This window comes from Pteropus medius, unplaced genomic scaffold, assembly GCF_902729225.1.
Source record: "Pteropus medius unplaced genomic scaffold, Ma_sr-lr_union100, whole genome shotgun sequence".
Lineage (NCBI taxonomy): Eukaryota > Metazoa > Chordata > Mammalia > Chiroptera > Pteropodidae > Pteropus > Pteropus medius.
The window spans coordinates 4,243,688-4,532,045 of NW_024350397.1; the positions used below are offsets into that span (position 1 = coordinate 4,243,688).

Here is a 288,358-nt window from a genome sequence, read left to right on the forward strand (position 1 = left end):
TGCCCACATTTGGCACCACAAGGACAGAAAAAAAGCAGGCGTGAATCCCATGGCAAGCTGCTGAGGCAGTGTTTTCTCTTGGCTGTCACCAAGCATGTGCCATCTTCTGCCAGGCATACTTCTGCTACACAGGGAAGCGACCTTGGCCAGCCTCTCCCTCTGCACCAGCATCTGAACCCAGCCAAACGAGAGCTGTGAAAAGGCTGCAAGAGCTAATGAAGTAATGTCTAAGAACATTTATGAGATATTTGGATTTTCAAAGCATTTTTCTTTCTAATTCTAAAGTGAGACTCTCTCTCTCACTCTCTCCCCACTTCCCCACTCGCTCTCTCTCTCTCTCTCTCTCTCTCTCTCTCTCGCTCTGTCTCTTAAAGGCCATTTGTTAGGCAAAGTTAAAAACCCCGCATAATAACTCCATCGTCACACTGTGGTTGAGTCCACAATTGTGGGGTTGGGGGGTGTGGGAAACAGGGCCGAAATATAGTCATTTAAATTATTTATCCAAAATTGTTTTTTCTCATCCCCACACAGATGCTGAAATGATTCTGTAATACAGCTTTAAAAATATGCTTTGGGTTCATGACCTCAGCTTCAGGGAATCATTACATGCTCATCAGTTGACGACACCAGTAATCAGTCTGTTCCCAAAAGCATGTGCTTCAAAGAGCCTGACTCAGCCCCCGCCTTTAGCCAATTCTCCTGCGGCATGCAGGTCTGGGTTCAAACTGAGTTTTTCAACACTGGGCAAGTTTCAGCAAAGTAGGGCTGGGACAAGGGTGCTGCTCTTGCGATTAATCTTCACAAAAGATTGAACGGGAAGTTAATGTGGATCCCCCAGCAGCTGCCGAGCTCTAAAAGGCTGGTTTTAGTGAGAATTTCAGATGCGAGACCTGTCAGGAGCATTCGCCTTCGGGAGCGTGACCTAGTCATACTGATTTTCCCTTAACGTCCACAAGATGGAGAATCTGGGGGATGAGGGAGCTGACAGCAGTGAATTTCCCATACTGCCTATAGGCTTCTCACCATGTGAATGTGTTCCAGCGGAGAGGGTGGGTTCCTTGGAGTGTTGCTCCCTTGGGAGTCCATGTGAAGATGCTGCTGATAACTGCCTGCCAAGCCTCTTCAGCGGGCTTTGGGTCTACAGCATGTGCTACGCATTCTTTGCATGGAGACCTTAGACCCCAAATAGGGTTATTCTATTGAACTATGCAAGATGGTCAATATTCAACCTATAAAAGTGGAATTTTCATATGTTTGACCTAAAGTGTGCACTTGACATTTAATTGTGACCTTTTTATTTTGTGGTGGCAGAAAGACCCCCTGTGGAATTTATGAAATCCTCCTCGTGTTCAAAGTTCCACTCTGATTCATGCAGCATCCTTAGCCCATGTGACCTTAGGCCTATGAAGCTCCCCATGATTTCCCACCACCCTCATCAGAACTAATCTCTCCCACCTGGGGTTTCGTTGATAGTTGCCTAACAGTACGTATGAAATATATACCTTTAATTACAGCTATTTGTATTCATGAACGACCTTTAAAATCACGAATTCTTTGAGAACGCTGGCCACCATACACATCTTTGCATCTCCTAGATGCATTTTCACATAGTAGGCACTATTAATTATTGATTGGTTGGCTACCTGAATCTTGATACTTTTACCAAATATAGTGAAATCGATTAGCACAAGTCAGCTCTTTCAGAATTTATATTGGACTATAGTTTTTGCTTCATGGGACGAAAATGATTATCATCTTTTATTTTAAGATTAAAAAGTTTTTTGTCTTTCTAATGTCATGAATTACATAGCATTTTCATGGTGTACACCAATACATTTTTCTTTGTGTTGATGTGACTCAGAGAATACGAATAGCTTCCCAGTCTTCCCAGTTCTGCACGATACTTATCTATAGTTTATCCTGCTGCGTCCCCACTGAGGTGGGGTGAAGGGTCACATGAGGGCACAGAGGGTGTTATGACTACCTAAACACATGTACCTAGGCCACATGCGTGCATGCTGCCTCTGACCAGAAATCGAGGCGCCCAGGAGCTTCCAGTTCAACATGTCTGCAATGGAATTGGTCTTTCCTCCCCTGCTCACCTTCGCGGGCACCTAGTCTCAGAGAATGGCTCTGGTGTTCTTCCAGATGCCCAAGCCAGAAGCCTCAGAGACCCAGGGCACCCCTCCTGCCCCTCGCCAGCCCCAAATCCCACTGCACTGACCATCCTCGTTCCCCTGTTCTGTGGACTGTTATCATTACCATCACTGCCGAGATTCTCCGGTGCCCCTCTGTTTCCACTCTTGTCTCCTTCCACCCCTCCACCAGACCGAGCTTTATAAACTGCACTTCTGATCATGTTGCTCACCTGCTTAAAATCCTTCATGCAGGTCACATACTAGCTTACCTTTGACAGAGCAACTGGAGCCATCGGTGGAATGGTAGCTCATGTTAGCTGGTGACAATGTTTCCTTTGCCACCGCCCACTTTGCCTTGTTTATGTGATGTTACATGATCTTCAGATCTTTGTTCTGGGTCTATTCAGTCACTTGCTTACCTCGGACAGGACAGTGACTAATGATGAAGGGTAAGTTCTAGGTCTTGGCATGCTAATCTTAACCTTGAATATTTCTATACATGCACATTACAATGGACATTAATTTAAGGGTGACATAGACAGAGATTTTAGGTAGTTAAATGAAAAGGCACTACATAACACATCTTGTTCCCTTAGAAATAAATTCTAAAAGGAGGAGAAAGATGACATGTCAATCATTGAAGATAAGTCTCTTGAGGTTTCAGAGTTGGAATCTAGTGACTCAATAAGAAAAGGCATAAACTCTCTAGCTGTCAGACAGGACTCAGTTCTGGCTTTTGGCAAGGAGGAACAGCACCCAGGAAACTGTCAAAGCTTTATCAGAGTAATAAACAGGAGGCAAGAGCTTTCGTCCACTGAGGGCAAAATTGTCATCCTCCTATGACTGTTCTCAACTTTGTCACCTTCTTCCTCATGGAGAAAGTGAAGATAGGCAACCCCTGAGTCTCAGTTGGTTGAGGCCTGAATTGTCAGCAAGGTAATAAAAACCCAAACCAGGGCCCCTGCCTGAAAGGTGGCAGTGCCTGTGACTCATCCTACTCAGGCAAGCTTAGTCATTTCAAGGTAAAGTTGTGCCAGTTTAACACCCAGTAATATTTTCCAGCCAGTGCTCATCAACAACCAGGAGATCACCAGTCATCTCTAGATTCTGTTTAGAGCCCCAGCTCTGAGCGGCAGGCAGCTTAAAGGGACTAGAGAGTGGCAAAGCAGCCACATTCACTTTCAGCTTATCTGCCAGCTTAGGCATACCTCATGGCTCACCTATTACCAATGCAACTTCTTAGCACTGAATTAAAACTGGCGGCTTTTACATTTTCAGAGTGTTTCGGGTTATCACAGAACTGAAATAATATTTTTAAAAACCTTGTGACTTTGCTTTATTGGGTGAAGCTAAAATTAGAGGACAGCCTTAAACTGTAATGTAAGCTACAGACTCTATCAAACAGTGCCTGACGTTAAAGATAGTCTATAGCAGAGACAGCTAGGCTCAGCCCAGACTGGCCAGTGCTCTCAAAGGTTGTGTCCACAGGGACAGCAGCCAGGAAAGGCTTTGAAAGTCCTGGCTTAGAACTTGGCATGGCCATTGTGGAGATTGTTCATGTTGAAAATTCAGGTATTCATGCAGGAGCAGAACAGAAAGGCAGGGGGAGTGGGGTCTTGCTGCTAATTGGTTTAGTCTAAGCTCAAGTCTAGCCACCTTTGGCCAACACAACTGTTACTATAAAGAGAGACTGAAACTAATCAAAGCTGTTTGTGTGGATGTGCCAAGCCACAGAGACCGAACTCCCCTGCACAAGAGGGGGTCATGTAGTGGCAAAATGGGAGTGTTTTGAAGAGAAAGCCTGCTAATTTAAAATGAAGCGCTGACTTGGATGCACCACGACAGGAGACAGGTGTATGCGTCAAGCGCAGCCTCTCTCCATGGAGACTGCAGGCAGGCCTGGCTAGCTGAGCAGTCTATAACTCACTCACGATACTCATTTTAGCTCAAACAGACATAACCTCCTTTACCTTCTATTAAATAATTTATTGGAATTCAAAAATAAAAATGTATGTTTTTTATTCTTCCTTTTTGTTGGAAGATGCAGTGAAATGACCAAAGGGCTGGGTGAGTGTGTGTTGGGAGAGTGACGAGGGAGAAAAGGCGTTCCTAGCTTAGTTAGCAGTCATTTAGGGATACTGGACTAGTTCTGCTTTATCTTTTTTTGGTCATGTTTACATTGACCTTTACATTTAGATGTAATTCTAACAAAAACCCTTGAACTAGCTCTTCCTAATATCCTCTTTTGCTGATGAGGGACAATAGAGAGAAAGCGAGTCATCCTAGGTTACAAATCTAGCAAGAGATGAAGACAGATCTCAAACCGTCGCCCCAGGTCTCCAAACTCAATGTCTTTTCCTCTGAAATATACCAGATTCCATTAGAAAATCATACAGATTACAGGGACAAGACTTTTCTTTTCTAGGATTATTTGGTGCTACATGTGCCTGTTACCGTATTGCCTCAGGGTCTCTAGGGTATTTTGCCAGAATATTGGTTCCCCTATGATCTGAGGTCCCATGGTCTGGGAGAAGTGGAGAAGACGGCTTTTGGATTGGGCCACGGTGGGTGAGGAGAAGACCTACAGATGTCAGGGTTATAACATTCACACAGCTACCCTTGGTGAGCATTTGCTATGTGCCAAACACGTCGACATAAACACTTATGAAACAGGGGCCCCAGCCAGGAGATGCAAACGCCCACAGACACAGTCCCTGTCCTCAAGGAAGCCCCAGTCTCATCAAGAAGGTGAGCTGTAGACCTGGACTTTTCCCACACCCGTCCCCGCCCGCACCTCACTGAGAGTCTGGAGCTGGGCCCCAAGGTGCTCAATGCTTACATCCCACAGATCACCCTGCTGTTCGGCCGGGGTTGGGAAGTCCTAGAAATGAACACAAGATGTGGTGGGCAGACAGAGGAGATGTAGCTGGCTTGGTGGAGAGGTGAGGCAGGGAAAAGGTATTACATTTTCAGTGTGCAAATGAGGAAACTGAGGCTTTGCCACTTACAAAGTAGCAGACCCAAAGTGGGAAGGTAGGGAAAGGGTGTGACCCCACCATGTGCCGCTACATAGGGGACCAGCAAAGAGAGGGATCACAGAGCCCTGGCAAAGACTGCCTGGATGCTGGCACCAAAGGTGGTGGTTCTGAGTCTGGTCCTTCAGCTATGTGTTCCTTCCTAACAGAACTTTCTGGGGAGCCGAGGGTTACAAATGCATCTGTCTTTTCATCAGCACTTTAGCATCAGCTTGCATTGGGTAGAGCTATTCATCTGCACAAATAACATTACTCCCTGAAGGAATTCACGACATTTTAGAAACCACCGTCTAATTTGTAGAATAAGGCAAAGCAAAGTGTAACAAAAAACCGACAAACAAGTTGTGTAACCATTTTTTGTTATGCAAAGCTGAAATTAAGAACCAAAATTTGACAATTATACAAAGAAAAAGTGCACAGTTTATAGTGTATTATTTTAAGAACAAACTATACGAACAAACATGCATATTCAGGGGGATTTATAGGTATGATATCTCAGACCAAAACTGAAATTACTGTGTTAATGAAAAATCATCATCCTCAGTTAGCTAAAGGAGTAAAGGATAGAATAAATTGGTACTTTCCAGCAATTTTTCTTTCAATTCTATCCTGGTTACAGGAAAATAATATACGATTTGTTAAGGAAATTCAGAACAGCTTGGTTTTCAGAGGGAAACTGAGACACACACATACCTACCCATGGTTATTTCTGTTCAAAGAGAAAGACAACAAACCCCAAATGCTTGAAGTGGTAAAAACAGTTAGTTTTATTTCACAGCTGATAACAATTTGTCCTTTCATAGGTAGAAAATGCAAAAACAGGCTGTGTTTTACTTCCTTCTCAGAGGACGGGCGGTCCATGGGCGCTCCTCTGCCGGCTGCCCTGCCTCCTTGCCTGGGAATTACTCAGGTCCCAGAAGCTTTCCTGCATCTTCCTATGGACACATCCTGATCTTGTCATCATCTACAGCGCAGTCCTCAGCCCCTGTCTTAACTTCCTTGCTCCTTCGGTTCCTCCTTTTCTTCCTCCCTGTGTTCCTTCTCTGCATCTTAGCAGAAGCCCCAGTTTCTAGACTCCTGTGCCTCCAGGCCTATTACCCCTTCCTTCGCCCCTGTTCAGTAGAGCTGTCTTCATACCCTTTCTCTGCCTCACCTCTCCACCAAGCTGGATCCCATTCGAAAAAGTCGAGGTCCTTCGTCTCCATAAGAACATGGGTTCTCTTTATCTGTTTTGTTCACAGCCACAGTCCCAGCACCCAGAAGAGTGGCTGGCACATTGCAGGCTCTCAATAAATATCTGCTGAATGCATGAATGAATGCTTTCATTACTTAGCTCCCCTGGTTCTGTGCCCTCTGCTCTCTGGATGGCAAGCTATACCTCCTTTGTCCACCCACCACATCCCGTGCTCACTTCCAGAACTTCCCAACCCCAGGTGAACAGCAGAGTGATCCGTGGGGCGTAAGCAGTGGGCATCCCAGAGCTGAGCTCCAGACTCTCGGTGAGGAGCGGGTAGGGGCGGGTGTGAGAGAAGTCCAGGTCTACAGCTCACCGTCCTGATGAGGCTGGAGCTTCCTTGAGGACAGGGACTGTGTCTGTGGGTGTTTGCATCTCCTGGCTGGGGCTTCTGTTTCATAAGGCTTCTAAATTGAGTCATGAATGACTCCAAGGTGGCTCTGAGCCAGTCATACTCTTTGGTGTGTCTGTCTGCATCTGCAAAGTCCTTCATTTCCTATTAAACTCTAAGACTATCAGCTTCTACATGGGAAATGTGCTACTCAGGGTGTGGAAGGTCTGATCTGAAACCGGATTGTAACTTGAAGACGTAAGATAGTCACACATCTGTGTGCCAGGGACCCAAATGGTGCTGGGCCTAAAACGTAATGTGCCTCACTCCTGAACCCATCTCTCCTCATCTGATTTGCCAGAGGACCTGGATTTGTCAGGGCTCTGGGTTTCTTTGCTTCGGGCAGCTGCTCTTCTTCACTCAGGAATCCAGGACACAGGGCCTAGGCTGATCATGGGGGAGGGGACAGCACTGGTCGGGGGCAACCTAGGAAAACCCTCGCTCCTCCATGGATTTTTCAAGTCAACTAGAACATCAGAAGTAGGGTAATGGCTTGACCTAGTCCTGGAGGTATGGCAAGGCCACTGTCTGCTCAGCAATGCTGTGTGGCACATTATTAAGAAGAAAAAGGGTCTTGTCAAAGAGGCTGGTCCCGTAGTGAGCTGCAGTAAGGACAGGGATGAGTGCAGAGAGGTTTCGTGGACTGACAAAGACTTTAAAACTCCCAAATCTGTTAGGACCTAGCGAAAGATGGAGGAGGCTGAAAACTAGAAATTGGCTTTTGGCACCTCTGAGTCTTCCCAGCTGAGCACAGCCACCAAAAGCCTTAATCGCTTCTCCAAGGTCAGCAGTGAGTGATGGAGCCAACCGGAGGGGGCTGCTGGTGGAGGAGAGGGGGAGGGGAGGAGGGGAGCATGGACGGGAGGGGACTGACAAAACCCAAGCAGCTCTACTCCCAGGGGCTGGAGCTCTGGAAAACAAATTTGGAAACATTATCCCACAAGATCTCCATTGAAGACGCTAAGCTCGGAGGCCCAGAGGGACCACTGAAGAGAGGAGGCCAGAGCTAGGGATTGCAGAGGCTTTGCCGTTCCGACAAAATCAAAACAGCATGAAGCAAACGGCTCACGAAGAGATGAGGGCGTAGACCACGCTCGGAACCATGTCAGCACGAGGGAATCTCTAACATTCTTGAGATCCCCGTAGAAAAGGCGTTTGTTCAACTTAGGAATGAGCTGTGAAAAGCTGAATTCCAGTCTGGAGTCTCTGTTGAAGCATAAAAAACAAAAAACTCTCCCACAGGCTGTTTGGGGAAAGAGCACATGATCTCATTTCATACTGTTCCAGGGATGGCAATGGAGGCGAACCCCACAGCCCCTGGTTTGTGATGGCACCCCGAAATGCCACGCAGTTGTGAGTTTAGGGGATTCGAAATTCACTTATAAAATGAGCTCTAATTGGAATTCAAAAAGTAAACATGAACCAAGGGTATTTTTATTGTATTTTTTCATTTAGTGGTAAAGCTTTTTCATCTTGGATTGGATTTCAATTGCTCCCTGGGTGGCTGCCATTCAGTTTTGAAAAAAATAAAAATAAAAATTAAGCAGAGAAGGCTTTAGGCAGCTCTAAGTAATAGAGGGGGGAGATACTATCAGGAAGGAAGCTGCGGGTGGGTGTGGGGCAGGTCCCTGGGTGCTAGGGGGATGCACAGGTCAGGTACCAGGTCAGGGGCACTCATATTTCATGCAGAACATATTTATGCTGAACATTCAAAAAGCCACTTCCTGGACCAGCACGGTTCACACCAAGATTCGAGGGTGTCGGGGACACACACTGAGCTCCCCAGCTGAATTCCTCAATTTTTCCAAATGTGTTTCAGGTTAGGAAGTAAATTTTAATAGTAGGAGAGGATAAGGCCTTTGGGGGTGTTTCAGAATAATGCAGAAATGCTGAAAAAGACCCTCCGAATCTCATCATCTATTTCATGTAGCACTGACTCATGTTAATATGAGCAACTCTTCTTTGCGTTTGTGTTTTCAAGTGTCAAGAATGATGCTATAAGGTGTTGAATTATTATTTGGAAGGATTCGGTGGCCTGCGTTCTTTCAAGATTCAAGAAATAATATTAGGCCCAGATCCCGGAGCCCTGTGGGGAAGGTGCTGACATGGGTGCTGATCCTGCCCCAAACCTCTCATTTTCTCACCTCTCTACTTGGCACCAAAGGCCAAGGGGACCAAAGATTTCTCTGCTCTCTCCAAACTGGTTTTGAAATGTGGCAATGACATCAATAAGGTCTCCTCCTGAAGGTTCATGTGTGACAGTTACAACTTCACCATACAAGGCTGCCTCTGGCATGGAGCTGAGAGGTCCAGTCTGCTGGCCTTTGTTGGTTTACTTCTATGGAGAATGGTGGTTCTTTCCCTCTTGTGTCCTAGGCTACTTGTCACTGAGGTGAGGAGGAGGGGTAAGAAGGGTGAACTCTTGCCCTTCATTTGCCTCTGTGTTAACATCGTCAAGGAGATTCGAAGCTTGTGAGTATTGTCCTTCTGATAATACACAGGGTTTGACTGTCAGTGTGAGGATAATTGAACAGAAACCCAAGTGACAGCAGTTAGTATTACTCAGACAACTGGAAAACCAAAGGAGGGAGAAGATACTGGTAAGAGTAGAAGATTTGGGACAAATTAGAAAACATGAATTAAATTAGTTAGGGTAATTCTAGGTACCATAAAAGTATAAACTCTCAAATTTTAATGTCTTAACACAATAGAAACTTATTTCTATCTCCCGAACAGCTGGATGCAGGTATTATTGAGTAAAAGAAGACTTGCCACAGTGGCAGTCGGGATGTGTGGCTTCTTCCATCTGTGGTCCAGCTGCCCCTAAGGCCTTGGGGAAAGAGGATATGGAGAACTCATTCTTACTTCTTGAATGCCACGTATTGGAAGTGACACACATCATTTCCACCCACAGTTCTGTTCCAGTTCTTTATTGACTCATAACAAATCAATCCCAATTTAGTGGCTTACAACAATGACAATATTTGTTTTGCTCATGAATTTGCAATTTGAACATGGCTCGGTGGGGACAACTTGTCTCTGCTCCATTTGGTGTCTCCTGGGATGACCTGAAGGTTGAAGGCTGGAGTCATCAGCCAGTTTATTCCCTATATCCAAGGCTGGTGTCTGCTGGTATATCAGTGTCTGCTGGTGCATCAGCTGTGGCTGTAGCCAGAACATCTACACATGGACTTTCAGTTGCTAGATTGCCCCATAGTACAATCTGGATTCCAAGGGCAAGTGTCCTAAGAGGACTAGACAGAAGCCATATCACCTTTTATGATGTGGCCTGATGAGCTTCCTATCCCCACTCAGATGAAGGGGAGAGAACATAGACATCACTGCTTGATACGGGAGTGTAGCATCACATTATAAGACTGTGTACAATGGGACTTATTGGTGTGGCTATCTTTAGATAGTACAATGTGTCATAATTCTATGATGAGAACTAGTTACATGAGTCTTCTAGATGCACTATGAATTTAGGAAATAGAGCCTTAGTTGGGCAGCCACTTAAAGTGACAGCAATGGCAGGAAAGCTCACATTTTGATTGTAGCTAGCAACCTCTGCCACATGCAATAAGGAGCTTTTTTTATTTTATGAATAGGCACAGTGTAATGCTCCCTGGTCAAATGGAGACATCTGCAAAGACACTCTGTAGGATGTTGGCAGAGAAAGCAGCATCATGCTGTGAGCACTTGAGGTTTTGCTTGAAGGGAAAGTGCAACCATGTGGTGCCCAGACGGCATTCTGATACCATCCCCCTTTAATACATTCCAGTGGAACCCCAAGCAGGCTAGACAGACCTCAGGCTCAGTTCGGTAGCTGCTGAAATGGGACAGGGTGGGACACTTGATCACAGGTTCTCCCCTCATCAAGTATTCTCTTTGCACATCCTCTAGCCCCCTCACTCTTAGAGCTTCTCTGATTTCCTATGGAAATAAACATTGTGGTGATGAAAGTAAGGCTCTAGAATATTCATCAACCCATTTATTTAGCAGATTTGATGAACAACTATTATGTGCCAGGCACTGTGCTAAGCACTGGAGAAACACTGTGAGCTAGCCTAGCAGAGGGCGGGGTTGCCCCGGTGAAGGATGGTTCAGCATGAGTGTGCTGCTCTGTGTAAAGACAAGGTGGGTGGGTAACAAAGAGTCTAGTGACTTCCATAACGCACTGGTGGCTGCATCAATTAACCTAATTAAACTGCCTAACTGGTAAACTACATGCTTCTCATGTCAGATGTGTAAATCAATGATGAAAGACAAAATGATAGGGATATCTTTGTCGTACACTTATCTGGGGGGCAATTAATTATAACGGTTTGGAATGGCATTTGTGCCTTGGAATATGGAGGCAGCTGAAGAAATTATGTATGTACTACTGCAAGTAATTTGCATTTAATTGTAATCGGCATTCATTTAGGGTTCTGGCAGCTGAGCTGCCCTGTGTGTCACCAGACACTTCAGCAGATCACTAAGTTACCCTATGAGTGTTTCAGGGACGCTGACTGCATCTGTAACAAGTGGCATTTTGGCATACGGGAGTGTCCTTCCTCAGAAAAGAGACAAATCATGAAAGAAATGTCAAAATTGAGAAAGGAGAAAATCACTGGCTGCTTTTAGAAATGCTTCTCCCTACCCACTCTTAAAAAACAAAACGCAGACCCTCCTTTATCCTCCCTCATAGCTGTAGCAGTAGAACTAAAGCATGTTTTTCAAAATTGGCAGAGAATGACTGGTATTTCACAAAGAACACATCAAATGTGGGACAACTTCATAGGAAGAGTTTAACCGAGAAAATAAAGAAAACAACCCAAGCTCCTGCTGGTTTTGATGCCTGCCAAGGGAGAGGACTTCATTGGTCACTGAGGGAGATTAACCCTTGTTTTTGTAGGAAGTTGGAAGCCGCAGTACAGGATGTACCTCATTTGAGTATACAAGATGTGATCATAAAATCAAAAGAATTAAAAAAAAAAGACTTAAAAAAAATACTCATAAGCAGGGCTGCTGCATTTGATTGTGTGCTGTCTCTTTCAAAGCACTTATCTTAGGCTGCTCTAGACTATGTCAATACTCAAAACACGCTTGGAATTCCTCTTCGGAGACTAAAGCACATTCTTTTGAATATTTTAGCTCTAAAATAATTTAGAGCCAAATTTGAGTAATAAGATAGATATGCAAACCAAGTTTAACATAGATGTGTGTGTGTGTGTGTGTGTGTGTGTATGTGTGTGTGCGCGCGCGCGTAATCACAAAAGAGGCATGCCATAATGCAACGAGAATGGTTTTCTTACGTGGATTTTAAGTTGGCTCTAAAGGCATTTCTTGATGAGTGCTGCTCAACTTGCTTCAAAGTTATTGGCATAGCAGAAAGATGTCCGTGGCCTAATGTCTCCCCTGCTTATTTGGCCAAGGGATCCTTTTTAAATATATTTTTATTAACAGCTCATATAACCATTGTTCCTAAAAATGTATTTTGGGAAATGCTGAACTTTAGCCATCACGGAAAAAAGAATATACAGAAATACTCTGGAAGACAATGGGGACTTCTTGGTAAGCCAAGGTAAATTGACCTCATCTCTTTCTTCTCTCCCAATGTGCCAGTAAAAGAAAAAAAAAAAAAAGATAAACTCTCAAAGGCAGTTGAAGACAGTAGTGGCCAAAGGATTAGCATACATTCCTGGGAAATGAGAAGCCCGTGTTGGAAGCAATGACTTAGGAAAGTGGAAAAAACTAAAACCCAGAGTCCCAGGAGGAGGTACTGTGGAGAGGTAAGCTGACTTGCCCTCAGCACCCATGGAGGCTCAGAACTGGGAGGCGCAAGATATTGCTTTGAAGCAGAGTTGGTTAGATGAGATGCTGTTATGGATTGACTGTTTGTGTCCTCCCCAAATTCATATTGAAAACCTACCCTGCTGATGCAATGGTATTAAGAGTCAGAGTCTTTGAAAGGTAATTAAAATTAGATGAGGTCATGAGGATGGAGCCCTCCTCAATGGGATTAGTGCCTTTTTAAGAGTCACAAGAGAACCTTCTTCTCCCTGCTCTCTGCCATGACACAGCGGAATTCACCAATCTGTGACTGGAAGAGGGCTCCCACCAGAACTCCACCATCCAGCCTCCAGAACAGTGAGAAATAAATTTATGTTGTTTATAAGCTACCCAGTCTATGTCATTCTGTTTCAGAAGTCTGAGCTGACTAGGTCAAGTGCTATAATAGAGAAGCCAGAAGAAAGTCTGCATGAAGAAAGACCAGGCCCCTCTTCCATGCCCCTCTCCCATCAAAAACTAGAAGTTTGTTCTTCTTTGGGGAAATTGAACCTGAGAGGTTCTGACTTCCAGGACATCAGATAAAGATGTAGAGGTTGGAGAATAGAGAAGGATATACCTGAAAACAAGAGGATTAAATAAATGTATTTATAATGAACGAAGGGCTCAAATACCCTCTTCCTCCATCCTGCTTTCATAGTACTGGTAGCCAGGCTAATGTCCCCTGAGTGGAAGGTTGAATGATAGATGATTCCTCTATAGAGCAATTTGAGGACACTGGAGAAATGCTTGCATTTATTGACATTGGGGATCCTTCTCTTAAAAAGGCTGTATTGCCATTTTATTGTCATAGAGTAAAGCCCACTATTTTGTTCTGCCTGTCAGAGCTCATGCCCAGTGAGTCCTAATCAGGCTTTTAGTACCTTACCTTTAAATATGAATAGCTGTAAAACTTAGCAAGCATTTAAGAAAAACCTCCATCATGAAAGAGAAAAAAAGAAGAAAACAGAGATAATGCAAAAAACAGAAGAAAATGTAAAATAAACAAACTTGCAATAAATATACTTGCAAGATAAGGGATACTATTGCACCCATGAAACTAGAACACATTGCTATTAAAAAGGAAATAAGGCATACACCAAAAACACAGGAAACAAAAGGGAAAAATAGATAAATTGAACTGAACTTCATCAAAAATTTTTGCATAAAAGGACACTATCAGAAAGTGAAAAACAACCCAAAGAATAGTAAAAAAAAAAATTTGCAAATCATAAATATGGTAAGGATTAACAGCTAGAATATATAAAGAACTTGTAAAAACTCAACAACAACAAAAACCTCAACAACAAAGTTTAAAAATGAGTCAAGTATTTCAATAGGCGTTTCTCCAAAGAAGATAAACAAATGACCAATGAGCACATGAAAAGTTACCCAACATCACTAAATTAAGGAAATGCAAATCAAAATCACAATTAGATAAACAATTAGATAATATTTCACACCCATTAGAATGACTATTAAGGAAAAAAAGGTCAGAAAATAACAAGTGTTGGTGAGGATGTGGAGAAATCGGAACTCTTGTGTATTTAGGAAGGTAATGTAGTATAGCCGCTGTGGAAACATTATGGCAGTTTCCCTCCAAATTGAACAGAATTAATATAAAATCCAACAATTCCATTTTAGGATATATACCACGAAAATTAAAAGCAGGAACATAAACATATTCGTACACCAATATATTCAAAGATGTTTGTACATCAATGTTCATAACAGCATTATTTACAATATCCAAAGGTAGAAACCACCCAAATGTCCATCAACAGATGAACGGGTAAACAAAATATGGTGTATGCATACAGTGGAATATTATTCAGCCTTAAAAAGGGATGGAATTCTGATAAATGCTATGACATGGATAAACTTTGAAAACATTATGCTAGGTTATATAAGGCAGACACGAAGGATAAATATTGTATGATTCCACTTCTATGAGTACCTAGAATAGACAAATCCATAAAGACAGGAAGTAGAATTGTGGTTGCCAGGGGCTGTTGGGGCTGGGTGGGTGAGGAAGTGAATGGGGAGTTGTTGTGTAATGGGTACAGAGCTTCAGAATGGGATGATGAAAAAGTTCTTGAAGAGGATAGTGAGGGTGCTGGTTCAGCATTGTGAATGTACTTAATGCTAATGAAGTACACATTTAAAAATGGTTAAAATGAAAATGTTTGTGTTATATGCATTTTACCACAATTTTTAAAAGAGTAAAAAGAAATAATCAGAGAACAAGAAAGAGATCATGGAAATTAAAACTAGGATACCCCATTTTGTAACATTTTATTAGAAAACTTAGGATAGGATAAAATATCCCAGAAAAGAATAAAGGGTAAAAAGGCAAAGGGAGGAAAGGAAATGGAGATCTAGAAAATTATACTGAATCAGAAAGTTGAACATCTGCCTGAAATGAGTTCCAGAAACAGAAAATAAAGCAAATGGAATGCACAGTGTCCAGACTGAAGGGTCAGTGATGTACTCAGAACAGTATAATAAGGGCCAAAGAAAGGCTCAAACAGGGGCATAGCATCATGGAACTTGGAATAAATAAATGACCCCAAAAGATCCCAGAAAATAGGTCATTTACAAAGGATTGAGAATGCGAACAGCATTTGACTTCTCAATTGCAACACTACAATCCAGACAACAACGGATCAATGCTTTGACGTACCCAGGGAAAATGATTTGCAAACTCTATTACTATGCTCAGCCAATGATTATTAAGAATATGCTGGTATCTCATTGTGGTTTTGATTTGCATTTCCCTAATAGCTAGTTGAAGTTGAGCATCCTTTCATATGTTAGTTGGCCATTTGTATGTCTTCTTGAGAGAAGTGTCTGTTCAGATCCTCTGCCTATTTTTTAATTGGATCATTTGTTTTGTTGTTGTTATTGAGTTGTGTGAGTTCTGTGTATATTTTGGATATTAGGCCCTTATCGGAGTCATTGTTTCCAAATATATTCTCGCATTCAGATGGTTGTCTCTTTGCCTTGTTGACAGTTTCTTTTGCTGTGTAGAAGCTTTTTAGTTAGGAAAATGCAAATCAAAACCACAATGAAATACCATCTCACACCTGTTAGAATGGCTATTATCAACAGGACAAGTAATAACAAGTGTTGGAGAGGTTGTGGGGAAAAAGGAGCTCTCATACTTTGCTGGTGGGACTGCAAATTGGTACAGCCACTATGGAAAACAGTATGGAGGTTCCTCAAAAAACTAAGAATTGACCTACCATATGATCCAGCAATCCCTTTACTGGGTACTTACCCCAAAGACTGGAAAACCTATATCTAAAAAGATATTTGCATACTGATGTTCATAGCAGCATTATTCACAGTGGCCAGGATATGGAAGTAACTGAAGTATCCTATGATAGATGATTGACTAAAGAAGCTGTGGTACGTATATACAATGGAATATTACTCAGCTATAAGAAGAGATGAAATACTGCCATTTGTGATAACATGGATGGATCTTGAGATAGTCATGCTATGCGAAATAAGCCAGACAGTAAAAGTTGGAAACCATATGAAATCACTTATATGTGGAATATAAATTTAAAAGCAACAAACAAACATGACAAACAAACAGAGACTCATGGACATGGACCGTGGAAGTAGATGGGGTAAAAGGGGTCAAATATGTGGTGATGGAAATAAATCTAACTATGGGCGGTGAATACACAATACAATATATATATGACTTACTGTTGAATTGTACACTTGAAGCATTAGAGTTTGTTGATCAATGTCACTGCAAAAAAAAAAAATATGCTGGTAATCTTGCTTCAGTCTGCATTAATTCTTGTAAGATTATTTATTCCCTAAGGTCCCGCTCTGTAGGCCAGTCAGACTAAGAAAGAATCTTTGCTATAAAACACTTTTTATAAGCATTTTCGGCTCATCTATTCTTTTTTTTTAATTTCAATTTTATTAAAGTGTAATTGACATATAATTTGTAAGATATTTAAAGTGGACATCGTGGTGATTTGGTATATGTATGCATTGTGGTCATTTGGTCCTTAGGACAGCAGTGGTGGCAGAGAAGGAATTCAGCAAAGTGACTCAGCTCCTTTTGCCACTCTCCTGTTTTGAGTCCCTCTGCCCTGGGTCCTGTGATGTCCTGTTTCTTGATTTGCTCACTCATTCTCCAGTAGTTTCTTAGGGAAATGAAAAAATTGAGTCCCTACATATTGGCAAATGTCTGTATGCTACACTTAAATTTATTGGGTAGTAAATAATTTAAGAAACAGAGGACCTAAAAGGAAAGAAGTGTAAGGATGACAGGTGCACAGTTAGGCAAGCTCAAAGAGCCCCCAGGCCCTGTCCATACAGGATGGGGAACTGTGGTGGGGGGAAATATTTATAAGTTTATGATGGAGGAAAATTCATAGACATACGACAGAATCATTGGAGCATTTGGATAGAAACTGGAGATTTACAAAGAAAACCAGGCAAATGAATTAAATGGAATAATTATTAACCCCAGGAAAAAAATATATGTAGAAAAGGAGTATTGACATGTGTGCTAATGAGCTCAATAGTGAATGATAATTGTATAATCATACGTAATAGCTAAATACTGTGATAAACCAGTGTTGGGAGGGTGGGGGAAGGCAGCAATGATATGGGGAGCATGAAAGGTAAGGTCTTATAGAGCATGATGGAATGTTCATAGTTTCTGCCTAAAACTGACAAGTCAAGGATTGGAAATAGCAATATATTTTTTAGAAATGTAGTTATAAATACTTGAGGGAACTGACAAAGGAGCTAATTAATCTGGGGACCATGCCAAGATCATCGGGACTGGAGGGGCAGAAGACCACCTTTTAGAATGTTTTGATTTTTTGAAAAACCATGTATGATGCAAATATCTGTATTTGATAAAAATATAAACTAACCAAAGAGAGTAGTTTCAATTTATGAACACTTATGAAATCAAAAGTTCTTTGAAAAATCAGGTTGTGCATAATTTGCAGATTAAAATTAGAGCTACACTTGGATGGGATGCACCTCCAAATGACTTCCACTGACTGACTGCTCTTGGTATGGAGCTGGTCAGAGGGGGCCCGAGATGCACAGGTGACTGTCACAGGCCAGGAAAATCACAGTCCCCTCAGCAGATCATTTTGGGAATTTGAAAGTTATAGTATCTCTGTTACTCTCTTCCCACACTCCTACCCACTTTTTACTCCTGATGGGGTAGCTCTGGCTCATTTTTCAGGAGCCTGACTATTGAGGAGACCAAGCCTATTTCAAGGATGGCACCGGCTGCCTGACAATTCTGATTACAAGCGTCTTGAGGGCAGGGACTTTGAATTTTTCTATTATCTGTATGCCAACTGAATTTCTACGATAGTGAAGGCATGATCCTTGGGCTGGAGAAACAAATGTGAGCAAGGCACTATCCCCGACTTCAAAGGAAGGATGGACACACAGTTAAACATAATGCCAGAGTTAGAGATTTTAAATATTTTAGTAGAAAATTGGAAAGAAATAATTTTTAAACAGTACTATTAAAATACTACCTTAGCCTGGATTTTTTGCAAAACAGAGCCTGAGGCAAAGCTAATGGCTAGTGCCTCGGGGTGGCCTCCTAGGGCAGCAACCACGAAAAAAAGAAGGGGACAGACATCTCCAGAAGGAGATTAGGGAGCTACCTTGCCTGGAACAGTCCACAGGTGTGTGTGTGTGTGTGTGTGTGTGTGTGTGTGTGGGTGAGCACGCGTGTGTGCACGTGTGTGTTTGGGATAGTGTGACAAGATACTCTTCTGAGGGCTCCTGCCTGTCTTGTCTCTTATTGGTCAAAGTTTGCCCGATATGAGACATCACCCACCCCGACTAGCCTTTGAGCAAGTAAGATCCTGCTCACTACAGGGAGCATTCTTGGAGTCTGGAAGTGATGGGAGGAGTAGACTCTCCAGGGGGTGTGGTCAGATGGGACCAAGGCCAGGGAGCTGTTATTCCTGTCTCAGCTCCCACCATGGCTGGTGCGGCAGAGCCTGGGTGACACACTGCATTGAGACACAGCTGAGGGTCAGGATGTGGAGAGTGACTGGGATGGAGAAGGCAGTGAACGCACCATATTTCTCTTCCCACTCCCAAGCAAATTTAACCTCGAGAAGTAACCACTGTAAATAGCTGAGCTTATAAATATTAGCAATTTTGACTATTGGTCAGGAAGCATGTTGTAATTTTTTTTTTTTCTTTTTGGTCTAAATAAATGAAAACAAGATCTCTCTCAGATCAAGGAAAATAGTCTTAACAGATGAGTTTACTGGAAGACTGTAAGCTCCTGAGAGCTTTGCACTGTTGTTACCTCTGTTCCTGGCTCTCAGTGAACACGGGCTGAGTGGACAAGTGAATCCATGCATTTCTATTGATTTATTAGTTGAAGAGACCATATAGAAAAAAACCTCACACCATCTGGGTCAGCTGTTCTCAAGCCTTAGTGTGCACAAGCATAGCACAAGGGAGTTTGTGAAAGATGCAGACCCTGGTTTCTGGTGCTAGAGGTTCCAATGCAGTTGATCTGGGGTGGAGAAGGGAATTTGCATTTTTTTCAACCAGTATCTCAGGTAATCCAGGTGCAGGTGGTTTGTGGACTAAAATAAGAAAAACCCTGCTGAAAGGTTCTGATAATTTGTGGCCTTATGGATTCGCACCTTAGAAAAAGATCATGCTTCATGTTTACTTGCAACAAAAGCCACACCTAAAGGACACAGCTGCAGATACCACACTTTCCTTCCTATCCGTGAGATGTTGGAGTGGCACTTTTTACAGAAAAAGGAACTTGATGATGGTAACAAACAACTATAAATGTGTAGAGTGTAGAACTGTCCAAACAGGATGGCCTGAAAAGTGCCAACAGCCCCATTTCAGTTCCAAATACCCCCATTTTATAGGATTTAATTCCACAAGCATTGGTTAGGCACTGTGCCCAGTTCGGGAGACAAAGGTGTTTAAGACAGAGGTCTTAAAAGCTTTCCCTGTGTGTGTACTTCTTTTGGGCAAAAAGGCAGCCAAGTTCTCTGTGAATCCAGTGGTCAGACCAGAGAGTTTGAAGCAAGTGATGGTGGGCAGGGGAAGGTGGGTAGAAGGTGTTAATTTGGGAAAATGGCTTTTATTGATAGAAAGCAGTGATATTGTTCTGAGAAACCATGTTTTCTCACATCCTAGGCTGTGAGAAGCTTTGCATTTAATTCACTTTCTTGAGAGTGGACAGCCTGCTCTTGCCCGGAGGTTCTGAGCCCGTGGGGGTCACTTTGACACAGAGAAGCAGACTTGGTTTCCAAACCCCATGATGTGGAGTTTGGACACAACATTTCACAGTTATCCTAACGTGGCAGTTTCCAAGGAAACAGGACCCCAAGCCTACTTCTTAGCACTGCTAGTAATCAGACTGTGTTGTTCCTAACAGAACTTAAAAAAAAAAAAGTTTCTGATGGGACATGGCCAAGGCCACACAAACAGAGTGTCACTCAAGGCAATACCGCAGCTGTGAAATGATGGTCAACCTTTCTCCTTTTGAGTGGTTACTGCTTTCTCACCTAATGACAACTTCTTTTCCAACAGCTCCCTCAGCCCCACTTCATTCTTCCTGCTCCTGAATAATGGCTGCTACAAACCCGGTTTCTCAAATGCCTCTGCTTCACAGCAGCTCCAGTGCAGAACAGTTCCCCCCTCCCCAGACCCTCTTAAAAATCCTTCTACTGAAGCACAAACCCCGTAATCACCCCTGCCCGCTCCCTTTTGATGAGATGCTTCGCAGTTCTTATGGTTTCCTTCATTTTGCTGCAGTGAGTTAATATACTGCAACTTGCATGGCTGCAGGTCTGTTCCTGGTGGTCTTTATCTGATAGGCTTTATCAAAGGTTAAGAGTGGTCAAAAAAAGGGTTTTCTTCTCTCAGTGGTGCACTGGTAAATGTTTCACCACTAGATTTTTGAAAAGAAAGGAAAAGGTAAAAGCCCCGATTTGTGCTGTTTGCCAGTGTGATGTAAATATTTCCATGCTGATTGATTTCACACTACCAATGTGACTTCCCTGAACACGGAGTTGGGAAGAGGAGCACACATCGGCTTTTGGGAGTCTGTACGAGTGGGCTCCAGCACCCCAAAAGCACCTTCCTCAAGCAAGAACATTTTTGTTTTCTCATTGAGTTTCCAGAATTTGTTCCTCCATGGAGTAACCGATGATCTTGTCTTTCCCTGAGTCTGTGCGAGGAATCTGACACCTAGCTGATTTATAAGTAAGTTCTGAGGAATGTTATGGCTGAAATAGAAACTCAGTGACAGAACTTGCACGTAAAAATGGGCAAGTAATAAAGCACTCGAGTTTTGGAGACCAGTAAATAGACACCCAAATAGTCACTGTCAGGTCTTCACTGAAGGCAGCTTCATGGCTATGGCAGAGGCCAGATGATTTTGTCCTGGAGAAGAGAAACAACCCCCTTTTATATATTAACACCAGCTCATCTTGCTTTGGCCTGTGCTTAATCTACAAACCTTCAGGATGACCTCACTTTTTTATCCTACAGTGAAAATTATCTTTGTGGACTACCCATGAAGTAATTATAGATAAAGGCCCACAATCTGGCAGCTGCAAGTTCAGCCACTTGGACTTCATTATGTGCTATACTAGTGAATTAATAATGAAAAAACTTAAAAAGTTTCTGATAGCAAAGAAGCTCCTTTCTTAGCCTGACTGGCCAAAGGAGTAGGCCCTAGAGAACAGACGATTGAACGCAATGCAAATTTTAAACATGATTACCAGTAGCTTTTTATCATCCTTTTGGAACTCTGGGAATGTGGAAACTGAAAAGCCAACAAACAAAGATGGAAATAATATAATTAGAGAGAGAGAAATAAAAGAGAACTTTTCAGTTTGATAAAGAGAAAAAAATAGTTTAAGGATGGCTAAGAAGGTTGGTATTATTTTTCTAAAAAGACATAAGACCCTTTGACATGTATACAAAGAAATAAGATCTTGCTTTAAATTAGAGTTTTACTCAACAGATTTATGTAGTATCTTTCTTGTGCTGGGGAGTACCAAAATGAAGCTCACTGTCTACTGAAGGAGAAAATTACTTGCTTCTTTGCTCTCAGATTCAATCTTAGACCTTTTCCTGGAAGCTTACATTTCCCGGGCCCCCTTAGTAACTGGCTTTTGGCCACTTTTAAGGCAGTCAAGTATTGTCAGGAGATTGGAGGATGGATTTTAGGGAGATGGCAGGATATCTATCCCCAGCTTGCTCTGCTTTGGATGGTCTGAGTGATTCCAGCCCCCATTGACCCGACCTGGCCAGGTAGCCTTGGCTTCTGGGCTCTGATAACAGCTCTTTATCTTTGTACCTCCAGCACTAGCCACGAGAGCAGCTTCCTAGTGTAACTAAAATCTGTATTGCCTCACTGTCTTCTCTTTGGCTTATCAACTCTTACTCAACACCTTCGTAACTAATTTATTATATTGAATTTCTCCTACTGAACTATCTGGGATGAGCTTTTGTTGTCTATAGGCTGAGTGATACAGAAAGTAAACGAATAGTTATAAAGTTAATGTGATGCTACTATAAATAGCGTCTGTGCAAGGTGCTATAGAAACATTTCTCTTTCACTTGTGAGAACTAGAAAGGTTTATACTGAACAGGAAATTAGATTTGCAGCCCCAAGAAGAGTAGGAAGCTCTAAGGCTATTACTTGAGAAGGAAGAGGCAGGAGGAGGGAGTGTTCCAATCATTTGTAAAAAGCATGGCAATGTGACAGAAAATGGAATTTTAGAGGAATGTTAAATAATCAAAACCAACCGAAGAATGGGCCAGGCACAAAATAAGTGGACTGCTGGGAGTTAGCTATTCAGATTATAGTTCGTATGACTACAGCTGTCACTACTGCCACGGATCCCTTAAATTCCTCAAGACTCAGAGGGTGGGAGGACTAACCCAGAAATATCTGGAAAAGTGGCACTGTGTCCTCCCGCTCACTCTACCAATGCAACAAACAATTTGCCTTGTTAGCAACCATTAAACCATCTACTTACATATGATACTTATGTTACCTAAAGTCTCTAAACTGTGAGGCACTGTTGGTGAAAATCAGCGTGACCTGGAGGATTCAACTTTCGCTTGGCTCCATTCTGCTGGGAGGTGGAGGGGTGGCAAGAGACTTCCCAAGTAAATGAACAGGACCCAGGGCTTGGAAATGGCCAAGAGCACATTTGACAGTAACACAAATGTGTCTAAAATTTAATCATCACCCCCTCTCCAAATACACATGCACATAAGGCAACAGTGGCCTTTATGCTGGGGGAGGCGATGGCGGGGGTTCACAGTTTCCAGTTTGGGAAACAGGAGTTGAAGGTTGCCACTAACAGAATTCTGACTAAAGTAAAGAATTTGCCTGAATTCATGGATGATATTTACATTTCTATGCTGCAATGCATCTTTAGCAGCAGTACAACATGACACACTTTCAAAGATGCTTCCTATCTACTTATCACTTAATGCTCCCACAAAACCCTGGGAGGCAGCTGGGAGAAATGGAGAGAGTTCAGTTACTTGCTCAAGATTCTCTAACAGACTCTCATCAAGACCAGGGATTACATCCAGGTCTCTATTTTTCACAAGGACACTTTCTGTCTTTGCATAGTCCCTGTTGGAATGGCTGCTCTTTACAAGTTACTCACTATAAGATCTCCAAGGCCAAGTTTTCATAAAAAACACAAAAGCTTCCAGGCTGGCCCCATTTCTTTTAGGCTACATTTAGAAGACAATGTTCAAAGCAAGATGATCAACCCAAGACAATACCACTTGACCCCAGAGAGAAATGCCCTTCTGACACCTACTGGCTATGAGGGCACACACACCCAGTTTGTAGAGAATTATTTCAGAGCTGACTTTAGGACACTTTCCAAAACACTCTCCAACTATGATTGGACAAGAACATTCAACGCAGAGAAGGTTGACTCAATCCTGATTAAACAAAGACAGAAACAAATAAATCACCCTGTATGCAGGAATAATGGAGCAACAAAGTAAATATTAAGGGAGAAGCTTGCTATCAATATTTAACCAGCAGATTAATGTACCGGAATGTACTTTGGAGAATAAGGAGGTGACCAGAGAGGCAGAAATGGCTCAATTATGATAGTCTGTCACAGTCAGGGAAGAGGAAAGGGTTGTCTGTATTGTTTAACCTGAGGTTATGCACACACAACAGGCAATCAAGGTGTGATTAAGCAAGGAGAGGATGATGAGCCATAATGCCAGGCTCATTAGCATAAAGAATTTGTTAAAAAAGAAAAGAAGGAACAAGCCATAAATTCTGGTTAGAAGTTCTTGCCTAAGATTCCTGGACATCTGTGTCCCCCATATCAATAATTCTCTTAGTATTTTTGGTCCTTAATTCTCTCAACTAGGACAGAGGATCTTGAGGACCACTTCACATCTTGGGGCAATGTTTTCAACCATAAGACACCCTGAAGTCCCTGGTTTTCATTTATAAAATCAAATATATTTCTTACTCTATTACTATCTATCCATTTCTCAGAATGGGGATATTATCAAAATATTGCACACAAAAAATATTCCATGGGTCAATAATTGTGTGAAATTCTGAATTAAAGATTGAAGTGTATGTTCGCATATCAAAGCAGCTGTGCTTCTTCAAGAGGTAGGTGGCATTTCCCCAGATCTTTGGTCCATAGACTCCTTTTTATAGAAGTATCTTACATAACCAAGATTCTTTAGGAGACTCTTGGTGAAGAGCTTTTCTCTCCTGTTCATCTTTTTCAATCAGCCCACTAATTCCAGTTACTATGTTCCCTCTGCAACATTTTGTTTCTCCTTTCTTCATGTTTGGAGTGGGATGGCCACCAGCTGCTTTTCTGAGAATCTTTGTACCAAGGCAATGAAAGTATCCTGAGGCGTCATCTAGAGATTCCCACCCTCCTGGGTGTGAGGCGCCTACACACTCTGGACTGTCCCCTGCAGCAGTGATTGGGGAATGTACTTTATCTTTTTACATGCTAGAAAAGCATGCCGACACTTTGGCATCGCATAAATAAAAGCCATTCTTCCTCAACAGGAAATGACAAATTTCAATCCCACTGGGATTGCTTCATATTCTGATGCTATTTCTTTAAGAGCTAATGAAGTGTGAACTGCTAAGATTTCAAAAACTTATAAGTTCCCCTCTCCATTATTTAATATTACAAAATCCCTCAGTTTTCCTCCTGGACCCTCTGTGATTGTTTTCTCCTCTCCATTTTGTGTCTCACTGACAGCTCCTCCAGGAGATAAGCAGAAATAGGAATGATTAATTCTTGAGATAGGGAGGTTAAAACAAATGGTAGTGAGTTTCAAGGGTCAGGTTTCTGTAGAAGGAGCTATGTTTCATTCTTACCTTGGGCACTGTGGGTCTGGATGAATTTGATCAGGCGATTACTACTTTTGGATTTTTCTGTCAAAAGGATTGTAGCAGCCACATGATGCTGTTAAGAAATGAATTTGAACAGTAAACAAAGCTACAAAAATGTAAGTCTATAAAATAACTGAAAAGTGACTACCATAGACATTAACAGGTTTTTAATTTCTTTTTTAATTTCAAGGTGACTACATTGATTTCTTCCCTCATGGCTAAAGACATTGGTATAGGTCAAATCCTTTTATAATAAACTCTAGGAGATGACACATTTTTAGGTGGAAATTAATGGACGATGTGGCTTTGAGTTAGCTTTAATAAAGTTGTTTATATTAAGACTGAAATGGATGACAGTCTGATTGCAGTTATGGGTGAAGGGACACCAAGGTACTTTCACTCTTTCTTTGTGTCTTGGCAGCTGTTTGCTGAACCTGACTTTGGAGCAGATGTCAGGGGGCTTGAAGAGGGAACCCACCCTGCGCAGAGGGAATTAGGTAAACACAGTTCATTTCAGCAAGAGCAACAGGGAGAAACCAACAAAGGATCTTAGTTAGAGACCTGAGCCCGAGCCTTGCCTTGAACCCATGGTGTTAGGCTAGGACAAAACAAAGAAAGCTGACATTTCTGAGAACCAAAAAATGGCAAGAGTTTTTAGGTTGGGGCCTGGAAGGTCAGCAGAAGGTAGACTAAGGGTCTGTGGTTAGGAGAGACATAGCTGGCTAGGGGGTGCACACCACGTGGCCCTGGCGTCAGATGGCTCATCTCTGAATCCTGTCTCCATATGATTTCTAGGCTGCCTTTGTCATATTCCTTAATCTCTTTGTGCCTCAGCAGCGCAACTGAAAACAGGGACGATGATGATAATGATGAAACCCAACTCACAGAATTGTTGTAAGGATTAAATAATAGCACCAGACACGTGGTAAGCTCTTAAATATCAATACTGTTCTCAACACGAAATAAATATCGACTATTATTAGGGTGAAAATGAGGAAAGAGTGAAGTATGGAAAATATAAAGAGGAAGCGGAAATGTTCCTATGGGAATTAGCAGCAGTGGGGCAGCGTGGGGGTGGTACATGGGGCTGGGGGCTTTCTGAGAAGAGCAGCTCATTAAGAAGTTTCTAGTGTTGGAAGTAGCCTCTCAAGGACTTTAAGAGATGCCTCATAAACAGTTCTGCATTAAATTATTTGCTCTGATGTGGCTCCTCTGTCAGCTCTCTACCACGCCACCCCCCAACACACATACACTTTACACCCAAATTTTAAATAAAACTCTTCTATAAATAATAGCTTGTGTGCATGGTTACTTGTGGGGAATCAAGAAACAATGAAAGAATCTGTGCTGCCTATTTAGGTGGGTGTTGAGTGATGTGGAGAAAAGAGATTTTTCCTAATAGATAATCTTGTCTATTTCTCTTACCTCTGTACTCCCATGAACCTACTGCTACCAAATTAATCTTTCTAATCAGCCAAGTAATTCTTCTGCCAAAATCTCAAGCATCTCTCCACTGGATAAAAGTAATTTTTAGAAGTGAAAGAGGTGTTCAAAATCAGGTAATTCAGTCTTGTCCTTAATTGAAGGAGATTTGGAGATTTGAGGAGTTTATAGGACTGCCCCAAATCATGCTTGTGGCAGAGTCAGAATTTGTATCCAGCTCTTCCGACTTCGAGTCTAAAATTTTTTTTTATAGAATGAAGTCTAGAATTTTCTTTAAAGAGATTATTGCACAGTTTTCTTGGTGCTTTAGACATATTGCTAATTTAGTCTTCACTACTAGTCTTTGAGTCAGATAGCACTATCTTCATTTTTTAAGAAGTAAAATGTTTAGTAGTTTACTTCATTTTGATGAGTAAACTGAAGCTCAGCAAAGTTAAGTAACTTGAATAAAGTTACATAGTGAGTGAATAATTAAATTTTTATTTTTATCTAGCGTTAAATTTCAAAGTCTAAATTATTTCTTCATCCTATCTCTCTTATTTCTCTATGAACCTACATATATTAACTGGATCTTATCCACCTTTTTGTAGATAAGATAACACCTCGTACAGGTAGGTGCTTAATGAATATTTATGGAGAAAGGAGGAAAGGAGAAAGGGAGGGAGGGAGAGAGGAGGGAAAGAGGGAGAAAAAGAGGAATTAGATAAATACTCAGGTCTCCTGAGGTCAAAGCCATTGTCCTCTCCATTATACAAAACACTAGCTTGAATATTATTGATCAGAATGAATACAAAGTACAAGCTTACATTGAATTATCTTGATGTATTTCTGGTTTCCATTTTTCATCTCGATATATTTCTGGTTTCCATCCTTCTTTTGTGTGAGGAAATATGAATATATCGATTTAAAATAGTCTGTGTTGGTTTGCCAGTTAGCATGAGTTATGAAGAGTTAATGCAAAGTTTAACAAAGAAATTTATCTCCACTGCTTAAATAGGAGTTTATGAACTTAGAAGTAAGATTTGTACAATGCAGATCATTTAAGATACCTATTGCCAGCTAGATCTGAGAATTGACTGAAGTGTCACTGTATAAATATGAACATTTTGCATTGTTTTACTGCACCTATAATAATTTATTTATTTCAGAAGTGAAATAGAATCATTTGAATTACTTCAAGATCTATAGCACTCTAGTTTATTTAAATAATACATCATTGTGTTTGTAGCTTTTTGCACTTAAGGTTTCTGCCCATCTTACTGCCAAGAATGGGTTAGTGGAGCTAATGATAGCATCTGACATATGCCTTGTGGAATATGCTAAGAGTAAGGGCCGAAAGTGAAGCAACACGGCATGACGAATAGGCCGTTCTGCATTAGAAGGTGCACTTTAGCAGTTTACCTAGTGAGTTCAAAATGAGAACTCTGCACTTGCAGATGACTATCTGTGGGTCTTGGGACCGAGAAATGGCTTCTGAGGTAAGCAGGCATGCTACATGTTGGCCTGGCTCTGTGCTTCGGTGACTCCACGGAGAACTTTGACTAAATTCAAAGGGACTTCTCTGCGTGATGAGAAAATTTGACCTAAGAATAATATTTCCTTTACCAAGCTCCTTTTCTCAGGAGCTGGACTGCTAAGGACTTTGCCTTTTGCATATCCCCATAGTCTAAAAAAATGTGTAAACTGCAGGAACTTATGACCAGGAGTTACAAACTGGAATGACTTTGTGGGGTAACACTGTCAGGGGAAGAAACAAATAATGCCCTTTTAAACTGGCCTTGAAAGCCTAAAATGTTGCCAGAAATTTGACAATGGAGTGTGACTGGCTGACATGGCGCCCCTTTTGACCTGTACAGCAGCCTAGAGAGTCTGTTGGGCACAGGCTCTGCGGCGCACACTGGTGGAGAGTGGGGACGACGTTCCTGGGCCCTCGAGTAGAGGGACAGGCCTGAGCCAGGGCACTTAGTCCTGACCTATTGTTAAGACTACATCCTTTCTATGGTGAGTGACTTCTAGGGTGGTTTCTAAAAGGAATGCTACTGAGGCCTTTAGCATTTGGGTATTTTTATAAGCAGTTATTGCTTTCTTGTGATTGACACCTCTCAAATCATTGGCCTGCCAAATAGAGCTATCTAGACCCCACTCTATGGTACCTTATAAGCTTATGGATTATGAAATTTCCAGTCATTCACTTCCCCATTTATTTCTCAACTCACAGAGCTCTTACTTTGTGCTAGGCTATTCCAATACTCACCATGAGATCACAGTGTAGATGGACAACCTCCTGGTTTTGAAAAAACTCATTTTCCTGTTAGGACTTGTTTCAGGAATGAGTATATGGGAATTTTGGTTTTGATTTTCCTGCCTCCTTCTCTTTTGTGGAAATGTCTTTCCTTTTTGATGCTTTCTTCAGCTATCCATGTTGCCTTATTCCAGAGCTGTTTCCTCCTCCTGGCTTGGACAACGCGCCCTGTTCCCAATCTCCTTTCTCTCCATAACGTCTTCTTGACATGATGTTCCATCTTCTAAGAGCCACACTCTGGTGATAGTGGGTATTACTAGGGTCATTGAATTAACCGATTACTACCAATGTGTTTGCTGGCTAATACATTATCTTCTTAATGATACAGATGACTTAGGAGAACTGACATGTGGAATTTAAATGCTTTCATTATTTTTTAAATACAATTATTTTTTTATTTAGAAAGTAATAAATATTAATTTGAATTTTGCTTTAAAATTCTCTTAAGTTCCCAGCCTCAGGGTGTGAGAAATTTTGACAGCCTGTGAGAACTATGCCGGTAGGATCTTACCTCGCTTCTCAGGTGCTGCATGGTGGGTACAGAACCCAGAGACTTTTCTTCCATTTCCAAGCTGAGCGAACTTCCATTCCATTATTTTTTGCTTCCCCAATTTTTTTTCCTTTCCTTACTTACAGAAAGATAGTTAATGTTAATTTTTCAAAGGATTAATGTTTTTACAAAGCTGACTTTAACTGCTGTCATCTAGGAAAAATGCTGGAAGCAAGGAATTACAAACCTGGTTGCTGGCTTGAAATGCGGGGAAAAGGAAAAATAGTAAAATAGGCACAATGTTACTATTTAATAAATCGCCCTAACACATCAGTTATATTAATTTATTTGTTTTTTGTCAGTCAGATACCAGTTTCTTTCTTTCATTATTGTAAATTTTTAAAGCACTGAAAAAATACAAGTCAGAAAAAGAACATTCACTCTTTCAGCTAATAGAGCAGTAAAGGTATATTATAGATTAATAAATGGGGAGGTAGAATAATTATTATGTAAATGAGGTTATACTCTAGATGCAATTTTAATAAAAATCATTGATTTTAATTCTACTTAAAGATAAAGAAAAAAATTAAAGAAAATGTTGAAGTTCAAAAAATGATTCTTTACTATTGACAGTATTAGTTACTAAAAGATCATTTCATGTTCAGTAAAGCAGTTTGGGAAAACTTTAAAGGAGTTAGAGTTGTTAAAAGCAAACAAACAAACGTTTTAATCTAAAATAATACAGACTACATCCCAGCCCTGCATGAAGAGGGCATTAACAATCTCTCGCTTTCTCTCATCTCACTATCCCCACATCCTGATATGTATTATTAATTTTACGTTATTCAAATATGTAGCATTTACATTCCGTAGTGTAACTTTATTTTTCATGTAACTTTGGCCTTTTATCTTTTTCTTTCTTCTTGGCTTCTTTGTTTTCAATTCATCTCTGGGTTGTTTAAATTTGAATGTCTGTTAGTTTTTTCAATAACATTCATGGGTTCTGTAGTCTTTGAGTTTTCTTGTCTTAGAAATGTCTGCCTGCTTTCCTTATTTTTAAATAACATCTTGCATCGGCAGTGTTTTCTTTGTGTTACATGTTCTTTCCATTGGAACTTTGTAGACTTTGCCCCACTGTTTTAAACGAAGCTTGTACGTTACTCTGGCAAAGACTGAGGCCAGACTGATTTTCTGCCTTCTTTCTCAGTAATTGACCTTTACTGCTTGGATGTCTGAGACATTCATTAATATTCTTGTAGTTCAACAACCTAACAACTAGTATACTATACAGTGCAATGCTGAAAATTTGGTATCACATTTTTTCTAAAACATAGTATATTTTTCAATCAGCAGATTCAGTATCCTTTCTATTTTAAGGAAATTTTCTTGTGTTATATCTCTCAATATATCTTCTTTTCCTTTGGTAGGTTCTCTAATTTAGGAACACAAAGTATCTTTATGTTGAATTGGCTTTTATTTTCTCACTTATATTAGTGTTAATCAAATTGCTTTAGTATCTTTTTTCTATCTGCAATTATCATAATTATCTCAGACCTTTCCTTTTATGTCAGTAATTCTATTTTCAAAACTAGCTTGCCTTTTCCTAAGTTTTTTATTAAACCTATAATATGCTATTTTGTTCCTCAATTTGTCTCAAGTCCAAAGTTTTATTTCTGTCATATCCTGTTATTTTATTTTCTAGTCGTAAGTTTTTGTTATTATAATCATGTTCTATATATAACATCAAGTAATTATGAGTAAATCTTTTTTGTTTCTTAATTTATGTTTTCTTGTAGATTGTGGGTTTTTTTTATTTCCTATGATGTTTTGTGTTTTCTGTTGTTTGTCTGGTGCCAAGATGCTTCTTTTTGTCTTGTTTATGCTTGGACCTCTCAGCCTGGACCTTCTCTTTGCTCTGGTATGGAGTGGAAAAATGAGAAAGAAAGGAGGCAAGATCATCTTGGTCAGTGTGCAGTCTTTGTTAGAAAAATCTAAACTCAGCTATCTCATCTAAGATTTTGGTTAGTCTTCTAAATTAAATATCCAATCAGGTATTGGATATGATACTAGTTTAACTACAAAGACCAAAGCAGCAGTGATTTAAATTATATAGAAATTTATATTTCTTTTACGTAACTATTTAAATGTAAGTAGTCAAGTTTGGTGGTACAGACATGGTGGCAGCTATGTAGTGTCAGGGATTCTGAATTCCTCTATCTGGTTGTCTGTCAAGCTTTCTATGCATTACAGGGACACTCAGTTCTTATTGGCACATACACATCCAGTCAGTGTGAAGGAAAAAAAAGAAGGGAAGGACATCAATCACCTCTCTCTCCCTCCCTCTCTCTCTCTCTCTCTCTCTCTCTCTCTCTTCTCTCTCTCTCTCTCTCTCTCTCTCTCTCTCTCTCTCTCTCTCTCTCTCTCTCTCTCTCTATCTCTCTCTCTCTCTCTCATATGCCTTAAAAAGAACCGGAGGTTTCAAGCATCACTTCTCCCATATAATTGGCCATATTTAGCAGCAAGGAGGACTGGGAAATGTACTTTTTCTTCTGGAAAGTCATGTGTACAGGTGAAATTTGGGAATGCTATTATTAAAGGAAGACATTAGAGAACTGGTTGGCTCTGCTGCACCAGATTCTCCCTCACCTAATGGTGGGATATGGCTCATTCCCAGGACAGCACACTCTTGGGTTTCAGATGGTTGACCCAATTCAGAGAGTTTCCTAGTGCCCTCCTCCCAGTAGTTTTTCCTTTAGTTGAGGAAATAAAAATAGTTCCCCAAGAAGTTTCCAGTAGCTTCTACTTCTCCCTATTCAAAAAAGAAAAGAAGTACATTCTTTCAACTTGCACAATAGGATTTGGAGCTGTGAGAATCCTTGGGGTTTCTTTGACCCACCTGTATGTGTCCCTCTGGGGATCAAATCAGGCGAGAAGCCAGGCTGTGCTGCCTCTGGAGGCTCTAGAGTTTTTTGTTTGCTAGGTTTTAGGTTTTAAAGTTTATTGAAGTAGGTTGTAGTAATTACCTTTTTTAGTTGCTTTTGGCGATTATTTTTGCTGGGTTTTGCTATTTTTACTTTTAGTTTCATAGTTGTTAGGAGAAAGAACTTTTTTTTTTATTACCGTTTTTCTGTTTTACAATTTATAACCCCCATCCCAGCATTTCCTATCTCCCTTTTTTCTTAATTTCTCCATTGTAGTTATGTGATGGATGCAGTTACAACTATTCACAATTTTAACTCAAAAATCCCATAGTCTATCTTACTTATTTCCTATCTTTCTGTATTTTCTCAACTTTTCCGTTCTGCTGTCATACTTGTTTTTCTAGCTGTAGAAAACAATTTTTAACTTTTTTAAAGTATCATTTTTGTGTATAAAATAAAATCTTAAGAGATGGGAATATACTGGTTTATGCTTAATCTTTATTTTTGAATCGGCAGCAGGGTCAACACTGTTTTTGGAGACTTTTCATTAATCTTCAAGAAATATCACTCAGGAAGATGTCTGCTTTGCTAACTGATTCTATGGGTGGCTCCTTCATGTTCCCAAGATTTAGTCTCTAAGGTTGGCACCCTATCCCACAGAACTAAGTTTATATGCCATTTTCAACCAGGAATCTAGAAAGTTTACCTTTTCACAGTGACTGGGAGGTGGGCTGCTATGAGACCATGAATGGATTCTCACTTAATAAATTCTATATGGTGAGGCTGTTACTATAGGGTAGAGATAAGAAAAAGAAAAATTTGGATGGGAGGATTGCTTGTCTCTAAGCAAGGGATACGCATCAGAGGAGATGTCATCTTGTTATACAGAAATTCCATAAGAAGCAGGATGTGAAAGAAATTGCTTTTCAGAAAAAAGTAAGCCTCCAAATTCTTGCTCCAAAAGAAGTACTAAAATTACTAAATACTAAATGACTAAATATTAAGGGAAATTCAAATAGAAATACACAGAACATATGAGAAATATAAAAGTTTGTTCCTATCCCCTTTCACATACCATCTCCTCCTAAAATCCTTATTGTCTGAATACAAAGGGCTGAAATCATTCCACAGGCCCTGAATCCAGGTTCCTCCCATCTCTTCTGACCTGCCTTCACATAGAGCAATCTCATCTCATTTATCACCTTTGACTGCTCCCCCTAAGTTGTTTGTCTCCCTAAGTTACAATTGGTTTCCAGTCTGAGAGACTCCTCATTACCCCATGTGGCAGGCATAGTGAATGATCTAATCTCCCTTCTACAAGAGTGTGGTTTTTCCCTTGTTAGTTGTGGTAGAGACACCCACAGCTTAGTGAATATACATGTTCTCCCCCACTTGTCCTAGAGCCCTTACAATTTGGTAGGGCCGTGTGTCAATCCCAGGCTGCAACATCTAAGAGGCTAGTCTTTTGCAATGAGACTAGAGGCCACATGTTCTGGTTAGTATTAAAGCAGGAGGGAAACGGCCTGTATCCTTAGCTCCCTGTTTAGAATAGAGCCATCCTCCAGGGCTACTGGACCCACAGTGGACCTCAACCCCACTAGTAACCACTAGTCTACAGTCCTCTGGTAACCACTGGCCTATAGTCCATGTCTGTGAGTCTCTGTTTGTCCTGCTCATTTGTTGCTTTTAGGTTCATATCCCACATATAAGTGATATCATGCGATTTTCAACTTTTTCTGTCTGGCTTATTTCGCTTAGCATGATTATCTCTATCCATATTGTTGCAAATAGCAGTACTTCATCTTTTCTAATGGCTGAGTAATATTCCATTGTATATATGTACCACAGCTTCTTTAGCCAATCATCTATCGTAGGATACTTCAGTTGATTCCATGTCCTGGCCACCATGAATAATGCTGCTGTGAACACTGGTGTGAAAATATCTTTTTGGATATGAGTTTTCAAGTCTTTGGGCTAACTATCCAGTAGAGGGATGGCTGGATCATATGGTAGGTCAATTCTTAGTTTTTTGAGGAACCTCCATACTGTTTTCCATAGTGGCTGTACCAATTTGCAGTCCCACCAGCAGTGTATGAAGTTTCCTTTTCTCTGCATCCTCTCCAACATTTGTTATTACTTGTCCTGTTGATTATAGCTATTCTAACAGGTGTGAGATGGTATCGCAGTGTGGTTTTGGTTTGCATTTCCCTAATAGCTAGTGATGTTGAGCATCTTTTCATATATTTGTTGGCCATTTGTATGTCCTCTAGAGAGTGTCTATTCAGGTCCTTGGCCCATTTTTGGATTAGATCTTTGTTTTTTGTTGTTATTAAGTTGTATGAGTTCTTTGTATATTTTGGATATTAGGCCCTTATCGTAGGTGGTGTTTGCAAATATATTTTCCCATTCAGATGGTTCTCTCTTTACCTTGTTGACAATTTCTTTTGCTGAGAAGAAGCTTTTTAGTTTGATGTAGTCCCATTCATTTATTTTAGCTTTTACTTTCCTTGCCTTTGAGGTCAAATTCATAAAATTCTCTTTAAGTCCAAGGTCCTTGAGTTTAGTTCCTATATTTTCTTCTATGTATTTTATTGTTTCGGGTCTTATATTTAGGTCCTTAATCTATTTTGAGTTAATTTTGGTGTGCTGTGATAGACAACAGTCTAGTTTTATTCTTTTGCAGGAGGCTTTCCGGCTTTCCCAGTACCATTTATTGAAGAGGCTTTTCTTTCTCCACTGTATGTTTGGCTTTTTCATCGGAAATTATTTGCCTGTATAAATATGGGTTTACTTCTGGACTCTTGATTCTGTTCCACTGGTCTGTATGTCTGTTTTGCTGCCAATACCATGACATTTTGATTCCTGTTGCTTTGTAGTATAATTTGAAATCAGGCAGAGTGCTGCCTCCAGCCTCATTCTTTTTCCTCAGGATGGCTTTGGCAATTTGGGGTCTTTTGTGCTTCCATATACATTTGATGAGTTTTTGTTCTATTTCTTTAAAAAATACTGATAGGATTTTGATAGGGATTGCACTAAATCTGTATAATGCTTTAGGTAATATAGTCATTTTAACTATGCTGATTCTTCCAGTCCAAGAACACGGAATATCTTTCCATTTCTTTGTGTCTTCTTCAATTTCTTTTAATAGGGTCTTATAGTTTTCATTATATAGGTCCTTCAGTTATTTCGTTAAATTTATTCCTAGGTATTTTATTCTTTTTGCTGCAATTTCAAAAGGAATTATTTTTTCCACTTCTTTTTCTAGCACTTCATCATTAGAGTATAGGAATGCTATACATTTTTGAACATCGATTTTGTGTCCACTTTACTGTATTTACTTATTGTTTCTGGTAGTGTTCTTGTGGAGTCTTTAGGGTTTTCTCTATAGAGAATCACGTCATCCACAAATAGTGACAGTTTGACTTCCTCCTTTCTTAATTGGATGCCTTTCATATCTTTCTCTTGTCTGATTGCACTCACTAGGACCTCCAATGTTATATTGAATAACAGTGGTGATAGTGGACATCCTTGCCTTGTTCCTGATCTTAGAGGGAAGCTTTTTAGTTTTTCACCATTAAGTATAATGTTAGCTGAGGGTTTGTCATAGATGGCCTTTATTATGTTGAGGTACTTACCTTCTATACCGATTTTGTTAAGTGTTTTGATCATAAATGGGTACTGTGTCTTGTCAAAGGTTTTTCTGCATCTATTGATATGATCATATGATTCTTATTTTTTAATTTGTTTATGTGGTGTATCACATTAATTGATTTGCATTTGTTGAACCATCCCTGTGCCTTTGGGTTGAAGCTCACTTGATCGTGGTGTATAATCTTTTTAATATGTTGCTGTATTCAGTTTGCTAGTATCTTATTTAGGATTTTTGCATCTGTATTCATGAGAGATATTGGTCTTTAGTTTTCTTTTTTTGTGTTATCTTTAGCAGGTTTTGGTATCAAGGTAATATTGGCTTCATAAATGTGTTGGGAAGTATTGCCTCCTCTTCAATTTTTTGGAAGAGTTTGAGGAGAATAGGTATTAAATCTTCTTTGAATGTTTGGTAGAATTCACTGGTGAAGCCATCTGGTCCTGGGCTTTTACTTTTTGGTAGGTTTTTGATGATGGTTTCAATTTCCATAATGCTAATGGGTCTATTTAGATTTTCCACTTCTTGATTCAGTCTAGGAAGGTTGTATTTTTCTAAGTACTGGTCCATTTCTTCTAGGTTATTAAATTTGGTGTTATATACTTTTTCATAGTATTCTTGTACTATGAATTTGTATTTCTGCCTTATCAGTTGTAATTTCCCTTCTTTCATCCCTGATTTTGTTTACTTGTGTCCTTTCTCTTTTTTCTTTAGTGAAATCTAGCCAGCGGTTTGTTGATTTTAATAACCTTGTCAAAGAACTAGCTCTTTGTTGCATCTATTTTTTCTATTGTTTTTTTGTTGTTGTTGTTGTTGTTTTCAATTTCATTTGATTTTGCTATAATTTGGATATTTTTTTCCTTCTGCTGACTTTAGGTTTAATTTGTTCTTCCTTTTCTAGTTTTTTTAAGATTAAGTGTTAGGTTTTTGGAGGGGGGCTTGTTCTTGTGTTTGGAGATAGTCCTGTAATGATATGAACTTTCTTCTTATGATCACTTTTGCCATGTCTCAAAAGTTTTGATATGTTGTAGTATCATTGTCATTTGTTTCTATGTATCTCTTGATCTTTCTTTTTATTTCTTTTCTGACCTAGTTATTCTTCAGTAGCATGTTGTTTATTCTCCATGTATTTGTGGTTCTTCCTGATTTCTTTCTGCAGTTGCTCTCTAGTTTCAAAGCATTATGATCAGAGAATATGATTGGTATGATTTCAACCCTCTTATATTTGTTGAGGCTATCTCTATGTCCCAGTATGTGGTCGATTCTTGAGTATGTTGCATGTGCACTAGAGAAGAATGTATAAACAGTTGTTTTGGGATGGGAGGCTCTGTAAATGTCAATTATGTCCAGTTGGTCTAATATGTCATTTAAGGATGTTATTTCCTTATTGATTGTCTATTTGGATGATCTGCCCATATCCAACAGTGAGGTATTAGGTTCCCTACAACGATAGTATTTTGGTGTTTCTCCCTTTAGTTCTGTTAGTAATTACATATTTCGGGGCTCCCTGATTGGGAGCATAGATATTAATAAGTGTTATGTCTTCTTGGTGCATGATTCCCTTTATCATTATGAAATGTCCCTCAGTATCTTTCTTTACCTTTTTTATTTTGAAGTCTATTTTGTCTGATATTAGTACCACTACTCCCACTTTTCTCTGAATGCCATTTGCTTGAAATATCATTTTCCACCCTTTCACTTTGAGTCTATCTTTGTCTTTGGAGCTGAGATGTGTCTCCTGAAGGCAGTATATGGTTGGATTTTGTTTTTTGATCCATTTCGCAACTCTGTGCCTTTTTATTGGTGAGTTCAACTCATTTACATTTAAGGTGGTTATTGAAATATGAAGTCTTCTTAGAGCCATTTTATCTTTTGCTTTCTGGTAGCTTGATGTTTCCATTGCTTCCTTGTCCTTGTGCTTCTGTCTTCTTTATTTTGGCCCTTCTTATTTTATGTTATATACAAAGGTTCTGAATCTTTGGCCTGTGGTTACCATTATGAATATGTAAAGGATAGTTATTTATATATATATATATATACACAGTTGTCCATTTTCTTCTGCACACACCTTATCTCCATTCCCCTTTGTGAATTTGGAACTTTGAATGCCCCCTTTTCAGTCATTGTTATCTCAATTTGTCCCTATGTATGCTGAACGTTCATTTCTATCTTGCTATAGCAGTTCTCTTCTTATTATTTAAGTTTATAATGCCCTGTTCTTAGTAAGAGTTGCACTCCTCTGCTTCTATTTGCCTGATAGTCACTTTACTCCTAATTATGGTTTTTTTTTTTTTTTGTCATTTTGTTTTAGGTGAGCTGACCTATCTTTCAAGTACTTCCTGTAATGGAGAATCCCCTCAAATTTTTTGTATGTCTTGAGGAAAAGATCTTATTTCTCTACTTTTCTTCGCATATCTAAAGGAGAGCTTAGCTGGATACATTATTCTAGGCTGGTAGTTCCTTTCACTTAATAGTTTAAATATTTGATTCCATTCCGTTCTGGCTTGTAAGGTTTGTGCTGAGAAGTCCAAGGATAATCTAATGGGTTTACCTTTATAAGTTACATTTTTTTCTTCCTGGTTGCCTTGAAAATTCTGTCTTTGTTGCTGATTTTTGATAATTGTAATACAGTGTGGCTTGGTGAAAGCCTTTTTGGGTTGAGATAATTGGGTGTTCTATTGACTTCTTGAATTCCAAGCTCTAGCTCATTCCTTAGATTTGGGAAATTCTGGTCAACTTCCTTAGATTTGGGAAATTCTGGTTAACTATTTGCCTGAAAATGCTTTCTAATCCTTGTTCCTTTTCCTCGCCTTCAATAATGCTCATTATTCTTATTAAAAATAATAACTTTTTAAATGGAGGGCTTGAATCACAGCAGAAGAATTGCAAGAGATTTGACAAAAATTATTGTCTGTTTTAAATATATATATTTGAGTCAAGAAGCAACTTAATCATTACTGAAAATTTTCAGAAGTTGGACAAAATTAGAGATATAATAGCACTAATAAATGATAGAACAATTTCCCGACAGGATTACATCAAAGTCATTAGCATCATCAGCACCACATCTATGCACAAATGATGATGGGGCTTTGAAGAAAGGTGTGGAATTTGCAAAAATTATAGTGTGGAGGATGTACCCAAATCACTGAGAAGGGCGTCACAAGGGATCAAGCACTGCTCTGCATCCTAACAAGTCATCACGTTCAAGTTACTCAAGGGTGAGACTCAGTTGTGCCATTACAGGATAGCATGTCCACTTCCAACCCAACGTTCTGCCAGAGCAAGCAACTTTCCATCTCCATTAACATGGCAGTGATACAATTAGCTATTGGCCGTGAATATTAGACATTTATTGAACTCCTACATCATAATGGGTACTATTCCATTCAGATGTGGAGACGAGACAATCTTTCTCTGTTGAAAGACCCTTTCAGGAGTCACTAATGGACAAGAAAGCTCTATGGTCTGATAGTTTCTTACTTATTTGTAACAAAGATCCTAAAGGAACAAGATTAGAAATCATCAAAGAAAGATTAGATAGGATTTTTGTAGTTTTACCCTCAGGATTTAAAAATCTTTGGAAAGTACTCTATTGTGGGATAAAGGAGGCAACTTTTGGCTCTTTACAAACCGTTCCTTCTTTTTCTCCCCTGACTGCACGTGGTGAGTAGCAGAGTATTTGCTGTGCTTCCGTAGCACTTTAAAATGTTCAGCCAGTAAAATGTTCATCAGCTCAGTCTCTTCCCTCTTACAAAAGCTCGTGTTTAGGCCCTTCACAGTGATCAGGCAGGATGCCCACAAAATGCGTCTGAGTGGAATTCCCAATTTACTAATTTTACTTTCTGTTTTTTAGGCTGCATTGCACTCAGACTCTTCTGAGAATTGCTTTGTGAAATCTGCAGGGATGTTTCCTCATCTTCAAGTATCCCGAAACCACCATTGGAAGCAAGGCAAACTCTCGCACATTTGGCTCAGTGTAACTGCAGACTACGGAGATGTTTCTCAAACCGGGAATGTATGGGAACACAGGTCATCTCGGGATCTTGTTAAAATAACTCAGTAGGTCTGGGATACAGCCTGAGACTCTGCATTTCTAACAGGCATCCAGGTGTTGCTGTTGCTGGTGGTTCTTGAGTAGCAAGGTCCTATGCGAACATTTCACAAGATAATGCAGGAGTGTGGATGTTGGAGGGGGAGATGAGACCAGATACATCCTGAATTCATCACTGAACCTCTCTAAACTTTGGATTCCTCATTGATAAAGTGGAGTAATTATAAAACTTACCTCCCAGAGCTACTGCGAAAATAGCTAATGCTCTCAAATTGAAGAAGTCTATTGCACTCACTAGAGAAGATTCTCATGAAGTGGGGTTTACTCCTTCTCTCCTGAAATGATGGGATCAGTTAATAGGATGTTTATTGTTGACTAAGAAATGACTTGCGTGGGATAATCTGATGTTCTCATTTGTATCATCTTACAATGTCTCTTTGTAATATTAAAAAAAAGTCAGTTATCATGCTGGTCTCACATGCTTCTTGATGCTAAGTTCTACTCAATTTGAGGTTCTCTTCACTCAGGTTTCTCGACCCCCAAATTGAAAAGCTGCTTAAGATCCTGTAGTGGATATAGTTTAGGAAAATAGAGCTAATTCTTGGCAGAACTGCTTTTTAATGCAACACAACAGCTATAATTACCTTTGGGAAGTAGAAACATTTCTGGAATGTTACAAAATCCATTTGATTTGCAAAAACATATATTGCAATTCAGCCCAAGTGGTGATTAATAAGTTAGCAGGGAAGACAGGAGACAGAACAATAAATCATTTTCATGTTTTCAGTTAAATGTTTCAATCCTCATGACATTTAATTCTTGACTTTGGGAGGTACTGGACAGTGAATTAACTCATTAAACCCAGTAAGAAAAGCCTAGCTTAGCAGCTAATTTGGGATAAAAAAGGGGTGAAAAGCCTTTATGTCTAAGGTCTTCTCAAACAGATATAATTTTAACCTATGGCCCTTAGCATTGTTCAAAAAGTGTGTCTGGATTACTTCTGATAGACTCCTTGCAAGTCATCATGCTTTCTGAAAACATTCATGAGCATAAATAGACTTGAAATTCAGTAAAGTGATCACCTGGCTCTACCTCTATCTCTGACTCTTTAAGCAGAGAGATCTAAAAATCCACTGGGTAGGGAAAATGCCCTATTCCTAGTAAAACTTGGAAGGTGCAAACCATATAAGTAAGTATCCAGAGAAAAGCAGGAATATTGATTCGCTGTGAAGAGCTATGTAGAGCAGCCTGCCCTCACGGAGTTCCTATACTTTCAGAATTAAGTTTTCCTACAATCAGAGGAACATAAAGAAAGAATTTTTGGCTTGTGGATATGAAGATTAGGGTAGATCAATGTTGTTTTAACAAGCTTTCTACATGGTCCTACTCAGTATGCTTTGGCTCAATACTTCTATTGTCTTTGTTGTTGTTATTGCTATTACTACTATTATTTTGGTCCCAGATGGAATAGAATTTTTCCTAAGAATTACTAAATGGCCAGTTGTAACACCATGCTCAATTTTGCCCTGTACCTAAATTTAGCATAGGCACATGCATAAACACCATTGGATTTATTAACTATTTTCTCCAAGAGCAACATTTACCAATAGGTATTTGTGAATTTCATTTTATATATATATAAATATATATTTTTATATATATAAAATACATATTTTATATATATAAAAATATATATATATAAATAGATATTATATATAAAATATATATTAAAAATATATAAATATATAAAAATGTGTATATATATATACATATACATATTTAGATATATATAAAATGTATATATACATTTTATATATATATATATATATGTGTGTGTGTATATATATATATATATATAAAGAAACTTTACTAAGTGGAATATAGAACATTTGACCCAAGATTCAGGGTTAAAAATTTTCCATTTACAAGGCCAAATTCTCTATTCCTTATTTTGGCAAGTGTCCAATTTGGGATAATATTCTACCTTCAGGAAATGTCATCTTAATCTTCTCTCCTTATTAGGATATTATATTAAAACAGAACTTAAAAAAAAAACCCTTGAAAGTTATTTGATGCTGGAAGAATACCAATTTCTTTAACAATAACAAAGCTCATATAATAAAAACCATCAGGTTTGAGATATTTTATGAAAATGTTTAATTCAACTGTTTCTTTGGAATGTAGTAGTCATAGTTTGGAATTTAAGTTACAGTTCAGTTCTATGTGGTTTTTATGCTACTCAGTGTCTGAGAATACAAATGTCATTTAAAGTTAAGGCTTCGCTGTTCATTTTGAAACAACAATTTACAAGTGTCATATTGTCATAGAAAATAAAAATTTCTGTAAAAAAAATTTGCACAAAATTTTATGATGGTACAAAACATGAAGCAATAATATACCAGTAAAATGAAAACATTTTACTACAGGAAGTTTTATAGATTTCAATAAAGAAAAAAATATGTTATTTTACACCTTTAAAAATTACGAAACAATCTAAAACAATATAAACTAAACATTTTGTAACACTGCCTTTACAAATTAATAACTTTATAAACATATAATTTTTAAATATATTTATCAGTGCAAGATACTTTAAATTTTTAAAGTTTCAGTATCATTTTTCCTTGGCTGAGGACAACTTTAAGTCCATTGCCTTAAGAGAAAAAATCAAGTCTTAGCGCTTTTGTCCTTGTGTGATTACAACAAGTGAATGAATGCCTCTGTGGACAAAAATCTATTCTTCTTTCAAATTGATCAATACATTCCTGGAAACGAAAGGCATTCTCAATCCAATTAAACCAAGATGAATGGACTGTCTTCTCCATGATGCAAATGTGACTCCCACAAATGTATCTGAGTGAGACCTATCGCAATGCAGGAAGGGAGAAAAATCTAAAAGTTCTTATGTACAACATGGCATGACACAAATAGACTGAAAACAACTAAAGCTTCTTTGGATTAATTCACATGCTGTCTGATAAAATATTTACTTCTCTGAGCTGTTAGAGGCTTAGGTCTTACCAGACCTAAGGCAGGCTTTTTCTTTGTAAGCAACTGGAAGTTTCTAGAAGCATTTATTCAGGTCTCTGTTTTTTCAGGGTTGCTGCTGAATGGATTTTTAAAAACATTGTTTTGACTTTACTAGTCCCTCCCCCCACTCCTTATCTGAAAATACTTTATCGCCAGGCACCAGATTTATAGTTGCTTTCTTAAATTAACTGTCCTTTCTTCCACTTCCTTTGTCTGACTCAATACCAAAACAAGAAGGTTCTCATGGGGTCATTTTTTGCATATATGGATGTAAAAATCTCATGTTTGTGGATATTTGCAGAAGAGTATTTAGTCCTTCCTTTTGGTCTCACTTGAAAGCCAATTAATATTATTTCTTCTTCCAACTTATTATTTCCATTGAATACAAATATTTCTATCAAAGATCGTTTTGAGTGAATTAGACAGACAAATGGCTTAAGGAAAAAAGATACTGTCACTTTAACCAGTTAACAAGAAAACCAAAGTTAGACTTTGGAGGGCAGAGTTAGGAATTTCCCTTATTTATTTTGAAACATAAAGTCTAGTAAAATTCTTTGCCATTACCAGCAGGTTAAAGCTGCAAGTTTTTTTTTCTGGACAATGGCAGATGCTTAAATTCTAAGAGAGAAAAAGGACAGAGAGATAGGAGAGAAAGAGTTTACATTTGAAAATACATTCCATATGAAAGAACGAGAGGAGAGAATATTGCAGCTTTATACAAAAGGATCAAGAGACATGAAATAGAACTACAGAAAAAGCAGAACGATTAAGCCACATTGCCAAATCTGCGGAGCCCTTGCCTTCCCGGGGGCTGACGTATCACACTAAAATATAATTTCTCCTTAGTCAGTGGGCCACCAGGGTTTGATTAGAGAGTAGGGCTTTCACCAGCGAGGAACAGAGCAGGTCATTAATGTAACATAATGAGAACCGGTACAAACAAAAAGGCACTTGAGAGGACATGGACTAGCCAGTGCCAAGGGGTTTTCAATGTGGTTGTCGACAGCACACCCAGTTGTCAGCAGTGTTTGGTGATGGCACAGTTTTCTGTATGGAGTTCACAAGCACGAGGTTTAGTACAACACTGGAAAACATCAAGAAAATTTGACGGTATTGCTTCGTAAACAGAGCTGACACACTATACTGGTACTGAGGCTACAGGACTTTAAAGTAAAACATCCTAATCCTTCTTCGCCTATGAACGACGCGGGCAATTATACACAGGCACAGCTTCAGGAGTCCACTGGAATGCGGCTATTCTAATATACTCTGGGCACTGGGCTACAGGCAGCGTGTCCGTCAGAAGGGCCCCACCGAATACACTTGGTGCCAGCATCTTGGATTTTGCACAGTTTCCGAAAAGAATCCATATAAGGAAGAGGAGAGAGAAAGGGAGGGGAAGTCAAAATGAATTATTAAGTCAATCATACTTGGTCTCAACACCAGCATTTGATTATTCAAATTAAACCAACAGGAAAAAGCCGACTATACATGATCCCAACTGTTAACGCAGCTAACGCGTTCATGTCTGTCGGCCATGCTCATTGAAGCTCCTGAGAAAAGCCTGGCTCAGCGTCATCAACGCATTTCCCAGCCCGTACAGTGAAAGAAGATCAACACACGCAAGTTATGTCCTTCCATCTTGATTCTCATCTTCTCATCTGTCTGCCTTCATGCCTCCGAATAAGTACTCTGTGTGTTCAGCTTGTCTTTTTTCAACTTCACACCATCCACAAGTTCAAAGTTATAGTTCTCCAGGGCAGATAAGTTTCTTTCTGACATCCCGTTATGCCAACACGCACAATACAGCACGACCCCACAGACAGCACCCAGGAGGACACCCAGGGCGCTCATGGCTATGATGGTGATGAGGATGGGGTCCAAGGTCTTCAGCACGTTGCCTGGCTTCCTGGAGATGTTCTCATCACCTTCTCCAGTGCCCTCGTATCCTGGGGTGCTCCCTGGGGAGAAAAACAAAATTGACTCCATGAGTACTGCCAACATACCAGATGAAGGTAGAAAAATAGAGAAAAAAGAAAGGAAAAGGAGAAAATCACATGCTTGTTTTGTCTATCCTCTCCCCCGAGCCTGTGGGGAATTTCTGAAGTGGGGTTTCGCTCCCCCATTACTGGGAAACACCCAGGTTTGTGTTTCATTAATTGTTGGGAATCGAGGTGTCGGAGGTGGAGGTACTGGGGAGCTGTGATGGCTAGCTTAGAGCACGGAAACAACCAATTCTGGATGAACAGTGAGGTTCATGTTCTAATCTAATTCAGATTTCATGCAGCTGCCATCTGTGCTAGATTGTAATTTGTGATTTTAGTTCGTGGCCAGAAATGCAGTCACTAAGCTTTGCGAAATGCTCAGTCACACATTTGTCTAGTAGGAGATTTAACCCCTCCCTGTGTGCTTGCCTGATCCCCAACCAGTCAAGAGGAAACCTTCTGAGCTGCCCTTTCATGGGGTGCTGGGTCCAGCCTCTGGCACAGTTCACACATGTGTTTGTTCTTCCACATGTAAGATCTTCAAGTCAAGCAAGTTTCCCCCCAAGTCTACAGTGGTTTCACTCAAGAAAAAGACATCTTTCAGGACCAGAGAATGTTTGCTGCTGACATTTAAAAAGAGTGATGGCTCCAATCTAGAGACAGTGTCTGTGTTGTGCTGAATAGAATACATTTAATAATCAGCATCTTTGCAGCCCTGGTAGTTTCACTGGAGACAGTCATACTGCCCTGCAGTTCGGTCACTAGGGAAATGTTTTATTTAGAGTGGAACATGAGAAATTATGAACATGGGAGCTTTGAGCCTAATTACCTGGTACTAGAAACAAGACTAAAATGTTAATGTGCAACGTGCATGGTGTTTACTTAGTGGTGTTCTGATCAACAAAGATTCCAATCAAAGAAAACTAAATATATGAGATGCAACTCCCTAAACAGGGGCAAACAAGCCATGGGGGCATATTAATATTCTCTCCCTTGATGAAACATTGTTTTGAAACCACCTCTAATAAAGTTCACATCTCAGAGCGAGCTATGCAACTAAGCTAAATGAGCCATGTGTTAATATTACTAACAGCATTGCATAGCGCCATATTTATTTGTCTCTAGCAAGTTAAGTTTAGCTATAGTAGGACCACATTGATAAAGGCAGTAGATGCTGATATTGATGGGTAGAGCACAGAGCTGTGGCAGCAGCTGAGAGTGACACTGGGGCAAGTGTCCAATGACCCTTCCGGAGGTGCAGAAACTTCAGGGAATAAAATAGCATCAGACAAGGCCTTGCTCCGATCAAATGCCTTGAATTAGGTCACAAAGCAGTGTTCAAAGAAAACACATTTTCAAGTTAATCAGTCTCAAGTCTGAAGCTACCACCTAGTTAGCTGTGCTACTTAAGGCAAGTCATTGCTCTGAATTTCAGGCTCATCATCTGAAAAATGGGACTAAATATACCTCAGAGAGCAGCTAGGAGGATTAAAAAAGATAACGTACATAAAGTCCTTGGAACACACTAGCTCCTCAATAAATCCTTACTATCACCATCATCATCACCACCACCATCACCGTCATCGTCGTCGCCATCATCATCATCATCATCATCACAAAACTAGGGTTCCAGTAGAAGAGGATGGGAACATATGGACTAAACTCAACAGATTATCACAGACATTGGGCTCTAGTCCTTTAAAGATCATATTTGGATATCAACCAGGCACAAGCCTTTGGGTTGGTTTCAAATTACTGTATGAAAATTATTATAGGTCTTTGGTAAGACACAACCTTCACTAGTTTTCTAATTCCATAATTATAAATTGAGACTGGTTCACTTGACTATCTTCTAAGTTCTCTTTCAGCTCAGGGACGGGAGGACTAGGGCTGGCACCCTTGCAATGGCTTACACAAGAGGCTCCCCAAGTCTTCAGGGCAGCTTAGGAGAGGGTCCTGCATGACAACAATCCAATCCACAGTACCATGGGCAAAGATGTTTATTTTATTTGCATTGCTTTGATATACTGGTGTACTAGAGTTCCAGAAACTTTCTTATAGATATAATGAAAGCCACAGAATTGAAAAAAATATTTGTCAGGAAGACAAATTTACCTGTTTCATCTATTTTATTTTCCGGGTTCTTTTTATCCAGGTCTGCCGGTCCTGACAAGTCAAACAAAATTGAAAGAGATATTTGAACTATCAACAAAATACAATACATACAAACTACATAAACCTTACACACACACACACACACACACACAAATGGCTCAGCTAAGTTTCCTTTGGAATTTTAGTATAATTGACTCGACCATGTAACCACAGAGCAATAGAAAGGCGGTGTGCAATTACTACGACGTTGATGTCACATCTAAATCCAGGTAGCCCTTCTGTTAGCAGAGTGTTTTAGGAGAAAGTTAGAGAGAAATGGTTTTGGCATCTGGGGTGTGGGAGAAATCTGGTGAAAATAGGAAACGGAAGTGGGATGTTCACATGGCTACCAGCCTGTGCTTTTGCAGGTAATGGTTTCCTAAGTTTGTTGAGTGTTAGTTTGGTTTCCCAAATGATGTGCCAGCAACTGTGTCCTGTGTTTTACTGAAAAAAAAAAGAGTCTCTGGAAAAAGTGGAGTCTGGCATCCCTTACAGTTCTGAGCAGAGGGAAGGGGCTTTAGAGTACTTTGTTCCCTACTATATCCCCAGCATTTAGAACATAACAGGTGCCTTAATAAATATGTGTTGTGTTAATGCATAATTAATAAATAGTTGATAATCTTATAGCATCCATGACTAAATATTTGAGAATACGTACTTGATGAATAGTTATATAATCATCTTAGACACCTTTTAATGGTACAGCAACATTAAATGTTTTACTGGTGCTTTAACTATAACTTTTTGAGTAGAGTGCTTACCGACAACTACAGCAAAGTAGACCAGACCCATGAAAGAAAAAAGCTCAGAGAATTCTCTTAGTCCTCAGAGCACTGGATACTACTTTGCATTTAGTAGGTAGTCAGTTGTTGAATGAACTGAATTTGTTTCTTTGTTTTAGTTTGTGGAGTTTGCTTTACATTCTGAAAACATCATAGTCACCACTCTTATCTTGGAACAGGAAAGCCATGGTATTACAGGTACTATGTAACTACATGAAATATATCTTTTAACAGCAGTTTAGACTTGGATGTGGGTAATTTGTAAAGTAGTTGCAACTGAAATATTATTAGGCCTTATTGTTTTCTGTGAAAATTTGCTAATTAGTGTGGCATTAAATAGATTTCCTTACATGATACGAAGCATCAGATTTTTATTCACTGCTCTTTTATTCTCTCCAATTTCTTCAATTGACCCTATCAAATTATTGCCACTTTAGGAATTATGTATATTCAATATATTATATAAAAAATCTTTGTAAATTGCTTAAATGACCAAAAACCTATTACAGCTAACGGGCCTCCTTTGTCTTAAATTCACCCAGTAGGCTTATTCCATTTTGTTACAATTAACATCTATTATATAATAATATATAACAAAAGTTTAAGTGGAGCAAATGGAGCTTAAGACTAATTTCTGTGCTATTACATTGTCATTAGTGATGCTATTTATAATTATGTAACAAGAACTAGGGAATATGAATTGGTTTTCTACGTCAGACTTTCATCCATACATACCAGATTGATGAAAACCATAAACTCTGAAATACCAGGCAAAGTTTCTAAATTTAATTTATTCTTTTGAAATATTTCAATTATTTAGTCAGAAATATCTACTTATTTGTAATAAAGCAAAGAATCGTGTCTTCCAAGATACATTAACAATGTAACCTTAACTAAAGTCACTGTGATCAACATTTTCAAAGGCCTGCTGTTTTGTTTATGCACCCAGATATTTGGAATTATCCAGATGTCTGAGTTTTCCACTCTTCATCAAAACGTTCTGGCATGGTGTATACAGTCTGTAAACTGAGAGTTTCTTCTTTGCTACGATCTTTGGATTCCGCATCATTATATAGTTTTGTAGGTACCAACCAGACATTCTAAATGAACTGGGTTAGGTAATGGCATAGCTAAAGGTAAACTGACCTGAGTTTTGCTCTGTTGCACCAGAATATGCATTTCATATGATGTGCTCACAGCCCACATTGAAATTCTAGGTCTAAATGAACAAGACAAACACCATCACATGGAAAGAATCATGCCCTGGGCAAATGCTCCACTGGTTTCTACAGCATTGGTACTTACTCATGCAGTCCTCTTGTGAAATGTGGTTATTAATACTGATGTCATCCACTGCAATCCCGCCAAGGTTTCCTTTTCCGATTTCGCCCTCGAAAATCACCTAACAAAATGAGATAATTTTCACAGTACTGAAATATTTGGTCCCAAATAGCAGTGTTTACAAATTCTTGTTCAGTGTAAGCTATGGCATACAAATTAAATTCATGAGATTTCTCATCAGCACACGCTTAGCTCATCAATCCATATTAACTGCCTGGCGATGGCATACAACTTCTTCTCACACTCTCTTTTTATAACACAAACTTTAAAACTGGAAAAAACAGCAGATAAAGGAAATGCTCATTGTGACAGCCCAGAAATAGATTATAAAGTGGCATTTCCCTTCTTTCTCAGCAAATTGGTTCTATTCCTGTAATCTAGGAGGCTGTGAAATAGGCTACTGAGATTATCATCATTGCAGCAATAGCTCAAATTCCGAAACCTCTGAAATAATTTTTGGAATGATTCTGGCATCTCATTTGATAACTTTCAAAATATTACACTAGTGTCCCCAAAGCAGCTGCCCTCCCCACCCTGGGGGAGGAGTTTACCTGGTAAAGTTTCAGAGACTTGTGGAGCAGGACACGCCCTTCCTTCCAGTGGTCTCCTTGGTGTCCAATGGCCATCCAGACCAGCTGGTCATACTCCTCCGGCTTCTGGTAGCGCAGTTTGACCCTCAGCGTGCCCACATGAGAACCAGACATGTGGTACCAGAAGGTCATGCAGTGGGCAGAGTTCTGGGAATACACCACAGGGCTCACCAGGCGAGCCACTTTGCCCTTCTGGTTTTCATCGGCTTGGGAGTAGATGAAGTTGCCATCTCCTGCTGTGACAAAAAACTGTGTTAGGGAGAGTGGCCAAATTTAGGACTCCTTTGTCTCTTTTCTTTCTAGTTCCACCACTCAAATCTTCACTCCTGGGCTGAGCACCGAGAACCCAGACCCGCAGCGGAAAGGGAACAATGTGTGGTTGTTGGGTGATCTCTTTGGCACTCAAGTCTCAGCTCTAAGCTTCCGTGGATGGACATGTGACTGCGGGAAAGCTGCAAAGGAGCACTGAGTCAGACACTACTCATTGGGAATGAGTTGTCATATGGACGGACACAGGCTGTGACTAAAGTCAGCCTTAGCACCGTTGCAAACAGACTGAAAGCAGAGGACAGACCTATTTTTGTGCAACTTTAAATTGCCTTCAGCAGCACCTGTGTGAATGCAGAAATTAAATGAACAATTAAATCTCTTCTTATATATCGTCGAAGCAGCAGGACTTCTGGTTGATGATGTTTTGATCACTGTAGCTGCTTGATAATAATAAAGATACAGTTTTCCCAAATAATCTAGTGATTCTTTTTCCAAATTCAGATTATTTTCCCCTCGTTTATTTTAATGGCTTATAAATTCCTGAACTAAACCTGAGAGCCTGAATCTCAACTGTGATCCCCACTCTTGTGCAATGCGGGCTTCTGGTTCGGGAGAGGCAAGGTCGCATTTTCAAGGCTTATTAGAATATGGCATTTTGGTAACATACACACTTGCCGAGCTGTGAGGACTTATTCTTGGCTTTGCTTTTAATTACCCCCAGTGGGAGCATTTCCTCCTGCCACCACCTGGTCTAAACACACAATTCATGTTTCGCTGTTTGCTCTGCAAATAGAAATCACCTACTCTACGCCTCACCTGATGTAAGTGAATCAGATGCTCAGGCCTCAGTGGGCAGTGGGGTGTTTTGTTGGCTGTCTCAGAGGCTTGTGTATCTGTGAGATAATTTTTTCACACTGCATATGTGGGCACATCCTCGTATCTGCTCACGGTGTCAACAGTGTCCAGGTGGAAGTGGATGTGTCAGTGGGCAGCTTTCTTCCCTCACCTGGCTGCTTAGGTGAGACTGCACCAAAGCATGCTTAATGAAACTGACGGGCGGAATAATAAAAGGAAAGTGGAAATAAAAATCACAGCTCCAGCAGTGCATTTGATGTGTTTGTGGGAGGTTGGGGGGGGGTCCCCTGTGTCTAAGCCAACTCAGTCACTCCTGGGATTTGTCTTATCCCACTAATTTACCAAATGGCAGTCACCTGTGGGTATGACAACATCATTTCATTGAGATAAGTAGTGGATCAGTCCACCAAGACTGGACAGGTAGGCAATGCACCCATCTTGCCTTTGACTCCCCAATCTCATGGAAAAAGACTAAAGTTGGAGATCTACTTAGAGGAAACACATTTACTGAGCTCACTTATTGGGCAAGTTGGGAAATAGGTAGTAGAAAGGAGAGACCTGAACATGGGTAGTAAAAAGAAGTGTCTGAGAATTCTATCCTGCCGTCTGTCCTGCTGCTGTTGTGGACTTCGAAAACTTTGCTTGTGTCACTTTACTGTTTAAAACGCTTCCCTGGCCCCTCACTGCCTTAGCCCATCCAAACTTCTTCATGCAGCATCCAAGGCCGCACCTCCCTTGCCACTTAGCTAAGCGCTTCGCACAGGACTCTGCCCAGATCACGCCACTGCCAATCCACCGAGATGCCACGCTCTCTCCCACACACGCCATTCCTTACTCAAGCCAAGCTGACACTGCACGAGATAGGACTGCTCTCTCTGCCCCAGCCTGTGCTTTCACCGCCGAGGAGTGCGGTCCCGCGCCCTCATTCCACTGTGCCCGATTGCTTCCCACCCGCACCCAGACCATAAGCTCCTCAAGGGTGCGACCACCCTCCTTGTAGGGGTATCTGTAGTGTCCAGCACAGCATCTGCCCTGTAGCAGGGCTACTCAAATAGCACGTGCTCAGTGAGCCAGGGGAACACGCTGAGCTTCAGGACGGTCCCCAGCTTCATTTAGAGGTCGAATGCAGAAGATCAAGTGGCATTCCTTTAAATAAATTCAAAATTGGGCATCAGGATAGTGTACCTAGATAGTGTTAATTAAAAAAGTCTCCACGACTGATTTGCAAAGTGCCACATAGCATCCCATGTCGTCTGTGTGCCTGTGTGCTGTGTGCTCTTTTCATGTAGCTTTTTTTATGTTAACAAATTCCTGCCTTTCAGATGTCAGGCTCGGCCATCTCTCTCAGCAAATGATTGTGTTTCCAGTGCTGCAAGAGGCTCTTTCTAGTCAGGGCAGGCCTGGCACTACAGTCAAATAAATCTGCGTGTCTGGGAGAACAAAAAAGACAAATCCTTCTGAAGGAATCACACTTCTCAGCTGTTAATCTAAGACAAGCCCTTCTTTTCTGATACTCAACACATAAAGCACTGATATTTTTCCTTTCAGGGGTTTTATCACAGCTCTAGGTCAAGAACTCTGTCTTCATTTTCTCAATTAGCACTTTACTTCTGCAAGCCTTTTAGCTTTTGTCTCTGGCTAACATAGCTTTTAACCTCCTTTGAATGTCAGATCCTACTGAGCCATTTTGCTCCACTTTGCATCAATTTTTCTACCATTACTGCCTTCATTCCAGCTAATTGCATTTGGTTAATTTGATGCCATTTATATGTACAGTGCCATTTACAGTCAAAGTATTTTAAGTTTTCTAAAACTGCTTGTCTTAAGATTCAATTGAAAGTGTCTCAGAATTGAAGGAGTCCAATTTTATCCAATTTCCTTGTCATTCTCATTAGGCAAGGAGCTAGCTGCGGTGGAAGGAGGTCTATTCAACTTACTTAATGGTTATAGCCACTGGGGAAAGAGTGAACAATAAAATGAGAAAGGCATGAAGTACCCTCTGCCCATCCATCGGCCCACTGACCCACTGGCCCAAAGCACCAACACTGGGGAAACATTTGTTTAATGAGATTTCTAAGCAACAGCAAATGCCCCTCTGGGGTATCTTTGGGCAGCCACTACTTGAGTAAGCAGTTCTCTAAGCATCACTGAGTAGGGTAGACTTTTGGGGGTTGGGAGTTCATTATGAGTGTGTGTGTGCATGTGTGTGTGAGTGTATGTATGTGCGTTGTTTGTTTGTTTGTTTGTTTGTTTTTGCTGAACAGTGCTGGTTCTTTATACCATACTTCAAGTGGGATGATGAAATAACTAGGAAGAAAATAAGGTGGTGGTGGATAGAAGAGTTCACAGAAGTGGCGGTCAGTTCTCTCTCTCCCCCAAATCATCCCTCCCTTTAATTAATCTTAGAGAGAAAGTATCACAGGAGGTGAGGTGGGTTTCGGGCTGGGGTGTGGTGAAGTGTCTACCTGCTCAGGTTTAAAATCTTCCCCCAAATGAAAAGAACCCAACCCCACCTTCGCCACTTCCATTTCAAGGGTCCAGAGAGAGAGCAAGCGTTAAGCTCACTTATTGTATGTTTAGCTGTAAATAAATGAGATGACATAATGTATGTCCGGATTTTCTTCAAAATAGTCCAGAGTCAGGGATGAGAGAGATTAAGTAAGATTCCTATGATTTGATAATTGTTGAAGTTGGGGTGTATACATTTCAAGTTTGTTTTACTATTTCTTTTCTACTTTTGAATATGCTACAAATTTTTCATTAAAAGAGCTCAGGAAAAAATGTAAAACAGTACTAATTCACACATCTTTGCTATTTTTCAGGGAGGCCAATCAGTCACCATATTTGATCAGCATTTTCTACTACTTGGCTTAAGTGTATCTCTAGGGAAAGAGATTTTATTAATTCCAGAAAAACAAAAGCATGAGTGAATGCTCTGCAATATTTCCTAACCCTCCTAGAAACTCCCTAGACTCCAGAAGCCCTCCACAATAACACCTCTAATTCAAAGAAATGAGGCCACAGTGAACTCTTCATTACCTGTGTGATCTTGAATCGGTCCTGTTTTGCTGGTCAACACACTCCACTTGAGTTGCACGTGACTGTCATGTTCCCAGTGACAGAACGTCTTGTGAGAACCCCAGCCAAATTCGCAGTTAAAACCATATGTTGGAAATTCTTCAGTGGGTGGAAAGGAAAAATAGAGACAAGCAAAGAAAGACAAATTTAATCATTTAGGTCAGAAAGGTCCTTAATTTGTTCATGGAAAGCATGATTTATATAATTTAATGTCTGCTTGAAAATTCTGGGAAAACCACAAAGTCCAGGATTACCAGGAAACTCAGAAGATGCACAGAGATGTCAAAATGTTTGCGAAATCACATTTAGTAATTTTTTCAATCCAGCTTTATGAAAAGTTTATGGACTACCTGCCAAGTTGGTTTTATATAAAATTTCCAGGAAGGTTACTTTTCAAAGTATATATATTACATCTGCAGCATTCTCCCTATTTCTACGATATTTAACATGAAAGATACTCTGTTCTTGAGGATGAATTATATAAATTGATATCCACCAATTACAAAAATCTTAATTAGAAATCGACCCGGGAACCTCGAAAGTCTAGAAACTTGACAGCTGAGTGCCTCGTCCTGGCGGTTATCAGTATTCTCCCCACAGCAGCTTATGCTTCAGGCCTTTAGTGTCAGACCTATGAAGCATTACTTAAGATTATTTTTTCCTTCTGTGCTTCATATCAGGTCAATTAATTTTAAGTGTAGTTTCTGCTTTTTCAGTGAATTTTAAAATTTGCATATAAATTGGTCGCCCCACTTAAACCTCAGTGCGAGGTCATGTAAAACCAAAGCACATTTAAATACCTACCCATTTTTATTGTTTAATATGTTCAAAACGCTTCCTTTGGGATCTGAAAGGAAAGCGTGAATGGATTCTCAGGAATAATTTCTCTTGTGTGTTCTACAAGGTGTTACTTGACTATAGTGTTTTTTAAACCTCTATTTTTTTCTTACTCCACCCTCTTTTTGAAAGTAACTTGAATTTTATGGAATGAAATCATTGATGTTTGGAATTTTTTTTTGGTAAATTTAAGCTAACAATAAAGAGAATCCTAAAGATAATATGCTCATGCTTGTCAGTCCCACACCCCCTCTCTTTATAAAATGAAACACAAAAGCTCTCTTTTACTCTAATGAAGGGCAGAGGGGGGGCAGTCATCGTGTCTCATTGAGTTTGGGCAGTCCACAAGATGGCAGCATTGAAACGAAGAGAAAGGTGCCTAAGCCGACTTGCCAATTGAACTTAAAAACATCTCAAAACCATCCCTATGTACAATAAAAGAAGTGTGATATTACATGCTGTATTGGGGCACAACATATAGCAGGCTGCGAGCATATCTTGTTTTGATATTTTCTTTAACTTTGCCCAAGCGTTTAATACAAAATATCCTGCTTCCTCCTCTGAGCCTGGCCTCCATTGCCTCTCTCCCATTTTAACAATGGCAAGAAGAATTTTAATAGAAAGATTAAATAGACAAAGATGATTTACTTTGCATTTTTAGTTTCCAAGGAACTCTTTTCAAATGACGATGTAAAACTTTGGAAGGAATGCGATACAAATTGCCCAGACTGAGAAGAATGGGTTCTTCCTTCCAATGACAAAAAAGAGTGCACCCCAAAAAAAGAGTGCACAGGGCCGGTGTGGGAGAGTAAACTGGTAAACTGTGGGGTGTGTATAACGTGAGTGCTTTCAGTTAGTGCCAAAGGGCTGTACGTCACAGCCACGGTGCCACTGGAGAGCTATATTTCATGTTTAATCTCTCATAACCATGAAATAGGACTTCTTAGAGCATGAGAAACCCTTTCCAAAATTTACCACACTTGTGCAGCAAGATCGAATTATGCAGATGAAGTAAAACCAACTGAACAGTGAAGGAATGGTTAAACAACCTTGGACGTCAATGCCCATGACCCAGGAATGTATTGTTGCATAATCTCATGTTAGAAAATGTTAATACTGGAAAATGTTAATGTGTGTGTGGCTTTGGGTTTTCTCCTTAAATGTAGTTTATAAGACATGCACATACAGGAGAGCAGTAAGCTATTACAGCGCACACATTTCTGGTTATATTTACCTTGCTAATACATTAAATTTATTGTATAACACAGAAAACCACATCATCTATTATTTTGGCTATTAATAGTCTGGTGACATTGTAATATATATAAATTGGAATATTTTTGTAATCACTGGGACATGAAACAGCTTTGCCTGAAAGGACGGTTTAGGCATTTCTCTTGGTGCAGTGAATAGCGGTTCACCTTTACCTTCCAATGTTCTTTCCAGTTCTTTGAGTCTAACAAAGCGAACGGCACTAACTTTTTGTATTTTGCTACTCTTTTATCTTCTTGTCCCAATAATATAGCTTATTTTGGGCAACCTTGCTTATTTAAACTTAATTTCAAAAAGTCTCTGCATTTTGTGGGGGACGGGTATAAAGGAATAGTAGCTCAGTGTTGAAAATCTGAGCCTGGCTAGAAAGGCCATTAAACACACAAAATACATATAAACATTTATAGAAAGGAAAAAACAAACATAAAATAGAGAAGGACAGAAGAAGAGGAGGAAAAAGTTGAGAAAGAGAAAAAAACAAATGGATGAATGAAATGAGTATATAGGGTTATTGACCTTTAAATCTTCAAAATATTACCCAAGCCCTGTAGCTGCACAATTCTTATAAAATTCATTGGGAATAATCTGGCTAAATTCCTTCTTGACTCTTAAAAATAGCAGGAAACAATATTCTGAACTTAAAACAAATTTATAGCTGCTGTGAGCAAGCACCAGCTGTGCTTATTGAACGTATCTTGCCACAGTTGAATCATTAGCACTGTATATGCACAAGGATTTAATTTTTAAATCTGGATTTCAAAACTTCTATTGAGTGTGTTAACTCGTTACTCAGAGACCAGACTTGCAGTACAAACAAATGGAGGTGCTGAGGCCCATGTAATAATAGGTTATGTATATACTCTGAGCTGCTCTAGAAATGTTTGAAGATCCTCAGAGGGTAAGAGGCTTCATCAGGGGGAGCTGGATTTAAAATGCAGAGTTCTCATCAGTTCCTGACAGAGAATTAATAGGCTTTCCTGCATCTGATTACAGCTCAGACAGTATATAAATATTATATGCCCACCGAGTTTATTATATTGGTAAGAATCCTCAAAATAAAAGCTTGAGACTCTGCTTGGGTCTATAATGACCTCAGCAAAATCAGATTATGATGAAGGTTTAGTGGTTTGATTTTCTGCTGCTTGTAAAGATGCCTGAAGAATCTGAAACCTGCAGAACAGTGTGGACCAAAGTATCAGGAAGCAGAAACTGACCACCGGGGGACACCTCAGAGTTAGACTGGCCTCTGATTCACACTCTCAGGCCCTTGTGAAGCATTCTGAACATTGGCTTAGTCAGGAGGTAATAATCAGCAGAACTCCTTAAAGAAGGTCAGACAGTCCATTATCCACAAACAAAGACTTGGAGCTAGATTTGTGACCCAGGCAATGGAAAAACAGGAAACTGGGGTTATTTGTAAAGGACTCTGGGCTGACTCTGGAATTCAAAATCGGATCCTATCAGTGAGCCCTAAGGTTTGGCATGAGCTTGTTCAGATGGTGGTAGCAACGGGGTCTTACTGGTTCATGATTTGTGCATCTGTCCTGTGATTACAGCAGACCCTATGAGATGACCACCTGGCCCTGGAGCTCTTCTGTGAAGCCATCACGTCATTGGCCTTGAGCTCATGCACAAATCTGTGCTCACCAAGTCATTTCTACTCTGAGCCTACAGGCCGTCCACATTCAGGGAGAATAATCCCATTTGGGGATCTGATATATCACTCTATTTTCTCCACAGTTGTTGTTCCCTTTTATTTTTTTTAATGTTCCCAGCTCTTTTGATAGGCAAGAGGAAAGATGAGATGAAACAAGTTAGTTGGCAACTTTCATAGTGGTTTTAAATAATTCTCTGGCAAGAGAGAAAGCTAAAACAATAGTTAAAATGTTTGTTACATTACTGGAACTTCATTTTTTCATCTCACCCCTCTTCCCTATTACAGAGTCATGGAGAGCCAGCTGGTGGTTATTCTACAGAAGACCATCCTGAGGGAGCTGAGAACTCTCGGGAAAGGTAGGAAGCAAGTGAGAGGCGGGGCTTCGCTCAGGAGGGAGCTTCAGCCATCCCAGGTGACTGCATGGTCAGTTACAGCCACGTTTTATAACACGAAAAGACGTGGGCAGGACTACAGTGTTTTGGAGTTTAGGGTAACAGAGTATTCTTCTGTTTCATCGTTCAGTAGTTGGGGTGTTTGAGCTGTGTGATAGCAGGGATTTGTCAACCTGAGCACACTATGGGGAAACTTGGGGTTAAGTCCAACTAAAGAGAAGTTTGTTTTGCAGTTTAATCAGGTCAATGGTGATGGAGTCCTTTAAGGAAGCATACTAATTAGAGCGGCCCTTTCTACTCTCTGCCTAGCTGGGGAGTGTCATAGTGTTGAGGAAACATTGATATACACCACACGCCCCATTAATAAATGACTGTGGACGCCAAGGCTGAGCAAGCTTCTATAAAGGAAATGGGAGAAGCTGGAAAGCTGACCTGTTCACCTTACTCTAATGATTAACTTTAAAGTATTTAAAACCTCTGATTGCTTATACTGACTCTTTCTCTCCATGTGAGTCTACGGGGAAGAATTTTACAGAATACTAACAAAATACAAAGGAGAGTGAGAAGGAGGCCACCATTTAACTGTGGCTGGCCTTGAGAAACAGCTAACCAAGGGCTTTAAAAGTCATTATGCTTTTCTATTAATACAAGGATGCGGGGGTGCCATTCCCAAGGGTGGTCCTCTTCCCACGCACAGTTATAGCTGTGGCTTCCTGTACCCCACTTCATGGCACACCCACTGGAAACGTTGTTGTGAAACTGCCAGATCTGTGGCAGGCAAAACTGACAAACTTTGCCTGTCTCAGTTTTGCAGAATGATGATGAAAATAAATAGTCAGGCTGGTGCCTGTGAGATTTCCTTCTCCTGTAGTTTGCAAACACAGTACATGTCCTAGATGTGCTGCGTTTAAACAAAGTATGTTACCCTGTTCCTTCCACTGAGAGCTGGGATTGTCACCATTTGGCAATTACTGATGGAGCAGGAAATCTCGCTCTCTGACGCATATACATGTGGAGGGAAGGAAAGCAATATTTATAGCTCGCGCTTGGAGACCAGATGTTGTGTGGCATCTCTCTTCTAGGACTTTGAGGGAACCTGAAACCCAGAAGCGCAGCAATCGGCTATATTTTGGGGGGAAGACAGGCATATGGGAAATCTACCACATTTTCTATTGTATTTGATACCTGATTGTATTGTGCTGTCTATTATGGTTGGCTTTTCTGTGGTCAGCACAGTGGTACCACCTGAAAAACAAAACAGCAACATACAAAAGTGAGAAAGAGGAAGCATTGCAGAGAATATGCTGTAGAGAAATGCTGTCTGCTTATATACATTCGATTGAGGCAAACATTTTCCATAAACAATCCTTCCTTTAATTCCACCTATAGTAATCGTTTTACTTAAAATTTGCTCACCACAGTATCAAGCTCGAATAAACTATTGTTCTTTACCTAACACATTTATTCATAAAGCATCCAGCGGCGTGGAGTGTTTGAGGCTTTGTTCCAAGGTTCCCAGACTAGGCATGGCATGCAATTGCAACAGTGAAAAACAAAAGCCTCCGAATGTCCTCAGTGACTTGGGTATTAAACCTGACCTAGACCTTTAAGCTTCAAACAGTTTCCCAAGGTTTCAGATGTGTGCCTTCAGGGGAGTTGCAAGGCTGGTCTCACCATTTGTTTAAAAAACTGAGGATTTAAAGTGGATGGAAGCAGTTTCGTTTTTTTTTTTTTCTACAATAGTTGTTTATTTTTCCCCAAGGACAGATATTCTGCCTGGTATGTGGTTTGGAGAAGCTGCAGGAAAAGGAGAAGGGGAAAAACACTTCTTCACAGTTCCAAGGATCCGGAGATTGCACAAACAACACCCTGAACAATATCAGCTTTTAATCAGTTTGGATCGACTTTGAAATCCTTGGTCAGGGGAACATGTGGAAGCTTAGCCGTTATCCTCTTTTTCTCTGTCTTAACTCTTCCATTTTCTGCTCCTCATCATTACATTTCTATTTTAAAGTAGTGTTTTTAAACTTGCCCAACCACAAGAACCACCTGAACGCTTGCCGAAATTGTGGTTGGCAACCCATTTACCCTCCTCAGATCTTACCGAGAACCAAAATCTCCAGGGGTAAGCCCTCAAAATCTGTATTTTTGAAAGCTTCTCGAGTGAGTCTTATAATCCACTAAGCCTGGGAAACACTGGTTTGCTCTTCACTACTTAGTTGCCCGAGAAAGGTATTTCTCCTTATGTGTCTGCAGGGCAGGTCACGGTCAACGATAATCTATTTGCTATTCCAAGAGATAAAGTCCCGGGCAGACTCAGAGTAAGGGCATGGCGGGGCCCTGACTGTCATGGAAAGTTTTAGAGGTGGCTATAAGGTGCCACTGCACATTTTCCAATAGTATCATTCAATAAAGATTTGTGATTATCTCTATTCTGGCCAGGCACTAGTCCTATTCTCCAACTCCCACAGATCAGAAATCATCCGGATCATGAATCAGAATTGTAAAAATGTACTCTTGGAATGGTCTGAGGATTTCTGAGCTAACCGGCTGCAGCACCAAGTCATGTTACCCTTGCTCTCCCAGTGAATACCCTGGCTGAGTGGTCACATGTGTGCGTGGCTTCAATGAGGCAGGCAATATGAAGAAGGTATTATATGTATTATGGGTTAAGAAGGTGAATCTATAATGGCAGAATTGGAGGGAGGCCAGAATACATTAGCGTTCTGTTCCCAGTGGTCTTATAAGAGAAAAACTCAAGGTGAAAATTCACTTTTTAAAACCGATATGCATTATCAGTTTTGTTACAGTTTGGGAGCCAAATTCTGCTGTTGGGTACACACAGATCCAGTATAAAATTTGGCCTCCTGATGCCTTTGAAGCCAATTGTATTATCTAATGACTTCAAAGGCATTTGCAAATGAGTAACTTCACCTTGGCAAGCAAATATGGGAAAGCAGAACCTCTCCTCATTTCCATGCATTTGGTACATTTCATCTGGAATTCGGTGTTGTTTGTAAGTAATGAGCGTTTTGCTACGATACTTATCTCTCTATATATACAAATAGGTCACTCCGAGAGGAGAAATTAAAGCAACAACATCTGCTTTAAGGCACTAAACAAGGCTAAAGAAAGCCTTGATCTCAATTTCCTTGATCCCATGTTTCCACCTATCAGGGTTAAAGTGAGAATGCTTTTAGTTTGGTTACATTGTACTGAACATTCAAAGTTTGCAGCTCTGACAGTAAGGCCTGTGCCAGAGTGAGCAAAGAGGGTGCACAGCTGTGTGTGTGCCTTGGAGGTGATTTGTTCATATGTGAAAAGATACCTGCTTAGGTGAGAGTTTTGCTCCTTGCAAAGATTTAGATGTGAGCACACCCTTTTCCATTAAAGGATAACAAACAGCTTCATAAAGCAAAATTGGCTATAATGCAATAAATGAATAGGAAGCACGAAATGCCTTCTAAAATCCCTTGTTGATGGGACGTGATGTGGGCATTGTGAACACGCTCAGCAGCTCTTAGCATACGCATGTATTGATAGGATCCTTGAGTCAAACGTGCTGGCCTGAGAAAATAAATTTTTTTTTTTTTTTTTTTTTGCCATGGCAATATGTAAAAACAAACCAAAAAAAATGGGATGAACTTTTTTCTATTTACGCAAGAAATAATTTTAAATGCTGTAGATAAACCACAACCTTATACTTTTAAAGGATTGCCAGTGTTTCCACTATAAATGACCCATTTTCTGTAGTTTGTAACTCATTGCCTTACACAATTTGCTCCAGGCTAACATACTTGCCCTATTTCATTCAAAGGCTTCAGTTTCAATTGATTCAGTCATGAACTGAGGCAAAAATGAGAAGGTTGGTTGTTCTGATATGAGGAGTAAATCTGAGGCTTTGTTCTAATCAATATTAACTGACCACTTTAGGGTATATAAAGAAAAGAATCCTCTTCACAAGAGGGTAATTGAAAAGGGTATCCAATGATGACTACAGTCATTCCTTTTCATGAGGAATTTCACTACGGATGTATGACAGGGTCTGCAAAAAGCCTGAGGTTTGTGGCAGTGTTTACAGGCAACCCGGGGAAGGTTCCACGGGACCTGGATCATAGAATCGTATTCTGTTTTTAACATCAGCTGTCAGGTTTTCAGCTCGAACTTAACTTCTTAAAGAGAAAATGCCACTGCATTAATTAGAGTAATTTTTTTGTGGTTTGTGGCTACTTATTACAAGCTTTGTTTCAAAAGCCCATAGCGATGTAACATTTATTGGCTATTCGAATGTAAGTGATTATCCTGGAAATTTGCAGGGAGGCCGCCTCAGGAGGTGAGATTTAAATGTGCAGAGTTCTCTCACTCGTTCAGAGGAAAGCTTTCGAAGTAATTGGAAATGTACTTTGGGACATTTCCTTCCAGATTTTACACGAACGCATTGGCCAATAACATGGCACTATTATGAAGTTACATGGTAACACCTTCGGTTTCACCCATGGAAGTTAATTATGTGGGATCTCTGAGTCCTTTCTGGGTGAAAATACAGACCTGCATCTAAGGGCTCATGTTTAACCTAAAATGAGAGTCAGATGCTATATGAAACTACATTTTGACCTGGGTAGCAAAGGTCCCACAGTACCTTTTGCAACAATAGGGTGAAAATCCTAGTGCCTTGGCCAGTTTCTAAATGGTGCAATCCCATTCCTCACTTGCCCAACATTTCCTCTGACATTCCAAGTGAAAGAGAAGGTCACTTTCTAGCTTTTAGGGTTTTAGAATATTACAGAGTAATATTCTGAATTAATTAGTGAGGCATTTGGCACACACCGTCCCTGATATATTTGCTAGTCACTGGTAATGTGAAATGACAACTAATTCTGCCTTTGTAAATTTTAATGTAAAGTGGTTTATAAAATTCTAACTTAAAAGTTGCATTTCAAATATAAGCCTAATTTCATCAATTAGTTGGCTAAACGTTCCACTGAAAACATTTTTATCCTCATTAAAAAATGAAAATAAACGTTCTAAGGCATGTGGTTATGTGCATGTGTTATGGGGGCGGGTGGTGTGAAGATGAGGATCCGTTAAGGACGATTAGCCATGGAGAAATTCTTATTCAATTAATCCTAGTCTTGGCTCTGAAAATGGCTAAAATCATTGTTTCAAATGGCTGTGGCTATTAGGAACAAGCCGTTTACATGGATGACATGAGGAAATGAAGATGCACATGTTCTGGCAAGGCCACCTCTGTTGCTGGGGCAGTTTTGCCACCACCCTGATGCTCACCTCCCAGAGGAGTTACACAAACACAAACAGGCATTAACTAGCTGGTCTCAATGACAGCATGAACTGAAATGGCACAGCAATGAGATGGAAGATGGTTTCTGCACCTGTGAGCTGGAAGTCATCACCTGTTCCGCTGTGGCAGTTGGCCTGGTCATCGTCACATTCATCCACTAGGTTCCCATTGGGAGTGGTCGGTCCAGCTGTAGGTGCTGGAACAAGATCCAAGGATTATTATCTCACACCTCTGAAGTGTATTCTCAAGCCTCTGGCTGTTGAATCTGCTAATATTTTTGCAGGAAACTCTAATCTGTGACAAGAAGGCCAGGAGCATGGTTTACCTCTCTTTTGGGAGCTAAATAGGCTTGGATTTTGCAGAATCTATTGGAGACAGCTTTATTTTGGTATTTGGTCCATATCTGCTGAATAGAGTTGGCTGCCTTAGCATTTTTTTACATTGTTATCTACATAAACTTCCTTTTTCTGAAAAGTTCTTGAATTTTCACTGGTTATTTATTCATGAACCTGAAGTTAGATAATAGAGATATTGCTTGATAATAGAGATATTGGTTTTCCTTTCATTTTAAGGTGCTAGAGAACTCGCTTGCCATGAATTCTTTTATATTCTTAGAACTTACTAAATTTGCTAAGTTCATATTATAATTTTTCCCCAAAAGAGAGTCCCAATATTCACCATTCACTTTTATTATGATATTGTTTTGTTTTGTTTTGTTTTTAGGAGTGACTCCATTTCCATCAACCTCTGATCTCTGCCCAGAGCAGGTGTCTGAGAGGACTTGCTTAGATATCCTGTACTTTAGCTTACTGTATTCTAACTCCCAGTGGACAACATTCCACTGCTGGCAGGTATTCCCATATCTTTAAGTTTGTAGATGAAAGGTATCCAACATTAATCAAAGACTGCTTTTGAAGTTCTTTAAATTTAGTTTGGTCTTTTTTTTCCCAGCCTGTTACTCATTTTTGCAATCTGTTTAATATTTTACAGTTTTCGGTATTACATTTCACTTTATGAGACTGGAGATAATGTACAGTTCTCTTGATGTTTGAGAAGCAGACAAGGTGCTGGGAGCAGAATCTCATTCTCTAAGAGGTTCTGGCCGGTAGGAATGTGCTGGTAACTGCTGCTTTCTCAATAAAAACTTGACATTTTTTGTTATTGTGCTTAAGTACCGAGCAAAGTTATGACAAATGTGGAAATGTAGCTAGTTTCAACTTTCTCAACTCTCCAAAAGCACACAGCAATAATAACTAGGAAATTAGCACATACAGATATTGCACACACCATTTAGACATACAGTCTACACTTCGTAAAATGCATACACAAATATTCCTGCTCTACTTATTGCTCTCACTGAATTAATAGAATCCTTTCTGTCAATCCAGATGCTAGTCTTCACTAAGCTGCCCTTTCTCTTGATACTGTGCCACTTTTAAGTATTTTAAACTGTCTCTTCATCTTGCTGGGTTTTTTTGCATTTCTTATGGTTTTTACAAAGGACGGGTTCCATGTTGGAAGTGGCCCAGGGTGGTACTAAGATTAAATTGAAAATAGTAGACAGTGAATGTTTTTTATGCCCTAATTTTAATACTTGAAAATATTTTATTTTTTGTGGTTCTCTAATTGTTTCTTAAATATAATGCTAGCCCAAAACAGGGTGGACAATAAGGGTCGGCTGGGCTGTACCATATTCTTTTCTGCATCCCTCTAGGTATCTTCTGTAGAACAAGGCACAAAGTAGATATTTAGTAAGGCCTGTTAATCAAGCTAAGGACAAAGGAAAGCACTTCTTTTCACCAATCACGTTAAAAGCTTTGACATTACTTTCCCGGATGTTGGTTTCTCACATGGCTGTGGGCAACTTCCTCGCTTCTGTGAGAGCTTAGAAACATCTGTAGCAAATCCCTTCACCAACAATTTCTACCACACTACAGAGTTGACACGGGCAAACAGCCACAAATCTCAGTCTTTTCAAGCGTCCATTAATTCCACCTCCTAAATCAGTGTTGCTTCCCAGAAACCAGGCTAAAGACCTGCCTTATAGCAGCACACTCCTTTTTCCAGATGACCACATTTCTCAGTAAATTGAACGAACGTGTCTGCAGTTGGCTCAATCATCCCTTCTTTTTCTTGGCATCTTTGCCAAAGCCCTGGCACATGGGCATTCTTGGTCTGTGTTGATAGTGCCTGGGTAATTCAGAGGTCTGAGACATGACTACAGATATAGAAACAGCTATACAATAAAGAATGGGAGATAATGGCCTGCTTTTAAATAAACACATAGAAAAGTAGCTATGAATTATTCACTAGTATAGTGATTCATAGTTTAACATTACTTAGTGCATACGAAAAGTTTTACATTTAATGTGCTCAGGAATGTAATTACAATTGAGTAGCTGAAAATACACATAATTTTGAAACCACAAGAAGGTGATATTAAAAAAGCATTCTTCAAAACAATTATGAGCATATGCTCAATTGATTAACATCTGGGTACCAACAATAGCCACTCTTTGAGCTAACCTGGAGAAAGACCTTTATGAGGATGGAAAAGTTGGTAGAGGTTACTCATTTTTGCCCAAATCTAAGGCAGATGGGAATTCTAATGCACAAACGCATGAAATGGAACAATAAGCAACCATCATTTTTTTTTTCAAACATTCATGTTATTTATTATGTGATAAAAAAAAGCTGAGGAGAGAATGGTTTTGAGATCAGTGTGGGAACTGAATTTGTCCTTGATATGACCTTCATATGATAACCTAAGTTCATGAAGTAACATCCTTAAACAGACCTCTGTTCATTCACATATGTTATCTTATATAAAGTTTTATGTCTGCAGCAGCCTAAGAAATTCATCCAGGAGAATGTCTTGATGTTTCAGTCTGTCAAATACTGCTTCCTGCTGGTATCTGAATGGTAGTCAACATCACCTACAGAAATCTGGATCAGACATAGACTTCCCAACAACACTAAAAAAGTCAAAGGAATAGGTGGTTGCTGGGGGCTAGGGGAGGGGGAAGTAGGTGGGAAACTGCTTAATGGGTAAGGGGTTTTACTTTGGAGTGATAGAAATGTTTTGGAACTAGATCGAGGTAGTGGTGGTGCAAATAATTCTGCATGTACTAAACACCACTGAACTGTTTAAAATGGTGGATTTTATGTCATGTGATTTCACTTCAAAAAATTATTATTTTTTAAATCGATGGAGACAACCCCACAGAATCTGAAGAGAGTTATGCAAACAACCAAGACAAAAGTAGAATTCTAAAGGTGCTGTTTTGCAGATTAAAATGTTCTAGAATATGCTAGAATGTTGAGTCTAATAGACTGGCAGGCACAGAGAGATGCAGAATTAGCAAGGGGAAAAGGTAGCCGTTTGTGACAGTACCATTAGGGGCATAAATACATGAAAAGGAAACAAACAAAGAAACAAAAACTAGAAGTCACTCTGGAAATTGTAATTACCTTCCACTTCACAGCCCAGTAGCTCCATTCTTAGTCCTAGGCCACCATGAGTGGCTCTCTCAGGGTAGATCCTGATGAATCGTGTGGGAAGAGGTGGAAAAGTTCGTAGCTCAGGTGTATCATAGTTGCTGTTGCCTTCAAAAGACTGTGAAGTATGAAAAACACCAGTTATTAATAAAACCTCTCTTTTGGCAGGAGAGCCTCTCCTCGGGATTCTTATAGGGCAGGGGCATAGGGCTCATTCTACCACTTTGTAAGTGGCGGACATTGTTTTCATAAGTGAGAAAGGAAAAAAAAAAAAACAATCCTTCTCTAAGAAGTGACAGATGTCACTTCTCAGAAACTAGAGTACACACTGAAGCTATACCTGAAGCTTTAATGAGACACATTTTTAAATGATATGCTGGGAGAATTGTGCCTGGGAGAGGTGACACTTTTACCACTTCCTTGAGGTGGAAGATGGTAACTCAGGAAGAGAACTTGCCATTTTTCAGAGCTTATAATAGACATCGCATTTTCAATAACTATCCCTTATACATTTTCTTAAATGAGCAGATCTTCTAGGAGAGAGACAAATTAAATTCCTGAAGGAAGAGATAGTTAATTTAATGTAGTGCAAATGCTGTTTATTCAAGAACTTCAGTATGCCAACCACTTGAAATTGCTGTTTGCTTAAGCAGTTCCACCAGTCGGAGGCCACCAGTTGGAGGCATTTGTAGATAAAAGACCTTCTCATCTCAGGAAGGGATCAAGAGTCCTGACTGTTAAGTGATGTTCTGATGCCTCGTTGAATTGCACCTCTTTGTCAAGTGCATTCCTAACTTGAAGTCACCATGACATTTTTTTAGGAGATAGGCTACCCAGTGCTGGAGCTGCTCTTGAATTATTTTATTGCCCTTTTTACATTGACTGGACAGTCAACATCCTTTTAGAGGAATCATAAGAAAATGGGAGTATGACTAGACTTGCTTTCTTTTTCAAGAAATGAGTAACCTTCCTATATCCTCTTTTCCCAACACCATTCTTAATCCTGTCCGAACAGAAGGGGAAGAAGATTAGAAAACTCATATTGCTTTATCTCTGGACGTGCCCTTTTATATATAAAACATCCTGTGATATTTACTGGTGAAAGGCATTGTTCTAAGTGCTTAATATATATTAATTCATTTAATCCTCAAGACAGCTCCATGATATAGGTTCTATTATTACCCTCATTTTACAGAAGAGGCCTTGAGAGGTCAAGCAATTGGCCCACGGTTATATGTAAGGCAAGTGGCAGAGCCAGGATTCAAACTTAGGCAGTCTGACTGGTTTCCTTCACTACTACACTGCTACAATGCCTCTGCCCTTAGAAATAATCTAGTCTAACCTCCTCATTTTAACACACGAAAACACTGAGGTCCAGAAGATAAGGTCTTTGCCCAAGGCCGCACATTTAGTTTCATTAATTTTTCTTTAAATGTATTGCAGTTTGGGCTACCAAAACTGGTGGATCAAACTGAGTGGATGGCTAGCCCCAGGCCATGTCAGTCAAGAGTGGGAACCACGCGCAATAGTTGGGTCATAAAGCAGCTAAAGAAGCGATCATCCCGTGGTGGAAATATCATGGCAAAATGGCACACATGTAAGAGAAGACAGATTGGGTAGGTTGTGACATGTCTAGGGGTCTTCCAAGTTCTAGAAGTAAATTAATTGGTCTTTTCCAACTCAGAAAAGCTTCCAGGCATCTCAAAGTACATGGCTAACGTAGACCTGCTTCTTCCAATTAAGGTTTCCTTCTAATCTTTTCAAAAGTAAATTCCCTTTTGAGCAGGGTTCTGTACTCTTGATAGAACTGCAGTTGCTGCCAGTAATTGAGAATCTGACATATATTATTGTTAAGCCCAATTAAATGTTGTCAGTAAGATACTAATTATGGTGAAAATAGCATTACTACACATGCAACTTCTGTCTACATTAACATAGCTCCAACAATCACAGGAGAAAAGCACTCATATCTACGGAATCTCACGTTCTACTGCTAATTTTAACCTGAGCAAAGAATTAGCACAATGTAAATACATTATAAAAGCTGTCAGCGATGAGCTGGGAAGAATATTAGCAATGAAGGACCATATGGAACTAGGCTACCTTTGCTAGCATATGATTGTTTATGAAACATCTGTGTCCTTTTACTACTCTTGTTTTAGAAGATGAGGGCCTTGAGTATTTAGATCTATCTGCTCCTGAAAAGTCTAGTTAATTCAAAGACTCTGATATACCTTGTCCGTCATGCACTATTTGAGGGGAGGAAGTGAGGAGAGGGTATAGAGGGTTTTAAATCCATCAAAGTGCTGTTTTATTTCACAAAACAGTACTCCTTTTACTGTTACATCCTAAGCAGGTAACATTCATTTGCAAGTTTAAATATACTATGTTTTAAATATCTTTATACAATTTAGAAATATGTACTGCTCCTAAACTGAAGGTTTTACCAGTTTCCTTGTTCATCTTTAAGATTTTATTCCTGGGAAAGGGCATTTAGGGATCACAGATTAGGCTCTGTGTAAACAGCTTAGAATTTTTCATGGTTTTAAATATAAGAAGATGATAGTGATTGATAGAATCATATTTTAGGAATAAAATTGAACACATTTAACCAATCGTGCATGGAGTTGTTCTGTTAAAATTGAAAACTGTGTGTTGGCAGCTTGTGGAATTCTATACGTTATGTATTACAATAGAGCGAAAGATAGCTTTAGACTTGATTACAGATGGTGGATTGCATAACAAAGGGAAGCATATGATGCATCCTATCCAGAGCATATGGTAATCTGTTTTCTGTCTCTCTTAGAACCCTAGTGTTGAAGAACATGTCACAACAGCACACCCTGCCATGCGACAGCAGCTCCAGGAAGTTGTTGATTTGCAGCATATTCACACGTTGTGCTAGAGGCACAGGCTTACTACCCCTCAGAGAAGACTGGCTCTTAGGGAGAACTCCAGTTTCTGATGTTTATTTTACTTTTTCTTTCATCAAAACAAGAGGGGGCAGACATAAAAGGGAAAATGAAATGGACACAAGAAAGAAAGTAGCTGCACACAGATGATAAAAACACTGGAAATATCTTAGAAACCACAAGTTAACAAGGGGTGAAATGAGAGAGGGATTTTTACGTTTCTGACAGCATCATCCCTGTTGGTGGCTGACCAGCAGCCAGTGGGGGACAGGGCAGTCTCTGCAGAGCCCCACATCTGGACAGAGTAGGAGCTGGCTGCACTGCCCAGCATTTGTTTTCTGCCTGCAATGCCTTTGCCTGAGTCACTATATGAAGCCACATTCCTACACTTACTCAGAGTAGGAGCAAGGCTAACACTCCCTCCAATTAACTAGAATCTTCTTTTCATAAAAGGAGTAGGTCCTGGGCTAAGTGGGGATGGGAAGGCTGGGACCAAAAGACCAGTTGTGTTGGGTATGAGAAGTATCTTCAGCCGAATGCAATTCCCATAGTTCATACAAACTGAACGTCTGTGGGTTGTTACTTATTTTAATCTCAAACTAGCTTCCTGGCCACCCATTCTTTCCCAGTTGGCATTGTGTACTCAGGAAATACAAATAAATCTAACAATCGGCTCAAGTAGAACGTAATCACTAAAGAATATCTGTTTAGTTAAAAAATATTATACCGTGTGTTCTGGTGAATGTTGGGATATTTTTATATTGAGATTCTTTTCTCTTTTCACTGAATCATCAAGAGCCAACTGCATTTTGAAAGGTTCCAATGCAGAAAAAATATACTTAACCATCACTTACAATAGCTAAAAGTAGAAGCAACTCAAGTGTCCATTAATGAATGAACTGATAAACAAAATGTGAAATATTATTCAGCCTTCAAAAAGAAGGAAATTCTGACACAGACTACAACATGGATGAACCTTGAAGACATTATGCTAAGTGAAATAAACCAGTCACAAAAGGACATATATTGTATGATTCCACTTATATGAGGCACCTAGAGTAGTCAAATTCATAGAGATAGAAAGTAGAATAGTGGTTGCCAGGGGCCAGGGGAGAGGGAAAATGGGAGTTATTGCTTAATGAGTACAGATTTTCAGTTTTGAAAAATAAGCAAGTTCTGGAGCTTAGTTGCACAACAATATAAATATGCTTAACATTGCTGAACTGAACATCTGAAATGGTTAAGATGGTAAATTTTATGTTATGTGTATATCATCACAATTAAAAGTTTAAAATGATATACTTTAGAGGGATGGGTGACAGACAGGAAAGGGGAAAGGCTAACTGATGGGTTAGAATATGCAGAGAGATTTTTGAGTTCCTACTAGATTGTTGCTGTCAATCCCCTGATCCCCTGATCCCTAAGTAAGAGAGAAAAAGGTAACCAGCAACGCAGTTCTTTCCCATGTTGATCTCAGATATCACTTTCTGTACCTCAAACCTGTCTGCCCTAGATTTGGGGATCTTACTAACACCTCCACACACCTCCACTGGTCTCACTGTTGAAAAGAAATAAATCTCGCTTCCTCGGGAGAACACTGGGGGTATTTGATTTAAGTCAAGGACTTGGGGAAGGATTTCCTCCGGAAGCTGCTCTCTGCTCCTGGACCTCACCTTAGCCTTGCGCTTGCTGTCATCCATGATCATTTTCCAGTCTGAGCCATTGTTGCTATACCCGATCTTGAATTTCCTCATGGACACCTTATTCTCCCGGTGTTTCCCACCCTGGATGATGATGCCCCTCACAATCTTCTCCTCTCCCAGGTCCACTTGGAGCCACTCATTTATGTATGACTGAGGTCCGGGCGGCAGTACCCAGCCAGAGCGACTGGTCACAAGGCGGATGTTTTCAGGCATCCAGCTCCTCTCCCCTTGGTTTGACGCTGTAATCTGGGAGTCAGAAATAAGTCCAGATACCATGCCCAACATTCCGGAGCAAGGGTAATCTAAAGGGTGGAACAAAATAAATAATGTAAAATGATTTTCTAGAGGCCTCCATGCTTAGAGAGAGAATACAACATATTGAACAAAAAGAGCATCTGTACCCATGCATACAAATGTTTAAATTTCTTCATCATTTGACATTAAACTGGAGTCTTCCACCCTCAAACCTTTCTCCCACTCTTTTAGAACCCCTCTCCCTACATTACATTCTAATAAATAAAATCTTCAATAAGAACATACATTTCCCCCTTTTTGAGTTTTTCCAAGGCAATGAACAACATCATAGATCTTTTTATATCTTCTACAGCAGCCCGAGTAGCTTCTGAGAGTAAGGAGAGTATCAATCATTGATTAATTGATTAGTAGCTTAAAAACAAAATGTTCAACACTTGAATTGTTCTTCTTTCAAAATTGTACATTTCAATCAAGAAAATGCACACGAAGTAATAATAACCTATTTTTTTCTTTGAAAAAACTCAATTTTGCCTAATATAATAAAAAATTAGCCTAAAAATATAACCATCTTAAGAGGCAGGTATCTAATACAATTAAGCTATGTCTATCTTATCAGCTGAATTTTAAGAATTAATGACGGATACTTTCCACATGAACTGACATACAGTTCACATCATGTCATTCCTTTATTCAAATAGTCAGTGCCTGCTCATTAGGAGTTATGCATGTACTTTCAGCTGAGCATGCCAGACCTTCCACAGAGGCAACTGGAATGAAGAACCTCCTCCTCTGGAAAGGGAAGTGGGGGCGGGGGGCTTTCTCTCATTCTGTTCCCTCCACTAGGAATTCTCCACCATCTTGTCCTTCCCACTATCTGCACCACTTAAAGTCTTGACTCGTTTTCAAATGCTACACCACTTATTCAGTTTTCCTGATCTCTCCAACTAGCCGTGGCTTTCCTTTTCTGGAGGTCTTCATAGTACTTAGTTTGCATTTCTCATATACTGATGATCATATTCAGTTCCTTGGATTACTGCTATTTGCCTCCTCACAGTTTAAGTTCTCTGAGGGCATGAACCAGGGCATATTTAAAAATTTTCTATGACTCCTTGTATTTGCTGAACAAATATTTGTTGAATGAATCAACTTATTAACACATTAAAAGGCAGCTGCCTATTTCCCAAGCACCTCTTCCTGTAATTCAGCCACAGTATTTGCTCCAGGCTGGGATCTGGAAACCAAGAATGAATTCAATAGGGATTAAAAAAAGATTTACAAAATCTATTTTACTGGGGGACTATGAAATTATGGTGTTAAAAATAGAAATCACATTTTTGGTCACTGCGGTCACACCTGCCTGATTCAAAATTGGCTTTTTTATAAAGAAAATGTTTAGCTGGTAATGAGGACCAGATGTTACCATTTGGAGAAAAACACAATTAACTTAAATATTGTAAGGAGAGCAGAACTTTTACCAGATTAATGTCCTTTCTCTAATGCAGAGCTGGCTCAGGCGCAGTTTACAATCTACAAACGTAGCACTGCCCAACCCCCATTCAGCCAATGGGTCCATGGAGCACAGTTAGACTGTCATTCCTTCTGTATGTCTGCTTCATCCAAAAAGAACAATAAAGAGGAAACTTGATCTGCCTTTGACTGAAAACTATGTGATTCTATTAGCAATGATTAGGAGAAAACATGTTAATAATTCAAGGTTTGAATAAGATGCTAGGATTTAACTCTGTTCTTCCATAGTAGGCTGGCTCAGATATGCTTTAGTCTGGCTACATGTCAAATCCTTTGGAAATAGTGTTGCCAGATTTAGCAAACAAACAATCAGACAAAAACAACAAAACAAGAAACAGGATGCCAAACTAAATTAGAATTTCAGACAAACAAGAAATATGTATTTTTTTTTGTATAAGTATGTCCCAAATATTGCATGGGATAAAACATTATTTGTCATTTATCTGCATGACATTTAACTGGCAACCCTGTATTGTATTTTATTCTTTTAGCAACCTTGTTTGCTAAGCTTAAAACCAATTCTGGATGGGAATTCTGTGATGGGGGATTGAGATGGTTATTTTCACTGATACTATTTTACAGTAAAGTCTCTGTACTTAGTTTTAATGGGAAAACTGAGATATACTGATAAATCCAATATCATTTAACCAGTTTCAAAGAATGAGAAGGTAATAACTGCATTTGATGGGAGAACCGGAATAAGCATAATTCAATATTTCTTTAATGACTCAGAAAGTATCTTTAGATGGTGTGGTGCCTGAGATCATCACTGAGGACCTTTAATTAACATAGAAACACACTAACGTGTGCAGAAGCATCAGTTAATACACTTCTGGTTAACAAATACAAGTTTGTAGTGTGTTTTCATAAGCAGTAAATTTCCAAGATTAATTTCACAAATTTCCATCTTTGCCAAAATGATGGAAGTATGCTTTGTTAGAATAATAAAAGTGTTCCTTTGTCAATCACCTATAAAGTAAAATGGTTTGCTACAATCTTGTTTATATCTCTATATGGTGACACACTGTCGTATACTCTAGATTTTCCAGGATTACTAGTTTTAAAAAATACTGAGTACAAAAATTATATTAAAACTTGGGACTCTAGTCAAGTGATGTAGTCATGTGGTAGCTTTTAATTCAATAGTTTTTAAAATCCAGAATGAATTTAAACTTGCCTACTCAAGAGAAGAGGGTCAAATTTTGAGATCCATCATGTTTCTCAGAAGGCACGAATAAAACTGCATCCATTCATTCAAAAGTAAGTGCACTGAGCACTTACTATGCTCTAGACATGCAGGACACAATAGAAAATCAGGCAAATATGGCCCCTGCTGTCATGGGTCTTCTAGTCCAGCGGGAACACTTGTTCTTCTTTGATCAGTCTCCACTACAAGGCGATCATGGCCTCTAAAAGAAAGTTATCTGCTTCTGAGACCAAGAAGCAAACACTGATATTGTCTCACTATAGTTTCTACTGGCTGCGGCATATTCTAGGTTCAACTTATTGAGCATCATGTACTAGGTACCATTTAGTGAGCACTTACTCTAAACCAGATGTGTTACAAACATTCTTTCATTGAATCCTAATTATAGCTGAATTAAGGTTAATTTTACTGACTATGAAATGAAGATCAGAGGGACTAAATGTCTTGCCCGTGGTCACACATTCACTAATTGAACAGTCTAGAGCCACACCTGGACTGTCTGTGGACCTTCTGTCCAGTGACCATGATTACAACATGCTGGCCTCTCCAAAAACATGTCTCGATCAGTTATTTGGAGATTATAACTGTCTTACTGGAGAGAAAGTAACTAAAATTAATTAGTGGTCACGATTAACAAGCTAGCCCTATGAGCCTAAAAGGAGCATCTTATTTGAAAAAAAAAAAAAGGCTACTTAAAATAGTTGTAAAATAGAATACATGTGAAAATATGTTATTTTAGACATCTATGTTTAAATAGGTCATTTAACTATTTTTAAAAATCCAAAAATTATTTGCTTTTTCTTACATGTGAAAACTTACACTATAAGAATTTACTCTCAGAGAAATCCTTGTGAAAATGAAAATAGAGCATTTCAGATTTAAGTATTTTATTTAACTAAAAGAAGAGCCTGGACATTTAGAGTTCAGACAAATACATTTGGAGTCTTTATGAAGTTTATTCTGGCTTGATCTCGAATGGTCTTATTTCTACAAATTTATGAATAGCCTCTCAAATCAGTAATGCTTAGAAAACGACCTAGAAGTTTTTCCCACGTAACTACTGATCAAAAATAAAGCCAAGCTTATAACTCATTTTTCAATGTCCTCCTCCAAATATCTTCCACCCAAATCCTGCTTCCAGGGCTTGAATTCAAGACTTAGATCCTAAAACAATAAACACATCTTTTTCTAAAATGGAAATAAATAAAATTTTGGTAAGACATCCAGATGTCAATTTTTACTTTCTAAATTAACTTTACTGTAAACAATGTAGTACTTTATTTTTCTCTCAGTTTGTTCTCCAAATTGCTTATAATTTCATGGAAAATTGCCCAGGTGTTTTTTGTTGTTGTTGTGTTTGTTTTTTTTTCTTCAAAAGTCAGCATTTTCTTTCTAAAAATAATTATACTAAAGAGGATAAAAATAAAAACAATAGAATTGGTGTTCATGGAATGAGAAATTAAATGCCCTAAATAGGTATACTAAAATAATATTAAAAGATAGTTCGCAGACTTTTAAAAGTTGTTTACTATTAATTACTTTTTGGTGAATCAGTTACTGATTCTGTTTTTGACCTTTTAAACTTATTCTAAAGGTTATGCAGCACTGTTGTTGTTGTTGTTTTTTTAAATAAAGATATTGCAATGTATTTAAATGAAAAGGAATGCTACTGTGACTGCTATTTACTCCAGAATACAGAGTGCAGTACAGGAAGATAAATGGACAATTAACAGAAGTACTGATCATCATAGAAATATAGTGCAAATAACAGTCAGACCCATTCTTTTGCTTCCAGCTCTTCCCTGACCTTAACGACTTCTTTACCTACGTAGTCTCCCAGTACTGCACCTTCTTCATCAGTGGAAATTGTGGCTTAATGAGACAGAGGGATGTGGGAGTCTCAGATGTTCCTCTTAAAAGGCCTGCACACATGGACTTACTCACCGATGGGCTCACTTGCTCTGTGCTCCAGCACTGGGGCAGCTGTTCAAAAAGCACCAGGGATGTAAGGGAAGGAACTGTGTTGTCTGGCTTCAGGGCGAGGGCTGGAGGGGCAGCTTTCTCCCAGATAGAAGTGCTGGCAGAATCCATTGTTCCTTTGTTGAGCCCTCCCCACTCCCAGGGTATTACACAGGTGAGCACCATATCTGAGTCATTATCAATCTAGCTAACAATGGTTGCCCTGCCCTGGTGATTCTCTGAGACCACCACTCCCCCTTCCACCCTACCTTCAACTTGCAGGCTCACCCAAGCTGCTTCTGGAGGCTTTCCCATACAAATGGCCTGTCTTGGCTCATGCTGTAGACTTTCCTAAAATCTCTCAAAGGTTCATAAAACCCAAACAGGTAGCATTTGGCCTCACCGTGCCCTGTACCTCTCACTGAGCAGCCCCAAGCCTGGGACTAGTGGCAGCTGGCCTCTGTTTGTGACCCGGCCTCTCTAGGCACCTCTAAGCCCAGAGCAGGTGGCAGATTGCTTGGTAGCTCATGCCAGGTGGCCCTGGCCAGGGCATAGGCTGCCTTTGCACTTGACCTGTGGCAGGGCCTCTTCTAGGAGGCTCCAGGACCAGTATGTCCAGTGGCTGGCTGCAGACCGAGTTGGAGCACCATCTGGGGCTGCATCTGAGGACAATGCATGAAAACGGCACCAGAGTCCCGCTAAAACATATCTTGTTCTGTAGGGTCAGCTCCTTACTGGCCAGTCTTCACAACCAATCAGCCCAAGGGTCGATCCCTTCCCATTGACGTGCAAACAACAAGCAAGGCTCAACTACAACAGGAGGGCACACACAACCCATATAAGGAACATACCTGGAGCACCCAGCTCAGGTGACCAGAGAAGATTGTGCCACTGGGCCCCATAGCACACCTATCACGTAAGGCTGCTCTATTAAGACCAGGAGACAGAGCATCCCTGCCCAATACATAGAAACAAACACATGGAGGCAGCCAAAATGGGAAGACAAAAAAAAAACATGTCCCAAATGCAAGAATAAAGCTCCAGGAAAAGAATTAAATAAAATGGAGACGAGCAATCTACCAGAGACAGAGTTCAAAACACTGGTTATAAGGATGCTCAATGAGCTTAGGGGAAGAGTAGATGAACTCAGTGAGAAATTTAACAAAGAGCTAGAAAACATAAAAATGGAGATAGAAAATATAAAGAAGAACCAGTCAGAAATGAAGAATGCAATAACTGAAATGATGAATATATTTCTTTGGCATCAACGGTAGATTAAATGAAGCAGAGAATCAAGTCAGCAATTTAGAAGCTAAAGTAGCAGAAAATACCCAAACAGAATAACAATAAGAAAAAAGAATCACCCCCACCCCCCAAAAAAGAGGATAGTTTAAGGGGCTTCTGGGACAAGATCAAGGGTACCAACATTCATATCATAGGAGTACCAGAAGGCCAAGAGAGAGAGTAAGGGATTGAGAGCCTATTTGAAAAAATAATGACAAAAAACTTCCCCAGGAAGCACAGAGAGTCCCAAACAAGATGAACCCAAAGAGGCCCACACAAATACACTTCATTATTAAATTAAAATGCCAAAGTTTAAAGACAAAGAGAGAATCTTAAAAGCAGAAAGAGAAAAGCAATTAGTTACCTACAAGGGAGCTCCATAAGACTGTCAGCTGATTTCTCAACAGAAACTTTGCAGGCCAGAAGAAATTGACATGAAATATTCAAAGTGATGAAAAGAAAGGACCTACAACCAAGATTACTCTACCAAGCAAACAGAATTGAAGGACTGATAAAGAGCTTCTCAGACAAGAAAAAGCCAAAAGAGTTCATCACCAACAGTATTGCAAGAAATGTTACAGGGACTTCTTGAAGAAGAAGAGGAGGAGGAGGAAGAGGAGGAGGAGGAGGAGGAAGAGGAGGAGGAGGAGGAGGAAAAGAAGAAAGATCAAGAATAATAAAATGGCAATAACTACATATCTAGCAATTACTTTATACGTAAAAGAATTGAATACTCCAATAAAAAGACACAGGGTGGCTGAATGGATAAAAAAACAAGCCCCTTACATATGCTACCTAGAGACTCACTTCGGATCTAAAGACACACACAGACTGAAAGTAAAGAAATGGAAAGATGTATTTCATGAAAATTGGGGAAGAAAAGCTTGGGTAGCAATACTTATAGCAGATAAAATAGATTTTAAAACAGGCTATAACAAGAAACAAAGAAGGACTCAGTAATCACACTTCTGAGTATTTAACCAAAGAAACCCAAAACTCTACTTCGAAGGGACATGTGAATCCATATGTTCAATGTAGCATTATTTACAATAGCCAAGATATGGAGGCAACCTGGGTGTCCATCAATAGATGAATGGATAAAGAAGAAGTGGTACATATATACAATGGAATATTGTTCAGCCATAAAAAAGAATGAAATATTACCAACATGCATGTAGCAACACGCATGGACCTAGAGGCTATTGTGCTGAGTGAAGTAAGTCAGACAGAGAAAGACAAATACCATATGAGTTCACTTACAAGTGGAATCTAAAGAACGAAATAAACGAACAAACAGAAACAAACTCAAAGATTCAGAGAACATTTTGATGGTTGCCAGATGGGAATTGGTGAAAAAAAGGAAAGGATTAAAAAGTACAAAATGGTAGTTACAAAATAGTTATGAGGATGTAAAGTATAGCATAAGGAATATAGTTAATAATATAGTAATAACTATGTATGATGTCAGATGGGTACCAGATTTATTGAGGTGATCACTTTGTAAGTTATATAAATGTCTAATCAGCATGTTGTACACCTGAAACTAATATAATATTGCATGTTAACTGTATTTTAAAAATAAAAAAATTTAAAAACTGATAAAGCAGATAGAGAACATTCCACACACCGTGTTATTGTAAATCTACTAAGTACCCATCGGTGTGCCCAGAACCCAGGAGACAGGGACAAAAGGCACGGCACTTGTCTTCGTAGAGCTTACAGTCTTGTGGGAAGGCACCACTTCACAAATGTCTACCACATGCCAGCCTGTGCTAAGTGCTTTATATCTATGAGCTTATCCTTTATGACAACAGCCCTGAGCGGTGTACACGATTATGACTGTTTTCAGGTGAGATAATTAAAGCTTTGAGAGGTAGTAAATTGCCCATATAAGATTGTGAGTACTACAAGTAGAATTTAACTCACATTTGTCTAAATTCAAAGCATATGCTTTTGACTACCAAATGAAAATGACCACATTTATACAAAATGACTCTCCCTATATTTAAAAGTTTATATGAATCAAAACTAGGCAATCTTCTAGCTGGAGCTTACCTGTTATCTTGCAGCCATACACTTCAAACCTCAAAGATATGCCAGTTTCCCACGTCACAGGTTTGATTCGGACAAATCGAGTTATCAGTGGTTTGGGGAAAATTCCAAACACAACATCTGTGGGGTTGGTGTTTCCCTGAAAGATCTATATAAAACAAAGAAGGGCTTTTTAACAACAGACGTTTGGGATTGAAAACAAGCCCCAAAAAATGTTTTCACAGATACATGTGAAAATTATTTATAATTTCAGCATTGACTATCCACGTTGATGTGGTGTTAATAACTTGTCATGTTGTTTTCCAAATGACAGCAATCAGAAAGAATCATCTCTAAGACAGAATGTTGTCCTAATCGATTCAATTTTCAGAGACGATAGAGCCTCCCAAAGCAGTTACAATGATAACATTTGTTAAAGAATATATGCTATTATCTAAAAGAGTAGGAATTATTAACTTTATCATAAGAACCTACAGATAGCTATAGACATTTCATGGGAACTTTCACTATTTTACTTTTCCAGGAAGCCCCCGAAGGCATGCTTTTTGAGTTCAGTTCAAGGTCTGGCTTTTTGAAAATTCTAGGTTATGTTCCCAGCTATAGCACTAGGTCAAGTAGCTTTTTCCCTTTCGACTCCATTTCTTGATGAAAGATCTTTTCCTTAACATTAATTAATGACATTAGTCTTTTTTAGTTATTGGTAAAATTATGTTTTACGGGTTAAAATGAAAACTGAGCAATAAATGATATGTAACTGGGAATGAGCTTTTTCCAGCGCTTCTGCTTCTAGTTTTAAAAATGAGTCATTTCTTTTTTTCTAAGAAAGATGAGGCAATGTAACTGCAAGGGTAATGAACGCCAGTCACGAACCAGTCGCCCACAAGTGGGCCGTGTTCTCTAGCAAGATCTCCGAGGAGTGGAGACTGTGTCACTGTGGAACACTCTGGTGAAACTGAAAAGCTTCACTTTCCTGGATTTCACTTCAGCCATAGATTTGGGACAGCCATGTAAAAGTAACATACCTCCATGATAGCCTTGTGTGCGGGCACTCTGCTTCTCATACAGCCAGACCATACTGCCCCGTCTCAAGTTGTATAACTAGAGATTACTGGGCCCATGAGAGGCATGGAGAATCCTCCCCATGTAGAGGAGAACCACAGTTTCCCAAGGCTTGTTCTTCCCCTGGGAGAAGGGGCTTGTAAAAGTCAGGATGGTGTCTTTACTTCATTTAGTTCAAGCGGCCTGCACAATTGAAGGGGGTCAAATGCTTTATAAAGTCGGCCGTTAGCCTGATCCCTCTCTCTCTGGGAAACAATCTGTGTGGGAGCATTTTTGTGTGACAAAGAATAATGGGTAGCTGCCAGAGGGAATGGAGTCCCAAACCATGGTGCCAAAGGGTTGGCAAGTCACTTCAGGGAGAGCCTGGCCGTCTGTTGAGAGCGCTGCATGTGCCAACATCTGGCTCACACAGAGGAAATTTTATATTTGCCGAAAACCACGTAAGGACACACTGTGGTTGGCCCAAGGCTGCTCTTGCTGAGGTACGGCCAACACTCCCTGAGGAAAGTAGGAAAGAGGGCAGAGGGCAGTGGCTGAAAAACCCCATAGTACAGAGAAATGCAGGGTGGCTGATGACAACTAAAGTCCAGGTGGGTGTTTGGGTTTCTTTTAGGTTCAGTGAAAGTGCTCAGATGCCAGGCCTTTATCCTTGCTGAATCATTATTCTTTCTGCCTCCTACTCTGAAAGCCCTTTGTGTGCCAGGGTGTTCTTGATAGTGGAGCTAGAGCGAGCTTTGTGCATTGTCGGGCACGCCCTCAGAACCTGTGTGTGCTCTCTGACATCCCATTCTGGGTCATGTGGATAATCGATGGACAATGGCTACAGAGAATGTCTTGGAGAAGTAACACTTATTTTTTAAAGAAAGGGCTAAAGGTCTGGGGCCAGTTCTATCCATTCTTTCTGTTTGTTGGTGTGTCCTTGGCATTAGTAGTTTATTTTTTGGTGGGGGTGGGGGTGGGGAGTGGGAGTGGTTCTTTTTTTTGAAATTAAAGCTTGTCTTCAAAAAACTACTCCAAAACAAGAATAAGCCTCATGAACCTCAGGATCAAATTTACTTGCTTAACCACCATGAATGTTGACAATGAGGGTTTTCGTCCCCAGGTAGAGGATTGATTTCATGTCCTCTCAGGCTAGACAGTGGCCCTGAACTTGCCTGTCCACAGAACTTTTCCCCACAAAGCAGCTGCACACCTATATCCACTTCAATCTTGCCTCCTTTAAACAAGAGTAGGGAGCTTTGCAGCTCATCGGAGGGAATCAAGAGTTTTCTGACTTCACACCCAGGAGGCTTTTCTCAGTTCCAGACCCAGGAGAAAGTCAAGGCCATGAATTCTTGAAAAAGAGACAAGGACATGTTAACTGACCTCTTCCTGAACCCGGGATTTCAAGTTACCTGGATCTTTGCCACTATCCTTATCAATTCCCTATGTTTTACTCGGCCCACAGGGCAAACTTTCATTTTGAGGAAACAGCAAGTATGAGCTATCAGAAATCTTTTGATTACTAAATTGGAGCAAGCATAACTTCAAATAAACAGGCAGGCTGAGAAAAAACACCTCAGTTCCAAACGGTTTAGGGCAGAACCCCGAGTGCAGGGCACGGTTGTCTGGCTTCCTTGGTTGAAAGCAGTGAGGAGGTGGCATGTAAGTCCTATAATCCGAGGGAACATGAGAGACTACCTTACTTCTATTTATTCTCACAGAAGCAGCCGAACACACTTGTAAATTAGTTTGTGAGCCACAGAGGGTAGATGAAAGGAACTTTTCTAAAACCAGCCTGTTACAGACAGGAAGAAAGAATGAAATCAATGAAAGAGAATGAAGAAACACAGTGTTAAAAAATAAACAAAAAAATCTAGCCCTAAGATTCTAAGAGGACAGTGTTTTTCTTATGCCTGGTTTGTGTCCCTGTGGGAAGTATAAAGTGATTCTTGATTGTGACACTTAATTTGGCTGGTATTGACTTTTCCTGGACACATCCGTGTAATTTGCTTTTGGCTTCTGGATCTGGGAACATGAGACCCCTTGGTCAGATTTAAACTTCTAATTGCACTTTTCATTTTAAATCAATTCAAAAATAAAACCAGGCCAGGCAGATAGCTCCCAAACAAATAAAATTGTTTGTCAATTTTAAAGACTAAATTGCATGAGGGGGTGGCAGCCAAACTTACAACAGGTCTATTTCCTTCCTTTAGGGTGATCCAGTCCTCCCCATTGGAGCTGATATCTATTCTGTACGTCTTGACGTAGTATTTCTTCTTGGTTTCCTTTGAAATGGCTCCCTGTGTTCCGATGGCAGTGACAAAGCGCAGAAAGCCCAAATCCACCTGCAAGACAATATATGCCTGGTCAGTTGCTCATTCTGCACCACCATTTCCCGGAGCGTCTCTCCACAATATAGTTTCCTTCCACTAGGGCTCAATGGACCCTAATTCCATTTGGCATCAACAACCCCAACTTCCGATTCCATTCCAGATATGATAAGACAGCAATTGCCTTGGGTTGGCAATTCCCAGGAGATCTTTCTCATTGCTGTACCAAAATTGCGTGATCTCTAGTACAAAAGAGAAAACTGAGTTCAATATCATGTTGCTGTGTTTTCTGAGAGATTAAAAATACTCTCCAAATAGCCATTAATATATGTCATTTTACCAATAGAAAATCAAGACAAGATAAACATAGATATCAGATACTGGAGAGGCCTGGATTGGAACTCAAGTCTAACACGGTCCTATTTCCCATCACTCTTTAGCATCCTACCTCCTTCTCAATAGGATGCAGACTGAAACAATACTGACTTTGAAAGCACTGTGCGCGTTGTGGTTTGGGAAATGAACCCTCGAGTTGTTCCTACAAAGATATGATATGGGTGAGAAGGACAAAGATCTAAGCATCAGTCGCTCCAGGTTCTAGTACTGGCTCTGCCATTAGCTAGCTGTTGAACCACTTCATCTTCAGGCTTCCAGTTCTTCGTTTTAAAACGAAGAAGTTGGACTAGATCACCTGGAAGGCCCCCATTTAGCTCTGACTTCCTATGATTCCATGTTTTCAGTAAAGTAAAATAGCTTTTTTCTTTAACTATTTTTATTTCCATCATTAAGAACCAAGAATGATCTTAAAACAAAAGCTGTTACTAGTTTCTATATATTCGAAATATATTCTGTTTCCTATTATGGACAATTTGATTATTCCCATCAAATTATTTCCCTGTATTTATTGTAGCCTCTATTTATTGTATGTCTGTATAATACAGAAACTTTAAAGAAATGAAAAACAAATATATGGCAAATGTTTTTAAAAGGACATAGAAAGTAATTGCATAATATCAACTGATAAACATTTACAAGATATTTCAACAGTATATTCATTATTAAGAGGCAAGAGAATGCCATTTTCTCTAAAAACATCAATAAAAGCCAAAAAACAAAAACACAAACATAATTTCTGAATCCTGCTTTCCAGTTACTACATGACCCAACCCAATTTTCAAAAAACAATATTTCAATTAACCCTCTAGTGCCCATAGGCCATGAACATCTAAAGAATTTCCATTTTATGCATAGACTGCCTCATGAAGAATGACTCCTGAAGAATTTCTTTCATAATTTGCTTTTTCCTAAAGGCCTTTGGAATAATTAAATCAACATGTTGCCAGTTCCTTCAAAACTGAACCAACAGTTATATCCAGGAAAACCGGCAATATCTCTCCCTGGCACATAGAAGCCAATTTGAAATTACACAATTCAAAAATAGGAGATTTCATCTAGAGAAGAAGGGAGTACCATTCAAGGTAAAACAATCTTTAGTCCATTTAACTGATTTTAAAGATGTAAAATCTATTCTCTGAATGCTTTTACCAGATTTAAGAAAAAAAAATGCAAGATTTTAGTAGAAACTAATATTTTAGGATAATAACGGTTGATGTTTTCAATTTTAATTTAACAAATACTTATTTACCCAACACATTTTTTATGGAGTACCTAAAATCTGCATTTCTTTCAAAAGTGAACCATAATACTTTGTATGAATTTGTGCACAAATTTCAAAAAAGGGAGACAATCCAGGTTTACTAGATTTAGCAAGTGAAAATACAAGATGTTCGGTCAAATTTGAATTTCAGAAAAACAACAAATATTTTTAGTATAAGCATGTCCTATGCAACATATGGGACTTACTAACAACTGGGTCATTGCTTACTCAAAATCCAAATTTAACTGACTGGGTATTCTGTATGTTATCTAGCAAGTCTAAATCTTACTCAGTTCCAGGCAAATAATCAGATAATTTTAAGTTGCTGCAAAAACTCTGATTTCCTAATGCTGCAATCTGAAAGTTAATGGGTGTTCTGGAAATGGCTGCGCTGAACAATTTCAATTGTTTTTAAAAGCTCTCAGAACACTTAGAGTTTTACTCACTGTCCACTGAGTCATGCCCAATGCCATAGTCCCTTTCAAGCTGAAGGGCCCTTAAAAATCTTGACGACCAAGGGAGCATGAAGCAGAGCTATTTAAATAAACTCTTCTTGTCAAACTTACAAATGGCTCTGCAGTTTGGAAACGATTGAATTCCCAAGAGTGTATATTCAGCTTTGGCTGATTTGAAATAACTCTAGAACTTCACTCCCTGGCTGTCCTTTTCCTGCTTTTCAAATTTTGTTTTTTAGGATAAAGTTTTGTTACCAGGTAGGAAAGAAGTTAACTGGTGGCCACCTAGAAGAATTCTAGGCACTAGAAACAGTTGATGTAAAAGGAAGAAGCAATTTGCTGGAATTAACAAGGGACCCAACACCAGAGGCGTCCAAGGTCCCAGACAGAAAGGCCCCAAAAGCGTATGCATGAATCACTTATAAAAAAGAAAATATATTTTCTTTTCTCAGTGGCAATGAAATGCATTAGCAACCTCCCCTTGTAATTGCATAAAGTCTCCTGCTGTGCTTTAACTCTGCAGATTCTCTTATTTACCACACTGGGATACTTGACATTTCATTTCATTTTTCTTCCTAACATTACTGCCACTGGGTTTAGTAATGATGAATGACAACCTCACAATATGACTAAAGCTGGGAACCATTGCAATTAAAATTGGAAGGTTACCCAGAACTCTAACAAGACACAGCCTCCCCAGCACTGTGGGAACTCTCACTGTCAAGGCTGGGGAAGCTCTTTTAAGTCCATTCTCCCTGGGCACCTGAGGAGAATGCCCCAACAGAGACCCTCCTGTGCCTGATTGTTTGGGAGGCGAGACACAGCCTTCCACCTCAGAAGTGCCACTGATCACACCGATGGTGTCTGTGTCAGGAGATTCAGAAGGACTGCAAGCCTGTGTGTATACCTTTCTCACGGGTGAAGCTGTCCCTGCCAATCATGTCACTGTCCTCTGTTTACCTTTTTAATCTCACCTGCTGCGTCTATTCTCCTCCAACCATATCTTTCTTCTAGATCTATTAAAATATTTGTTATGCCTAACACAAGAGAAGCCTTTTCTGCCTGCCTTCCTTGTGTAAAGTTCTCTCGGCTTAATCATTTCCTCTTTGTTGACAACAAGTGACTTTTTCCTTCTTCTGGTCTGGTGGGCAGAGTAAGTCACTTTTTACCCCAGAATATTAAGTCATAGCTCATGTCTCCGTTATTAAATCCATCATGTGTTTTTGCTCTACCTCCATCCAGACTTTTATGATTTCTTTTAGGGAATATCTGCTTTCCTATATGGTAAAGTAATAAAATGCCTGCTGAAAATTCATAAGATGCAGAAAAGATTAGAGAAGAAAATAAAATCTCCATAAGACCAACATTAGGAAATAACCACTGATAATAGCCTTCCAGACTTTTTCTTATGCAAAATACATGTGAATATTGTGTGTATGTTTTGTTATTATAAAAATGAGGTGCTATTACCTCTATGTTTGATAACCAGCTTTTTGTTTAGTTTTATGAATGTATTTCTAAGACAAAATATTTTTCTACATTATCGTTTTTCGTTGGCTTCACAGTATTTTGTAGTATAGTTATAGCGTAATCTATTTAATCGGGCTGCTATCCGTGAACATCGGTACTCAATTTGATTGACATTCATTCAGCGGACATATAATTCTGCTTATCTGCTAAGTTCTGCATTAAGTGGTGAGGATATAAAGAGCAGTAAGGGAGTGGGAAGCACACACACATGATTACAGAATGGGGCAATGTGCATAAAGTGCGATGCAGCACAAAGGAAGGAATCAACACCTTACCAGAGAATTGGAGGTAGGGAGATTAGAGACATTTTACAGCTGACTTTGATGTCTAAGATACATATTTAAGGATACACAGTAGGAGTTTGCAAGTGTGTGCAAAGGGAAAGAATGTTCCAGGAAGAAGGAGGAGCAGGAAGTGCAGAGGCAAGGAGAAGGAAACGAATGAATGAGATGACAGACACTAAATAGTCTATCATGTTTCCTCACCTTCTATAGACTTTTGTCAAGAAATGTATTGATCTCTAAAGAATATCGTGCTCTGGTAATTTTAAAGCCAAAATAATCAGTTGTCATGAAAAACATTCAAAATCAGCCATGATCATCCTCTTGGTTTAGCTTTTTGAATTACGATGAGCTCTCGTCAACCTCACATTCTAACAGACAAGTTTGGCGACTCAAGACAGGCAGCTGGAAAGACAAAGATACAATCCAGAGCAGTTCTATATAATGCCACCCCTCTGTGCTTTGAGGGTTCATTGTCCTAACAATACTTCCTTTCTTTCTATAAAAATTCAGACACACAATGACCATAATTAAATAACCTGCTTTCCCTAAATCCAATCAGCTATGCTCCAATCACTGTTTTCTTATTTTGAAAGAACATCATTATTTCACAGCTGCTTTATTTTTAATTAAAAGATGGATGTGATTTCACAACTGAGTTTGTTGTACTTCTGTTTAACATTAAGGGTAATGGTGAGGGGGTGTGATGATGTGTGGGGGTACGCACAGAGCTGAACATCAAATGCATTCACTAAAATTGTTGAATATTTCACTCCATGTGTGTGTGACACACATAAACATCTGGTACTTATCTGATGGTATGGAGATTATTTTATAGAAGTTTATCAAACTACTATTGAGTGGCCTCTCTTTGAGCTGGCTTATGTAGCACAACCAGCAGAAGTGACCCAATATGACATCTTGTTTCCAATATAAATATAAAAGACTAATAGCGCTGGTAGGATGTCTACCTACATCTTGCTTTTATTGTGCTCCACATACAAAGAGAAGACATTACTAGGCAACAGATATAGAAGAGGAAGGTCTGACTTTTATTTTGGGGAAGAGGCACACTAGTAGAAGAAAACAGCTGTCCTCATCCACTTCTAGCAGGCAGGGGATGGCATCCCAGGAGCTCCTTGGGGTGACAGTCGCCAATGGTGTGGGTTTTAATCATGCTCCTGACTTGCTTTCTGTCGTAAGATGGCTACAGTTATAAACCACATGCACTTTACGGCCATGGCATTGTTTTAGTAATGACAGGAAACACATTCCCTAGATAAAGAGAAGACAGGAGAGGCCCACATTTTACTAAGAATCACTTGAAGACAGAGACCTGGTTTTAGCATTGTGTAGTAAATCACATAGCAAACCTTCGCAAACTGCTGGTTGAACACCAGCATGCAGCCTCTGAGCCATGAAATGAATATTGTTGCTTCCTATAATAATATATAACCAGCTATTGGTAATGCCATAATGTGGAAAACCTCATTTCTGAAATGAAAATCTGTCTTGCTCAATAAAATACTGCCCAGTTAGATTGGCAAGAGAGCGTTTACCAGTTTTTAACAGTTTCAAGGCAGGTCAATGCAAAAGCCTGAAAAAATAAAGGACAAAGAACTGAAGTCTGATTAAAAACAGGAAAAATATTTTTTGGTTTGGGGGCAGTGTGTCAGATTTTTTTTTAGAGCATCTCTGATGACTCAAAGAGCTGTTTAATTCATCACTAGACTCTACAACTCTACAAGCTAAAGAAAATATTTTTGAGCAATTGTCTCACTTCCTTAGATAACACACGTTTTCTGGTAGAGCCCAAGCATTTGAACATAAGTGCCATTCTAGGATCTGTGGGCTTAATTCACAGCACCTGACCATTGTTTTCCTTAACTTAAAATCTTGAACTTTTTACACTTACCAATTAGAATATAACCACTTTATACTCGGTGATATAATTATCTATATCTCTTATGTATTTTTTCACTATTACTGTATTACATAGAAGAAAATACTGATGGCTAAAATTACTACAATTAATAGAAAATTCAAGAGAAGCATTATATTAAGGGCTAACTATACATACGCTATCTCTTTCTATTCCCATAACAGTCATAAAAGGAGGTTTTATGGGCAAAGCAACCGAGGAAGAAAGTAATGTATGTGCCTCACTCAGAGTCACATAACCTAGCAGTGACTGAGCCAGGACTTACCCCATATCAGATCTGTGGCCCATGCATGAACCACCACATCTATGCTGTTCCCCAAATTATGTCGTAAAAAGCACACTCATAGAAAAATAATTTAGAATGTCTTAGTAAACAATAATTAAATTTTATAGTTATCCTTTTTAGAAATTAAATATTTTTGCATAATTATAGAGAATATGAAACCATTATGATTACTTTTGACTATTAGTTTAAAATTTACACTGGCTACTGGAAAGCAAAACTTTGCAAATGATTTAGTTATGTTGTTGAAAAACAAGATGGTAATGATGGATCATTTTTAACAAGAGATAATGAGGAAACATTTACAGTGCTAGTAAAGAATTAAACTACTCAAGTATTAGAACACTGCAATGCAGGAAGGACCTTACCAATGTCCTTTTCTGGTTTTAATTGCCTGAATTAATCATTTTTTCCTAGTTAAATTAAGGCAAAGCATTTTCCTGTGTGGAAAAAGATTAGTGGTTGCAACAAATCTATGCTGATAGTAAAACAATCCCAAGTGAACGAACAGATGAATTTTCCTATTAGAAGACATGAGCCAACCAGCTAGCATAACATTAGATAAGGCCGTAACAGATGCGGTGGAAAGTCTGGCTTCCCTGACTGCCACTGTACTTATGGCAAAAGAACAACAAGGAAAGGGACAAGAAAAATGAAGTCCCCAGGGCTGACCTTTGTCTTTTTGGTTGATAAAAAGAGAAAATGTTTGTGTCTGTTTTGCTGTGTCTGGATGCATGGCACATTCTCTCACTCTCATATTATTTTTTATTTTTTTGCATAAATCAGAAGCAACTAATTAAAAAAATATTTAATTCTGATATAGTCTTTGAACTGGAGTTCCATCTGGTTCTGTTTGAATAGTAAAATCTGCTGTAGTTGTTAAAATTGGCAAGCAGCATTGGCAAAAAGAAATAAAAGGGACTCCGTGTGGCAGGTTAATACTATAGCATTTCAACTAGACATTTCCAGAATCCAGCTACTCTAATTACTCCAATATGAACACCATAAATATGGAATGTGAAGAAGAAGAACGCTGCTCTAGGATGGAGACGCCACCTCTGGTCTCCATTTCCTCGGTGTGATAGGCACAGCATCAGGCTGTGGAAGACCTTTGGTTTGGGAGCAGTGCACGGGACTGTGACGCCTGCCTGAAAATAATCAGCTTAATTTATGAAACATACTTAAGACAAATATGAGCCCAGTATCTTCACATACTCTATGTAAAACCTGAGGGGTTTTTTTTTCCCGTTCCTTATTTTCTAGAACACATATAATTTTGTTCATAAAAATGAGACAAATATCCCATTTTAATTCTTATGAGAAATCTAGACATCGGGACACTCTATGTTCTGATGGCAAAGGAGGAGAATAATTGGGGTTTCTACAGACTCTGAGATACAAGCAATCAGAATCTAAGTCAATTTGAAACTGTTCCGTAGAGTTAAAAAGTAAGGCTAGTTAAATCCTTATGCTTTGAAAAAAAAAGGCTGTTTTACATTTTTTAGACATACATTGACTGACCTATGAACTCATTTCTTCTTTAAAAAGTGGTATTTTGCTTCAATACCAGGTGAACGTGCAGACAGGTCCTCCGAAACCTTTAACAGCTTGGTCAAGAAGATACCATTTAAATGGCCCCCTTTTCCAACTAGAATACTCAGGAGCTACTGCTGGGCAGTGAAAGACTCAGGGACTTAAGACTTTTAATTAACATTTTTTGAATTCTTATTTTTAAGTTGCATTAACTTTAAAACTCGAGCCTAATCCTTTGATTTGGGAAGAGAACTACTCAGAACATACCAAATGTAATCCCTAGAAACTTGAATTTACCTTACAAACTCTGTAGTAAATATTGCTTAGTTGGAACTTCTTAAGAGAGAAAACTAAGTATGCTACGGTTTTAAAAAAGAAATTGTAACCAGCCTTAAATATATGTAAACACGATGTAGGTTTCCTGGTCAAATGCCTCATAGGGAAGTTTCAGCATGTGCTCTTGCTAGATGGGTTTGCTCAGCAATGATTTTGTGAGCGTCTCCTACATGGAGGGCACAGGCCGGCACAGGCTGTTCTGCCGTAACTCTTGATTCCATACATTAACTGTCTATGTGCAATACCCATGAAATCTAGGACAGTGCTCTCTAAAGGGTCGGAATTGTGTAGCGTAGGTAGGCATGTGCAAGCTGACTGGTCAAGTGGTAGTGTCCCAGCAGACCACAGGTGTGTGGCTCTAGATGGTCTGTAAGCGATTGTGTGTTCAGACCTCTGGGTCCAATAATGGAAGAATGGATAAAGGATGGTCTGGATCACAACCGCTTTAAAACATAGTAGCAGAATCTGTTATCTCTGCACATAATTTCAACAGGACTGTATTAGGTACATGTTGTTGTTGTTATTAAAAACATTTGGGGGCAAGCAGTAAACTAATAAACAAAGTCAGGGTGAGTGATCGCACAGATGAGTCTTAAATCTCAAATGGTACTTCACACACTGTAGCTGCTGAAACTGAGTATGTGAAATTAAACTGAAGGACAAGTGTCCAGATAAAAACATTTAATCCATGAAATTCAACAGACCTTTATTGTATGCCAGGCTCTGGAAGCAAGCAGGCCTATATGGAAATAGTGATAATATAAGACTAAAAGAAAAAGTGCCACCATGGCCACGGATGAGGTATTTCAGGATTCAGAAGAAGGAACAATTACTTGTGGAAGGGAAAGAATAGGCTTTATGGAAAAGAGGTCATTTGAATCACTCAAACTAGACCTCGTAGTATAAGACAATATTTTGCTGAAGAAGGGGCCAGGGTTGATGAGCTAAAGGCAGAAGGAACAGGAAAAAAAAAATCACACCCAACTGCTTACATTTCAAAATATCTAATATGATAAATATTTTCCTTCTAACATCTCTTGGTAAAATTCCTTTAGAGAGCAAGATTCAGTGTCCTCCCCTCCCCACCCCTACACATACCATCCTCTGTGTGGGCCTCCATGTGGTCTACAGTTCTGGCCAGGAAGTGCTTGGTTAGTGACAGAAAGACACGTAAATCTTATTGGTAATTAAGCTATAAACTCATGACTGTGCATCGCAGTGCTGAGGTAATTCCACTAGAATGTGTGCTTTCTCTGCCTCTGGAACCCAAGCTTTCCTGAAAATGAGACCCAAACCTCAAACTGCGTGAGTCAGAGGCTCCTCTCCAGCCTAATGGCACACTCCTACCCTAAGTTTGCATCTACATTTAAAGAAAACATTTCAGTGAAATAGTATAAAAACTGGGTGATGCTTTCTTTAGGGATCCACACTGCTGTTGAAATCATACCATTTGCTTCTCAAACATTTAATGAGAAGGCAATGAGTTCAGAGCATGAGCTTATTATAATGGTGGGTATTTTTGTTTCTAATATCCGTTGCACTGTGGAAGGATGTTGGTGATTGGCAATTATTCATTTATAACACAAAAAAGTGCTAGATCTTGAGTGAAAGAAAAAGAAGGTTACCAGATCCTTGCCCTCTAGTCAGTGAGGGAAAAAGTCAAGTAAACAATAAATCTCAATACAGAGTGAACAGACTGCATTAAAAATACTCTATGAATTCTAATGAATTCTAGGAGTACAGGGGAAAAAATTGGGGTGATAAAGGCAGCATGTGGCAGCAAAAAGGCACAGGCCCCAGGACTACCTCTGAGGCTTTAACATTAAAGAGTGACCTGGAAAATGTTAAGCAAGTTAATTAGCCATTCCAGCTTTAGTCTCCCCCTCTCGCCAACAAAAATACCAATGCTTAGCCCGTTCACTTACTTCTCATGGTTATTATGAGGTTCATAATGATGCATTTGTACACACATTAACCATAAGAATGTGACCCTAATAGTTTTGTCCCTTAGTCATTTGGGTAATTGGAATGTGAATGGGTGTACGTGCGCGCGCGCGCGCGCGTGTGTGTGTGTGTGTGTGTGTGTGTGTATGTGTGTAGGTTTGCCTGTAGCACCCAGATTATAACTTCTTTGAAAGAGAGAGCCTTCTTTAACTTTAAATTCACCTAGCCCTACATACTAGCCCATAATCCTTAGCAGATGCTCAATGTTTGTTGAATTTAAATTGAATGCTGGGTCAGTCCAGCATTGCTGGCAAGATCTGAAACTCCTTTCTTCCAAACAAAAGCCAAATACCCATCATTAAAGTCAATGTTAAAGTGTTTGGACAACTAACGTACTCTTAAGCTAGGAATGTAATTATTCTTATCTTGGTGTTTATAACTGCAAAAATTATAACTACTCATAAATTTTCCAGTCCTTTGAAAAGTCCACTACTTAAGGCTAGAATGTGCGAAATGATGTGCTTCATTGCCCAGGTCTGTTCCATGTGAAATATTCCTTTTTATTTATTTCTCAAATGACCTCTCATGAATGTAATAAGTGTCCCTCCTTCCAGAAGTTACCCCACAGGGTAGCAGAGCCTAAATCATTTTTTCACTATATCTATCATGCTCTCAAATATCTCATCAAATCTCGAATTTTTATTTTAGAGATAAATTATTTGCAAGCATGATGCCCATCCTTGGGAAGTTTATGTATTGGATTTTTATGTATCTGGTATCTTAGACGGCTCCCATACCTTTCCTGTATATTTACAAAAGTAGCAACATCAAAATTTCACGGCGTAACTAGAGGTTCCATGGTTTTACCTAATTAACATGTGATCTTTATAAGATGGAATGATAGCTTTGTGTGGCTAGGAAATGAATGCAGATTACAGGCCATTTGTAATCTTTGTGTTTCTTTGTCTCTTCGTCTCTGAGAAACAGCCTTGTAAGCAAGGCTCATGGATGAAGCACCCCAGCTGGATCTGCACTGAGGCAAGGCCACGCAATGCCTTTCCAAGGGACAGCGACACCAGTTATAGACACATACATCTTTCCAGCCTATCAGCAATTTAAAGAGATTTTTCAAGCCTAAAAGACCAAGAACATATTAAAAAGCATGTACAGGTAAGGTATATTTCTGTTTCAAAAGCTGTTGTTCTACACTACCCATTAAGTTTTATCTGTACTATTGGGGAGAGTCCTACATGACTCAAGATAAACACACATTTGTACTCAAGACATTTGTACTCAAGCAGCATCTGTCTATTCCAGCCCAAACAAAATGACTTGTTTATTATTAGTTTTGCAGGAAGTCACGCCTTTAATTTTTCTTTCTCCTCCTAAAAGCTTTGTTTTGAAAACAAACACAAAGATGAATTTTTGGAAACGGAAAACCTGCAGATGGGGGCAATAGTTTAAATCAGTCTCTTGGCCAATCAAATTTGACGGCACCCTTTTCTCACTGATTTTCCATCTATTTCTCAGTAATCTAGGTGGGCTGCTCATGTTAATGAGAGTTTCATGTTCTGATGGAGAATGTGGAAGTGCAGGTGTCCAAGAAAACTCCTCTACTTGGCATTAAAAACCCTGCAAGGAGCTGATTTGATTACTGAGATTAGAGTCCGTCAGCCACGTAAGGTTGTAACGAATGCTGCTGGAGACAGAGAGAAGAGAAAGAACAGACTGCCTAGGTACAGCTGGTCGTCAGAAATTGTGTGTAAACAGTTATTCTCTGAAGGGATGCCAATCATTGCTGAGAACAGATGAAATGAACTTGGAGATTTAATATTTGGTTAACTGTGTTTTCCCTGTTGGAAGCTAACCAGTCAGCCAGGAAGTGTATACTGATTCTTTTTAGGGGATCGCTTATAAAGGAGGTAGAGAAAGCCTTGAAATAATGCATTTTCTAATAATCACTCTCTAAGAGAATCATCTGTAATTACAACTCACAATTGATGTTCTGTAGTTTTGGACTGAGCAAAGGTCAGCCTGTGGCAGGAGAAAAACTAGAAAGTTGGAAACTCCATGGATGGATGTGGAAAATGAAAACAAGGAAGGGAAAAATATTATACGATATTATACAGTGATTTCCATGCTTCTAGAAGAAAAAGATAAGGCACATGCTCTGAAGACATGCTGCTTTGCTATCCAGATGCAGCCAGCAGACAGAACTGCAAATTCTTTTCATGTTCTGAAAAAAAATTCTATCTATACTAATTTCATGCATTTCAGCCTGGGTCATACAACAGGAAAAATGCATCTGCATGACGACTTTCAAACCACAAGAGAACAAGCACAGATGTGGCACTGAACATACCTTGTCATCCCTCCCCAGCGTTGCCTGAAGTCCTTAACATAATGGAAGCTGTGACTTGCATTTATCCACTGGAACCATTCTTAACACATGGTTGGACACATCTACTTCAACCACATACTTTGGAGGTGACAAGAGGTGAAATGTTTTCTTGGTGAACATGGCCACGTGGCTGCGTGTGGGGTGAGGAAGGCAGCGAGAGGTTCTTGACAAAAGAAATAAAGCTAAGGGCCATCTCTGGGAATGCTGATGAAAGCATTCTTTTCATACGGCCCTGTAGGTTTTCAGAGCAGTTAAGAGTCCTATCACATTATCACTATATTTTTAGATGCAAAGTTAAGGATGAACATACATCACTCTGTACAGTTTTAATAAAACTGCCAGTATTTAAAAAGAAATGGAATGAGCTGGTTTTTAATCTTTTGAATTACTTTTGATAAAAATATTTTAATTGAGATGAATTTTATATGAGACACATGATATTCTAAATCTAGACACTTTAAAGAAAGATAAATAGATATTCACATAAATTCTTCTGAAAAGCAGCAAAGTTCTTAGACCAAGGGAACTAAATTATTGTATTATAGAAGCTGATAATCGAAGATGGATTTCAGCATATGCAAGTTGAACTCCAAATTATCTACTCCTGCCTCTTTTTACTTTTTGTTCTACTCCCCTCCCCCAAAGACACAGGGCAGATAGAGGTCATATAAGATGCTTTCCATATTTGTCTCAAAAAATAAGATTTATTTATTTACTAGTGGTTGATTTAGAGGAACTATCATGTTAAATGAACAAATGTATTAACTGATTTTTCTTTATATGGTAAATGATTGCTAAAATAAATTCTTGCCATCCTGGTTTTGGAATTTTCTAAAGAAATAACAGCATCCTTATAAATGAACGCAATATTTGGAAACATAAGTTAAAGCTACAGACAGAGTATTATGTATGCACTATAGAATATTGCTGATTGAGAGTACCAATGACCAGTCTGGATTTTTAAAATAATGTTTAAAAAACTAGGCTAGTAAAATTTTGCACATTATATCTTCATTTTTTAAGATTGAGAACTTTAAAAAGTTCTTTTCTCTTTTCCGCATGAGCTTTGTGTATTTCTTGAAATATCAAAAACATTTTCACGTGATTTGCTAACTTCTTTTCTTCATCATGAGTATATTGCACTGGAAAGTTAATATTTTATTTCCAGATCATCAAACTGAAGGCTCTGTCAAATTTCTTGGATCTGTATAGCCATTAGTCTGTGCCTCCATCTAGATCTTGGTCTCTCTCTTCTGAGACGGGCTCTACCTTTATCAGCTTTAGTCCTAAGTAGACGTGCCAAGTCTTAAAAGTGGAAGGCACCTGTGATGACCTCCACACAGCTGGTTTCCTGGGGTGTTTTTCCCCTTTACTTCTCTGGGTTAGCATTATGGGCTATAACATGCTCAGCATTAAGCATGGTATCTGTCTTCTTAAGGAAAGAAAAAAAGAGTGGGCGCTGGGAGGACTTGAAGATGTGAATAGTCTATTGTGGTGGGTAAGCCCATGCCCTACAGATATTTCCTTCAAAGGTTGGAGAGACATGAAAAAGATGAACTGTCTTGGCTTCATCTTATCTCCCCTCGTGGGCCACACTTCCCTGTGCGCTGGCACAAAGGAACCAAGGAAAACGGACCCCACTAGTGAAGTTTCTAGGTGAATTCCGCAGATAAGCTTCATGAGTGAAGCCAGCCTAAACAATTACTTGATCTAAGGGGAAGAAAATATTTTTTAATTAATTTTTTTTCTTTTTTTGCTATATGCTGCTTCACCTGATTATCAGCAATATTTAAAATGAATTCCAGCTCTGCTTCATATATTTATATTTTCATTTAGGCAAGTCTAGGGCATGAGAGTAAATTTATTTTTAAAAGAATCACAGAATCTTAAATGCTTGAAAAGACTGCAGAAGCTGTCTGGGCCAATCACTTGTCCCCTGAAGAGTTCTATCGATAACCCTCCCAGCCTTTCTAAAATAATGAAGGAGCTGGTTTATTTTTCTGCTAAATCTAGAAAATATAATTAGAAGTTTAAAACATTCGAATTGTAAGAAAATAAAACTTTGGTAAAATTAAGACTTCATTCTTCTGAAAAAAGGCAATTAGAGGAATGCCATAAATGCATTTTTAACCCCTTGAGGCAAAGAGAATTGAAACAATGCATCAATCACTTGCATAAGTATGTATGTGATTATTCTGAGTCATAACATGTGCAATTAGTCTCAAGTACTTACTCTGTTCAATAGCTGGAAATATAAAAGCATAATGTACTTTATTACTATTGGGATTTATAGAGCATTTTTTATTTAATCTACTTTTCTCTATTTGAACAGAGAATTGAATGAAATGTGAAGACTAGAGGGTGAAGTGGAAAAAGGAAATGTGTGTGTGTGTGCGCACGTGCGTGTGTGTGTGTGTGTGTACGTATGTGTGTTTCAGGTCGGCATCCAAAATTGTTATTTTGATATGGATAAAAGTTGCTCATTTGCTGTGGGGCTTGTGAAGGGTGCATGAAATGAGAACTATATGAGGGCGTGGAATATCCACGCACATCTCGGCTTTGGAATTTCCAGGGTGCACTTTCTTCATTTTTAAAGAAAGGCGCTGTGGACGTGCTAGAAACATTTCAAACTGCGGGTTCTGCCAGTTCTGAAGAACACATATTTTTTGCTCTGGGGCTTTCAAATTACGATATGAAAGTTATTTAAAGCTCAGGATTTTGTGTGTTACATTACACGCTGCATAAATGTAGCCATTGCTCCTAAATGCGAACATTAATGCACTCTGTAAAGGTACAGTTATTACCGCCGGGACAGAAATCAACAAACCCCACCAAAAGAATTTCTTAAAACTGCTATCATAAAATCTGTACATGTTATGGATTTCATTAACATTTTACTCCCCAAGGATTCCCAATTGTATAATAACAGAAGTTCTTTAAATTTTAAATGCCACAGACAGGAACAGCCTTTCACTGAAAACAGATGTGAAACCAACAACCTTGCCTTCTTATTGGTCCACAGATATGAAACTGGTTGGTAATTGATAGCTCTTAATGTGTTGTTGTTTAGGTTATAGAATTGGAAACTTTATAGTATTTTTCTCATAAAAAGATAAGGTAATAAGCAATAGACAAGCTTTTCAAACACGGTTCCTTACTCTTGATTATATTCGAAGTTAAAAAAATAAAAAACTTCTTTGATTTGCCTACTGCAAAAAAAAAATTAAAATGAGCCAGGGTTGGTGACACACATGTCCAGGTGTGGAGGAGCTCATTTCAGTCTTATTATTCCTAAATCCTGTCAACATAATTTGCGATTTTGTCTTGGTGTTTTCTTTTCTTAATTCCATCCTTATCAGTGCATTTTGAGACCCGAGCTTGCAGTATTCTAAAATAACATCTGTATTTATTTAACTAAAAACAGTTCACGTTTAAAGCTAAAAATAGTGAACCTTAAGATAAATAAGCAAGGTTTATAAGGCTATTTTCCTGCATAAGGTAAACAAATGAATCTGTATTTTTAGAAAACAAAAGAACCACAGTTCTATTCAAATCATATCTATGATAAACAGTTGAAAAGGGACAAAAACCAGCCAAACAACCAGTTACTCTTTCTTTCAAAATGCTGACCAACCTGAATATTTAAAAAATAACTTGATTAGGATTTTAGGCATCTTCTACACCCCCTGGTTTTCATTTATGGGTGATTTTACTCCCAATAGGACATTTGGCATTGTCTGGAGACATTTTTGGTTGTCATGATGGCAGCATGTGTGCGTGTGTATATGTGTATGTTTGCATGTGTGTGTTACTGGCTTCTAGTGGGTGGAGGCCAGGAATGCTGCCAAACATCTTACAATGCATAAAAAAAGACCCCCCAAAAATAATTATCTGGTCCAAAATGTCAGTATTGTCCATGCCGAGAAATCCTGCTGTAGACTTAGGCCAATCATTTGTTTACGTTAAAGTTTTTTCAGTGACTGTTCAATTTAATAGAATCATTTATCAATCAGCAACTAAGCAAAAATATGCTGGGGTTTAAATGTGCTTGCTTGGTCTTCAGGATACCATCTTCAAAAAGGATCCGAATCTATTTTCACATCTTGTTGAAATTAAATAGTAATAAAGAAGTGGGAGAAAGGACACTAAGATACTAGTCCAGGTTCTGTCATTAACTCACTATATGATCTTGTACATTACTTAACCTCTGAACATATGCAAATGAAGGAATTTAGACAAAATGATGTTCGCATCTGTTTTCAGTCTTACACTTAGAGTTGAGATATCCTACAAAGAAAAAAAATTTCCCCCTAGAAAATATTTATGAATGTTGGCTCCAAATAGACACTGGCATTAAACATAAAACCAAAACTGCAAGCAAAACGGAATGTGCACGCTATGCAAATTAATTGATTTTTAAGGGCAATTTGACCTAAACATTTGTGGTTCTTTCAGTATTGTCTTTCCAGTGATGCTGCATCATAAATATCTATGAGGTTTCTTTAAACTTCATACATTTTCTTTAGGGAGTGCTGACATAAAATATTAATTAGTAAAATCATTTGACTAATTTTTAAAACTGAATTAAGTGGTCAACTTGACCAGAATAGTTAAAATTATCTTGGTATTTTTCTATATGAAAAAAAAAATCAGTTAAAACTGTCTAAATAATTATGTAAAATGTGCATTCTGTTTTCCCCAAATCATGTCCTCTTGGGGAAAAAAACACTCTGAATTTAATCTGTCCCTATAAACATTTCTTATATATATTTCCTTCAAGTGACTTCCTATAATATGGAAAAATCAAGGTACCAGAGAAAGCATTAGGAAAAGTTCCCCAAGAGATAGTAACTTTTGGAACATGGACTTCCTGGGTGGAAAGATAATCAAAGAATAAAGACCTATGATATATGAAAGGAAGGATGTAAAGCACTTATTTTATGCAGGAAGTAGAAGTCAATGCAGAATCAAGGTAAGATAACCAAAGGCTCACCTTGGGGAATTTTTTTTTAAAGTAAATCGTCTCTCTTCCAGATCAATGTTTTAGCTAAAATAACATGTTAGTATTAATTGCAATAAACTGCACACACATACACATACACACAGTACACCTGGGTAATAAACATTCAACTGAACAGCTGTATTTTCCCTAAATTTGCCAACGTTCTATTTTACATGCATCATTCCACGTTTGGGTAACCCAGTGAGCTATTTTTGTCAGTTCTCTAGTTACACATTTATAAAGCATCATTTTATTTGAATCTCAGCAATTTACTAATGTTCTGAATGAGATAATGCACACACTACAGTGTCTGGCTTACAAGCACAGAGAGTTTACAATACGGATAACCTGGCTCAATGTATGTTCTGAATTAGTCAATTTAGCAGGTGGAACCAATTTTGAATGCAGCCTTACAGATTATAAACCTGCTAAAAACTAGCAATTGTATGAAAAATCAAAAACTATTTCATAGGAGGTACTTGTTCTACACTCGATACATTAATATAAGGAAACAAAAGCTTTGTCCAGAAAGTTCAGAAGAAAATTGTATGTGAAAGTTGTTAAAATAAATGACAGTCTAAAGCTTTAAGGTAAATTACTTCAGTTTCTTTTTTTAATTTTAGGAGGCAACTCACTTTAAAGATAAAAACAAGGGTTTCAAATAATAAATTCAAAGAACAAATTCTCAGTTCTCCCACCTAAAATTTGCTAAAAATGTGTAATAATACTGTATCAGAGAAAATATTTCTAAGAATTCATGAGTTATTTCATCCCATTTGGCACTTAAAGGACATCCATCTCGCCCCTTCTTAGTTCCTGAAATCAAATCCATGCCTTTACATTATCTTTTGTCTCCATTCTCAGCAATTCGTAACTGATAATTCAGTTCCTGAATCCTGACACAGCCACTTTGCATGTTGTTGGTAGCAGCAACTCACTGGCCTTAGGAACCTCGCTATTTAATGACAGTCTCTTCTGTAACTCTTGAAGCCTCAATACCTCATCTGGCTTTGTCGCTTTTCTCTCTATGGTTGTCATGAGAGTATATGCATAGCTTACCTCACATGAAGAAGAGTGAGGTGAAAAAAACTCACAATTTGAATAGCCAAAGAGCTATGCAAATGCCAGTTTCACCCTGGGCCAGTGTCAGACTGACCACAAGTGGTGATTCACCAGCTGCTGTCTGCCGCCCAGATCTCTCAATGCCTCCTGATTCCCTTCCCAAGTCTGCAGAAGGAAGTCCGCTTCAATTGTGTAAGGCTGATTTTTCCCACAAGTTGCATCTTTCCCCCAAGTCAGGAATCTGAACCATTTAACCTCTCTGGGCCTCAGTTTTCTCACATGAAGATGCAAATAAAAATCTCAGGTCTACTTAACTTACATTCGAAGGCTAAAATGGGATGCATTTAAAAAGGTGCTTTTAAAAAGAAGGTATTATACAAATAAGGTTTGTTGTTGGAATATGTCCTACAATTAATTCAAAAATCCACCAAGCAACCTAAGACCTCTCAGATTTCACCAGTTCCTCGTGATGAACTGTAATGAGGGCACCTACTTTTCTTCGACACTACAGGGGTGAACGCGGCTGAATGTATGCGTTTATGTCGTCATGGGCGTGTTTTGATTCAGTTCAGCCCAACTCCTTAACACACTAAAGCCTTTTATTACTGGTGTCTGCTTCCGAAGTTCCTTCAGTTAGAAAATGTGGAATATTATCCAAGAGAAATACATATAAGGCAAAAAGAAAACATGGAAACATGCTTCCTCAGAAGGTTAGCACTAGCTCCTGTCTTCTGGAACATTTCTTCTCCTCAGCTATCAGAATGAACATCTGCACTAGAAAATGTAGTGAAGAGGGAAGGTGCATTTGCTTCAGAAGCTTGCTGATGTGTTCTTACAGTTACAGAGTGTCATCTTGGAGGGATTCTTCTGTGTGATTAATCCATAATGGGGCTGATTTACCAAATCAGGCAGGATGTGGTTTAGAAGCCAACTGCTTTCTGTTCTTTTGGAATAAGTGAAGGCATACATAATCTAGTGCCAAAATTTTTCCCACAAAATACAATGCCCTCAAATTTGTAGAGGAGTCAAGTGCAGCTTGAATAGGTTTGTCAAGTAATTCTATGTCTAAAGTCACTGGAGGGTGTGGTAATCGATTAGTCCCTGGTGCCATTTTTATTTCTTTGGATTAACAAAACTCATATTCCATCCAGGCATTATGTCTCTGCCTTTTTTTTCCTTCTTGTCTCCTGGCATTTTAATCAGGGAAAAGTCACAGTTGTTTTGAGGAAAGCACTCCCAAGAGCTTTAATTAAAGCTAGAAGGATAAATCTGTTTACAGTGTGGTGAACACTATCATTAATAAAACATTGAAATAATTAACGAATTAAATTCTGCTTTGTATGTGAATAGCTACCCTTCGGATCTATAAGAACATGTCTCCTGAACAGACATATTTGCTATGCACAATCTACAGAGACAAAAAGAAAAAAACTGAGACTGTGTTTCTTTGAGATGCACAGTATTGTAGATTACTAGAGCAAGAATGGAGAAGGTGATATTATCTTAATTTTATAGGAAAAGAAACTCAGTTTCAATGAGATTAAAGCATGGGCTCTAATGATGTGCTTGAAAATTAAGATTTTTTATAGTGCCACTGAGTCTCCACTTTGAATCCTTGATTGTTTAACCAGAAACAAAATTTAAAAAAAAAAGATTAAATTAATAATAAGATAAGCAGCTCTAGGACACAGAATGGAATGGAATATTCTGAAAAAAAAAAGGTGTGGGGCGGGGGGAACAAATTTTACAGTGTGATGAACTCTGCCATTGACAATGAAGAGGTTTTAGCCGGTCAGGATATAAAGTGGCCTTTGCAGCAGGATGTGACCATGTGCGGACCTCCAAGTCGGGACTTCCCTTAGTGCTCCTTCTCACTAAACTGTTGCCTCTTGTTTTTAAGCTTTCTGGCAGATCACAGATCTCACAGGAAGCATCAACTTGGACGTTCATATCGACAGTTAATGGTGCATTGTTTTTTTTTTTGTCACTCAGTAATTTCCTAGAGAAAACAATGGGAACCGAAAACTGTTCCTGTCTTGAAGGAAAGTCAGCTTCCAATATTGCCTTATTAATTTAACACATGCACGTGTTTGTCCTTGTTGCTAGAGCAACGTGGGGTATATTTGATGCGAAATGTGAAAAAGCTGAAAAAGAAAACAAATGCCATCCGCATACTGATGCGCTCAGAAACAGAAATGTGTGTGAGCTAACGTTCCTGTGATTGGAGGTCTGAGCCTCTTGCCCTCAGTCCAATTATGCTGTACTTGTTGGTTAATTTATAAAGCGTCTATCCAATGAAAACAAGGAGCTAACCACTTCCAAGTAGTTTCAGAAAAGCTGGAAACACATGAAATTATTCATAATTAGGTGATGGGTGTATGTTAGGTGCTACCACCATGTACGCAGACACGACAAGCATGTAAATGAGTCCACTGAGCTCTAGAAGGAGAAAAAATCATTTTATCTCAAGGAGAACTGACATTAAGCTTTTCTGACATGCACTGTCTAGAAGGATGGAGGAGCAAGGGTTCTGCATTCTAAGTGTAGACGCAATACACACCCAACTCATCTTGGTGTGAGCCTTCTTAGCAGGAGGAAAAGTACAAAGGGAGGTGAGTGATGCTTCACCAGGTACACCAGAATCGACAGAGATGGTAATGAATGACAAAGATGGAATGTACTGAAGTGTAAAGAAGCAGGCTTTGGAGTCCCACAGACCCCGCATCCAAGGCCGGCCACTAACTGTGATCTGGGGCATTTACTAATCTCTCCGAACCTCGGTGTCCTCATTTTTAAAGTGAAGATAATTGTAACTCCTTCAAGGATTGCCATGAGTATTAAATAAAAAGATGTCAAGTAGTACTCAGCGGTCAAGCTGCATAGTAAGCACTCAATAAATGGTAACTGTTCTATGAATGGCACAATTGTCATTTGTGCTATTCACCAACTATTTCTAGCTCTTTTCCCTTGAGCACATGTTGAATTGCTGCCCCTCAGACGCTTAATGTGGTTGTGGGATGTGCTTTGGCAATAAAATATGGGTGGAAGTGCTCTTTTCGAGGGAATCGAAGAGCCAGCATGCTCTGCCATGCTCTTTCTCTCTCAGCCTTGGTGGAGGGCAACATTTCAGATGACAGCCATTCAGATGGAGCCAACCAGAGATGGAAGGTAGCATGAGCAAAAGATAAACCTTCTTGTTTTGGTTACTTTGCTTCTCTTGACCTTGCTTTGGTAGAAAGTGTTGAAACATTTGAGATTTTTTTTTTTCCTTCGGGGCAATCTCAAATTATGCCTAACTCCCGAGAATTACGTAAATCCTGTCCTGTTGTCAGATGCTTTGTGAGAGCCCATTTTGCCTCCATGTTTCTACCGACAGAATTGCTTTGCACAGAAGAATTGCTATAGTTGCAGTTTCAGAACTCTTGCAAGACCAATGTCCCTAAATTATTGAGCACTCTCCACATTACCGAGAATAGGACAACATTACCAATGCAAACATGCTTAGCATTGCACAATGTAAGCTTTCCTCTAGAGGCGTGTCTTGTCAATCACATGAACTGCTTGTTGGTTTGGGGATGTGGAAAAACAAGTTACCAAGAGCTATTTTGACATAGGCAAATTCATTTCTTTTCTGACTTAATCTAGAGCTGGATTCAGCAGTCCCAGGGTAAAAGTCTCATCTTTTCTCACCCTCTGCATATTTCTCAGTGTTATCATTTAGAGGTTAGCATGAGTTCAGTCTTCTGTAATAGGCCATTTCGCTTTAAGTGTATGTTAAACTAATATTGACCTTTCCAAAGTAAAACAAAATCTGGTATTTGTGCTCAAAAGACTGAAACAGCGATGGATGTGGAAAGTAGGGGATTAATCATCTTGGATTTTTTCTTGCTTAGAAACTCTCTTTGGGAATTAGTCATTTTTTATATATCTAGCAATGAAGGTAAGGCAAGCATTGCCTACACTCTTAAAAAGGAAGCCTAGATCCTTCACCAAATAGCTTTGTATAATTTGCCCACAGTTTAACCCACTCAGACAGATGTGTATGCATCATTTGACAATGGGTGAAAAAGTCAAGGATGCTGAGCATCAGGCCTCAGGTGGGAATATCCAGACATCGTGGTTAGGCACGTTTGGATTGGGAGAGGTGCTAGGAATAGGTCCAGAGATGAGTGATGGGTGTGGGGTATAGTGGGGGGAGGAGGGTCTGTAGGGAATATAAGGATTATTGCAGAGAAGGGAATGTCACAGCAAAGTGAGAAAAACAGAAGCAATTTCACTAATAAGAATCCAAATATGTATATTTCATACATGTGTGGTATCCATAATTCACAGAGACCAGTGCCGCCCAGCCCTCCCCCACTCCCCCCCGCTCCGCCAATAAACTGCCTCCTGGGCATGTGCTACATTGACCTATGTGGAAAAGTGAACCTCAATCCCCTTTTTCTCTTCTTCTACCTGAATAAACAAACAAATAGAAAACCATGTACTTTGAAACACTTATTTCATGCAAGTCTGCAAGTAGGGTTAAAATATTTCATCAAGGAAATAAACATCTGTTGAAGTAGGAAGCATATCAATAAAAAATGTGTGGTTCTTAGGAAAAATCAGATCTTTCAGAGTCACCAAAGTGAGACATCTGTGCTCAAATTCTGTGAAGAGTCCTATATAAGTATCTGAGAAGATAAATGGATTTGCAGGGATGTCATCTGGGACTGCTTTTCCCTGACGGTGTGCCATCGTGACATGATGATTCTACAGAGTGATTAGATGTGGTGCCCACTGTCCTTCTCTTCTCACCTAAGGCATTTAGCACGGCGCTGTTCCCCGCCCCACCCCCAACCTTTCTAGATGACCAAAATGTTTTTAACCTTAAATGTGATACATACCTGTATCCACTCTCTGTAGGAATCTTCTCCGGGAGTCCACCCGTTCTCAGGGTAATTCAGGCGTGAGCGTTCTGGAGACCAGTTGATACTATACTGGGAAGAAGCTATGATTTGATCAGAATGAATCTCTCCTGATTCCATGCCCAGAGCTTCCATGCATTTGAAATCTGAAGGGGGAAAAAATGGCCCAGTGTCATCAAAACACAGGGGATCCAGGACGCGTCTTTTTTTAGGCTGGCAGACTGAAAATGTTCATTTTGTATTCACACACGGTTTTATGAAAGATGACATAGCACTATACATGCACTTTCATGGCAATAATTTTTGTTTTTATTTTGTTTGTTCATTTGGTTTTTAAATTTCATATGAGATAAATCATACAGTATTTGTCTTTCTCCGACTTATTTCATTTAGCATAATAACCTCTAGTTCCTTCTATTTTGTCACAAATGATAAGATTTCATTATTTTTTATAGATGAGTAATATTCCATTGTACATATGTATTACATCTTTTTTATTTACTTGTCTATTGATGGACATTTAGGTTCATGGCAATACTTTTAAAAGCAAGGCTATGAAGGTCTCATAGTGATTAATTATTTTCTCAACTGGACCTAAATCAACAGAAATACTATTAGAAATTTATTAGGAAATGACAAAAATTCTGATTTATTTTCAAAGTTGAATGTATGTAGACATGTCATGTGGGCACACACTGAAAATTGTGTTTCAATAAAATTTTACTATTGAATTATTTTCCCCAATATCTAATGAAAGCGAAAAAAGCCTCTATATCCATTTACAATCCATATTCAGTGGACACTATAACTCAACTCTCTGTCTTTCAGATTCTTTGCAGTTGGCACAGAGGCCACTTCTTCCTGACTCTCTTTGTTCTCACGCCCCCTGCTCATCATTATCAACATCAGTTTATTTTATTAAAACACAAAAGTATCAATCAGTGGTAAACTGTAGTATCATATGGTCCCAAAGAGCATCGCAATTTTAAAGTGTAAAATAATAATGCTCACAACGATGACCACATATTCCATCAAAGTACTAAAGTGAAAAAAAGCTTTAGAGATGAAATAGAAGATTCTCAACCATCCAGAAAATCTCAACTAACCAAAACTTTACGTATTCCAAATTTTCTATCACAATAAGTAAATCTGTATTGCATAAAAGGTTTTCATTCACTTGTTTCATAGTTTTAAGGTTATGTTTGTTATTTGTAATATAAAAAATATTTATAGGCACCAAAATACATAAATTAACCAACTAAGTTAATTAAAAATAAGTTTTTGACATTTAATTGGCCTTTTAATTTTCCTGTAAGATCCGGTAGAAAAGATATGAGCGTATGTGTAGAACAGTTGCCAAACACTTCCTGTCTTCTCTCTCCGTGCCATTTTACAACCTCGCAGCTAGAACTGATGAAACACACAATTTTTCACAGTTCTTTCAGTTTTTTTTTCCCTTGGGTCCTTAGAGCCCACATAAACTTTGAGAAAGGGTTAGTTTAGAGTATTTTAATAAGGCAGAATATATATATATATATATATATATATATTTTTTTTTCCTTGTATGCCAAGTTATAACAGAAATTAAAACATCCTTCTTTTAGGTAAGTATCTACTTTCATTCACAAAAGAAGGAAAAACAAAATGGCTTTCACCGCTGTCTTCACAAACCAAACCACCACACATCATCCATTCTACACGACTGCAGAGAATGGTGGTTTGATGAACTACAGCAGAATTGTTCTCAGTCATCCATGATGGATGCCTGTCCTTTTATGAATCTCAGCACAACACACATTTGAGGGTGCCAGGTAGGTGGTCTGGTATATTTCATTGTTTCAAGCCACTGTTTTTCCATTTCCCACTTTCTCTCATAATTTCAGAAGCTTACAAGCAGCCTTTTTGTACACAATTTTATTAAGAAAGCACATCAGATAGTTCTTCGTAATGATATTCACAAAATCCATTTAAAAGAGAAAAATAAACATTTGGCACTCCAATTCACGAAACATTTCTTCAGTGTTCCATGTGGCCACAGGTGTGTGAGGAGAAAGAACATGGGCTTTGCGAGATGAATAGACACTGACCTTCTGAGACGCTGCTCTGCAGGACACTGTAGTTGGCCGAGAAGCCTTCCTTTGCTATGGCGCTGTCGGTATAAAAAACCATGGACAGGATGCCCGATGAGGAACGAATTCGACCTGGTGTTTTCTGTCCGCAGTAACGGCCAATGTGAGGGCCGACTGGAAAGGGAGAAATGCAGAGAACATTAACATATCTTTTCTTCTACGGCAGATACAAAAATAACCATTTGCAAACCTGGGTCCCAGCAGAACCTAGAAGTGTTTTCCTACGCAAATCAAGTCTTCCCCGGTTAATTGCTTTGCAGTGAACATATTGGATCAGGTTTGCGGAGAGGATTTCCAAGTGTGCTCAGAAGGGCAATAACAGGCATAACTACATTCCCCGGGAACAAGAACTGAATCGAAATGCTTGCTTCAGCTGCAAGGAATGAAATTTGGGCTGTAAAGTGCCACCTTGGCATTCATCTCCAGGACCAGACTGCACACATAGTCCAGCGCAGAAAGACTCCAGCTAGGCTGCGGTCAGTGAGGTCTTTTGGAGATGCCTATTCTCACTCCTCGACCCTAGAAGGAGATCCTGGGGAAGGCCTGAGTCCTAGGAACCTGTCTGGAACCAGAGCAGTACCAAGGGTCTAACCCAGTTCCGCATGACTCCAATTTCCTTCCTCATTCCATCTTTTAGTCTTTATGACAAACATCACTGACTTGGATGAAGGAAAATAGGTCATGTCCTACTCAGGACTTAATCTGAAGACTAGTTAATAATTGTAACAATTAAAAAATTTAGACACTATGGATACTGATAATTTTTCATAACAGCAAGTTATAATCAAAATGAAAGGAAAATACAGCTTTCTGAGTTCTGTCCCAATTTTCTTGCTCCTAAACCTAAGAGAGGTAACTGTGTTGCACTGGTGTCCAGTGACCTAGAGATGGCCCAAAGCAGCCATTTGTGCACCTGAGGCAAAAAGTAGCATGTCAGGCAGTAAAAGTTAGGGAACGCTGACTGACTTGTGATAAAGTTAAATTGCTATTTGGCTTAACTGGCCACAAACTCATTGAAGAGCTTTTACACAAACCTTGGCAATTAGTAACTGTAAGTTGCCTTATGGATGGTGCAGAAGCCCTCTGGGCTTGGAGACTCTTTTCATTTTTCTGTCCAGATCAGCAGCAAGACAAAAAAAAAAGTCTCATTTTCTCTAGGTTTTCTCATTGCACATATGGTAAGATCATAGCAGACGGTTTGGGCTTAGAAGGACAATCTGGTGTGGACTGCTTTTCCCCTCCAAGAAATCCATGCTTCTGTGCATTTCAACTACAAGTTATTGCTTTGCTCAAGGAAGCAGAGTAGGTGGACCTGTCATTGGCAGGATGGGCCTTCGACAGGGATATGATGTTCCAAGGACTGTGTGTGTGGCTTGGATGCAGCTCGGAGAAGCTCCAAATGTGATCAAAAAAGTGAACCTTACAAGAAGTGATCTCCCTGGAGCCCCACTTACCAGCTGAGTTCCCAGCTGGCACCTAATGTGAGCTCAGATCCTTGGCTAATAGGTTTTCAGCTCTTGGTCAACCCTCTTAAAAAACAAATAAATAAACAAACAAACAAAAAAACCAAAAACACCTAACCCAAAGTGGTTTACATATTTGAGTCAGTGCAAAATGGTTATTTTGACTATCTGATAACTTCACGCATTCAATGTAATTGATTTGACTATTTCAAAGAGTTTTCTTTCTACTGTAATCCCTCACTCTCCAGCAACCAAACATTTTATGTACGTAGACTGCTTTATTAGGAAGAAAACAAGGACCCCTCTAGGAGAATTGATACAGATTCTCTACAGGACATCACATGGTTATGGACAGTGGCTTTGAATTACGGGAGAAACATTTTGTTATGTTAGGCTTCCCAGCTGGCAGAAGAAAGCATCTCAGAAGATGAAGCTCTTGCTACTTTTTTGGTTTCTTTTCAGCTTTAATCCTGGCTTCGGATTCTCCTACCGGTACTCATTTTTTGCCAGATTTTCCTCATTCTGAATGTAGCCCTACCACAATCCAACACTTTCTTTCTTCACTATGGAGTGCAAAGTTGCCCATAACATATTCATGAAAATATCTGGCTAGAATCACTTCTGGTCTTCAATCAGGCTTAGAGTCCATTCATACTTCTTCATTTAAATTCCATTATTGTGGTTTCATAACTTTTTTGTTCTGTAGTTGTGGGCAAACTTTTACAGTCCTGATCTTTGGGGTCATTCTCTGATCACCGCGGCCATTGACCTTGCCAAGAATACAAGGGCATAAGGGAAGCTGCAGTCACCTTTAGCTATGACTGCTGATCCTCCCCCTCCGCTATCACTCAATTCCTCTGGGAAGGGTGGGGGGTGTCTCTTTGAAAGAGCTAACAGAAGAGAACTTGTCTAGTGCAGACTCATAATTTAGAGTCTCCATGACTCACTGGTGTATAATGTGTGAGACACGCTGCGTAAATCTGCCTCTGTCCTTTCAGACCGTTGCCTCCGGACAGCAGCGCGCCGCTCTCTCCAGGAGCCCTCAAGATATGAGAGTGAAAGGCTTTTTCGACCATAATACAAAGAAGTATTGAATTTTTCTGAACAACAGTGAGATTTTGGCCCAGCAAGCTAATGCAATATTGATCTGAGGGAGAGTGGGTGAAATACTCTTGTCCGTCTCGGGTATATGCTCATTTGTGTATTTACATGAACATAGCGAGTGGGTTTCTTCCTTCTGTTCTTGTGGACCCAACGGCCAAGAGAAGAAATGAAAACAGTCACAAAAACAGAAGTATGGTTCAAAAATTGAATTATCGAAGAATTTAAGTAAGCATCATGTACTAAGTTGTCTTTGGGGGGAGAGTAAGCCAACAAATACTGTGTCTTCTCAGGTGTGAAGCCAATATAGTATTTGTGTGGTTTAAAAGATATACATGCAACTGGGAATGGCAATATCCCATTCTTTATATTTTCTGTTAATCTCTCCAATAATTACAACCCTACTTCAGAATCAGACAATTTGGCTTTCCGTGAGAAAAGGGCAATGATCTGCTATAAAAAGGCACTTTTAAAATGAGGTATTTTGAATAAACAAAAAAGGGAATGATTTCAAAAAGTTACAAGATAGTCCATGTACACTCGTTGTACAATAATAAACATTTTAGTGGAGAATATCTGGACTTTGCAACTTTTCCCCAGATAAAAATTTGCACATTTATATCATTTATATTTTGGAATGTTTATATCATTTATATTTTATATTTATAATTTACAAGGTTAATTTTAATATCAACGTGAACTTAAAAGATAACTTTTATGAAACTTATTCCTAAAATCATTAATAAAATTTAGAATGTAGGTAGCAACGGCAGCCCAGCTTCTTCCCCCAGCATAGGAGGGGGCTGATTCATCTGCAGCCGCGTGGTGTGAGTTACGCATTCATGCTTGGCTCATAATCCAGCACAAGCACTTGTGGCATCGACCAGGCAGCATACTTAGCTCATGGCTCTCAAACCACATGTAAACTTCCCCGATTACTTCAGAGTTGCTACTTGTGACTCTACAGAGCTTCAAAGAATGTGATAGATGGAGATGTGTGATTCACAACGTGCATGCCTCAGATTTCCAGTTTTTGAGTAAACTGCTTTCCTTCAAAGTCAATCTGAATCAATGGGTAGCTTTCAATTACTTAGTCATCTAATTCAATGTTTATGATAAAATGCAACATAAAATCACTTGACGGTTAAAAGCCTTCAGCGCCTTCTGGTTGTTGTTTTTGGAAAGGATATCAGAGACTAAAAGCAATTTTGCTGGCAGAGGAACTGCATGTGTTGAACCACTATGATGAAAATGTTTCTAGTGTCACTGACAAAAACCCAGGAGCATACAGTCTCTCATTTTGCCTAAAAAAAGAGAGAACTGCTACACTGGCACAGGCTGGATGAGGCCAGGTAAATATTAATAAGCATTCAAACACAATTTTCACATTCCAAAGCCAGTTTTCTCTGGGAATAAGTCAAATGTACCATAGTTTAAAATGTGGGTGAGTTGCAAGGCTGATAACTCTTACTGTCAAATGTTCTTCACTTTAACTCCGTGATTTTTCCAAAGCCAGAAAATTACCGCTTTGAAAACCCCTTGACACTAATAACAATGTGCTTCTTTCTGAAAGTATTCTAAATAAGTTAGTTGATTAGACCTCCTTTCAGATGTCAATTTAAATGTAAGTTCTAGAAAGGAAGGCTACGCGTTTGGGTTGTGAACAAATAAACCCATTATTAAATGTTCCAACTATTATTACAATACTATTAAAATATTGTTTCCCTAATTATCAGATTGAATACTTGGAAATCAATCAGTAGTCTGTTTGGGCAAATCTCATTACTTAATGAAGTAATTTCGATAAGATCATCATAACCCTATTTTCATGGTAAGAGAGCAAAGAAGCAACTAAAGTAATGTTAACCCATTTATTCCAATGACAACATAAGCTTTCTCTAGAGAAAAAAAGTTTTTCTCCAATGTTATTTACGGTTTAGTAACATATTTGTATTACATTACACTGATAATTTGATGTCATTTTAAAGACAAAGGCAATCTCTTTCACATACTTGTTCTCCATTTACATTTTATTTAAATACTGTTTCCTTCAACTCCGTAATAATATCTGACTCTGGTTTATAGATAGTTATACATATCTCTAACTGCAGGATTTATAAGAACTTCCAAGCTGCCCTTCCTGGTCTGCGTAGAGTGAATTCTCTAGAGAAATCTTAATATTAAACCAGACTAAACATAAGACAAGCAATGCAGCTGCAACAAATTATTTGATATTATCTCCCTCTGTTCAGAATTTGGTTGTGTAGTTTTGCCATTCACCTTCTAATCCACAAGGATTGAAATGGAAAACTTTCATTTAGCTCTTCACATGGCTACTTCTCCCACCTCCTTAAAATCTTAGCTCAAATGTTACTTTTTTTATAAGGCCTAGCCTGACCATCTTACTTAATAATTAACCCACACATCCCTCTCCCCTAACCCTAGCACTTTTCATGCCTTTACTATGCTCTACTTTTTCTTCCTTTCATTTTTTGTTTTGCTTATAGAACCTCTCACCTTCTAACATTCCATGTACATAATTAATTTATTTGTAATGTGCCTTGTTTGTTGTCTCATTTCCCCAGAATCTAAACTCCACAAAGGAGTCATCTTTGATTGTTTTATTTACCAAGTGGCTAGAACAGTGCCTGGGACATGGCAGGTATACAATAAATGTTTTTTAAATGTATAATGAATTTGGATGATAAGAACAATAAATATAAAAGATGTATTGAGGTGATTCAAGTTGCCAAAGATAAAAATTCTCTGGAGAACAGACAAGGAATCTGTCTAAATGAGAAAATGGTCTTATTTCTCTTCTAAACTTCCATTTTTTGGGGTGGCAAAATGGATGCTTATTTTACTCCTAAAATTTTGTCAGGTACTTAATCTCTCTGGTCTTTAATCTTTGCATTTGTAAAATGAGTGGTTTGAATTAATTGCTCTTTTAAGATGTCCTCCTCTGACAGTCTATTGAATAATGACCAGTAGGCAGGTCAATGAAATGAACAAAATAATTTAGTCAAGAAAATTATTGGTCCCAATAGAATTGGTGTTGGTCTCAATTCTATCTCTCTCTCTCTCTCTCTCACACACAGCAATGCGACCTTGCATAATCATTCATGGACTCAGTTTCCTTATCTACAAAATGAAAGAACTGGACTAGATAATTACTAAGGCAGTTTGAGCTCAAATATTTCATCGCTGCTCTGCATAAAAAGAGTTACTATTTTGCTTTGTTTTCCCTCCTCCTTCTGAGCTATTTTTTTTTTAATGATGCATATATCGTGACACGTGTGAAAGAATGACAGTGCCCACCCTCCAGGTCCTTCCCTTTTGAGGATGCTTCCTGCCCTTCTTACCCTCAGGGAATCCATCCCAGATTTCTAGCCGGTCATAGCGACAGAATATCCCCCCTGGAGGATTTGAGTCAGGCTCTAGGTCAAAGCTTTCAAATTCCAGGATGATCTCTGACATCTTTGGTGCAAAGATAATATAAGTGCATTCAAGGCTGTTGGGATATTTTTCAGGGAATCCAGGGGACTTAATCACTCCGCTAGGGGTTGTGTAGTTCTGCGAACACTCAGGACCTGGAATAAAAGAGAAAAAGGAGTAAAGTGAAAATCTTCTTAAATAACTTCACCAAGAAATAACCTGGGCAAAGATAGCATATCTTTCTAATAAAAGCCTACCATTGTAATCATTGTCCTAATTATTCATTACTCAATCTTTTTATAGTAGTGCTAGGTATGGTAAGTCAAATTCAGATTTATTGTGTTCACCTTAGTTTTCCATTTGTGTGGAGCAATTTAAAAACTTCTGCTGTTGCAGAGAAAAAAATGACAAATATAAAATCATGTGGGAACAATGAATGAGTAAGCTACAGAAATCTTGACAGAGCCCTAGAGAAATAATTATAGCCCCTTCAAGCTTAAATCCTTAAATCTTGAGGCTGACAGCTCTTTATTGGTGAAATAGGACATTTACAAAGGCGAGGGGGAGAATTCGATGGAGAGAGTTTGGGTTTCAGATTCCTACACGAGTGACTCAGTAACTTTGCCAGATGTGACCTCTGCCTTTTGACAAACTAAATGTGAAAGGTAATTCGTACATGTACCCAGGGTGAGTGACTCATTCTGAGTGGTGTTGACACAGGTGTGCTGGTAAAGTGTGGCTGCTAGTGAGGGCACGATAAACTGTGATTACAGGCTGTGTTGCTAGAAGTCACCTGACATTAATGTTGACACCCTAACCTTCCCCAAAGTATCAGATACAATACTGTCTGCCATCCTAAAATTATTTGTTCATATATATGTGTGTGCATGTAATGTATATATTTACAGTGTGAGATTTTAATAGCTGTGCAGTGTTACCAAGATTTTACAAATTATATTAAGTTGGTCAAGTGTATACGTACATATATTGCAAGTTGACCTTATAACTCCTGAATGACCACAGTTTCAGTTCATGGTATAGCACTGAACAGGGTGGCATTCACCACATTGCTGAAAAATTGACCATCAGCATGGACAGGAGCATAACAGCTCTGCCCCTTATCACCACCACCACTGCCATGAATCAGAGATAATTTGACCCTTTTGAATCTCAGGATCCAACCTAGGGATGTCCAACTCAACAATTCTTTTCTTGGGCCATTGGTCTCCCTGATGGCACCCTATGATGACATGCAAGGATTCAACTCTAAATAAGAAGGTTTGTTGAGCTCGTTCTTAACTAAATATTCTCCAAAAGTACCAAATACTACAGGCAATGTTTTAGGCAATGTATTAGGCATTAACACAGATTAAATTTAACTAGCAAATCTCTAGATTTAGTGGCTAGAGTTAGTAGGCTGAATCCAGCGCTTCTGGCCACTTATTGGGAAAACAGATCAATAGCTTTCTTCCCATGCAATTAGATCTTCCTGGCCCAGGAGATGCAAAGGAGTGATGCTGATTAGTCTAGCATGATCAGCCTGGTCTGTAGCAGGCTGACTTATTTAAAATACCTTCCAAAGTCTTCTCAATGTGGCTCAGCCTTCACCGTGATGGCCTCAAATGCTTATCTATTCGATTCTGGTTAAAAAGTTATTAGTATGTGGCATTTTGCAATGTCAGTTCCACGAAAAGAGATTATGAAATACACTATATAATTTATAATCTGTTTCTAAGTTATTTGGTGGCTTCTGAGATGACAGTGACTATGCTAATTTAACTCCTTAATTCATAAAGAATATGCATGTAAGATACTGGAAACCCTTTAGAATTTTATTTCTAAGATGTAGGAACAGTGACCCTGCAGACCTCCAACCACCTCCTTGGGGTTAAAAAAAAAAATTGCTTTGAGTAGGCCCTTGTAAAGCAAAGCAAACAGCAGAGTTTAATGCAGGTACTAACATTTTTTTTCCTTATAAAATTGTCCAGGCGAGATTAAGATTTAATGAGAGAAAAAAATGACAGTAATCAAGGGCATACTTTCAAAATCAAATAAATGTCAGTGCTTTCATTGTGTCCTTGTCCTGTCAAATACCTTTGGAAGCTAGCTCAGGTTTTTTTAAGGTATTTGGCAAAAGCTGGGGAAATCTCAGGCAGTGATGGAAGAGAACTGGCTTGAGCACAAGAAGGTCTGAGTTCAGGTTTTGTTGTTACCACTAACTTGCTGTGCCTCAAAATCTTTCTGGTCTTCATAACCTTTCTGGTCCTCAGATTCTGTACATAGCAAGTGGAGGACTGACTTTGGGATTAGAAAAAAAATCTCTTTAAACTTAAAGATTCTGTAATTTCTTAGTTCTTCCATCATGCATCAAAATTTGTTTTGATATCTCTCATTTTCACCATTGCATAAATCTGCCACAGTTTAGCAAGTGCGTCCCCAGAAGGAACTGTGGCAGGAATGGGTTAAGGAATTCTGTAGTGAGTATACAAGAGAGGAACCAGAGGGAGGGCAAGTAGCCTAGTTTGCCTGGGGGCAAACGAGCTGGTGGTGCAAGATGTGAGATGCGGGATGTGCATGCCCAGCACTAGAGACGGCAAACCCCATGTTTTTGACATTGTAAGACTGAGAGCATGTTGTGTAGTTATAAGAGTGATACGGTTCATTGTTAATGACAATGAGAATGGATAATAATAATAGGTAAGATACTCTTTGGAATTATTATTAAATATGCAGAGTCTTAATATAAAAATATATGAAGTGACCATTCCTGCTCTCAATTAATGCACCTCTCCCCCGCTCTGAGACTCACAGAGAATGACCTCATCTTTTTCCTGCATTTGGGCCTAGATGACCTTGGCCAAGGCAAGGACAGGAAGAGTGATTCGTGGGGAGGCTTGAGTTTCCTAGAGAAATATCTTTAAGTGAATGAGATTAATTTGAGGGCTGGTGGCCCAAGGTTTCAGCAACAGGAAAGAGATACGTAGAAGGGGAAAGGCAGGGTACCTATAGTGAGAATTAGAGTGCCAGGATGGCTCCAGGAAGCATGGGAAGAGGTGCAGACTGGCCTTGCCAACTGTCAGGCAAAGGTGCCTTTCTAGAATTGCAGCCCTGGGGACTCAGAAATGGTCTAAATCTTCCTCAGAACTGTAATCTATGGCCAGAAAACCTCAAGGTCGCAGGTGAAAGATTAATTTATCAGTTCATCTATGATTAGTATAATTTATGTGTTTTGAGGAAACTTGATATTGCTGCACCCAAGAAGAAGTGCTATGTTTCAAAGGAACAGAGATTCATGGATTTTATTATATCATTAAATGGCTTTCGAGGCGAGAATGTCCATGAACCTGTATAGGTATGCATAAATGTATTATGTTAGTGACTTTTTATGGAGTAGCTATAAAGATTATATTATATGCAATGAGGGAGGGTAGATATTTTCTTTGCATTTTTCAGATAGTACCAATCTAGTTGGGAAATGAAATAAGCACACATGAAGAAATTTGAAAACATTAGGGAGAAACATACTGGTAAGTGAAGTATACCTGTGTTTGTATGTATACAGTATATGTATGTGTGTGTATGTGTGTATAGGGGACAAGTTGGGTATATGTATAGGAAAAAATAGTAGATTCATTAGGAAAGTTTTCCTGAGAAAAGATTGTTTAGAACTAGATGTCTAACAGGTTAAGGGATATAAACTGGAAGACAGCAACGGCTTTGAAATCTGAAGGCACCAGCTTTATCCATAATCATTGTAACAGCAAGTGCTTATCGAACACTAACAGTGACAGGCACAGGCTACGCATTTTCCATGTTTTCATTTCAACTGAACTTTACAACAAGCCTGCACTAGATACTATTATCCATTTTTCAGGTGAAGAATTGAAGACTCTGGACATTCACACAGAGAGTCAGTGACAGAATTAAAATTCACATCCAAGTCTGCTGGTCTTTACCCAGTGTGCTATCCCGAGGCAGAAAGCCAGCTTGTAAATCTGGGAGAACTGAAGCTAAAGGAAGTTTGAAGCAATTGATGTCAAGCCTTGAGCTTGACCCAACAGGACACTGAGGCTTGACCATGGATGATGGAGACCTGCCATAGGACTGAGGCCTGATGACTGAGGATAAGCCTGAAGCCGTCTGGAAGATAAAAGAGTGTGGGGAGAACCACAGATCAGGCCTGTTTGTTTATGGCAGTGGACGAGGAAAGGAAATGTGACCTACACCTGTGGATAAAAATTCTAAAGAACTAGAAGACATATGGGATGAATGGATGCTAGAAGAGTGAACAAAATCAGCCTTCAAGCCTCAAGGACAGTGTTGGAGAGCAGGACAGGGAAATTATGGTATACCTGAGACTAATGGGGGGTAGGGAACTGAGTCCTTTAGGAAGATGAAGAATTTTTAATGACTTACTGACTGAGCTCTCTCTTTTCTCTTTCAAACATCTTCCGCTCTTTGAGAAACACTGACAATTAAAGGCTGTGTTTAATCCCTTTGCTGACACCTTTTTTCTTTGATCATGCCATGTGCAGGTAGAACAAATGTAGATATGAGTGTATACATATACATACACATACACCGTGATTTATGTAACAAGTCAAGCAGTTTTCGACACAAGAATATATGTACATATGTAATCATTTATACATACTGATGTCATATGTATACCATTATTTATACTAAAGGGTTTCAACTATGTGCTTAGATAAATTTCTGAAGGAAGCTCTCTTCATCTATCCATATTTATATGGGGCAGTGCCAGATTTCTTTGACATTTTAAGAAGTTACATCAATGTTCCCAGAAATTCCTAATGACTCCTTTTTGTTATTCTTAATTGCCATTGACCCAGAATACCTTAGGCATTTGTCATTGGTGTGGTTAAATTTTTTTCTGTTAAAAAAAAAAAGCTCTTTTTCCTATATTCTAGGCCAATACATTCAAATCTTGAGCCTCTGTCCCTAGATGGGTGCCCCACATATTAATGGTAAAAGAATAATCAAATAATGAAATAAATAAAATAAGAGGAGGCTGGATTTAACACATAAAAAGAATCTACAGGTTATTGGAAAAACAGTGATATGTAGATAAAATAGTGTTTATCAATTGACTGATATGTGCCTTTGATTCCTCAAGGCTGGGAGACTGAATTGTCCGATTCCATCTCATCTCAATTATACCACTGTAATGAAAGATTAGTAAGTGATTATATTGGATGGATAACTAAAATTTACTCTTAAGGAAAATGATATTTAAAGTGTTACTGTTTTGTTTCCTCCAAGAGGTTCTTTCCCCAACCATTCTTCCATTAACAGAAAGCCTCTTCTTCCTCCAGTAGCTTTAGAAACTCTGTAAGGTTAGCTCACTGCTTCGCTTTTCCTGGGAACTACCACTCTTGAACTTTGCAATAAACTAAAGGGAACAGGATGCACATGGCTTTAAGGTAACAGAGACCCTTTTAGTTTCAAGGACAACAAAAAGAAATCAAACTTTAACAATAGATAAAACTTACTTGTGAAGAAGAACAAATGCTCTTAAATGAGTTTTATGGACTATAAACCTTATAAACACCGGTTAATACATTAGAATGATGCAATTTTGATTTCTGAAATACTTTAAAAATTTTAAACATACTCCGTATATTTGATAATTTTCCTCTGTTTAAAGTATTTTCTAATATTTTTTGTAATGAGAATGTGTTGTTTTACAAAAGGATAAAACATTACTTCTTGTCTTTCTTTTCACTTTGTTTTTCATAGAATCGAACAATGTTAATAAACATTTACTCATATTTGTTCTACTCCAAGTTACTCACCTCTCTTGAAAATTTCATAACGTATTGAAAATCCTGCACCATGTGTCTCATAGTCAGAGACAAATTTGATAAAAAGAAATGGTCCTGAAGATACTACAGGAGAAGGGGCAATCTTTCCACAGAACTTTCCCCATAAACGTCCATTTTCATTTTCTCCATCAATGACTTCCACGTAGTCATACCTAATACAGAAATGTGGAAGGAAACATTAGGTTAGCAAAAAATGCCCTTTTAATTTCAATAATTTAGAAACTAGTATTGTCTGCAATAGTCTGTCAGGAATAGAAAAAAAGTGCTATCTGCATTCATCACTGTATTACAAGGAAGAGAAAAGATCTAGCAAAATGAAATAATTAAAATGGACTACATCATGTCTGTATACATCATCTGGCAACAGAGAACTATTAAGAATAATGGTGTCCATTATACTTGCAGACAATGTCAGTTAAAGTAACCAATTAACAAGAAAAAGAGAAATCTCATGAGCACAATTCTGTATTATTAAATTGTGTTTCTTTGTCTATGGTGGTAGGGTGTCAATACATAATGCTATGCATTCTTTTTAAACTGTGAAGTTCTTTTATGAATTCAAAATGTCTCCTTGGCTGGAGCTCTCCACGAACAATACTTTGATTTCTGTGAGCGACCCTCTAAACATATGGCCACAGAATAATAAACAGATTCTTTACTACTTAACCCAATTCCACCAAACTCCGGTCTTCTTAGAAAAAACTCTCTCGGTATCCACAGTGGTTAAAACACAGATCATCTTCCCCTCAAACTTCACTTGAATTGCAGAATGTAATTTCTTCAAAGAAAAAAGTTTATTTAAAAATAGAAAGTAACTTTTTTTATACCCACCAGCCTCAACCTCTAAAGGAATATTGTTATTTTAAAAGGAAACATGACATATTTGAAATGATCAAAGTGATGTGCTTTAAAAATTTCAGGCTTAATAATACACTAAGGAGACAAATGATAAAGGAAGTGATAATAAAATATTACTCTAAAGATTTCACTGAGATAACAGACATACTTGGACCTTCTTTATCTCTAAAAGGTGGAAAACCATCTCCAATAAACTAGCATCCCCCAGGAAAATAGGAAGATTTTTGTTGTTTAGTACTATATACTGACATGAAAACATTACAACCCTTTCATTTCAAATCTTTATTTCATTTCTGTGTTTAACTTGGTCCAAAAGTCCTGGGATGTATTAATTTCAGGGATGGCTAAAAAATGGCAGTAACATAAACTGCATCTGGCAATTTAAAAGAGATCAAAGTGGGGAACATCCTCATGATGACCAATGTCATCTTTCACAATCCTTTTTCAAACTGTCCAGGACACATTACTTATGTTTACATAAAGTCTCAGGAGACAACTGCAAAGATGATATCACTAGTTAAAGTGAACAGCTTAAGGCTCTCTAAATTGAAAATGACATTACCTCAACAGTTAAAGTTGTGTACCAGCTTTGTGTATACCAAGAACAAAATAGAGCTGACATTGATGGAACTAAATATTAACATATGTGAATTATTGTATTAACTGCACTTCCTCTGCTGCATGCGATGTTTTCAGTAGCACTCACTGGTCTGCTAGTATCGCTGCCCCTTTGCAAAATTATGGAAATAGAGGAATCGTTCTATTCTCAATACTTTGGAAGATGTTTTGCATGTTAAAAGAAGATGGTGGGGAGAAATAAAAGTGGCAGACAAGGAGGATGAAGAAATCATTATGTTCAAAATCCTAACCAGCCTTGTACAGTCAACTGGGGGCAGCTGGAAAGAACGCCATCTCTGTATTCATTAAAGCCTCGCAGGTTGGCATTTGTGTAGTAATTCCTTTTATCTCTACTCGCTTCATTGACTAGACAGGTCTGCATGTTTAGCCCACGCCTGCTTATAATTTAACTGTGATTTGAACTGTTGACTGTGTTTGTCCTGGCGACTGTGCATCCAGCTCTGCAGTATAGGCTTTTTACTCAAATCCTGACATGGTCTGAATACTAAGTGGCCAAATCCTAGTGCATTTTGCCTTCCGGTCACAAATAAGAGAGGTGGGTCAAGTTTTCTGAAAAATTAAGGGCATTCCTGTGAGGAGACCTTTCTCCCAGGTATGAGAGAACTCAGCTACTATAATGCTAGTGAATTTCGACAGGGAAAGAAGCTAGGACTTTAATTCATGCATCTTCTAATAGTAAATACTAGGCTCTCCTCTTGGCAACAGTAAAAGCTATTTTTAAAAGGGAGAAAGGGACTACAATCTCTTCTCAGCAAGAGATAAGTCAGTGCATCATTAAAAGCCAATTTTAGGAAATTGAATTATTCGGGGATACAATAGTTACATTTATAAACTGGAATGCTGCTCTCATTTTAGCACTTCCTTTCAAAGTACCATCCAACAGGGCCCCTAAGAGTATCACAAATAGCAGTTCGTGTAAATATCCAAGAGGGTGTATTCGCACGAGTTGCAAAGGGTAGTGTTGCCAAAGAAGTTAAGAAAGCAGCTTGCATCTCCCTCTGGAGTTGATACCATTTCCACTCCGTAAGTTTCTTGCTGGCAAACGTGGTGCCAGGAATGCAGCTGGTGTGCCAGGATCCCTCCCGAGAGACTAAATGTGTCACCACAGCAACGTACCCAGCCTGCTTTGGCCTGAGGCCCAGGATCCTGAGTTTGCAAATTTCGCTCCCCTAGCCGGCTGCACACTGCTCTGTTACTGCTGCCAGTGTGGCAAACACTGCATTGCTTGGAATGTCAAGCTCCCCGGTCGCGACAGCAGAGACCTACAAAGGTGGAAATGGAGGCACTTGTTTGACCCTTGTTCTAAACTGACATGCTCCAGCTGCTGGAGGAGAAGTGGAAATTGTGTCTCAGGCATGTAATTCATAAAAGCTAGAAGAGGGGTCAAAAAATGGACTTGTCTCCTCCGTTTGGAGCCCTGCTCCTGAAAAAGAATGCTCCAGGTGATAAGGAAGCCTTGTCTGGGCACAAAGGGTACTGCCCTTCCATGCAGGGGCATGGCCGTGGGGCTGCTTCCTCTCCCTGTTCCCAGAGCAGACATGGGTGGCACCTGGGCAAGCCCTTCCTCAAGCCTCGTGCTCCCCATTTATGAGAATGTAACCGTCATGTGGATTTTTAAAATATTCAGATGACAATCAACTCTTCCTCCTTTAGCCATCCTCCTGTTTCCTTTCTTAAATGTTCTACCTTAAAGCTTTCCTTGTCTGCACTAATAATGACATAGCAGCCTACATTTACTGATAAGTAATGCAAAGATCTCACTACCTAACTGTTTTACAATTAAAAGCCACTTTCTCATGGTTTCAGTCTTAGGGTATGAAATGCTGGGCTGTCCCTGGTTGTACAGTGCAAGCTCCTTAAACTAAACGATTTTTGTTTACATATTCCCCCACCCTCACCTTAGCTAGATACACATGAGTGATGAAAACATTTTGCATCCTAAGAGTAACCGTGAGTTAGGTTTCCCATAAAAATGATAAAAGAATAAAGATTTCCTTCTAAGAATTCTTGAAAGGATTACTCAGAGATTATTTTTTTCTTTTGGAAAGTTTGAATTATGGTTTTAGGGAAATAGCCAAGTAGGGGTTTGAAAGCGATGGGAAAATGAGAAATGTACTAAGTCACCAAAGAGCGGTTTCAGAGGCTTTATGGGTCTGCAGTGCTGAATAGACAAATCGCATACCTCACTTAAGTCGGATTTTCTCTTCTGAGTACCAATGACCCCTGACTCTGCGGTGGATCTTGTTAATGGAAAGAAAACTAATCCTCTGCAGGGTATTGTCTGTGTGGCAAGCTACTGTACCAACCCCTCACAGCTTCTGGTCATTCTCGCATTATTAGGAAGGGGGACTTTAGGGGGGAGTGTCTTTTTAATCTCCTTCCAAGAGGATCTACCCCCACGTGCGTAAGTGCATTAATAATGGAGAAATTGGATACCTGACATCATAGACCAGAGTGAGAAATGATGTTGGCTAACATAATTTTCACCTGAAAAAAAATGTGTTTCTTTGGATCTTTGGTTTATTTTACATAAGACATTAATAGCTATCCCAACTGAACAACCTGTAAACGATTATTATGTTGCTATCCAAAAATCGTCTTACATATTCCCCAAAAGAGAACAGATTTTTTTTTCTCAAAACATTAGAAAAAGGATTTGGAACAAAAACATACAAAAATGAAGCTAGGAGGAGCCAATTAGTCTGCATCTGTGTTTCTAAGTGATTTTATATGATTCAATGTCTTGCTTGCAATGTTCTAATCAAAATATATGAAAAGTCTTACAAGGTTCATAGCCTCTTATTCAGCAAAAGCATTTTTTTAGAAATCTATTCTAATGAAATACTCTGGAATAATGTCAAATATTTATGCAAAAAGTGTTGCTTAAAGCTTTCTTTATAATAATGGGCTAAGTGGAAATAAGGCCAACAAGAAGGAAACAAGAAAATTTATATACATTCCTATCATGGAATATAATTCAGCCATTAAAAAGCTGAAGTCCAACAAAAGATATTTTAATAAAGAAAAAATGCTTATAATAATTATGTGAAAAAACAGAGCATAAAACTCTATATGCAGTATGTTCTCAGTTCTTATTCATATGTTGAAAAAGAGCTGGAAAGAAAAATGTTGAGCTGTTAATAAGTGGTTATCTCTGGGAGGTGAGATTATTCTCCTCAGTCATTTCCATATTTTTCAAAATTTTTACAATGGGCAAATCTTCCTTTGTAATCAGATAAAAGTAATTTGAAAAGCATTAACTACAAATATATAAAGTAGCAAATCGATACCTTATGGCCTAGCTAACAATTTTATATTTTTTCGTCAGAAAACACTATCTTTTATGATGTTTTATTTGGAAATACATCAAAGGCTTTGCCTTTTTTTTCCTAAACAACTGGATCAATGAGACTGTGATTTTTTTCTTACTACTAGACAGTTAAAATAAATCAGATTTGATCTCATATTTTCTGAAATGCTGGCAATAATACTTGCCATTTGTTAAGTAATTTTCATGTTACAAAGTGCTCTCAGATGTATTGTCACATGTAGTCTTTACAGTGATCCCAAGAAGGAAGCTATCAGGTGGTACCAACTCAGATACCAGATGGGGAAGCACTCGGTGAGAGACACATGCTTGGAATAATTTGTATCCTTTCAACACTGTCTACTTTAGGGCAAATTTGATTCCAATATCTGCTCTCATTACTCCCGTTCATACATATTTTTGGGGGTGGAGAATGGGTATGGACTTACTATTTTAGAATTATTCGTTAACCACTTGCAATTCATTTTTTTTTAACTGGTCATCGTTGCTAGAAAAATGCTACATCAACTAACACTTCATTATTTTTTCTTAATAGCATGCTTAGAGCTATATAAACAAATATCTTGGTGCATGCAAAGGTATATGTGCATGCATGTGTTTGAGAGAGAGAAAGAGGGAGGGAAAAGGAGAGGGAGAGGGAAAGAGAGGGAGAGGAAGCTAGTTCTTGATCTTTAGGGAATTGCATGAGTTGAAAGTTTCAGTGGAATTGATGGTGGCCATTGAATGGGCTTCATCTCACAGCTGTCCTCATTCTCCTGCTCAAGCTGGATATTTGGGCATGACATGACAAGACCTCAAGTCCAGCCTGGGCAATAGGGATGAAACAGATGTGGGTGCTGGAGTGGTGCTGAATGGTAGCTGTAATTTTGTTTTTTCCCTAGTGCCAGCACCCTGGGCCTGCACACAGACAGTGCCAGTAAAGATGGGGCCAGGGCAGAGCCTGTGTCATGCAGTCCCACCCACTGCCCGGGACGAGTAGGTTGGAAGAGCAGTCCCTCTGAGCAGCATGAGCCTGGTGCACGCCCTCAGCATGGAGCTGGGAGCACCCTACATTTGGAGCGGGGATAAGGTCTGAGCCTGAGGGCACTGCCAGAAAATACCTCCACGTTTTTGGAGAAACAGAGAGGCTGGGCTGAACCTGGCTCTTGTCCTCCCAGCTCCTATGGTCAAACACAAATTTCTATGAAAGCCATTCTAAATCTGTACAAAATGATAAAATTTCTCCTATCAATAGAATATTACATTGTTCATTATATTGTCATATTCCCCTTTAACATTTGTTTCTAAGTTTATAACTTACTTTTTCTTTATTTAAAGAAATCTAAAGATAGATTTTCCACTATGCGTATGTGTGTATATATGTATGTCTATTTCTTCTTCTTATACGCACCCTGTGTGGTATAAGCAGGATTATAGGGCATTAGTCTTCAAGCTGGAACTCATTTTCACTTGTTATGACACTTTCTAAAATTCAGTTTTTCTTACTTCTATCCTAGTAATGCTTTCGATAGACCCCTAACGTCTAATCCATGGCATAACTATATCTATACTTGCTATGTGTTTGCACCAAGTAATTAATGTGCTATTGACACTGTCAGGGCATAAGGTGGCATTCTTTTCAGCGGGAGTAGCTACCTATGACATATTAGGGACCCCATTTATTTCAGTAGGAGAGTAGCATTTCTATTTCTCCATCATTGAGATCCTCCACTGATCTTATCACTCAAACTCTGGTTCCATCTATGAGTACATTGAGGGTCCGAGGTTTTTGCTTTCTGTTTAGCTTCAAAATGAGCACAGGTTCCAGAGTGCAAGTTTGAGCCCAGGACACAGAGCTGTGGAGAGCATGGAATTAAAGGGACCAGGTAGCTTTGCTCTGTGGCTGCTGGATATACTTAAGTCAAACCATCCCGCTTTCATCTGACCCTACTAATTGTGAATGGATGCCAAACACTCGCCTTTCTTGGAACAAAAAAATTGCAAACAATTTTTGTAAACACTTTTGCCTTTCGTCATGTCATTGTCCTCCTCAAAAGTCCCCAGGGTACTAATCTTGCACTTGTCCACAAGCTTTTGGGTAATTCTCCTCCATGAAATACCAACACTACATAGTCCACCTAACATCTTTCCTAGAATGTGGCTCCTCTGATTAAGTTTAGTAAAAGTTTCTACATGTACCACAATCAGATAACCAAGTCTCAAATAATCAGAGTACAGTAAAACTCATAAAGCTAATCTCACATGTTAAAATTTTCATCTTTAAGCTTTTGTAATGCCTCATGGCCATAATAATGAATACCAAAAATTTTACTGCAGCTATAGAAAACTGTTGATTAATAGGTTAGATAATAACACAATAATATGTTCAAGAGTTAACAGCCCCAGGAAATAAGGTATTACAGAAGGAAAAAAAGGTAAAGAAAAAAGTTTTACTGGAGTAAAATTAAAAGAGATATTGAATGACTTTTACTGTAGCAATGCAAAGGAATAATAATCGTGTGGTGGATTATGAGGGCTGCAATGGGTCATGGCTGCTTAAGACCAACTCAGAAGGAGAGAAACTGAGATAATAAACATGCAGTAGGTAATAGATGATCAGTTTCTTATTGCTGTGTAACAAATTACTACAAATGTGAGAGCTTGAAACAACACACATTTATTGGCTCACAGTTCTACAGGTCAGAAGTCTGGCATGTCATGGCCGGAGTTTTCTGCTCAGGGTATCCCAAGACCTAAATCAAAGGTGTCAGAAGGGCTGCGCTCTCACATCGAGCTCTGTGTCCTTGTCAAAGCCCACACCACTGGGGTAGAATTCAACTTCTTGCAGTTGCAGGACCTTAATCCCCCTATCTTCGCTGGCTGTTAGCTGGGGGCTGCTCTCAGCTCCTAGAATACCACCTGCATTCTTTGCCACATGACCCTTTCCATCTTCAAAGCCAGCAAAAGAAAGGCTCATTCACAATGAATTCTTCTCATGCTCTACAATGCTTCAGGAAAAGCTTGGTCCCATTTAAGGGTTCACCCGCTTAGGTCAGGCTCACCCAGGGCAATCTCTCTTTTTTGAGGTCAACTGATTGGGCAACTTAATTAAAACTTCAAAATCCCTTTGCAGCACTCCTAGATTAATGGTTGACTGAATAACTGGGAGAAGATGTGTATACACCAGGGGCCAAGGATCTTGGGGCCACCTCTCAGAATTCTGCCCACCACGCAGACCAAGATCTGGTAGGACACACGGAACTCAGAAGCCGCAGCAGAAACCAAAGGCAGGTGGGAATCACCCATTTATATCACCTGATAGAGCAAAGATTAGTAGGATCCAGCGTAAAACCAAGGGCAGGACCTGAGGCAGTGGTGGAAGCGATTTCATGTTCTCATGTCATGCTGGCTATTGGTTTGGGAGCCCTAAGCCACGGGCGGAGCTTACAGTGAAAGGGAAAGCAGCATTCTGGAGTGAGCCACACACTCCTGATTGAAGCAGAACAGAAATTCCAAGATTGCCTAACATATACGTCTAGAGACAGAAAAGTGATAATAGCTTAATTCGACAATAAATATAGAAAAGAATTCAAGACATGTGGTGTGAACTAATGGTCAAAATATATAATTTTAATGAAAGTGTTTGGAGTTTGAATTTCTGAGGGATCTCACTTCATAATTAAGATTTATTGGCATGAGAGATAAAAAAAATTCTTCACATGGGAAAATATTTCTATGATTTAACTCAGATTATGAAATCCAAAGATGCATTTTAAATGGAAAGGAAGGAACACCTCCCTTAAAACTAAGCTCCAGAAGTGATGGCATCTTCCAGTGTCAAACTTGCAAAGTTCAGTATTTATAGAAAAATTCACATGCCTTTAATTACAATAAATTCAGTTCCCAAGTAAAACTGTGCCATCTGGAAGATATTAACATCATTTACAACTTGTTTGCCTCCCTATTTCATAGAAAATTTTTACATCTTGCCAACTTTCCACTGTTCTCAGGAAAAAAAAAAAAATTACTTTTCTGAATTGTCTCAAGATGGGTTTATACCAGTAAGTCAAACCATCAAGAAGTGACAGAGGAGACTTTTTGGATACATTTATTTCTTCGTATTTGTTTTAAATACTTATATCTTTATTTTAAGGTGTCTTTTTTTTTTTTCTATAAAGGATATGCTCTTCTCTCTGCTTCCCTCCTCTCAAAGGATGGAGATTATATATATATATCAGTAAACTGAGTCTCTTTTAACATGGCCCGGTGGAGAGAGAGCTGGGGCAGGAAGAACTGGGTTCTGGTTCTTCTGCCACTCCTGCACCTTTGGTCTATCAAAAAGTGTCACCATCTTTGGCCTCCCACAAACTGTCAAAGAGGACAGTGAGGCAAGGAGGTGACACCTACCTGACCACCAGGTAGTCAAATTAGCCAAAATGGATGACTCTGATCTGAGTCCTTACACTGCCACTGATGAGCGGAGTGCCTTGGGCAGGTCACTAACTAACCTCTGTGAGACTCGGTTGTTCACCTGTAAAATCAACAAAATGATAATTAACTTGCAGGATGACAGGGGCTATTAAATGAAATAATTATGTAGAAGCCTCTGTGGAAGCTTGAAGTCACTTTCCAAGTGAGGCTGGAATGCAGAAGGAAAGAGACAAATATATAGAAAGCAAAATGGAACACAGCTGCATTTTCCAAAATGTATACAACCCATTTCAAAACAGACTTGTCGGTCAGGGAGCGCACGACGTTAGCTACTGTTATCTTCCAGGGGGATCTATCAGTCAGAAGATGACTAACTTAGAATATGACCATAACCTGGTATTCTGAAAAATACCAGTTGGAATGACATACTAGTAGGTCTTGCCCCAGTACTACCACCACAGATCAATCAATTAAAGCCAGTAGCAGTAATGGAGTTAAAGAAATCTTGGTATATACCAAAATATGTTTTTCTTTTTTAAATCTCTAAATCCGTTAAGTGTTTCCATTGATGGACCCAACTGATTTAATGATCTGCAGTTGGATTAGTGCTATTAGCATGCAGTGCTGAATTTGCTCAAAAAGCCCCCTTAATTGGTACGGTGGGAGTACCAGAGTGCAACTGCCAGCTCTGGAGAGGCAGTGACTCTGGCTTTCAGCATTCAGAAATTGTAATCCTCAAGTTTTCTTTTTAATCTTTGGAAAAAGAAATAAAGCAATAATTCTGCTTTAGACTATAGGACCTAATGTGCTAATTTTAAGAGTTTAAAAAATCCTCCTGATTAATTAGTAATTATTCAGTGGGGATTTAGGTAGTTGGTTAATCAGAACTGCAGGAACTAAAGCTGGCAAATATTCATTTTTTAAACTTTTTTTTTCCTTGCATTAATTACAGTAGAACCTTTTCAGTGTCAGGTAGGACAGATTATTCTTTCTGGAGTGAGGAAATCCCTTAGCCTGAAATGACCACTTTTTTTTCCTAAAAAGAAATAGTGGAAATCAAAAAATGCTGAAGAAAAATGGGTCTAATGACACAGATTAGATGTCTTTTCCTTTCAGTGACAGCAGTAGGGAAAGAAAGATTGAGCTGAATTTTAGAATGGGCAGTGGGCACTGACCCAAGTCGAAATTGTACTATTCTGTGCAGAAAACTCTAAGGTTTACTTAAAGTACAAACCACTAAGCTAACCACAACCAATAAACGCGAATCTTTTAGGTATGCACCTAATGCATTTGTGATACTAGAATGAAATGCACATGAGACAAATCGGTCATGTCATAAAGAGATTTCTTTTTCCTTAATCCCTAATGTTTATTGAAAGCAGCAAACTGTTTGCTGTAAGTCATCTTTAGAGCCTGATGTGTTCATGCTTAGAGTATTTGTTCTTTTTCATTTTTTTTCATTATTTAAAATTCTATTAAATCAAGGGCAGGTATATCAGCTGCAGACAACTGGGCCACTGGTAGTCTTAGTAACTTGCTGTATATTCTGTAACCCAAAGTCAATCTGTAATACAGGGGATAATTTATATAATGAGAAATACATCTTTGGACATAAAAAAACTTCAAATATCAACTAAGTTTTTTTTTTAATATTACAACACGCAAACAGGTTATAAAACAAAATATTTGGAAAATCATTGGTTATTGGCCTAAACATTAGTTGACATGATTTTTTTCTTACCACTGACTTCGTTACAATGGAGTAATTACTTGTATAGAGCAAGACCTTAACTACTTCTGTGTTAGGAACAAGCTCATGAAGAGAAGGAACTTTAATGACCTAAGTAAGGCATCCCCAATCCCCAGGCCAAAGACTGGTACCAGTTCAAGGCCTGTTAGGAACCAGGCCGCACAGCAGGAGGTGAGCGGCTTGCACCAGCAGCGAAGCTTCATCTGTATCTGCAGCCTCTCCCCAGCATGAGCATCACCACCTCAGCTCCACCTCAGATCATCAGGCATTAGATTCTCATAGGAGCACCGATCCCTGGTGCCAAAAAGGTTGGGGCGGGGGGGCACTGACCTAGGTGACCTCATGATTTATTCGAACCTTAAAGAAATACTGTGTGTTTAGAAAACAAGAGAGCAGTGGCTATAGACATTGCCAGTAGCCCACAAGAAGGAGCACCATCTTGCTAAGTTTAAGCACATGACCACATAAAGGGTCGGTTCGCAGAAATGGCTCGGTGTTTGCAGCATGGATTTAACTCAACCAGGCAATCATATGCCCTCATCCTACTATCTAAAGTACTCCCCAACTCCAAGATATCTTTATGGCAAGTTTAACAGAAAGGAAAAGGGAATATGGTCATATTCGCAAACATAAAATGCAGCATAAAGGGAGCATTTTCCAAATGGCTCTCCTCCTAGGTGGAGCACAAACTAGAGAAAGGTATAAAATATTCCCCTTGATAATACTACAGTCTCAGCTGTGAAATAAGACAGGTAGGCAAAGGAGAGAGAAGATTGTGCTGCATCTTCCTTACTTTAATTATTCCATAAGGGAAGGCAATTTTTTCCCACTAAAAACTAGAATACACAAAATGATTTAACATTTCACTACATTTAAATAGCTTAATTTCTTTGAATGCTCTTAATGTAGAGGGCTAAAGTTTATTGCACTTTATCTATGAATAAAAGTTCATTAAGAGAATCGATAGTATAAAGGCATAGGGAGAGACAGGAACAAGGCCGTTTCCAGCATTTCAGTTCTTGAATTATTTGGGGGTAAATAAGTGCTCACTTACAAATGTTCAATAAAATGGGCCCTCTGAGAATCCTTTCGGGGAAACTTATTTAAAACACTGTAGGCTCTTAAAATTGTTGTATTACTTTTAAAATGCCCCATATTTCAGATATTTCATTAATTCTGATTGCTTTTTCCTCTAGTAACGGCACATTACCTAGATCATATTAGTATTGTTTTCATCGCTTTCCAATCTGTTGTGCTTGCTCCTTTTTTTTTTTTTAATAGGAAGCAGAAATAGTAGAGAACTGGTCCTAAAATGTGTTCCCCAGAAATACTTCAAGAAAAAAGATGTTTTCTTTATTCCCCGAATCATTTGGATATGCTTCATTTAACGTTCATTGTACATAGTGACAATTTATGTCAGTATATTAAAGGCTCTGAGAAGTCCCACAGGTATGAAACTTTGATTTAACTTGGTTTAACCCAACATATGCCAATCACAGACCCTTTTATTATATAATATCTGTGGAACTAGTGCATTTCTTAATGTGCTATTTTGACAAGTCACTTACTTTGCACTAGCAAAGGTCAGAAATAATAAAAATATTCAGGGAGGAAACTGACTTTGTAAATGATAACACATTTGAGAAGATAAATTTGGCAGCCTAACTCCTTCTTCTATTCTGCCTTAAATGTCAGAAATTTAATACGAATCAGCATTTGAAAAGCTGTTTTAGGGACAGTTTCAGGCTAAATAAATACAATGCCGATGCTGCCTGTGCCTATACTTGGTCAAAGGGGCTGAACCCAGGCTGACAAGCCCATTTGGCGTGGGTGACTCTAAATGGTTTCTCTGAGAGCAGGAATCAGGAATGTCCTGAATTTGCTAACTGGTTAATGTTAAGGTGACCAGAATAAATGGAACTAGCAAAGCTTTACAGTGGGAGAGATCTAAGGGAAAATAGACTGATATTGCATTTTATAGATAAGAAAACCAAAGCCCAAAACACGTAAGGGACTGGAACAATATTTCAAACCCGTTTAGTAGAAAAATCAGAACTTTCTACTGTATTATGATGAAAGACAAACCATTCATTATATCTCATTTTTTAGAAGATGATGAAGAGGGTCTTTATGATCATCATTTTAACTTCTAATTTAAAATTCCTACCAAGGGATTGCTTAACCCTGCTCAAAAACCTATAGGGGAAAGAAACAAACCAGACAGGGAGCTCATCGCATCTCTTATCCTGAGGGTTACCCCATCTCCCTTACTTGGCCTTGGATCCCTCCCCTCAATAAGTGTTCCTCCAGCATTTAATGTAGCTTCTACCCATTGATCCTAAGACCACATTTCATTCCCCTTTCACATGAAAGCCCTTCAGGTATCTATGGATAACCATTACTCCCCTCCAGTCTCTAACTTTTTTGATATTGTAAAGAGAGAAAATTTAAAGAAATCATTTATAAGACTGACATTAAAAAAAAAAACAGGCAAAACACAGATAAGTATATAAACCACTTCTCTGCTTGCTTGAAAGTTGTGGAGACATTATTATTTTCTCAATTATGGAGATGGTGAGCACTTTGAAAAATGGGCATGTATTTCAAAGGCTCTTTAACTGTGTTTTGGGGACCTGGGGCAGTGTCTGTGCAACAAAAAACAAGATAGGTAGCTAGGCTTCTATTCTCCTTTGTTCTGAACTTTCTGTGCCTCCCGTCTCCTTCCGTACTCACACTGTCCAGCCTCTGCCCTTCTTATTGATTTGGGACTAGGTAATCTAGAGGTAGGGTCTTGTGGAAAGCCAAAAAATTGGCTATATGGAGCGAGGATTCAGGAAATGGAGAGAGGAGCAGGGAAGAGAAGGGGCTGGTGCAGATCTCCGTGGATGGAGCCAGAGAGCGAAAGAAATGCCCAGGTAACAATTTAACACAAGCATTTTCCACATCTACTCTGAGGGGTAGCTTTCAGATGCCAAAGAAAGAATTTAATCATTCTGCTGATTTTTTCTTTTTTTTATAAACCAGCCATGCCAGTCAAGAACTCCAAATTCTGGACAGTGAACATTCTTATTTTTGTAACTGTTAAATTTCTATACTGAATTTTCTCTTACTCCCACCTTCCTCACTGCTACGTAATTTCATGTGAACTGATAGTCCTTTTAACACTTTTTTGTGTGTAACATAGTAAGATTATTACTGTATTATAAAAATATCATTAATTCAAGATACTTTTCTTAATGACTCAGATAATAATAATTCTCCTTCCCAGACACAGGCAAAATACCCATTTTGGCTAATTAAACACACACTAATCTTCATAATTTTTTAAACTTAAAATAGGCTTTTGTAAATTTAGAAGTCAAATGATTTTTATGTCAATTACTACTAAATTTCTCCTGATGTATTCACTAATGAACATACACCCAGAAACATAGTAGTTCAAATATTGCTGAAGCAGAAGTAATGTTGGATTTGGCAGTCATTAAAAATAATAACTTCAACTCGATGTTTTTGTAATTTTTCTTCTTTAAAATCCAATGTCTTCAAAAACATTTTCCCATTAATGTGTGACAGACATGTTAAACACAGGCTGTATAAACGTTTGAGCAGTAATAATATTGATCTCTTGAATGGAAATTTCTCATACAAATGGTAGAGTAGACTATTAGCAAAGCTTTGATTTTTTTTACTTCTATTATGCTTTGTAATTAAGGAGAAAAGTGTTTTTAGCATGGGTGAGATATATGTATGTATATTATATATATATATAATTCTTAATAAAAAAATGTAGCTTATATTTATGTGGTACTCTTCGGAAAAGCTGAGAGAGTGAAGAGTTAGTTACTGTGACATGTGAGGATGTCTTCACTGAAGCTGTGTCTGCATCACTGCTAGAACAGCTAGTCGATTTTGTTAAACCACTGGTTTCGTAGGTGGTTCTTTACTGAATTGACTGATTTAACTCCTAGATTGTTCACCCAGAATCTCACAGAAGTGCCTGGAATGGAGTCAAGGGTATGAGTGGTGGTATAGGCAGAGCTGACTCCTCATATTTGGGTCTGGACCTTGCAGTCAGGGACTAGGAAGTGAACCACTGCATGGGTGCTAGAAAGAAAGAAAAGAAACAGAAGTAGTGCCAGCTGAAGATAATTCAAGGATGTTTTCATAGCAGCACATTCATGATGGCCTCCAGAGCACACTCTGCTCATTCACAACTTCAGAGCTGTCTCAAGATAGGGTTTAAGCCCAGGCTTTTCTGGGGCTGCAACAACATGGTGCATTCAACCCTGCTCTAACTCAGACTTTTAAAAAACAATGTTTAAATCTAGTTAAAATGAATTTTGGTCATGATTTAAAAAAAAAAAAAAAGATGAATCCTAGTAGATAAATGGAAACGTAAAAGGAATATTAGGAAGGGCGATTTGGAGGTCAAATGCATGTCCAGGTATCAGCTGCAGGATTTTTTTTTAAAGAGTTATTTATTATTATTTATGCCTCCAGCACTTGGTCTTCCTAGGTGGTCTCCCATCCAAGTACTAACCAGGCTTGACCCTGCTTAGCTTCTGAGATCGGACATCGGGCTTGTTCAGGATGGCATGGCCATAGACCATAGACTGTGGCTCCACTGAGGCACAAACCCAGGACTTCCTGTGTGCAAAGCAGATGTGCTAACTGCTACACTATGGAACCACGTCCAAGTTTTCATTTTAAGGCACAAACTTGAAGGAGCGATCCCCTGGCTAGTCCTGTGGTCTCTGCTCCAAGTGTCTTTCCAGGTGCCTCCCCTGGGATAGTACTGGCTCTTCTAAGGTCAGGAACAACTGCCCCAATGGCCCTCACCTGGGGATAACTGCACAGAATTGTTCTGGCATCCTTTCCTAGAAGTTTCTCTTTTCTTATTTCTGCTGACCCAAATTTTATTTTTTTTCCAAGCCCAATTCACGGTTCATTCATTACTTGAAGGTTTTCTTATATTCAATCACCTGTAAATATTTCCTCCACTTGAATTGCACCCTTAGCTACTAGTCAGTACAGACCAAGTAAAAACAAATTTGCCCAATGTTGCACTGGAATTGTGTTTACATGTCACCATGCCTTACTTATTTCCCTAATAAGATTACACTTCTTTTTTAGGTAGAAAAAATATTTATCTTGGATCTTTCTTAGAATCAGAAACAAAACTGTTTCCTTGGAAATAAGTTTTTCTTGAGAAAATGAATAAACGCTAGAACAACCCGGGTAGTTCAACTATTTTATATTCATATTTTAACAACATATAAATTGAAACTGCAAAATTGTTTAGTAAATAGTTCTGGAAGAAAGCATCTTACACTTTCAGAAGTTTTTTTCTAAATAACACGTAAATCACTCGTGGGAAAACTTGAGGCACTGGGTGTTCTGCTTTTGTTCCAATTACATTAAACCTTATTTAAAAAGCCATCATGACAACAACACATCTTCAGAAGAGCATAGCAAATACTTAGGGGCCTAGTCTCATCTAGACTTCTGGGACTTAGGTACCTAACTCCTATTAGCGATAATAAGTATTACGTCTATGAATCCCCAGGCGCTTATGTCAATCTGATCTGGTTCAGTTTCCACAGGTGGAATGATAGTTCTAATGAGGTCCATGTCTTCAAGACTTCTGTTTAGAAAAACAAAATGTTTAGATCTCAACTTTTCAGCCAACCCTGTTAGTGTTACAGAGCAGAGTGACATTTACGTATTTTGAATTGTATATTGAAAAGCTGTAGTTCATTATCTTTTAAAGATATTTGCTTCACATAAAGTCTCAATCCAACTGACATTATTGTGTGTTAGAAACACATACAAATGGTAAGTTTTGCCTAATGAAGCTGTTAATTATTTTCTCCCTGTTATGTTCCTTCCCTGCTTCATCAGACTCCTCCACTTCCTTCAATTAAAGGACAAGCATCAAAAGGTTTCATAGGCTTTATCTTTATCACTAATCTTCTGAGTGCACTACACACAATTTATTCTCTTTTCTTTAGTGCGTGAACATAAAAATTCACCGCCATTTGTACTTAAGGTCAGTATCTGTGGAAGCCAACATTTCAGATTCTTTTTTTCATCATTTGAATTTCAAATTCTCATCCTCAAATGCTTTTCGCCCCACTCTAAATCCACAGCTGAGGAGAACAGCACACCCTGCTCGAATAATCTTTGTCTGTTATATGGCTTAGAGATGTAAATTACAGGTTTTGTTCTTTTATTTTTTCTTTTTAGAATCTAACTTGCATTTAAATGGAATATAAGTCCAGCAGGCACTTTGCAAGAGGGGATGTATTTAACGCCTGTATGGGATATGTCTGTTGATATGTATAGATACTGGCATAAGCATGAGCATAAATACAAAAGATTACAATCTTATCTAAGGAAGACTCATTTAAAAAATAAAAAGTTTCTACATATGTGCTAGTTTACACAAAATGTTGAATTTGGAGTTGACTTGGTGCACCTCCCTGACTGAGGCTTCCACTAGTCTATAGTGGAAGCCACCAAGGCAGTAGGGGATGTCTGACCGAATTAATCCAAACCATAGAACTGACAAATGATTAACTCCAATCGTCATATGATTAGCCCTAGTCATCAGGTCACAACCCAAACTCCTTCAGGAAAGGTAAGGAAATCATTTTTTTGAACAAGCCATTTTTTTGAGCCAAACTCGGGGCAATCGCAACGGACCCTGTGTTCTGTGCATGACTTCTCAGAGGAGTCCGATTTCCAGGTTTTGTCAAATTTAGTTTCATATCAGTCAATGCTTGTTTAAAAACATGTCATAAGTCTCTGTGGCCTGTGCATGCTTCAATTACCACTGATTATTACATCAAGATTCACAAACGAGATACCAGAGTCATTCATGTTTACTGCAAAATGCTATTGGAACAAACTGAAATTCAATTTCAGAACAAATTGCAATAACCCATCAAAAGAGAGCAAGTGGGAGGAAGTTGAGCCTCGAGGTGTGCCGGGCCATTGTTAAACGCAAGACAGCATTGCACCTAATAATTTAAACCTGGTCTTGTGGCCTGACATTTTTAATGCTTTCTTGATCTCTTTCTTCTGGCTCTGTGTGCACTTTGCCACTGTGGTGCAGTACATAGCGGGTTATGGATTAAATACCAAGCCCTCTTCTGCCAATAGCATTTTCAAGAGGGGAAAAAAATGATTGGGTACTATTATAAACAGTCATGCCGTAGGTGTCCACAGAAAGCAACCTTTATTCGGGGCTTTTAAAAGCTGCTTGCTTTTTAGATACAAACCAATCCATCAAACTGCCAAGTTCAAATCTTCAGCTATTATCTGGGCAATAAGAATCAGGCACCTTGGTAGGCCGGTTTGACATTTTTGTTGGCACAAATTAAGATCCCAGGTTTAACTAATGCAATCTGGTTCTAAAATTAATTTAATTCACAGGATCCCCGTGATAGGCAGCCCATGGTTCACAATTTTTGTGATTCACTGCATTTGGATTAAAGGAGAGGGTTAAGAATTTTGTGCTTGAGGGAGCTCTGACTCGGAAGAACAGAAACGTACACATATTTCTCCCATCATGTGTTGCTTCGGGGCAAGAAAAAAAGAAGCCACTGTAATTTGGAGACAGACTTCTCCAGACATCCGTGAACAACAGTAAGCACAGCGTGTCACTGAACAGAACTCCGCTGTGGAAACCTAGAATGCAGTAAGAGACTAGTGGAAGCTCATAAAATGGATATAGATACATTTTCAAAAGAGATAGCGTTGGCATGAATTCTAGAAAAAATTCAAAGAGCTTGAACACTCATTCATAATAAACATTTAAAACACGGGTTACAAAGTATTTTCTGGAAGCAGAGAACTAATTATATGGGGACAAAATTTAGAAGTTATATGTTATAATTGTATACGCATGTCATATATACACATATATGCATAGATATGTAAATGAAAAGAGTTAGATATCTCAATTTTCATATTGAAATGAACTTAAATTTGTCTGGTTCTATCTCCTCGTTTTTAAATATGGAAACTGAGAAAGGTGTTGTCCAAGATCACAGTTATAGTGTCAAAAGATCCAGGTGTTCTGACTCCCTATTTAGTACTTTTTCACAGATTTTTCAAACATAGCTTCTACTTGTATCAATTAAGAAGGCAAATCTACTCACGAATTTACTTCTTTCTGGAAGAACAGAATTCTACAATTGTGAGCCCTCATATTTCTAGCATATGTTTGAACACTAAGAAATATGATTTTAAAAATCATCGCTCAAAAGAAAATACATTTTCAAGCTTTCTGATGTAATGTTTCATTAGAAACAAAAGTAGAGAGGAAAGTAAGTTTTCTTCATGTGCCACTCCGCTGACTTTGACACTGATCCACAACAGGCACCTGAGCATTTTAGTGGGAATCGTAACACCGCAGGCCTTGGCCAGAGTCCTCGAGTTCATCCGTACAACCTAATCCAGTTCAGGCAGATGAACAGATTTGTGTCTGTCCTGCTTTTAAAATCAACCAAAGAAAGAAATTCCACAGCTTCCCTAGTAACTTGTTCCTCTATCCCATAACTGCTACTTTAAAGAAAAATTTAGAAGACAGTTCCAATCTGTCTTGTTTCAATTTCAGGTCATTTCTTCTCCTTTTAAAAATTTATTTAAATGTACACATGAATATATACTTAAATAACATAATCTATTCTTATCCCAGAATACAGAGATTCTCTGTTTCTTTTCAGACGAGATAAGAAACGTTTATAAAATCTTAACTCAAACACAGTAATCTGGACACAGAGACTCTTTCCAGGCTTTTTCTTCCCTGGAATGTTTCTGACCCACTAAACTTTAATTCTAACATCTTTAGTAGCTCTCTTGGCATCCAGTGAAGAGGAAAACAGAAACAGGGTGCTTCATTAGAATTTTACAGCTTGTTTGGACTATCACATCTTCATAACGGTGATGGTGTTTTTAATCACATACAATTCATTTCACTGTGCTAGAAACAAGGAAAACCACAGTGAACCAGAATTACAGAAGAAAACTTGAAGGGCATCTTCTCTGACCCTTAAATGTTCCAGATGAGGAAACAGGGCCCTTGGTAAGCGATGTGTACTGCTATAGATCACATCACCAATAGTCTGCAGCAGAGCCAGTACTGGACTCTGGATTCTCTCTTCCAAATCCAGTACTGCTTCTATTAAAACACACTCACTCAGCACCCGTGAAGGGGAGAAAACAGAAAACATATTTATTATCTTTGAAAGAAGAATGCTTGACATCTGCTAATAGCACATGCGCACAAACACACACACGCACTAATAATCCCTTAAAACAGCTGATTAGCATAATGGGGATGTGGCACTGTTACCATATTGTAGATTTATCAATTTTAGTATACCCATGTGAACGAATGAATTTCATTCATCCATAATATTCAATGTGCATTCTTTTATCCATCACAATTGTAGCGTGAACAATGTTCTTTCTTTAGACAACCCAAGAAAGTCGCTAATGCCAATTAAATACATTCTTTATCTCATGTTACTATTGAACAAGACTATGTATGAACAAATTCAACAATGTATAACTTGTTTATATAAAATCTGAGTTGGGTTTGCATACTCAAGTTAAAGTCTGTCTGTTTCTATCAATAAAGGATGCTGATCACTTACTGATTTGTGGGATGTATGTGCAGTTTTATGCTGTGGTGAGATTCCTACGTGTCTCAAATGCTTCAGTGAGTGCTGGATTTGGGGGAAGCTCTTAGAATGTAAGAAAGTAGCAAAAGTCCAATGTGGCATCTGACTTCCTACTAATACGTATGACTCCTCTTTTGGGGCTTGGTCTTTTTACAGCATAAGGCTTCAGCAAAACCCATATGTAGTGACTGTGCTGAGAGATACAAGGCGCCAGAAGAGTAAGTATTTGAAAGTTAATGAGGAAGAAAAACAAATACTGTACCATTCTTGTGAAATCCTGAAGGGTTCAACCTATATAAGTGAACCTACGAGAGAACCAATTTCCAATTTGTATCTGAGCAATAACAATAACAACACAAGTGCCATTTCCTTGGCGCCATAGCTACCAATCTGCTAAACTGCCGAGTGAACCGCCCAGCTGAAGCAAGCAGTTGGGATGGGGAGACTTGGCCAAAAAACTGGAGGGCAGAGTTCTAAATGGGACTCTGCCACTCAGATTGGGTGATGCTGGGCAAGTCACCTCTCTGGACCTTTGTTTCCTATCTTTGACCTAAGGGTGTTGCCCTCCAAGATTCCTAAGGCCCTTTTCATTAACAACACACCGGGGTTCAAGCAGTCAGGTTGTGCTCTGCTTACATCACAGCCTCCGATCACAGCCCAGAGCCTCTGACTTGCTCTGATGCCATCTCTAATATGGCAGATGTAGGCAGCACACCTCAAGCTGGTCTTTCTTCAAGTGTCAAACAGTTATGAAAAAATTTAAAAATTTTAGGTTTTTATTTTAAAAACTGCAATGCAAACACATTCTGGGTCACCTAGATCACCACTACATGTAAAGAATATTGCCATGTCTTTTTGTAACCACATATGTATTTGTGTTTATGATGAAATGAGTGCCACGTGCAGACTATGTGAAAGCATGGCTCCCTGTGTGGAAAAATGTTTCCCAGTCATTTAAACAGACATGTGTGACAGGAGAGGTGAGTCATCACCTGGTGACACAAGAGTAACACAGAACTGAACTCCAAGAACTGGCATCCTGGCATTTGGCACCATGGTCTACTCATTGAGAAACTAAGAAGTGGTTAGTTCACCACTAGCAAATCTAGACATAAGCAGGCAATAAAGTTTTCATTATAACTTTTTTTTCAACATAATATTTTGGGATACAACATTAAATTAATCCACCATTAATTTAAGCCATCAGTGGCTAAAACCAATTTTTTAAAAAATTTAAAACCAGCAAAGACCAGGTCAATGTCTAAAGGAGTTGTCCATCATGCTGACACTCAAGGACATTAAGTTAATAACAAGTAAAGCATAAAATTGCAAACACATCCTAGTACTACTATGTTACTCGATAACAGGAATTTTGTTTCTACCAAATGCCATCATTCATCACATCAAAATGATGTTGTTATCTGAATGTTTTGGTTTTGTAGTTATGTTGAGATTAATGTGTAAACTTGCATTGCTTTATTTATTCTATGGGAACACTAAGCATAAATAAGGCATGAATAATTTTTGGGCAACTATGTAATAAATACAATTGTAATAAAAATAATTTTGAACACCAAAGGTTCATGGAAATGCTTTCTTTTAAAAATATATTCCTTAAGCATGCAAAACATTTTTTTTCTTTCCTTTCAGCTATATCTTTGGGCCTTTCAGAGAGGACAGGAACCCACAGCCAGACAGGAAGATCTGTTTGAAGGCAGGCTGCCTCCTGGCTCGCTGACCTTGCCAACAAGTTTGATTGTTCTGGAACTCTCCAGTCTCCTTTTCCTTTTAGTTACTCTAAGTGGACTTATGAAAAAGGGCTCTTTTTATCTTAATCCTGCTCCTTATACTCAAGCCAGCCCGGAACCATTGGGAAATCTCAGAACCAACTTGTTCTTTAATGAGAAGGACAAGATGCTTCTGGTCCCTCGGGGTAGGTCTGGATGCAGATAGGAGAGCTGTGGAGGGTTGATAGGGAGCAATAACTGCCCCAGACGTGGCACAAGGGGCCCATTCTCACTCTGGATCCTGAGGGGTGGGATGGAAACAGACAACTTGGCAGCCGAGCGCTCCAAGGGCTGCACCCCAAGGTTGGTTTAGGCAAGTCACTGAGTTCCCTGGAAGGCACCGGGCGACCAGAGCCCAGATACGATTGCCATTTTAGTCCTAATAATCCAATTTAAATGAAGAAAATCTTTCATTTAGCACAACTTCAAATACTCTATAAATTTATTATAAATCACAAATTAAAAGCCCACACAACTTATAATACAAACCAAACACTAAACACTGCTGTCTGTAGTGATGCCATATAATTTGTGGCACATTTAATTACAGCCACAGTCTGTGTGTCTTATTATAAGAAGCAGCATACTTTTAAGGGGTAAATATTTCATTTGTAATCTATGAGTTAACAGTTTTCTCTAAGGATGTTCTTAGAGGCTAATTGCTATGAATTTCTCAGTTTCTTTAGATTTAGATTGACTATCAATAAGGGTCCCGGAATACTGCTGAGGCCTCTGCAAATTTCCCTGCCGACCTTGCACTTCATGTGGCCAAAATACATCTTGTGTCAAGGAATCTACTTTTCCTTCAACATTTTGGGGTTTAAAGGTAGGATTAACTGTCCTAAATTATGTAGGCCTCGAGGCCACAGGGAGGGGAGGGAAAAACAAAGGGGTAAGCTTTTGGTGGTTTCCTGGGATCCAACAGTCAGACAGGGTGTAACCTCTTGGTCAAAGAAAATCATACTCTCGGACATTGCTCTAAAAAAAAAATTCCTAGGAATTACATTATGTTCCGAAAACTAGCACCACATTTTCCTGTTAATAATATATTTATCAACTTCAGTTCACAGCTGAAATTCACTTATCCTGTTAATCTTGCTCATTTTGGGAGGCATTAAAATACACATGTTTTTATGACATCAAGCAGGTTTTCAAGGCCTTGGGATCCCTGGAAATGTTTTTTCATTCAGTGAAAGGAAACTTGCAAGAGAGCCTATTTCCAGCACTGGTCCCAGGAGCAGCATGTGAAAGTCACACTAGCTTATTTCTGCCTTGGGTGACCAGGGACTCACCTGCTGGGCAATCAGAGGTGCAGGTGGCCTCCTCCAGACTCTGCTTCACTGGACCTGAGAGAGCTGCCTGCATGTAGCCAGTTCTCTCCCTTCTGTGCGATTCCCCCGTCCATTCTTCACAGCCCCTTGTTACCCTGAGAAATGCCTCATAAATTTTCAGCCTCGAGGTTGATGGGCCCATTTAATGTCCTAACCTTACATAGTGCCTGAACCCCAAGATCCCAACTACTTTTCATTTACTGCCCAGGGAATAACCACAACAGAGTGGTTATGCAGACAGGAACTCCGGGACCCTCATTTCTCTGGTCAAGGACACGAGGTCCCATAGTTGAGTACATGGCCAGGCATCACAGGGACCCTGTGGTGGTTCTGGCATCAGAAAGACCTGGCTTCAAACTCTCATTTTGCTACTTCAAGTTCTGTATTCCTAGGCAGATCTTTTAACCTTTTTATACTTAGCTTTCTCTTTTGTAAAATGGGGATAATAATATTTCGCAGTGTGTTAGTGAGGATTAAAGAATATATACACATACTGCCAAGCATGCAGTGGACATCATATGAATTGTCACTGTTATTATTGTAGGCCTAGGCTGGAATGTTGCCCACACATCAATTCCATATTCTTCGCACTAATCAAAGTGCTCCCAGGACGACTACTGCTGTTCTTACTGCTACAGCTTACTATTCACGAGCATTTACCTGTGCCAGGAACTTCACTAGGCACTTGCCCTGCATAATCTCAATTTATACTTCGATAACCCAACAAGGTACTATTTTAGGTCCACTTTGTAATTGAGAGAAATGAGGCGTAATGAGGTTTAATTGCCCAAGGTCACTGAGTAAGTGCTTGGTCCTGGGTCCGCCTGACCCAAAGTTAGGGCTTTGTCAGCCATGCCATACTCTTTCTAAAGGATGAGCCAAAGCTGTGCTTGTCCCCTCCAAACAAACTGTGCCTCTTCACCTCTCAAAACCACCATTTCTCCTGTCCATTAGTTCCTGAGCAGGAATCCATCACTCTGCAGGCTGGGCACAGCACACTGGCCTAGGGGACAGAAGCTTGGCTGCTGAGACGGGGGTCTCAGTCCATTCTGCTCACTAGAATTGTGTGTGACCCTTGTCTGAGCACCACCCCCAGGATCTTAGGCAGGAACAGTCTAGGTATTGTCAATGCAGGCAATTGATTCTGAGGGGCATGCTTGGTTCAGAGTCACTAGGAGATAGATCCTGGTTGTCTTGAGAGCAGCTGTAGAAATTTAGGGGAATCACTGTGCCTCCCGGGATTCCACATCTGAACACTGGGTCATTAAATGCTTTCTAGTGACCGAAAGAGAATCAGTGAAAAGGGAACAGGTCACCTATGTAACTTGGAAAAGTCACTTGAAAAAGCTCATGCTCTGAACTTCCTGCTGTCTCCCATTTCCCACTAAATTAAGATGAAAAACTTTGCTTGACTTTCAAGACATCAGAATCTTCCCAGCCCTCCGGGTTCCTGCACAGCCTGCTTCCTCTCCTTTTGTCACCGTCATGGGGACACCCTGTGTTCATTTTGGCCTAGATTTCCCTTCAAACCTGTGGTATTAGAATCTTCCCAGTGACCAAATCATATCATTTCTTTAGATTAGCTTTCAAAAGGGCAAGAAAACACCTTCCTCCTATTATCATTGGTCTAAGAGCCATAAAATTTCTACCCACTCCAAATGTCCACCTGGAAGGAGGATCATAAAATCAAGAATGTAAATGTCCAGAACAAAGTGCCTCTGCGTTGAGAAGAACTAGTCTCAGGTTCAAGTCTGTCACCGCATCAGGTGGGAGTTCTGATGCCCCATTTTGCATGGTGCCAGGAGAAGATGGCAGAAGCGCTCCTACCTGCTGGCCCAGGCTGACAGAGCCCAGAGCGTCCCACAGGAGCGTGTGCCCATGGCCTGACCTCCCATGCTGACTGCACTCCCCTCCACAGCGTTGCTGCCCCATTCTCTCCTGCATCTGAGCTGAACCAAGTTCAAAGCAGGCAGACGTTTCCACACAAAAGAACACGAATGTTGCATTATCCGAATGGGAAAGAGACAGCATTCCATTCTCACTTGGGTTACACCTACAGCCAGGGTGAGCAGTGTTGTCAGGGGCTGTGCTGGGGAGGAAGAAATTTGATGGTTTGTTTAGCATCTCTGTCCTGAGACTACATTTAGGGTTTTTCCTTCTGCCTGAGGTTAGGGAGGGCGGCAGAACAAGGCTGACCTTTAGAGTGGAGTTTTCATAAAATAAATAAAGTGGATGACAGCGTATAAAAGTTACAAACCTCTTTAGAATGCCATATGTGAGCAACTTGTAAACAGTCCATAAATATCACCTGCTGGGGCCAGTCACGGAGGCTGATGTAGAATTCTGTCCTAGCACATTTTCTGCAACACGGAGCCATCTGGTAATGACAATTTATTCTCTAGTTGGCACAGGACTACAATTATAAAACATGTTACTACTGATTTCTGTCTGAAAACAGATGATCATGGCTCACCCCGCAGTGTGGATAGAGCAGCGGGTAGGAGTGGCTCAGCGGTCACATGCAGGCTTGGGTGGTGCCAGCAGAGGGACTGAAAAATTAGAGTGCAATTTTTCAGTCATTTTTTTTTTAAAGGTTCACAAACATCTGAGTCATTTTTGGAGAATATAGAAAAATGTAGTGAATAGCGACTTTACCCTTTACATACGTCTCCTATTGTTAATCTACTAAGTATTAATTCGAGAGTAATTAATTCTACAAAGGATAACAAGGTCTTTCCCAGGTTCTCTTTCACATAGAGAATCATAATAACAATAATAATAAATAAAATTTGATTGCATTTTCTCACAAGTAGACTTAGAACAGAGTCTCTGTGTAGAAAATATATGCCAGATTTCTCCAAAGTGGAGAATAACGTGACAAGGGAAACATAACTCAAGAAAAGCTCGGCTAATGGCTTTATTATTACAAATGCAAAAACTAGACATATTTTAATGCCATTATCCCCTATCCGCCCAACACAAACCTTTCCAGTCATACTTTTAATCAAGAATTCCTTCTTATGTTTTAACTTCCTGCCCTTCTGAGTTCCTATGATATGCCGTTTCCATCCTGGTCTCATCCTGTTTGGTCCCTTTGCGTAAAAGTAAAGGAGCCTGGCCCATGATCCACCAGGGCTTTTCAAAGCCCCAGAAGTCTGTAAACAGGAAAGATTTCCTCCGCGGCGGAAGGCCCCTCCTTGATCAGAAGATGGCTCTTGGATAAGGATTTCCCCCGAAATTTCAGCCATCAGCACTTTCCAGATCAGATGCTCTCTTGGAGGGCACATTGCTTGCCTGCCATGGCATAGGTGCCAAGCCACTTGCCAGAAGTCTAAGGGCACAGAACTTGCAGGAAGAATGAATTGCAGCTGCTCTGTCTGTTAATGAGGAGGTGGGGCCTGGAGGAAAGCAAAGATTTCCTCTCAGCACTAGCCCAGGCCTGGGGCCCCTCCTGGTTAACAGCCAGGGGGACGGAGCTGATCAGACTTCTGTTCTGAGTATGAAAGTGGGACAGGATTCCTACGTGAGGTGCTCTGACAACCCAGAGCACCCCAAAGCTAGGGAAAAAGAATAGCAGCGCCAAACAAGACTGCTTTTATCTTCTTGGTTAGTAAGTGGCCTGGGGCCACTTTAAACCTGTTTTTGAGAAATAGGCGCATAGTCAATGACTTATTAGTTGGAGACATAATTCCATGTAAAAGTTCTGGCGATGTTTGCTTTTAGAGTCAGCTCTATTACTTTATAGTCACAGCTCATGTTTTCAAAGTTGAGTACGTCTTTGTCCAAGGCAGCTAATCTTCCCCGTAATTTCATTATAACCTATCAAATTCAGTCAAAATCTTTCCCTCTGCAGTCACAATATTTTGCATTCCTTTCTAGTTAATCACACCTGTGAACTTCAATATGTAAGAGTGAAGTGAGAGAGCAATCAAAGCTATCCATTTATCATCTTTCTAAATTGGGCAAATAGATCAAAGTGTACCAAAACAAACAAATAAACAAAGTTCTAAAAGACCCTCTTTCCTGTATTGACCTTATCTATAGAACTCATTCTTCTTTTTAATTACCTGACAAGAAAAACGGGTGCTTTGAATTCTTATCGCACATTTCTCTGTAGAGCTCAGCTGGCTGGCTCTTACTGCCTGCCTTGTTTCCTTTGCTCTCATTATCTGGATAAACTCCATCTTGTGAAAGATTATAAACTTTTAAATCCAGGGGATTATAGTATTCTTTGTTTCTCCTTCAACTACTAACAGATCAGTAACAATTTCATGTTTAAACTCAGTCTTACTTTTTTCCAATTGATGATCAGGGTCTTATTTCTGTATACCAAGGAAATAAAGTTGTGAGGCCAAAATCTGTCAGTGTGAATGGATGTTTAGTGTCCCAGAGTCAGAGAGTGAAGGAAACGTTAAACACAAGAGAGGTGGCAGGAGGAGAGTGAAGCTCTGCACACACAACCAAACTGGGTAACAACCTAGAAATCATCTGATTAACACATCAGTTACAACATTTATCATCTCAAATTGTAAAATCTGTTTACAAGTCCTGGGTCCCCCATTTATTGTACCCCCCTCAAAGATAAGAAACGAGGCATTGATCATCTTTCTGTGTCCAGTACCCACTGTAGTACTGGCATATGATGTACCCTGAAGATCATGAGAAAAAAAATGAAATTATAATTTTTTCAAATTTTGAGAATCCGTTTCTCCATCGAGATGTATATGAGGGATTCAACCAAATCAGTGAGGAAACAAGTATTTCCTGTGCAAGACTTAACTGTTCTTGGGAAATAACTAAATGTAATTTGGTTAACACATGAACAAAGGCCAAGAAAGTTGAAAATAACTGAAACACATTATATAATTAAAGAGTTGACCCAAGACATGTTTTCATTAAAATACTTTCTGTTTTTGGCATCCATTTGACCTCTTCCTTCACTGAGTTATTTGGAAGGATTATATCATCACTGCGAAAAATTGAGAAAACTTAGAAGAGAATGGGGAAGAAAATAACACCATGATAAGATAACTTTGGTTCATTTTTGTCATCTGTGGGTTCTGTCAGGCATCTCTGTCCTGCTCTATGAGATCCCTCCTGGCTGGAATGCATTATTTTTTTTCTATCAATTATTGACTCATCGGTCCCTACGCTCTTTAGCAACCAGGAGCACCAGAACCCTAGTGCACAATAATTGTCCCCTAGCAGCCATCCCAATACCATTATCCAATTCAAACTTAGCTTTGAGATAAACTGTGTCTTTCCTTATGTGCTCTGGGGGATGAAATGAAATGACTCCGCCTAAACCAGTAGTCATGTGGTTGGCAATCTCCTCATCTCCGTTTATTTGTAGACCCAGTTCAGTCCAGGTCTGACTTTTTACAGAAATGCAGGGCACTCCTCACAGATGGCATCAGGCACTGCATGAAAGCTCCTGGGGGAGGGGTATAGCTCAGTGCTTTATGAGACAGTCCCTCACCAGAGTAGAAATAAGAGTAGAAAACCATATGCCTTGAGTCTAAGCAGTGAAACTCCAGAAAGCAAAATCATCCATACAACCAGATTGATTTCAAGTAATGTAAATAATTAAAACAATTTTTTTTGTAATTGAAGAGTGATTTGCCATAGAATAATGTTCTGCCAGGCTATAAATGAGTACTCTATGACATTATAATGGCCCGATCTACAGCACACAGGGACAATAGTAGGAATCAGTGATTTAGGGTGTCTTCGCTGATAACTTCATTTTGAAGATTTGCTGTCATATATTTAGGCAGATAACTATTATAATATGTTGAATTGCATTTGTGAAAACACATATAATGCACTAAAACTGTTTTTAAAATGTGTGAATCTTTCAAGTTAAAATACCTCCGGATTGAACCTGAATATCCCCACGAAATCATATTTTATGGAAGTTAGGTTTATTATACTGTATTAGAACTATAGTTTCTACCCATTCATCCCTATTTTACCCTTCAAAATGATACAGAATAAGTTCTAAAACCCCTTGATAGACTAGCAGCAAAAGGGGTGCATCCCAAAGCAGCAAGTTATGAATATATACCCCCTGAACCAACGAATAGGGAAAGCTACATAGCTGAAAAGGAACTGTGGACAGGTGAAGAGATCACTGTCATGGGAACTGAGTTTGCACCATAGACCCACTCACTGGGCAAATCACTCACCACTGAAACTCTAGTTTCTTCATCTATTAAAGAGAAAGGTCAAAATATAAACCTGATGTCTTCTCATCTAGCCGCCAAGCGGTATATATGTGTTTATAACATGCTGCACATTTTAAAAGATGTGTATTATGCCTAAAAGCTTATGATGAGAACACCATTTGGAGCCTTTAAGCACAATAGTATTTCTAACCAAAACTTTAACTTTAGCTATTATATGTGTGAGCGTGTGTACAGGAAAGTCATTGTTTATATTAATTTGTTAAGGTCGAATGCATTTTTTTCCCAACTCTTTCTTACTTGCTTGGGCTTGCTGGCAAACAAACTTCTATTGTTGGCAGAAAGCTGTAGACATCTAGCTCACATTGTTCCTTCGGCATAAATAAAAGAGACAACGAGCATAAAACCACTGCTGGACTCAGAGGTGGTGTTTACCAAGACAGCTACTTTTGCATTCTCAGGGTCAAAGGGTGTGTGTGCGTGTGTGTGTGTGTGTGTGTGTGTGTGTGTGTGTGCATGCACGCACATGGGCATCTACTGAAGATCTGATAGTCACTGAAAGCAACTTTCTTCTCTGTTTTGCCATAAAGATTCTGAATTCAAAGCACCTTTGGGAGGGAGGTAGACAACCACTAAAATAATACGATAAAACATATTTTATCCCCATGGTCAGTTTACAAGTTTTCTTGATAGATAATTGCAAATTATCTACGACATAGTAGCATTATTTAGGAGATTACACTTGGTTTATTCTCATTGTATTTTACACCTTTGTTAAAGGTAGTTAATTATGCCTTTCAGTTGCTCTACAAAGGGGTCACCTAAGGAAAAGCAATTGTATGCTTAACATCTGGGAAACACATTCTCAGTTGGGTAGGTTTCAGGAGAACAAAGTTATTTCTCAGATTTTTTTTCCTCCCAGCTTCAGATTTGTTTTCCTAGGAATTGCATAGTAATTGTGTTGTAATGTTGGAATTAATGAGTGACAGAGGAGTCCCTGATTGAATCAATATCTAATGAAATTAGTTTGTATACATAGATGGGAGTACTTTTGTGGGAGTCAGAGTGAATTTCTCAAGAAAGCACACAAAAATGTAGGGCAGAGGTACAGTTGCCTGACAGAGGCAAACAGAAGCCTAACTTTATAGACTTCTCCATACATATGTTGAAACAACCCACTGATTCACAGCTTCTTTGTTTAGTTCCAAATTGCCTTGCACCAAAAACAGACTTACTCTCTTCTTTAGGCTATAGCTGTTATTCACAATCCTATAAGCTTAAATCTTCCTAAAGGGAACCCTGTAAAACATACTCCCTATGCTTTATAGGCACAAATTCATAGAATTTTCAATTAACACAGGGGTTGGCAAAATATGGTCTGTAGACCAACCAACTTCCTGCTTTTGTAAATAAAGTTTTATTGAAACACAGCTATGCTCATTCATTTATCTATTGTCTCTGGCTGCTTTCACACTATAATGGAGGCACTGAACAATTGAGATTGAGACTGTCTTGCCAAGAAAGCCCAAAATATTTACTGTCTGGCCTTTTTCAGAAAGTGTGCCAATTCTCAATTTAAGTAATAATTTGTCATAAATAATGTCAATTTCTTTGGAAATGTAGTTGTAGTTTTAAAATAAATGTCCCCAATCTCCCCTATCCTCAAGAATTACCCTCTCAAGCAAGTTGGTAATTTGTATCAAATCTTAATATTGTCCTTATTGATCAGTTCAGGAACCATAATTCTAGAAGTTTCTTCTAAAGAAATTCTCAAAGATACACAAAGACATGCATATAGATGTTCATCTAAGCATTATTCACAATTACTTATAATTTGGAATACTGAAAACAATCTAAATATCCCAGGCACTTTGTATAAAAATTATTATTTTGAAAAGATAATGTGATTTATGAAAGGCATGTTTTAAAAACTATTTAGTGACTAAATAATGCTTAAAATGTAAGTTCAAGAGAAAATGGTAGGATAAAAAAACCCAAAGTCAGAACTAGTAAGTGAGCACCAGGTGTGAAGAGTAGTTTATAAAAAGTGTTTATAGAAAACCATCTCAATTTTTTAAATGTGCATATTTCTGAATGTAAAGAAAAAAGTCTGAAAAAAGATATATGAAATTACAGATAGTGTTATCTTTGTGTTGTAGGATTATAGGTAACTTATTTTGTGTTTTTCAAATATTTATTTAAGAGAAAAATAGTAGCACGGTTCCATCATACACGTGCAACTTCAGAGTGTGTACATGTACCCATAGAAGGCTTTTGTGAAAACAAAATATGGGACTTGCCAAACCACAAAGAAAATTTTTATTTAGAACTGTAAAAATGATAACAATAAAAATAATCTGCAAACATTGAATTTTAAAAAAGTGATTCCATGGAATACAAACACTAGACTTTATTTAATTCAAAGAAATTAAACTAAGAATTGTCATTGGGCTTACATAACCATTAGATTTTAAAATTTATTTCTGATAATTGTGCTTAAGAAAAATAAATATGCATGCTTTTTTATTTAATTCAAAAATCTCTGAGCCAAATGAAACTCTTCTTTACCGCTCTGTGGTTAGCTTATTTCCCAAAGAGGCCACGTCTGTATACGGGTTAAAGATGACAGATTTGTAGCACTTTGTGCCACTGCTGTTTCCTCAAGCCCATGGCGGGCAATTGCAGTCTATCGTGCCACTCTTTTCTAAGAAGATTTCTCAAATGTACTATGGAAGCCCCTACCAATCAATCAGAGTTACCATGAGATATCAAATACAACTGCCATCCTCAACATGGCTACAGAATAGGTTAGACAAGTTAATTCTAATTTTTCTCCTTTCCTTAAGACTAAGTGGTCAAACCTATTATTAGCATTGAAGTTGATCATCTTACTTCAAAAGCAATAGAGTGCTGTGTGTGTTTCCAAAGCATTTCAAAATGTCTGAAATGAGACCCTCTGTCCTGATATTTTACTGTTTATGTTACTAATACTCCTTTTATTTATTTATTTTTTTGACCTAAAGATGGAGATATCCACATAATCATCATAGTCCAAGTCTCCATCTCCCCTCAAATCCTACCACTGGTCAAGTTCTGTCCATGTCTCCTTGAGGATGTCTTTTTCATTCTATTTCTACTGCCACTAGTTACGTTGAGGAAGTGGATGAGAACCTTTAGTGGGAAAATGAAGATGGAATGGTAAGGTAAATATTTCTACTCATTTTTTTAGTCATGAAAATTTCTAATGAAGAATTATTATTTTTATACCCTGGCTAAGGACACAAAGTAGAAAAGATTTCCTACAGTTTCTGTCTACCCTTTCTGTTTAATTTGCATCAATTTAAGAGCAAATAAAATGGCTGCTGAGACTATAAACCAACTCTAAAAAGTCATAGCTGACTGTTTTTAGTCCCCCACTGAGAGATTCCTATGTACAAATCACCCAGAGGCTGTATCCCCAGCGACCCTGCAGAGCTGGCTTCTGGCAAACATATACTTTAAAGCAACACCAACCCATTCTAGGAAGCTTTGCAAGGCTCATGTTCACTCTTTCAATGTCTACTGTTTCCTGAGGCCTGTCGCTCTGGGTCTGCTGAAGAGTGAAAGGGGATTGACTGGGACCTATAATAGCAGGCAAATAACGCAGGACCCAAAGTCAGAACTAGTAAGTGAGCACCAGGTGTGAAGAGTAGACATCCACTGGTCAAGTATTCAGGGCTGGAAATTGAGTGAACTTGGGAACCAAGAATTGCTCAGCTGAGGGCTGAATCAGAGAGAGTCTGGAACCCCAGAAGAGGATTACAAGCAGAGAGCACCAGCAACCAGGAACAGACTTGATGCTCAGCCAACAATTGCCTCAGCCAGACTTTTTTTTTATATGCATCTTATTTGAAGCAAGTGGGCCTGCCTTGAAACCTGCAGGTGAAGATAATAAGGATCAGCAAGCTGGAGGGCATAGAGCACAAAATCAGCTCTGTAGCAGATCTCTTTTGTTTATCATTGTCTTTCTAGAAGATAAGTACTATGAGGGCAGGGATAATGTCTGTTTGTTTACTGCTCTATCACTAAGCAGTAATTGGCACATACAGGGTGGTCAATAAATACTCATTGAATGAATGAATGAATGAGTGAGATAGTAGGCAACAGCTGAGGGGTTAAGAGGAAGAATTTCGGTCTCCAAATAAACAATGTTTTAGAAAAGTGCCTGAACTTACTCCACCTTTCAAGTTTGTGAGTTCTGAATTTATTACCATGTATATTTTTTCTAAGTATATGTTCTGATGAATGTTTAACAGTGAACTCATGCTCACCATCAATCTCAGGGCTTGTATAATCAATATATAAACCAAACCCTAAAACAACATTGATAAGAAACATGAATAGTTTAAACCTCAAGGTCAATCCCAGGAAAGATGTAATGACAACAATAATGGGGGTTGACAGTTCAAGTTCTTTTTTTCATCATCATATTTAGAAATACTAGACATTTTCCAATTAATGCTGGAAATTAGCTAAATAACGTTAGATGTTAGTCCACTGTTGATCATTTGTTTTAACAAAAATATGGCTCAGGAGGACTAAACAGGAGAAAAGCACAATTAATATGTTCATTCATAAAAAAAAAATGTTCTTTCATTTCAGGTTCTGTTTACATTTGAATCTTGAATGACTTAGATTTATTTTCTTAAACCAAGTTTCCTGCCTGTAATAGAATCATTAGTAGCTCTTTAATCTTTATTGGTAACAAGTCTATGTTTAAAGTATTCAGAAGTTTCTAGTCAGACGTGCGAAGGAAAGGACATGTGTAGAAGGACAGCACATTTTACTCACATTTCTGCCCCTAATTAGCCTTTGGCAAGTTGCTTTATCTTGATACGTTTCGGCGATTTCATTTTAAAATGGGTCTGGTACAAATAAACAATTTCTCAAAGATGTGCAGATTCATCAGTGGTTATAAAGAGCTTGGAAATGATGACGTGCTCTTAGTGCTAAGTCAAATTATGAAATTGCACCTTTGCAAAACTGCTATTGTGGGAATAAAAGAATGTGAACATTGTATTTACAGTGTGATTTGCTTCCGAAATAGAATATTCATAATGGGACTCAGCAGGCGACAACAAAGTACCATCTTATTTCCTGTGGATAGACCACAATTTCAGAAAATTATTTTTACAATGGCATCTGAATAAACGCCTTAATTTGAGGCTGTTTTACAAATAGATACGTAGCTTATTGCATAGTTTACGCTGCCTTTGAGACATAAAGAGTGAGGTGGGATTCATTAACAAAATTGTTGTTGTCATTCCTTTGTGTTTTTCTATTGTAATTTCTATTCTTTACAATCTAATGTTAACAATATACCCTGAACAAAAAGATAAGGTAAAAGCTACCTGTGTATTAGTGATCAAGTCTGAGTTTAAGTTAAGATGTAGGTTATCAACTGCCATGAAATTATGCTTCCAATTTGGCTAGTGGCTCATCAGGTTCCGAAAACAAACAATTGTCCTATGCAGAATTTCCACTGTCTGCAAGTGTTACATTCAACAACAACAGAACAATAAATAAGTATTTCTGAGGATCACATTCTCAGTTCTTCTAAATTACTTATTAGATAAATGGGTAAAATTAAGGTCTAGGTGAAAAAGTGGACAATTCCTTAGAAAAAATGTTGCCAAGACAGAGTCTAAAATGTCTGACATAATTTAGGGTGGAAAACTGACATAAAATATATGTCTTGGAGTAAAAAGAGTAGAGAGAGTGAAGGGGGCTGTGTTGCAAAAAGCAAGGAGGGTCTGGGCCACGCGGGGGCCAGTTTAGATCTAGGGAAGAAGAAAGAAAAGCAAGGGGTTGGGGGTTGGAGGCAGGGGGAGGAATCTTGTTGAAGGCCAGAGGATCAGGGCCGGGCTAAATGTTCAGAAGAGTATCTCTGGAATTTGTTCTTATGGCAGCAGGATTCCCCTGTACAAACAGAATCCTGTTACATTAGAGGCAATAGGGCTTAAAGCACAGAGCCCACCCCTCTCATTTCACAGACAAAGAAATGAAGGCCTAGAGAGACGAAACACTTGAGCCACAGCTACTTAGAGGCTGAGTCACTTCTAGAATGCAGGATCACGGTGGGCTTCTGCAGGCACCACACATGAGGCTACATTACAAAGCATGTCTCCCGAGAGATGGTGATAGTGGTCAACAGAGGTCTGGCACAAAGTAGAATAAGTTGAGGGCATGGCCACGTAGACTTCTGCCTCTGCCTTAGGTAATCTTTTACATGCTGGAAACACAAGAGTTTATCATGTAAACCATTTCGTTCTTTGGTTTCAGACTAACTATCGAGATATAAGAATAAGGGAGTGCTATGGGTTTCTAGACTAGATAGATAACAGAAATATTTAGAAATACCCCAGAGAACCAGTGTAAAGGAATGACATTGCAGGATAGTAAGAAATATAAAAACTGGCTATGGTAGTAGGGTTACTTGCTTTTGTAGGTGTAGCCATGCACCTACTACTTCTTTGCCTCTTCTTCTTGGGCTGACACCAGCCCAGTGTGATACACAGCTTTAAGACGCTCAGGAAATGTTGCCGTGGTGTCACAGGTGTGAGCCAGGGGAGCAGCTGAAGCCCCTCATTGTCCATTCAGAAAACACCTCAACCACTGCGGCCCTGAGCTGGCTCATCTAGCACCTCACCAGGGCAGTGTCTTTATGTAGTTGCACTAAGACAAGAGGCCTGGTATTTATCAAGTGATATGGACTTATATATTGACACCATTCTTCAGGTAACTGCTCTAATGGAGAAACTTACTTTACCCATCTTCTCCAGCAAGCCTGCTGTGAAGTTCACATAAGCATTTATTGGGGTTGCCAGCTGGAACGGAAGAAGGCTCTAAATTATTTGCGTTAGATTTATGTAAAGGTGGTTTGGATGTGAGCCCAGATATGAATATACAATAGAGAAAGTTTACAGAGTTGTGACATGAAGCCCGTCCCAAGAGTTGTGTGGATGTTGGAAAATTCTCAGCATATGACTACAATGTTCATACATTTTTTAGCCTCTAACTCCAAAATAGATTATGGCAACGACTGTGAAACAGAAAGAAAATCTTTGAGTCAAGCACTACCTCTGCATATTTTTTGAGATTTAGCTAAAGCTGCTCATATGTAGAAATCTAGGCTTTTAAAAAATACACAGTTTTAGAGGAAAAGATGTTAAGTTTGACTCCACTACCCAGGAACATGAAGGGTTCACCATGTAAATGAGAAAGTGAAAGTGTGCATTTTTATAGAACGATTTAGAGCTTTTCCTAAAAAGGTGACATGGTCCTTCTGTGCTAGATGAACACACTAGAGAAGACTCGGAATTTCAGTCAGTCAATGCAATTCAGCAAATATTAATTAAGCACCTACTATGGACAAAGCCCTGTGATCGGCTCTGCAAGTGGTAGAAAACAGTACCAGTCTCTGTTCTTGAGAACTTTAGGAACTAGTTGGGTGAACAGTAGCAGAATACTAATGACATAGTACAGAATATTGTAAGGAACATGAACGATGTATAAATACAATTCTTGGGCTATCAGAAGTATGAGAGACCACATTTAATTAGTAGTTGGTTAGCAAGAACAGCTTTATGAAGGAAAAACAATTTCAGATGAAACCATGATGATGTGCAACCTGAGGACACACAGGTACGTGAAGGAATTACATTATGACTAGACATGGGGTAGGAAAGCAGGAATAAGTCTGAAAAAGTACCAGGTGACCATTTTGGCTTTAAGGTGGACCCCAGGGGACAGGCCAGAGAGACAGGGGGAGCTGCGTCTTGAAAGGCTGAGAAGCACAGGAAGAAGCGAGGAGGAAAGGGGGAACTCTCAAAGTTTCTAAGCAGAGGGGAGGAGTGAGAAAAGTTCCTTGAGGAGGGTAACGCAGTTTCACCAAGGATAGGTTATAAAGTGCTAGAATTTCAGTAGTAGCCATAAAAACATAATAGAAAAGGTAGATGTGAGGAGACAATATAGGTATGTAATTTAGAGGCCTTTACGCTGATTAGATTTGAGAGACAAATAGGAATCAGGAGATGACCCAGAGTTTCAATTTGGATAAATAGGAAAGGAAGGAATCAATAATGGGGGGTAGAGGGAGGGTGGGGGAAGTAGAAATTATTTTAAGGGGAGGCACACAATTTGATTTTTCATTTGTGGTAATGGTTTATCATCCAGTCAGTCATCAACCAGAAAGAGTTCAGAAGTTTCAATACACTGCTTAGGTCAAATGTTGGGCTGGACAGAATTTTGAGTATTCTATGAGCTGAAAGGCTAAGATCGATAAGGCAATTCAGGGAGAAGACACTTGGGGTAAAGGCAAACCCTTGTCACATATCTGTGTTTCAGTGTTGGAGAAGAAAGAGAAACTAGCCAAAAAGAGAAGTGCCCAGAGAAGTGGAGAGGAAGCCGAGCTGGCGCAGGATCACGGGCTGCAGGAAAGATGCTTCCAGTGCACAGAGAGTGGCCCATGACGTATAATTTGTACAAAAGTTGAAGAAGTTAGGACTAAGAAAAGGTCAAAGGTTTGGGGCGTTATAAGAGTGACTGGAGTATAACATTTGAGCAAGCAGTTTGAGTCAACCTGAGGGGACAGAAATTCTGCTGAAAGGAGGTTAGTGAGAAAGTGTTCTGGAGTGCAGATGCCATTTTTAATATCCTTGGCAGTAACAGGAAAGAGAGAGAGACATGAAATTTTTTGAAGGGTAACGATATCCAAGGAGGATTTCTTCGACTCATAAGTGGAAAAGTCCTACAGAGTCTATCTGACCCCTTGAGGCCCACAACGGTCCCATGGAAAGGAAAGCAAACTCCTTCTGTGGGACCTTCCGGCCACACACACCTGTGGTCATTTCACATGAAAACAGAGCCGACAGTACTTTTGAAAGGCTGAAGATGTAACCATTGCATAAAGCCATCTGTGAGGGTGAGGTGGGGAGAAAGGACTGACAAAGTAACCTCTTCTCTGCCACTAGCCTGAGGGCCTTCCTGCTGAAGTGCTCTTCACTGCAGCACCCCCTCCTTCTCCCCCAAGAAGCCCTCTCACTGGTGTGAAATCTGTCATAATCAGAAATGAGGGAAGGGGACGGCAAGGTTAAGGACCTGGGGCAACCAGCGACAGAGGGGATGGGATGAGGCTGGGACACACCACCAATTTAAAAGCATTTATTTTCTCAGCTGCTTTTCTCTGTGAATTTATGCTACAAAATCCACATCATTTCCTCTTTCCTGAGCATGAATATAATGGCACTATTTGGTTTAACTGATTGAGAAGGACTGACATTATTACTATAATAACCACCATGATATGGGTTTCTGCCTTAAAGTATGGGCTGGTTTACAGTCTGAATATACCGAATATATTTATAAGTTCTCAGGCACACTTGGGAAAATAATGATGTTTTTTAAGCCATCGATGCTATTATCAAATTTGTGACACTGAGATAGACTCTTCCATGAGATTCTCCAGAAACTCCACCATTTAGATTTTTTTTTTGAAAACTTCAATTATAACACACTTAACCAAGCAACTTATTATAAGACATTCAGAAATTCTTGTTGGCTGAATACACACTGAGCCTTAGATACCATCTAACTGTGGACATGTTGTGGATCTGTGCAGTGCTTTTGAAATGTTTATCAGTGCCTCCTCCTAAGGATGCAGATGTTATTGTTTACTGTCTGAACTTATTTTAAGGAACAAAACCTGCGGATGCACTTCCTGTTATACTACTACCTAGGCTTTATTTAATAGATTGCTCTTGTATTCATAAGATGCTTCCACCTGCATTATCTCATCCACACTGTGTTTTTCAGATAGGTAGGGGAAGGAAAGAATTTTTTTTTTCTTCAGAAAGAAAAGGGAAAAAGATGAATTAGAGCTGTGTCTAGGTTATGTTGCTCCATCAGATGCTGATGTTGTTACATCTTCCCGAGCTGCACTGGTTAATATTTGTCAAAACCACAGTATTAACGGTGTCATAATCAAGCCATTCATAGATCGCAACCCAGCCCATACGACCTGTGTCCCATCTCACAGATGGGAATGAATGGCAGAGATGCAATTATAACCCACATCCCTAATTCTCATCAGAACACTTTTTCACAGGGAGCTGCTAACACGGTCCCCTGACAATCAGAAATCCCCAGCTCGCGTTAATGAACTCTCTAACTCTCTAACTCCCCCCCCTCTCTCTCTCACACACACACACACACACACACACACACATACACACACACATCAGATATGATGTTAGAACAGCTAAAGAGGGAAATGAGGACGTGTCTTGAAGTACTGAACCAATATATCCTAATAGTTCCTCAGTCGTGTCCCCAGCCAGGGACAAAGAAATTGGCACCAAAATAAAGGATAAGGGAAATGCAAAACTTTTTTCTTAGGGAAAAAAAGGAAAATTCTAATTAGTGCTAAAAACACCCACCCTTCCGTCTGCCCAGTGTCAACCAACTTCACTGAAAATAAAATTATGGGCTTCCCCTTGTAAAGTGAAAATGGCTATTGAGTTTATGGGGCTTTGTGTCCTTTGTTTTCTTTGAGTCAAAAGTATGTTCTCTTTTCTTTAAATTTGGGAATTTAACGTTTTTAATGTTGTTAAAGTTATCTAGGACTAAGATTTGGAGCACACCTTACTTTTCCCATGCTATTTCACTTATCGCTTTTATCTTACACAATAGCTGCCCTACTAGTAGCATCTTTTGGTTGGAGAGCCCGACAAGGAGTTGGAATCGTGACTATGTTGACTGGCCTTTGCCACCTCGGCCTGTTCTTGAGAAATTCAAGAACTTGGATAAGGAGACATTTAGATCCTCTTTCATTTCAGGACTGCCTGCTTCCTCCGTGACTGACATGCCAGTCTATCACAAAAGCAACAAGCTATCACCTCCAACCTGGCTGACTGATTATACAAGAATCTGACCAGATAAAAACAAAACACTCTGGAGCATCTGTTTCTTCTCAAAAAATCCTCTTCTATTTCTCATAGGAACCCAGCGCCTGAGCAAACATTCTCTCTTTAACCCTTACTCAGTCACCAGTGGAAAGTACAAGTATCAAAATGTTACAAACAGGGAAGCCGGGGGAGAGCTAAACTTTCCTGCTATTTGCCTGAGATTAAGCAAATGAGCATTGCTTGGAAGAGAACACAGCCTTCCCACTTCTGGGCCAGTGAGGCAGGAAGCACTGGACGCAGCTGGTCCCTCATGTGTCCCTTGCTCCAACTGTATAAATCAAACCCTTGAGCTGCCTGGTTATGAGGCTTCAAATAAGCATTGTGTTTTTATGTGCTTTGCGCTTTCAAACTCCATGGACCAAAGGGACCAGAATTTTGATATTTCCCCCCCACCGCCAGGATGTCATTCCTAAATTAAGACAAATTCTGACTGAGTCAAAAAACGCCAATTAGTTGGAAATTTCTGTGCAGTTGTTACCAGAACTTACTTAATCTGAACTGAGTTTAAAAATTAAGTCTTACTCAGAATTAGTCGGTTTGTAGTCAAACTTTTGTGTGAGGTATTTGACAGAAGAAAATGGCTACTCGAATAAAAAATAAGTTGGCAACGTTTCATAAAAATTTTCTCATTCAAGAGGCACACCCCAAACCCCTTCAGTCACAAAGGTGGAAAGGTATTTATCTGGTGCAGCAGCTGAGCAATGGGGCTCGGTTAACTTCTCCTCATCTCAGTGCTGTCATCTGGAAGATGGGATGACAGGAAGAGGGAGGTCATGTGGGCAGAGTGCTTAGAGAGCGCCACGAGGGGCACTGTGAGGGCCCGACGTTAAGAACCAGCCAAGATCATTCCTTCCTAAACACTCTATCATTTAAATTAGAGGAGGAAAAAAAACAACATGTCGACTAAGTAAGAGATAAGATACGTTTAACACAGACCTGGGCTTGATGCAGAGAAAAACCATGCCGGAAAGCAACTGGGTGGACAGAAGCCAAAATATTCTTTTTGTCCTCTCTGCTCTTCTGCAGAATTTAATAGTTCTGAATGAATGCAGTTCACTTCCTAAGCTCTCTGTAAAGACTAAATGATTTCAACCATAAGCCAGCATGTGTTTAGCTTGCCTCACAGCCAGTCTGAGCATTACACTGACCTCATACCATCCCTAACTGACCTAGACACAGTTCAATCAATCAGAGAATAGCAGGGAAAATCTTCTTTGGAGGTGCTATGCTCTGCCAAGTCACTGACTCCTACAATCAGGATTGATTACAAACACCCAATTATGAGGCATTTGGAACCTGATCTGAACACTAATCTTGTCTCTTGTTTTTCAGGCTTAATGATCAGCTTTGATGAATACTACACAGCAATTAGTTAAGTTTATTTTGGAGGCTCCTTTACAAGCGCACACACACACGCACATATGTGTTTGTGTGTGTGCTTCTACCGAAGTATGTCAGCATGCATGAAGTACCAAGTTTTAAGCTGGAAAGAATGGAGCTGAGAATACGCATGCTGGCTGAAGGCATATGTCTCACTTGGATCAATTTTTAAGTGCCTGCTCCCCAAAGTGAAATCTGGAAATGCCGTGCACATGTTGATTCAATCTGATAAGCTTTCAACTAACCTTTTCTTTTAGCTCCTCATAAAGGTGGCGTCTTTCAAATTACAGGAATGCCTAACACACAAACAATCTTGTAATACTCAAAATTCATTAGGATCAAATGTGATTGCTTATAGTAAGAAATAATAAAGAAAATTAATTTTATTAAGCACATGGGGTTCTGCTCAAATTAAATCAGTGCTAATGGAGGAAAAAATCAAAAGGAAGAAAGCAGATAATTATCTGCTTGAGCAGCGGCTGAGGGTACTGCAGGCGGCCCGCAGTTGTTCTGAGAAGGCTTCATTCTTACCCACTCCATGGTTTTATAATTGAATTGAGCTTGGTGGTGGCTCCTCTCACACTGCCCGTATCTGGAAGTTGCTTGAGCTCAAAACCAGCAATGAAAATACGAGGAAAAATAAAGCAAAGGAAGAGTTTTTGGAATTCGCCTTGCATATAAAGCAGGCTCCAGATTGAAAACTTGGTGCTTATTTTACATAACTGTAGTATATGCAACAAATACAAGATATTTCTACGGTAGTCACTGACAAAAATTAGAGAATGCTTCAGTAGGGCTGTTTTATTAATTAGAAGGGGAACAGAACACATTTTCCTATCTCCATTCCAAAGAACTTCACTATAGTGAAAGGATAGTACATACAGACTTCTAAGACTATAGTTTAGTTTTGTCTAATTTTGAAATTTATAAAAATGGAATCACAAGTCAGGACAGTAGTGACCCTTGAGACCAAAAGCTAATGACTGAAAGGGACACGGGGGCTTCTTCCACCGAAGCTGGGAATATTTACTCTGGATTGGTTATATGGATGTGGTCATCTTGTAAAACTTTACCAAACTTTACACTTACTTTGTGCATTTTTCTAGATATAAATTATAATTAAAAGTACGTAAACTCCTATAGTTCATATAGAAAAATGAGAGGTATTTTCGCATAAAATACTCTTTTCCATAGAGTGAGGTCTTTTTTTCTTTTGGTCTAAGTGATGCCCTAAAACACAAGACTGGGGCTAGTGAGGCACTTGCCTCGGACACAAAAGCCAAAGAACTTGCTAGTCAAGATAAATAAAATTCTAATGAAATTTTTAAAACTCAAAATTAATGCAAAAATCCACACTGAACAGAGTAAATAAAGTAAAAACAGAAAACTTTACTTAGGGAACTGAAACTTGAACTTACATTCCCCAAATTGCCAATAAACGACTAAGTGACCATTGCATAATTAAATTTGTAGGAAGAATTAGATTTGAAAAACAAAGGGCATATTAATTTTTATTCAGTGAATTTACATTCTATTAAAGTAAATGAAATGAGTGACGTTTCAAAGTTAGTAATAACCGAGGTAATTTTAAAAGTAGCATAAAAAGACAATTTATAATTTATTTTAACAAAATTCTCAAACTTGAAGTTCATCTCCATTTAATTATCAGTGTTATTAAACTTCATATGAAGTTACAAGAGCGAAATCTTCCTTTGATTGCATTGAAAAAGGAAGAAGACACCTACTATTGGTCATTAGCAAAGAAGAGATTACGAATTTCAGTTCTAGATAGTAAAGCATCTATACTCAGTTAGCCTTGTGTTTTGGTGAAATCCTACAAAACAGCACTGACAATCAGGCCCTGGGTCAGAAACTTGTCAGTAAGAAGACCACTCCTGGGCTTTCTCCCCCCAACGCTGCCACCTTTTTAGACTCTCTGGAGCTTCACATTCATTTTCTAAATGTTTTTAACCCAATGTCTGTGAAATCTTTATTGCTCCCCAGATGATGACATCTGATCTGAATGTAACCACACACCTCTTTGCTCAGCAGTATTTGTCACAAACCATTATAAATTATCATGCTGATAGGTTACATTGCTGGGAAACCGGAAAAGTTCCATAAATTCTAACTACTGTATCAATGACATTCTTGTTTATTATGCAGGTATAAAGTTTTACGAGATTCAAGATGTCTGCCTGACCACCGAAGAAAACTTAAATGGAGTTAGACCTGACTAGCTCCATGTAAACACTGAAAATCATTACAATGTACAATGAACACTGCTTTCTGAGATACACTCAGAAAAGGCAGGTCACTTTCTTTTCTGCTTTTAACTGTGCTTTGACATTTCACAAGCATGGAGGATTTTGCTGGTGCAAACAAGAAAAATCATCATTCTGTCCATTTCCTTAACACCTTCTCATCCTCTTAGAGCATTTTCTTAGCCCCCTCTTTTATATCAACATAACAATAAAACCGGGCAATATATCTAGCTAGAAATCCTAGCACCAAGTTAGCCCTGCAGACAGATGCTCTACTTACTGCTCTGCTGAATGACTGATTCAGCACTTTGTTCAATAAAAGAATTCAGGGAGTTATAATATTAAATTTTTGATGCTTATTTGTAATAAAGCCAGACTCCATGGTGTATTAAACATAGATTGTTGCATTTTAAAACTGTCAGGCACAACTTGCATATTCATTTTCTCTAAGGAAACAGCCCCCCTTGATATGTACTGTAAAAACTTATTGTAAGGTTAAGTCCATAGTTTATGTAAGTACTGGGTCAGTCTTGGTGTTATTCACATGAAAAGTTGTGATAAGTCACATAACTAAATAAAATACCTTTTGTTGTATTGTTAAAATTACAAAATAGTTTTTATTTAATTACAAATAAAACAGTAAAATTTTAAATAAAATAGTTACTTCTACCAGAACTCATCTATTTAATTACTCAGCCATCCCTACATCTAATGGAAAAATAATTGTTTATTTGGGTTTCAAGGATGTTTCTCAATAAGCAAATGTGCTAAGGAACCAATTTCTCAAGATTTTACATGGTGAAAGTTAACTATACAAATACTGACAATTTCAAGAGAAAACGCAGGGTGTATTATATTCAGATCATCTCATTACTGAATCAATATATTTAGTTTAATAAATGCTTAGTTTCATATTTCCAAATGTTCTAACAATCACCAAGTTTTTAAAGATATCATAAAATTGATAACTTCCTTTGAGGGGAGCTTTTAACTTTTCAAGGGGGGTCTCACATCCACTACTTCATTATCTACTACATGTAACTTTATGACATTGGTACAACAGTACTTTTTTACTGCTTTTAGACGTATAATATAGACATATTATATACCTCAAGACAACAGCTTGTTCTTAAAAGGAGTGATAACTAAAAGCTTACCAGCTCTCCGAATGTGTTTTTCAAACACAATTTTGGAAGTAGCCCAAACGTAAATTACAAAATAAATAAATAAATAAATAAACAAATTAATTAATTAATTGATTAGAAAACCACCAGAACCCCCCAAATTATGTTTTTTTCACATCTAACATAAACTTTTGAAGTCTATGAATTTGTTTTTCCCAGAGTTTCTGGTGGCTTCCATCTTTTCCTAGGAAATTCTAATCCCCTGTAGATTTTAAAGTTATGGATTCTTCTCACAGTCTTTATAAAAGGAAGAATTGTGCCACACTTGCAGGATTTCAACTACAAATTTCAACAATGACCAAGAATTATGTCGACTAGCCTGGAAAGACAGTGACTGCAATGTCTTAAGTTGGTCTTCCTATATATTTTTTGGAATTTTCACTGATAAAACAAACGATCAGGTAGCAACACTTCAAAACATGGCACAAAAATATCAGCCTTTCAAGGCTGGCCAGGAGATGGCACCTTCACAGAAAGAATAAACCCTCAGTTACTACAATTAAGAAACCATCTTACTCAGTAGCATTAAAAAATTTTTTAAATCTCACCATCGCAATTACAGAAACAATCTTCTTGGCCATTTCAGTTTCTTGAATACCTTGCTAATATCACTAAAATTGTTGCTTCCTAGAAATTATAATTATCCTTTTCCTTATCATCTTAAAAAAAAAAACTAAAAAGTACTCCCCTACTCCCACCATTTGCTGCTTCACATCACGGTATGGCAAATAATTACTTAAGGCTTTCTGTGTGCCAGACACTGCGCTAAGCACTTCACGTATATTAACTCACTCAGCTGGCTTCCGCTTCTTACACATCTGCTCTAGTTGTGCGCTGGAGCTGGCTCCCACCAACTATCAAGAACCAACTGTACACATCTCTTTGCAAGTCTGTGTCCAGTGACATCACATGGGTAGTTTGAAATTGGCCATTGAGGGAACATTTATACTACAGAAACTGGCAAATATCACAAATCAGGATTTGACCTTCCACCTCTCATGATCCAGTTGTTAAACATTTATTAGCTCACCACTGCTAATAACTAGTGACTATTCTGAACTCTTAAACTATTATATTAAACATATATGTGGTCATGATTTTCATGTCAGGATTTAGTAAACATGAGTTTATTGAAGTTTAATAGCACCTTATTTTGGGGAATAATGTTATTACTTGAGTATGGTTTATTATACTTTTAAAAAAAATCTCCTATAGCAGTTTAAGTATTTTCAAAAAGCAAGAATAAAATAAGATAAAATGAAATAAAGAACATATCTCTAGTTGTCTAGGTGAACTCCCTGTTTCCTAGCAGTCACTGTAACTCCATTAATGACAACTTTTGCAGAAGATTAAAAAGTCAATTTAATGCCCTAAAGCACTTCTGAATCACAGAACAAAGATTAAATTAGAATTGGCATAATTTTATTGCACTGTAGTGTATGTTGAATATTTGGAAACTGATCAATTGCATATGAATGCATGCTAATTTTCCAGGTACTAGAATGTCGAATTAACCAGATGACCTCATTTTCCTGACTGTGAAAAACTAGTTAACCTCACCAACTCAACAGGTTGGGGAGGACTTCCTACACAGGTGGGAACAGTTTCATATTATTCTGTTCTTCCCTGAAAGGGTGGCATTTGCAGATAAAATAGTTTTTGAAATGAATGTGCCTGCATAATAATGCTTATATCCAGTGAAAGTAGTAACCTACATACATTGTATACAATTATATCAAACTGACTCGTTTGAAAACTTGGGAAACATACCAGTCTCTGAGATATAGAATTTAGATTTAAATAGATTATTTTACTTTGCTAAAAACTATTAATATATCTAAACTTCATTAAAGATTGATATTCAGGTTCAAGTCTCTGGAGAATACATGATGAGCAGTATGGAAGAATGAGATGATGTAGACAAGACAGAGATGGTTGGTCCACAGGATGTCCAGAGAGAAGAGTATATCTGGATTTTTGTGGACTACTGCCAGCAAGGTTAAAACTTACTTTGCATACTGTGGAAAGCTATACACGAGTTCTTTCACATAAAGTAAGGAAATCTAATTTAGACTGTCTCTACAGTGAGAAGTTTTTCATAATAATGAAATCTGGCATAGTAACTTAACAATGCTTAGTAATTTAACAATACAAGGAGATAGTAAGACTAAAGCAGACAGATGAAACACTGATTCATATTTGAGTCCCATTGCATTCATTGTGCATTAACAATTATTTTCAGCATTTTCCGTAAGAGACTTGCAATCATTAATCTACCATAAAAAAACCTCCTCATCCAATTTACCCCATATTCCTTACTTTTTTCAAGGACAATTTGTTTTTCTTACATCAAACTCAATAAGATACGGTTCTTAAATCACAAAATGTGCCACAGATTTGTTATAAAATATTCAACTTCACTGTCTATCCATGCATATATGTTAGTGTCTCGCGATACCTCATAAAAACTCAAGTGAGAGTTTAGCTTTATAGTTCCCTTTTCCAGGAAAAAAAGAGAAACATGTATATAAATTTAACAAAAGAGTTTCCAAACCAAAAGTGTTAACAGGAAAAAGAATATGAGCGATTGCACATTTAAATATAATCTTCCTAGTTTGGGGAACTCAGAAATCACTTAACATAATTTAATTTCCATTCCATTGACATATGATCTGGCCTAGATTGGAATCCCTCCTGGATCCATTTATATCCCAGATTGTACACAGACTGTCGTCTCCCTTAGACATGCATGACCACTAGATGGTGCTGTGGTGCCCTGTTCAAACACGTTCCACTTACTTGCAGTCTCGGTCCTCCAAATCAAAGTGAGGGTTGAAGTTGATCATAATTCTCTGGTATGGTTCGGGAGCCTGAATCAGCCATTCACATTTTTCACTTGGGTGATAAGAATGAGGATAACCAGGAGACGTAAGGTACCCGGGACTTTCAATTTTTATAGTATCGCCACATTTATCTGTAATAAAAATAACATTTAAGTAGATCTTTTCCTGACAACTAGTTAGGTATTCTAGTTTGTATTCAAATTACCGACTATTAAACATTCCACAATTTCTTAGGGGAACTCAACTCCGAGAGGCCCCTTGCAGGTCCTTCATGTGACGCTGACAGCAACACACCACCAAGGACCGCTCTTTGATCCCAGGAAGGCTGGCTCAAGAGGAAAGCGGACTGAGCTCTGAAAGTACTCGACCCCCATCCCCCACAAACTTCTGTCCCAAGAAAAAGGTCTAATAGCATTAAAAACATTAAATCCCCTCAATGGATGTTAACATGGTCCTCAGGGAGCTTCTGCTAGACTTAATTATCCCCCAAGAAGTGTAATCACATTAAGTAGCAAGTTCTAAGTAGAAGGTGACTAAATGATGCCATTCGACCCCTTGTGTAGCTTTTGATGATAAGCCTGGTCTTTGTCATTGATCAGTGGAGACTGTCTTCCAAGACAAACCTTTTCTGTTGTTGTTTTATCTACCCATAAACCTGAGTGATTTTGAGTTATCTCTGCTCTTGAGATCCAGATGACATGGAACAATGTATATTTGGTGAAGCAGAAATAATTCTACTCTACTGCTCTAAGTTGCTCAGGCTTGGAGACCAGATCAAAGTAACTGGGCAGAAGGAAAAATAAATAGCCACACAGCATTGATTCCAATTACTAACACGTTGTGGGGGAGGTGGGGGAAGGAAAGAGAAGAAAACCCACCACACTGAGGCCTGGTGTCACATATGGTAAGCCCCATTCTCACCTTCTGGGAAAGGTGAGCTAACTAGTTTTGAACCTTCGTTTCAAAAATCCAAATGCTAAAGTGATTCACTAAGAGCCAAATAAACCAGTCTCTGAGTTGCTTTCTTGTTCAGCGTAGATTTTTATTGTCACTTTTTATGATAGATTTCACACTGGAGAGCCTCAGCCTGAAAAGCTGCCACATTTATTGGTGCTTAATTTTGAGCAATAAAAATTCAGTGTATAAACTATGTAAGAGGAACAGGTATGAAAGCAGTGAAATATGTAAGCCTATCAATCACAAATTTTCAGTAATGGTATATATAGATTTTAATATTGCATCTAATAGATTCCCTGTGGAAAGAGAATGGCATTCTTTGCTCTCAGCATGAATTTATAAATCTACAGAATTTTATTACAGGAAAACCAGGTCAAATGGAAATGAAAGATGAAGTGCACATCAAAAATGCATAAAGCTACATGCATTACAGAAATCATTTCCCATAAATTAAAAAGAAGACAATATAAATTATATTGTTTTTCTCAATTGCTAGGTGTTTCTGACTCTGTTTCTTAGAGCAGTAGTAGCCTCATTCTGGTTTCCTTTGCTTGGCTTTTAAAAGCTTAAGGTTTGCCAAGAAGAAATTATGTTGCAACTGGAGTTCAGAATCTCAGCTAATGATCATACTGGACTCTGTTGTGTGATTCTACTCAGGCTCTTGCATTATTTTAAATGTGCAGAGAACTTGGAAAGTGACCCCATCACATTAAGTCTCTTCCAGCTCTGCACGAACATCATGGCAGAGTCTGGCATCTGTTAGAGGAATGAAATAAAACAGCACTGCTTCTAGTCACTCGACAGAGTCACTTCAGAAGACATTTAGGTAGACTCAGTACCACACCAGAGCTCTTTAATCTGTGACTTCTGAGAAAGTGACAGTGTAATAAGATAATGTGGACTGCTAGACTCCCTGGCTCTGTTCAGTCTCTCTAGCAGTTGATTAAGAAAGAGCAATTTTTAATGACTCTGAACCATTAGCCCTAAATAAGGTTAATGAATTAATTTAGCAGACACTGGTACTCAGAGGAGGCGGACATGGCTTTAAGAGGTCTGCTGAGTTACAGAGGCTGTGGTCACGGCAAGCGTAACAACATGCTTTAACCAGTCAAGCTCACTAACTGAAGCTCAGGTTCTTAGCATTCCCCTGATTTCTGCTAAGAAAAGAAATTATGAATATATATATTCATATGCACATACACACACATATATATATATATACACATGCACACACACATATATGTGTGTGTATGTATTTATGGAGTTCACAACCTAAAGTCTGAAAGCTATTTGCATTAGGTTTCAAATCAATTCTGCAAACACCTCTGCTACTGATTTAATCTCAAGAGTTGAGGAGGGTGAGTTGCTGTAATTTTTAAAGTCTAACCACTTGAGCTCTTTCAGTTGGAGGAGAATGTTATTTCATCCCCTACCAGATTATAGAAATATGCCACCAACTCAGGTTCATTAATAAATTGAACTCCACATTCACAAATGAGTGTGTTTCTAAACCTATCTTTTAGAACACTGCTTGGTAGCCATGGGGTGAAATCTATTGCTTCTTAGAACACTGCATGGTAGCCATGGGGTGAAATCTATTGCTTCAATCACAAAATCTCCAAAAAGCATATTAGAGAGATTAACTTCCATCATAAAGACATGATTTAAATTCCTTAGTCTGAACTCCTTCCACTCGTGGTCTCTTATTAAAACAATATACTACAATAAGTAGTGGATGGTCTTTTCTTCTAATTACTTTGATTGAAATCTAAGCCAGATAAAAGTAAATATTTGATAATTAGTTAATAATAATTGCTGAAGACTTACTGTAAAGATAATTTCATACCCTTGCCTTCACCTAGTTCACAGGGTAAATGAAACATGCCTACGACCAAATAGCATTTTAAAACACATTAATTAGGTTACAGTATACTGTTTATAACGCAGCACAGTCTTTCATTTACTTAAGAGTGTAAAGCTAAGTGGACGCTGCAGCTAGGTTAGGGATTTTCAGATATCCTGATGCCTTACACTGTATATATCAGGTTCCTTTATTGACACTATGTAACTTTCATTCATGCTTTCGACGGATTTGGGGATGATTTACAAAGGCGGAGGAGGAAGTTCCATCAACCAACAAACCACTATCTCTTGAAGGCACCCACCAGAGGAAATAGTTTTAGGGGAGCTGTAAGGGAACCAGGAAGTTCTCATGGTAAAGCGTTCATCAGCTTTCTACAGCCATCAGATTTTTGAAAGGGAGTCTCATCTAATTGCCTTTGGGAGGAAACATTATTAAGATAATTGGTGTGCTGATATGCGAAGGTAGGCACGCTACCTTGTAACAGAGGTAGGAAAACCACCACAGCCAAACCACCAACTTCAGGAGGGAGCCCGAGGACTTTAAATCTTCCTGCCCCAAACAGACTGATCTTAGTTCTTTATTTCTCCGCCTGGATAAAAGTTTCCTTTGCCTGGGAAGTGGCTATTCCAGGTTCATCCCGGCAGCGCTGCATGAATCTTGGCTGAGCGGGAAGCCGAGCCCCGGCCGGATCCCGCAGCCAGGGAGTCCCCGGCGGGCGCTGTCACGCGCGCCTCCGCCTGTCACTTACCGTTGCGAAAAGCGCTGGCCGGCGCGAGGGCGAGGGCGAGGGCGAGCGCGGCGCAGAGGAGCGGCAGCCCCCTCTCCATTCTCCCTTCGCCGGATCCACGGGGAGACTCGGGAGAATGAGGACGTGCGGGCAAAACAGAGCAAAGAAGGGAATCTAAACGATCCGAAGCGCTCCAACTCCGCCTAGAGCTGTAAAATCCTCAGTCCGTCTTGTAGAAAGGAAAGCGGCGAGGCAATGCCTTGAACCGAGAGCAACGCTTCTCTTTTTGTGTCTCAAGTCGCCTGCATCCTGTCATTTAGCTCCGGTTTCCTCTCTCTTTTCCCACACTTGTTCCTTTTCCAGGAGCCACTGCCCGGGCCATGTCTCAAAAAGAAAGAAAAAAAAAAAAGGGGGGTGGAGGTGGGAGGAGGGTGGAGGTGAAACACACAAGCCAATTTCCAGAAAGAAAAAAAAAATCTGGCTTGTCTCTGGACCCGTTGGAGCCGAGGAGCTGGCGCCCAGGGGAGGTCCGGGGTGTCTGCGCGAAGGAGAGGAGCAAGCAATGAGAAGATGAGCGGGAGACAGAGGAGTTTCACCAACTGCACCCCCTCCTCCCCCACCTCCCGTCCACCCCCTCCCCTCCGGGAGCCCTTCCCTCGCTTCCTCCCGCCCCTCTACCCGCACTGGCTCGCCAGTCAGTGTCTGACAGGAGACGGGGAGGCACAAGTTTCCTTGGGTGTGCTTTCCCCAACCGTCTGTCCGTCTCTCCCGGAGGCCCTGCAGGGATCTCTACAGGAGGAAGGCGCTAGGGTCTGCCCCCAGGGCGTTTGTGCTTCGGGTGGGGGCCGGCGACAGGGTTGGCCTGTCCTACCTCCGCTTGCTCGCTTGGGACGCCCGGGGGGCAGCGGGCAGCTGGCGGAGGATCTCCGGGATCTAGCCGCCCGGAGCACGGAGCGCCCGGGAGGTGGCGGCTGCTCCTTACAACTCCGAATCCCCGGCGGGTGTCTGCCGGGGGAGGAGCGCAGCGCCAGCCCCTGCCATTCCCAGCGGTGCCGGCCCGAGACCTGTGGCAAGGAGCCGCAGGGCACCCCTGGACGCCCTGGCTCAGGACTGCAGGGACGGGGCGGAGAGCAAGGCTGGAGTGGAAGACGCACCCCAGAGCCGTACGAGGGTGGGCAGTGTAGCTGCCACGTCAAGCCGAGTCAGACCAGGCCTTCCTGCCCAGTGTCAGGGAGCGCGAATGGACGCCCATCGCGCCCAGGTGCCCGCCGCGGCTTCGGTGTTGGTGTCCTCTTCTCCCGGGCAGCGGGAACGCCGGAAGGCGGGAGCTGGTACGACTGCCAGCCAGGGGAGGCAGCAGTTGCCCGACCCCGCCCAACCCGCGTCTCCAAGCCCAGGTGTGGTTTGGAAAAGAGGGGTTGAGTGGCGGGGGTTTCTGTGCATCTCAGGGGAGGTGAAGCAGTGGCGGCAGGGAGGGGGTGTGTGCACTCTTGGCAGGGCCCCCCTCTCGGCCGCAGGCCATTTTGACCACGGCCCTCTAGCTCCCACCCACCCTCACCTCCCACGGTGGCGCGTCCTCGCGGTGGGCGGAATGCCCTCCAGTTCCATTCCCGAAGCTTTCTCAGAACTGCAGCAGAAAGCTCTGCTGATTTGAATAGCAAGAACGTATCAGGGAACAAACAGGTTTCGACCCCCGAATAGGCCCTTGACAGGAGTTAAATGCCCTCGGATGCCCTCCGAAGGAGTTCGAGGATAAGGTGAAAAGGTCACGACACCTTCTGGGGATTGGCGTTCATGTATGCACCCGAGAGCAGAGCCTTATTCCTACCTGGCGCAAAGTGCTGGCAAAAGAGATTTAGAAATGTTGGCAAGGAGACTCTGGTCAAAGGTTTTGGCGGAAGACCTAGGGCGGGACGTAAGAAAGGGAGCCCTAGGCGCGCGGGCCCCTGGCGGGGACTCCGCGCTAGCGTGTCGGGACTGGGAGGAGTGACGCTCGCCCCCAGGGGTGCGGGTGGGCTCCGCGCTCACAGAGGTGCACTGGCGGCGCCGGCGCTCACCTCTGTCTGTCTCAGGGTCACGCTTTCCTACCCGCCTGCCGACTCCAGGGAGCCCCCGCCTCTAAGCCGGTGACCCAGCCCCCTGAGCGCCGCGAGCCCGCTCTGCAAGCGAGAGCTTCCTTTCTCGTAACAGATTTCTCTTTCTCGGCTCCCGGACCTTTGAGAGGCTCAGGGTGAGGAAATGGCACTACGAGGCTTTAGGTCCAATGCCTGGTTGGAGCAGAAGAGAAGACGGCGGGGCGGTGGGCAGCCCTGCACCCCAGCGAGCCGGCGAGAGGCGAGGCGGGGGCGCCAGCCGCACCCAGCTCTACCCCAGGGGGAGCAAGTGCCGCAGAGGGAACCCTGGTGCTGGGCTACGACCCGCGCGACGCCGCCTCCCTGCCTGCCTCTCCGCCACGGGCTCACCCCGGCCAGTCCCAGTGCCCAGCTGTGCTTGGCGAGCTGCATCATCAGATTTGTGGCGACTCCAAGCGACCTCAGTCCAAGGCTCGGAGGAAGAGGCAGGCGCCTCTCAGAAACTGGCAGGTTGACAGAGCGGGGAAACCGGGCGGGTGCAGCGGTCAGGGCGCCCCAAAGTCACAAATACCCGCCTTCTTCCGAGTGGGAACTGGGCGGCCAGCTGGCTTCAGGAGCTGGATTTGACCCGTCTGTCCCTCCGCGGGGTGAGCGCAGGGGCACACGCAGGAGACTTGAGCTGTGTTGTTTTTAGAAAACTGCCGCGGATCTCTCTTCCCCTTTCCCTGCCGAGTGTGCATTTCCCAGCCTGGACCCACCCGGCTAACAAATAAAGCCACCATATCAAGCCCTCAGTGAAGGACTGCCCCCACTCCGCAGCCTAGTCCCACCCGCTCCCTCCTGCGGGTCGCAGGAAGGGCTCCTCCGGGGGGTCCTCGCGCAGAAAACGCCTGTCTCTTTTCTTGCTCACCAGCTGAGCACTTTTGCCAGGCTTTCTCCAACCAACTAACAAAATATGCACTGTGTTATCTGGGGGGAAATATCATCTTTAAGTTCTGCCTCAGATTTTTCTGGTCTTAGGTGATCTGAAGCGTTTCTAGACTCCTTAGTTTCCACACAGCCCTGGGTAATGGAGCTCTACCGCACTGATTGATAATTGCTGGCTAGTGTGTTGGTACAGACCAAATTGTCCTTGCTAACAACCTCTTTCCTCTGCTGTTGGATTCCACTAAGTGCTGAAAAGGGTCAGTTTTAGATTTCTCCAATTCTCCACAAAGGGAGACAGACCGACCTTTACAGGAGAATAAGTGATAGAGGAGAAAATTTTTCAGTGTTCCTAGGTTGATTTTATTTTAGTCTCAGGAACACATCACTCTTCCTGACATCACAAATCCCCAGATTAGATAGGACCGAGTTCCACTGAAGGGAAGATTCATGGACCACACCCCCAGAACAGAGGTCAGAGGCCCTGGCTGGGCAGAACTCAGCGCCAGGGATCCCCAGGCAGGCACCTCTGCAAGAATAGGGCACATTGGCTTCCGCCTCCAGAGCAGGGCTTGAACCACCGCCCGTCCTTAAGAATAGACTGGGCGGTAAATGTTTGGTGCCTTTCATCAACCTCTTATTAATTTGTCAAAAAGATGAGATCCATTGCTCCCAAAAGGCCATTTGAACCACTAACTTCCTCAAAATATTTCAGGTTGATGCACTATGGAGATCCAGGTTGGTATTTCAAAACTGTATCAAGTCTAGTCAAGTTTTTTAAAGCACCAAACCCACATATATCAGAAAAGCACATATTTTTAGTAGGAGCTAACCTACATTTGAAATGTAAAAATGGAACAAGTGAAACTGGGAAAAAATTTTTAAATGGTATTTAAATTAATTTACTATTATTTAAAATAATTTCATTAAAAATACACTTTTATCAAATAATTCGATCATTCAAGAGGTGTCTTTTGGACCACATTTGTGATTATCTCCTTAATTTGGATTGGCAGAGGAGGGGAAAAAAGTAAACTCATGAACCTTTCTTTCTGTTTTTTTTTTTTTACAACTTTATTGAAATATAATAGACAATTAGTTGCTCATATTTACATTGTACAATTCAATGAGTTTTTTCAATTATAGTTAGCATATACTAATATATTAGTTTCAGTTGTACAGCATAGTGATTAGAGATCTATATAACTCACAAAGTGATCACCCCACTAAATCTAGTACCCCTCTTCCCTTTCATATTTATTGCAACATTGTTAACTATTTTCCTTATGCTACTTTATATCTCCATGACTATTTTGTAACTATCTATTTATACTTTTTAATCCCTTTTTCCTTTTTCAACAACCCTCCAATCCCCTCTCATTTAGTAGCCCTCAAATTATTCTCTATGAGATTGTTTCCATTTTTGTTGCTGTTGTTTATTTTGTTCTTTAGATTCCACATATATGTGAAATCATGTGATATTTGTCTTCATCCAACTTACTTCATTCAGTGCAATACCCTCTAGATTCATCAAGGCAATATCTTTTTCCATCTCCTTTCTTTTAGTCTGTGTGTGTCTTTAAATCTGAAGAGAGCGTCTTGTAGGCAGCATATGTAGGGGGCTTGTTTTCTTATCTGTTCAGCCTCCCTATCTTTTGGCTGGAGCACTTAATTCTTTTCCATTTGAAGTATTTGTTGATAGATATGTAGTTATTACCATTATTTATGTTTTTGATACATGTTTTTTCTTTTTAAAGAAGTCTCTCCAACATTTCCTGTAATGTTTAATAACATAAATAATTACTATTATTTATGTTTTTTTCTTTTTAAAGAAATCCGTCCAACATTATACATTTTTTTTCTTTTTAAAGAAGTCCCTCCAACATTTCCTGTAATGTTTTTGATACATGTTTTTTTCTTCTTAAAGAAGTCTTTCCAACATTTCCTGTAATGTTGGCTTGGTGTTGATGAATTCCTTTAGCTTTTTTTTGTCGTTGTTGTCTGAGAAGCTCTTTATTTGTCCTTTGGCTCTAAATGATAACATTGCTGGATAAAGTATTCTTGGTTGTAGATCCTGGGGTTTCATCACTTTGAATACTTTGTGCCAAGCCCTTCTGTCCTGCAAAGTTTCTTTTGAGAAATCAGCTGCCAATCTTATGAGAGCTCTCTTGTTGGTAACTAATTGCCTGTCTCTCGCTGCTTTTAGGATTCTCTTTGTATTTAACCTTTGGCATTTTAATTATGGTGTGTCTTGGCGTTGGCCTCTTTGAGTTCATCTTTTTTGGGACTCTCTGAGCTTCCTGGGGTTGTACGTCTATTTCCTTCATCAGAATAGGGAAGTTTTCCATTATTATTTCTTCAAATAGGTTTTCATCTTCTTGTGCTCCCTCTTCTCCTTCAGATATCCCTATGACACAGATATTGTTACATTTAATTTTTTCCCATAGGCTCCTTAAATTATTATCATATTGGCTTTTTCCTTGATGTTCTGAATGGGTGTTTTTGGCTTCTCCATCTTTTATATTGGTGGTTCAATCCTCTTCTTTATCCCTTCTGTTGATTCTAATATACTCTTCATCTCAGATGTGTATTTTTCATTTCTGACTGGTTCCCTTTTATAATTTCCATTTCCATTTTTATGTTTTTTTTTATCTCTTAAACTTCTCACTGAGTTCGTCTACTCTTCCCCTAAGTTCATTGAGTATCCTTATAGTGTCTTGAACTCTGCATCTATTAGGTTGCTTGATTCCATTTTTCCTGGATTTCTTTTCTGTTCTTTCATATGGATTCTACTTCTTTGTCTTCCCAGTTTAGCTGATTTTCTGTGTCTGTTTCTATGTGCTAAGCAAAGCTCCTAAGTCTCCTGGTCTTATGAGCGTGGCTTTGTGTAGTAGGTGTCCAGTGGCACAGTCCTGAAAGGGGTTCAGCTGCGGGCCAAGTTTAGCCTCAGCCTGTGCCCCTCTGGGGCCACCTATTAAGATTTAGCAAACGATCCACAGATGCTGTGCTTATAGTAGCCTCAAGAAACCACACCAGAAACCATGGTCAGCTGCCACCAGTGCAAGTCTTGGCACCGCTCAACAAGGGGCACCTGACTTAATGAGGACACACCTGGATGTGGCTTGGGTGGGGCCATGAGTTGGGGGAGGTGGAGTTTCAGGGAATCCTCTGGGCAGAGGTCACTCTGCTATCCAAACACTGGTATGGGGGAGGGCTCAACAGAGGAACAATGGATACCACCCGCACTTCTGCCTGGGTGAAAGCCTCAACTCTGGCCCTCACTCCGGCCGTCACTCCAACAACTCATTGTCCCCCTATAAGTCCCTGGTGCTCCCCGAGCAGCCATCCCAGCACTGGTGCCCAGAGCGAGTAAGTCCGTCACCTGGAAAGTCTGGTCGCGGACACGTCTGCAGGAATGTCTGCAGCTCCCGTAGCCTCTGTCCGACTCAGCCGCTGGGGACCGGGCAACCTTATGTCTTCTCCCCCTCCTACCTCCTACCGCTGCAGAGTGGTTTCTTATTTCTCTCCTTAGTCGTAGGGCTTCTGTTTATCTATACTCCAGGCAACTCTGCTTGGTGTTTACTCCATGTTTCCGTTGCAACTTTGATGTGGTCTCAAGAGAAGATGAACAAAGCCTCTATTATCTATGCCATTTTGCCCGGTCTCAAACCTTTACTTTCTGATCCTTCATTTTTGGCCTTTTCTAAGTTACCTTGAAAATTCTTCAAATATCGAAAAAAGATTACCATATAAAGTTTAAAAACAAAATTAAAATGTAAAATTCTTGTAGTACAGTATGTACAATAACAAGTTGCAAGAAGAAAATGCTAAAATTTGAATTATGTTAATAGATTCAAAACATTTTTTGGTTGTTAGAGATTAGGAATAGAGTTTGGAAACTATATATTATTTGCCCCTCAAAATAATCTTAGATTATTCTGCCTTCATTGAAATATTTTAAACTTAAAAATTAAAATAATAATAACCAATGGAAACATTTATCAAACCAATAAGAACATCATTAGAGAAAATATATTCAAAATTTCAAAAGGACTATTTTTAAGTAGGACAGTCCATAAAATTTAACTTGAGCAATCTAATCACGAAGTGACTCTCTTTTAAAATTTAATCATAGTTTTTTATAGAGAACTAAAAATTGAAGGAATTAAAAAACCAGTAAAGTAATTTTAAAAATGTAAAATAAAGACCAAAAACACAGTTAAAAATTGTTGAATTTATCCTAACAGAATTTGATTTCGTTTTGTATTTTTATTAGGTGACTCTGGGTGCTACATGGAGAATGGGTTATGGGTAGAGCAGAAGAAGAAGTGAGAAGACTAATTAGGAAGTAACTGTAGTAGAACCTAAGTAAGAGTGTGAACAGGATCATAGCAGTGGAGGTGTATTCCTGATGTATTTAGAATGTATAATTAACAAAGCAGAAGATGCAATGGATATGCCAGTGAGAAAGAGGGTGTTGTAAAGGATGACCTTTAAGATTTCAGCTCCCATAACTAGGTGGGTGGTAGTGATAACCTTCACATAGGCAAGGAACACTGGAAGACTAGTGGAAGGAAGACCATGAGTTTGGTCTGGTCTATGTTCAGTTTTTAGTCTCTCTAAGACTATCAAATGAGTTAGGAATACAGAGGAGAGGTTTGTATTGAAGATAAAATGTGTGTCACTGATATGTAGTGATATAATAATATAATAATTATAATGATATTATAATTGAAGTAGAAGGAATACAATTGCTGAGGGAATTGAAAAAGAGACCAAGACAGAACACTGAGGAACAGTTAAAGGCTGGATTGTCAGAATAAGACAACAAAAGATTTTGAGAATGAGCAGCTGCAGAGGAAGGAAGAAAACCAGGAGAATATATTGTCATAAAAGTCAAGTAGAAGGGAAATTTCTAAAATGAAGTGCTAGGCAGAGGAGTTGAATACCCTTGAGAGTTCTCATTGGTTGAGGACTAAAAGGCAATTGGACATAATGGCATGATAGTTACTGAGAGGTGATTTTTAACAAGAGTAATTTCAGTGGAGTAACAGAGGGACAGGGTTAGAAGCCAGACTGAAGTGGGCTAGGGAATGAATGGAAGGTAAGGAAGTAAGGACAATGAAAGTTTCTACTGAGGGGAATAGAACATAGCTCCGAAAGGAAGAAGTGTGGAGGGAGGTTGATTTTTTTCTTTTCTTTTTCGTTTGCTTTTCAGGTGGGGTACTCTTGAACATTATTAAATGCTGATGGGTAGAATCGAATAATGGCAAAGATGTTGAAAATAAAGCACAGAAAAGATAATCAGGGTATAAATTGCCTGAGAAGGCAGGTAGGGATATAATCTGGAGCCCAAAAGGACAGATTTATCCTAAATTGGAGAGGGACAGCTCCTCTATTAAAACTGTGTATGAAAAGAGGAGCCGGTAGGAGTAACTGAGAGTAGGTTTGTCATTCTAGTGGGGGCATTTTCTCTCTACTCTCTTCCATTTTCTCCTGTGTCACAGGATAAGGGAAGAGAGAGAGAGGTACTGAAAGTCTACAGAGAGGAGTGAAATTGCAGTGGAGCCCAGGCTGACTACAGAAGCTAATGTTGTTGTCGCTGTCATTTTAATAACTTTGTGGGTTGAAAATTTGGTCTAGAAACACATTTTCTTAGAAAAATCGGCTAGTCTTCCATGAAACTCACGAAAGTTTACTTAACTCCTGCTGAAGTAGTAATAAAATATTAATGAAATAATTTTCATTTTAGTGACTCTAAGTAGGTGCTCAATTAATGTTTTAAAAATGAATTTTTTTAACCGTTATTTACACCAAATTAATGAATGTGTCTGTTGATGCACAGGAAAGTGTCGCTCCAACGGACTCTTTGCTGTACTGTCTTCTCCTTTAATTATTCTTTTCTTTATTCTTTCTCCTCCTAGAGATGGCCAAAGAAGAATTTTAAATGTTCATTTACACATTATACCAGATAGCCACAGACTGGCTTATTTGGATAATTCATGTGAAATACAATCAACATGGTTCTTTAGTTTTGTAAAGTCAAGATTTGACAAAATATCGCACACATTTTTTACAGATATTTATGTGATTTTTTATTTTGTTTGTTTTGAGTTGTCACACAATTTCCTGCTTCAATAGTTTAGTCAAATATATTGGGTAGACTATCAGTGGGCGTTATTTTCAAAAAGACTTCTTTCTTAAATTTAATATATTAAATTATCAGATTGTCAAAGTGGCTTGCCTTCTATGTAGGGTGTGATAAATTAATGCTTAGTGGTTGATTTTCAGCTACATATCTTACTGTCTAGATGGACTTTCTCCATGCCACACAAAAGCTTGTATGACATGAAAAAGTCACGCGGAACAAGGCAGGCCTTTTTTGAAACTTTTTATTTGAAAAAGTCTTCAATCTCTTAGTACAACGGGTTACCTTTAGCACATTTCCCTCCTGCTCAAATGCTATAAACACCCAATAGGGACAATAAATAGCAATGTAGACAGGAAGAAAAAAATATTTAGTAAGAGACAATCTTGCACTTTCTCTTTTTGATTTTTTTGCAGAGGAAGTTTTAATTGTAGAAAATCAAAATAATAGAAATATAAAAGTAGAGACAGCAAAACTGTGAAATGACAGGTGATAAAACAAAATATGAAATGTAAAGCAATTTTGAAATGTAAAGCAAAAAAATCAAGAACACATTGGAACTTTATAATTATTCACGGAATTCATAGTGACCTGGGTACCACCAGCTAAAGGCATCGCTTCACCCTTTCCTGCCACAGTTGGAAGAACTGACATACATGCAGAGTTCAAATTCGGCAAGGCAACTCCTATCTCATTGATTTTTAAGATTCTTTGGACTTCAGTTTGAAATTGTCTGCCTTGGGTTTTTAAACAGTTATCTGTTGTAGGCAGTTCAACTCTGATAACTATGTAGTTGATATTAGACCTGATCGTGTCAAGTAAGTCTCTTTTATTATGTAGATATAAGATAGCACTTTCCTGTCACTTATCAGAGAAAGCATCTGATAAATTCCAGGATCCATGGGTGAGTGGTAATCATGGTTATCATTTGGATATCAAAAAACACAATCTGGATTAGCTAAAGCAAAATTCTAATTTAATGTTCATAACTGAGAAATCAAGGAGCAGATCTGGCTTCAGGCTTAGCTAGGGCCAACTAAGGTTCAAATGGTGTTCTCATTTGAGTTGGCTTCATTCTCAAGCAAGCACTCACCAGGCAGTGTCTAAGGTAATGACAGGGGGCTCCATGCTTAAGTGGTCCTTCTTTCTACATTGTGATCATAGAGAAAAGATTCCAAGGTAGGGTGCTTTTCTCCCCAGAACAGGTAATTACTTTTATTTATTAAAATTCTGATTGGCTCCACTTGAATTATTTGTTCCTTCCTGGTCCAGTCAGTTGTCAAAGGAGATGAGTACTCTTGTTAGCTAGCCCATGTCATTTGCCCACTCTGGCTGCAGGCATGAGGGCACATGATGGACAGAAGGCAGAGAAGAAATCTCCAAGAGAGGAAGAGGGTCTCTGGATCCTGTGAAGAGAGTAGAAAAAAATGCTAGATGATCAGAAGCCACAGGTGTCCACTACTTAGCAGACCACTCTCTCTGCTATTTGTTGTTTTCAAGTGAGAGTGATGAAACTTTCAGTTCTTCGTTTTTATTATGTTACATGTGTTGTGTTTGTTTGTTTTTGCTTTGTTTTTAGATTTTGATCCAAATCTCCGACTGTGGCAGATAACATGACTCCATAGCTTTTATTTCAAACTCTGAGGCTATTACTTCATTTAGGATTAGCTATCAGTAAAATTATAAAGCAGGCAAAGGAATTCATTTTTATTTCCTTTTCATCGAATGTCCTAAATTTTATTTTCTTCTCCATGCCCCCTCACAAAGACCTTAAAAGAAATATATCACTTAACCCCTAGAATGGCGAGATTTCAGAGACCACGTTGTCCAAATAGGGAAGGTTTTAGAGGCAAAGAACCTCCCAGGATTCCCTTATAGAAATACTGAATAAGGAATCTAAGCATGCTGGAGCCAGAGTATACCACTCGGGTTCAGAATTTTAAGACATCTTTGAGAGAGAAGCGAAGACATATTTACTCTGGAGAGATTGCCGTGAAGACACGGCCTAAGAATTACTTATAAAATAATGCATTCTCTTCAACAAATCCAAAGTGTTTGGGGTGACGCGATTGGTGGACTCCAGGTCTGAAGTTTTCAATAAACAGCATCGCATTGTAAGGAACTTAGAACACTATGTTCTGTAAATCTTGTGTGGTATGTTTTCTTGAGGTATGTTAAGACTCGTGGAAGAAAAGAATTACTTGACTATATTTAGATATTTCTGAGATAGGCCCACATATCTCTGTAGTGCCAGTTTAATTTTTGACAAAATGCTACCCTTTTAAAAAATTTAAAGTACGTGCATAAGTGGAGATGGAGACAGTGTCAGGGAGAGTCTCACCTATGAAAGCATATGACAGAAAACATGACTGAATTTCAGAGCATTGCACTCAGAGTCCAGTCCCAGATCCAGCAAAACTGTGCAATTCTGAACACATGGCTTCTTCCTGCTAGGCTGCCAGCATTTTCATCTGTAAAAGACAGACATGGAGTTAAGCCATTTTCAGGACCTTATCAGTTGCATAGTTGAATGGTTCTACTGGTTTATGAGCAGTTTTTTAAAAACATTAGAGTGAGCGTGTCATTATCCAATATTATGTGAGACTTTGAATGTGTAGAGAGGTGTACCAGGATGTCGCATGCCTCACACTGACTGGCTTCTCTGTACTTCAGGTATTTGAAACCTTTTCAGTATATTTTTTTTCTGAATTGTTTGTGTTTCTAAGATGGACCGTGAAGCTCTGAAGTGGACATGGAGACCACATCGCATGTCTATCTGTATATACTGTTAGCTCTCGATAAGAAATATGATAATAAAATAATGTACTATCGGAGCAATGACAGGGAATGACCAAGGCTAGAAGACAAAGCAAAACAAAGAAATCACAAAAACTCGCAGATGCAGATACCTCTCACCAAATCTCTTCTCTGCCCGATTTCTCCTATGTACAGGGTAAATAGGTAGTCCTATTCAGCAGGGAACAGAAGTACTTCTTTCATGAAGGATATTTGTGAGTTAACTAAATTAAAAATTTAGGGAAAAGATTTATTGAGAAAATGCTGGTTAAAGCGTGGCTGTTCCTCTTTATGTTTCTCTGTTCATGTGCTACTGTGCTCCTGGAAATGGTCTGCCTTCTAGGTACCCTGTCAGTGGAACCAGAACATGCACTCAACTGAGTTTCTGCTTCTTCATTCTCACTTCCAACCAGGACAGCAGTAATGGAGCATCACTGGTGCTAGGTCAAGTTGAAGAAAAATAATAACAATTTTGGTTGTAGGGTTCCTTTTATGTTGTCTCTAGCTTCTCTGTCAGGGGTATATCATATGTTATATATTATATTTTTCAGACCAATCTTGAGCTTAATTGCAGACTGGCTCATGAGGTTGGGAGTTCTACCTATTGAATATCATGCTTTTGAGAGAGAAGTTTGCTGGAGCAGTTTTAGATTTTTCTTAGAGATATTCGATGGGCTCACACTGATTCAGCCGTAGCTGGCAAGAGCAAATATTCTCAATATTATGGAGTCTGGGAGATAGGTTTTGTTGCTAACATAAAAATATTCCTCAGCATCATGCTGGCCTAGAGCTTGAGGGGGTCAGGGAGCTTCTTCATCCATCTAACAAAGCATACCTTTGCTGCTATGTTGACAACCACGTCCCTTAATAAAAACTGTCCTTGGAAAACAATAGAAATAAAATAAAGTTTTATAAAAGCTCTCAAAACATTCCACCTTTTCCCCTGAGGCTATAATGACTATCCTGATTTTAAAATCCCTTTTCTTGTTCCTCCCGAGTTTTTCCATTTTGTGCACCCTGGGAGTTTCTCTATAAAATAAGCCTGTGTAAAATGGGTAATGAGGAAATCGTTGCCTTAATTGAAGGTCACATCTACAAAGATCCAGGTAGGTGTACTTTGGCTGATGGAAAAATCCCCCAGAGTGATATCCTGCTGCCCTAAAAGAGAGGCTTTGTTGTAATTTGTCAGAACCATGTTGGCCCCTGGTTGGTGTCCAGCACATTGTCTTTCTTAATCTCACAACCAGGTAATTTTCATTACTGATGGCTCCCCACATTTGGAGGGGAAAAGGAAGGGCCTCCGTGGGCTCCCATAATTAAGCACAAACACTTTTACAGTATTAATTTGAAGCTTCCAAATCCTCTGGTGTTGAGCTCATGTGCACTACACAATTGTGACCTTTACTTTGTCCCTTCAGTTCTGTCTGGATTAGTACCATGGCCTTGTTATTTTTTGGTTTCTTCTAATGCTTTTATTTTAAAAGAAGAACAAAGAGTGTTTTTTTTTCGTTTGTTTATTTGCTTTCTTTTCTTTTTGGTTATTGTTAACATCTAGTCAACACACCATTTAGTTTAAAGCAGAGAGGACATTCTAAATACAAAAGACGTGGTGCTTTCAGTAACTTGATTTCCTAACCATTGGAGGATTCTGGAACCTGTTAGACTGTAATGTAAGCGTTTTATTGGGGTTCCCACCACAGCATTATTAGCTAGTAGTTTCACTTAAAAAAGACTTCTGAATTTGCTGCCTTTCTTTTTCTTTCTTTTCTTTCTTTCTTTCTTTCTTTCTTTCTTTCTTTCTTTCTTTCTTTCTTTTCTTTTTCTTTCTTTCTTTCTTTCTTTCTTTCTTTCTTTCTTTCTTTCTTTCTTTCTCTCTCTCTCTCTCTCTCTCTCTCTCTCTCTCTCTTTCTTTCCTTTCACTAATTTACTTTCTTTTTCTATAGCTACAACTATTAAACATACATTCCCAATATCTTAGTTTCTCTTCTTCCCTGGTAGAATATTTTAAATTGTACAATTTCAGCTCCTGCTGTGTATTTTGGGTGATTATTATTATGTGTGGTCTCTAGCTTAGGAATGGGTTATGCTCTAGATATGCTTCAAAATTAATTGGTTAGAATTCTACATGGTTTCCCATAGAAATAATATAAAAGATAAGCCACAGGCCAGTTCACTAAGACATTTGAAACTCACACATAGCTAGAATTTCATTATTGGTAGCCCTGAGCTGTTAGGCTCCTTATGACCTTAGACTGGGTTATTTTTAAGTGGGTCAAGGACACTAAATCTATAGGATACTAATGGGGAAAAGCCAGGCGTTGGCAGCTGGCCTCCTTTCTTGAAACTACAAGGGGGAATTTCCTAGATAGTGGAGCTCTAAAGCAGTGGCTTGGTTTGGATCCTAACAGTACTCATATTTTGGGAAGAAAGAGCCTTAGCAACTGAGGACGTCAATTTGAAGAAGAAGTTCAGAGAGAATGTGTGTCATCTCTGGGGCCAGTGATGGTTTTATTGTCTAGAAGGGAGCAACCGGTAAGCAGAAATTGCTTCTTATTTGTAAATGACTTATTTGGAAGTTATAAGCTGTCTTAGTAAATGTAGGTATAATTACAACTTCAAAAGCAACCAAATTTCACTGTTACGGGATCATTTGATGCTCTCAAAGACTTGAGGTACTCTCGTCACTTTTCTCTAAAACCTAGTTTCTTCAAATCATGTTTATGTTTTTGCTTTTGGGTGAAAATGGTCCTATACAATGTGCTCTTTCTAAATTTTCTATAGTAGATTTGGAAGAGTATTACATTGTCCTCTACTCTTCCTTTCACAACTCAATAATAGTTTTTGCTTTTTATTTTGCCTTTAAAAAAATAGAATAATGTATCCAAATATAAATTCTGTTGCAAAATAACACCAGTAGCTTTTGCTTCAAAATTACTATATTGTGCTATTTAAATATCAAATTGTTATTGTTTGGGGCAAAACGATCATTTCAAAATAATTTCAACAATTTAGGGAGACATTTAAGAAATATTACCCACCCTGCTATAATTTTTCAGATTTGTTCTTTTTGCTAACAATTGTTTTATAAAATCTTTATGATTGCTTCTCTTGTCTTGTCTTGAATGTCATAGTCTAGAAATATTTAGACAGCTTGCTGTGATATCTGACATATCTCTGAAGCCATCAGAAAGACTAGTTCCTTTTCCCAACACCAATTTGCTATCTCTTATATATCCAGGGTGGAGTTTAGAAGACCTGGGTGTCATGATCAATAAGCCATTTTGAGAATTCCTCAGAACTCCATTTTATCTTTTTTTTTTTTTTAAAGCCTTTAAAAGCAGAAACTCTGGCATAGCACTCTCCAACTGTGCCACAGAAGGACATAAGGATGTTGATGCTTTTTCCTGTCTATTTCTGTCCCCTACCAAATCATAGCCCTGAAAGGGAGCTTTAGAAGTCATCAATCTGTTCCATTGCCTTCATTCTAAACATCATAGAGAAGGGATAATCAACTCTGTTCTAAAGGTTAGTCATTGGAAAGTATTTCAAAATTAAGCAACGAATATGTGTGCTTACTATGTATATAGAACAGTGTGGAGACAAGAACATTGAAAAATATAAGACATTATTCATAGTTCCCAAAATCTTACATTTCACTTGGAAGAGATCGATATATATGTGTGCAATAAACAGCCATCGGAGACTCCTGAACTTGGAATAGATCTTGAAGATCTAACTTCTTGATCATTGCAAATATGTCCTCTTGACATTCTTGTCATTTGATTCTGTCAGTTCATCAGTGGGAAATACCAATTGCTAATAAATTTTACCCACTTCTAAGTTCTAAAGTCTTTGATATATGATAATTAAGTCCATAGAGGTTAAATAACTATTCTAAAAATAGCCTGGTTACAAATTTTGGCTTTACTAACTATTAACAGTGTGGCCTTGGGCAAATTACTTAATATTTTTACCTTTTGATTTCACATTTGTAAAACAGGGAGAGTGGGAGAGAAGAATAATACCTACCTTATAGAATTGAGAGAGTTACATGTTTAATTTTCAGAATAGTGTCTGATATAGAGTAAGAGCCCATCATATTAAATGGGGTTTGTACAATAGTCATTTAAATATTAGACTATATCGTTAATGTCCCTTCCCTTTGCTTGCTCTTTTTCAGGTGAAATCCCTCCATTTGTGTGATTAATGATATAACTATTCATCTGTTGATCACAGAATACAAATTCATAAGTGACTCAGTCCTCCTTGTTGGTTATTTATGTCACTCTCATTCCAAATACGGTACGAATAGAAAAGAGCAGGTCAATTACAATGTTCTAAGTATTTTAGCAAAATAGTTGAACAAAACAAAATCCTTGCCCCCAGAGATTTTACTGTCTAGTAAGAATGGCAGACACAGAAACAACTTCCTCATTTTCTCATTCTTTTGTGTGAAGGGCCAACCAGGGATCACCAAGCATTTGAGAAAAGCCTGTAGCATGAACGTGGAACACCAGAAAAAAAAGAAAAAGAAAAAAAAAACCCAAAGGAAAGATAATTCAGGGAGGAAAAGAGAATTGAAAAAATACTCAAATTATGATTAGGATACTCAGGGGTACTTGAGATGATACTGCACCTCAAGATGGGGCAAGGTACGTGAGGAGGGACATGAAATAAGTCTCAAGAGGTCACTGGAATCAGAGAATAGGGGCCTTAACTTCGTTTTATTGATAGTGTTTTTCAAAAGCCTTAGTTTGTTCTGGACTTTGGCTTCAAATTTTGTAAAATGCTTGAAATGGTCCATGACTATGCTATTTTCATTTCAATCCCTGTGTATATATATTCTTTCTCAAACTCAGTTCATTGGTGAAGAAATTAGCACATTAATTTCTTTGGAGGATATCTGGTTTCATTCCTTTCTGAAATATTATGTATGTGTGTGTATGTGTGTACACACCCAGTATCATGGTTTTGTTTTGCTCTGCTCTGTTTTAAAGACTCTTATCTCTTTAGCTACACACACACTGTGACATAGAGGATCGTATGATTTTAGAGCAAGAGAAACTTAAAAATTACTCATTCGCAGATGAGGAAATTGAGGCCTAGAGATATTTCCAAAGGTCATATAGTCATTTAGGGGCCCAGCTCAGGTCTCTGGTCTCTGGTCTGATAGATATCAAATAAAACTATAGAATTTCTAGAAAGGCAGAATGGACTTTAGTAGGAAAGGGACTTGAGCTGAGCCTTCAAGGATGTATAGGAATGACATAGCAGGATTTCTGTTAATTTCCAAGTGTAGGATAGAGGGAATTATGTCAAGTATCAAAAAACTATTAGAGGCATAAATGTGTAAGATTTTTTTGATGATATTGAGTAGACAAGAAAGAGAAGATTCATATAATAGAGTAATAGAACATGATGTTATAGCTTACATATGAAGGATTGTTAATGCCAAAATAAGGATTTTAGACTTTATCCTGTAAGCAATTAGGTAACCCAATATTCTTTGAATAGGAAAGTAGCATGTTTGGTAGAGTCTTGAGAAAATGTATCTTGTGTCATTAAATGAGATTGTGTTATAAAGAGAGTGGACACAGGAAGACTAACTGGTGGAAATCATCTAAGAATGAGGAAAGCTAATATTCTTTTCAGGAATGTTTCTCTATTTAGAGCTTTTACATAAGAATAAGCATTTCACCTTATTTTTTTAAATGGCTATAAATCTGTCTATTTATCTATCATTTATCTATCCATCTATCCATCTATCTAATCTATCTATCTATCTATCTATCTATCTATCTATCTATCTATCTATCTATCTATCTATCATCTATCTTTTATCTATCATCTATCATCTATCAATCATCTATCTACCTAAAAATATTTACTTTAATCCTTAAATTTATTTTTACCTTCTTTTTACTTAAATCACAGTTGGTCTTTTCTGGTTTTCTCTATTAACTTCCTAGACATTCTTTTTCCTATTATTTTTCCATCTATATTATTGATATCACTCCTGTTTTTTTTTTTTTTTTTTTTTACTACATTTCACACTGTGATCTCTATTATTCTGCCCTTAGCCCTCTTTTCTTCATACTTCAAATATTCCTGGTTAAACCTGGTCACATCCTTGGCTTTGGCTCACATTTATAATCTGTGATTCCTTAAATCCATCATGATTTCTCTACTAAACTTAAACCTCAGCCAATTCAAATCCAAGAGGTCTCAAATACTGTATCTTACATTTCAATCCACTTCTCCCAATGTTTCTTCTTGAACTCTTCCTCTTGGTGACAATTTCCATCAAGATACCAAAGCTGGGAACTTGGAGGCCTCTGGATTTTGGAGATACCCCTGCTCAGGTGTTCCAAATTATTCTATTCTATCATTGTTTAAAATATCACATCTATTTGAACAGCTTTTGTGGTTCCTCCTTGTGAAAAGAATGAAATTCACACTGATAGTAGGATAAATACGTTCTTTAATAACCCAGTTTTGTATTGCTTCTGGAATCATATTGTGTTACTCCACCCTGTTCACTCTCTTGCTTCCGGGACTCCCACTTTTATGCCTCTGTGATCTGCTCGTGTATCCACCTCCTCATTCTTCAAAGCTTAGCTAAAATATCAGCTCTCCTGGGAAGTTTTCCCAGATTCACTGACTGAGATTAGTTCCACCCTTTATGCTTCCAGTATTTTGTTAGTTCTCCTTCTTACATGGTGTTCTGGTTACTGCTGTGGTTTCCATCTCTTTTAATAGGCTACAGAGTCCTTGAGAAGAGGAGCCTTATTTTATTCATCTTTGCATCCTAGGACCTAGCAAGTTGCCATATAAAAGTCTGTTAAATTGACTAAAGAAAAGGGTTTACATGGGGGAAATTTTTTCTGATGTTATCATTCTAATTATTAGAAGACGTGTAAGGCCTGAGAGGAGAACTGACTTATAATGAGCATCTACTTTGTGCCATGTACTACACTATGTGGTTTGCATATTCTCATTTTATCCTCACAAGGATTTTTTAAAATTAGTATTATTATCCCCACATACATATAAGCAAAATGAAGGTCAGAAAGTTTGAGTCACTGGCAGACTCTAATTTATAAATTCCAGGTCTTGGAAGTCAGTAAAAACTAGGACAAGGACTCAAATTAACTTGATGTACCCTAAAGCCATAGACATATTAAATGACTTAGAAGAGTGCTTTGAGTTCTATGGAAAAAGCTACATAAATATGATAATGCCATTTTCTTATTCAAAAACCTTTCAATTGCATTGTTTTTGCAAACAAACTAAATTCCAATTCTTCAGGCTAGCATTTAAGAGCCTCAAAACAGGATCGTGATTCATTGCTGCTCTTTCCTACATTAATTCCAACGAAATGCTCTGTCTTGCTGGAATAAAGCCCCTAGCCACATGCATCTTTCTACCTCTCTACTTATGCTCACTCTTTCTCCTACCTGGAATGGACTTCATCAGGAATATACTTGCAATGTTAATTAGCTTACTTAGTATTATTATAATTAAATATGTGATTTTCTAAAGCTTTGGACAAATAAAATTCTTAATGGGCCCCCTTTTGCAAACTCTGTGGTGTTCGAGAATGTCAGAGTAGAAAAATTATTCTAAGAGATAACAGATTCACCTCAATAAATTACAAAGGAAAAAAAGAAGAAGGTGGGTACTTTCCTCAACATGATGAAATATTGCTAAATGTTAGAATAGAAACATTGCTTGAAACATAAAATATTATTGAAACTTAAGGATATAATTTTTTTTTTAACAATCCATCCTAAGAGCATTCTGAACAAACTTAACACACTCATCAGCTTCCCAATTTAGACTTTGATTCCCTATTTCTTTCACTTACCCCATGCCCAGATCAGTTATATACAGTACTGGACTTGGCAAAATACCAGGATTGTCCCATTCAACTGCTTGCTGGATTTGGTCCAGGATTAGCCACAACTTTGTTCAATTCTCTAGTTTTCAGTCAATCTCTGGTCCAGCATGTATAGTATAGTAATTATACAGTTACACAATGGAGCATAATGTATATTTCCCAGCACATTCAACTCTGTTTTTCTGATTACAATTCACTAACTTAGGGTAGGGGGTGGGAGATAGTATCTCTAAAGATGATTGAAGCACAGCTGTTGGGCAGATCCTTCCTAAAAATGTAAACCAGAAGATGGAGGCTGACCTCAGAGCAACTCCAGAGCTGGCACACTCTGGATTTCCCCCATCTCTCCCTGTTTCCAGAAGCACGGATTGTGTGTAAAGCTGTATCCTTCTAATGAGCAATAGTAAACATGTGTGACATTCAGAGCAATAGCACATTAAAATTATGCCTATTGTTTGAGCACTATGGCTGTCTTCTTTGGGGAGTGTGTGACGTCTCTTGGAGAAAAAGAAAAAAGAAGAGAAAATAAAAAATCAAATAACTTGGAGCACAGAGGGTTATCGTAGTCACGATCTCTTATCTGAAGTCCCCAAATCAAATAGCTCTGATACCTTTATTTATTGGCTACTCATTTGAGGCCACATCTGACCATCCGAACTCACTTGGCAAAATGACCTGATCTGACTTGTTCCTAGGATATTAATAGTCTTTATTTATACCATGTCATATGAAGATTCATAGTTTTACTTCAGTAATATTAATGTGTTTGATTAGAGTGCCATCTGTATCCCACTGGGATAAGACATGTACACCATATTTGTTTGTGGAATTTGAAAAATTCTATGTAGTGAATGAAAGCATCTGGCCAAAGGGGCTTTGAATAAGGGAAAATAACCTATAATGCAGGAGAAACTGTCTTGATTTTAAACACCCCTCTCTTAAGACAGCACAACTTATTCCTCTAATTCACATACTCTAGTATCTCACAAACATGTTATCAAGATTTCCAATCTATTGATCTCTTTCTTCCCTTCTCACTCCCCCTAATTTTAATAGCCATTCATTACAATCACTATTTTTTTTTTTTTTTTGCCCCCTTCTTCCTTGAACTTGCCTGGTATATTTCCATCGTTGTTTCAACCAATTGTCTATTTACTCCATGTCTTCGCCAAAGTGGCTGAACATTATTGGAAAAAATTGCATAATTGTGCAGAGTAGTCTCACTTAAATTCATAACCACAATCTCTACTGGACACAACTAGACAGCTCTGCTTTATTTCTCTGGTAGTTTCTCTTTTCTGTTTGCTTATATGACTATATTATACCTTCTTATCTCCTTGTAAAATATCTATATTCATTTACCCATCCTGCTCAGCTGATGACCTAAACTCATACTTTATTTAAAAAATTATAAATAGAAAACAAAAATGAATTAATTTATCTTCCCTCCACCAAATCTACCAACCTAACTGCTATCTGTACTTGTGTAACCTAACCTAAACTAAGCTAAGCTAAGCTAAGCTAAGCTAACCTAACCTAACCTGACCTAACCTAACCTAAGCAACCTAAATACCCACATAGTATTCTTTCTCTCCTATTTTAATAGAACAATCCTTGTTTCTACCTAAAGTCATCTCTTCTGTCACCTCTTCTGACCTTCCTGAGGACTTCAGTCCTGGAGCCTCTCTCCCTTCTCTGCATCATTAATTTATTCATTGACTCTTTCTCATTTGCACTGAAATATGTCATAGTATATCCATATCCCCTCTAGCTATTATGCCATTTCTCTGGTTTTTATCACATTACAATTTAAGGCAGATTTCATCAGAATCACTCTCTCTACTTTCTCTCCTTGACTCAATTCCGCAAGGCTATCACTGCCACTAAACCACTGACATCAATCTTGTCAAAGTCTCAATGACCTGTAGGTGTCTATATGCAGTGGTCACTTCTATAGTCTCAACTTAATCTTTTAGTTGTCTCACATTTGACCTTTCTCTCTTAGAACCACTATTTTCTCTCAGCTTCTGTGGACAACTCAATCTCCTTATTTTTCTTCTGAACTTTTTGGTTATTTCTTCCATTTCCTTTGCTATCCGCCCAACCTCTACAAGTTGTGGTGCCCCAGAGCTTAATACTGTGCCCCTTTCTTTTCCTTATTTTAATCAATGATCTTATCCAATCCAATGGCTTTAAATAAGGCTCCAAACTCGATATCCCCAGAACCCCTGGTCTTGAGCCCTAAATTCACATATCTAATTGTCAGTATAACTCTCTACTGGAAAGTCTAGTGGGCACTTTAAACAACACTCAGACACAGAATTCTTATTTCTCCACCAAAGTTGTTCTTCCTCAGTAACCTCTATCTCAGTAAATAGTAAACGCCACCATTCATCAGTTGTTAAAGCAAAAATCTAACTTCTTCATTCCCTTAACTGCCCCAATGCATCCCATCAGCAAGTCCAAATTATCATGTCTAAAATATATCTTGACACCATTCTCTTCTCTCCACTACCCTAGTTTAAACCACCAATACCTCTCACCTGAACTATTACAGTAGCTTTTGCATGTCTTCCTCTGTACAGTCTCACTTCTCTATAATCAATTCTCTATATAGCAGGTAAAAAAAAATTGAACATGTACATGTATGTCTCTGTCCTGTCTCAAACTCACCTGTGGCTCCATTTTCACTCAGAATAATTCTAAACTCTGCATTGGCCCACAAGGCTATGATGATCCAGGCAGGCCTGTGTCCTAGGCTCCTTTCCTGCCTTCCTCCACGCTCTTCCTCTTGCCCCGCCCCCTAGCCTCACTGCCTTCTCCCTCTTCTCCATGCACATCACATCAAGCTCTTTCCCACATCACTTACTCTTACCTCCGCCTGCAGTTTCCCCTTCATGATCTCTACATTTTTGGTTACTTCTTTTCTTTTTTTCTTTTTGACACTCAGCTTTCAATTTAAAAATCACCCTCCAGTCACTCTCTGTCACATCTCTCTGCATGGCAGAAATCTGAGTCCTCGTTGGCACTTCTGCCTTAGCCCTCACATTTAGCTAATCAATGAGTTTTATTTTCTCTCTTCCATCTTGCTAAGGTCCATTCATTTTGTTCTTTCTCCACTGCCAAAACCCTAAGATAAGCCACCTTCCTTTCTTGCTTGGACCAGCCACCGCCTACATTTGTACTCATTCTTTTCTAATCTGTGTACATCTGTCATACAATTGCCTTACATAGGCAACTTCAGTGGCTTCCCATTGCTCTTAGGGTGGACTGCAGAATCCTTAACAGGATCTCTAAGTCTCTGATCTGGCCCCAGCATTTCTCTTCAGCTGGGCCTTTTCATACATAAGCATTCTTTCAGTGCCTTAAACATTTCATACCCCCTTCCAACTAAGCACGTATCTTTTCCTTGACTTGTAACAGTACTTTACTCTCTCTCCTTTGCTTTCTTAATTCCTGCTCATCCTTCAAGTGTTAGCTTAGAAATCATTTTCACAAGAAAGACTTTCTTGACCACCCTCCAAAACTAGATTTGCTCCTTCTGTCGTATAGTATCATAGCATCCTGTACTTCTCATTTATAGTGCATATTAGGATTGTATTTAATTCATTCATCTTTACATCCACCTCCCTTGCTAGAATGTGTCTAATTCGCTATAGTACCATGGTAAATGACATGAGCTCTCAGGCCAGCCTGCCTGGGCTCTAAATCCTGGACTCTTTTCTTCCTAGCTATTTGAACTTCATCAGATTAGACTTTCTCAATGTAAAGTTAAGGTAATTACAATTCCTACCATATAGACTTGTTCTGAGGTTTAAATGAATTAATGACTATCAAGCACTTAGTATAGTGTCTGGTAGATAATAAACACTCAATAAATCATCATAATTGTCATTATTATTATGAGGGCTGGGCTTAGATCTGCCTCATTCATCATGGCACATTCAATAAGTATTTGTCAAATAAGTAAATAATATTTTTCATGAGTCAATTAAAATCAGAAGTAACCTTATTAAATGTCTAAAAGTGCACTGGGCTCTTTAGGGGATATAGAGATTAATAAGACATAGTTTTCACAATCAAGGAGTTTTCAACTCAGCCTATGAGAGTGAAATGGGGTGTCCTCAAAAAGGAGGGCTGCAGTTGAGATATCTTTGTGTCCTGGGCATTTTTCCTGGAGCCTAGGCAATAGACTGTGCTCAGTGTGTGCACGCTGAGCAAGCACCCACCTGGCTGTCCCACAGAGGAGAACATGGGGATCCCTGGGGAGAACAGAAGAAGGCTGATGGGTGGAAATGGCAAGAATTTTGCCTTGAAGGACAAGTAGGGTTTCAACAGGTGGAGCTCAGAGAATGGGTTGGCGAGTGACAGAAGGTGAGGGGGGCATTACAGGAAGGAGAAAAGCAAAGAAATGGAGCTGAGAAAGTGAATGAAGAATACGATTATCTGGAATGTGGAACAGTGTTTCTCCCAGTTGTCCTGGAACCAGCAGCATCAGCATCATCTGAGAACTTGTTAGAGATGCAAAATGTTGGGTTTCCCCAGATTTATTGAATTAGAGAATTCTGGGGGCGGGACCCAACAATCTGTGTTTTAACAATTCTTCCATTTGATTCTGATACTAAAGTTTGAGAACTTCAAAGTTTAAGACCAATGAGTCTGGAGAAATGTGTTCTGCTTGGTGATCTGTGAACACCCAGAGATTCACAAAGGTGTTCTAAGGGATTCATGTGGTAGCAATAACAGCACAATTCAAAGCCCCTGTACACATCTGATAGGCAAGCGTGGCAGTTAGTGCATAGTTACAACTTGGCTAAACATCACTGGTTTCAATCATTATATAATTTTTAATAGATTTTTATTCAATTACATTTTGGGGCTCAAAAGGGGGACTTTAATTTAAGGCATAAAATAAGTAAAGCTGACGTTAGGATAGAAGTTATTAAGAAGCACATGATAATATTTCCGTAAATTTGACTCAAGATGATCATCACCAGATCCACAAGTCACATATCAAAATTCTTAAAAATCTCATCAAGATATCTCAAATGCTTAAAAAATAAACAGAAAAAGAGAAAAAATATAGTAGTTATCTCATCTAGTTTGGCTTTTCATTTAATAAAAATGTGCTATTTGGAAAGTGCTTGCAAATAACAGCTTAAAAACTCTTTTCATATCATCATTAGAACTTAACAATTATAAAAATGAACCAGTTGATTTTTAAACTGTGAAACGCAGGAATTTTAAACAGCTACTAAAGTAGTCAAAATCCTGGTGATGTAACACATAATTAAATTTTAATTTACATTTTAATCTACATCAGCCACCAAATCACAAACAGTATCATTTTGAAATTTGTTACTAAACCATCCCTTTTTCTTACATAATTAAAGTAAATCAAACAGCATGTGTCACATAATAAATAGGAAAAAGCTAAAAATTTTTAAACATAGTATTAATATTATAGACTATATTAAATGAATTTTATGGTATGATTTTTAATAAAACACTGATCTAAAATTAAAAAACTTTCTAACTTAAAATTGCTTCATTTTATATTATGAAAAAAATGATGATTTGCAAGATAATTATGAAAGGAATTTATGAATCACAAGAGACTAGACAATTTAGGACTAGGGCACAAGGTGGGTATATGGGTCTGGGTGCTAGTGGAGAAAGAGATCAGGGAGAGGCAGGGCCGAGATGGAGTTTTCAAATCTTAAGCACAAGCAGAAGGCTTAGTTTTAGAAGAGGGGCCACTTCTTCTTCTGAGATAAAGGGGAAAGGGTACAACTTTGAAATTAAAAAAAAAAGAAATACTGTACCTACCAGAAGTCAAGAATGCTCATTCAGCTCTTTAAGTCCTGTCTGAAAGATTCTGGAACTGCTGATCTATCATCTGATTTCTGTGATCTGCGTACCATGTCCTGGATTCCAACACTTCTAGTCTCCTCTAGGACTTTGTTTAATTATTTATTATTCCTCTCCTATGCCCTAGATCTTTTTTTCTTCATTCACCTTCAATTAGCATTTGAATGGAAACACAGTTTAAACCTGTATTAGTCTATTTGGGCTGTCATGACAGAATACCATAGTCTGGGTGGCTTTAACAACAGAAATTCATTTCCTCACTGTTCTAGAGGTTAGATGTCCAAGGTCAAAGTGTTGTCAGAATTGGTTTCTGATGAAGCCTCTATTCCTAGCTTGCAGATGGTCAATTTGCTGTGTCCTCACGTGACTTTTATTCTGTGCACTAGCAGAGAGAGATCTCTGATGTCTCTTCCTCTTTTTGTAAGGAAATCATTACTCTTGGATTGGAGTCTCACTCTTCTGACTTTATTTAATCTTAATTACCCCCTTAAAGGCCCTATCTCCAAATATAGTCACATTGGGGATTAGGGTTTCAACATACGAATTTGAGAGTGGGGCACAATTAACTAAATTTTTATCTGCATATGTTTTCACCTTCTGTTTTTTTTTTTTTTCCATATTTATGACATGGCCACGTATTTTTAAAGAGTAGTTAAAGCCTGCTATACTTGCCGGTATTTTTATTTCCATTTCTTTGGTAGAAGACTCCTTTTGTACCCTGTGACACTGGCCACCATCTTTTCCTTATACCTCGTGAAGAGTAGAGATCAAGATAAGCCTTGATTTAAAAAGAAAATCCTGATAAATGTGTTTCACTTTTTTTGTATTATACAGATTAAACTCACACTATTATTGACAGTAAATTATGTTTTAAATACACCCCTCATACACTGTTGGTGGGACTGCAAATTGGTACAGCCGCTATGGAAAACAGTATTCTTATATTTTTTGAACTTCCTCAAAAAACTAAGAATTGATCTACCATATGATCCAGCCATCTCTCTACTGGGCATTTACCCCAAAGACTTGAAAACCCATATCCAAAAAGATATTTGTACATCAGTGTTCATAGCAGCATTATTCATAGTGATCCGGAGATGGAAACACCGAAGTGTCCAACAATAGAAGATTGGATAAAGAAGCTGTAGTATATATATACAAGGGAATATTACTCAGCCATAAGAAGAGATGAACTACTACCATTTGCGACAACATGGATGGACCTCTAGATACTCATGCTAAGCGAAATAAGCCAGACAGGAAAAGTTGAAAACCACATGATATCACTTACATGTGAGATTAAACCTAAAGGTAACAAACAAATAAGACAAACAGAGACTCATGGACATGGACTATAGACTAGAGGTTACCAGAAGGTAGGGGGGAGAGGGGAGGGAGGAGGTAGATGGGGTAAAAGGGGTCAAATGTGTGGTGACAGAAGGAAATCTAACTATGGGCAGTGAACACACAATGCAACATGTATATGCCTTACTGTTGAATTGTACACCCGAAACTTACTGGATTTTGTAAACTAAAGTCACCATAATAAAAAATGAATTGAAAATAAATACATACATATATACATACATACACACACCCAGGTATAGCCACTGAAGAATGTTGAGTTTGATCATTTGTATATGAATTTCATCCTATTTCTCACCTTCATTACTTTTTTCAGGTTCTTTATAGAATTGGAAGGTCAGATGGTCCACATCTTTATAATGATATGAAGATAGAAACTTTGCTCAATGTGTGGAAAGAAAGGGGATTAAAATCTAGACTGTAGGTTTTCAATCCTCGTTTTTGTCTTAGGTTCTCAGACAGCAAATAATGTAACATTTCACATCAGGCAAATAAAGATATACTAGATTAAATTTCTTTTTCTGTATATATTTTGATGATTGAAACACCTGGGTACCAGTCAGTGCACAGAAAGGAAATATTACTCAATTGTACTCCATAAAAAGGAACATTTTTCAGGGCTTTCAAAGATTCCTGATAAGGAAGACTTTAATACAAAATGCTATACTTCATTGAAAACTAAGATTTGTACGAAAGAAACATTTATATATCATATATCATATTTTAGATTATATATTAACATTATGTAATGTATTTAAATCCTTTTATATTCTTTTTTATATTAAATACTCATTTTTAAAAATCACTTAAAAATTTTTTAAGTGTGCTATTTTATAATATTTAAAATTTTTTCATATAAAGCTAAATTACCCTGATAAAACTAAAGTGGAACATTTTTTTTAAAAACATTATAGGAGTATATCTTGTTTGAATTATGTTAATAATAAGATGCATAGCTTTCAGAAAGAAGGGAGAGAGAGAGAGACAGACAGACAGGGAGGGGGTAGGGTGGGAACAGAGAGCTAACAGTGCTGCGTATCTGCATATTTCCTATTTTGGCTTGACAAAGTAGGCTGATTATAGAACTTCTTAAAAGGTCATTTGGTAAAGTGAAATAAATGACTTGGAAAAAATGCTCCTAAGGGAAAATTGTTTTGAACAATTAAATCATCATCAAAATAATTTAAACCTCTTTGCAATTAGTCTTCTTATGAATGTCTCCAATTCCAAAATTATTTTTACAAAAATGAATCTTGGCAACCAGTTAATGCTTGGAGTAGTCTAATTTATTTGATTTTCTTGAGGGCAGAAAAAACTGAAAAAGATCCCTAGAAAGGATAGCCAATTAATAAATGTGATAATATTTTTAAAAAAACATATTACATGAATTTTTATTACAAATTAAAATATTATATTCTTTTTTCTTCTCTTCTGAATTCTTTTTTCTCATCTGAATACACTGTACTAACTTTGAAGCAGTCTATATTTTATGCACCCAGTAAACCTGCATGATACAAAAACATACTATACATATTTAGGCTTATTATATTCATTTATTAAACAAATAACCTAATAAACAATTTCCAGTAATTATTGCTAACTTTATTCATAAATGAAGTATCATCAACTGCATTCTAACGATTGTCTTTATAACAAACTCATTGTTACATTAAATGCAAAATCATTTTGTTACTCAAATATATACTTAAATTTACTTTTATAAGTAAAGCAATAAGGATGAAGTTGCAATAATAGTGGCTATTAGTGAGATTTGCTAAGCCAAATACCTGTCTTTCTCTCTCTCTGTAGTGACTTTAAGGTTAAGAAACAGATTTTATGTGTAGCTTATAAAATGTCTTATTACATGGAAATAAATGGCTTCTGTGAGCTTATACAAATATATGTGATATTTCATATTTTAGGTTCATTCTTTATAAAATGTCTTACACATAAAATACTTTTTATATTTTTTAATATAGATCCTTTTATGATTCACCAAAAACAAGGCAAAAATTTAAAACAAAACATGCACCCTTGTTATTGAGTTTATTCCATACTTTTGAGAAAGATGACTGGATTGATAAGAAAGAAGAAAAAACAAAAATTAATAGGTAGCATCAATATATAATTAAAAAAACTCAAAAATTGCCATTTATTTCTCAAATGGTACCTGTGACCAAGAGCTCAGTAATGGAGATTTATGGGCATGTCTGTGTCCCTGTGGGAGGCAGGGCACCAAATACTGCAAATTGTATTGTCCATGTCTCTCAAGGGCTTGCGATTAGAAACAAAAATAAAAACAAAAGCAAATTTTAAAAATCCTATGGCCACATTTGAGAAAACAGAAAGCAAAGGTTTATTGATCTTTACATCTCCTCCTTCTGTCATCTTCTCATTTCTTTAGTTGGGAGGCAGAGGAAGAAAAAAAAAGTGGGAAAATCAAAAGAAAAGGAGGCAACAAGAAGAGGAAAAGAAAATAAGAGCAACTGGGCTAAGTGAAAATAGACAGAGGGGTCGTTTCAGCTGACATTCCACATGTTCTTTGGGAAAAGACACAGTCCTCTTTATTCCGCTGATTGCCTTTCTCTCCCCGCCTGCTCCGCCCCCTGTCCTGTCCCATCCTGCCACCATTGTCTGCCTATGAGGGCTTGTGCAGAGCAAGAAGACCCAGAGGAGGACCTCCCCATATCTCCTATGAAGCCCAGTAAAAGTCCTTCAGATGTTCATGATCTTGGGAAAGCGCATGAGCCTCTGTTTTCTCTTTGCTGAAATGGGAAAACTGCTGATGTTACAAAGCGTTTTGGAGGAACAACAAAAATGACACACTTCCACACGTGCATACATCCTGCCGCTTCCCCTAAAGCTAAGCAGGCATGGCCTCATAGATTCTAAAAAATATATAGATAGAGAAATAAATAGATCACTCACTCACTCATTCGATCAATAAAACCCAAATCCTCAAATCACGTGTTTTTCTGATTACCCAAGTGAAGATATACACTCTGTAAAAAGAAATTTAGATAATATGTAACTCAAAATAGTCACTTTTGGTACATTCTTTCAGAATTTTTCTTCAATGAATATGTATATGTATATTTTTATTCCAAAAGACAGTGTATATATCATTCCTCAACTTGCTTCTTGAGTGTGAAAGAACAATTGAAATATCTTTTCATGTCGATACATATAGATCAATCTTGCAAGTTTTAACGGTTGTCACTTATGTGACAATACAATTTATCATAGTGCATCCTCTTGATGGACATGTTGTTAGATTTCCTTTTTTTGACTAATGCAAGAAATGCTACAGTTAATTCCTTTATATATATGTAATATATAAAAATATATAAGAATATATTTATATACATATACAGTGTCAATTTTTCTATGATTCTAGAGTAGAATGTTTGTGTGAGAGATAATGCCAATAGATAACGTCTAGCTGCCCACTTAAAAGATTGTATCTTATTTCCAATGCAGTAAGTCCTCAATATCCTCAATAGGTTCTGCAACTTTAAGTGAAATGACAAATAACACAACTAATTTTACCATAGGCTAATTGATATAAATAAGAATTAAGTTCCTTTGGCACCTCACCAACATTATAATGAAAAGATATTGAGCTAAACGACCTTATTCCAGGACTTGCTGTAGTTTTAATTTCAGTTTTCCGAGCTAGAAACCGCAGGGTCATCACCAAACTCCTCCCTGTCATTTCCTTGTCTCTTTTCAAACTGTCTCCATATTCTGTGATTATACTTCAGAAATGTCTCCTAATTACATCCCCCCAGCTTTATCCTCTTTGCCGCTTTCTCAGCTCATGTCTTATAGCAGAAACTTTCAACAGTTCTCCAGAGTTCATTCTCTTTGTCTTCTTGAGCACTTCAAAGAGTCTACGGTTTTCCCAGGCTCAATGCCTGGCCACAGTAATGGAAAGAGAACAGAAACGTCACGTGCCCCTGCTAGGCGTGGTCACTAAGAACCTGCCATTCATGATCCTCTGTGTCCTTTCATCTTCTGCCCGCTGAATGCTGCTGACCACCAGGCCGTGTTGGTGAGGGGGCGGGGGTGGCGCCACAGATGGCAGAACCTCTGAATGACTGCATGGAGGAACGAGCCCTGGAGCCGAGCCACCACCTGGAGCAACGCCTCCTGTGAACTGTGGCACGCAGGGGTCTCTGGTACAACATGGAGTGTACAGAGCAGATGAAGATAAGTCTCCTCATCTGTCACTCACACTATCATAGCAGCCTTCTTGCTGACCTCCCTGCCACCTGCTTCTTTCCCTCTGGTAGCCTTGACATCAAAATGGTCCTCCTCTGAAAAGCACTGACTTGAAAGCCTTCGGGGACACGAGATCCTTTATTAGTGGCCACAGCCTTCCACAGGTTGTCTCCTGTGTCTCCCCATCCCCAGTGCTACACAGGTTCCAACATGCAGTAGTGTTCAGTACATAGATGCAGAAGGAATCGATGCATAATGTTTGCTTTAGAGATAAACATAATAAGAGCTAGGAGGCAATTTCATAAAAATCTATTTGTTTCATAGGACTATTAATTTGTGCTTAACAGTTGGTAAAAGTAGTAATTTTAGGGTTCACCTCTTGAGGTGTGGTAAAACAGCATGTTTCTGGTATTACTGATTTAGGACCATAATATTCTAAGCTTGAAGGAGCCTTCGAGCTCATCTAGTACAATTTCCTCATCTTGCAGAAAAAGAAAACCCTGCAACCAAGACAGCTGAATAATTTGCTCCAGCCCGTGCAGCTAGTAGGGCAGGCTCAAGCGCGGCTCCCAAGCAAACCAGCCCACAGGTCGTAGGTCTGCCTTTTGTGACACCAGCCTGTCCCTAAGGGCAGCGACCATAGAAAACAAGTGGTACCTGCTGTCTACCGTCTGCTCTGATTCAACTCACTTTCAGGATCAATTGAAAGCTCCGTTTGAAGCTTCGGTGCCTGTTTCTCTGGTTGCTTACCCTAGTCTTGATCTCGCAGCCCCCTGGGCAGGGGGCAGCTTGATAGGTATGGCCTCTTAGTCTGCAATCCTCCCTCATCGCTAGAGCCGATTGAGCTCTCACATGGACACAGCCTTCTTCACTCACTGGGGCCAAGGCTACCAGTGTGTAGGGAAGGCATTTTTCTAATGTGGCAGGAGGGATGGCAGGCTTATAACTATCATCATGCCCTATAGAAAAAACTGTCACTTAAAAGGTGTATTGTTTCTTATATCTGGGTCTTTCAGCAATGGGCATGTTCAGAAATCAATACTGTAGTGAGCCAAGCATTCAGCTCGTACATCATGAGATTGAAGGGATTCCAATTTAGCAGGAAGAAAAGATGGGCACAAAATCAAGATAGTTTCTCCTGCATTATAGGTTATTTTCCTTTATTCAAAGCTCCTTTGGCCAGATGCATTCATTCATCATGCAGGGTAGGTGGCTGTGTGGGAGTATGGGAGTGTCCCTGTGTTTTGTTCAGAGGAGTAGCATGTGCAAGGTCTTGAGTGGGAGCAACAGGGGCTCAGTGTGTCTGGAGGGTGTAAGCAAAGAGAAAGAGTGGACATATTGGAGAGATAGCCAGAACCAAATCCATAGGCCTTCGTGGCCCATGGTAGATTTCACAAGGTATTCTAAGGTTGAAAGGAAACCTGTGGATGGTCATGTTCTGGGAAGGAACAAGATTTGATTTATGTTTTAAAAAGATCACTATGGCTGCTGTGTAGAGAATAAACCTTATAAGAGCAAAAGTGGGAATAGGAAAATAAGTTAGGAGAAAAGAGAAAGTGAGTTGGCTTGGAATACAATTATAAAAGACCAACCTCAGGATATATCTAGGAACCAGGGATCAGGGCACTTCGAATGGACTGGATGTGGGTTGTGAGAGAAAGAAAGGCACAGGAGATGTCTCCTAGGTTCCCGGTGTGCCCCCCGGGGTGAGTGGTAGATAACGTTAGTTGGAGTGAGATAGAAAGGTAGGGAAGATATTTAGGAAATGATACTAGCCATATTAAGTCTCACACAGTCTGAAAGCCGAACTTGGAGGCAGTTGACATAAGTCCATCATTTTATAGATGAGAAAAAAGACCTGGAAACGTGAAGGAATTTCTTTTTTCAAAGACCATGTAGGAAACGTCAGCAGATTTGGCAGATTTGGTACCAGAAATCTTGGCTTGTTTGTTTTTATCCCCAGTGTCTCAGGGCAAATCTCAGAATTTCATGCTTCCATCCTGGGTTTGCTCATATCACTTCTGAATGGTTTGAAATTACTTTTAAAGATTTGTTTCCCTTATGGTTGTCTCACTTGAGAACCCGAAGGTGTTGTGAATCTATTCTCTTTTCGTAGAAGAGTAGTCTGAAAGAGAGATTATCAAACAATTTATACCGTTATTTTAAAAAAGAAACACAGAAAGGTTTTAAGCTGGCAGCTGCCCATAAAACACGTTCATTTTATCCTACAGGTGAAATACATTTACTAATAGAAGTCAACTGCTATAGAAATTCTAAGATATTTAAATACTCTGACTATACTTCCTTTTATTTCTTATTTATTTTATTTAAAACATTTTTTTTTTTTAGTATGTAGAGGATCACATTCATTGGGCTCTTGAGAAAATAAAAGTAGGCCAGTGGGGCTCTGGCAGAGGGGTTCAGAGGAGATGTTGATCCTTTGAAAATATAGTTTTAGGAACAACAGCTTGTTTGAATGGATTTCACCTTTCTGCAACCAACAGACAAATGAAAGGTTCGTAAGAAGAGCCTAATGAGCTTCAACACAATTCAGATGTTCTACATAGTTTCAGTTTTCCTTTGAAGCTTGAAACCATCCTTTTTATATATTTGACAAAAATTAAGCTAAGTTCTATGAAGTCTGCTGAAGGAGATTTTGTATCCATATCATTCACCTCTCCATTGAGTGCACAGCTGTTATTTTTGATGTTAATGGATGTTCAAACTATAGTGTTCAGGGAAGTAGAGGAAGCAAAAGATATGAGGCCACACATGGTCTTAAAGCAAAGAGCCAGCGTACAAGGGGCTGTGTCAAGGGGCGGGAGGCAGGCTTACTGTGAAGTGATTGAGGATCCCCCTCCATGAAATTGGCAGCTCTGCTTTATTCAGCTCTTTCTGCTCTCTATCTTATGCTCTCTGTAGCACTTAGCACTCTGAGATCTTTGAGGTTAGAAACTTATGATGAGGCATTTTATTAGGTATTTACTATATGCTAGGTTTTGAGCTAAATGCTTTATAAGCATTATCTCATTATTATTCTGTCCCCAGAGTCAGTCTATCCAACTACAATCTTCCTAGAAATTGGATCGCTGGTTTTTTGATAGGTTCACTCTATAACTTCAAGCAAGTCTCTAAATTCCTTATGCCTCAGATTTATTATTTATAAAATGTAGGTTCTTCGTATGTACACTCCAGATTTCATTTCTTCTTTAAAAAATATGACTTTCCTTTTTTTTTTTTTTTTTTTTTTTGGCAATTCCACATTTGGCTTTAAATAAGGAGAATAAGACATTAAGAAAAAAGGCAAAAGGGAACAGAGGTAAAAGAACAAATAAGTTTAGGCCAGAAGTTTAAGTTTTTGAGGAAAGCGAAGGGAAAGAGAAACTTCCTTTTTCATCATGCCTTATTTTTTAATTAAAAAAAATTTTTTTTCAATTACAGTTGACATGTGATGTTATATTAGTTTCAGGTGTACAACATAGTGATTAGACATTTATATAACTTACGGAGCAATCACGCCACTAGGTTTAGTATCCATCTAACACTATATGTAGTTTTTCTGCTTTGAATGGCTAGATTGCCTCATCTGTTTTCTAGTTCAAATTCATTTTTTTTGTTGTTGTGTTTTTTGGTTAACATTCCCTTGTCCTGTCTCTTGGAGGCAAGCATAGAATCCCATTTGCAAATTACTTTAAGAGGTGTAAGTAGCACCGCTGCTTACATGGGCAGAGATTTTTAAGGATGAGGTTGGAAGAATTTTGAAGGACAGGTAACCCTTAGCTTCCAGTACAAAATAACCAATTGGTGGGAACTCCCAAATAGTTCCCAGGAGGATCTCATACTCTATTATGGATATTACCTCCTAAGGTAATAAAATCATATCCATACCTTGAGTTTCTATGGTTCTATGAGGTTCATTTACAAATGACTCATGGATTTTTCAGAAGAATGCTTTGTCATAGATTTTATTTTAAATCCGCCAATTCATGAAAAAGTTTTTGATCCAGATTTTTAAACGGTCTACTTGTGTCCTATTTTTATATTATGAATAGATAGACAATCTCTAATGCTAAAGTTTAAATGTTTAACACTAAGGTACAGTGTTAAAGTCCAAGCTCACGATTTCAATTTCTCACCTCATCTCTGATATGCTTATTATTTTGTCTAATTCTGCAGAGGGAAAAAAGTGCAGGATGACAGTCATTATAGGCCTAAATTGGTTGTTGTGGTTATGGTTGACAGTGATGTGGTTCATTCAGTGGCCTAGCTTTGCTTCTTGATGTTGAGAAGGGGACAAGTGCTGCTGAGCCCTGCTCAACGTGGAGGTAGCAAGGTGTGGGAGGCAGGATGGGTGTATAACCTGAAATCCTTGCATCTGAGATTAGGTCTTCCATCTCTGAACCTCTTTTGGGGGACAGGAGTCACCATATATTACAGCTAGATAGGGGTACCAGTACCTCATTGATAAGACTATGCAGACACCGAGCACAGGCAAGTATCTGGCTTTGTGCAGGTAAAGAGGCCATTCTTGAAGATTCGTCTCCATTGGCATCATCTGTCTAAGCCACAGCTAATTCTTGGCCCAGGAATTAGAACTGATTCTCTGTAGTCTCTTTTTTTTTGCTATGTTGAGCTTGTCTCTCAAGTCAATTGTCAATTTTAACCCAGATATTGCCTAGTTCTTTTGTCTCCCTAATTCCTCTATTCAGAGCTATCTATTCTTGCTTTGGAAAGACAGAGAGATTTACCCTTTTTCTTTGAAACCACCTAGTTATCAAAATGATTACAAGATTATAAACTACTTAAGGGCAGGGATTACAGATTATTCATTATTGTGTCTTTACTAGTGCTTAAACAGTGGGCAGATATTTGTCTCATAAATAAGATATATGTAACCAAAGTGGGGCAGAGGAAATTAAACATATATCATGTTTACAAAACTTGATTTCTTGACATTTCTAGTATAGTAGATGTGTCTTTTTGTCCTTCTCCTCTTTTTCAAATAACTCCAACCAAATTTCAAAATGGTACCTAATAATGTCAGAGATTATGATATATATATATATGTAGATTATATATATATATGTAGATATATACTCATATACATCTTTGAGTCTCCCTTGGTGCTAAGCACAATGGTTAGTGTATCCTAGGTGTCCACAATAAACTCCTTATGTGAATGAATGTGATTCTTTAAACCAAGTTAGTTTATTTTTCAGAAGAATTGAGTTTTAGTGAATTAAACTTTTATGATCTAGCAAATCCTCTATACAAACCAGTTGGGAAAACACCTATAATTTATGCTTCACAGACCTTCTGTCTACATTCTAAAATTTTATTTCCAATGCCTATACTAATTTGAATGAAAACCAAGATAAAAAAAAAGTAGAGTTGAACATTTTTAGAGATTTAGAACTATAACAATTTTATTTATTTCTTCATCCTCTGTTTCTCCTCTTAAATTGAAATGCAAGGTTTAAAATTTGGTGCACTATAAGGATACTAGTTTTAGACTAAATTAAAGTAATTAATAGAAATTCTAAACAAAAATCACCTAATGACATCAGGTTCAAATTTTGTTGAACTAAAGCTTATTTATTTAGCTTCTACTAATGATTTACCAAATGTAACTGACTTTTGCGAATGATATTAAAAACACGCCTTTTTTGAAATATTGAGGCCAAAAAGGAAAACTTAGATGGAAGACTCAGACTTTTTGGAAATAGTAGAGCAGAGGATGTAAGTAGAGGTTTTGGACTCTCTGTACCGGGTTTGAATTCTTGTGCCAGAGCTTCCTGGAAGTAAAGTCACCGAACTACACGGAACCCTGGGAAAGGGCGTGCACAGAATCTCTTCCCCAAGGCTTAGCCTCTATGTCTCTGGGATTCTCTTCTCTGAATAGATATCTTTGGGAGGCTATGGAAAGAGAAGAGAATAGGAGAGAGAAAAGAAAGGTCATTTGTTGGATCTGATTAATTATCTAAGAAAGAACTTGCAAAATAAAAGAAACTAAAGAGTCAAACAAATGAATATATACCATACCTGCTCCCTTTCACCCCTCATACAGAGATTTCTTAAAACCAAACACGCTGTATTTCTATCATCACCACCTGTATTGATTGCGAGGACATGAAACACATTTCCAGTGTTTGATTATGTGGGAATTGAATGGCTTCCTGAGGAAGAAAACACTGTATTTTATACAGCCCATGTGTCACTAATGGCATAAGATGGCAATATAGTAATATGCAGGCCAGTTTTTAATGCTTCATCCAAAAGCAATGGAGAGGAGAGACAGCTGGATTTGGGAACCTAACACTAAATTTGTTACTCTCTGCATGATCTTGGGCAAGTCGCTTCATTTCAGTATTATAGACAGCAACGCTGTTCCACTTGTAATTGATAGCCCTGAGCTGGCAGAATAAAAACAAAGAACACAGGCTTGACACCAGAAAACAGTGAGTAAGCATGTGAATGTGTGTGGGGCTTCTCTGTACTATAAGTGGTATTAGCCTGAGCTCTTTGGGAAGCAAAGATCAAGTTTATTAGGATGAACTTGTGGGAGCGCCTCGAAACCAAGCATACAAATGTGTCCGTTCATCACCAAGAGGGGAAGAGGATGAACACAAACCAAAGAAATAATGCAGGAATAGAAGCAGTTCTCCCAGGCTACTGGTGAACTTCACTGGTCTATCAATGGTTCCTTCTGACATCTAATATTGCAGCTCAAGCTCAAAAAAAAAACCTTTTACCCTGTCACCCCTAACACTGCCCATGTTTCAGGGCGGTTCCAAGGATCAAACAAGAGTGATTCCCAGTTTTTCAGAATTGTTAGAACTGTCATATGGAGGACATCATAAGTTGTATTGTTTTAAACATATTTTTTAAAATTCAGCTTTTCTTTCAGGTACCCTTTCTTAATTCAGCTTGAGGCAGCATGGCATTGTGAATATCATGGATTTTAGAGTAAGAAAAGACTGCAATTAGAATCACTGTTCTGTTATTTACGATTTGCTGATTTGAGGTACTTCTTTATCTTCGTTGAGCCCCCATTTCCTCATCTAGCATAACTATCTCCAAACAGTGTTGCAAAGTCATACTCAAAACAATAAAAACAACAATAATCATCACCTGAACATGAATAATACCATTATGCCTTATGGCTAAGATTTATTATTGGCAAATACTTTGACCTATATTATTTTATTTGATTTTCCTAGAACCTCGGGAAGGCTTCTACAACTTTGAACAGCCTGCTAAAAGTAATTTATGCCACCCAGATAGCCAGCTTGATGGAGAAGAGGTATGAAAGAAGGAAGAGAGTGTTAAGTTTCCTGCATTCATGAAGTCTTGAACTAATAGGTGTCTGAGAGCCTTTGAGATGATTTCATTCTGGAGTTTGAAACTCAGTTTCCAAGAGACCAGTGAATGAATAAAGACAAGAATATGGGTGTCCCAGATCCCTTCTCCCCACAACCACCATCAACTTTAATCACAGCAGCTATATATTTTTCTGTGTTATTGACTGGGTTTCCTTTTAAGGTTTCAACTAAAGAAAACTCTAACCAAACACTTTCATTTTATAAATGACAAAACAGCAGCGGTTGTGACTTATCTCAAGGTAATATTCCCATAAACCTCGTGACTTAATAAAAAGACAGAGAAGGAAACTCATAATAAAAAAAAAAATTATTCATTGATTCACAGATATGATTGTTACTTCCTCTGTCCACCCTCTTTTCACTGATTGACTAAATTGAAATTTTAGGCCTCAATTAACTCACCTGAAAATGACAGGTGAGTTATTTAAAATTACTGAAATAGCTTCTTTATTTAAAATTACTGAAATAGCTTCTTTATTAAACAATATTTTTTGAGGGTTTACTGTATACAAATCATTATCTAGGCACAAAGATACCATAGAAATAAAAGTCCATATATGCAATATTGATATAATTCAGATTGAGTAGATGACTTAAACTTATGAGAAGGTAGTACATAATACCAAATAAATGTGACCATCTTGAAAGGAGAAATTACTCAAAAATTGAAGTTATCTAGGGTAGTTTTGTTTTTTTTTTTACAGAAGTTGAGGTTTTAGCTAGTTTCTGAAGAATGAATTATGTTGAAATGGGGAACAAAAGGCAAGACATTGTAAGTGTGGAACATCTCCAGTAAAGTCATAGATCTAGGAAATGAAAAGGATACTGAAGAGAGAATGGTAACAAAATCAGTTTATCTGGAGCTAAAGGCTTATGAAAGGAGTTTGTTAAGAATAGCTTTGGGTCACTAAGCACGGACTAGTGGATCATCATGTGACAGCCGAGGCCACTGCTCATATTGTAGAAGAGGGATAGGTGTTCCATTAACCAACTCTATGATCTGACTCTGGTACAGGAGCAGTCCTTCCTTCCCTGTTCTCTCAAGTCATCTTCCTCAGCCACCTCTTACCCCACTGTGTTAAACTTACAGATAAGATTTAAGACGTTGTTTCTAACAACTCTACTTTACTGTCACCATCTAGCCAATTCCCAAAAAGTTGGCAAATAGCTAATATAGAAACCAAGACATGATAGAAAGTTTTCGAACAGGGACATGATGTTGAAATATGGGTTTGGTAATAGGTAAATTTGAACTGGAAGAACCTGTAAGCAATTGCAGGCAGGGAGACTGTGTAGGAATCCACTTACATGAACATTTCTTGAGTTACTATATGACATGTGTCGTAGATACATTTCATAATTTAATTTTTAAGCCAACTCTATGAAGTTGATAATAATATTCTAATTTTAAAAATAGGGAAATTAAGGTATAAAGAGATTTAAGTAATTCTCTCAGTATCAATTCACCAACAAATAAGAGGTGGGATACGAACATGAACCTTTACAATGTTAAAGTTCATTCTATATGTTATTCTTTTTTTGAAGTCAAAGCAGATGGTTGAGTTAATCATTCTCCTCAGACCAAGACACACTGTTATCTGTGCAAGGCCCTTTCTTATTTTAGTTATTTATTTTCATCCATTTTAGAAATCCCTATGCCCTCTTTCCTTCACTCTCCATAATTAAAAATTTCAGTGTGTTTGATGTATATTTGTTTTTTGGATGTGTTCTTGAAAAATGAGTTATTTTTTGTGTGCATATATTTTTAATTCATATATATAATATTATTCTCTTCCTTTTTTTCACAAAGGACTATATTTTTAAGGTTCATCCATATTTCTATGGATGCTTCTAATTCATTGATTCTAACTGCAACTTCTGCCCTTTCAATTACATTCAATTAATTCCCTAAAGCAAGGGCAGACTTGGGAGACAACATTCATAAATATTAATTGATCAATTAGCATATTAAAAGCAACTCAGCCAACAAAACATTTGTTGAGCACTTACTACTAGACATTGTGTTCAATGTTGGGAATACACAGATGAATAAAATGCAAAACTTATCTCTAAGAGATGCCCCATCCAGTAGGGGACCCAATTATGCAAATAAATACAGTTTAGTGACTTATGTGCAGTTATAGATATGAGCTCAGAAAGAGTAACCGCACAGAATGGGCTGTGATTGTTTCTGCTCTGTGCTCTGAGCAAAATGAGTGAAACGTAGGACAAAAGAGTGACCCTTTCTGGGTTTCTAAGAATGAGTAGGAGGAGTGTTCTGAGTGGATGGGTGGGGAAAGGATATTCTAGGAAACAGCACTTTTGACAAGAATTGTTTCATAGCCTGTCCTCCCATGGCCCTTTCTAAAGACCTTGCTCCACCCACAGCCTCTCAGAATAGCAGCAGTGTTTACCCTTCCCACATCCTAAGCCAGGCTGTTTGTCTAAGGGTAGGTACCTGGGACCTGACACCAAGGCCACCTACCAGTGATCCAGCAACCAAATACATATGTGGTCTTGGTTAAACAGGTAAGTTGCTCCAATCTACTCTTTCCATTGAAATTTGATGAGGCTCAGGCATGTTGCCAGGTGGTGACAGAAAGTGGAACTGGTAGGTCTTGTAGCCTGGTGGTCATTTGGTCATTTGCATGTTGATGAATAAACAAACAGAATTGGCCTCCAAGCAAACCAAGGAAATGAAGCCCCTCCTGCGTAGAGAGCTGCTGCCTCAGTTCCTGGCTCTCTTCTCATCCTCAGCTCCAGGCCTGTGAGCTGGCCTGTGCTTCCTACCTCGAGTGCCATGAGGTTCCTTGAATCTTTATAACTCAACATCCCTTTATTGAGAACTATTTTGAGTTTCTCTTGCTAATTACCTAATGATATTTGAATAAAGCACATACTCAAAGGCAGGCAGACCTGAGAGACTGTGATTGTTTACAGAGCTATAGTTAGTTTGCTCTTGCCAAGTATAAAATATTTGAGTAGGGTTGAGGGAAAATCTGGGAGGAGAACTAATAGGGTTTGGTGACTGATTAGATATGGGATGTAAAAATAAGTAATTCTGAAGGTCCAAGCTTGGAAGCCCTAAAAGAATGATGATAACATGGATATAAAGCTAGGGAAATAAGGGAAAAGGAGAAAAGAATTCAATTTCAGATATGTGAGGAGACTTTGGGAAACATAAATATCAAATGGTAAATTGGAGAAAGAGGGCTGAGAGGCCTATGCTGAAAGAGAGAGAGAGAGAGAGAGAGAGAGAGAGAGAGAGAGAGAGAAAGAGGACTCGGTGAAGAGGAGTTATGAATGGGACAAATAGTAGTCCCAGATAGGGGTTAGGAAAACCGAAGGAGAAAATTTTTAAAGACAAATATAATAGTAACAATAATTACTAATAATAGCAGTAATAGTAATTAACAGTATAATGGCAATAGTCTATAAAACACAGCCAACACATCGTAGAAATGAGGATTATAGAAAAGCGCAATACATGTGCAACAGTCCTATAAATACTCCCATTTTAGAAAAATTTTCAATGACCTTTAATATTGTTCCACAGATCTGGCTATGATAACACAGACGTTATTTTGGATAGTAAAATCTGAGTTCATGGGAATTTGCTCCATTGATAGCTGCTTTATTTAATATTCTATGTAATGCCATATGTATTACTAAATATATTTTGATTTATATGATGAAGAGGTTTCTGTGCTAAAGTTATTCTAATAGACTTAAAATTAGAACGGGGTAATCATGGCATTTGTGGCTATGGAAAGGGACATTGAAGACTCCATGTTTAGAAATAACCTCTAACGAAGGCTGATCTGTGCACATCCTTCAAGTTGTTATGGCTAATTTGGAGCTGGCATTTTCAGGGAATTGAAATTTGAGGATTTCCCATGTGAAGCATAGTTTGAAATGGTGTGCTTAGCTAAAAATGCTCCTTTTATAGGAACGTTCATACTGGTGACGCGTTGCTAGTTTGGAAAGAGAATAAAGGACAAATGTTGCCATTCTTCCTGTGCTGCAGACTTAACCAACTAATTAAATCCACTTTGCTTTCTGAGCTTATGGTGACTTTGTGTAATTCAAACTGGAATCTTGTCACATTCAGAAGATCTGTCGTTGTCCAGGTTACCATGGCAGCTAAATTTTTCCTTTTTGTAAAATTATCCCCAGCCCTTGGCTTCAGTTAACCACATAAGCTGGTGTATTATTAGCTTAATGAAGGGACCTTTTCTGCAGGCTTCTTCCAATGCTGTCAGGTAGCTGTCCAACTAGCATAGTGTTGCTGTGTTTAGTATCTTATTCTCAGCATCCATCTGGAGCTCCCTTACAAAGCCGGTAGGGTGTGTGCCAGGGAACATCCTGCTGCTTCTGAGGAAAATTCATCTCCTTCTTCTTTAAATGTGACCCATGATATCATGTTATCACCACCCCCCCCACACACACTCTCCAGCCCCTCTTGAGCACACACTTTGAGGGGTGGCTTTGTCACCATCTAAACATTCATAGCTATTGTCTGTGCAAAGATTCATTTTTCACGTCTGTAGCTATAATGCAACATACTCTGGGATCAGTTTCAAATTCTAATGATTAACACATGTTTATTCATTCCAAATGGAGCTGCGGCTGCAGTCCCTGCTGCACACATGTTATTGGGTTTGGTTTTTTGTTGTTATTGTTATTATTTTTCCTCCTTAGGTTGGTTCTTCATATGGATCAGATGAAGCAATCGACAGTTAACTCTGGAAACCTTTGTCCTTTGCCTCAGTGGTACCTTTCTGTACCTATCATTTACCCATCAGGTATGTGCCCAGATCACTCTCTGGGTGCTGAAGTTCAGCTTTGTGTCCGACATTGAGCTTCACTCTGTATCTGTACACATGCTCCCTCAGCACAGTGACAGCCAACTAATAACAAATTTACCCTCATAGACTCGAGGCAATGATGCACACTGGAGAAATACAGATGAGAAAAAAGCAATCTTTGACCTAGTTTAAAATATAGTAGGTGAACACTTAATGACACAAAAGCAGACGTTCAAAATTGAGGTTAGAAAAATTAGGGATATCCTTTTTTCTTAGCCAAAAAAGTCAAATGCGAGTTGCCATTATCAGCTCCTGAAGCTGGTGTTCACACTTCCTTGGGAGGCATCCCTAAGAGGCGTGGCCGAATTTTGGGGCAAAGATGAGAAGCTACTTAGCCGTTACCCTCAGAATGACAACACTTTCAACTCTACTTAAGACCCAGGGAGAGAGCTGTGTTAACCAATGTGCAAAAACACAGATAATTTGGACCAAATTGTGATTTACGGAAGAATTACTTTTGATTAGATGATTTTTCTCTCCTCTCTAAACTCTATCTCAAGCCCAGTCTCTGAACTAAATTGACGTTTCTTCAAATGCATCCTAACAGCGGAGGTTAAATAGCCACTAATTTATTTCATCTCTGAATTTACAGCTTTGTAATGCAAAACTATATAAAAACCATAAAATGAAGGAGACTAAAAATAAAAAGGGAAAAAACAATAACAAATAAGCTGTTTCAGCCAACTCTTTTCCCTGCTCAAGATGAAATAAAGTAAGCATGACACATAATAACTATCTGTATTTTTTCCAGCTTTAATAGTCTGTAAATGACTACAGAGAAGGGATATATGGCTATCTTTATTTTTTCCTGACCTAAACATTTCTCTCTTGCTATTTACCTCTTCTGAACCTGAAGTCTCTCTGATAGAGTAATCAGTTTTAAGTCTTTAAAGAGAGTTAAATAGTGTTTGTAATTTTTAACTAGTACCTAACACACCAGGAATGTGGTGTCAATGCCAGGCTGTAATCATTTCTATGTCCTCTTTTATTCATACCATTTCTTATGTTCTGTGTTTGAGTTCAGACTCAGGAGAACTCTTGTTTTCACAGGACACATCTAATCACCTGGTGCCAGGTGGTCCCAGCCTGAAGTGCAAGCACAGCCATCAGCAAGTTTTCTACCAGTGGATTCATCCTCTTCATACTTTTCCGATTGGCTATAAATAGCATCACTTGTAAGGATTGTTGAAATAATTTGTTGCTATAATTATAGTGACATTTCTAGCATGTTATAATCATATAAGACTGCAAAAAAGAAGGATGCTATTTTGGAGTGTTGTTGTTGTTTTTTTTCCCCCCCCTCAACTCAGTTTGTGTTTCATGGAAAGGAAGAAAAGATTAGGAATGCTACTTGTTTAGAGAGGGAATCAGGCATGTGATAATAGGAGAGAACAATGACGTATAGAAACCAAGAGCATATACTTAGGAAGAAAGGCAGCTAGATACTTTGAAATTGACTTTGTTTTAGTCATAAAGGAAAAAAAGAAAAGAAAAAAAATTCTCCAAAGTACAATTCCATACATACAAGCAAAGTGAAGACATATGATATTATTCCAGCTGAGAGCCTTAGCCAAACTAAAGTCAACTTTAATTTTTCAAAGGTTTTTACATTTTTGATGACAACATCTCAGTGAAGAGTCACAAATGTCTGAAAAAGAAATATTTAGGATGGTTGTACTATAAGAATCTTTGGAAAAAACTATATTTTGAGTTGACAAAATATTTCCATTGTTTCCAAATGTTCAGTCAACACCAATTAAATAAAATAAAGATTTATTGAGAAAACTGTTTGCTGGTGAACAATCACAGTCAGGCCTGGACCACAGCTACGGGTGCTTTTAAACCACTTCTCAAGAGTCTGAAAGAGTATACACTAGATACATAAGTAATATTAATTTACAAAATTATAAAGTGCCCAAGTTTTTATTTTATTTGTTTTTTATTTATGTATTCAGCTTTATTGAGTAATAATTGAAAAAAATAATATATTTAAAGTATACCATGTGATATTTCAATATGTGTGTATACATTGTAAAAGGTTTCAAACAATTGAGTTAACTAACACATTCATCACCTCACCTCATGTATTTACCTTTTTCTTTTTTTTTGGTGAGAACCCTTAAGTTCTACTTTCTTAGTAAATTTCAATTACACAATACGATCTTATCAATTATAGTAATTTTGTTATACATTAGATCCTCAGACCTTATTCATCTTAAAACTGAAAGTTTGTACCCCTTAACCAATCCTTCCCTATTTCCCCCACCCATGCCTCCTGGCAACCACTATTCTACTCTATTTCTATGAGTAAGACTTTTTTTTTTTTTTTAGATTCTACATATAACTGATACCATGCAATATTCGTCTTTGTCTTGCTTACGTCACTTAGCATAATGTTCTCCAGGTTCATCTATATTCTCACAAATGGTGAGATTTTCTTCTTTTTAAAGGCTGAATAATATTCCATCATCTATATATACCATATCTTTAGCCATTCATCCATTGACAGAAATATAGGTTGTTTCTGTATTTTGTCTACTATGGATAATGCTGCAGTGAACATTGGAGCATAGATATTTTTTCGAGATAATGATTTCATTTCCTCTGGATATATATTCAGAAGTGGAATTTCTGGATCATATGGTAATTCTATTTTTAATTTCCTAGGAACCTCCATACTGTTTTCCATAGTGGTCATACCAGTTTACATTCCCACCAACAAAACACAAGAATTTCCTTTTCTCCACATCTCGCCAACACTTGTAATCTCTTGTCTTTTTGATAATAACCATTCTGACAGGTATGAGGTGACATCTCATTGTGATTTTGATTTACATTTCTCTGATGATTAATAATATTGAGGACATTCTCATGAGCCTGTTGGCTATCTGTATGTCTTCTTTGGAAAAATGAAGATCTTCTGCCCATTTTTTAATCAAGCTATTTTTTTCCTATTGAGTTGTATGACTATTTGATATATTTTGGAGATTAACCTCTTATCAGATATATGAATTGCAAATATTTTCATCCATCCCATAGGTTGCCTTTTTATTTTGCTAATGATTTCCTTTGCTGTGTAGATGTTTTTTAGTTTGATGTAGTCCTGTGTTTAATTTTTACTTTTGTTGCCTTTCATTTGGTGTCAAACCTAAAAGTATCATTGCTCAGACTAGTGACAGAGAGCTTATCTGTTATGTTTTTTTTAGGAGTTTTACAGTTTTAGGTCTTATGTTCAAGTCTTTAATCCATTTTGTGTTGATTTTTGTGTATGATATAATATAGGAGTCCAGTTTCACTCTTTGGTATGTTGATATTCAGTTTTCCCAACATCATTTATTAAAGAGATTATTCTTTTTCTACTGTGTATTCTTAGTGCCCTTGTTAAATTGATTCCTAGGTATTTTATTCTTTTGATGCTGTTATAATTGGGATTGTTTTCTTTATTACTGTTTGGTGCTTGCTTGAGCCTGGGGGGTGGGGTGGGGGGATTGTTGTAGGAAGTGTTTGTGCACCCATTTAAAAACTGCTTTTCTGTTTGTTATGGACCTGTGAATGCTGAGCCCCATTAGATACAGTAGCTAAATAATTTGAAAGATCATCTCTTGGGCGGCAGCCACAAAAGTTGAGGTATAGATGTGTGGACAAGCTCCTTCCAGAGAAAAGCTGGAGACTTGGTTTTACTGTTGGAGCAAGTCAGACAGAGGATGCAGAGGAATTGCACACCAGGTACTCTGGGCTTCTGTGAGGAACGCAGTCAACACCTAGATGCGGGCTGATTAAAACCTGGGCCCTTAGGCAGCAGCTGGGAAAGTACCAAACATCTACCAGGGAGAAACTGGGGGATGGACATTTTTGCTTGTGTTCTCTGGCCTGAGCCCAGGGTATAGCTATGAGGAGTGCTTGCAAGCCCATTTAACGACTGCTTCTTTGTTTGCTATAGTCCTGTAGGACTCGCGAATGCAAGCCCTGTTAGCTCTCAGAGATACGTGATTTGTGGTGTTGCCCCTTGGATGGGGTACTGTATGTGTGGTCCAAACCCTTTGCTTCTCAGGAAGAAGCTTGAAATTGAGGGTTCCCTCCTGATTGTATGTCACTGTGCCCAACAGGTGTGGTTTATGAGGAAAGTGTTCCTCAGCCTTTGTTACTCATTTTGAGATGGGTGTTGTCTCTGAAGTTTAATGTGTAGGAGCCACTCACCTACTTTTGGATTTCTCTCGAAGGGAATTGTTCCATGTGCAGCTGTATATTTGACATATCTGTGAGAAGAGGGAAAAATCAGGAGCCCCCTATGTTGCTGTCTTGTAATATCACTCCTGTCAACGTTTATTTTTAGATGCAACTCCTCTTCTGAGTGAGAATGTGGGACCTATTCTTTTGACCTGACCAATGACACTGAACAGCAAAATGGGAATTGGCACTGGCTTCCTTTGTCAGCACTGATCAGGGTTATAATTTACTTATTTGTGTGATCTTTCCCCCACATGTCTGTATGGCCCAGGAAGGTGGAGAACCTATCTGGTTCGCAACACAGTCTTATTCCCAGTTCTTGGCCAAGGGCTTGACGTGTTATAAGCTGACAGACTGTAGGTCAACATGAGTTCAAGGAATGAATGATGAAACAGGAAATTTCAGACTAATTCTGGCTCTGCGATTGTTAAGTTTCATAAATTTAGGCAAGCATTTCACTTCTCGGAGCCTCAGATTCTTTATTTTCAAAATGGTTGGCTTGGCCGGGAAGTTCTCCAAGGTCCCCAGCCTTAAATTTTATATATGAATACATGGTGGACACCTCAGGGCCCTTCCACCACCTTTCTTTCTGGGAACCGTTTGCTCAGGCCCCAGCTCCATCTCACTCTACAACATCACCTCCCTTATACATAGCCATTTAGTTTAGGGATGGACTCTGGAATCTAGTTGGAATAAGCACATTTTCTTTTCCAGGTATTTGCCATTAAGCCTGAAGACTTGTCAAACAGAATCTGCTATGACTGTGCCGTGGCCTGTGAATTTGGGAACTTTGGAATAGTTGCTTCCTGCCAGTGTGAACAGTCAGGCAGAGGCAGTCAGAACATGGAGAGAGAAGAACAAAGCAATCTGCAGAGCAGAGAAGGCATGGCAAGTGGAGTTCTGGCAATCCCCAGTCTCTTGCTGGAGCCCGTGGCTTTCCTGACCTTGGGTTTGATAGAATGGCTTGTGTACTGATAGTAGATGCCCACCCTCCCCCCTTTTTGGATGAAAAGTAGTTCTAATTAGTTTTGTTATTTGTATCCAGAGGCCCAGCTAATGTGTGTGTGTGTGTGTGTGTGTGTGTGTGTGTGTGTGTGTGTGTACATTCTTCTCAATAATTAAAGCTAGTTTAATTGGTTATTCAGATGAAGTCTATTAGCTTCTTCAAATCCTCATTCATATAAGCCTATACCCAGTATTTATCAGGGCCTGTGAAGCACTGCCTCTCTCTGGGACTGTCTGATGTGTTTCTACACAGCAGAAATCCCATAAAACGAGGAAGGAGAACAGCCTGTAACCTGGGATGAGTGAGTAGACCATTTATCAGCATTGCTTCTTAACAGATTGGTCTCGTCCTCTTTATTGACCTTTGCGGTCAGCCCCTGCACACCTGCCTGTGATTCTCAGCCCTGTCTGCATACCTCTGCAGGCTTCCCAGACCCTGGGCAAGAGTCACCTCCTTGATACATACCTGCGCAAACTCGTGTCCACCCTTGGTCTCCTCTGAACTGCCCTATCTTGTCACATGCACCCGATTTTATATTTCCTTTCCTGATCATAATGAGAAATGAAGAATTGGGTTATGAGTTATCTAATTCCATTATTCCTCGGAAATTTGAGTGTGGAGAGGTAGTGCCATGTAACGGAGGAAGTCAGAAGACTCGGGTTCTACAGGTAACTGTGTGATCTTAAACAAATCTCTTTTCCTCCTTGCTTATAAGATTAGTCAACTACAGGATTTGGGGGATACTCCCACCCCACCCCCACCCCCAGGGTCTATTTCAACACCACCTTACCTGTTACTAGTATCAATTTCTAAGATTCTACTACTTACTTCCTTGCATCTTCCAGGGCCTTCCAGGGTAGGCCTCTGATTTGTGGGTGAATCTTTTTCACTATTGATATCTCAGTTTCATTGTAGATGTTTAAAAGTTTTAAGTAAATGATCTTTTTTAAAGAAAGAAGCTCCCAACAGACAGAGAGAAGTCAGGGGATGGGAGGAGCACTGCTTTTTGACCTGAAAGGTCCTGGGACAGCCAGGTCGCTCCCTACACGCTGGTATTGTTTGCCCACATTCTCCCCTCACCCCCTCCGTCTCCTTCCTTGATCAGCACAGTCACCAGCCTTGGCTGTTTTCTTGCCTTAACTTGATGCTAAGCTTTCAATGTTTCTTCTAGACCAGGATGTTTTTGTCTGACAAATGAGAAGCTTTTTCCTTTTGCTTGCCTTATGTTCTAATCTCACAAGAGATTGGGACCCTCGAAATGTTTTTAATAATAATTTTCTCTTATTGTCACCATCACCAGCCCTCCGTTTGTTCTGTGAATGATGGCACCTGAGCAGTAGCAGTGAGACCAGACTCTGGAGTGGCTGGCCTTGGGATTTCAAGGTGAATATTCAGACGCTGAAGGGTTTGTCTCATAATCTATGTTGATGCCTTACTAGGAACCAACGTAGCCACTTTGACCCAAACCCTTCTCTCCATATGACAGCCCAGCCATCACACATTAGTCATATTCAGTAGTTTAGCTTCCTAAGCATGGCTGCCCAGCAGTTCTGGTGCCGCTAAACTTGTCCAACATTTTGGAATTCTTGTATAACTACCATCATATTGGGACAGATTTTGAATGATAATGATGCTTACGGTATCTAACCAAACTTTTTTATATAGGTTTACCAGTGTTTTATCATGTCACTATCTGCCTATTGCATCCCCTTGCCCTTGTCAGTATCCTCCGAGTTTCTCAGCTCTTCTTCCCTCTTCCCTGAGATCAAGCAAAGGAGAGACCAAAAATGCAATAACTCACTAAGTGGAAAAGAGATTTTCTTATCACTATTAGTTTGCGAAAACAAAATTAGAGATAATATAGGTTCATGCAGTGTCATGGATAATGACAACAATCTAGATAACAGCCAAGAAAAGGCAACTTTATTGCTTTCTTGCAAATAAGACAAAAACAATAGTTAATCAAGTTTCCCCTACATTCATAATGGAGCATTTTATGGTCTTCTGAGGCGAAGTCTGATGAAATGCAAAGCTTGTGCTTTGGATAACAATGCCAATTTTTGTTAAAATCCTTAAATTTGTTTGTGACACCTTCTTTCCAAATTCCGAACTAATTTCTTTGGGGCTAAGATCTCTTCTAATTTGTTTGTTTCTTTTGTAATATAAAGGCCATGAAAATTATAAAGTGGCCATTGGTCTGCACTGGGTGTTCTTGGCCTTTTATTTCCTACATAATTTTTACTGTGGTTTTGGGAGACTGATTCATTTAGTCTTGGCAGTTACTGAATATTCTTGTCCTTTGCAGCTATAGCGATACCTCAAGTTGGCAAGAGGGAAAAGGAAGTCTGTGCTGTTGCATACCAAATTTGATCTCTATTATGGCACTGAAGGAATGTTTTTTGTAATGACATTGACAACAGCCAAAAGAACATCCCGAAGACCTTCTGACATTGATAGAGAGAACTTATCATGGAGTCACTGATGGTCAAGCAGGCAGGCAGGGAAGCTAATTTTGAAGGAGCAGAGATTTCAGTGATATCGTTCAGCTTAGGTAATATGTTTTACAAGACAACTGAAGTAAAAAGGAAAGCCTGATATGGCCAACACCTGCACATTTGTCTGTTAACCCAGGTAGCCTTTGTTGGAAGAATTGGTATGAGGAAGATTATCCTTTTGACTACTTCGAATGTTGAGGCAGAGTGAGGCAGAAGGGGACATCCATGTGGCCAGATAACTGAGATAAAAGTCATCACAGCTACATGACCTTTACAAACACTCATATATCAAATAGCCTTCCACTACTATTGTCTACAACTGGGAGCTGATGACACACTTGGCCAAAAGATTCTCTCTAGAGTCACAAGTATGGTTACCACCCTGCAGACCCACAGTGTAGGAGAGGATACTGAACTGGAGTGGATCTGCAGAGTGGAAAGCAGTAGCTCATTTTGGGCTTTCCTCTAAGGAAACGAGAGATTCCTGAAACAGTAGATGAAGCTAGATGGCAGGAAAAGGAAGGCTTAAGTAAGAGAGTTTAAAGAAAATTTGAAGTTTGGCTCAATCAGGCCAGTACATGGGGACCCTTGCCGGAAACAGGAGAGGGAGAGGGGAAAGCGATGTTAGAGCATGGAGTTCTTTTGGAATCTTGACTTGAGGTTTCTGCATCTGCCCCTCCACCACTGGTCTGAGCCCGCCCCTCAGTGCTTGTGGCTCTTCTACTTCATTCTGTTGGCTTGGCTTGGCTGTGACCTGGATGAGAAGGGTAGTGGGGAGGGAGTAGTGGGGAGGGTAAAGAGCCTGGTGACAACACTGGCATTTGCGTTCTTTTGGGTGAAGCACAAAGCCAGATAGGAAGTCCTAACTTCTAGTCTTTCATTGTCTGAAAAGCTGACTTATAGCAGGGTAAACCCAAAGATATCTCCAGTTTTCCCAGCATAAATAACTGCGGCAGTTTCATAAGGGCGTGAGAACAGAGAGCAATAACAGTACCAGAGTGTGTGTGCACGCGCGCGTGTGTGTGTGTGTGTGTGTGCGTGCACGTGCATGTGTGTGTGTGTGTAAAGAAAGTGTGGAAAATATCCATGGCATCACAAGCTTTACTCTCAGAAAATGGTCATCGTGTTTGCTGTGTTGCCAGTTAGACCTGTGTGCATGGATAAGATATGGCAAATATGGAAAAGATACAGTTTATTTGATCTCCCGTTTTGTTTACTCTACAAAAGAGTAAGAAAAAAGGAAATGAAAGTCATGAAGAGGGAGGACAACGGCCCTGTCATACCCACATGTCAACCAAAAGGATTTCGTGTGATTTTAAACCCAGCTATTTTTGAGATTTAGTGAGAAAAAGAACTACAAAACTCTTTTTCTGGCATGATAAATAATGATAATATATGCTTTAAAAACTCATTATAACTATTAACATGAATAACTAGTGATTTAGAATTTGAGTTAAATCGTTAGGCTGCTACATTTGTGCTCTTTGGGTGTTTGAATATAATTATTTGAGGATTAAGCTGAGAGACATAGATCAGCACCAGAAATAAATAGCAGGTTTGCTTGCAAAGCCAAAATTAAAATGGAGAAATGAGAATTCTTAGGGAAAATGTCTGTGTATGAATGAATGAATAAAAAGTAAGATATTCCACACCTTAATTATAGGAAGATTTCAGGAAAGACATTGATTGGAGTTTTCAAGAAGATGAGAGAGTAATATATGACTTTAAGAAAACAGTTTTGCTTTGGCTTTTGTGGTCTCTAGGATTAAAGAAGGGATTAATTACGGAGGCAAAATTTATATTTTTATTATTTAGTAACCTTCTTCATTTAGACAAAAAGCGATGACAGACTTTCTTAGAATAAAGAGAGTATACAGGACCTATTTAAACATTATGCCAAATAGCAATTACTTATGTATCAAATCGAGATGAACCTACTGCATCATCCTTATTTCTTAATAGACAAATCCTTAGTAGTTTATACTATACCTAGAAAAAAGAAAAGGAATTTATTGTCAAAGCTAAGCAAACCAGTAGCCATGTGCTTCACTGTAAAGGTAACCTTGGATTTGGGGGTGTTGAATATACTTAGGATCAGATGACTACATATATTTTTGAAAAAAAGAAAATCCTTTTAATTAAAAGTTTTACAGTGTAAATAGACCCTGAAGGCTGATTTTAATGTCTTTTCGTTCAGGATTTCATTGATGTATGAGTTTAGGGTATTTTTGGCTAAAAGTACTATCTGTTGAGATGTTAGTGAAATATCAAGCAAGGTGAACAAAATAGCCAACTCACAAACAGTATTCTGAAGATCTCACAAAAACGAAATCATCAAAAAGAAACTTTGAAATGCGCAATGCGGGACAGAATGCAGGAGGCATTTTCAAAGGCTTGGCTGCCTTTGGACTCACAGACCACCAAAAGTTTAGCGAGATTCTGATGTATGGGAACCAGCGAAGTTTCTGGGCTCACTCATCCCTGGGAAACTAAAAAGCCAACAAAAATTCAAACCGTCAAACCATTTTATAATATAAAAAAGAATCCAATCCGTGCATGTTTGTAATTTCCATAAATTAGCCTTGTAGGCCAGCATGGTGTTTCGTAACATTGTCGAGCAGTGCATCATACAAATGAGACAAGAGCTGCAGCCAAGAACCATTTTAAGGAAAATTACAGATCCTCTGCCCTTTCTTGCACTCTGAGCTCAGATCTTCTCTGTCTGACTGGAATCACAAAGAGGAAACTGAACATTTTACCCCAAATATTATTGTAAATTAGTGGCAGAAAAGTCCTTTCCAAAAGACAGGTCTTGTGATGGGCGAACATGGGCTGGTGGGGGAAGGCTGGTCTCTCACGCAGCCTCCAGACAGAACAGTCACCAGAACCCTGTCTCGGAAGTGGTGGGCCGGATTTGCAAATCACATCTCACAGGAACAGGAGATACAATTAGGGAGATCAATGCATGAAAACAGCACCTGGGGCGGCTGCAGTGGGAATGCCAACGTGTGCTGAGGGTTCAAGAGCCATTCTGACATGGTTGTTAGGGTCAGTGAAATGTGACTTTTTAACGCTGCCACTTCCAGAACCCTCAGCTCCAATATATTAAAAAAAAAAAAGCCACCTCCTTCTCTGATCCCTCTTCCTCTCCCTCATGCTCATTCCCACATCCCTGCTTTTGCAGACGCCACGGCCCTGCCTGGACTGCCCGTTCCTCGCGCCTTGCACCTGGGGTAACAATCCATAGTGTGCTGCATGCAAGCTTTCTGCTTGGAATTTATGGAATTCAAGGATCTTAAGACCCAGGCACTTCCCTCAAGGGGTTGAAAATCTCCACAGAATGAAAAGAAACAAAAGTATAACAGATAACCAAAAATGTGTGTGTGGGAAGCATGTAAGAATTCAGAGGAGAGAGTTCGCCCCCTGGGAAGTCACGCAGCCTTCACTGATGGGGGTCTGACTGGGCCCCAGAAGACCAGCAGGATTCAGGTAGGTAGGACTGGATGGGGCCAGGGCATGGGCAGACCTTTCCAGCAGGAACTCAGCATGACATAGGTAGGCAGGCAGGAGGAAGGAAAGGTAGGGAGAGATGATTCTGGGAATGTTCAGACGCCCAGAGCAGGGACCAGATTACCTACAGGACTAAAGTACTGCAACTTTATATTTTGCTAGGTAACCCTGGACAGAAAAAGGAGATACTTGGTGAAAGGCTGTTTAATGAATAATATGCAGGGCCCAGTGCAAACTGCAAATGTGGGGACTTTTGGTAAAAATCTGTGGAAAAATATTTCATCAATTTCCTAAAATAGAAATCTATTTTTCTCTATGGTCTCTCCCTCTCCACCGATCATTATTTTTTTGTTTGCTATTTAATATCATGCTTCTTTGGGCACAAGATGCACTCAGGGAACGTGCAGTGCTCCATGGGTGCCTATAGACCCCATCCCACAACGTGGCGGGCTTCATCCTCCAGCTGTTGGGTTCTCCCTCCTGAAAACTTCTGGACCAATGTGTTTTGCTCTGGTTGGTGGTGAGAAAGTCAGGCATCTTATTCCCACTGTCTGCTGATTCAACTCAGGGCAGATGGGTGACCTCAGGACATTGCTCCTAGATGTGCTAGATTGGATGGGTGAGAGGCTCACCTCTGTCAAGTTGCCCATCGAATGACCTGTGGCACTGCTAGCTCAGTTATGGGAGGGTCACAGCCATCCCCGAGCTGGCCTGTGCATAGCCCCTGATGGGAGTGGAGGGCAGAAGCAGGTGGCGGGGAGAGGCCAGGTGGAACCCCGGGAAACAAGATGCAGGGATCTAGGAATCCACGAGGGAGATGGAAAGCTGCAGGCAGATAGGTCCCAAGCCCCAGTGCGTACTGGTCACTGAGGCTTCACCTGGGGGTAGAGAAGTCTGTGAGGGGTCAGGGCCCTGGCACAGGGGTAATAATAGAGTGAGAAAGGGAGGAACCTATCTCGACCTATCTTGGACCATATAGCAAAAGTTGCGGGTTGAGGATAACGTAGCAAAAAGACAGAAATTGCCTGGATCTGTTACCTTGAGAGGTTTTCACTCTTTTTCTGGACAGCTTATATTTGGACTGTGCAACAAAAAAGAAATTAATTTCTCTATTATTTCAGTCACTGATATTTTGGTGTAACTTTACTTATACTATAACTTTATACTTATAAAGTTATAATATAATTTTACTTATACTAAAACTTTAGTATAAAGTTACTCCTGTAACTTTACTTATACTATAAAAAATAACATACTTGTACATGTTTATAAATGAGTTTAAACATATTTACTTCATAGAATTGTGAGAATTGAGCCCTCCCTAATGCATAAAAAGCACCAAGACCAATAACTAACATATGGTATGTATTCAATCAATGTTTGCTGTATACATTATGACCAGAATACACTACTTATGGATAATTGCCAAGGGACAGTGTATACATGAGAGAAGGGGTAGAGGAAGGTGCATTTTAGCTCCCTTGTAGGTAGATGTTAAAGGATTTGAACTTTATTCTTTAGGTAGAAGCTCTTTACAGTTAGTAACATAAAAATTAAGAATTGCATTTTGATATGAATGTAAAGTTTAATATTTTTTGAGCCTCTACTTGCAAATATTGGGAGAACAAAGATAATAAATCAAGGTCTTTGTCTTCAAGTTGCTTGCTTAATGCAGTCATTATATAGTATACTGACTAAAAGCTTGGACTCTAGTTCCAGATTGCCTGAGGTTGAATCCTGGTTCTACTCTGACTAGTTGGTGACTTTGGCAAATTATTTCACCATTATTTAACTGAGTTTCAGTCTCTGTAAAAAATATATAGTAATAACACCTGCTTTAGGATTGTTGGAAGGAATAAATGAGCTAATACTTGCAAAATGCGTAAAACAATGCTCAACACTGAGTAAGTGCTCAGTTTATGTAAGCTACTGTATCAGTTAACTATTGCTACATGATAAACCATTCCAAACTTGGTAGCTTAAAACAACAAACATTTACAGTTGGCCATCTGTATTCATGAGTTCCACATCCACAGATTCAACTACCCACAGATATGTATTTTCAATGCAGAACCCACGGATGTGGAGGGCTGACAAAGGGACTTGAGCATATACAGATTTTGGTATCTATGGGCAGGAGGTTCCTGGAACCAGCCCTCCTTGGATACCAAGGGATGACTGTATTTAGTTCACAATTTTTCAGGCTGGCAATTTAGATTAGGCTCAGTTGTGTGGTTCATCCAGTCTTGGGTGTGCTCTTTTATGCATCTGCAGGCAGGCTGCTGGTTGACCAGGTGGCTCTGCTTCTGGGGGTTGGTAAATTTCTACTTGTTGGCAATTAAGCCGTTGCCTCTCATACTCTAGGAGGTTCATCAAGCTTGTTCTCATGATAGAAGCAGGATTCTAAGAAGTAGAAGTATGAAAGTTTTCAAAACCTAGCTATAGACATGGCATAGCATTAACCCCCCCATATTCCATTGGTCAAAACAAATAGCAAGTTCTGCTAGATCCAAGAGGAATACTCTCTATTTCTTGATGGGAGAAGCAGCAAATTCACATTGCAAAGAGTGTGGGTACAGAAATGCTATTAATTGGGGCTATCAGCACAATCAATTTACCACAGACTGCCCCCCCATCCCAATTATTCATATCCCTCCTATGTGCAAAATATAGTCACATCCTTATAAGACCTACAGAATCTTATACAATCATGGCATCAAACTCAGTATCAGTTCTGCATGTGGCTCTTTAGATATAGGACATTGATATCTGGAGATCTATGAAATACAGAGACGGGTTACTTGCCCCCAGAGGCCCAACATATAATGACACAGAGGCAGGACCACCTCAATAAATACTTCTACTCAAAAAACAGAAAGAATAGAAGACTCCAGCAGTAACTGATCCATAGCAATTCTGAAATCTCACTGGGTAAATGTTCCTAGGTCCCCCAGCTTTGAGAGTGGGGAGTATTCCTTGAATAGATCTTGGTTCTGGTCCTTATGAGTGTTCTTTAGTCCAGTTTTCTATAAAGTTGTTATCCGTTCTCTGGGCTTCTGCTTCTGCCCTCTGAGATGTTTTTCTTTTTCCATCACACCTCTTAGCTACATAAAGAAATAGCCCATGTTGGCAAGACGACTGGCTTTCCTAACCTGCTTGTGCCTATAGAGAGCAGGATGCTCAGGGCCCTTTGTACATTTTCAGTTCCTTTTAGTCCAGATGGTAACACTTTTCCTATATAATATCCTTTAAAATGCAGCGGCCATCTGATTATTTCATTCACTTCACTGGACAAAGCCAGCACTCACAATTGTTTTATAGATATGGCTAGATTTACTTACTGCTACATTGAAATGAGTTTTTGTGAGATTATTAATATTCTAGAAGTCCTTTGGTCTAGATAAGGTGGTCTGCCTTAATTACTTTAGAAGTTTTAATGAGTGGTCATATACCACACCCTTGGATTCACCTGTGCCCTCAGGCTATATTTTACTTTGAAGATTTTTTTTTTTGCTGTTTGAAGAGCCTGGAAATGAATAACTGTTTCATTTTTCATCTAGCAAGTCATTCTGCTTATAAATTGGCCATTTCTTTCTTTACTTCATCTCTTTCTTGATGTACCTTGCCATATGCAACTAGAAGCAACCAGCGAACACTTTCAACATTCTGCCTCAGGAATTCACTTAACCAAATCCAAGCTATATATATAATATGTACATATTACATATAATATGTACATATTATTATATATAATATATAATATATATTCTTATATTTTACTGCAGTTTTTTTCAGTAACAGAATTATTGAGAAATGGTTTTATACTTTAAAACTAATTTTCTTAAATTGTACAATTCAGTGGTTGTGCCACCACCACTACTAGCCTATTTTTAGAACATTTTTAAGTCATTCCAAAAAGAAACCCTGTACCCATCAGCAGTAACTCCCCATTACTCTCTTCCCCCAGTCCTTGAAAACGTTAATCTAATTTCTGTTTCTTCAGATTGGCTGGTTCTGGCCACTTCATATAAGTGGAGTTATATATCGATAAGTGACCTTTTGTGACTAGTTTCTTTCACTTAGCATAATGTGCAGGGGTGACAATTTTACAAGTAGTTTTGATACTACATAACACAGACTGTCATTTTTCTAGCTTTGAAAACAATTTCTTCACCATTTCTCGAAACTTTGTTAACAGTGTATTTACTGCTTTTCCATTCTTCACTCACTTATTGGTCTCAAAATCAATGCTGCATATTTTAGATTTTGCTTATATCAGCATTTCACTTCCGGTACCAATTTATGCATCATTATTCATGACCAAAATAATGTCGTATCAAAAACAGTCATTCAGTTTTGTTCATGAATTTATAGGTCCGTTAGGTGGTCCTTCTGGTCTGGACTGGCTCGTTTATGTATAGACTGTTAATTACAGGTCAGATAGATAGTTCTGTTGGCCTGTCTTGTGGCTGGCTCACTATAGGCTTGTCTGGCCTGGCCTGGCTAGGACAACCAGGCTTTCCTTCATATGGTCTCTTGTCCTCCAGCAAGCCAGCCTGGCTCATTTACATAGTGTCTGGGCAGGGTTTCAAGAGAGGGAGCAGAATTACATCAAGTCTCTCAAGGCCTAGGCTCAGAATTGGCACACTGGCACTTATGTCATGTTCTATATGCAAAAGCAAATCACAAAGGCAGTCAGCATCAAAGGTGGGGAAATAGACAACCCTCTCATTGGGAGGAGCTGCGAAAGCACATTGTGAAGGGAGGCCATTAATTGGGGCCAACAGTCCAATCTATCACAACTATTATTCTCATTACTGACACCAAATAGCCACAGCCAATTCAATCAGGCTGCTGGAGTTTCATAGTTTTCCCCAACTCAATTCAGTGAATTTTTACCAAGTGCCTATTGTTCAATAAACACTGTGTGTGGTCCCGAGGAGATAACCATGAAAGGACAGATGGGACCTGTCCTCAAGGAGTTCATAGTCTAAGAAGGAAAAGAAACATGTGAATCAACAACACAAGCCAATGTTATAAATTCAATAGCACATCCAAGACAGAAAATTAAGTGGTAAATTCTACTATGGATTTCAAGGGAGTTTTCATAGAAAAGGTGATCTCTAAGTTGGGTCTTTGTGGGAGAATAAGAGGTTGCCTGGAAGACAAGAGGGTGGAAGAGACCATTTAGAGGAGAGACGAGAGTGTAGACAAAGGTATGGAAGTGTAAGTGCTTGTGGTGTGAATAGAAATTCCAAGTAGCTCAGAATCAGTGAAGTATCAAGTGCTGGGAGGGAGAAAGCAGGAGATAGGTAATGGAGGCAGATAATGAGGTAATGGCATGACCATACAGAGGCTTTTTTCTAATGCTTAAGACTTGTTTATCGTCCTAGAGGTAAGTGGATATCAGTGAAGCAGATGATTGGCAGATTTTCTTTTAAGAAAGATGACTAGCCTATTGCACTTTTGATGATGGACTGCAAAGAAGAAGAGAACAAAGACATAGATGTTAGTTAAGAGGCTATTGTAATTGCCCATCTAAGGAATGATGATGACCTGTGCCAAGATAGTGGCAACAAAGGAGGAGATAAGGTTTAAGCAATGTACAGGAAGTAGGAGTTGATGACTTAGTCTGGAAGAAAATGAAAAAAGAAAAAATTAAAGATGATGTCAGGTCTGTTATCCATTGCTTTAGTATCCTGAGTTATGTTTAAATCTCTTACTCATCTGCCACATGTCACTAAGGCGACCGTTTCTCAAAAGAACAAATTTATCAACCTAAAACCTAAATCCTATTCATTAACAGCCTACAAGTATTCCTCTAACACTAAAAACTTTTTTTTTAGCTTTTTATTTTAAGATAACTGTAGATTCACAGGCTGTTGTAAGAAATAACACAGAGTGGACCTGTGTACTTCTCATCCAGTTTCCCTCTCGTGGCAATTACAGCACAGTATTATAACCGAGAAACTGACGTGGACATACTCCAGCAACCACATTCAGATTTTACCAGTTTATATACACTTATTAATGTGTGTGTCTTTAGTTCTATGCAATTTTATCCCATGTGTAGATTCATGTGACCACTACCATAGTCAAGATGCAGAACAATTTCATCACAAGGATACTGTGGGCTATCCTTTATAGCCACAGCCACTTCCCTCTCCTCCCTGCTCCCTAGCCCCTGGAAACTACTAATATGTTCTTCATTTCTGTAATTTGGCCATTTCAAAATGTTATATGAACAGAATCATATAGTATATAATCTTTGGATATTGACTTTTAAAATATCGAGACCTACCCAAGTTGTTCCATGTATCAGTAGTTCAAAATTCCCTTTTTTTTTTTTTTTTTTTTGCTGAGTAGAATTCTATGGTGCAGATGTAATACAACGTGTTAACCTTTCACTGGTTGAAGGACATCTGGGTTGTTTCCAGGTTTTGTGCATGAGGAATAAAGCTGCCACAAATATTTGTGTGCAGGTGTTTTGTGTGAAAATGTTTTAATTTCTCTGGAATACAGATCCAATAGCATAATTTTTGGGTCTTGTGGTAAACTTGTGTTTAGTTTTATTAACAGCCATATTCTTATCCAGAATGGTTGTACCATTTTATATTTCTACTAGCAATGCATGAGGGATCCAGTTTCTCAGCATCCTTGCATTTGTTATTTTTTATTTGAGCCATTCTAATAGGTATGTAGTAATATCTCATTGTGGTTTTAATTTCCAAATCTCTAATGGCTACTAATGTGAAATATCTTTTCATGTGCTTATTTGCCATCTGTAGATCCTCTTCAGTGAAGGGTCTGTTTATGTCTTTTGCTCATTTTCTAATTTGCTTGTTGTATTCCAGCATTTTTAAAAAATTCCCAGCCTCTTGTGCATTCGCCTAATCATAAAACAGTCTAAATCTTATCTTGTGTTTTTATTTTCTTATGTTTTATTTTCTTATGTTTTTCTTATGTTCATTCTCAGGCTCTTGTGCATTTACCTAATCATAAAACAGTCTAAATTTTATCTTGCATTTTTTATTTTCTCATGCTTTTATTTCTCTATGGAAGAGAATCAAAAGTCTTATTAAACCTCCAAACATTCTATTTAAACGGCCTATTTGTACTATGCATATCATTTTAGCATAGAAACACATGGAACTGGTCCTGTATACTATCTTTCCTCAAAGCTATTGGTTGCTTGCTCGTCTCTTGCAATACGTACAGGTGCTGAAGAGCAACTTGTTGCTTAGGCTTGTACTACAGGTCTTATGCTTAAAAAAAAAAAGTCTGATTTTAGACCCAACTAAAGCTTATTATTTGTGAATGTCTAAAGGAAACTGTTGGCCAAGCACTTAGGTGGTGTGGCAGGTAGGGAGCAGAAGGTAGTTGTACAGTTATCTGTGTTTGGCTGCACACTAGCAAAGTCTTCTCACTTAGAAATGACCAACTTTCAGCATCTGCTCCTCACCTCTTCTGGAATTTTCTGTGAGACGAACTAAATTTACTTTTCTGTTTTTTATTCAATTGAGGTTTTTAGTCTCTTTAATAAGTCATAACTGAAGAATCAGCATTTATACAAATTGCTAAACCAAAATAAGATCAAGCCTCAGTAAACAGTTAATTTAAGGGAATAGGGAGAATTACTGAAGAATCTTGCTAGAAAGTGTAAGAGAAAATTTTCTCCATTCTTTATACAAACTTATGGTGATATGCTTTTGTACAGAATTCCTCCTCAGTATAAGATATAACCCCCAAATTATGTAAGACCTTGCAGTTTAATTTTTGAAACAAAAATAATCAAACAAACATGCGCTGAAAAATTAGTAACCTTTGTGTGTGTGCGTGGGGGGGAGAATAAACACATATTTTAAAATACAATCAGACCCCCCCCAAAGAAAACCTCAAAACAATACATTAAGTGGATTGCAATAAATATCAAATTCAGAAGGCAGCTTCTGTCAAAAAGAAATGATTGCAGATAGCTGCCATGCTCTGAAATATGGACTAGCCTAGAGGGTGCTTAAAAAAGAGAACCAAAACAGTAAATAAATAATCATTATATTATTTTGCGTTTTTGTAAATGATTAATTGATTAAAGGGTAGACCAGGTTAAGTAAGTCAAACACCCAACATCAATCAGAGACCAGATTCTAGCGTATGAGGTACTAACTGGTGCAGAGAGCTTGGATTGTTCTATGTTGTTTTCTATAGATAATTCATTTCCATTTCGGAAAGTTCCGAGGTTGCTGGGTCTTTTTGAGCATTTGCTCAGTGCAGAAGCAGTCCTGGAATAGATAAATCTAGGCATCTGGAGCAGGTCGGTACTCTACCATACCATGTGGAATGGATGCATGGTGAGCCCTGTTGGTAGCATAAAGACAGATAACTAGATAAAGAGAGGTTAGGTAAAGGCACACATACAGTGCTGAAAGAACTCAGGCGCATTTATCTTTGCCTTCAGCAGGTATTAACTGAGCTCCTTCCATAGTCTAACTCTCTGCTAAGTTTCTGCAATACGGAAAAGAAAAAATTCTGCTCTCGGAAAGTTCAAAAACTCATGTGGGAGAGAGACAAATGATCATCAAATACAACAAGATATAAATAAATATTATGATGGCAGCAAGTACATAGTATTCCTCATATGCAGAGGTGCTCTGATTAATATCCATGGTGATGATGAAGTGAGATGTGTAGAGGAAGAGGTCCTGGATGAGGGGAACACTGAAGTGGGTCCTGAGGATTAAATTATAATTTGCTCAGCAGACATAGGGAGCAGGAGACGGTTGTGCCAGGCAGGTGGAGGGGTAGGGGGTGCAGATGGCACTTTGCTCAGCTGCTAGTAGTTCGCCACAGAGGGAGTATAGTGGATGTATGGAAGGTGGTGGGAGGTGAAGCCTGTCGAGGTAGGTAAAGCCAAGTAAAGACAGTTATTGAAGAGTTTGGTGTAGGCCAGTGATGCGAGAAAGGCAGAACTAGGGAAGAAGTTTTGCTGCACACCGAAATCATTTTCTTGGCATCCTAAGAAAGTGAAATCAGGGAGGCTACTGCACGGTGTTCCAGAAATTATACATATATGCTATCAAATTGCTCATTCTGAGCCTAGACTAGTCTCTGGTCACTGAGCTACAAAGAGACCATTCTTTAAGTATCAATGGACAGAGATTATCATCTGGCATGTTACCACCCAAAGGTCCATTCTCCACATGGAGTCATGGCAGCTGGGTGCAGAAGTTGATAGAGAATGTGGGTGCTGATATCTTGTCCTTCTCACTCACAGGTGGTGTGAACCCCTCAAAAAATCTTGTCCTCATCTGAGTGTCTTATTTCTACACTACGGATGGCATAGAGTTTGAGATTGGAAAATAATAAAAGAGTTTTAAACATGACATATGAGCTACTGCTGAAGAATCTGGGAAGGTTTTGCTGGATAGATGGAATCTCACAGGTCATCGTTATTTTTAAATATCAGAAGGCTTTCCATGTAAGAGGAGGTATTAGACTTTTGCTGTATAGGCCATAAAGTATAGTTTGTCCAATTGGATAAAGCTGTAACAAACAACTGATTTGGTTCACAATAAAAATTATAATGCCGTCATTTGGTGAGTGACTAATCCTGGTATAATGCTGGGATCTCTAATCCTCTCAGCAACCCTGTAAGGTGCATGTTTTATCCTCGTTTTGAAGATGAGAAGCCTCAGGTATGCTTGAGATTCAGACCTATCTGTCTATCTTTCTCCTTCCATCATATCAAGGTTCTACTTGGAAGAGATATTTTTAATATGTTTTATTTCACCTGAGTGGAGCTTTCTGAGGGGGAATAGACCACATATCAAGCAGATAGCTTTTCTTCAGGCACTGATCACAGCCATGAACATCGCAATGGGGATTCAGACATCACTTGGGCTTTCAAACTATATGGCCTTTAAAGCCCTTTTTAAATGAGAGCTTCTAGTGTTCTGTGTCATTTTTTAAATCAGTTGGATATTTACAATATATGGTACGTGTATTAGTTCCCTATTGTTGCCGTAACAAATTGATGTAGACTCAGTGATTTAAAATAACAGTTTTTTTTTTTCTCTTACAGTTCTGGAAGTCAGAGCCCACTTTTAGTGGGCAAAAATCGAGGTGTCGGCAGAACTACCTCCTTCTGGAGCCTCTGAGGAGAAGAATCTGTTTCCTTGCCTTTTTAAATTCCTGGTGGTTGCCTGGATTCTTTGGCTTGTGGCCTCTTATTCGAAGTGCATCACTCCAATCTGCTTCCATCAAAGCATGACCTTTTCCTCCTCTATAATCAGTTCTCCCTCCACTTCCCTCTGATGGAGACTTTTTTGATTACTTTGGGCCCAATCTGATAATCCAGGATAATATCCCCACCTCAAGATCCTTAATTTGATCAAATTTGCAAAGTCCTTTTTGTCACGTAAGGTAACATTCACAGGTTCTGGGAAATAAGGACATGAATATCTTTGGGGGGTGTTATTCGGCCTGCCACAGCATGCAGAGATGAAAGCCTGGGTATAGTGAGCATGGTAAAATCTTCTCAGACTTAGGAAAATTCACTGAAAGAATGAATTCCAATCTGCATATGTCCTTCAGACACACAGAACAGACCCCATTAAAGTTGTTTTCTGGCACATACATTACTGATAAAACAAAGAACAGCTCCACAGGGGAACAACAAAAAAAGTACTCTTACTTATCTTTTCTCACAAAGAATGGTAGCATTTTAAAATTCAGATAAATAAAATATGTGCCCAGCATCAAAGTCTCAGGAGACAGATGAAATGCTAAAGTACGAAAATAACCAAGAAAAACTAATCACAAATCAGACAAAGACCAAGCACTACTATTGTTTTGCATTATACAAGACTGTCAAGCCCTTGGACTTAGGGGATCTGAGGAAAAGGGCACTTAGAAAGAATTTCATTTTAACACTGGAAATGGGTTTGTCACACAGCTAATCCAACTGGCAAAAAGATCACATGCATCTGAGGCCAATACCTGATCATCATCTAACACTTCATTCCTTTGCCAGCGTTTCCTCCAAGCCCGTTTTAGGCTGGCTTCTCCAGGGAGCAATTTTAGCTTTTGAATTCACCACATAGGAGTCTCTGAAAGTGGCATTGATGCAACCAGAATTTGTTGAGCACCTTATAAGACACTAAAGGAGACATAAAAGTAAGTAGAAGACAAAACCTGTCCCCGAAAGATTTTAAGATGCACGAAAAACTCTCTTCAACATTACAAAATACTTGTGACCTATAACATCAGCTTGGTCTCTATATCCTAAGATTTGATTGCTGCTTTTAGTTTATGAATCAAATTGAACAAATAACATCCACAAATAACAGACATTGTTGCCCAATTGTTGTACATTATTTAGTATAGATGAGATTGAAGAATATAAAAATGAATTGATTGAGCACTGGAGCAAAACAAACAAACAAACAAACAAACAAACAAACAAACAAAACATTTATTGAGCTTTTTCTGTGGGCAAAACCTTATGTTAAGCCCTGGGTCTGCATGGATGAATAGAGCCGGGTCTGTCGTCAAGACCCTACAGGACATCCTCTACCACCAAAGAGTTTATCATCCAGCTAGAAGGATTGAAAATATGAGTGAAACTATTAAGTAAAAGTAAAAGCTAAGCTATGGGTACTGAACGAACTTCTCATGAGTAGACTTTTAACTTTGATGGAACAATGTCTCTAGATCTTGGTAAATCCTTCAGATTTGGAAATGCACTTTATCAAATGTATTTCCTTTAGTTTCTAAAATTCAATAAAATATAATTGAAAAAAATACAGCAGTCTCACTTGAAGTTTAAAACTATATAAATGCAGAACTAAAAACTATATGACAGTATTAAATGAATTCCACAACTAAAATGAACTCTTTACTATATTATGTGTATAGATATGTATTAGCAATATTGATAAACTAATCTCAATATGAAAGAGAGGGAGTTTGGGGTCACTTTTTATAGAAACTGACTAAGTGACAAGTAAAGCACAATAAAATCAGCATTATTAGGGGTCATCTAGTTTTACTAAATAACTAATTTAGTTATGCCTCAATCAAATCATAAGTTCCTATAAACTGTAGACTTCCTAAATAGTCCATAAAGTGACTAAGCAATGAACATTAAATTTCTATTTGCCTGGGATCCACAGTGTTTGAACAATTCCAAGTTGAACTGAACAAGTGAGAATTAGAGCATTTGCCAGGGAAGATGGAGTTGGGCTAAGGCTTAAAGGACTTACAAAGGCAAAAAGAGAGCTTTCCAGTATAGGTTACAGTGTGGGCAAACTGAATAAGACCTATGCTTAACTGAAGCACAGGTCTTATTTTGGCAAGTAGTTGGAAGTAAGGTTAAACTATGGTCAAGCTAAAGCAGGTAGGTAGGGTTTTGATACACCTCCCATCTGTTTTAGACACCAAGAAATATTAAATAAATATTTAAATATTAGAAGAAAATTTAAAATTTATTAAATTTTAAATTATTAAATTATAATATCTAAGCTAAGTGCTATTAAATATTTCCATGGACCATAAATGAAACACAAATCCAAAGTGGTACATAGGGCCAAAGCCATAGGTGAGATGGAGTGCAGGTTAGGCAGAAGCAATGGCAGCTGAGAGTTAAATTCTTACAGGAAAAAAGAGACCAAAAAAAAAAAAAAGAAAATCTCATGAGATCCAAACCAGAGCTAGGGGCTGAGGTGGGGCGCTCTATGCTCTTAAAAGGATGTTGTGAACAGTTATCAACTGCTGCCTCTGGGCTACAGATTTTAGCAACTGGAAATTCAGAAAGGTAGGAGAATAGAGGCACATTCTGAGGACTAGAACTGAGGACCATCTACTCACCAGTTTCAGCACTCCATCTGTGATCTCTTTTTTCTCTAAAGTATCAGAGCCCCAAATGACCGTTATAAGGTCTGATTTTGCATGTGGAACCCCAGGAACAGGTGGAAGCAGCTGCAAAATTGTTGGACCAGAAAGGGTAAGAATGTGAAGGAAAGCAAGAAATAAAAAAAAAAGGAAAAAAATGAAACAAGATGAACCAGCAAAACAAAATTCTAAATCACATGGAGAAACTATGCTAAGAAAGGCAATAGACAAATAAACAATCAGGACAAGAAATGAGAGACAAAGTTCGGATAAAGACCTATGTTTAGGTTGTTTAAAAAGATACATAAAGGCATATGGCCATAAAATATAATTATGAAACAAAAGAAGGTAGAAATAAAAGTAAAGTGTATAGGTATAGAAAAGAACCAATTCTAAAATTTAGGAGTTGAGAAATATGGTAATTGAAATAAAAGTTAAAAACTCAAAATATAGGATAAATTCAATACTGTGGAAGAGCATATCATAGATTATGAAAATAAGAGAGAGAGAGAGAGAGAGAGAGAAGAAGTTAAGAGATGTGGAGGATAGTTTAAGCATTCCAGCATATATCTAATGAGAGTTCTAGAAGAAGAGAATGGAGTAATGAGTGGGAAAAGGGAATGATGTGAATGCTTAGATTAAAAGTATATCCTGTTTGTCTAGAAAGAGAAATAAAAATCAACCCATACCTATTCACTTCATAATAATCTTGCAGATATCAAAGATAGGGAATAAATCATAAAGCCCAGAACACAGAAAGAATAGATTATCAAGAACAGAACATCAGATAAACAAGTAGCTGAAGAAAAATTGTCAACATGATTACTAAAAACAGCTAAACTATTATTCAAGAGTGAGATCAAAATAAAGACATTTAAAACATTAAAAACAAAAACGTTAATAAAAGAATAATGCAAAACAGAGAAGAAATGTAATAAGTAAGTTAAAAGTAATTATAACAGAATTTTATTAAAAGACATTACATTTTTTTAACCATAAAATAATTTTAGAAACTGTAAAACAGAACCTAAAAAATAACTGTAAAAAAAGAAGAGGTAGTCATTTTTCAGTGGGGTGTTAAATCATGCTACAGTGGCCATCATGATCAAGAGGAGGATATAAGTATTGAAAGATAAAATATATGTAAAAAATTAATAGTTATCACTAAAAAATTGGAAACATGAGCTACAATTATGAAAGCAATGGAGGAAAACAAACATGCAAACAAAAATGTAGAAACATTTCATCACCAGAAAAGACAAAAGTGTCAAAAAAGTTAAGGAAAAGAATGATGACTAAGATGGTAAAAATTAGTTCAAATATATGGTTAATCTCAATAAATATAAATAAACTCATTTATGAAAAAGAGAGATCATTAGATTGAATTATATAATAAAAATCTAGGTATATGTTATTTAAAAGAGAGAATTTAAAATCATACAGAAAGATTAAAGATGAAGAGAAGTGAAAAGATATGCCATACAGACACCAAAAGAGACTTAGTTTAGTAATATTAATCAGAAAAATTATAATTTTAGGCAAACATCAATAGGGGCCAAAAAAAGGACATTATGTAATATTTAAAAGAACAAAGAAGTCAGAACAATCAGGCACCTGTATATCTAATAAAAATATAAAAAGCAAAGTGATTGAAATCAAGCCAGGTGGGACCAATTAGTGGTACACCTTTGAATTCAGAGAGCATTTGCTTTTAGTATAGTAGATAAAATGAAGCCATGCTGCATTTTCCAACAAGAGAGGATGTTTGGAGAGCAGGGTTTGGGTGGTTAATCTAACAACCCAAGCAATAGGAGTAAGGAAACATTAGGTACAGTGGTTTCCATTTACCAGACAGGTGTGGCAAATTAGGAGTAAGTTAATGAGACACTGCTCTAAGGTGGTAAGAAATGAAGTGATTAAAAAAAAAATTAAAAAGGAAGAGAGAATATGAAAGCAGTGATTGGATAGCAGGGATGAAAAAGGAAAACTAATCCCAAATTCTTATCAAACAAGAATGGCAGTATCATGTGGGGGAAAGATGGGCAGTGAGAAAGGGAGCCAGCTTTTGGGGAAAGTTGATATAGTTTTTGATTTATTGAGTTTTGAGTAATCTCCCTGAAATTAGTGAAGTGAGGGTAATTAGATTAGTGAGGGTAATTGCTGCTTAAAGGAAAAAGAAGGAAAAAGGAGAACTAACAAGGATGGGAAAAGGTTTGTTTTAAGAAATTGAAATTTCTGCCATGGATAGAATTTATCAGTTAATTCCTCTAAAGTTTTGTAGGGAGAAACTGGCTGATTGTGAAACAAAAACAGATCTGTGAAGAGCCAAGGAGAAGGAAGAGGGCAAATCACAAGACAGCTGAAAGCAGATTCGTCATAAGACTGAAGTTCCAAGAAGAAGTCGACGACTGCCATACTGGTACATTAGTCGTGGGAACTTTGATTATTAACACTCTGGCCATGACTCACAAACATTTTAGTTGCGATTCAGATTCCAGAGTTCAGAGAGTATAGAGTAAGTTTTAGTAATGGAGCAGTTTTTGACTCATTCTGGAGAGTAAGGTGAGTACTGACTTGGCAGCAACGCCAATAAGTAGGCCAAGGCTGAAAGCTGTTAGCAAGTTATTAAATGACCACATTTACAAGAGGTGACACAGTGGTTGGACAGAAGCAAGGCTTTGTTGTAGATTACAGAATTACTGATGTGGGGGTGACATTGTGGGTGTGTATGACAAAGGGAAGCTGAACTAAATCGTTGTTCCCAAATCATTTTCTGGGGAGGAGGGAGGAAATATCTACAAGCAGATTGCCCTGTTGTATGCCAAAACTGTGTGTATTCAGAGAACATCTTATTATTAATAATTTGCTCAGACTCACATATTCAAGGCCCAGTGATACCCTTAGGGAAGTGGTACTTTGTGACCTTAAGTGGCAGGGAACCAAAGAGGACCAAAGTTTGGGAAGAAAAGGCTTTTGAGAGAGGAACTAGAGACAGGAGGATCAATGAAAAGTGATCTTTCTGAGACATAATCTTGCTTCCTCAAGACTGCCAAATTCTGAAAAGTATACATCAATAAAGATTATTAAAATGTATTAACACACATGAAGAATTTCTAATTTCAAAACTATAACTAGGGAAAAATCATGTCCTATACATCTGGTAAATAACAAAAAAAAAATGCATTTTAGTTACTTGGAAAATGGTAGGACACCAGCAGTCCAGGTTCCCTGGGAATCACATAAGCCTTTGACAATCCACCCTTGCTTTCAGAGAAACTGCACAAATGCAAGTACCATGTTCATCTCAGGAGATGATATTGGTCCCAATAGCAGAAGCAACTTGGATCTCAGTGATCCAGGCAAGATCCAGGGGAGTTGGGTTACAAATCCTGGAACACCCTTTTAATCACCATACAGAAACAAGTGGATAGAGAACTGGCATTACACTTACAGGTCTTTCTTGATGTCTGAGGATAGGGAAAACTGTCAATCACATAAGCATTGATGAGACTAGAACAGGACCCAAAATGGTAGTTTAACCCATTAGGCAAAAGCCGAGGATGGAACAGGAGAAATGGAAAATATATAATCAGTGAACTATATAACAGCAAGAAGCTTGGCTGGGAATAAAAGAAAAAAGAATGAGTAATGTGGAAGAATGATGTTATATGTGTGGTACAGCTGGGACCTTCTTGTCAAGCATCCCAGTGTTCAAATGCCTAAGAGTCTTTAAAAAAATTTTTTTTAAAAATTGCACTTTTAATTTGTGGTGAATGAACCCAGATTCCACTAGAAACCTTCTTCACACTAGAAAGGGTTTTAGAACAAGGGAATCCTGGATGCATCCTTGAGTCAGTGACGATTCAAAAACCTAGGCCCAGCTTTTTCTTTCAAGAATCAAAAACTCATTAATCAACACAAAATGGGTGAAAAGCCTTGACTGTCTGTAATGAAGATATATGAGAGGAGATAAAAAGTATATCACAATGTCCTAGAATGAAAAAAAGAGTTGATTTTTAGGGACAGATGCAGTTCCGTATACTTCTTGGCACCGGACATAAGAAGAAACATGTGACAGATTTATACTTATGACAAATTGATACCAGAGAGATGCCTGTAAGAAGGAAGAAAGCAAATCTCATGGAAAAACTAGAAGAAAATACCAGAGTAAATGTCAGCCAGGTAGCCCGTGCAGTGAAGGCAATATTAGGGGCATAAGAAACGTGCCCTTTCTGTGCGTGTCTGTTTGTTTTGTACTTTATGGGTGATGGAACTTCTTGAACATTTTTGTTTAGAGTCACTTTGAAAATATGTCCCCTTCCCATCCCTCAAAAAAAAAAAAAAAAAAAGCATGGACATTACAGGATTAAATAAGTAAATGTCTTTATTAGACCTTTCTGTGCTGCGGCTTTCATTTAATTTTGAATAACCATAAAGGGTGACCCATACAACTGGGACAATTTTGTTTAAGCTCAAAGGCAGGTGAAGAATGAGAACAATGTAAGATTCAAAAATAACGCAAAGGCAATATAGAATATGAGCAGTGGAAAGCAATTTAGAGAGTAGCAGTGGCAGCTTTCAGAATGACACACAGGAGGCCCCAAACTGTACAATAAAAAAAAGCAGGCTAGCAGATGGCTTAGTCAGCTCAGCAGTAACCATGCACAGAACTGAGCTCCTGAGCAAGTACTTCCGATAATGAGCAAATATCTCTTGTCCACATGGAGGTTCCTGAGCTTATGATGGCGATTTCAAAATAGACTTGGTGCTGACTAGTAAGAAGCATATTAGTCTAATGAAGGGAGAGGTGACACCTAACATAAGTGCATAGAGATCCACGTTGTGAGTGCAGGGTCAGAAATGGCTTACTTATTGAATCTGAATCAAAAAAAGCCACGTGATAAGAAAAGCCATCTCCCTCCCCAACCTTCTAAGCCATGTAAGTATATAAGTTGCTATTAAAGTTTGTACATTTGTAAAAAATGTAGGTGATAGATGACAGATAGGTCATAGATAGAGAGGTTATAAATAGATAGATGATAGATAGATAGATAGATGATGGATAGATGATAGATGATAGATGATAGGTAGATAGACAGACAGACAGACATGAATGGATGGATACATGGACAGATAGGTATTTATCTATGATATATAATGAATTTTTTATTTAATAGTCACTAACATTCTGATATCAACTGATTGAATGGGGGAATTTGTAGAAAAATATGGTTCTGAATCCTTTGCATTCATGAGCTAATTGGCAAAGGATCCCTCAGAGAAACAAGTCAGGAGCACACTTAAGGTCAGTACTGGATAGAGTAGTTGAAGGAGTAGGGAGATATATCAATTCTGAGTGTGCACTTTTGGATAACTGAATAAGAGGGTTGTCAAAGAAGAAGATGGAAGTTCTCAAAAATAGATGATTTATACGTGTAACTATTGGTGTCTAAAGTCAGCTAAAAGAAAATCACGAAAATGAGAATCAAAAAGACAATACTATAGAAGCGAGACCTGTTGGAATGCTAGGGAAGTTAGATCAAAAGTGGGAAAGGATATTCATTACTGAAAGCGTACAGATAATAGCAGTAGGCCTAGCATTTGCATTGCATTGGGTACAGATGGCATCTGAGAGAGAGAATCTCAGGCTCCCAGATCTATCAGGTGAAAATGCCCCACTCTGTGCAGCGCGCTCCAATCTCTGCATCTACACTTGGGCGTTAGTGCTGTGGAGCATATCTCAGTCCACATCCAACTTTGGCATATTCCATTTACACCACATGGAGAATTAAAATGTATTTCTAATTGGCTTTCTAATAAGTACTAATTAGTTCAGGCCTTTGTGATCCATAAAGAGATAAAGAGTGAGCTTGCATCCTTCTATCAAAATGCTAAAACTGCAGCTGGCAAAGCGTCATGCTGCTTTCCCTGCCTGTCTTTGGGAAGAAATTGAAATTACCTCAATGAAAAATCTCATTTAGCTTTTGCTAGTATGTATTAAAATCTAAGAGGTGACACAGTGCAAGCAATTGTGACAGAGTCCCCAGGAGCGATCTGAGGGAACCAAGTGGGGGAAGATATTAAGACAATCACTGACTCTTCCGAGAAGTCACATTTAAGCTCAATATTAAGTTGTGACAGTTGCACGACATCCACCATTTCAAGACCTCTTTGTACTGAAGGACTCCAAAGGTGATACCTAAGAGTTGAAAGTGAAAGGGAGAAAGTTAATGCATCATATCGATTGCTATAAATGAATGGTTTAAGCTGGACTGGAGGAAATATAGGTCTTCTTAGCTATAGGACTCAACAGGATCTTCTAGCTGGAGCATTATTGCAAACACCACCGAGGAGTCATCCAGGACCAAGTGAAAGATTTCGAAAGTAGGCTTCTGGGTCCACTGTCCTTGTGCTTATGTTAGGCACCAATTCAACTCCACCAAAGTTAGACAAATTGGTCCCAAGGTCTCAAGTACCTTCTCCATTAAGTGAGCCATGGGGACACTCTCATGATTTTTAGTGCATGAAAACTTCCTGGGAAACAGCTGAGGCAGTCTTTCTTTTGCTTCTGCTTTTTTACCTGAGTCTTAGGAAATGTCCCATGTCATCCCCATAGTGGTTTCCACAACACAACATTTCCTCAAGGCTATTCTAGGGTTGTCCCACTTCCCATTTCCTGTGCAAGGTCATGAAGTATTCTTAAAGAGACAGGAACAATGATGCCTTGTGCACTGATTCAAAACAAGAAGTGTTTAGAAATCATTTGTGACAAAGTAGCAAAATATAATACTCCCTTGTTATTTGTAACAACACTGTTCTTGGAAGGGGATATAGGGCATGGGATATGTATAACAGCACTCAAACTTTAAGTCAAGTGTGATAAAATGAAATAAATCTGGAAAGTAAGGGTGCTGTAATACGATGTTTATAAGAGCCAGTTGTTAATGGCAGGGCAGGAATGAAACATAGTGAGTAGCAGAAGATGAGATAAAAAGGAGGGTCAAGCAAATGTGAAATATTTTTATATTGAAAATGAAAAATCGGTCTGGAAATCTAAGAGGAAAAAAACAGATGAATGGACTGCATCTGAAGGGTTAGAGAATGTGGGGGAGGGGACTGAGAAAATAAAATATTTTGATAGTAAATGTTTAGATTCCTAGGGAATGAGAAGAGATAAGCAGGAGCCTTAGGAGGGTAGAAAGCCAGGGTTGTATACAGGTTGAGCAGGAAATTATTTCAGCCTAAACTAAAGTCACAGTGGAAGTGAGAAAGAAAGCACTCAATTTGTAAGATTTCTGCTCAGGAAGTGGAGCAAATGTCCCATGGGAATGAATGTGGCTAGAGGAGGAAATGGAGGAATAATAGATGATTACAAGCCCCTGAGTTTGGGAAGCAGGGAGGTGTTATTGACAGTCAAGAAGGGAAATAAGGTGTCTTAAAAAGGAAGCAAACAGGGTTCATTTTTAGGTTGGTTATTTGATGTATGGGGAGAAACATTTAAAAATCGAGACTTGAAGGAGGATGTGTCTAGGAAATAGAGGGCAGAGGCGATTGTTACACCCAGGGGGTGACTCCACTTACTCCATAAATGTAGAAGAAACATCTTAAGGGCCAAATTTAGCAGGCAGTGAAAACATGAAGAACGCGAACATGGTTGCCTGAGAGTTTATAAGATGGCTTCATCGTCCGGATTTTATTGTTTTCTGTGCATGTACATCTGTATACTTTTCAGTGCATCCGTCTGAATCATGAAACTTGTACCTTCTTTTTATAGATTGAAATAATAAATCATTGGTGATTATGGTAAAGACAAGATGGGGATATGGGGAAAGGTCTTAGATAAAGCAAAGGATAAAACTCAGAATTCTTATGTATCGCAGTGAATAAAACTTTATAAATAACTAGAAGTAAGGCAGAATAGAAGGCAGATAAGATTTTGACAAGACAAGCACAGGAGATTTTGAAAGTACAGGGGAAGCGGCAAAAACAGTGTGACAGAGGACAGGATGTGAAGAAATGGAAGGAGAGTGGGTGGTAAGGGACAGAAGAAAAAGACAAGTGTTCTGGAAGAAATTAGGGGAAAATGTCTAGGGAATCAGAGGCGAATGTTTGGGATAAATGACACCCAGATGGCCAGGGCCACCTGTCATTTTCCTAGAGAAACTAAATCAACCCCGACCCATTCTTCTCAGCAATTAAAGGCAGAATCAGTGCATGAAGTTTCCACACACATGCAATAATAATAAATAATAATAATAATAATTAATAATATGTTTCTGATGCTGATTCGTACACTAGGGCAGGGGTCCCCAACCCCAGGGCTGTGGACTGGTACAGGTAGGTCACACAGCAGGAGGTGAGTGGCAGGCACAAGGCAGCAAAGCTTCATTTGTATTTGCAGGCACTCCCCGGCAGGCGTTAGATTCTTGTAGGAGCACTGGTCTCTGGTGTCAAAAAGGTTGGGGACTGCTGCACTAGGATTAGAGGTTAAGATGAGCAGGAAATTGATGAATGAAGTGATCAACAGCTCAGAAGTGAACATGATATGTGGCTTAAAGAGCCAGCCAGAGATGCACAAAACTATTGCAGAGGCTGCATTCAAAATTTTGAGATTGAAGAAAAGAACCATATGAGACTCACGGTTTGGGTTTGGGGAATGTGGAATCTAAGTAGATGTAATGGATTCTGATCAAGAGACAGAGAAGCAAGTTTCGAAGTACACCAAGACACAGATACACATATAAAAGAAAAAAGACTAGAAGATGTTTACCAGCAGGTGGTGATTTCTTGAATCTATTCATTTTCTATTTTCGTGCTTTTGCACGAAATATTTTAAATTTGAATTACTTTGTAATCAGAATAAATACCCTCCTATCTATTTATTTATTTATTTATTATTTATTTATTTATTTAGGTCATTAAGAAAGCCACCTTATTTATTTATTTATTATTCATTCATTCATTCATTCATTCATTCATTTATGTCATTAAGAAAGCCACCTAAATTTGAAAATCAAGCCAAATGAAGGATTAAGCCATCTCGACACCCAAATACGAAAGCAGTTAATCCTTTAAAAAATCTTTTTTTTTTATGTTGTTCAGTGAGAGATGTGGAATTTTTGCCGGTAGGTAAGAACTTTAAGGCAATGTAATTTCAAAATACTAAGAACAATAACCATTTATTTTTAAAGTTCAGTAGATACTTGTTGGAGAGAGTAATGGTGGGGAGTTTAATTTTGCAGGTTCTTACTTTGCAGAGAGGTAGATCTGGTCTCTATTACTGGGAAGTACCATGGAACCTCTTCTCTTTGGGTGGGAGTCAATGGCTGCTTGAGGCCAGTCTCCATGACAAACTCTCATTAGGAAGGGCTGTCTCTGTGTGTGACCTCTTTGAGCAAACATACCTTCTGGTTTTCTAGGCCAGAGACTCAGTTTTAAACGTATTATCAAATCATCCCACAAACCATAGGAATGTCCCAGCAATTCCAGTATTTCTGACTTCTGAACTATACATGACTCAGCAGCTCTGAGAATTGGGAGGTGATACCCGAATCTTCTGTGGATCATGTGTTTGAAGGTCTGGTTGGAGAATGTGACAGCTGAAGTAAAATATCACATTTCAGTGTTCTACCTTTGTCTCCTGGCTTCCTTACCTGCTTCCCAAACTCAGAACAGGGTTAGACAGAACACTTGCAGCTTGTCCTGGTGCTTCTTGGAGATGTTAAAAGACTCCCCCTTGGACAGACAGTGTGGAGGAAGCCCGCTCCTTCTGGCTGGCTACCTCTATGACTGGGCTAGCAGCAGATGGCCTTGAGAGGGTGAGGAACTCAGAGGGTCAGCTCAAAGAGACAGAAGTGGGGAGCATCCTCTTCCTTCTGACATGAACAGAATTCGAAAGGGATCCAGGTCCTCATGTTTTTTTGACCTTATGTCTGACACGTTCCTCCCTGCTCAAGGGACTGGGGGCTCTGTTGTCCTCAGGAAGATGCTCATGAGGACGCCAGGTTCTATACACACCACAAGCCACCCGTGAGAGAGTCAGGGGAGGCAGCTCTGATCTCACTGCCATCATTGCTTTTCTATACCTGTATGTTTCTTTTTCTTGTGTGTTTTTTCCTGCTCATTTCCCTAAATAAAATGTTCTTTCTCAACTGTATAGCTGCTTCCCCTGATGAATTCCTACTGTGGCCTCTCTCTAATGGGTTTCTTCTTTTGCTTAAAACAGCAGGCATCTGCTTTCTGAGTTGAGTTAATGGGGGATGGAAGGCAACTAACCAGGTCTCCATGGGCTCTCCAGGAATCCCCATAACCCCCTACAAATGACTGACTTTTTTTTTTTTTTTTTGACTCTGTTTATGCCTCACCAAGGTAGAATATTTTATATGCCACTCAGAATTTCATGAAACAGCCCATACTGGCCTGGTTTGTAAGTAATACCTTTTAGGGAATTCGGGACCATCCAGTCATCACTCCCGCCATCGGAGCCCAAGTGGTCCTTTGCCATCATCAGAAGAACAAAGCGTTATATCTGCTTTCCTCTTCCACAAGGCGGTTATCCCAATCTCACTGCGAGTTTTATTATCTGCTGGTCTCTCTCTAATGCCTCATGCACAATAGATTGCATCTATTTAAGGATCTCGATCCCTTTGAAAACAAGGCTTTTTTCTGACACACACAAAAAGGATGTTCAGGCAGCAAATCTGCAGGTAGTAATTTTAATAGCCACTAATGTGAATTAATAATTCTAATAACTTCATTTCAGATGTGTTATCGGGACACTGGAGAGGGTTGCCATGGTTGCTGTATTTTATTGCTCACAGCTGTGCAAACTCATTTTGGCCGGCAAAATTCTCCTGTCTAACCTCTTTTCATTGGTTTGCACAATCTCAGGCAGTGTGGATTAAGGAAAAAAAAACTTAAAGAAAAGTTGTGCTCTTAAGACTCTAAGTAAATGGCATTGATAAGTGACGATAAGGGATCTCAGTGCTTTCAAAAAGAATTATGCAGTTACATATTTATGAAATTAAATCATTGCTTTGGCACATTTATCAATATCAATGTGCAAAGTGTAATTTGTCAGTAATTCCAAAGCACCTTTTTAAAAGTGCTTTGGGGTATAAACAATAGTTCTCAATATACTACCTTAGGTATCATTGCCTCCTACAAGATTCCAAAAAGTACATTAATTAATTCATATTCTCAGGCCTGTAACCAACAACAGACCATTATATACTTAGCTAAGTGTGTGCAGCATGTGCCAGTGCTCTGCATGAGTGGCAGGGTAAACTCGTATAAATTCCGCTTGACCTTGTCTTATGAGAGTTCATACCTGGGAAGTTCAGACGTGAACTTTAATAACCACCATAAATATAAACAGAATTCCATTTATTAAGCACTTGTTAATTTCCTTGTTCTATGATACTGCTTTATGAATATTTTCTCATTTAATCCTCACAGCACTCCTATCAGATTGTCATTTTGAAACATGACCACACAATCTTCGATTCTGTCTTTGAGAAGTGAGTCTATACCTTCCCCCTGGGGAGGCCTGTGATTGCTCTGACCAGCGGAGTACAGCATAAGTTACACTATGTGACTTCCAAGGTGCCTTGAAAGGCTGTACATCTTCTGTCTTGGTCACTGGAAGATTTTGGAGGATACCTTGCTTGGAGGAAGCCCAGGGCATGTCCTGTGGTCCAGGTGACAGTGCTGGCTGAGCCAGCTTTCAGTTCAGCCTAACCCATGTGCCAGATATGTGAGCAGTAAAAGTTCCAGGCAATTCCAAAAACCTGTAGATTCAAACTTTTTAGCTGAGGCCCGGACATCGTGAAGCAGAGACAAACCATTTCCTCTGCCGTTTGACTGAATTCCTGATCTAGAGAATCCATGAGCATAATTAAATGGTGGTTGACTCATCCCTAAGTTTTGGGGTGGTCTGTTATGCTTCAATAAAAACCAGAACGCTAGAGAAATTTAGAGGTTACAAGAATTTGACCAGAGTCACACAGTCAGTGGCAGGCCTGGGACTCAAAACTGGGTCTGTTTGGCGCCACATCTCAAGATCTTTTTACCATAAAATTATAAGCGCCATAAGAAAAGTCTATACGCAATGTTATAAAAACATGAGACACAAGTATTTTTCTTTCTGTCCATGGTCATTGGTTTGGACTCATCTTGGGCTTGCCAATCCTTAATACAGAAAAGCTGTGGGAAACATGTTGTGATCTTTAATTAAAGTGTGTTTTTTAAACCCACCCCTGTGTTCCTACCAAATTTTCATGTATCTGATTTGAAAAGTAGCCAACTCATTGACTTTAACTTTCATCTGAACCCATATGGCAATCTGGAACTCAACACAAAACCCCAAGTTCCGTTCCGCTCTGGTTGCTCCATTGGAAGCCAATCATGGGAATAGCTTAACAGCTTCCCGTCTTTGTTGCCATTTAAATGCTGTCTTCTTTGTTCATTAAAAAGAAGTTTTAAACTTTTACAAACCTTGGCTGTTTAGATCTCAGGACAGCAAAAGAAATGCAGGTCTGAAGAAGTTAGACCATTCTACCATCCTGTCAGGGATGAAAGTCTCCACTGCAAGGCCCATTCAGAAGGCTGTGATCCTGTAAACTTAAACCGCATCCCCCGCTCCCCTACCGCTGCCCCACACAGGTCTGTGAAAAAAGGCAAGGCTAACATCATATTCACTTAGAGGTTTGCAAGACTTAGGAAAACGCTCGATGAAATGGAGATCATTTAATAAAAACCTCAAACCTCTTTGGAGCTGAACTCTAGGCAACATATATCCGCACTTAGAAAACTCTTACAAGCGGGATTGAAATTTTACATCAACTCCATTTTCCTGGAACAAATTGACCTTCTTTATAATGTGAAACCTTCTTTATAATGAGAGGTCTCAACGCAAGGTCACAGGTGACAGAATTGCTTATGCAATTAGTCACTAAATGCATGTAGAAACCGTTGGGAATAAGGGACTTTCCTTGCTGTGGAGGCTTATTTATGAATTGTTAATTATAATTTCTCTTATCAGCTTCTCTATGGATTTGGTGTCTACAAAGAAAGACTGAGGGAAAAAATTACAAGAGCTTCTGTAAACGAATCGTCCCAACGGTTTATGACAATAACATTTGGGAATCTCAGACAGAGTAACGTTGCAGGTGCATTTTGTCCACCATATTTGCACAGCACCTTCTGAGTGGGACCCCCAGGTGAATGACTATCCTCTGGAGCTGCCACTCATATTTGGTCCTATGGAAACAGCAAATAGGAGCTCCAACACCCCAGAAAGCTTCTCTAGAGCCCCTATTTCTGTTCTGCATTCTACCTTGCAGCCTGCATATCACATTTCATCTGAAAATCCCATTTCTTGGCCTTCCCTGGGTGGGGTGTTTGGTGATGATGGATCACGCTGGCCTCTCTCTGGCATGGTGGGTTCTGTGACACCAGCAAGTAACATGACATTGAAAGGAAACCTGCTGAAAGGGACCCAAAGAGCATACTGGGTCATCTTTGCGAGTGTGATAAGTCACCTTCCTTTAGGTGCCAAGAGACTGTGTGTAAACACTTCTTAAGTGATCTTTTGTGGTTGTTGTGATGCATAGTTTTCATATAGAAAGAAAAAAAATGCCTCCGTACTTTAAAAAATATCGAGCATGACATTAAATATTGCCAGTTTGATTTTTTTTTTTTTCTGTAGGCTGTCTTCTTCATGGGGTTTGTGATATAAGTCTTTTCAGGTTTTAAAAGTACATAATCACTTTTGACAAATATAGATACACATATTTCCCCACTAGCAATAAGTGGATTAGATGATATTTCAGATCTAGACAACCCTAATTAAATTACTCCTAACTTTACTGGCCTCTGTGGATTGATCTCTTTTTGACCTTCGCAGCTCATCAGAATAAATGAAAAGAAAACATTCTAATATTTTTTCACATTAAAGTTTTTACATGAGCCCTCATGTCTGTACACTATAGATCTCTCTCTCCATACATATACATAAAATCTCAACTGAAACGAACAAATGTTTGCTTGTTCTTTATGTTTTTTTAAAACCAGTAGTTGTATAAATTAGCATTATGTCAGAAAATATATTAGAGTACTGCAAAGAAAGGTCATTTAAATTACATTTTTAATATTTCCTCATTCAGTTAAGAAAGAAAAAATGCTATTTTTAAACAAACATCTTTTCTCAAGACAGAAATGTAAATGTATTCTAATGCCTTTATTTTTAACTATGCAGGATAAAAGTGCTGTCCAACGGAATGAACAAAAGGCATTTTCTATAAATGGGCAAAATAGTGGAAATTTTCTTTACAACACCGTGCACTACAAATTATCTTTCATGTTGAAAGAAACTTTTTTGCTCTTTGTGAGGTGTCTTTATGGTAAACACAGTAAGGAAGCATTTTTTTTCCACTTGCGAAAAGACAATGTTTATGTTACACGTTTAAAAAAAAAAAGTTGGATATCTTATGTTGTTTGTTTAAAAAAATGGAATTTTGCTACAAGATAACAGATGTGCCTACAAGAACTAACAAAAGTTTTTTTTTTTTTATTTTGTTTCTCTGGCCTTCCTTTTCTTTGCCGTATTTAAAAAGTCATATGATGGCCAGGTGATTTCGTTGTTTTGCTGAATAAATCACAGTAAATAGTCATCTATCTGTGTAGGCTTTTTCATGCAGATATACAATCATCTTGATCATCCACTTGATGGTACCTGCTATCCTCAGGTATTTTGATGGGGTGTTGTCATCACCATTAGGTACTGGGTTTCCTTTATCTCTAGTACACAAGGGGTATATTTCCTAATCTCCTTTTTTCTGTCTGCTGGAAAAGACCTTTTGGCTAACACACATGCGTGCACACATGCGTGCATACATGCGCACACCCACTGAAAGTTGCCAAACACTGCCCATTTTTAATTTTAATTCTTAATCCAAGTGATTCTACACAATAAAAGTTGATTAAAGAAGAAAAGATGTATTTTGCTTTCTGATTTTTTGATTTGGCTAATCTTGAAAAAGTATCAAATTTTCCAAAATAAATTGAAGCCAAGAAACATTTTCCATTTCTTTGGCTCTTTCCCAAAGCTCAAGTCTCAGAAGTCCCATAATTCCTAACATTATTAAGGTGGCCTTGTTGAAAAAGAATCCAAGCTTCCCATATAGTCAAAGAACTTGACAACCAGAGAGGTTAAATAATACTCGTCATAATGTGGGCAAAACCAGAGTCAACAGACTAAAAATTGATTTTTCAGTAGCTTTCTACTCATCCACAAATGAAAGTAAGTTTTATGACAGAAGTAATCATTCTTTTTTCCCCTAATGAAAATCTTGATATACTAGTAATTTTGCAACCCCTCCCTCTTTCCAAAAATATTATTTTCAGTTACTCTGTGCTTGTGGCCAGAAGAACCAAAACCAAAATAAAACCTAAATTACTTAACTTTTGTATTATACATTTTCCCCTAAATTACATTCCGAATATCATTTAAATACTCATAACATCACCTTTGAAAAAATTAAATTCCAAAGCTCCTTTTTCTATTCTTTCTGTCTTATTATGCCCTGTGTAGTTAATTTAATCCTCTTTTTTTTTCCCATCCTCCTATCCAGGGAACCTGGGTTGCCTCCTACAGCCTCCTTTCTTTCACCTTCTGAAAAGCAATTGAAAACATCTTTGCTTGCTTCTCAGAGGGAATTCATCCATTTAACATAAAAGTACACAGGAATTCCACAAATAGAGAAAGTAAAACATTTCCTATGATGTCAAGGGAGTGGTTCCCAGAGACGACAAGCTCAAGAAGTAGCAGCTAATTTTTGACCTGTACCCAAACTCAGGTGGGTGGTTACTAAGAGATCTGAGTGCTGTGTAAACTTACCATTCAGTACATTCTTTTTTTTTTGCTGAGATATTTCTACTGTTCTGTTCACTCTTGTCTATTCTTTTATTCACTTGACTAATCACTAGCAGCAGCAGCAGAAGCCTAATTACCATATCATCCTCTTCATGCTCAAATCATGAGTAAGAGGGGTGCAATTCCTTTTTTATGATTTTATCACCTTCTTAATGATAACTGATGCTAACGGTATCTTATGAATAAAATATCTGAGCAAAGTCTGGGAGCTTATGAAGTTTGCTCTGCTCTCGCCTCAGTGGCAAGTATCACCTGCCCTTCTTCACTTCCCTTCAAACTGCCAACGAGGCAAGGGCTGCCTTCTTTAAAATGTACCTCTGGGATGTTCACACCATATGGCAGCACTGAGAATGTCACCCTATGCTCTAGGGCATTTTCCCCCATATCTTACACAAATTGTAAATTATTATCCATAAAATAATGGTAAAGAAAGACAAAGGCAGGGAAAGGGTCTGCTATAAAGCCTCCATTAGCAAATGAGATTGGCTTTCCTATTCATGTGAAAAGTTCAAGGAGGCAATCTTGTTAAACAGCCATTTTGCATAAAGAAATAATATGCTATAATGGACCTTTTCAAATAACTTTGATGTTTTCCAGAACAATTTATTAATATTGCGCTTTGGAGGAATAAGGGATGAAGTCTCACTAGAGGATGAAATCGGTGGCTGTTGGGCAGTTGGTCGTGGCTCAGCAGATTTCACAGTCATCTGAAGCATACTTCAGGCCTCTGGTGGAAGAGCCTTTCCCACTGCAACCCCAATTTTATCTTGGCATTGTTTACATCAGAGAAACACAGCCCTGATTTTCAATTCTCTATAATGGATAGCCCAGGCAATAGTAATGTAACTATGATCTGACTTCTCCCTCTTTTTCATCCCCTCCCTCAATACTCACTGAACTTCTTAAGAATAAAAACATGGGAGAGGGAGAGAGAATATGCTCCAGGTTTATAAGAGGTAAGTTAATAATTTATCTTACCTCTTATAAACATTTGAAGTAAGTGTCACAAGTAAGACCTATAATTTGGCTTCTTGTCTAGATTTGTACCTGCCTATACATACCTGTGTGCTGAGCTCATCCAAGCCACTGCCTATCAAACTCCTTCATGGAGTTTGCATAGTGGTGCCTGCTTCTAACTGTACCACTCAGCCTCTGTCCTACTCTCTTGGGTGGCTTACATGAAATAAAATGCATCTCAACTGCTTTCAGTTTTTCCATGTTTTGGGTACATTACCAGAAGTAATTACTTCTGGTTATATAAATAATATCACATTTATACAAGTGCATTCTGCAGAGAACCAATTTTGGATTTGCTAACAGGGTCTATTGCCAAATTTATGGAAACCCTGATAAAGTAATAGTTAAACAGCTTTTTTTTACATGGAAATTTAATAAAGTTGACCCTTAACACGGGAATTGGAAGCACCCCCCCAATTCCAGTCAAAAATCTGAGTATAACTTTTAACTTTTGACTCTACATATCCATGGATTCAATCAGCCATGGATGAAAACAAAATTTTCTATCTGTGGTTGGAAAAGTAAATGGAAATGAGAAAATATTGTTTTGATATTGGTTGAAAATATTGGTTGAATCTTTGGATATGAAACCCATGAGTACTGGATCTCTTTGTAACAAGCTGCATATAAGTGAACTGCGCAGTTCAAGCACAGTGTTGTTTAAGGGTCAACTCTACCTATATTATAGCTATTTTAATATATTTATTTGTTTTGTGAACTTTCTCAAGTGTCATATATAGTTCGTTGCATTTCTCAAACTTACCCAACTTTTGTCAAGAAATGTGCTTTGCACACTGTAGTGTACCATCATGAGTTACAGAAAGAGAAGAATTGATTCTTTTTAGTCTGGACTAGCTCATGTAATCTAATGCAGCTTGAGAACCAATAAATATAATGGGAATGGATGGCAAAAGCTCTAGATTCTAGAAATTCTTTCTCTCATCAGCTTCTTCCCAATCGCCAGCAAGGAACCTCAAGCTAACAGCTTTCTAGAAAATGGATTCTGACACCAACCACGCGGGGACCCTTCCCTGGTGGGTGCTTCAGATAAAGCTTCAAGCCCTGGACTGACACTTTGATCGCAGCTTGTGAGATCACAAAGAAGACCAGATAGGTTATACCTCAATTCTTGATCTACAGAAACTGTGAGTTAATAAGAATTTCATGCCAGTAGGTTTCGAGTAATTTATAATGTGATGATGAATAACTTATACAGATTTTGGTCTAAAGCCTGGAATAATGTGAACCAATTTCTTAGTAAAATTAGTTTTAAAAATTATTTTTGAGGATGTAAGTCCTATGAATAGTTTTTAAGGAGAAAAACAGATTAATTTTTTTAAGATAAGAGAGCATATCCCAGTTATGAAGAACATGCAAAGACATAACATCAATTATTGCAGAGAATATTTCCTGAAAAATATTATTGATTCTATGTTATAAGGAGTAGGAAAATGAATAATTTATCTTGTTCTTAAGAAACTTTAGAAAAGAAGGTAAATAAATTGAGCATCTATTTTTAAGAGCAGAGTTAAAACAGAGATAGAAAGTCCTATAGAAGTTATACTTCCATATGTGCATATGGGAGAAATTAGTTGCAAAAAAGTGGAAGGAGAGAACTAGGGAAGTTTACTTGGAGGAAATGCCAGTTGAATTGGCCTTGAAGAATAGGAAATAAAATAGTAGTATTTTAACAGATGGAAAGGGTGAACAAAGGAATTCCTGAAGGAGAGAACATAAGAAAAGGTTTAGATATAAGTTAAATATGGGGTAAATTCAGGGTGTGTTCAGCAAGTATGTGTGCGACATCAAATCTCCAAGAAAGAATGGAGACAGAAATGAAATAGTCAAGTGATTTTTTTGTGTGTATCGGGTGTATTTGTATTTCAACAAATTATATCAAGGAAATGACAATTTGGATATCAGAATGAAATAGTTGAGTCTCAATTTCTATTCTTTTGTTCCAGCTCTAAGTCTGGCACAGGGGAATAAACATCTCCCTTCAGATAAGATTGACTATCCTTTTATAAATGACCTCAAGAGGTCCAGGAGTTTAAGCCCATGACTTGAGATAAAATGCGATTAACCATCCAAGCAAAAGACCATCAAACCCTTAATCACCTGCAGATAAGATTCCACATTGTCCCTTGGAAACGTCTTCTAATGCTTGACAACTTTAATAGCCAGACTACTCTTCTTGATTTTGTGTTGCTTAATGGTTAATTGCCCACTTTAAAATTTTGAAGATATTTCTCTGAAAAGTTCTGAGTTTCTTTGACCTTTCTTCATAGGTCCTTTTTCTAAGTCTACAATTGTCATGTTCTCCTCTGGACTTAGTCCAAATTTTCTATGTATCTTTAGTAGCGAAGACCCCATCTTGGCAGAGCACATTAATAAAGGGCTTAACATAAGACAGATAGGTTAAAGAATGACTTGGCTTTCACATTTCATATTCTACATGTATGACATCACATGATGTTTACTTCCTAATGTCAAGACCATGTCACAGGCTCACATTTGTTCTGCCCATCATGACTTCCAGAGCTAACAGAAATTTGGCTCTATCAACAGAACACTAAATTTTTTTTCAGGGTCATAGAATTTAGGAGTTGACCCTTCAAAGGAGCTATATTGTAATAAATATCCAATGTGATTAGAAATTTAATGTTTGAACACAAAATGAAGGAGACTTTGAGCTGCTTTCTTTTGGTAAAATAGTTTGAACTCGTCTAAGAAACTTCATAGGCATTATCTTTGAGGGTTTCACAAACATCCTGCTAGGAATGTTGGGTGGTTCCTAATACTATCATTGTTTTGTCATTGAACAAACTAAAGTTTAGATATGATAATTTAGTTATAGAAGTAAATCGTAAATGGTGGACTCTTAAAAATCTGATCTAAACAAACCCTTAAGTGACATGCCTTTTCAAACGAATGCTTTGCCTCCACATTCTTCCTTAAATTGCCAAAGCAGATAAGTTGCCTAAATCATTAATAATAAAATGCAATTTACTTATAGCATAGTAGCTAAAATTTAGGCCCAACTGCCTAAATTGAATTGTTAGGTTGCTCCTGAGAGGATGGGTGAGTTGTTTTTTGCACATGCACAGTGCAGCCTCCATCAGTAAGGCCCACAATTCTTGGTTAGCACCATAAAAGAAGGTACCTGGTAAATTGCTGTCTTTTCCCTGACCAGAAAAAGTCACCACATCCTTCACAAATGGCTGAATCCTGTTCCTTAATACCTACCAACACATATCGCACTTGCTATTGAGTAAAGAGATCTGTAAACCTACTCTTCCTTGAAGTAGAGGATCTTTTCTTTTCCTAACTGGGCAAGTATTTGGCAGTAAATGGCAATACATCTGATCATAATCAATCAATCAACGTATCTATCATCTATTGATTTGCCTATTTATTTCTCGGTATTCTTGGTGGAAAGGTCCTATCTTGCCAGAAAAAGCTGTTTTATTTCCACCTTAAAAAATCAAAAATTTGTTTTTAACCAGCTATAAAACTAAGATTTGCACAACTGGTTAATGGCTGAGGAAGGCCTAGGGTACACGTGTCTTAACTCCTGTGTTATTTTTATTAAACCACACAATTGGTAGTGATAATTAGCTGGGAAATCTGGTGCTTAGAAATCACATTACTATATGATTATACTGTTTTGCCATCATAAAATTATGGACATCATTGAGTGGTAGAAATCAGGAATTGCACAAAACCAGTCAGCAAATTATATTCTAAATATTCCCTTTGGAATCAATTAAAGAACATCTTTAACAAATTAGTCCCTTTGTTTCATCATTAGGGAGGAATACATAAACAGAATATGTAGGCAATGAAATATTTTCATTCACAGTAATTATAGCAAATTAGCTCGAGAATCTGTAATAAATTGCAAGGTTTGACACCTTATGAACTTATTAAAGTGAAAGCTTTTCTCATAGCCTTTAAATTATTCATTTTCATGGCCTACAATTATAATTTAATAGTTTTATTGGCATGTGATAATTTTTAAATTATATGACTATATAAGAATAGCTCACTAATTATTTAAATATATAACTGAAAATTATCTAAACATTTTAGTATCAATATAAAATATTGATATTTTATATTGATGGATGCTCAAATATGACTGGTTACATAGTTTTTCCACTTGTTTTGCAAAACAGATAAATACTCTTTCCCCAGTAAACCAATACTATATATCTAAGAATTTTATTTAAGAAATCAACTATTTTGTTATTACTTCCATTAGATTTTGTGAAAATTTTGCTTCGTATTGATTTTTTCGTTTCTTCATTCTTTTACTTGAGCCAATCTCTTGAGCCAACGAAAGAAGAAAACAGAGTGCATTCCACATTTCTGTCTAATTCCTCAACTTCCCTCCACTGTAATATTATTTAAAAGAATTTACTTTGTATATCACTTCTTTTCACCTTATTTCAGTACTCAACCCTGTCCAATCAGGCTCTATTTGCATCATCCTTTGATGATGAAAGCATTGGTCATTCCTTTTTCCTTTTCTTACTTGACTTTACTATTTTAAAACACTTGAATATTTCCTACTTCATAAAACAGCAGCTGCTCTTGGTTTCCTGAACACCACGCTCTTCCCCTACTTTGGTAGATGTTGCTTCTTAGTCTTCTTCACTAGCTCCTCTTCCTCTGTCCAATATCAAAATCATAATCCTAAGCTCTTTCTCTTCTATATCTTTGCTTCTCCCCTAGGTAATTTTATTAAGTCTCATTGCTATAACTATTATCTATATGATTCTGAATCCTAAATCTATTACCTCTGCCCTGACTTCCTCTGGTTATTTGACTCCATAATTAAATGACTCACACACTCTCAACTTAGTGTTCAAGACAAGATTCTTGATTTTTTCCCCCACAAATTTATTTCCTGTCTGCCCATTGCTGACAAAACATTCTAGCATCTACCAGTTGCTCAAGCCAATAACTTAAGTGTCATCCTATATATCTTTTATCTCTCCACTCCCGATTCTCAATCCATCACAAGACCTGTCAACTCTACATCCAGAATGTAAGCCACACCCGTCTATTCCTGTTTGTCTCCCACTAACACTCTTGTCTGTAAGCCATCATCACCTCTCACATGAAATGCTGCTGGAGCCTCTTTAGTGGTCTCTCCGAGTCTACTCCTGCCCACCTTCAGTCAGTTCTCTACACAGCAGCCAGAGCAACTGGGAAAAATCATACCATCCCATTCTTCTTTTAAAAATTCTTTATTTGATTTCCTCACACTGAAAATAAACTCCAAAATCTATACCTTGGCTTTTGACGGTCACCTGATCTGGCCCCTGTCTACCATTCTGAATTCGTCTTGCACCCCCTTTCTCTACTTTGTGCAATCACATTCCTGGTGGTGGGGGCACCATCAGCCCATATACATGAGTGAGAATGGAGTGGAGAAAAGCCACAGTTGCTCCATGATAAATGTGTTTTAAGCTACTAAGATTTTGAGGATGTTTATTTATATAGCAAAACATAGCCTGTGTTAGTTGGTACAGGGAATTGCTTATATATTCCTTGATAGAATATGTATTTCTTGAGTGTGTAATAAGTGTCATACATTTTTGGAACAATGAGTATAACAGAATAAACAAAATCCTTGCTCCCATGAGGTTTACATTCTAATTAGGATGGATAAAATAAGCAAAGAAATAAATGAGAAGATACTTTTACATAATAAAAATGAGCAGGGCACATCCTAGCCATTCTTCAAACTCAACGTCAGGGTTACAAACCCAGGTTACCATGGATAGATATCATAAGCATGCAGATGACATAAGAAAGCCCCAATGTAAAAAATGATGATCACAAAACGTATCCAAAACAACTACAAAGTTCAAGTTATTTAAAAGAAAGATGATAAATGGAATTAATGAACAAAATCTAGCAATGAAAAAGTAATAATGGTTAAGAATTCTCAAATTTAAAGAAAAACATCAGAACTTATTAAGATCAATGTAAAGTGCTGTGTAAGACAAACCAGAAAATAATATCATATATTTGAAACACAGTGCAGAATAATTCCAAGAATACTCAAATCAAATAGGACATCTAAGCTTTCAAAATAAAAAGAATACTTAAAAATGAGCAAGAATCATAATGACATCAGGCTTTTCAATAGCCATATTGGAAGAAAGAAGATAATGGGGTAATAGTTTCACAGTATAAAGAAAAATAATTTGAACCTAGAATTTTTTTAATTTAGCTAAACTGTTATTTAAATGTGAGGGTAAAATAAGGAATTTTTTAGGTATTTTACTAAATGTTCAAGAGCTTTGGAGGAATTAAACCAGGAAGTAGAGAAATAAATCAAGGAAAAAGCCATGAAATATTAGCAATTAGCCAAGTATAAAATTTTCAAGTTTGTTAATGATTAAGTGAATAAGTATAAAAATAAAACATATGTCCTGTAAATATGAAACGAAAGCATTATGCAAACTAAACTGTCAAGGTAAGAATAGAGTTCTAGTACTAACAAAAAATACACAAGACATTTATAAGGAAACTTTTTTTAACTATTGAAAGATATTAAATAATACCTAAACAAATGGAGAAATGTAGAATGTTTTAAGATGGAAATACTTAACATTCTAAGTATGTTAATGTTTCCCGAATTAATGTATATGTTCAATACTATTCACATCAATATCCCAGTAGTAGCTTTAGTAGAATTAGACCAACTTTTTAAAATTCTGTAGATAAATAAAAGCCTACAAATAGCAAAGAATATTCTAAATATCTTCATAGGAATCTTATTCTATTATATATTAAGATAGATATTAAATTCATAATATTAAAGTAATTTAATGTTGAGAAGTGATCAAACAATTAGAACAATGGATCAGAACAAGATCTCTATATATTAAGACCTAATATATGACATATAGAAATTACAAACTATTGGGAAATATTAATATTTAAATCAATTTTGCTGGGGAAATTAGTTCAACATATGTACAAAATTTAAAATATATTTCTATCTCACACCATACACCAAAATAAATTCCATATGCTTTCAAGTTTTAAGCATGAAAGGCAAAATACACATCTATTAGAAAACAATGTAGGGGGCTATTTTTGTGTCATTGTTTTGGGGAATTATTTCTTCAATAGCATGTAAAATTTATAAATGATACAGAAAAATTGATGGAATTCATTGAATAAATATGAAAAATTTTTATTCAACAAATGTAATAGGAGACAGACTGAGAGAAGATGTTTCCAATTTAAACTACAAATAAAGAGTTATTAAATAGGACATACATGAAACTGTAAGTCAAAACGAAGAGAATGAGCCAAATAGAAATGGAAAGTCAAATGGCTTTTGAGATACTCAACCTCACCATAAAGTAAAGAAATATAAATTAAAGCAATAATGAGGTCCACTCAATAAATATTAGATTGGTAAAAATGTATAAATTGGACAATATAAAATGCTGGTAGGAACATAAAGCAGGTGTAGCATTTTGGAGAACAATTTCAAAGTGTTTTATGAATTCTATTATGCACACACCACCAATCTAGTGATTCTATTCTTAAGTAAATATCTCCAAAAAGCCCTCACAGAAATCACAAAGAGACATATAAGTGGATGTTCATTACGATGTTGCTTAGAATAACAATATTGGAACAAAACTCCATGTTTATCAATGAGAGAATAGATAAATATGTGAGACATGCAATTAATGGAATATTATATAGCACTTAAAATGAATAAACTAGATCTATGTGTATCTCCACAAATAGGTCTTAAAACATACTGTTAAGTAAAAAGAAAAAAAGGAAGAAACAGAATATATAGCATAATATATCATAAGGATGGATACCCTCGAAGAAACCAAGGATGAGAAAGGAGGCCAAAAATACAATGAAATAAAAGAGCTTATGCATGAACTAATGATAGTAGATGATCACAAACTCATGATTGATTTCCTGCCTTCAGTCCAGAGTTGGGCATTGACAAAGGGTGCAGAATAGAGAGTAAAACAAAGGACACTGGGTAATGGGACAATATGAATAAGTCTGAGGTCAGTGGTGTAGGAGAGATAGGGTGGTCAGAGAAGTCCTCTTGGAAGAAAGAGGTGATCTAAAAGATGGTGAAGGCCCTGAGACAAGAAGAGATAGGTATGCTGAAGCATAAAAAAATGAAAGAACAATGTGGCCACTAGAGGGTGGGAGATGGAAGTTTGAGGGATTGGTGAGACCAATGGAATCATAGAGTTTTTGAAGACCATTAGAAGAGATTTGGAATTTGTTCTCAGTAAAATAGAGTGTAATAGAAGAACTTTAAGCAGGGGATGACATGATTTGATTTACATCTTCAAAAGCTCGCTTCAGCTTTTATGCAAAGAATGTATTATAGGTGGACAAAAATGAAAAAGAGAGAAAAACAGGCTATATTTGAGGCAGGCAAATCATTTGGGTCAGACTTGACCACAGTAACACTTAATGTAAGGAGATAGTAGAGCAATATAAAACAAAAGATCTGAAGAAAAGAAAATGTGACGCAAGAAAGTAAAGAATTTTATACCTAAGAAAACAAGGGGAGAAAGGGGAGAAGAAGTGTATGAGTGTGGTAATTTCTAAAGTGGAAAATCAATAATAATGAATGTGACTTCAAATTACTAATCTTTTTAAAAAATGTTTTTATTTTAAGGTAACTTTGTGTAGAATATTTAAGAATACTATCTCTTTTGGTGAAGAAATGTTATCTAAGTTTATGAATTCCTCCAGTGCTATTTCGATTCATTTTTCCTCTATTAAATTTTAGTCAAGTTAATGTTATTATTTGTATATATAATTACCCTTTTCTGTTTGTATATATGAAAATATGTATACATGTGTAGATGTGTATATATCTATCATCTATTTCTATACATGCTTACTAGAATGGCATTAATAAGTTTGGTTCTGGGTAGTATATTAAGAATATTTTTTTCTCTCTTCTTATTCCTTATTATAATTCCTCAAATTTTAAAATGACAATTACATTCCACTTATGTAAAAACAAATAATGTCAATATTGCAAAAATAAGAGTAAATTAAAAGAAGGAGGAAAGGAGGGGAAATATCTAGTTTATATTGTTTTGTAAGTAAAAAATGATATATTATTGTGTCAATTTTTAGAAACCTGTCTCTTTTACTTAGTAGATGCTTAATAAAAAGTAGCAATGATTATAAGAATTATTATTTCCCAGATTTCCAAGCAGAGAGTCTCTGCTACCTCCCTCAATTTCTTTACCAGTGATGCTAAAGGATTCTTAGAAAAAATTTTTTGCCCATCTAATAATAAAGCTGTGCTGTTCAGGAAAGGAGAGGAAGGAACACAAATGAGCAGATATCTTTGCTATTTTTTAACTTTTTGGAAAGGAGAGCAGAAGAACAAAACAAAACAAAAGGCAAGTATAAACCAGATGGAGTACTCAATTTCAAAGCATCACAATGGTTGAAAATATCAATCTTTAATATAATCCTTGCAGGTTCTATTTAAGCTTTCAAAACTAATTACTCAGGTTTTATTATTTATAACCCTGTAAAAGTCTACTTGGGTTGCCATAAAAAACAAACAAACAAACAAACAAACAAACATACAAACAAACAAAACCAGAAATCTATTTTCTCACAGTTCTGGAGGCTGGAAATCTGAGATTGGGATGCCAGCATGGTTGGCTTTCGGTGAGGTCCCTCTTCTTGGCCTGTAGACAGCTGCTTTCTCTTTGCATGCTCACATGGCCTTTCTCTGGTGCATGAGCAAGGAGAGGGCAAGACCGCTGGTTTCTCTTTTTTTTGTAAGGACAGTAATCCTACTGATGACTTTATTTAACCTTAATTACTTCTATAAAAACCCTATACAGTTTTGTTTTTAAACCAACATTCACAGTACTAGCTTAATTTTTTAAGTCCCTTATTTTCTATTGAAAATAGGAGTAAGACTCTTGAATCTATATTACTGACAGAGACCTTCAAAGGTTTCTTATCCAATTGCTCCTTTTTCAATATATACCATTCTATAGAAATAGATCTCTATTTTAAAGACAGTAGGAATGTTGATTTTAACTATAGGCTTCTTGGGTGGCCAGTGTCAGCATTTAATCCACTAACATACTTTTCTGACATCCAATGTCCAACTTGAATTACAAATGAAATCTTCAATTCATTCTTTTAGTATCTCACCATATTCAAAGTCTTTGCATGTGCATCTTTTGTTTGATCACATCAACCATCTTGAGAAGTAGAGATTTTCTAGTTCTAATTTTATACAAGAATAAGCAGTTAAATGACTTAACAAAAACAGCAACAAACAATAAGCAAGGGACAGAGCCAGCAATAGAACCCATTCAAAAAAAAAAAAAAATTGGTTGGTGATTTTTCCTTTCTTTTCTTTTCTGTTTTTCCCATGCACTATTTTAGTAGTTAAATAATGGTGTAAAATTTCTTAATTCTATGAGTAGTTATTGAGGAGGGTACTGGGAGAGAATAAAAAGATGAATAAGACAAGTTTTCTGTCCTCTAGGAGCTTATGTTAGCTTGCACAGTATTTCCTGAAGTCCGAAAGCATGGCATGTCTTCTATTCCTCCTTAAGTCTACTCTCTCTATGATCATCCCGTTTTGAATTATGGTTTTATGTTCATTTATTGTTGGGATTATGATTAAATTGCAATTAATCTCTGATAAAGCCATGTCCACTCTGATTCAATAACTCAAATATTTTGAGGGTATATTTTATTTTGTTACTTCTTTAATAATTAACTTCTGGTTAATTAAACAAGTACTGCAATAAATCCATGTGAGTCATTGATGATAACTTTAAATTGACTTTTTAAAATAATATTTTGAGTCACTGCATGATTTTGATATTCATACCTCCTCCAATGTTTTAATGTTTATAATATCATCTTGATTAATAAAATATTTTGAGAAAAATTTATAATATAGCTTAAAACAAATCAACAATCAGTCTTTCATAGTTTATACATTGCTTTATCATTCTGATCTCCAATGATTAAGCACTTTCTTTTTCTTATTTTAAAAATATTTACTGAATCATTTATTATTATTATTATTAACTATTATTATTATTTATGTCTACAGCACCTGGTCTTCCTAAGTGGTCTCCCATCTAAGTACTAACCAGGCCCGACCCTGCTTATGCTTAGCTTCTAAGATCAGACATTGGGCTTGTTCAGGGTGGCATGGCCACAGACCATGGACCGTGGCTCCACTGGGGCGTGAATCCAGGACCTTCTGCATGTAAAGCAGACATGCTAACCACTACACTATGGAACCATGTCCCTGAAGCATTTCTTAAATTTTTTTTCTTTCAAGGAAACTCATATGTCCCCTGAAAAAAAGCTTATTTTCAGTATAAGACTTTACCTTTTCAGAGACAAGCTGTTGAATCACTGATACTTCTCTTCATGAAATCTCCTAAATGGCAGATGATTTAGCTTCTGTATATCTTTAATGATAGACATCACAGATACATTGGGTTTAAAATTTCCAAGAATAGTTTTGAGTATTGAAGTACACTTGATCATTAGAGAGTCTGAAAAATATTGAATTGACCAGGTCAGATTTGAGGAGTTTGGATCATCGTGTTTCATTACAACCTACATACAGAAACTTATGCATCTTCAAATGTCCTTGCTCAAACATGGAGAACTGCTTTAGGCCATTAAAATCAATAAGATGGCTGGTTATATTTAAATTAGGTAATCAACTAGGATTGCAAGAAACCCTGTCCAAGTTGAGTCCGAAAACCTTTAAAATCAAACTGTAGCTTCCAGTGAGTTACTTGCTCCATGATTTCTGCTGCTTTAATCAAGTCAGGAGCAATTTAGTCATTGCTTCATCAGCATGTATCTGCCACTGCACTAATTCATAGAAAGTTTTGAATGGCCTGCCATGATTTTCTTAAGTTGGGTGAAGCCCATGTGGCCATGCCCCGCCAGTCCTACCTATCTACAAATGTTCAGGTTTCCACATATGGACCACACAGCACATTCAAGGCAATCAAAATCTGTTAGTAGTGGGATGATCCGTCTGGTGTTTTCAGCTATCTTAATAATTAATTGAGTAGCATCTGACTCAATAATTCAATGATCCAATTTGGTCAGTAATGTGACCAGGCTTTCCTGATGATTCATCTAATCGTTTTGATTTCTAGAGCCTAGTGACAGAAATAGTAAAGTTTTGATGAGTTTCTCTATATATTCATATAACACAGCTATAGGAAAATAATTCATACGAATATAACTATGCCACTAATAAGGGTGGGGAGCCATTAACTCAAAAATTAAGGGATTTGTCATTCATATGTCATTCAATGTATTTGTTGACTATGCCATTCCCATTTAAGATTGTTATACCTACATACAATTTTTTAATCTAACATCTATTATCTATCTATCTATCTATCTATCTATCTATCTATCTATCTATCTATCATCTATCTAAAGATGAGATGAGAGAGAGAGAAGGGTACATAAAAATATGAAATATGAAGACAAACATTTGAGAGTTTGGGAAAAATTTTCTTGTTTCATAAATTTAAAGTGTTTCATGAGAAAGAAGTTATGTTTTTTCTAATATAAATATGTACATAATAAAAATAATAATATATTATTTATATATAAATATATTTATGTGTAAAATATATATTTTTTCGGTCCCACTCCTTTCTGCACCACCATTTTGCAGCCTAAAAGAACAAGACCTAGAGGGGTCAAATATTTAAATTTTTATTAAAGTGTAAAGACATATGTAATTAGATAACTAGAAAAAATTATTTTGAAATGCTTGACATAATTACATTTTTAGTAAGAATTTAAAGTGTAACAAATTCTAAGATATAAGGGTCAACAAGAAAATCATAAAATTACTATTATTTTTCTACAGTCATGCCACCCTGAACACGCCTGATCTCGGAAGCTAAGCAGGGTTGGGCCCGGTTAGTACTTGGATGGGAGACCACCTATGAATACCAAGTGCTATAGGCGTAAAAAAAATAAAATAAAATAAAAATAATAAAAATAAAATTACTATTATTTAATTATAAAATACTTTTTGAGAGTTTTTCTATTCCATGAGATTTTTTATCTGACAAAAGGTTTAGTCACCTCTTTAAGCAGAGGATTTCTTCAGTTCCTGAAGATTAATATGTACCAGTAGCTTTTAAACAATGCTTGTCATGTTTGTCATTTATGAAGCAGAGTCATACATAAATTAAGTTTTCCTAAACTATAGCTATGAATTAGAGTCCCATGAAATGTGCTATTGCTAACACACTCTCATGGAATGTTGCTATCAGTTCCATTGTTTTAATGATAAATTTCCTTTAGAAAATGGAAGGATCTGTTGACAGACAAAAAACGGGAACTAACAATGGACTATTTAGACTTGCAAATGATGGAACATTTAATTATTCCAAAATAGCATTCTCCAGTTAGGGTATGATCATTAAATCCATCATCCTTCAGTTTATATGCATGGAACATTTATCATGTCTTCTTCAAACAGGAGTCAGTCATCTAAATATAGATTTTTGGACTATCCATTTCAACATGACATTTCATCAAAAGCCTGAAATTTCATTTATTTTCTGTAATAGATAAAGTGTTTATAAATGATACGATAAGATCATAAAGAGAAAGTAAAGTGAAATCCAGCTTCATACAGAGATAAATACAAACTCCACTTAAGACACTACCACTATAGAAAGAGAAAAATGAGAGACAATATGTCAACTACAACTACCCAGGTAAGAGTCAATGTTCTCTAGATATGAATTTTTTAAATGTGTGATCAGTGTTGGTACTCTGAATTTGTTGGCAAATTAATTTGCATTTAGACTCAAAACAAAGACAGCAAGATCAAGACCAAAAAAAAAAAAAAAAAAAAACCTAAATATACTTGAATTTTTTTTCTGTCAAGTCTTCAAATACTGAAATTTTTTTCTCTCATTTAAGAAATGTCAAAAACAATGTTCTATGAAATTCAGAAATTTTTTTCTATAGGTTGTAATTTTTCAGGAGGTATATATTGTAGCCAAATATTCATTATTTTAAGTCTGATTAGAGAAAAGCGATGCTTGGGATCTGGACAAACATTTCATGGGAAGACAAGTATAAATAAAAATAAAATAATTCTCCTAGAGATATCTCCCTCCTCTCATGGAATGCTTGTGGCATAAGAGGTGCTTAGGAAGGATTTATAATCAAGTTTCCCATCAGAGACCTTGAAGGGAAGGGTCTTATTGGTCCAACATTACTAACTACCCGCCTCGGCTAGACTCCATCTACTCATTTTGTAGCCTAGGAGACCAAAGTCTAGAGAAGTTAAGTAACTGGCTCAGCTCCACATGCTGATGTCAAAGTCGGGTCTTGAGTTTGTATTTCCTGATACTTATTAAAATGTTATTTCATTTTGCCTCTGACAATGAAAAATGTGTGTGTGTGCCCATGTGCATACAAGCCAACAAAACTATCTGTAAAATTTTAACCACACTGCAAAATTGGGAGTGTCAATAACTTATCCCAATTAATTGGACCAACTTTAGAAAAATTTCCAACTAGTGTTCTTGAATAGTTTTGGACATCAATAAAAGGTACAGAAAATCTTCATCTTTTCTTTAAAATACTTAACAAAAGTTATATACGTGTATATATATGTGTGTGTGTATATATATATGTGTAGACAGACAGATGATAGATGATGATAGATAGAATAGTAGATAAATGAATGAAGAATGAAGATAGATAGATAGATAGATAGAATGAATAGATAAATAGATAGATGGATGGATGGATAGATAGATAGATAGATAGATAGATAGATAGATAGATAGATAGATGAGAGAGAATGTTCAAGAGACACTTGCTTAAAATATGCTCAAAAAGTACAAGCAACTAGCATAGCTAACAACATGTGCACTCCCCTGTCCTCAGACCTGGTCTTTTAAAACTGGAAAGACTTCAATATTTTCTCTGATTCTCCATGTATCTGAACCTTGTCGCCACATTTAATGTTAGCTCTGAGTCAATGGTGGTCAATGACAAGAAAGAAGAGAAATATATAAGATGTTAAGTGGTGGAGTTAGCATTGACTATATTTAACTTTATTTCCTATTGTATCTACAATACAGAAATAGGCAATCGCAAGCCTATGTAACTTTCTTTAAGATTTAACTAACTGACATGTGATCTTGCTAATAGCTAGTAAACTCTCCCCAATCTGATTTACCCTCCTCATCCTGGCAGAAGAAGCCTAGTTCATTAAGAGAAGAAAAAGAAAACTTAGTAAGTAGCTCTATTATTGTCCCAGTAGAGACAGAGAAATGGAAGATGTCTCTTTTTCCTTAGAAAAAAACCCTTGAAATTAATATAGATAGATGGCATGAACTTTTAAATACTATGGTGATTTAACTGACTAATTCCTAAATGAAGGATATAAATAAATAACATGGGTATTTTTGATGACATAAGCGTAGCCCATCCGTTTTCTCATAAATCAGCTGGCAAAGCAGAGGAGACAGTAGGAGAAGATTTAAACTAGGAAATCAGATGCCACAGGAAGCCACAACTGATTTTATAATGCATCCTATTTATGAGGCAGCTAGGGAGGTAAATAAATATCATTTGTGTATGATATTGCCATGTCTACAAAACCAGACTCCCATCACTTTGATCAGTGTTTTGCATACATATGGACTGCAAGATCTAGCTTGATATGTGTGATTTCTTACAATAATTGGTCTACGAATCTTCCTTTTGTTGGCATGCAGCACTCTGTGAAAGACGTTACATTTAGGCTCTGCCTTACATAAAATGTGTGCAACATCTATGCTCAACTTCCTGCACCTGTCTCAGCTTCCTTTACTCTGCCCAATTAAAATAGCTTATAACAATGTCCTCGTGTTTACCATGTTTTCATACATAGAGTTTTTAAGTGTGGCACCTTGGAAAGTTTTGGAGGAGAAATCCTTTGCTGGTGAAAGCAGTTTATAGCAAACCTACACATCTATAGAAACATTTCTATGGAAAAAGAAAGAAAAAGTACTGCCAGACATTTCACAGAACTAACTGCTGAAATATCCTTAACATGGACAAAATCTGGTCCCAGTAAAACATGCTTTTTTTACTGTGAAAAAAAATCCTGTCACATCCAGCTCCCTAGCTAGATATATATATTTGTATCTTCTTTCATTCTTCACCAATTCTCCTTTCTCCTCCCCTTCAATTGATTCAATTTTTTACTGTTTCTCTGTGAAATATTTAGAATCTATTCTTTTGCTTCTCATAATTCCTACCTCAATTTAATTTCCACACTATTTTCTCTAACCTCACATCCCTCTCTCATCCCTTTTAATGGCAAAAGGTAAAGATAAAACAGGTTAGTGAGCAGGCTGATTCTACCTGGAAATGCTTCAGCTTTTCTCTTTCTCATTTTTCCTGCCTTCTTGGCCATTTGCTTATATTCCTTCGGCTGTACATTTCCCAAAGCAGGGTACTGAAATGCAAAAGGAAAAAATGAGCATATTTGGTGTACCAGTGCCACATAGTAGAAATAGAAACTAGGAAATTGAAAATAAATTATATGAAAGAATTCAGGAAACTGAGGGACAAATTGTCATGGGATGATTTACTCCTCTCAGTGTCAACATGTAAGAAGGTCAAAGTGAAAATCAAGACAGCAGCTAATATCAGCCCTCAGAAGCTAAAAGTGGGCACAGAGTCAGCCAAGCCAAGTACAAGTCAAAGGTTACAAATGATGCAAAGCACTAGGGGAGCCAGTTCAGGGACTGGGGATGGCCAAACCTGAGCATGTTCTAGCATCAGAGAGGCGTGTGAGATTCCTGAAGTCAGTTAGGGTTTTGTAAATTGAAGTATAAAACTCTAAACAAGGGGACTACGTTCTGTTAAGATCTATAGGAAGAAGGTGGAGAGGGTCAGTGGCTCATGAAGTCTGTCATCATGGTCACTTGTAGGGCGTCTCTTTTGGCTTCGAAAGGATGGAAAACAGAAAGAACTCAGCATCTGATAAATTTGTGTTTGCTCCTTCATCTGAGGGAGTAAGAACAGCTTTTTGTTCCTCCAAACTTAAGGATATTATTTTTCCTCTTCTTTAACTCATCTTAAAATCCAAGCCCCCAAAAGTGTATGTATACATACATACACATATATATACACATATATATTCTCTTCAAATCTAATATATAATATACATTTGTACATATATAACATATTTGAACATAAATATACATATTATATTTATATATTACATACATGTAGATTTGAAGAATTTGGGAAATTAATTTTTAAAACCGAGATTACTGAGAAACAAGGACTGTCTGTCCAGAAGAAGCAAGCTGAATGGTCATTAAGTGATTTACTCCAGAGACTGTTCAGACATCACCATTAACACAGGAATTTAGGGCACTGGCATTATTCATATCAGATGCTCTTGAAAACTGAAAGGTTGGGGAAAGAGAGTAAGGGAAAATAGCTGATATATGATAAATATCTCATAGAATCAGAGAATAATACAACCAAAAAAACCCTGCCCTTTAAATATCTCATAGAATCAGAGAATAATACAACCAAAAAAACCCCGCCCTTTTAAAAAAATTACATATGGAAAATGTACAAGTATTTACATGGCTTTCTTCATCTTTTCTTTTAAAAGTCATTAGTTTCAGATTACTAAGGTAATATTTTTAGACTACACTACATGAAAGACTTATTTTCAGGTAATAACATATGGTGGTAAATTAGCTTTGTGTATTCATTCTCCAGGCATTGGGGTAAATATTTAGTCACCAATATCAATAATAAGTTTGTTACATTCAGCATAATAGTCTTCAAAACCTAGATCTGTGTTTATCGATTAAGATTAAATCAAAGAAAGACTTGGGTAATTTTTAAGCCATAATGACGTCTTTCTTTCCTGACAATGAAATAAATCTAACAGGCATTCCTTTTAACTAAACCCTTGAGAGAGAAGTTACATTAGCGTTTGCAGAGATTGTTAAATTGGAACAAGAGTTAGCTATTTGTTTCTGTGTTATTTTGCTTTAACATTTTAATGACACTATAAATTTTGGAGCTAACATAAGAAAAAGTTCCAATCAGTTTTCTTATATATTTTAGGATGTTCTGTGAAAAGTTCCAGAAAATCTTCAGATTCGTGTTTTAAAACATGTTGAATTGTCATCAGAATAACTAATGATGGTCAATAACATCACCTGTCACCCAGAATTACTTCTGGCTAAGACAGAATAAACGGAACTGGATTTGGCCTCCTGCTTGAAACAAAAACACATATACGCACAACCCCAAACAAAACAAAACAAATACATAAAATGTATAAAACAAGTTTTCAAGACATTGGACATCAGGCAACAAAGATCAATGATCCTTGAGAGATAATAGACAAATAAAGTAAGTCCTATGATTGCCCCAGCTATTGTCTCACCTTACTTACAAGTCAGTGTGAAGGGAAGGAGAACCAAGGCAGAGTCTGGTAGAGTGACAAGGTTAAGGAGATTGAGCTGAGAGCTCAGGAACCAAGGCAGCCAGAATTCACAGGACACCATACTATTAGGGGGGAGCTGGAGAGAGAGAGAGAGTAAGAAGAGCAAGAATGAGAGAGAAAGAGAGAGACAGAGACAGAAACAGAGAGAGACAGAGAGAGACAGAGACAGAAACAGAGAGAGACAGAGAGAGACCCAGGAGGTGTGCAGAGAGCCTCTCTCTGGTATTTGAGTACTGACCAAATTATACGTGTGAGGAAACCACCTGAAATGATGAGAAGGTATAAAAACAAAGCATAAAAAGAGCGAAAAGAGAACAAAGAACAGATGGGACAAATAGAAAACAAGTAACAGGATTTACATTTATCTATATGGATAATTATATTAAATGTAAATGTTTTAAGTACCCCAGTTAAAAGTGCATATATCAACTGTAATTGTGATTCATCATATTAATAAACTAAAAAAAAAATAAAAGAAATAATCATCTCACTAGACACAGAAAAAGCACTTGACAAAAATCCAACGTCTATTCCCGACTTAAAAAAAAAAAAAAATCTCAGCAAATCTGGAGCAAAAGAAAACTTCCTCAGCCCGAAAAAAGGAATTTACAACAAATCTGTCGTTAATTATCTTCCTTCAATAAATGCCTAAAAAAAATTGAAGACAGATCATTTCGAGCAGTGGTGCCCAGGAAACGGCCTTTGAGGAAGTGGGGCTGAGCGTAGTTATCTGATGTGGTTTCCTCTTTACTGAGTGCCTTAGCTCCTACCCTCGAGGATCTCGGAGTACTTTTCTGGGCTACTTGGCGATTCCCGCTGCCAGTGTGTGCTTACTGTCATCAGCCTGCAGCTCCCTGAGCTTGGCTGGCGGACGCTCGTGCTAACAGTGCCGCGATCTGGCCTTAGAGGCAGCACAGACAGAAAGCTCCTGGGGATTTTTTTTTTTTTATCAGTTGTTTTGTAAATTATCAGTAGGCTTTCAGTCAAGTTTTTATTGTCTGCAAAACTTGGACTACAGTCATGCTAAACCCTGTAATTCCTTAGAATCTGAATCATTGCAGAAATCGGTTTGACTGTTTTCAGACATAATAGCACTAGAATTCTGAATGTGGCTCCTGAGTCATCACTTCTAAATTTCTGAACTCATCTGACCTTTCTGATAATAATAGTTATAATTCTAGACTTACTACAGGCCCTTTCATCTTCAAAGTCCTTGGGAAATATTAACTAATTAGTCCTTGTTCCTCAAGAAAATACCATTATGCCATTTTTTAAATGAGGGGTAAAGAAAACAGTGGAAGATTATAGCTCATTAGGTTGAAGCAAGAAACTGTAGCAATTAAACTTAGAACCTGCTCCAGCCACGTGGGCTTAGGCAACATATCCAACAGAAAACTTCACTGAAATGATGAACCTAAGTTATTTTATTTTGCAAGAAATGTGAGTTTAAAATATTGTTGTTACTTTAAAGGTAGGATTTCTTTTAATGCACTGAATATTCCCTCTACATAAAGAATTAACCTCCTGATTTGAGTCACACTTAGGTTGTATTAACCATTTTAAAGAGGCTGCTCCTGGTGCTTATGCCCAAACAAGAAAACATATGCATAGGTCACATTTATGTCATTGACAAGAAGCACATAAAAATAATGGTCTCTTTGGACTAAGACCATTTGCAAATTAAGAAATGGAGTCTATCTGAGTGCTGGAGCAAACTCTGCTAAAGGTCCTTTTATTTGTTAAGCCTAAATTTAATATTCCCCTGTTTCCAAATTAACTCGCCCTAATAATCTGGAATATCTTTTACTTTTGCTGCCTCTTTAATGCATTAACCAGGCAACCACAAGTGAAAAGCTAATATTGCTACTGCGTCCATGTAAAATTTCATAAATAATATTGCTTAATTATCGACAAAGCATATTTGTTAACCAGTTCAATCGTGAGCTTATGTTATAGCTAGAAAGGAAATTTGGTAACTTTTTGTATTAATTTGCTTATTTTTCCAGATGTGGCAAAAATTGTGCCCCTCGTTACTGAAAAGAAAGCATGTGGAACAGAGATGTCCACTGATTCATACAAACAGCAGCAAGAATTTGTCTGAATCTGGCCTTCAATATAGTTGGTGGTTTCTTTCCTCACTAGCAGTAAATTTCAATGGTTGCAACAAATAACTTTTAATGACATCATTGCAGAAAACTCGGCCTGTTTGTGCTATGCAGCCAGACCCAGGTCGTACTTAAATAGGCCACCTTCACTAGGAGCATTTATTTCACCATTTCGAAATGCTTGGTAAATATTAGAAAACTTTCTCAATGTTTTGGGAGGCATCAGAACAATGTTTTAAGAGTAAAGTTGTTAGATGAGAAATATAACTCAGCGAATCTACTGAAATCAGAATAATTAGCAGCTAATCAGGCATGTGCCAGGTGCTTGTTCATTTACATATTCGACAAATATTTATCAGGTATTTACTATGCTATTATGCAGTACAGATCTAATTCCTGCCCTCTTAAAGTTTACAGCTTAGTAAGAATATGAGATAGCCATGTAACCAAGCAATTATAAATAATGCAAAAGCCCCATTAGAATAAAAAACATACTGGTGACACGAGAGTCACCTATTTCTGATTTGGGGCATCAGGGAAAGGCATGGGATGGTATCTAACTTGGAAATTGAGATCTGAAAAGCATATAAGGGTCAGCTACATAGAGAGACAGGGGAAGAGAGCTGCAGACTTAGAGAATAGTATGCATGAAAAGGTGAGGCAAACAAAAATGTGGAGTGATTGGGGTTTGAAAGATGTTCACATTGACAGGATAGAGGAGGAAGAGAGGAAGCAGGAGATGAGGCTATGGATATATTGGAACCAGGCTTTGCTGGTTTTATAAACCATGTTGAAGACTTTGGACCTTTTTCCTGGGAATATTGGTGAAAACATTGAAGGATGTAAGAAGAGGCACATCACGAATGGTTTGGTATTTTTAAAAGTATCACACGAGCAGAGTGAAGAAATGATTGATGAGGGAGGCTGCTGTAGTAATGCAGACATGTAATGATGACAACCTACATTAGGAGAGCAGCATTGGGGATGGAGAAAAGGGGGAGGATTTATAGCAGATATAAGAGTTAAGACTTCCTGATTATTGAATATGGCAGGAAAAGGGAGTCGAGGAGTCAAAGCTGGCTCCATTTCCGGTTAGGTTGATGTTGGTACCATTTTTTGACATTTGGAGCACAAGGAAAAGTACATGGAAGTGGAAGATGAGGAAGAGAAATGGAAATTTTATTTGGTACCATGATCTACTCTATTGGAAATGACAAGTAGACAGCTGACTATATTGATGTGAAATCTAGGAAAGAGGTATATACTGGGGATATTGGTTTAAGAATCATTACCATGGTTGACAGACCAGAGGAATTGCCCAGAGAGAGTAAGTAGAGAAAGAAAAGACAGCAGCCTTGGACCCCAAAGAAAACCATAATTTAAGGAACAAAGAGATGTCTTGAATGAAAACAGTAAGTGGCCAGAGAAATGAAAGAAACCCCAGAGATAAAACTATCACAGAAGCCAAAGCACCTATCTTTCAAGAAAGAGAAAGAGAAAGTAAATAAATAAGAAATTGAAATGTCTGAATTGGATTTAGAAACAAGATCACTGGTGTCTTTGGTGAGGACATTCCATTTCAGTGAAATTATTATAATAGAAACCATATTTCTGTGAAATAAAGAGTGACTAGAAAGAGAATATATAGACAATATGTATAGACCACATTTGAGAATTGGGAAGAGAAGAGTAATAGGGTAATAGCTGAAAGCTAAAGAGGATGGATAGATGATAATTTTGCCATGTGACAGAATTAAGCATATTTAACTGCTTAGAGAAAGGAGCCAGGGAAGTGAGAAAGGTACAGGGTATAGAGCACATAATTTGTGGAGCAAGCAGGACTTGGAGAACAAGCACTCTTCATTTTAGAGGTTATTCCTGATCTCAGATCAAATGTATTAAAATTATATCCTTAACTCACCTTAAGTATATTTTTTTACAACAAAAAAGTAGAATTGTTATAATTTTGCTTTTAAAATTAGTTGGCTTCAGATAACTCACTTTATAATTTAGTATGATTTATCAACAATCAAGAAGTTAGAAAGTGCACACAGGAATTTTGGAAAATGGAGAACATCTAACCCACAAATTCTTTTCAAATGTAGTGAAATGTTTATGAATACTTTTTTACAATGTTTACACAAATTAAATTTCACATAATTTTATTATTTATTACATTAGATTTTCATTATTCATAATTTGAATTTGATAATGTCTTTTCTGGACGCAAACTTGAATAGTTCACAAGTCCCAGGCAGTTTATCTATATTGTTTAATGGCTGAAATGGTTTCAAGAACAAGGTCCCTGAGGAAGTAGGAAGGGACAGATTAAAAAGCAGAGGTGAAGGGACTACTCTTCAAAAGAAGACCCTTCTTCTTTTGTACAGGAGAAAAGGACAAAAGAACAGCTAATAGTGTGTGTGTGTGTGTGTACGTGTGTGTGTGTGTGCATGTGTGTGTACGTGTGTGTGTGTACATGTCCTCTGGAGAAGATAGGGCATTGATATTCCCTGTGGAAACTCTCCTAGAAGTTACATCTTAAAAACTTTTCTGTTGACGTTGTTTGGAACTTGTTGGCTCTTTCCCATTCTCCTTCTATCCAGGTACAGTCCACCCCGTGTGGCTGGGCATAAACAGATACACAGAAGTGCACACCTCCCTGTGAGTGCTAAGAGGCCACTCACTTGCTTCATTTTTTTCCTCAAAGAAGCCTCTCTTTCCCCATTTTCTACTGCTAGAGCTCACGGAGCTGATCGGGAGTTCTTACCACCTTTGGGCCAACTGTACTCCTCTCTCCTTTAAAGTCTTCTTCAAAAGAAAAAGGAAAAAAGATTCATTTTAATATGAAATTTAATGCCTTCTTTTTTCTCTCCTTTCCTTTGTATTGTAAAAATCATACATATTTTCTATAAAATAATTAGAAAATGCAGATAAAAATTTTAAATACCACCATTGCTACATCAACTATTAATACATTGCTGTTTCTTAAAAAAATCTCATTATAAAAGCTGTTTTATAACCTGCTTTTATATTTCTAGTAAAATGTTGTTAAGGTCAATAAAAATACTTTTAACAAAATGTTTTATAGCTACAGAGTATTTCATTGTTTATCCATTTCCCTATTGCTGGATATCTGTTTCCAAAATTTCAATATTATAAAGAATGCTGTGATGATTATCTTTGTACTTAAATATTTGTCTGTATTATTGATTATACTTGACAAGGATAAACTTTTAGTAGTGGACTTGTTAGTTATGAAGCTTCTCATTTTTTAAGGCTGTCGATACATATTTCTTTTGCGGTCATTTTAGCATCATCCCTTCACGCCTCTGAAGATACCTAAGGTCTTGGCATACATTTTTATCACCTTCTGTATAAAAAAGAAGTCAGAGATGACTCAATGAATTTATGAGCCAGCTGGGGAAAAAAAAGCAAAATGTCAAAATTCAACCATCTAAAAAATCTCTGCCTCTTTAAAAATTCGAATCACTTTTATTCTTAAAGTTATCTTCACAAAATGGTGTCAAACTCCCAAACTGCAAACATTGATGCCAAACAGTCCATTTCAATAATGAGATGCCTCGTGCTGTTTCAGCGTTTGCATGAATTGAAGGTCATCTGTAGTGAGAATGAGGTCGTCTCTCATGAAGCATCAATGCCGTCTTACTCACTTAGGAAATGTCGGAATGCCTGTGGGGAACCTGAGAGCATCCGCCGGACGCTATTATTAAAATCTCCTAATTATTTAAAAAGCCATTTGGAATAATAGAGTAGGTTTACTTTTCTTTATTAATGTCCCTGGGCAGACTATATAGAAGTTAGAAAGTCACAACTTCATTGCTTTTGGCCAAAGGCCATTGCAGTACTTCTAGATGGAGGGATAAAACAGGTACAAAGTGTTCTTCAGAAAAGGTTATAAGCTTGCAGACAGAATTGAATTAGAGTACAATTGTGAGTGTACAAACACACAATACTTTGGCATTGGTTTTCTGAAAAGAATGTCAGATCAATACACTACCATGTCAAATTGAATGTGATGTTTAAAATAACTTTAGATCTGGCCTTAGAAGGAGCTAGTGGGGAAAAAAAGAGAAAAAATGTTACGTAAGGTCTATGTTGGACAATAATTAATATCTCTTATAGAATAGGTCTTGATAACACACTAGATAACTTACTCTAATACATTTCTAGACTTATTCAAAATGCATGTGACAGACGTCTAGAGTAATAAGAAACAAGTGAATGTCATAATTCAGTGTAAGAAATACCATTTGATTTACTATCTTTGTATTGTATAAATTTGTCTAGACCACAAAAATGATTACACCTTTATTTCCTATAATGTATTTTATAGAGCAAAATTAAAATAGAGCAGTACTAAGGGGAGAGTCTCTTGAAGGTCACAGTGTGAAAGGGCTGGCTATGTATGGTGTCAGCTGAATAACCCATGGGGACTGAAGGAATAGAACTGGAGTTTTTCCACAGAGCAGACCTGGCAAATTCCCATGAAATTAGGTCACTAGGCAAACGTTCCAAAGCTGGCAGTGTACTTATGATTCTCAATCTCCCTTCTAAGTTGTTTTTTTAAAAAAGATTTTTTGGCACTTATAAATTCTGCTAAGGCAGTATCTGAAATAACAGAATGGCTTGAAGGGATACCAGATGAATGCTAAATATGAAGAATAAATAGAGTGTAGAGAGAGCCCTGAGAATTAAGAGAGCTTTTGAGGCTAACGGGTAAAGTCAGAAGCTAATCAATCAACCAATAAACAAGTATTTATTGAGAATGTACAAAATAACTGACTCGATACCATTGTAACTACAGATGATGAGAAATACAAGACTTAGATTGGGTATCTGCCTCTAGTTCATTTGGAAATTTAGTAACAACCCAAACTGGGTTACTATATAGAAATAATCCACATGGCCCATTCCTTTGCACATTTGGGAGGTGAGTTAAAGCTAGATGAAGCAAATTGTCAGTGGGCAGTGTATTGAATGTCAGTGGGCAGTGTATTGAATGACAAGGTTCATAACCTTCTCACGTCTCAAATATCGAGTTCTGTTTTTAGAGACACATTGTCTGGCACTTTCACTCCAAAAAGTCACTAAACAAATATCAATTCTAAACACTCTTGGAAAACCAACAAAGTCTAAGTGATTTTTCTAGCCAACAACACAGAAACTGTCAAATGTTTGTTTTAAATCTTCAAAGAAATTTTTTAGTTAAGTTACCTGGTTGCTCCTCATTTATCAGTAATAGTCCAACTTCCTAGGGAAGAATAAAGACTTCTTGGAGTAACTGAGCTTTGGTATTCACTGCAGAGTGTCACAGGCAGCTTCTTGCTCCTCAGTGCTGTGATCGTCAGCACTGAAATGCTTGGAAAGATGACCTACACTCTTCTAGTTATATGGATGAAGATTGTCTCCATTATAAAAATAGAAAGAGGTAATAAAAGTTCACTTCCTGTTGCATTAACAAATGTACAAGTAGCCTTTATCACTTAACTATTCTGTTTATGGATCTTTAGTCATTAGCATGGAGAAGGCTGCACACATGAAAATACTTATCATCTGCTCCAGTGACCTGTGGTCAATGAATTTAGAATATCAACAATAACAACACAATGATTTTTGTTTAGAAGACAATCTTGGACTCAGATTCTACATTATCTTTTTTTTTTTTTTTTTTTTTTAACCTAGCAAGACAGTAGTAGACATTAGCCTGTTTTGGTTAAAAGTCTAAAACCTTGCAGTTAGAGAAAATCTTTCAGTGGCTGAGACACTATGTTCATTTTCACCCTCCTTAGCTTCATCATATTGAAAGCAGATTTTTACATTTCTTATGAATTTCTTTTTATTATTTCTTCTATCAGATATTTGAGAAATTCTAAATATCACATTGAAACCTAATTATTTTTGAGAAGAGCTTTATGTCACATATGACTGACTGCTTATCTATAATATGCAGAAATACTAATCTTATTTGGAAATAACCAAAAGGTTCTGTTAAATTATGGATAAAGTATGAATTGTTTTACACCTAATTATAAAAATAATGAGTAAAAGAAATTTGTTTGGAGAATTCTAGTAAAAAATTTACTAATTTTCTTAATATAACTCTGGAGATACTTGTAGTCCCGATTTTATGGGGAAATCATTTCATTATTATTAATGTATTTAATTCTCAAAAGTTAGTTGTGTATTTTTAGTGTAAGCTTGTTTGGAAAATACAGGCAGAATGATATAATTATTATGTGAATTTTATTATCTCTCCAAGAAAGCAAAAATAAACAGAAAGACTAATTTCAGATAAGAATAAGGACATCTAGGTTCTTTTTGCTCTACCACTAAGCAATCTTTGGCAAATTGTTTTAATTTTCTGGAACTCGATTTCTACATCTACAAAATAAAGAGGCTAGAAGTAAATCACTTCTGACAATAATCTTGAGATATGCTCTACCAAAAAAACCCCAAAAATGTTCCTTGGTCAAATGAATTTTTAACCAAGGAAATCACTACGTATATTTAGAATCCTGCAGTAATGAAACTTGCTTATCTTTGTTTATGCCAAAATTTCCCAAAGTGATTTGACCACAGACCTCTTTCTGTTTTCTTTGTATGACAACAATAGACATATTTGGAACACGCTTTGAAAAATGCCAGCTAGCTGATTTACAGGGTGTGCTACAGATCCCATGTTTTGTTGTCTTATATAATTTGAGGTAAGGCAATGAAAAGCTGTCTCATTCTTCTTTTGATAACAAAAATTGGAATCCTATGTGTGTATTAAACTCTTGCTATTTTTCCTAATAACATCTTACTATTTCCACTTTTTTTTTCCACGAACACCAAAATTCATAAATTGTATGCACACACCATGGATCACAATGCTTTAATTCACTCAGGCTTCTGAGGCAGAAGCAAATTACGACTATTAGGTTGCATTACTCAAATACTAACTGAATTTCAAAAAGCACGGAAAAGACAAATGGTTAAAAGTCTTGGCCATCCAAATTAAACCTTCCCACTTAAATCACTGCAGCAAATCACTGGCCACATTTACTCAATAAACATTTAGTGAAGATATGTCATATCACAACGCCATGACAGACACTCTCAAGTAATGAAGAAATGCTCTCCTATATTACAGGAGCTTTTGTCTAACAGGACATGTGATATAATAATATATTGGTAAAAATGTTGTATTATTATATTATAAATATAGAAATAATAGCAAAAAATAATAATTATTTCTGTTTATTAAGTCTCCGCTATGAGACAGGCACTGTAAAACCCTTAAAACATAGATTCTATTATTATTCTTAATTGACAATGAAACTAAGGCTTTGAGAGGTTAATGATTTGTTCAAGAACACACAGTTGTCAAATGACAGAAGGAATCCAGACCCAGATCTGTATGATTCCAGCATTACACTACCCTTCAAATCAGGTTTAAACATGAATGCAGGGAAAAAAGAAGGAATTAATGAGATGGGGAAATAGTGATGTGAGAAACAGCTTAATTGATACAACTGGGTTTCATAGGAAGGATCAAATTATGATTGGCAAAAGAGTAAGTTGACTTTGTGGGGAAAAAGGGATATCTCTTTCTCAAAGATAGGAATGAAGAAGGTATAGATGAAAGAGGAGCTAGATCAGAAATGTGGAGAGGAATAAGGCTTCCAGGCTCATTCCTTTCTCTTGAAGATCTGGGAAAGCCTATGTTCATTCATTCCCAGATATATGTTTGAACTTGACCTGCCTTTATTACTCAGTATGAGCCCTAATCCAAATAGACTCAAGGCCTCTCCATGAACTATTCAGTCTACTTTATCAGATCAAATGTCCGTATCCATGATTTCTTTTCAGAAATTCAGAGATCCCAACTATAGACCTTAAAAAAAAAAAAATGAAAAAGCAGGTGTAAAATATATTCCAGAATACCAAACAACAGAAAATAATTTTTCCTGGTTTCATTGGTACCTATGTGAGACATAGTTTCTACATCTTGTTTTCAGGGAACTTTTCAAACGCAAAATATTCAATTTTCTTTTTTGCTTAGAGAATATCAATTTATGTGGGAAGTCTAGAGAATGAGAACCTTCTATCTCAATTTATCTCACAAGCAAAGATTGATCTCATTTTGAAAGGAAGTCTTCATTCTTGGTTCTAAACATTTCTTTTAGGTACAGAATCCTAACAAATTCTAGCAATGGCAGCTTGGTGCCATTGAATATCACTGTGTGTCTTCCCTAGGTAAACTTTACCTACTTAAAAAGATTGAGTAAAGAGCCCTCTTTAACTCTTCATCCCTTCTTCTACTTATAACCTTTCAACTTCATGGGGTTTAAGCAAATTAAAGTATAGACTCTACTATGACTTAAGATAATGAAAACTTTTCTCTAAGGCCTCAGATGAGCTGCAGAATATAAAGTGTGCATGCGAATTCCTTAGGTCCATGATGTTGGGCTGTTCCATGGGTATTTAGAAAGGATCCCAAAGAATCTTATCCAGTCTTCCAAAGGTAAACAATAGTTTGGGATTCAAATACCCTTGTTCTAATCTCAGCCTGGCTATTAATTCACTGTGTGGCCTTGAGCATTTAGGATTGAGTTAAACACTCTCTTTTAAAGATCCTTCTAGGTCAAAAGTTCTAATTTGTAGAAGTGGGCAAAATGGAAGACCTGCTTTAAGGAAAAATTCAGCTGTATGTGTGTTTCAGAATGCAATACACACGCCTCTCAAGGAAAAAGACAGTTTTCTCTGTGGACACTCAGTGATTAAAGAGTTCATACACACACAAAAAAGAGATTTATTCATGGAAACTACATTAATAAATTAGATAATCTTATAAAAGATCCAAGCAAAGCGCATTTCAAAAACTCAACTCCGTTCTATAAAGGGACAAAAATCCATATACCTCAGAGAGTCACAGTTACCCTCAGAAGTTGCAAGTCAGAAATTTTTCACCTCTGGGTACTTGGGTCACTTGCTGTGGCAATCCTAGACCTGGTCCACTCCCAACTATAGGACTCTGTGCCCTCTTACTCAGTAGAAATATATATAGTTTTTCAACTTGAGGAAGGGCTTGGACTCAAGAAGTCCAATAAATGTATCCAATACATACAATATTATAAAATTAATAATTTACCAAATTAAAGAGGATTTCCTATGCCTTTGTTATGTGTTATTTTCTAATAATAATGAAATATTTAGGTAGAACTATTCTTACTTATACATCTTTTAGGTCCTGAATACATAAACCTTTGGGAATAAGCTAGCCTGCATCCAAAGATGAAGGAAAGCTTACTGACTAGCTTAAAGTTTGGGTCCACAGTTTTGCCTTGATAAATCCATATTGCATTATGAGATCAAAATTAAATCTAAAAAATCTCATTCTCTGTATCTTCACTGATGTTTTCTACTTGATTTTCACCAATAGTTCTAAATGTACAGTTTTCTCTCCTTGAGGAAAATTCTTACCCTTTCCCAGGCGGACTTTCTACCACATGATAGAAAAGTTCAAAATAAACTAGATTCTAAATTATATGAGAAAAGAAAAATGTCTTTGCATCTCCTGACCTGGTATGGGCCCTGGTACTGGTATATGCTAACTAACTGTCTATTATTAATAAGATTGCTAAATTAATGCATTAAGGGGAGAATCAAGAATTTGAAGATCTTAACAACATGTGGATATATAGAGCTTGCTAATAACTTTGTGATTCATTTTGATTCTTTGCTATAAGTTTTGGTGAGTCATTTCCATTCAGAGACCAGCTCTGTAGCAAAATCTTATAGGATAATTACAAATTCCATAGAAAATCTAAGAACATCTTCTCTACCAAGTTAGACTTGTCCTGGCAGACCTTGAAATCTTGTGAAGTCCTGGTATAGAATATTCTTAACAAATGCCAGTAAACAATTAGAGAAAATTATTCTGTTAGGGTTACCAAAAATGAGAACAGCATTTTTTTCCCTTTGGTTTTTCCTAAAATAATTCGTTATCTCTATAGAGCACCACCCCAGCATCATTTTTTAAAGTTCGAGTTTAGATTTTTATCTCACTGTCTTTCAATAAGCTCTTCTAAAGTGAAAAATAATAGTGTGGCCAAATTTACTTTGCAAGAAATAGCATGAAATCAAAGGAAAGCTACCTCTTTTTTCCCTCGGTTATGTTCAGTCATAGTTTTGGCAATTCTGGGTTCAATTACTAGCAATTCTGTCAACATCTTGACATTTCTTCTAGGGCCAGACAATGGAAGACAAAGGTGATCTATTTTATGCTGCCACTGCTTTTGTTCATTCCTCCTCTTTTCTCTATGATGGAATTAACGA

The 288,358-nt window shown here is 38.3% G+C and overlaps 1 protein-coding gene and 1 pseudogene across 5 annotated transcripts; one reads left to right on the top strand and one right to left on the bottom strand.

The window, feature by feature from the left end:
* Positions 1-42,030: 42,030 nt before the first annotated feature.
* On the bottom strand, positions 42,031-174,005 carry NRP1 (neuropilin 1). 5 transcript variants are annotated; one of them, XM_039839765.1, is made up of 18 exons: positions 173,866-174,005; positions 172,733-173,249; positions 169,120-169,294; positions 120,480-120,661; positions 114,591-114,818; positions 108,623-108,778; positions 106,515-106,681; positions 83,062-83,217; positions 79,835-79,979; positions 71,518-71,849; positions 66,906-67,050; positions 63,526-63,630; positions 59,321-59,380; positions 53,939-54,076; positions 49,736-50,010; positions 49,149-49,245; positions 47,023-47,073; positions 42,031-44,883 (listed from the first exon to the last, which is right to left on the bottom strand). In XM_039839765.1, the coding sequence occupies exons 2-18, from the start codon at positions 172,809-172,811 to the stop codon at positions 44,594-44,596; spliced, it is 2,781 nt and encodes a 926-aa protein (XP_039695699.1). In that variant the 5' UTR covers positions 172,812-173,249; positions 173,866-174,005; the 3' UTR covers positions 42,031-44,593. The 5 variants fall into 5 exon arrangements, 4 of the variants coding, with proteins under 4 accessions (XP_039695699.1, XP_039695700.1, XP_039695701.1 ...); XR_005647976.1 differs by lacking the exon at positions 173,866-174,005 and adding an exon at positions 48,990-49,062 and having other exon boundaries at positions 44,676-44,883; positions 172,733-173,275; XM_039839766.1 differs by lacking the exon at positions 173,866-174,005 and having other exon boundaries at positions 49,736-50,007; positions 172,733-173,273.
* Positions 174,006-270,270: 96,265 nt separating this feature from the next.
* Positions 270,271-270,379, top strand: LOC120584166 (uncharacterized; annotated as a pseudogene).
* The last annotated feature ends 17,979 nt before the right edge of the window (positions 270,380-288,358 follow it).

Excerpts from the sequence above, each read along its gene's own strand:
- NRP1 (XM_039839765.1), bottom strand. The coding sequence starts at position 172,811 with ATGGAGAGGGGGCTGCCGCTCCTCTGCGCCGCGCTCGCCCTCGCCCTC. Across the intron at positions 67,051-71,517 it reads ACAGCAAGCGCAAGGCTAAG|TCTTTTGAAGGCAACAGCAA; the intron begins GTGAGGTCCAGG and ends CATACTTCACAG. Across the intron at positions 59,381-63,525 it reads TGATGACTTCCAGCTCACAG|GTGGTACCACTGTGCTGACC; the intron begins GTGCAGAAACCA and ends TTTGTTTTTCAG.